This window comes from Onychomys torridus, chromosome 23 (genome assembly GCF_903995425.1).
Source record: "Onychomys torridus chromosome 23, mOncTor1.1, whole genome shotgun sequence".
Taxonomy (NCBI): domain Eukaryota; kingdom Metazoa; phylum Chordata; class Mammalia; order Rodentia; family Cricetidae; genus Onychomys; species Onychomys torridus.
Window position 1 is genome coordinate 6,641,938 of NC_050465.1, and position 282,374 is coordinate 6,924,311.

The window sequence follows — 282,374 nt, forward strand, 5'->3', positions numbered from 1 at the left end:
TTTTGAAGACAGGGTTTCTCTGTGTAGTCCTGGCTGTCCTGACCTCCCTTTGTAGACTAGGCTGGCCTCGAACTCACAGAGATCCACCTGCCTCTGCCTCCCGAGTGCTGGGATTATTTGGCTTATTAAGGATGGGTGGCCAGACCTTCCTTGGAACACAGGTTGGATACCCCAAGTCTGATAAGTAGCTTGACAGACTGTAGTGGAAGGCTCTGAGGAGAAATTGGACCCACAAGACAGTCCCTTCGTACAGGTCCTGAAGATCGGGAAGGTTTCACAGCATAGCAGCTGAGCTCCCAGAGCCCCCTGCAGGATACAGGGAAGGTGTGGGGGGGGGGTGGATATATGACCACCATAGCCACAGCTGGCCCTGTGATATGCCCCTCTGGAAGTCCATAGCTAGAGATTTGTAGAAAGTGCTCTGAGCAGGAGGCCTGTGGTGTCTGTGAGGAGGGAGGAGCCATGGCAGGTGTCATGGCCTCACCTGGTCTGGATCCTAACAATGTCCACTTAGAACAGTAACTCTGCTTTAAAGGAAAAAAAGGAAGATATCAGACTTGGGAAGGGGAGGTAAGAGGATGAGAATGTGAGCAGAACTCCTAGAAGGAGGCTGTGTCTGCAAAGACTGGTTGACTGGCTAGCTGCTCTGTATGGAGAGGGTGGAATGTTGCAGGTCCAGAGGCTAATGACCTTATCTCAGGCTAGCTCTATCCCTGTGAGTAGCCTTTCCTTGCCCAGCCCTTTGTGTTGGGACTAACGTCTTATCACTAATAGATAAAAACTGTTTGGAATCCTGACAGACACCAGCATCCCCGACCCAAAAGCTAAGAATATAGTCAGATAGTACTGGAAGCCTATGGCAGAAATTCCCCTATCTTGGTCTACCCTGCCTCTCTGTGTCTCCACCAATGTAGATTTTAAATGCCTTGATTTATAACTCTCTTTGTTCTGTTACTATGTATCTTAGTCAGTGTTCTATTGCTGGGAAGAAACACCATGACCAAAGCAACTCTTATAAAAAGAAATCATGTAACTAGAAGCTTGCTTTCAGTTTCACAAGGTTAGTCCATGATCGTCATGGTAGGAAACAGGCAGACATGGTGCTGGAGCAGAAGCTGAGAGCTTTATATCCTGATCTACAGGGAGCAGACAGAGAGAAAGACACCAGGCCTGGTGCGGGCTTTTGAAACCACAAAGCTGACACCCAGTGACACACCTCCTCCAACATGGCCACACCTCCTAATCCTTCTCAAACAGTGCCACTCCCTGGTGACTAAGCACTCAAAAATATGAACCATATGAGAACATGGAACCTGGAATCACCTAGCTCCATGTTTCCTAGGCCATGGCCACTCAGATTTGGCTTCAGAGTGAACTGTCTTTTATTCCCTTTGAGGTGAAAGCTGTGTTTTTCCTATTAGCAAAAGTTTGAGGACTAGTTGAGCTATGTAGCAAATTCTAAGACAACCTAGGATCCAGGTCAAGACCTGCCTCAATGAATGAATGAATGATTAAATAAACTTTATTCTGAGCCAGATGTGACAGACTGTGACCCAGGAAGACAGATGCAAGTCCCCCAGGATGGCACTTCCTCTAGAAAAGAGGTGACATGAGCTTTTACAGAAGAGAAGAAAGCCAGACATCAACATGTTTGCCAGTGACACTGGTGGAGCATCAGATGGGAGGCCGCAGCAGAGCAGGGAAATCCCGTCACAGGACTCAGATGTCACATGCAGGCATTCTTAGCTTTAGGATTGGGGGGCAGGCCTTCTAAGCTTACTGATGCATTTTAACAAGGTTATCTGTTAGCCAAGACTGTGTCAGGCAAAAGCCCGGGAGGATGGCCCAGCAGCTAAGGTACACGCTGTTTGCATTAGTCAGAGTTCTCGAGAGGAACAGAATGTCAACACAAAAACACAGTTCTCGCCTCAAGGGGAATAGGAGGTAGTTTATTCAGGAGCCAAAATATGAGTGATTATGGCCCCAGCGTGCTGAGAAATGGCGCTCAAGAGGCCTTGGCAGGTTTGAGTCAAGGAGACACATCATGTGGGCAGCAGCCAAGGGGGCATAGTGGAAAGTTACTCACACCATGCAGACACGGCATCCACATGGAAAGTTTTATTATTAAAGGGGAAAGGGAGAAGGGAAGAGAAGGAGGGAGAAGGAGGGGAGAGAGAGAGGAAGAAGATGAGGAAGGAGGAGGAGGAGGAAGAAGGAGGAGAAGGGTTTTTTCCTCTTAAAGGAGGCTTTACATAAGTTGACATTAGGACGCTGAGCAGGTCCCCAATGGGCGGTTCAGAATGCTAACACCGAGATCACGTGTCTAACAACATGGACACACTTTTATGGAGTTTTAAAACAACAGAACAAAGAAAGTTGTCGTGGAAGCCAATCCTAAAATACGCTGGTGGAAACATTAAGTAGGCAGTTAAGTAGGGATCTCAACTCTTCAGATGTTATATGACAGCACTCTTAGCCCTTTGGTTGGTGGAGTTCTTCCAAGTTTCAAAAGTATTTTATCTGTTGTCAGTGTATGAGGTCTGTCTAATTGCAGGGTGTTAGGTCTGACACAGAGCAGGTAAGAAATGACCATTTTTTAAAGGCTAAGGATCATGCCAGGTAAATTGTAATTAGGCCCTGGAACTGCAACATTCCAACCTCCCCACATCTCCGCAGTTTTAATCCCTCCATCAGCCCATGTAGACTGAGAACCCAGCAGGTTCCTGGGGCTGGCTGCACTCCCACTGTGATTGTCTCTCACTGGAGAGGCCACCCAGCCAGTATTTGCTCAGTTTGTGAGGCTGGGGTGCCTCAGCAGTCCTAGTGTGATGCTGCAAATCTGGAAGATCCCCAGTCCACAGTGGAAGGCTGGAAATGCTGGTTCTGATGTCAGTGAAGGAGTCAACTCAGAGGCAAGAGGGAAGGTAATCTTCCTTCTGCCATGCTCTTTATATATGGGCTGCTACCAGAAGGCACTGCCCACAATAGGGGTGGGTCTTCCCACATCAGATAAGGCAACCAGGACAGTCCTGAGTTCACCTGATGTTAACAGAACCTTTTTAGTTCCTTGGGATGCAGGGACTGGGTTCCCCATTCCTGTTGACTGCTCAAAGCTTTTAGGGTGGCAGATCCCTGCATAGACCTCTCTCACATGGCAGGCTACCATTTCAAAGTCAGAAGAGCCCCCTCTGAGCACTAGACCCCTCTCTTAGAGAGCTTGCCTGGTTAGGACAGGCCCACCAAGCACAGTCCTCCTTTGGCTCAATTCAGAGTCAGCTGACAAGGCCTCCAATGACTTAGCAACACACCTTCACCTTTTTCCTGTAACATGACCTAACCTCAGGAGTGCTGCCCATGGCATCACAGGCCTGAGCAGGAAGAGGTGGGTGCACCAGCCTCCCCTCCTAGAATTCTGCTACCCGAAGCCTGGACTCCCCCCCATTAATAATGGACTCCTGTCTAGCAGTATATTGGGGCCCTGGTATCTGGCTGATTTCAAGCAACCTGCTATTCTCCCAGAGTAGACCAGGATAAGCCAGATTGCAGACATTTGACAGAAACTGGGGCAGGACATTCCTTCTCTGTGTTTGAGGTTTACCAAAGGTCATTAGGGCAGTCTTCTCCTGCAAGGTCCTCTCTTGGAGACCTTGGACCAGTCAGCCCCTACCCCACACCTGTCTGCTCACTCCTGAAGGCAGAGGCTGGAGCAGCTAGTCCCAGGCCTGCCTCTCTGACGTGTGTGATCAGGTCATTCTAACCAGGCGCTAAGAGCGCCCTGCTGTGAGAGAAACTTCTAGGGCTCTATGAACCAAAGGCTATGTGTGTCCTCGGGGCTTAGACATGATAAACTCTACTTCAGGATGATGAGGACCCACAACTCAAAAATTCCAATTGTACCCAACACCATAGTTGCTGGCAGTGGAAATAAAAAAAAAAAAAAAATAAAAAAAAAAAAAATGGTTCCTAAGTAATTTGTGTATGTAAACAAAATTATCATTATTTTTATAATGTTCTATTACTTTTTTACATTTCCAGACAGCTCATCAGCCTTGCTGCATGGGCCCTGACAAGAATTCTCACTAATCCACTTTAGTAGGCCACATCTACATGCACTTAACTTCCAGGCACATATTTACCTTTAAGAGAAGTCAGGCTTGGTAACTGGTGATACACACCTAAAGTCCCAGTACTCAGGGGACAAGATAGCCTTGGCTTCATGAGGTACTATCTCAAAAAAAAGCAAAATAATAGAATCCAATACAACTGTAAGGGCTGCAGATCCTATGCAAACTCTCCCCAATGTAGCGTTAATTTTAATTGGTCTTGATAATAAAAACCCGGAGTCAGATATCGGGATAAGTGCTGAAAGGTTGGAGAAATAAAGGAACAGCCAAAGTCACCTCTTATCTCCACCACTCCTCAGACTGAAAAGGGCCGAGTTCCTGTCTCCACCTGCCTTATATTCCTCTGTCTGCCCAGCCATGTCACTTCCTGTCTCCTATCTATACAGACCTCCAGAACTCAGTGGTTAACTAGTGGCTAACTCCAGCTTTTGCCCTTCAGGCAAGCTTTATTTGGTTAGAGCATAAGCAAAATATCACCACACCCCAACCTCTGTTCAAATACTCCATGACAGAAATTTTCTGTTTCTATAGACAGCTCTTCCGTGTGAGCTCCTTGCTGATCTATGACCTCTAGAACTTTGACCTCTAGAACTATGACCTCCAGAATTCCTACGCTGTGCCCCACAGAAGCAGCCAGACCCACTGCTGCTTAAATGTGTGAAAGTTTTGTGAACACTTTTTACTGTACTTTTAAACATATGCATGCATGTGTGGGTCTGTACATGCAGTGCTGTGGAGGCCAGAAAGAGGGCTTCAGATCCCCCAGAGGTGGAGTTGTGAGCCCAGCATGGTACTGGAAACTGAACTCAGACCCTCTGGAAGAAGAACAAGCACTCTTAACCCCTAAGCCGTCTCTCCAGCCCCCTTTTTATTATGTTTTCATTCATTTTGTGTGTGTGTGCATACATGCGTGCACACGCACATGCCACAGTGAACTTACTGAGGTCAGAGGACAACTTGTGGGAACAGGTCCTGGTGGTGGAGTCTAGTCACCAGGCTTGGCATTAAGTGTCTGTAATCACCCACTGAGCCATCTCACTGGCCTCTCGTGTGGGACTTCCAAGCAGTTCTCTGCGTTGTAGCAGACCAGCGCCCCTGTTTTCTGTGCGCAGACCACAGCTGTGGGCCCCATCGCTAATGTGTCCACCTTTCCAACAGAAGCAACCAGATGACCAAGCTCTGGCTAGCCACACACCCTGGTGCTCTCCTGGGTATGGGGGAGCAGAAGCGGGAAGGGAGACCTAAGCCACTTCTTTCTTGGGCTTCCTGCAGAGCTGGTGGCTAAGGACAAACAGACTGATAATCCTGTGAGATCCCTCTTCTGCAATGCTCTAATCTCCTGCGGCCCTGGAGATAGACAGGAGCTGGGGACTGCCTCTCCCTTTCACCCTTTTTATCTTTCCTTCTTATCACAGTGTAAAATTCCAGCAGTGGTTCCTGAGTACCGCCGAGCTAAATTCCTCAGGTCAGTGATCAATGCTGCACACGGCCAACAGCCAACGCAGCAGGAAACCAAGAAGGTCAGGTCCTGCCCCAGGTACCCCAGCAGGGGGAGACAGAGTCCTGCAGAGCGACAGGTCACTGTCCAGGCTTCAGCAGCCCCAGGCAAAGACCCTGCCCAGGAGGAAATGCTTATGTGGGCACAGCCAAGAGGGCGGAGGTGCCCTCATCCCAGGAGCAGAATGAGCAGTGTTAGGCCAACTGTGTGCTAGGCAGGGGATGTGTCAGCAGGCAACAAGAAGGGCAGGTGGCAGAGCCGGACCTGGATGTTTTGTCCAAGCTTGTCCCCATGCTATGAACTACTGGATACATAGAACTTGGGACCAAAGAACACTACTCCCAGATTGTTCTCCCACACCCTGGAACCAACCAACCCAAGTTTCCCACCCCAGTAGCCCCAATTCCACTTCTGGGGTCTTCCAGGAACTCTGCCCTGGATCCACCCTCCCAGAAGCATCACCAGGGGTCCCTGGCCAGTCATAGCCAGGAGCAGCTGCAGGTTGGGAATGTGCCTAGAGCACAAATGGGTATATATCAAGGCACCCACATGTTTATCCTGGTGTGGGATGGACCTAGTAGGACGCCAGGCTAGTCCATCCTGGCCAGTGTTCTAAGGTCCCAGATACAAACTCGGGATTCTTGGTGGCAGGAAAGTAGATGAGTATAGTAGTGTGGGGTTCTCTGGAGGAACCGAACAATGGTGTGTTTGTGTGTGTGTGTGTGTGTGTGTGTGTGTGTGTGTGTGTGTACTGATTAAGTCGGCTTATGTTAAAATAGCAACAACAGCTAAATTGCATCTGAAAGGCCAAAAATTCAGTCCCTGAGGCTGCCTGCCTCTGCCTTGGGAGTCATCCCACCAAGGCTGTCTCTCCCTGAAGAGACTGATAACTCCATAGTTGTTCTGCCCACAAGGCTAAGTGCTTCAGCAGTCCCAACCTTGTGCCAAAAAACCTGGAAGTTTCCTGGAGAGCTGCTGGCCTTTAGTCCACAATGGAAGCCTGGAAACACTGGTTTCTGGGATTAGTGGTATCAGCGAAGGATCAGCAACAACAGGGTGAATCAATTGTTAGCAAGAGGGAGATCTGAACTGACAAGAGGGAAGGAATGTCAATAGAGCTAAAGGTGAGTAATCTTCCTTCTGCCATGCTCTTTTTAAAAATTTATTTATTTTTATTTTGTGTGCCTTAATGTTCTGTCCTGGGTGTCAAGTCCCTTGGAACTAGAACTACAGACAGTTATGAGCTGCCATGTGGGTGCTGGAAACTGAACCCGGGTCTTCTGGAAGAGTAGTCGGTGCTCTTAACCTCTGAGCCATCTCTCGAGCCCCGCCATCCTTTTTTTTTTTTTTTTAATCTGGACTGCCCCTAGACTATGCTGTCCCTATCAGTGAAAAGGGTCAAGATGGTTCTTCAGGTGAGGACCCCTACTCGGGTGTTGTGCCAAGTCAGCCTCAAAACCAACAACCAGGGGAGGATTGGGGTATGCTCCATCCTCAGTGTTCCTTCAGCTTCCTGTGTAACTGTTAACCCTTTATGTCCTGGGTACCTAGCCCACCACTTGCACTCAGTGTCTATCAGCGCTGGGAGATGGCATTCAACTCTTAGCTCATCTTACATGTGAGGAAAAGGAAGCCCAGGCTGACCCAAGGCCCCACAAAAGAAAACCAGTGCAAGAACCCTGTGGTCAGAGGAGGGGATGGAGCAGCCTCTGATCCTGTGGGTGCTCTGGCCCGCTCTGCCCTGCCACCTGGCCTGTGGAAGAAGACTTAGGTGTCCTCAAGAAGGCTGTTCTTCTGCTAGGGGGCATGCATACTCCTCCACTGTGGCCAGGCTACACAATCAGCCCAAGAAAGGACACTCCGTTCTCTCTCTTACACGACCAGTTGTCCTTTCTAGAGCAGCCAGATGTGCCTCGGTTCCCTCCCAGCACCTTTACCCTCTGCCCTCAGCCCACTGTGCCTGGCTTCCCATTCACTCTGGAACCTGCCGCCTTCCCATCACTGAAAAGGTTTCCACGAGAAACCCAGGCTGACAGCGCACCGCCAGCAGCAACAGCTGCTCAGGTAGCAGCAACTGTGACAATGGAAGGTAGCTAAGCAATTCCAGAGAGCAACCAGTGTAAGAACAAGGGGGGCAGCAGAAGTTGAGGGCAGAGAAGAGGGGTGCAACTGAAGGACACAGGCTGTAACGAGCCCAGAAGAGTTTCAGAGAGTTGTCAAGGCGTTAGGGCTGAGGGTCTCAAACAGCTCAGGACTGAGAAATCAAACACTGGCCTCTGAAGAATCCTGCCTTAGGCCTGTATAATGAATGGCTCAATGTCCTGACATCCCAGGTCTGCACAGAGGTGCTCTAATACGAGAAAGAGCCACCTGCCTCTGCTCCTGGGGGCCTGTTGCCACTGATCCCTGTGGCCAGGGAGACAGAAGCTCTGAAGACCAACACTGAGCACTTTCTCCTCACAAAAGAAACAAAGTCAGCTGACCAGGAACATCATCAATTCACCATGGCTTCCAGCTGTCAGAGTTCAGCAACAATACAGTCTTGTGCTCTCTATTCTTTTTTCCTCTTTTCCTTCTCCTTTTAACTTAACTAAATACCCTTATTGTCCATTCCCTCTCCTTGCTGGGTTCTTGGGTGAACTATATTGCAGATTTTCAGTCCTGTTATCTCTACACAGTTCTATTCACGGGTTGCTAAATCCCTCTTGAAATCCATTCATTTGTCTACAGTGTACACATTTCTCTTACAGATTTGTTGTTGTTGTTGTACAGAACATAGTATCTCAGATTCCTTATCCATTAATTATAGCTGTGTGATTCATGGCTCTATGTAGCAGGCTTTCTTGGACCAACAGCCCCCAAATCATGACATGGAGACTTATCATTAATTATGAATGCTCAGTCTTAGCTTAGGCTTGTTTCTAGAAAGCTTTTTTCTTTAACTTAAACATTTCTAATAATCTAATGAACTATGAGGTTCATTTACCTCATCGACATACTGTCCATCCTGCTTCATCAACATCTAGCTAGCTGGCTCCCCTTTTCTCTCTGCCCATAAGCCCTGCCTATCCCTCCTCTGCCTAGCTATTGGGTGTTCAGCTTTTTATTCGACCAGTCAGGTGCCTTAGGCAGGCAAGGTAAAACAGCAACACATCTTTACATAGTAAAACAAATGCAACATAAACAAAAGCAACACATCTTCACATAGCTAAACAAATATTCTATTCCACAACAGGTCCATTTCCTGGTTTAGTTCCTGGTTTGGGTTTTGGTTTGACAGTGCTGAGGGTAGAATCCTGGGCCTTGTACCTGCTAGGGGAGCACTTTACTACAGCACATGTTGTTTTTCCTGGACATGGTCTCACTCTCCTGCCTACTCACTTCCACACTGATGCCCCTATCCAACGTTGTTGTCAAAGAGGCACAAAGAGAAGGCCCCAGCAACTCTGTTTTTCTCTTCCCTTCACCTCCAAGAACAGCACCTTTGCCTTGAACTCCTGTTTTCAGAATGCCTTAAGGTTGCCTGCTCAGCTCACTGTTTACATAAATTATTACAAGAATCCTCACAACATCCCAAGAAGCCCTAGATTGTTTCCTCCACTTCATGGGTAGAAAAATTGAGGCTCAGGGAGAGTGCAAGTACATTCCCACAGCCATGCAGCTATTGAAACAGGATTCACGTTTTCATCTCTGCTAACTACTACACCATGCAGCTGAATGCATTCCCCTAAGGGGAAATGAGCTCCTGCCAATCAAAGCTATCTTCTTATGAAATACTGAGAAAATGACTTCTGTAGAGATGTTGAATTGAATCATTAATTTATAAATCCAAAAGAAAGAAAAAACAAAAGACAAAGGCACAAACAATTCACTGAAAACAGGTCAGAGATCCCTCTTGGCCAGTGTACCACAGAAAGCCCCTAGATCAACAGAGCCACCATATCCAAGGTTGGCAAGGGAGTGGGCAGATGGCTCTTCCACAAGCTGCAGCTCGCACACCAGGGCAGCCGTTTGCTGAGAGACACACAGGAATGTCCATCAATGGGCTGGGCAACAATACAGCCTTTGACTCAGCAGTTGCCTGGGGAGAAACAGCACTCAGTGCTGTGGTCAATCTCAGAGCGCATCCGGTGCCCAGCGGGCACAGTGGCGCAAGTGACTCAGTCAGTCCTCTGGTTCTTTTGTTGCTCGAAGCTTCCCTAATGCTGACGGCAGCATTGCTCACCCTCATGCCAGCCTGCCAAAGCATGCATTATGAAAGCCTTTTGGAAACTCAGTGCAAGGGGGCCACAGGCAGGGGTGGAGTGGGGTTGCAGAACAAGAGCGCTGATCCAGCTGAGTTTTAATTATCACCTGAGACCTGAGCTGAAGGCACTGGTGATTGAGTCCCAAGTTATTGGGTGTCCAGTTGATGGCTCCTTGTGTTTCACTGACATTCCCACACGGACCCATCTAACAGGCTCTGGAGTAAGCCTTCTCAAACACCTGTGAACCTCCCAAACCTGGAGGGTCAATGGAAAGAGCTGTTGTAGAATATTATTTTAATGTGTGTTAATTTTGTTTATGTTGCATTTTAATGTTTAACTCTGTGAAGCTGTGTTACTCTTCCTATCTAAAACACCTGATGGTCTAATAAAGAATTGAATGGCCAATGGTGAGGCAGGAGAAAGGCTAAGTGGGGCTGGCAGGCAGAGAGAATATTTAAAAGGAGAAATCTGGGAGGAAAAAAGTAGCCAGAGAAGGAGGAAGATACCAGGGGTCAGCCACCCAGCTACACAGCAAGCCATGGAGTAAGAGTAAGATTACAGAAGTAAAAGAATGGGAAAAGCCCAGAGGCAAAAGGTAGATGAGATAAGTTAAGGAAAGCTAGCAAGAAACAAGCCAAGCTAAGGCTGGGCATTTATAAGTAAGAATAGGCCTCCTTGTGTGATTTATGGGAGCTGGGTGGCGCCCCCCCCCCAAGAACAAACAAATATGTAACAACAAAGAGCCACACTCGCTCCTGAGTGGCCAGGGCTGCTATGCCCATATCCACATGTAGGATAAATGTTGAGACTAGGGCTTCTCCAGCAAAGACGCTCACAGCCAAGGTCATAGAGAACCAGGCGGGCCTGGAGAAGGTCCGGAATAAGGGAAGACCCATCTTACAGAAAGCAGAGAAATTGTGCTCCCCCCCCAACCCTTGTGAGTTGTGAGTTGCCATGTGGGTGCTGGAAATTGAACTCAGGACCTTTGGAAGAGCAGTGAGTGCTCTTAACCACTGAGCCATCTTTCCAGGCCCATCTGTTAGTTGTTGTTTTTGTTCTTGTTTTTAGATAAGGTCTCACACAGTAACCCAGGTTTGCTTAGAACTCACTATGTAGCCCATACTGACCTCAAACTCATAACAAACATCTTTCCTCAGCTTTCTGGGCCCTGGGAATTCAGGGGTAACTACTGCACCTGGATTTTCTCAAGGGTCCACACGGGCATGCATGGGGGGCGCATTCTTCAACTCAGAATACTTTCTTAGAGTCTAAAACCTTCCTCTCTTCCTGAGGGAGCATCTCTTCTCCACTCCACCAGGGCAGTTTCAGAGCTGGGCAGCAGCTAAGGCACCAGACTGAGCAAGGATCCTGACCCACTTTCTTGAAAAGGCCGAGTCCTGATGGGGACACAGAGTTTAGGAAGGTCACTGTAAGGCAGAGAAGCCAGGTACAAAGAACCAGTGTACATCCCCCACCCCACCCCGCCTCAGCATCTACCTGACCCTCTTCCCAACGAGTGTTCCTAGTTCCCCACATATATAACTCTGCCTTAATACCTTGAGACACACCACAGGCAGCTATGTGCCCTGCTCATCCCAGACCTGCTCTCAGCAGTCACTCTGCTGTACGTTTATGGTGTCCTAGGATCTGGGTCACGGCAGACCCAACAGAAGAAGTTTCAAGGGATCCTATGTCAACACAGCATCAAATAATGAAAAGGGTCTTCCTCTTGGAATAGTTTAAACCAAGACTGAGCCCAAATGTGACATCTCCACTTCTTTTCCTGTGCCTCCCATCTGTCTGTCATCTGTAGTCTGTGACCTATGTGTTGTCTGTCTATTGTATGTGTTCAATGTCTGTCTAGCCTCTGCCCCCAATAAAGGGGTTTGCTTATTTATTGAACAGCACAGAAAGCATGGCATGGGGAATGATGAGTTCTCTTCTGCAGAAATCCTTAACAGTTTCACAAGGGAAGAAGTCATTTGCCTGACCCCAACTGACACAGAATAGCACTCAAGCAGCAAACAAATGTTACCAGACTATACCCACATGTTGTCTCCAGCCTTTATGGTGGATACCTGTTTTCATGAAGGCTGCTTTCAACCTATTAGCTAAATTGTTACCACAACACACACACACACACACACACACACACACACACACACACACACACACACACACACACACACCATTCTGAGCTTGGGCATGGAAGAGTACATAACTCAAGATTAAAGCTAAGTATTTAGCTTAGATTGTAAAGGCTGACTATATAAGAAGTCCAGGGCGTAGTAAGATTGGTTACATTGTTTTCTTAAATGCAAATAGAACAAGCAGAGTGCATAGTAGAGAAGCAGAATGCAGAGTTTTAAATGATTTTCAGGCATATTATGAGCTTGGTTGCAAGATTTGGCAAGCATTCAATTTTCGAAGGCATGAGATATTTTCAAACAAATCTACTCCCACAGATCTCCTCAATGATCCCACCTTGTGTTTTATCATACTCCACTGCGAGAAAAGCCTTCCACAGCAAAGAACCTACACGGCCTTTCCTCTACTCAGAGTCGATCTAAATTTGATAAATCACAGCAGATTTTATTAGCTATTCTTTGCCTAAAGATGTTACTACAAAAAATTCAACTTGAACATACCACACAAATAAGTGGCAAGCTGTTCCTCTTTCATCAAAAGATCTATTTATTTATTTATTTATTTATTTATTTATTTATTTATTTATTTATTTATTTAGTGTGTGTGTGTGTGTGTGTGTGTGTGTGTGTAAATGCATGTTTTGCCTGCCTGTATGTAAGTGCGCCCATATATGTGCAGTGCCCAAGGAAACCAAAAGAGGGCATCAGACCCCTGAAACTGGGTATATAGACAGTTGTGATCCCCACCATGTGGACACTTGGGCCAGGAACCCAGGTCCTTTGTAAGATTAGGCAGTGTTCTTAACTGCTGAGCCATCTCTCCAGCTCCAGGAGCTATTTTTTCTGGTATGCTCTTAAAACAGATTGGATGCTGGTGTGGAATGCTTCACCTTGGACCTTCCCTAGAGTTAGCCTGAGTGAAGCCAGGCAGAGTGAGGCTCTCAAAGAAGTTGCGTTGTCAGCACTATCTTAATGTGGGGAAATTTCCAGTGATTTTTCTCACCAAAAAAAAAAAAAAAAGTCTCCAGGGCATTATTCAGCGAACAAAAAACTTGATGAAATGTTTGTGCTATTTTAAAATTACCAAATCAAGGACATGACGTGCTTTAAAAGTCACTGCCAAAAATATGAGACACATCTTCCAGACCCAGAAAAGAGAGCTGAAACATCTGTGCTCAGTTTCCATTGTGGAGGAAGAGGCTTGTGTGACTGATAAGGATGGTGCTTTTCATATAAATACTGTGATGTTCTGGGCACAGTTTTGCTGGTGATAGGTAGCCAGAAACCTCGGAGGAATGGTGGATTTGTATACAGATGTGCAGATGTGCGTGAATGCTCTAAGGATGCAGGGGAGCCAGCCCACAGCAGGGATCCCTGTAGGTAAACAACAGGGATTAGTAACAAAATAGCCATCATCATTGTCTACATTATTATGTTTGTTGTTACCAAAGAGAACTGACTGTGTATTCTACATTGCCCTTGTCCATTTACCTGTCAATGAACAGTGGGTTGTTCTCAGCTTCTGGTAGCTGTGAATCAAACATCCACAAACATTCTAGTGTGTGTCTTTTTGAACATATTTTCATCTGTCTTCAGTAAATCCTTAGGAGCAGAATGGCTGCATCGTGTGGCAATTTATATGTGATGGTACTGTCAACTTGGGAGGAGCTGGACGATAAACCACTGGGTGTGTCTGTGAGGGAGATTTAGATCAGGTTCATAGAGGTGGGAAGACCCACCCTAAACATGGGTGGCTCTGTTCCAGAGACTGGAGTCCCTGAATGAGTAAAAAGGAGAAGTCAAGCTGAGCGCCAGCTTCGTCTCTCTGCTTACCAACCATGATGATGCAACATGACCTCGCACCTCTACTGTTGTGAATTCTCCAACTCTGATGGACTGTATCCCTCAAACCATGAGCCCAAATAAACCCTCCCTCCCTTAGGTCACTCTCAGTTGGTATATTGTCACAACAAAGAGAAAAGCAACTAAAGTATTATGTTTCTAAGTAACTGCCTGGGGCATTTTAAAATGGCTGCCTGGTTTATGCCCACCTTGGCTCAGCATCCTCACCATTTGGGCTTGTCAGTCTTTTTTGATGTAGACATTCTAACGGGAGCCTGATACTAATTTTCTAACACCCTAACAATACTGCCTGTGGTGGTTTGAATGAAAATGGCCCCCACAGGGAATGGCACTGTTAGGAGGTGTGGCCTTATTGGAGTAGGTGTGGCTTTGTTGGAGTAGGTGTGGCTTTGTTGGAGTAGGTGTGGCTTTGTTGGAGGAAGTGTGTCATTGTGGAGGCAGGCTTTGAAGTCTCCTATGCTCAAGCTACATCCAGTGTGACAGTTCACTTCCTCTTTGTTGCCTGCGGATCAAAATGTAGAACTCTCAGCTACCTCTCCAGCACCATGTCTGCCTGCATGCTGCCATGCTTCCCACCATGATAATAATGGTCTAATCTCTGAAAATGTAAGCCAGCCCCAATTATATGTTTTTGTTGTTTTTTAATAAGAGTTACCATGGTCATGGTGTCTCTTCATAGCTATAGACACCCTAACTAAGATAACTGTTGAACTCCTTTTTGGTTACTTCTTGGCATTTGTATCCCTTCAGTGTGACAGTACTGCTTCAGAAGCCTTTATTCTGGAAACAGGTTCTTTGTCACCACAGTCTGTTATGGAAATTGCCTCCAGATCTGTGGATTGTCTTTTCATTTTCATAATGAAATTCATAAATCAGCAGAATTCAAATTTTTTTAGAACCTTATAAATTTTCATTTTAGATCTGTGCTTTCTGCATACTATTTATGAAATTTTGGTCTTTTATATGGTCTGAAAGATGTTCTCATTCATTTTCTTCTAGAAACTTTTAAGTATGAGTCTAAAATCTATTGTGACATAATTACATATAGTGTGAAGGAAGGAGTGGTAGTTTGGATGTAACTGGTTCCCATAAGCTCACTGGGAGTGGCACTATTAGGAGGTGTGGCCTTGTTAGAGGAACTGTGTTGCTTGGAGGCAGGCTTTGAGATCTCATATATGCTCAAGCCACGCCCAGTATCTCAGACCACTTCCTGTTGCCTGCAGGATCAAGATGTAGGATCTCAGCTCCTTCTCCAGCACCATGTCTGCATGCATGCTGCCATGTCCCACCATGATGATAATGGACTGAACTCAACTATTAGCTGCCCAATGTTTTCCTTTATAAGAGTTGCTGTGGTCATGATTACTCTTCTCAGCAATAGAAAACCTAACTGAGACAGACAGTAAAATTCAAGGTGCCCACCCCTACCCACATGGATTCCCAGTGGCTCCAGTCCCTCTTCTTCATTGAATTCTCATGATGCCTCTGTTGAAAATGCGTTGACCACCATGGGAGCCTAAATCCCTAGAACCCACTTTTGTTTGCTTACATGTTTAAATGTGTCATTCTGTTTTGGTAATTTTATTACTAGTCCTTTCTTGCATATTATCCAGACTCTTCATAACACTATTCCTCATATTTTTGCTAAAATGTAATGGGCTGGGGAGGTGACTCAGTGGTTGAGAGTGCTTGCTATTCTTCCACACTAGATGGTTCACAACTGCCTGTATTTTAGGGGATCCAACACCCTCTTCTGCTCTCCATAGGCACCTACACTCACGTGGCATACAATCACACAAGCATAGATTTAAGTGTGTCTTCCCCTTCAGCTCATGAGGAACTGGAACTTCTACATGTGCCACCATGTCTTGGCATGTTCATGTTTAGAATTCCCACGTCTCGTCATTCTTTATCCCCACACCTCTTGTAGCTATTTTATGCTGCTTCCCTGCTAATTCCAACATCTATGTCATCTCTGATTTTTCCCAATTGACTGTGCTTCCTGACTGTGAATCTCTTTCCTGTCTAGTAATTCCTCAGGATGGTGCTGGCAATATTTTTCAGAGTCTGGATTCTGTTGTCTTTGAAGAATGTGAATCCCAGCAGTAAGTTGACTTTCCACAGCCTGATTGTCACCTTGGTCCTATTGAGGCTTGGTTCCAGGTTTTGTCACAGTGTGTCTGTTTGGGTTTTCCTATCATACTTTTTAGAAAAAAAAAAAATGGCCTCACCATTAAGAAGTGGCTGGGATTTCAAGGTGTCCTCTAAGAGTAACAGTGAACAGTCTTGTCACTTTGACAAAATACCTGGGGGAAGCAATTTGTAAGGAAGAAAGGTCTTGTTGGGCTCATGGTTTTAGAAGTTGCAAATCATAGTTGATCGGTTCTGCTGGTTTAGAGCCTGTGGTGAAGCAACACACCTTGCTGAGACAGGACTGCTTCCCTCATGGTAGTCAGAAGCAAAGAGACAAGAAGGGTCCAGATTCCCACTCTGCTCTTCAAGAATATGGACCAATAACCTAATTTCCTCCCATCAGATCCCACCTTCTAGGGTTCCATCACCTCTGTTGTAGTTTGCTTTTCTGTGATAAAACAACACTGACCAAAACAACTTAGAGGAGGAAAGTGTTATCTCATCTTAGAGCTGCCAGGTCACTGTCCATCACGGAGGGAAGTCAGGCAGGAACCTGAAGGCAGAAACTGATGCAGAGACCATGAAGCGTGCTTCTTACTGGCTTGCTTTCCATGTCTTGCTCATCCTGCTTTCTTATACCACCCATGACCACCTGCCCAGGGATGGCCCTGTCCACAGTAGGCTGAGCCCTCCCACATCAAACCACTAATCAAGAAAATGCCCCCACAGACATGCCCTCAGGTCAATCTGATAGAGGCAATTCCTCAACTGAGGCTCCCTCTTCTCAGATGACTCTAGTTTCGTCAAGTTGACAAAAACTAACCAGCACAACCTCTCCAGCAGTGTCAGTGGCTGTTGGGTGAGCTTTCAAAACACCTTTGGGAGTTCCAAACCACAGCCCCAGGCCCTGGTAGCTCCACTGGACCCAAGCTTCTGTCTTTATCACCCTAGCACTAGGCAGTTGCAAACAACCTCGGCTCAGCTCTTTCAGGATTCCAACTATTACATTTTTCTAGGTTTCTTGGAGAGTCAACCATACATGTGCAGTTCAGGTCTCAGGATATTTAGCATCCTGTAACTTGCTTCTTCCATGGTTCCCCATTTCTTTGATTTCCCCATTAATTTTATAGTCCCAGACTCTGGCATGTAACTCTTCAGTCTTCCATCTTGAGACTTGTTCCTGGTAGATCTCTGTTGTTTTATATCTGTGGCACAGTGGCTGCACCTAAATCTACTGCTGTCTCAGCACCTGAGTGCCCCGCAGCCGCCTTGCTGCTCAGGCAGAGGCCCATCACAGCCACCTCAGCCCCCTCCACATAGGGAGGCAAATGCTGTTTTAACTAAGTCTCTGTCCTTTTATTTGACCAATAAAGACTGGGGAGCCAGATGCTGGGGTGAAAACCTGCTAGCTCAGGGAGGCAGAGAAAGCAGCCAGATGACCTTCCTCCTTCACCAGTCCTAGAAAGAGACCTTCTCTTTTGCCATCCCAAACCAAAAAGGACCGCCAAACTCAAAGTCGCTCCCTATTACTTCCTGTGCATCTCTCTATCCGTCTTCCTGACTCCCTCTTACTCTCTATGGCTACTTCCTGTCAACTAGTTGCTTGCTCCACCTCTTGATGTATGGTCTATTTTGTTTAATCCTGTTTACAATAAACAGAAAGCTCTAAGATGAAGGGTGTGTACTAGGGCTGGGCCACACCACAGCTAGAGGCAGGTTTTCCCAGTAGATGGCACAATCTCAGGGTTCACAGTGTGATCAAATATCCTACAACGTATCCAAACGATAGCAAACATCTCATGGGGAAGATGTCACCTCCTTTGCTTTCCCTTACTGTGAAGGCTGTGTCTGTTTGGATTCTTGTCTACATCTGACTCCCTGGTACTCTCAAATGGCTCCTTTCTGTACAGACAGGTTTGAATTGCTATTATCAGAAGAATGATTTTCTTTTTAATGTAGTTTAGTCCCCGTTGCTAGGACTGGAAATTTCCCTGCCCTGTGTGTTGTGTGTATGTGTTTTTCTTTTTTCTGCTTTTTTGAGACAGGGTTTCTCTGTGTAGCTTTGCGCCTTTCTTGGATCTCGTTCTGTAGCCCAGGCTGGCCTTGAATTCACAAAGTTCCGCCTGGCTCTGCCTCCCAAGTGCTGGGATTAAAGGTGTGTGCCACCACCACCCGGCATGCCCTGTGTTTTTTAAAGCCAATTGATTCAATAGCTAATAAATCCCACACCAGAGAAATTTAATTCCATTGCTAGTCAACAAGCATTTATAGCATTTTTCTTTCACAAGTAAAGTGAATATTGGTTTTCAGACCTACTATACACAGAAATATATAAAAAGAAAAAAAAAGACTCTGTATGTAGTCAAGTACATTTAAAAAAAAAAAAGATTTATTTTATTTTAGGTGTATAAGTGTTTTGCCTGAATGTATGTATATGTGTATGTGTGTATCATGTTCATTCCTGGTGCCTAAGGAGATCAAAAGAGGACATCAGATCCCCTGGAACTGGCGTCATATATGGTTGTGAGCCACCATGTGGGTTCTGGGAACTGAACTCAGGTTCTCTGCAAGAGCAGACCGTGCTCTTAACTGCTGAGACATCTATCCAGCCCCTCAAGTGCATGTTCTAATCACTCATGGACCCACAAGCCTCAGCAAGATTCTTGGGGGGAATAAAAAGGCAAGGTCCTAGGCCTCAGGAAGCCACCTGAGAGAGCTACACAAGAATGTTCTAAGGATGATAGGCAACATGTTTAGCAGGTACAGAATCCTGACTTTGATCAAAGCCCAGAAAGAGGAGGATGAGAAGGAGGAGGAAGAGGAGGAGAGGGAGGAGGGAGAGGAGGAGGGGTGTAGAGGAAAAAGACGAAGTTCTGAGGAGTTGGCTATGTGCGGAACAGTCACCTTCACAGTCCTCCTCCTCCCAGAGACACGCATGGCATGTCCAAGCATCACACCCTCCCACTCAGCCTCCTCATTTCTAGAAAATTCCTGAACTAGGTAGCACTTGGGAGTGTGAGATTCCATGGGAATAACACTTTAAGTGGCTTTGAGAACTTCAGCATTCTAACTAGTCACAAGTTAGCCACACAGTCACACCTCCTGGTCCCCTCCAGAGCTGCTGTGACAGCCACAGAGATGCCATTCTGCAGATCTGAGTGGGCAGCTTGATGGAAGGGGACTTTTACAACAGAATGAATGGCATCAGTCTTGATGGCATTCAGACAGCCTTTGCAGGACCTCCTAATATAACCCACTCAAATCCTGCTTGGACTTCATGCCCATGTGCTCCTTTCCTGCCCTGTAAGAGGAACCCAGCAGCTGGCACCAGATCCCTGTTTCTGAAGTACAGCATCCTTATGTAGTCCATTCTGGCTATTAATAGGAGTTCTAGTACTTTCTTACTGAACTCCCTGTGGTTGTTCCATGTAGTACACTCAGGAAGCCATCCACCCCAGCAATCTAGAGAGGCAGAGTCTAACTGAGCTGGGAGCTGACCATGGTGGGATGCAGAAGGGGTAGGGGACCAATCAGAGGTGAAGGGAAAAAACAAGTTTGGGCATCTGGTTGGGTTGGGGAGGGGGAGAGAAAGAGCCCAAGACAACCCCTAAGTGTTTCCTCCAGCAAACCCTGATGTTGGCTGGAAATGTTTGTCCACGGATATCTAAGATGGCAGCACCAGAGTGAGCAAGCCAAACCACTTTACTCTCTTGGAAATGTATGTCTGAGTCATTGAAAGAAGCAACTGAAAATGGGTGGCTAGTCAAAGCCACCAACCCCCCTGGCAGGACACAGAATCTGTTCTCAGCCCCACTGGTGGCCATAAATTTGGCCCCATGTTCTAGCAGGAGAGGCTTTGCTCCATTATGCCAGCCATCCGTGGGAGGGCTGGTAGCTCCCCTGGCTCTTTGCATCCTTTGCTGGTGGAGGACAGCAGAGGAGGCAGGGGCAGGAGCACATGATACTCAGTGCACCCAGCTTGTACCCTGTGACAGCTCATGGGAACCTCTCCCCCAGAAGCTCTCAGTCCTCATGCAGACTGGACTAGACCGCTTGTAGCTTCCAAGCCTCCTGCAGGGCTTACCCAGTGAACAAAGAGATGCAGGGTGGGAAACTCTATAGTGTTCAAGTATACAGTGGCCTTTATGAAGCCCCCCCCACACACACACACACTTTCCCTGGACCCTTTCTAAAGTGGCACTTATATTTAAGGAGGACATCAGAGATGGTCTTGGAGATGAACATGGTGGTCCTGGACCTTAGATCTTTGAGGTGTCTTCTCTCTCTGCTCTGAAACTCTCCACTGATGTTACTGTATACAGGGGAGAGCTGTGCCAGCCCAGCTAGTAGAACACCTCTCAGAACAAAAGGACCAGTATCCTGGGATGCCAGGTGGGCAGGGCTGAGGATCTAAGGTAGAAGGAAAGGTCTTAGGCATCAGGTAGGCTTCTTCCAGAAGGGAGATGCTAGAACTTGGAACTGGCTTTGGATAAGGAACACCCAGCATTTCCTTAGCCTTGAGAGGGCAGCACCAGCCCTGTCTCCTTTATGGTTGTGCTGAAGAGCCTGGCCAAGCAGTTGACAGGCAGCAGGTGTGAGGGCAGGAACAGGTTGGCAGGACACAGCCTTGGCTAAAGAAGATGATGAGCAACCCCCAGCTGGTCTGGGCAAAGAAAAATAATAGTTGTGACTTCTCGGAGCAGGATTACATCACTAAGGAGTACGGGGCCCCACATGGTGTGAAGATGGCATAGGAGATTCAGCCAAAGGTATCTCCCTTGTGCCTACAGTGTGCCAAGCAGGGCACCAGCTGGGTCTACTCATACCCTGAGCAATGTAACCAGAATCTCTCACCCCTCACATGTCACTCCATTTACCATATTTTCCTCCCTGGCATACACTTCCAACAGCTTCCCTGTCACTGAGGGGTCTGTTTCTTGTCCCTTTCAGTTTCCACATGATGTTTCTAAGGGCTCACACCCACTTGATCATACAACTCAGCTGGAAACACGTTAGAATGTTAACCATCCTTATTCTAGTGGGGGCAGGGCTACCACCAGTGACTTCAGAAGGCTTGTCTTTATTTTCTGGGCCATCCTCTCTCCTGTCTTCCCCCAAGTCCAGCCACCTTGAATTTCATACAAACTTCAGATACCCCAATGCCTTTCCCAGCCTGAACTTCTCCAAGTGCCCTGTCTAATTTTAAAAGAGTCCACCAAGAGCCATGGGTGACAAGGCAGGGCAGAAGAAATTTGTGTGCCTTGCCTAGCCCCAGGGCAGCCTTTCCATCTTCCTCACTGGTGCCCATGGAGAGCTTCAGAGCATCAGTTTCCATGGACAGCAGGGAATAAGCCCGGCCATTTCTCAGATTCTGGAGGTACACTAGGCAAGTGGCCATAGCCAGTCAAGGGGTAGACTGTAGGCAGTGTGAGCAGAAAGAGAGGCCTACAGAACTGTATACTCTCACAGGATGATTCCCAAAGCACAGAGTGCTGGGAAGTCACTGGTACCTGGACTGCCATCTGAAGGCACCTGGACCTGATCCCAGAGCAAGGAAGGCCCTCACTCCTTGGGGGTGGACTTTTACCTTAATTGGCTGAGATAGGAATGCCAGCTTAAACCATAACCTGAGCCTATCCCTCGGTGCAAACTCTTCTGGGCCATTCAGTCCTCTGAAAGATTTTGTAGGACTCCAGCAGAGGTTTCCACTCAACTGCCCACTGTTCCAACCATGACGTGTGTCATGCCAGTTCTGAACAGTATGCCCTGCACAGCTCACAACCCTGAGCACCACCAACAGGCCCTGGTCTCACAGTATCCCTCGAGCCCAGCCCGCAGTGTTCTGGTATTCCAATACATCGCCTCCACAATCTGCTACTCTTAGGTCTCTGCCTGGCCCGTCCTTATGAGGGAGGCTCTTTTGTGGGTCTTTGCTACTGTCAGTATCCTCTGCCTCTTTCCTTGCCAGGAGTGCCCCCGGTCAACCGTGTCTCTGTCCCCCAGCCTTCTCATCGCCACCACCGCTTCAGCATCTCCATCACCACCCTGCGTTCCTGCATCCCTGCGTCCCACCTCGCGGTCTCCAGGGTACCCCGCAGATCCCAGTGGTCCTGGCCCCGGCCTCCCGCGTCCCCCGCGTCCCCCGCGTCCCCAGCCCCGCGCTGCTGACGCCATGACGCCGCGGCGGAGCGAGGGGCGGAGCAGGCAGGCGGGCGAGCGCAGCTCGGAGACCGGTCCCGCAGCAGCTGTGCGCCGTGGCCCATGGACATGGGTACGCAGGGATCGGGGCGCAAGCGGCTCCCCAACCGGGAGCGGCTGACTGCGGAGGACGACGCTCTGAATCAGATCGCGCGCGAGGTGAGCGAGGCTCGGCCAGAGCTGTCAGTGTCCCCCGCGGTCCCCAGCCGCCCCCAGCGGTCCCCAGCGGCCGCGCTCTGGCCCGGGCCCTGTGGGGCAGAAGCGCTGGGCCCCAGCTCCCATCATGGCCTGCGGACCACTCCGCGCCTGCCACACGCCGGTGGCGCTGCTGCCCTCAGCCGCAGCCCCTGGTCCTTGTGGGCCTCTAGTCCCGGGGACTGGCTGAATCGGGCCACCAGGGGCTCAAGGTAGCCGGGTGCCAGTCGAATGGGGGCCCAGTGCCCTTCATTGTACAGGGAAAGGAGGTTAGGCCGACCCTGCTGACCAGTAGTGGCCCCAGAAGCCACATGGCGTTGCTGAAATGGCCCCAGTTGGTTGGTGACCATTGCCACATAGGGATCAGCTTGTGGGTAACTTCGGGATCCCGTGTCTAGACCAGCCTGAAAGCTAGTCAGGGTATGTTTGGAGGTTTCATAAAGTTTCCTGGACAGTTCATTACAACCGCAAACCCGTTCTTTAATGAACTTATCGTGTGGCAAAGGAGGGCGCATGGGTGTGCGTGTCTGCACAAACGCCCCGTTTTTCTCCCACAAAGATGCAACCCTTCAGGCTGCAACAGCATGCGTGACACGTGGAAAGACTTGAGCAAACTGGTGGCAGCCGCTCTGGGGGAGGGGGCCAACTGGTTAAGACGCAGGGTGGACAAAGGAATCAGAAATTTCTATTGCTTTTCTTTTCCCTTTGAGTGTCTTGTGCACATACTAACTAAAAAAAAAAAAGTCAATGCAGATGAAATCCAGGCTCCTCCCATCTCTTCCGCGCAGGTTGTGATGGAGAGTTAGCCTACATATTATTTCCACGTGGAAAAACTTCCCAGCAATTTAGACTGCTGTTACATGGTACCGGTAGTGGCTGAGGTCTTCTGCCCAGGACTGGCTCTTCTGATTGGTAGATGTGAATGCCTGGCTTCACTTTTATGGTTATGTGGATTCATGTTTGCAGAACACTGAGATGAGAAACGATTTTCTCTGTACAAAGAGGGCTTTTCAGCAAATGCCTATCCATCCCCTGAAGCCCACTGTACAGCTCCATCCTCTGTGACGCATTTTGACACTTAGCCCTCCGGCGGCCGGGTTTGTACCTGGTGCAGTTGGCTAAATGTGCTGAGGCTGGCTGTCGTTGGTTATCTGTAGAAGGTGCCATCTAGACAGGTAAAATCTTACACCAAGGGCTCATAGAGACAGGTGGGTGGTAGGTGATTAACAGTGTTGGTTACAGGACTTTGGGCTATAATTAATTCCCTGCTCACAACAGTCTCTTACATGAGTATGTGACCACGCAGCAAACAAGTGTCCCTGGGAGAGCCAGAGTGCCCCACAAATTCTGGTGGCTGCAGGACAAAGGAATGAGAAGATTGGGAGTCCCGTCAACCAGTCTCTTATCGCCTGGTTGTTATAAAAATAGATTGGACATGAGGCCAGGGAACGGTTCTGTCTTGTGTCCAGGGAGCTGAAGTCAGCAGTTATAAAGACAGGCAGGAGTCAGACCTGAGCTTGCAGACCAGACGGACCACTCTGTACCAGATGTGCTGGTCTAGAAAACCCCGCTCCCCAGCCACCCTCTTAGCCCTATTCTCAACTCTGAAAGAGGGACAGACTCCCTGAGGCTGTGGGAGACGCAAAGGAACAGCAGATAAAGTATATCCAACTAACTCTGGAAATGAGTGCACCCCACCACCACCGCCACATACCCCAAAGCCCCAGTGAAAGTCAGCCACAGATGTGGCCCATACCCAGACCTAGTGACAGTCATTGAAAAGATTGCAGGGAGCAGGTGATACTGTCTGCTCTGCAATTGAAGTCTGCTGCCCAACTGTGAAATTAAATCAGAATTCAGATGGCAAATATTCCCTGAGTTATTGAGCATTCTTATGAACATTAGCAAAATTGTCTCAGGTTTGGTACTTCACTATTTACTCTTTAATCCATGATCGTGGTATCCAATGCCCTATCCTAAATATACCAGTTAGGGGGGACACTGGCAAAGATTTGGATCAAAACTGGGTCTGGCAAGATGAATAGAATTTTATTGTGATCCTAGCACTGAGGAGGCTAACCTAGGAGGTTACAGAATTGGAGGCCAGTATGGGCTACATAGTGAGACTCTATCTCACAGAAGAGAAGGGTAGGTTGGGACCTGTAGGTCCACAAAGCCTGTAGAAGACACCACCTGATCAGAAAGGGCACAGAAGGGCCTGGAGGTTTGGAGTGAGACAGAATTCCAGCTAGCAGATGGGATCAGAGGCTGCTTCCTGGAGGAAATGGCATTTTGAGCTCTTGAAGGATGTATCTACCAGCCAGATGTTTTGGCTGCCAGGACAAAAACCCTGACCATTTGACCTAGATGAGGGACACATACCAGTAGAGTACAAAAATCCTAGGGGAGGCAGGATTCCCCTCTTCTCTTGCTGGTACTCGTATCTCAACACTACGGGCTCCTGTATGCTGACCCCATCCACAGGTGGAGAGGTGCTGTGTGCAAGTTCGCTGGTCTCAGGCTGGACAAAAGGAATCATCCCAAGCTGGCCTCCTGAACTGTGCGGTCTCCTCTGCCTGACTCTCTCCAGAGAGCTAGACGCGTCTCTCTAGGGAGCTTCTGCAGGTCTCTGTAACTCTCCTGCTCCAAATTCCAAGACCACAGATTGCTGACTTCCATAAAGGCCCCATGACAAAAGGAGACAGGACTCTCCGTGCCCGGCCTGGAGCTGGGGTGGGCCAGCTCGCCCTGAATTTTTTAAGATGTTCTAGAGGCCTGAATGGTGGCAGAGGGGTTATGAAAGTGACAGGGGGTGGGTGGCCTTAGAGAAAACAAGTGGAGATTCTGAGTCAAGGTCATCAGAAATCTTGAGCCTTAGGGGCAGGGGACCCACCCAGTGTTCAGTTGTCCTGGGGGTCTGAAGTTCTCTGAGAAAGGAGAACTTTTTATTGCCTCCTCCACAGCCTGCCTTGTCTTTCCATATCCACAGGTCCCACCTGGCTCCAACCCAAAAAGTAGACAGGTTGTCATTTAATATGCCTCTGGCCCATCCGCATTGATTGGATTGTCTCTGGGAGATAGACATCTAGCATGATGCTAGGGAAAGGGGCCTGCCAGCATTCTTCAGACATAAAGACATGGCCTTCTAGGAGGTTAGGAGTGCCAGATCTTACGTCTGGGAAGATGTGCTTCTGAAGTTTTCAGAAGGTAAATCCCAAGGCTGAGTCTCCCCTCCTCCCACGTGGGAGCTTCTGCCAAGGACTTTGGGAGTGCCTGGATTTCCCCTTCAGCAGTCTGCCCAAGGCTGTTAGTGTCCTCTTCAGGCCTTTCCTGATGCTGTCACAGCAGCTGGCTTCATGTTGGGTCCGTCTATTACGAGCTGGTGGAGGCATCTCCTTGGGTGGTGAGTTGGTCCCTCCCTCTGTGGCCCACAAGAGATGCCTTTCCTCATCCAGCAGGGCAGGGCAGGAAGGGGGAGGGGACTCTAGTCCATAACTGTTCCTGAAGCCTCTTGTTCAGGGAACCCACTTGTAAGTGGATCCCCCTGCCATGTGGTCCAGGAGCATTGAATGTTGAAAGCTCAGAGCCCACCCCGAACTTCACCTTCACTGGGCAAAACTCCTAATGTGTGGAAGGAGAGGTCCCCCAGCCAGCAGAGTTCCTGGAACAGGGAGCCTGCAGCCATTAGCTCACACTCATTAGGACAGAGAATGTCTCACTCCCACTCTGGTGACTTCCTGCTGTGGGCTCACAGCAAGATCAGGCTGGTGGTACTTGTGCATGTGTACCCTGATGAGCTCATGCTCCGCCCTGCTAGTCTCTAGGGCTTTTGCAAGAAACCACTAGCAGCCACATGCCTGCTGCAGGCTCTTCTTCTGGGGAACCTGCTGTGAGCACCACATCTGTATTGGCAAGCCCATTAAGATAATCCTTCCACATGCTGTCTCCTTACCATCCTTCCAGGTAGGCCTCAGAGCTCAACCTTGGTGAAGCGACCCTGCCTCTGTGTCTTCTCAAGCCTCAAGGCCATTGAGATTGCCATAGGTTGGGGTTAGCTCACTTGAGACCCGTTCCCTCGACTACCTATAGCATCAAGCTGACCTAGGTTTCTTGGATTGAGGGATCTGGGAGGAATTCTTACTCCTGGCCTCTGTCACAGTCCCCATGCCCACAATGACAGCACACTGAGGACAGCTTCTGCCTGGATTTGACAAAGAGAGGAATAGACAAAGATGAAAAGTAGTCCTTTTTGTTACCCCAGCCACTTGACTTAAGCCATTGTCTTTGTAAGACTGGTCAACTGGTAAGAACCTGATGGACACTGGCTGGCTGTGCCGTCCAGGGTGGCTAGTACTGTCAGGAAGTGGTGGTACCCCAACTTCCATAGGGTGGAGGAACATATGGCTGTTCATTGTTCAATGTGAAGAACTTCCCCATCTCAAATACTAATGAAGCCACCCTGGGTGGCCTTCCTAAGAGAGACAGAGATCTGGGGGGTGGACATCATCTGTGAGGTATTATGAATGGCCAGAACAGGAGTTCCTGGGCCTGTGAGCTTGGACTGTTGATGTGATTGCCAAAAGACGGAAGAGACTAGAGAGGATTCAGGGCCTCAGCTGGACAGCCTGCTGTCTCTGGTGGCCTCTGGGCCCCACCCACAGCTATTCCTGTCAGAGCCAGCTGTCTCTTAGTCCATCTGTGGAGTCTCAATGAGTCCTGGCTCCATGCTCAGTGTTGGGATTTTACTATGAAAGGCCGAAGAGACCAGAGTGAATGGTAAAGACCATGGTCCTGGACTGTAATCAAGCTTGTCAACTAGAGATCCCGTCAAAGTGTGGGGCACAAAAGGATGAATAGAGGACCACAGTGAGCCAGCCATCCTCTGGCGATTCATCCCATGTGTGCTAAATCCCATCAGAAGAGTAGAGCGTTTGGCGCTTCATCGAAGACTTCATTGCAGATGACATCCTGCAGTCAGGCCAACTGCACCTGTCTCTAGGACAGCTGTCCCCAACTGACCCGTGAGCCTTCAGTGTAGCCTTCCATGAGGCAGACACCAGTGTCCTCTGCCTTCCTACATCCGGCACCTTCTTTTTTCACTCCTACATCTGTAAAAGCTTAATTTTTTTTTCAGCAAACTAATGTGCGATTTTACCTTTGGCATGTTCTCAGGCCATGAATCACACAGCTGGAGAGTTCTTTTAATCATTTTTAAGATGTAGGGTGGTTTTTTTTTTTAAATGTATGTATTTGTGTGTACCTGTGTGAGTTTATGTGCACCATATGCATGTAGGAGGGCAGAAAGCATTCAATCCCCTGGAACTGGAGTTCCAGGTGGTTGTGAGCCACCATATAGGGTGCTGGGAACCAAACCCAGGTTCTTTGCAGAAGCAATAAGGTTCTTATTTTTTTAAAGATTTATTTATTTAGTATACAGAAGAGGGCGCCAGATCTCATTACAGATGGCTGTGAGCCACCATGTGGTTGCCGGGAATTGAACTCAGGACTTCTGGAAGAACAGTCCATGCTCTTAACCTCTGAGCCATCTCTCCAACCCAGCAATAAGGCTCTTAATGGCTGAGCTATCTCTCTGCTTCCAGAACTGTCCTTTTAATGCTTGTCAGACCCTGACACTTCTCTGGTGAGAACTCTCCCATGGCTTCTTACATGACTGTGTGTGTTGGTGTGAAAGCATTAGTAATAAACTCGGAGTCACCAATAGTGCCATGGTGTCACAGTAAGGACAGAAATCTTCCCCTTGGTGTCATTCAGCCAACAGGCAGTCCAGGTTTTAATTCTCTTCTTCGCTCTTTCTGTCTTCTGTTCCTCCTGTCTGTCTGTTGTGTGAGTCTGAAGCTGCCCGTGTCTATGTCTGTAGGTGTCTCACAAAGGGCCTTGAACAGCAGAGGAAGTGCCACTTGGGGGAAGAATGAGGGATACTTTACAGAAGCCTTTAATGGAGTTTACAAGGAATTAAGTCACAAACTTCAGCTGACCCCAATGAACAGACAGTACTAGAAACAGAATTGTTTATCAAGCGATATGCAAATGTTGTATGCTACATTAATGGTGGGTGTTCCGTTTATAAGATTGTTTTCAACCTATATATGCTGGGTTTTTAGCAAATGATCATCATAACACATACACATTGCTCCCTGGGTCAGGGACATGGAAGAGTAGTAATTTAAGATGACAGCCATGCATTGACTTAGCTTGTAAAAGCTGATTACATGGGAAATCCAAGGCAAGTAAGGTGGTTACACTGTTTTCTAGAAGGTAAATTAAACAAACAGGCTGAGCACACAGTAGGATAGCAGCCCTGAGCCCTCCATGACCTCAAGGTATGTGTGCTGTGTGGTTTTGTGTGTCAACCAGACACAGGCAGGAGTCATCAGCGGAAGGAGCTTCAGTTGAGGAAATGCCTGATATGATCCAACTGTAGGCATTTTCTCATTTAGTGATCAATGGGAGAGCGCCAAGCCATGTGGGTGGTGCCATCCCTGGGCTGCTGGTCCTGGGTTCTATAACAGGCTAAGCAAGCCAGGGGAAGCAAGCCAGTAAACAGCTTCCTTCCATGGCCTCTGCATCAGCTCCTGCCTCTGGGATCCTGCCCAGTTTGAGTTCCTGTCCTGACTTCCTTCAGTGGTGAACAGCAATCCTGAAGTGTAAGCCAAATGAACCCTTTCCTCCCCAACTTGCTTTTTGGTCATGGCGTTTTGTTGCAACAATACAAACCCTAACTAAGACAGTGTGTGTGTGTGTGTGTGTGTGTGTGTGTGTGTGTGTGTGTGTGTGTGTGTGATGTGTGTGTATTGGTTTTTCAAGACAGGGTTTCTCTGTGTAGCCCTGATGTCCTGGTATTCTCTCTGTAGACCAGGCTAGCCTCCAACTCACAGAAATCCACCTGCCTCTGCCTCCCAAGTGCTAGGATTAAAGGCATGCGCCACCACCATCCAGCTCAAAGATGTATTATTAATTGGCTGTGAGGTCCAGCAAGAGTTCATTTCTAGACTATAAGAGATATTTTCATAAATATTACATTGCCAAACCCTGTAAAAGACAAATGTTTAAAGGCCCCATAAGTCCCTGAATGCTCTGGTGAGTATCATCATTTTCACAGATATTATGCATATAAATAGATATTCTATTACTAAAATACTACTTATAAAAAATACTCAGCCAGGCAGTGGTGGCGCACGCCTTTGATCCCAGCACTTGGGAGACATAGGCATGTGGATTTCTGTCAGCTCAAGGCCAGCCTGGTCTACAAAGTGAGTTCCAGGACAGCCAAGGCTACACAAAGAAACCCTGTCTTGAAAAAAACAAAACAAAAAACTACTCTTTATGGATTTATCAAGTATGATGTCTGTTGGCTTCCTGGGCTGAAGAATCAGAGTGGGAATCCGTGGACCCAAGTTAGGCTCTCTCCATTCCCACATCTTTATACTGTATTTCCACTGTTGTGGGTTAAATAATATGCTCATTGGTGTAATAACAGGGTGGTTGAGGGTATGGGCACCAGAGTCAGGTTTCATGGGTTCAAATCTGTCCTCTATTCATGGTCAAAAGCAAATTGCATAAGCATGTGGACCTCCCCATAAGTACAGTAGGGAAATGTTAATAGTCCACTTCCCATGAGGTGGTTATGAGGACAAATGAGGGATGTCATGTAAAGATCTCAGAACAGTGGCCAAAGGTCAAAGTTAGTGTTCAGGAAATGCCAGTGAAGGTGACCACGTTGTGTACTATAAATCACTTTGACTGTGGAGCCAACTCATACACCTTTCTCTTTTTCCTAGAGTTGTTTCTTTTTATTTAAATTGCTCACCTGATCTGTAGTTCTTCAAAGTCTTAGCAGAACTCTTTATGGACCCAATGTGTAATGTAATTAGACAAGTCAGATCATCATGTCAGCCTATTTGTTACCCACAACCCATCTAGTCAGATCTGGGTGCCCCAGGCTTTGCCCACCTCAGCACTTACTCCCTTTTACAGCTCTGAAGGATCCTTTTGCCCTTTTGGGTGGAGGGGTTCAGTCCCTGTTTCCTGGATTGTACATTGTCTCTCTCGGATCAAAATGCGTTTTGCTGGAACACATCCTTCAGTCACTTTCTGAACAAGAGTACCTTTTCCAAATATTTGCACATCTAAAAAAGCCTTATTCCGCCCTCATGCTTGATTGATAGTTTGGTTCTATAGAGAGATCTAGGTTAAAAATAAGGTTCTGAAGAATGTCAAAGATTTCTCTGTCCTCTGAAGTGGTTCCCAATTGGCACTGTTGATTGAAAGGAGCCCTGCCCAGAAAGGGAAGGTGGCTCTCCGTCCTCTGTGGGGGAAGGCTGCAATTTGCTGGCATTCACTTGAAACACCGACAGAACCACAGCAGAGGAGTGTGGGAAGTAGCACTGGTGGATTTGCCAAGGACATGCTGCTGTTACCTAATAAATCAATGTGAAGTAGAAGTAAAATGGATTTCTGCCGTCATCCCAATGCGTCTTCCTGTTTTATTCTGGCATCGGGGGCTGTTCTGATAACAGCAGTACTGTCCACAGTTTCAATGTTGTGATCTGCTTCTAGTCCCTGGATCCCGCGGCAGTCACCTTATTCTTGGTATCCTGGGCTTTCCCCGTGTGTGTTGAGCATGGCTAGCTTCGTCCAATCTGGAAATGACTATCCAGAAGTTGTTCTGAGAGGTGATACTCAGTCCTGAGAGGTCTGTGGGTATCCCAATCCCATCAGCTCCCTCTGTTCTTCTAGGCATACCTATTTTCTGCACAGATCTTCCTTTTGTGGTTTTTTTTTTTTTTTTTCTCCACCTTTCTGTCTTTTGTTAGATTGTCTGGAAGAGTATTCAAATGAATCTACTCCTACTAAATATACCTGAGCAGTATTTAATTTTAATTTCTGGAGGCTTCCCTCCCACCCCTCACTCTCTTTCTTCTTTGTGATTCTTCCCTTTTGAAACTTGTTTTATTATGTATTTACTTTTATTTATCCATTCATTTTGAGACAAGGTCTCATGATGTAGCCCTGGCTGACCTGGAACCTGCTATGTAGATCAGATCTGCCTTGAACTCACAGAGATGTTCCTGCCTTTGCCTCCCAAGTGGTGTGTACCACCATGCTTACATCACATTTATTTTCTATGCGTGTGCATGCCACAGTGTATAGATGGAGGTCAAAGGCTAACTTGTCAGAGTCGGTTCTTGCCTTCCACCATGTGAATTCCAGGGATGAAACTCAGGTTGTCTGTCTTGGAGCAAGTGTCCTTACCCACTGAGCCATCTGACCAGGCTTTTTTTCTTTTTACTCTCTCTCTCTCTCTCTCTCTCTCTCTCTCTCTCTCTCTCTCTCTCTCTCTCTCTCTCTCTCTCTCTCTCCCTTCTCCTCTTCCTCCTCCTCCACATACACACACAGCGCCTCACTATGTAGTCTAGGCTGGTCTTGAACTCACTATCCTCCTACAAAGCAGACTCATTTTGTCTTTACCAAGAGAAAAAGAAATGCCAAATTGGATGAGAGATCAGAGCTTTTTAAAAAAACAAAACAAAAAAGACCTAAGATTTTGAGCTGGATTTAGGGACACATGTGGACCTTGAAAAGCAGAAGCAGGGGGATTGCTACAAGTTCAAGGCCAGCTTGGGTTACATAGCAAATAACAGGATGGCCATGGCTATCTAGCAAGACCTTGTCTCAGAGAGAGACCGAGAGAGACAGAGAGAGAGAGAGAAGGGGAGGGGAGGGAAGGGGAGGGGAAGGGGAGGGGAGAGGAGAGGAGAGGAAAAATCTAACAAGACAAAAAAAGATTTTGCTGACTTCAGGCATCAAGAATCTTTAATTCATCCATTGGTGTGTCAAGCTCCCTAGGACCCGAGATGCACCTTACATAAACAAGCACCTGAGGAGTTGGGTCGGCAGAATGTGATCTGGTCTTGGCTGTAGGTAAACTCTCAGGTCAGCGGTGTGTGAGAGCCAGGAACAGTCAGCATTGCACTGGAGCTCTGTCAGGATTTCCACTCCCTTCTTGGTGTGATCCATGGCAGCTCTGACCCTGTTACTACAGGACAACGCAGGGGCTCAAACATTGTCCTTTCTGCTTTTCACCACTACCCATGCTGCACTGTACCCATGCTGCACCGCTGCCCATGCTGTATCACTGCCCATGCTGCACTGCTGCCCATGCTGTACCACTACCCATGCTGCACTGCTGCCCATGCTGCACTGCTGCCCATGCTGCACCACTGTTCATGCTGCTCCACTGCCCATGCTGTATCACTACCCATGCTGCACCACTCCCCATGCTGCACCGCTGCCCATGCTGCACCGCTGCCCATGCTGCACCACTCCCCATGCTGTACCACTGTCCATGCTGCACCGCTGCCCATGCTGTATCACTACCCATGCTGCACCGCTGCCCATGCTGCACCACTACCCATGCTGCACCACTCCCCATGCTGCACCGCTGCCCATGCTGCACCGCTGCCCATGCTGCACCACTCCCCATGCTGTACCACTGTCCATGCTGCACCGCTGCCCATGCTGTACCACTGTCCATGCTGCACCGCTGCCCATGCTGCACCACTACCCATGCTGCACCACTCCCCATGCTGCACTGCTACCCATGCTGCACTGTACCCATGCTGCACTGCTGCCCATGCTGCACTGCTACCCATCTGCACCACTGCCCATGCTGTATCACTGCCCATGCTGTATCACTACCCATGCTGCACCGCTGCCCATGCTGCACCGGTACCCATGCTGTACTGAACCCATGCTGCACTGCTGCCCATGCTGTATCACTACCCATGCTGCACTACTGCACATGCTGCACTGCTACCCATGCTGTACTGAACCCATGCTGCACTGCTGCCCATGCTGCACCGCTGCCCATGCTGCACTGCTACCCATGCTGCACCGCTGCCCATGCTACGCTGTACCCATGCTGCACCGCTGTCCAAGCTGCACCGCTGCCCATGCTGTACCACTGCCCATGCTGTATCATTACCCATGCTGCACCACTACCCATGCTGCACTACTGCACATGCTGCACCACTACCCATGCTGTACTGTTCCCATGCTGCACTGCTACCCATGCTGCACTGATGCCCATGCTGCACTGCTGCCCATGCTGCATCACTGCCCATGCTGCACCGCTACCCAAGCTGTACTGTACCCATGCTGCACCGCTGCCCATGCTGCACCACTGCCCATGCTGCACCACTGCCCATGCTGTACTGTACCCATGCTGCACCGCTGCCCATGCTGTACCACTACCCATGCTGCACCGCTGCCCATGCTGCACTGCTGCCCATGCTGCACCACTACCCATGCTGTACCGCTGCCCATGCTACACTGCTGCCCATGCTGCACCACTGCCCATGCTGTACTGTACCCATGCTGCACCGCTGCCCTTATCCTTCATTTCTTTTATTCTTTTTTATTTTTGTTTTTCAAGACAGGGTTTCTCTGTGTACCCCTGGCTGTCCTGGAACTCACTCTGTAGCCCACGCTGGCCTCGAACTCTCAGAGATCTGCCTGCCTCTGCCTCCTGAGTGCTGGGATTAAAGATGTGCACCGCCACCACCCAGCTATTTCATTTATTCTTACTTCCCACCTTCTTCTATGACATCCCTCAGGCGTCACATGGGGACATATGATGTCATATGGGGGCAAAGATATGGGGACATCCAGACTGACAGTCCTGGAAGTAGGCTTCCCATGTAGACTGAGTAGGGAACATGGCCATCCCATATACCCTGAGATACTTCTTACTGCCTCTGGAACATGAGCTCGCTCTCTCTCTCTCTCTCTCTCTCTCTCTCTCTCTCTCTCTCTCTCTCTCTCCTTCTCTCTCTCTCTTTCTCTCTCGGCACCCTGACCTGTGGGACATGCTGTTGTGGTGGGAATTGCCTGTGTCTCTGCAAGGTATCATACGAGGCACCATCCTTGGTCACTGTTGAGCAATAGTAGTGTGGCTGTGCACCTGAGGACCTTCATTCTCAATTGTTTTAGAACTAATCCAAGTAGCTCCATAGCCAGCAGCCACTGTGTTGGCATAGGCCAGAGCCCTGGAGCAATGACTTATCCTGTATGGAGCTATATTATGATAGGCATAGCCCATCATTTGGAATCCCAGTTGAGTTTTCTCAAGCCATATATCACTCATGGTCTGGCACGGAAGCAGAGGGAGATGGAGATGCAGGCGGGAGGGGGGAGCCTGTGGTGGGTGGGGCTCTGCCGGAAGCACGCTTGTGGAGAGGGCACAGTTTTCACCCCTTCACTTTGTCAGTGAGAAAGGAATGGCAGGGTAGTTATGGGAATGTGGCAGAGTGTGTCGTGTGGCATTTCGCAGGTACTACTGAGAGGACAGTGGACATTTCCTGCCTGCAAGGAGCTTGGGGAGATAATCAGGAGGCCTTGGTGCTTTGAGTCCAGTTGGGATGTAGCCAGGGATCCAGGGTCAGGGCTGAAACTTCCTCCTGAGTGAAGGGATGGGGTGGGGTGAGGAGAGAGAGGACAGAGAGGAAGGATGAGAGAGAAATGACCGGGAAGATAACCTCGGACCGGAAGAGAGACGCAGGTGGCACAAAGGACTCGTTAAATGAACTCACTAAAAATACTAATGGCTGTGGCCTTGTTTGCTTGTGATGGAGTCTCACTATGTCACCCAGGCTGACCTTGAACTCAAGATCCTCTAGCTTTGCTGGGGGGCGGTGGCGCACGCCTTTAATCCCAGCACTCTGGAGGCAGGAGCAGGCAGATAGAACTCTGTGAGTTCAAGGCCAGCCTGGTCTACAGAGTAAGTTCCAGGACAAGCTTCAAAGCTACACAGAGAAAAACCTGTCTCAAAACAAACAAACAAACAAAAAGATCCTGTAGCTTAAGAATGCTGGGACTACAGGCATGCACCACTGCATCTGGCTTCTTGGCTATGGTTTAACTGGTGTGTGTGTGTGTGTGTGTGTGTGTGTCTACATGCCTGTGGGCTTCCCTGGCTCACAGCATGGGAGCTGGAGACTGCTATGATTGGATATGAAATGTATCCCTGAAAGGAGGGCTGATATATTGAAGGGGTTGGTCCTTGGCTGATGGTGGTATTTTAGGAGGTTCTAGAATCTTTCGAAGGTGGTGCCTAGCTGAAGGAAATAGCCCATTGGAATGCGTCTCTGGAAGCTGTATTTTGTCTGAGGGTCTCCCTCTCTTTCATTCTTTGTTAGCTGCCTGCCATGAGGTAGGAAGCCTTGACCACAAGCTCCCACCACCACAGTGTTCTGCCTCACCATGACCCAGGATCAATGGAGCCAAGGCCCATGGACTGACTCCCCTGAAGTAGTTCTCATTCCCTTAGGCTGTTTGTGTCAGGCATTTTGTCTTAGTGACAAAAGGCCCACTGATGCTGTTCTTTGCACAAAGGACCCCTGTATTCACTTTTGTTTCTTGGTCCTCAATTCAAGTCAGCAGGAGGATGCACTCAGGCTTCCCTAGTCCTCTATCCTTCCGTAGCCTAGGTGAGTGCCTGTCTTGGGTGACTTCCTGAAGACCTGGCCCCTGCAGGCCAGGCTTGTTTATCTTTGGGCTTACCTGACCTCTGAGAAGCTACCAAATTACCTCCCTATTTTTAACCCATGCCTCTAGCCGGCCAGAGTGGTTGCCACATGGGTTGAGATGAGGTGATGGCCTTCCAACTCATTGCTGTTTTCAGTGTCTCCTTTCATACTTTGGTTTTAGGTTGGGGTTCCTCAGCCTGGATGCTGTCAGCTTGGGGGACCAGATACCTCTTGTGGTGGCTTTTGTATGTACCATAGAAGGCTCAACAACATCCCTAATTTCTGATCAGCAGATGCCAATAACTCCCACCTCCTTGGTGGTGACATGGAGACATGTTTCTAGACCTTATCAGATGGCTCCTGGGGAGAACACTGATTTAGGAATTGCCTCCCCTCTGCTGAGTCTGTGCCTTGAGCTCAGAACCACTGGCCTCTGCTATGGAAGCCTAGATAATCAGTCCACTGTACTGTCAGGGTGAGTGGCTGTTGTGTGGGGCAGGCAGAAAGCTTAGCCTATTATTTTATTTCCTCCATCAGACCTGGAAAGCTGTAGAGAGGGGACTGTCACCTCAGTGGTGGTGGTGGGGGGGAGCAGTTCTAGAAGTCAGCTGCCAATTCTGGAAGTAGAGGCCTCTGCTGCAAAGTTAATGGCACTTGCCTGTGTTCCAGAGTGTAGTGGCATTTGTCTGGGGGTGGGGGCTGCTATAGCAATATATCACAGGCTGCATAATATTTCAGGGAGGCTGGCTGCTCACAGTCCTGGATGCTACCAGTTCAAGATCAAGGCATATTCAGGTACAACCTCGCTCTGCATTGTCAGCGGCCCACTTGAAATCCAGCTAATGCTTCAGAAGGAAAATGGGACACATCTCAACTCAGTGTGGCATGTGAGGGTGGGGCTGGCGTCCCACCAATACTCCACCCAGATTAGCAGGGCACAGATATCGGACAACAAGTGATCAATGGCATCCTCCTTTCCACAGGATTAAAATTATTGCCATACTTCCCACAAAGCCTCACAGCTAAGCTTCTTAAAATAGATGTTGGGTCACTGTCTCGCCCAGGATCCCCTCCATCACCTTGGAGCTCCCATCTTGGCACCTTCCTTACATCTCCACTATTCCCAGAACGGACAGTGCAGCCTCCTCCCCGTCTCTCTCTCTCAGCTGAGAAAGGACTTCCTTCCTCTACCCAGGGCCTTCCTTTAGCCAGTTCCTCTTGTTGTGGTGACCCCCAACCATAAAATTATTTTTGTTGCTACTTCATAACGGTAGTTTTGCTGCCGTTATGAATTGTAATGTAAATATCTGTGTTTTCCTATGGTCTTAGGTGACCCCTCCCCCCCCCCATGAAAGGGTTGTTTGATCTTCCCCCAGGGGGTCATGACCCACAGGCTGAGAACTGATGCTCCCGTGTGTTGGCCTCCATCCCTTCTACCCCTCGCTCCTGTTTTTAGGTGTGAATTGTGAAATTGTGAGTGAAGCACACCACCACAGTCTCTGTCTCTCTCTCAATAACTCACTTGTGGTGTGAAGCTGACTGGTCCTCTGTACTTGGATTGTTTCCGTTTTAGTTTCTTTTTCTTGGCTAAATATCTTCTCCGGGTTTCCTTCCATGGAGCAGGAGGGCTAGTTAACCCTGCTGAGTCCTATGGGGAGAGGGACGAGGCCCACAGCCCAGCGGCTAGCCCTCTGATAACAGTTTCTAAGACGTGTTCTTCAGGAGCGAAGCGAACAGCCCGCAGCCCTCACAGTGGTGACTCTGTATTCCATGTGGTTTTTACTCTGCTCTTTGAAGTTTGGAGTCATTTTGGATGAAGCCCACCTTCCCCCTAGGTGGACTCGTTATTCCTCATCTTCAATAGCTGATGCTTCCTCTCTAGGCTCCCACAGGGTCCCATTGTGATGCCTTTATTTCAGCGATTGAATGGAGCCAGCTCTGCTGCCAGCAGTGTCTTTATCATGGATCTTTGACTACCTGGAGGCCTCAGAGTCTGGTGTCTGTCTGTACCACGGATTTTTGACTACCTGCCTCAGAGTCCTCCTCTGTATGTAGAAGGCAGGAGCCATTAGGAAGGCTTATGGTTGATGTGCATCCACAGCCCAGGTCTGTCTTACTCAGAGTACACCGCCCCTTCCGCCTTCACCAGCTGGCTCTTCACCTTTGAGGTCTCTGGTCCATGGCACTTCTTTGGGAAGCCTCATGACCTGCCCATCTCCCACCTAGCCTAAAATGTGTCCCTTTCCCAGGTACCTCTCCTTGTCACACTGATCAGCGGGCTGTCATCTCCTCTCACCCTGCCCCCCATCACCACCGTACACTAAGTCCTCCAGGCTGCCCAGACCTGTGACTGGTGGGCCTCATGCTGCCATAGTATCACCTGTGGGAGGAGGGCAGGTCAAAGGGTAACCATGACTTCCTGTTTGGTTTGTGGACACTAACTTTTTGGGAATGTCTGTGAATGTAGTGTTTATTTCCAAGGCAGGTTATAAACCTGTCAAAGTCCGTGCACGGGTGGATGGAGTGGCTTTTATGGATAGATAGCCCATTCTTTATCCTTTCAGCTCCTCAGTTCTCAACGTGCTCAGAAAGTGCAGCCTCTCTGCCCTCTAGCCTCCTCGGTTCACCAGCAAAGAGCCAGCCACCCCAGAGACCACAGCTGTCCCTGTGACCAAGGCTTTGAACTGTTCTCACTGGAGAATATATCCCCCTAATTTCCCAGCCCAGAAGCATCCCCTAAGAGGTTCCCTGAGTCATTCTGAGTCTTTCTCGGAGGGCGCAGCCTTGACCATCAATATTGGGCTCTGCAGTTCCCACATACCAGCTTTGCCATCTCTGATGAAGCCACAGGGTCCCTGAGTCCCAGTGAGCCCACCTGGGGGATGGAAGTCATGATAAAATCGTGGCATGTATGAGCTGATGTGAATGGCTCACCTGGGGTGAGATTGCTGTCAGTGTACACATGCTCAGCGGGGGAGATCACCTTACACGCCCTCAGAAGCTACACAGGACGTCATGCCAGCCACAAATGTGTGTGCAATTTTCCCCCATCTGTCACCTGTGCTTAAAGAGGTAGAGGCCTGACTCCTGTGCAGCCAGATGTTTCTCCGGTCCTGCCTCACCCAGCAGTCAGGATGAATCTCTCCCACCTGCATTACAGCTGCTTATAAAATAATCACTTGGCAGGCGGTGGTGGCACACACCTTTAATTCCTGCACTTGGGAGGTAGAGGCAGGCGGATCTCTGTGAGTTCGAGGCCAGCCTGGTCTACAGAGTGAGACCCAGGGCAGGTACCAAAACTACACAGAGAAACCCTGTCTTGAAAAAACAAACAAACAAACAAACAAAACTCACTCAGAGGCTTATATTAATTACAAACTGTATGGCCTATAGGTCAGGCTTCTTGCTAGCTAGCTCTTATCACTTAATTCAACCCATTACTATTAATCTATATGTTGATACGTGGCCATGGCTTTACCTATCTACAGGCATCTTGCTCCTTCAGGGTGGGCTGGTGTCTCCCCCGACTCTCCTCTTCACTGTCCAGTTTGAATGTACCTTCTAACCTTATTCTGCCTCACCATTGGCCGAACAACCTTATCAACCATTCAGAGCAACACATATTCACAGTGTACAGAAAGACATCCCACAGCACCCCTGTCCCCCAGCTCATAACTCTTCTCAAGACTAGCTCCAGGCTCCTAGTTCCCCTTGAGACTCTAGGCTCCAGCATCCAGGTTCTCCCCCAGGCTCCAGCATCCAGGTTCTCCCCCAGGCTCCAGCATCCAGGTTCTCCCCCAGGCTCCAGCATCCAGGTTCTCCCCCAGGCTCCAGCATCTAGATTCTCTCTCAGGCTCCAGCATCCATGTTCTCCCCCAGGCTCCAGCATCCAGGTTCTCCCCCAGGCTCCAGCATCTAGATTCTCTCTCAGGCTCCAGCATCCATGTTCTCCCCCAGGCTCCAGCATCTAGATTCTCTCTCAGGCTCCACAGCATCCAAAGTTCTACTCTAGGGCCCAGACCCACTACTTCAGGTTCTAAGCACCAGGTTCTGCTCTAGAATCTAGACTCCTTCTTCCCTTCAAGACTCCAGGCTTTAGGTTTCAAGTTCTACTTCAGCCTTGGCTCCAGGCTCCTAGTCACCTAAAGACTCCAGATTCCAGGCTGTCTGATCGGGTTAGGAAAAGGTATCTTTGAGGTGGGTTACTGGCAACCTATTTGCCTCTCAGAATTCATGTGGCCCCCAAAGGGAACACATTTGAGCTAACATACATCAGCCCTAAAGGGCCCCCAAAGGATTCAGGCTCATCTATGACCTTTGCTGGACATGGGAACATGGGGCAGCATGCTCATTGGCTCTGGAGGCTACATTGTTTTTTTTGGGGGGGGGTTGTTTGTTTTTGTTTTTTTGTTGTTGTTGTTTGGTGTTTTGTTTTGTTTTGTTTTTGAAAAAAGGTCTATCCCTGGCTGTCCTGGAACTCATGTAGACCAGGCTGGCTTTGAACTCCCAGAGATTCACCTACCTCAGCCTCTTGAGTGTTGGAACTACAGGCTTGCACCACTGTGTCCAGCTTGCAATGCTCTTTACAAAGCACACCCTAGGCCTCTTTGACAATGCTGTTTTTTTTCCCCTATGGCTGAAGAGCCAGCACAGGATGTCCCTCAGGAAGGTAAAGCGCTAGCTGGAAGTGTGGTAGGAAGCACCAAAGTCATGTACAGACAGCCTAGCTATGGCCTTCTCTAGCCTTGGAGGCCCTGGTCCATTCAGGTCCATGTGGAGATAGAGAAGAAATTGGAGTTACCAGCATCATGATGACCACAGGTGCCTAGGAGCATCAAGGTTATACCAGGTTGTCAGGAAGGGGCCTCAGTTAGGCTGGAAGGGCTGTCCCTAGACCACCCAGGCCTCCATGGAATGTCTCCTACCTTCAGTGTTACCTGGTAGGACCCGTTCTCCTGTGTGGCTGCCCAATCTATAGCATATGAGGAGGAAGAAAGCATGAGCCTTGTGTTACATATGAGAGCCACAGGGTCCTGCCCCACACAAACCAGAACCTAACACACAGGTACATCTCTCTCTCTCTCTCTCTCTCTCTCTCTCTCTCTCTCTTCCCTCTCTCTCTCTCTCTCTCTCTCTCTCTCCCTCTCTCCCTCTCTCCCTCTCTCCCTCCCACCATCCTTCCTTCCCCCTCCCTCTCTCCCTCCCTTTCTACGATGAAGTTGCAAGCATGTCTCCTAGATGGTCCCACCCCTCAGATGTGGCTGCCACAAGACATCTCTGGACACAGTGGCTGAAAGTTGCTTAGCCCAATTCTGAGAAAGCAAAACATGTTGCTATGGAGCCCCGGAGACTTGGCTTCCACTTCCATCCAACCCAGTGGTCCTCAAAATGTGGCCTCCAGACACAGGGTCTCCCTCACCTGGAAGCAGCTAGATCCAGAGCCCTGGGTGGGATCTTGCTTGTGCTAGTACACCTGCCGGATGTGGGGAGCCCTAGCCATCAGGACTGTCTGCTTGGGGTGGATGGAGGCTTGGCATCATCCTGTATCTCCACTGAACAGTGCAGCCTCTCGGCAATGTATTCTGTTGTGATTGTTGCTTTGACCATAAACCCAAAGGCTGCCAAAAGCTGCCTGCTGAGAAACTGCCCCATCACAGCCCGTTTCTGAGGCAGAGCCAGGTGGTGGCCCTCACTGTGGGGTGTCTTTTAGCACACAGCAGATGCTGAGATCCAGTCTGAGCAGTGAGGGAAATGATTGCCTGAATGAGTAAGTTGACGCAACTTTACTTCCAAATAACATGTGAAGGGATCCACTTCTTTTTGTTGTTTTTTGCTTTCTTTTCCTCCCTCTTCTTTTTGTCTTTTTGAGACAGGGTTTCTCTGTGTAACAGCCCTGACTATCCTGGAACTCACTCTGTAGACCAGCCTGGCCTCGAACTCACAGGGATCCTCCTGCCTCTGCCTCCTGAGTGCTGGGATTACAGACGAGGACTGTATGTAGTAGGAGAGCTTCTCTCCAGCCCCCGCCAAGCCCTGTTAGTCCAACAACCCACTTACAAAATAAACACGCAGACATTTGTATTATTTAAACTGCTTGGCCATTAGCTCAGGCCTACCATTGTCTAGCTCTTACTCTTATATTTAGCCCTTTTCTATCCATCTATACTTTGCCATGTGGCTCGTGGCTTACCAGTGCCTTACATCTTGTCATGGCAGCGGCTGGCCGTATCTCTCTGCCTTCGCCTTCCACTTCCCAGAATTCTCCTCTCTCCTTGTCCCGCCTATACTTCCTGCCTGGCTGCTGGCCAATCAGCATTTTATTTATACAGAGTGATCTCCACAGCAGAGGACCAGGTGTGTATCATTTATATATAGCTGAAAATTCACCAAGTGCCTCAGGGTAGCAGGGATCAAGCTGTGTTGCTTCTGTGGGCCTGTGCTTTGGTCCACTGCACTTTGGCAGGTGGTTTGTGACCTCATCCCCCTTCTATGAGACTGGACAGAGAGGGGACAGTTACAGCAAGACACCAAACCCTTTGCCTGCCCACTCCTGCAACTCTTCCCCTCTCCCGGTGTCCTGTTTCCACAGCTTCCTCCCTGGCACTGTCCCACTGGCTTTCTTATAATGCTGCACATGGGAAAAAAAAAAAGAAATCTTTCCAACAATCCAGGGGAGGGGCCTGCGACCTCACTGGGGACAGCGTGGGTGATCGGGTTGCCTTGCACAGTGCCAGTGTGCTGAGATCCCACACCCTAAAAAGGCATTCATTGTGTCCAGGAAGGCTCAGCTCTCCGATGGTGGCGCTCACCCAGGGGCTGAAGTCATTTGGATCCTGTGTAGAACATTCTCCTGTGTGGCTGCCCTGCTGGGGCGAAGCACGTGAATTGCAGGAATTTCAATGTATTCATAGACCCTGCCAGGTGCAATAAATAGCTGCCTTTGCCCGACCTTCACCTCCAACAGTGCTGCACTTCTGAGAAGCCCTGTGTGCCCCTGGAGTAACAGAATACATATGAGTGAGGCTTCTCCTGAGCTGGGGGCAGGCAGCTGGGAGCTGGGGCCCTCAGATACAAACCAAAAATGAGGAAAATGTTGAAGGTGTGCCTCAGGAAAGCAGAAAGTCACTCAGGCTAATCTCTTTCTTTCCCCCACAGTACTGGGTAGGGATGGAACCCTGGGCCCCTTGGCACAAGAGACAAGAGTTCTGTCCTCAATCCCAGCCTGATCATTAAGACAAAGCATGACCTGTTTTTGATAAGATGGGTTCCTCCTCCTCCTCCTTTTTCCTCTTCCTCTTCCTCTTCCTCTCCTTCTCCTCTTCTCCTCCTCCTTCTCTTCCTTCCCATCCTCCTCCTCCTTCTTCTTCACTGTTCTAGTTCCCTTTTTAAATCAGTGATCAAACACTGAGTAAGCAAAGATGGAAAGGTGTGTGCTGACTTACAGTCTCAAAGGATTCAGTCTATAGTCAGCTGGCTCCACGGATTCTCAGCCTGTGACAAGGCAGACCCCATAATGGAAAGGCATGGTAGAGGGGCTCTGCCCTACTCATCACAGGCAGGAAGCAGGGGCCAGGAGAAGCAGGGACCAGGGATAAGGTGTACCCTTTCAGGGCACTCCTTCCTGTGACCTACATCTTCCAAGTAGGTTCCACCTCTTAGTGCTCATCGCCTCCCAAGAATGAATCCAGGGAGATTCTGAATCTGGGGAGATGATTGAGTCAGTAAGTGCCATGCAAGTGCCGGGCTCCCCCACTGTCAAGGTAGTGTCCCTCTCCCAGCTCTGTTTACTGGAAGCGGGTTCCCCACCCAGTGTCCATGCTGGAAAGAAGATGTAGGCTCACATCTTAGTGGTGTGTTTAGTAAGCTTAAGGAGCAATCCTGGAGGCTGTGCCAGTGGCCTGTACCACCCTAAAGTGTTTGCCAGTGAATCTGTAATTGCTTTTATTCACTTTCCTCAGTGTTGGGAATTGAACTTAACTTACATGGTAGGAAAGCGCTCTGCCACTGAGCCATATTCCCAGCCCTCATTTACTTATTTTTGAGACAAGACCTGGCTGCTATGTGGCCCAGACTGCCCTCCAACCTGCAGTCACCCCCTTGTCTTTGCCTCCCAAGGGCTGAGATGGCAGATATGCATCACTGTGCTCAGCCATGGGTAATTCTGTGTTGCTTTTCTTTTCTCTTAGCGTCAGTGGCAAAAGTGGGTTATCTGCTGTCACCAAAGAGCTTAAGAGGGAGTTGTGGGAAGCCCTGGAAGGCCACTTCTGGACCTGGCTCTCAGCCCTGACCGGGTATCCTCAATCCTCCCAGCTGGGCTGTGACTGGGCCTCTGGGTCTCCCAACTCCTTGCAGGCCTCTGCACACCACTGGGATCTTGGATTCCGGGACTCCTTCCTGCCCACACTGTTCCTTGCTCCCCCACCCTGACCCCAGCCCATAGCAAGGAAGAGAGAGCTCCCAGCAGCTCCGTGCTCTGGCTTCTCTGCCTCTGCAATAACAGAGAACTCTGCTTCCCAACACGCAGACGCAGGAATGCTGCCCTGACAGGTCATCCTGCTGACATCTTCTTCAAGGGCTGGGAGTGGGTCACTGTTTGAATGAAGGTCATCTGTCCTGACTGGGAACAATGACAACCATCTTGACCTTCCCTCATTATCACTGTGTAATCTGCTCATTTACTCACTCAGCCTGAGATGATGGAACGTTCAGGTTTCAAAAGCACAAGTGTGCCATCGAAGTGACTCGGCTGACTTTCCCGTTGGCAGTGCTGGGGATAAACTCAGGGCTGCCTATGCCAAGCAAGTGCTCACCTTAGATCCTCACCCCAGCATCCCTGACTGGTAGTGGTGGAGTGTGCCTTTAATCTTAGCACTTGGGAGGCAGAGGTGGGTGAATCTCTGAGTTCGAAACCAGCCTGGTTTACAGAGCAAGTTCTAGGACAGCCAAGGCTACATGGAGAAGCCCTGTCTCGAAAAAAAAGAAAAGGAAAGAAAGAAAGGAAGGAAGGAAGGAAGGAAGGAAGGAAGGAAGGAAGGGGGAGAGAGAGAGAGAGAGAGAGAGAGAGAGAGAGAAAGGAGGGAGGGAGGGAGGAAGGAAGGAAGGAAGGAAGGAAGGAAGGAAGGAAGGAAGGAAAGAAACCCTAAAGGCAGAGAATGAACACCTTTGTAAGCCACAGCCCATTTTGCCAGGGATCTAAACTGCCATTTGGTGGACACTTTAAAAAAAAATGGTTTTTTTGCTTCTTGCTTTTAAAATGAGTAAAGATAGCATAGTATGGTGGCTCATGCTTGTAATCTCAGCAAGAGGATTGCTGCTGAATTTGAAGCCAGCCTGGGCTTTCTAGTAAGTTCCTTGTGAGTGTGGGTTACAGTGTGAGACTCTGTCTACAGAGCGAAAGAAATAAAACCAGGGCCAGTGAATTGCTCAGTGGGCAAAGAAAGGCACCCACCACTCAGCCGTCTGAGTTTGAGCTCCAGGACTCACATGATGGAAGCATGGAATAGACTCTTACAAGTCAAGTTGTCCTCCGACCTCCACATATACCCCCTTACAAGCAAGCAGACAAATAAATAACAGATGTAATTTTGTAAAGGGCTGGCAAGATGGCTCAGTGGGTAAAGGCACTTGCTGCCAAACCTAACTACCTGGGTTCAATTCCCAGGACCCACATGGTAGAAGGAGAGGACCAACTCCAAGTTGTCCTCGGATTTCCATAGGCATGCTCTGGTATGTGCATGCTCTCATGTGCACTCACACCCATGTGCATGCACATGCACACACACAAAAATGCTGAAAAAAGTTTAAAATGTAAACAGTGAATAATGACTCTAAGGGGAAGTTTTGTGAAAAGGGGGGAAAATGGAGTTTTTCCTAAATAATGGTGAGCAGTGGGTGAGAGAGCCAAGTCAATGTGGAGAGGCCTCTTAGAGCACACACTGGATGGCAGAGACTGCACTTCTCTCCCTGTAAAATGCTCCAGGGGCCTACTAGGATCCAAGAGTGCTCAGAATGGAGCCCCCTAGTGCCAGCCTTGGGCCTCGCTCAGTGGAGACCCTTCCCTTTATCTCAGCTCTGTTCCCCCTGGAGGGACCCCAGAAGGTAACAAAGCAGAAGGCAAAGCAGTTGTGTCTACTGGGGGGGGGGGGAATACATGCTTATCTACTGAGTGGGGACTTGTGCTTATCCACTGAGTGGGAGACATGTGCTTATCTACTGAGTGGGAGACATGTGCTTATCTATTGAGTGATATGTGTTTATCTACTGAGTGGGGGATACATGCTTATCTACTGAGTGGGGGGATATGTGCTTATCTACTGAGTGAGGGGATACATGCTTATCTACTGAGTGGGAGACATGTGCTTATCTATTGAGTGATATGTGTTTATCTACTGAGTGGGGGATACATGCTTATCTACTGAGTGGGGGGATATGTGCTTATCTACTGAGTGGGGGGCATGTGCTTGTCTATGGAGTGGGGGATGTGCTTATCTACTGAGTGATATGTGCTTATCTACTGAGTGATATGTGCTTATCTACTGAGTGGGGGCATGTGCTTATCTACTGAGTGGGGGGATATGTGCTTATCTACTGAGTGGGAGACTTGTGCTTATCTACTGAGTGGGGGATGTGCTTATCTACTGAGTGGGGAATGTACTTATCTACTGAGTGGGAGACATGTGCTTATCTACTGAGTGGGGGACACGTGCTTATCTAATGAATGGGGGATGTGCTTATCTACTGAGTGATATGTGCTTATCTACTGAGTGGGAGACTTGTGCTTATCTACTGAGTGGGAGACATGTGCTTATCTACTGAGTGGGGGACACGTGCTTATCTAATGAGCTAGGGGACATATGTTTATCTATTGAGTGATATGTGTTTATCTACTGGGTGGGGGGATATGTGCTTATCTCCTGGGGGGGACATATGGTATGTGCTCTTGACCTTGGGACCCACCCATTAAATCTGTATATTGAAGCCGGGAACTGTGTGATGGTGGGAAGTCTTGTGCCCCCCCCCCCAAATCCCTGTTACATCCCTAACTTCCCTGTGGCCGCATTTAGAAGTCGGTGCTAAGGAGGTGGCTGAGAGTGTCAAGTGTAGGCACAGATGGCACTGGGCACAGACATCTTACTTCCAGATTTTGTTATAGTTTTCTAAAATAAAAGCTGGCTGGCTGCAAAGGACGCTCACAGATTTTGTTTCTAATTTTATTCCTGGACCTTTGGGTTCTCTCTCCCTACCATAAGAAGAAGACGTGTCAAATGAACCGAGGGTCATCCCTTGAAGAGATGTGAGGGTTGAAGTTTTGCCTGAAGGAGGGTTGGCTCCGTGCACATCAGTTCCCCTGAGGACTTGCCTGAAGCAAGTTCAGGACAGAAACTTTTCTCAAGAACTTGAAAATAGGGCTGGAAAGATGGTTCAGAGGTTAAGAGCACTGACCGCTGCCTGCTCTTCAAGAGGTCCTGAGTTCAATTCCCAGCAACCACATGGTGCCTCACAACAATCTAGAATGAAATCTGGTGCCCTCTTCTGGAGAGAAGGCAGACATGCAGACAAAACACTGTGTATATAATAAATAAATGTTAAAACAAAACAAAACAAAACAAAAAAAAAAACCACCACCACCACCAACAACAACAACAAAAAGCCTTGAAAATAGAATCACCTTACACTTTCACAATCCCACTTCTGGAAATGGTGTGTTTCAGGAAGATATTTATTCAGGCATGTTCACATAAAGAGTAACCTGGGGAACAAATTGAGACAAAATCCCATTTACGATAGTTACCCAAAGTCATAAACTAACTAAGGAAAGGAAAGATCTGTATATTAAAAACTATAGCCGGGCGGTGGTGGCGCACGCCTTTAATCCCAGCATTCGGAAGGCAGAGGCAGGCGGATCTCTGTGAGTTCGAGGCCAGCCTGGGCTAGAGTGAGTTCCAGGACAGGCTCCAAAGCTACACGGAGAAAGCCTGTCTTAAAACAAATAAACAAACAAACAAACAACCCTATAAAACATTGAGAAAAGAATTTCAGAAAGACACTAATGGTTGGAAAGGCTTTCAGTGCTCATAGAGTAAAATCATATCAGGGCTAGAGAGACGACTTGGCAGTTAAGAGCATTTGCTGCTCTCTAAAAGGACCTAAGCTCAGTTCTCAGCATCCATATAGCGGTGCACAACCATCCATAACCCCAGTTTCAAGAGATCCAGTGCCCTCTTCTGGCCTTCGTGAGCACTGCATTCACAGGGTCCAACAATCCCACGTGTGGAGGTGTGTGTGTGTGTGTGTGTGTGTGTGTGTGTGTGTGTGTGTGTGTGTGTGTGTATCTGCACTCCCAGTTTACTGTGCCTTTATTCATAGCAGCCAGGGTATATCAACAGCTGACAGGTGGAGAAAATATGGCAGGTTGGGTGACATTGGGACACCATTCCGCCCTAGAGAAGGAAATCCTGTCCTTTGCAATGACTATGGAGACCACTGGCGACAGAAATAAGCCCAGCACAAAAGACTACCTGATCCCAAGAAACTCAGGTTCTAAAGAGCTGAACTCTTCCAGAAGCAGAGATTGAACCTCAGTTACCAGGGCCTGGGAGACAGAAGGTGTGGGAAGATGTTGGTCTCAGAATAATGTTGAGGGAGGCCTAGAGAAGTGAGGCTGTGAAGAATGGCCAATCGGGAGACAGAGCACGGTGTCTTTCTTACGAGATGCGGCGCCGCTGACTGAGGAAAGCAATATTCTGGATACTTCCTAACCCCAAACTTGGAAGCTGCAGAAACAAGCGATGTAACTTTTAGGCAGCGCTGAAAGGACTCCTGAAAGTGAGCTGGCTATAGCATTGGTCAGAGCAGACCATAAAGCTGTGGTCTTTGGGGGCGGTGACGATTGTCCTGAATTAGATTGTCTGGAGGTGGCACTGCATTTGAATTTACTAAGTCCCTGAATTGCACTCTTGACGTGGAGGGATTGCTAATGGTCAGTGTCACGCCTCTGTGTGCAGTGGACAGGGCCAGGCAGCATGCCCACTCCCCAACTGGGGCCTCTGCAGAGGAGCGGCCTCAAGCCGTGGCTCTCTAGAAATAGCTCTGAGCCGGCCTTAGACTTTAGAACCATTTGTCACCTCGGCCTCATTCCTTTGCATTTTGTCACTCAGCCTGGCTTGCCACCAGGGTGTGTTGGGTGGTGCCCTGCTTGTGGATTTACCAGAAGTTCTTGGATTACACTCTTGAAGATGGGTGTTACGGTTGGCAGATATACTTCTGAAAGCGGTTCACCCTCACGTATTCCAATCCCTTTTCTTCTGTGTCTGTCCCCTCCCCAATTCGAGTATTCTTTGGTTTACCACCAAGATGGAGGGGAATGCTGCATTTGTTGTCACTGGGGGTTCCTCCTGCTCCATGCCCTCTCAATGCACAGTTTTACAACATGGAAGCCTTTTAGTGTGGACCAGGTGACCACAACAGCAATGACTCCCTAAGTGGCCCAGCTCCACTCATGGCTTCCCAGCAGTTGGGGTCTTTGGCAGCACTCCAGCAGGAGATCTGGCACCCAACCCTGCCACATGTGTCTACTGTTGCAGCAGTAGTCCTAGAGGAGACCCGGAGGCAAGCCTGACACTCGGGGCTGGCCTGGGCTCCCATCTCATAGACCAAGGCACAAGGTGCAAGGAACAGCACCAGGTGGTGTATTGACTCCTGCGCCCCACTTCCCACCCCGGGAGGTGTTCCTCTGCAGAGGAACAGTCTCAAGAAGTGTCTCTCTAGAAATAGCTCTGAGCCGGCCTTGAATTTTAAAGCTATTTGTAACTTCAGCCCATGGCTTGCCACGGGGGTGTCTTGGAAGGTAGCAGTTAGGGGCTGCTCCCCAAGGATGTGGCTGAGGCTGTCCTGGGAGGCAGAGGAATATGCTGGGTACTGGACAGATGGCAGTTGTTAGCCACTGGCTGACTCCATCAAAGACAGCCTATTATAAAGGCATTCCATGAGGACTGGGGAGACGGCTCATCAATTAAGAGCACACACTACTCTTGCAGAGGACCCAAGTTCAGTTCCTGGCACCCGTGTAAGGCCTCACAACTGCCTGTATGTAACTCCTGCTCCAGGGGGATCTGATGTCTCTGGCTTTTGAGGGTGCACACGTGCGCGTGTGTGCGTACACACACACACACACACACACACACACACACACACACACACACAATTTTAAAAAGAAAGAAACTGAAAGCATTCCAGGCCAAGAATGTGGTCAGTTGGTGAGAGCTTGCCCCTCATGCACCAAGTCCTGAGTTTGATCCCTAGTATAAGAAAAGGGGAAAAATGTCACAGGCACCCGCTCATATCAGAATGGGACATCTGCTAAATACTTGCCAGATTTAAGTGAAACAATCATTGTAAGTCAGAGCTAGAAGAAATCTTAAAGCATATTTATCTCCATCCCAGTTCCTGTTTGGAAACTGGGATTCAGGAGCCCTTGACCTGCCTGGGATGCCACAGCGCCCCATGTCCACCCCGTGAACCACACATCTCATCACATCAGGTCGCCCAGGCTCTGCCACGGACCCTCCAGTCTGACAACGCTGTCACTCCGTGACTCCAAGGCCAGTCTGTTCACGGAGGAAGTGACTCACACTCATGACAAAACAACTCAGTCATCCAGGAACTCAATGAGGGAACGGCTGGCACAGTGGAAGTCAGGTCTGAACCCGGGGTGATGGCTCCAGACAGAACACCGGCCACAAAGAGCCGAGCCAAGTGTGCTCCGCAGTTTCCGTGGTTTTAGATATTTGGGTGGATTTTTGTTTGGAGTTTATGAATAACTTTTCTTAAATGTTAAGGATATTTGGCATTTTAGAGTGTGGGCCATTATTTTATAGTATGAGTCACTATTTTGGGATGTGGCCCTTGCTGACGCCTTTGAGACCCGCCCTCCCCAGAGTCACTCAACCAGGAACTCAGAATCTCCCTGTCTCCTCCGTTAACCTCCTGCGTCTGGGCAAGGTGTGGTCAGCTCGGGGACCAGTGAAGGCGTTTTTGTGCTTGGACTTCTTCAAGGATGACCTCTCCAGGACACCACTGTCAGAAGTAGCCTTTTCATTGTATGTGATTGGTTGAGCTGTACGAGGGACGGGACCCTGCACGTTACCCACGTTAGACAAGCATTCTGCCACTGAAGTGCACGTCAGCTGTATCCGTTACTTTCTGTTGCTGTGATAAAACACCGCAACTGAAAGTCACTTGCGGAAGAATGTGCCTGTTGTCTTGGCTTATGGTTACCGAGAGATAAGAGTCAGTCATGGCAGGGAAGTGTGACAGCAGCAGGTGTGGTGGCCAGGACAGCAACGAGAGCGCACCTTTTCAAATTGCAAGAACGAAATAGAGAACGGGAACAGAGTGAGACAGTAAACACTTAAACCCCGCCCCCACTGGTGTACTTCTCACAGCAAGACTGTACCTTTTAACCCCCTGAAACAGCATCACCAACTGGGGACCACATGTCCAAAAGTCTGAGTCTATGGCGGGTATTCTACTCAAACCTCTGCACCAGCCTATTATTATTATTATTATTATTATTATTATTATTATTATTATTTAGAGACAGAGATCTTTCTTTATTGTCTTTATTGATCTGACAAAGCAGCTTAAGTAAGAAAAGTGTTATTTATTTATTTATTTATTTATTTTTTGGCTTGCACTTTGAGGGTACAGCCCATCATGGCGGGTAAGGCTTGGCATCTCGGGTGCAGGAAGTACTGGTTACATTGTATCTGTAGTCAGCAAGTAGGGATAAATGAATAGTGGTATTCAGCTGGCTTCTTTTCTCCTTTATGTTCAAGACGGGACCCCAGCTAGTGGTTTGGTGCCACCACAATTAGGATAGGTCTAATTTAGTGCTAAAGATCACTATCTCACAGGGTCTCCCTATGTTACCCAGGAAGGCCTTAAATGTAACAATCTTCTTGCCTCAGATCCCAAGTAGGTGAGATCACAGGCTTATACCGGGGTAGAAGTAATCTTTTTGAGTCGCAGTTGCATCCCAAAGAAGTGCAATTATTTTAGTTTGCTTTTTGATAAGGAAGCCCTCAAGACCTTGTAACAGAGAGGATTTATATTGGTGGCTAGATTGACATCTCCAGGTTTTCTCCAAATGACTCCAAAGCCTCTCACCACTGAGTGCTAAGTGGCATCTGGTTAGTTGCCAGGCTACCAGCATGTCTGTCCCCCTGAAAGGAGTGGAAAGCACACAGGACAGACCGACAGTCTCCTAAATCAACCAAAGCCCATGTGCTCACTTGCTTTGTGACTGGATATGTACAGGACAATGTTTTAAGTCCACGACGGGGCGGGGGGGGGGGGGGGGCACGTGCCTGCAGTCCCGGCTGTTTGGTGTAATGAGGTCAAGGTTTGAAGACAAACCTGGGCAACTTAGTGAGATCCTGTCTCAAAACATAGAGACAGAGATGCACATAGTGATAGAGGTAAGAGCTGGGTGGGGAGCTCGCTGTGCAAGTATAAGGCCCTGAATTTCGATCCCCTGAACCCACATAAGAAGCCGGACATGGTGGCATGTGTCTATAATCCTCGAACTGGAGAGCAGAGTTAGGAGGATCTCTGAGGCTCACGGTCCACCTAGTCTTTGTATTGGTGAGTTCTAGGTTCAGTGAGAGACCCTATCTCAAAGAGTCAATCAATAAAATAAGGTAGAGGGACTAAGGAAATGGCTCAGCAATCAAGAGCATGTACTGCTCTTACAGAGGACCCAAGTTTGTGTCCTAGCATCCATGTTAGGTGGCTCTCAACCTGTAACTCTAGCTCACATGCACATAGCCGTCACACACATGCATGTAATTAAACAATTATTAGTAATAACATTTTAAAATGTAAAAGATAAAGAGCAACGGAGAACCAGACATCCATGTCTGATCTGGCACACACACACACACACACACACACACACACACACACACACACACATACACAAGAAAACCAAAGTGGTTCTGTTTATTCACTGTGGGAAGCAACCCAGTAGGCTGGGCTTGGTTAAAACCCAATTATGCAAACAAAAGGATACAAATACTAACCCTCCAGTGAATTAAGAGACAAAAACAAAAGAAGTATTGCTTTTTGCCCACCGCCTTTCTAATGAGCAAGGCCAGCAGTCCACACAATTCTGCACACCTCCAGCTCTCACCTCTGTGTCTCCTTTTGATTTCATTTTGTCAAATGTGAACACTTGACTTCCAGTGTGAAATTCATTCGTGCATTAAGACATTTGCTTTGTTATTGTGGATGTTTTGTTTTATTTTGAGCCTCAACTCCCTGAACCTGTAATTTGTAACCAAGGGTACACAGGGGTGAGAGGTGAGGTAGTAGGTGGTAGGTAGTGTTGTTCGAATCTTAAATGGTCTTTTAATAAAATACTCAGAGCCAGATGTCAGGGTGAAAGCTGAAAGACCAGAGAAGCAGAACAGCCACTAGTTCTTACCTATACGAAATGCTCACTCTAAAGAGTGTTTCCTCGTGCCCTATATACCTTTCTCCGCCCTGCCATCACTTCCTGGGTGACTTTAAAGGCTGCGTGCTTCCCAGTGCTCGGATTAAAGGTATATGCCACCACTGCCTAGCTCTGCTTACAGTGTGGCCTTGAACTCAGATCTCTGCCTCCTGAGTGATAGGACTAAGGGTGTGTGCCACCACTGCCTGACCTCTATGTCTAATCTGGTGACTGGCTCTGTCCTCTGATCCTCGGGCAAGTTTATTAGGGTACACAATAGATCACCACAGGGTAGGATGATCTTTCTCTGAGTGTCATGCGTATCTGGCCAAAATGTGATTTTTAAGAGTTGGGTTTTGGTGCCAATGTTAATTGCGTACTATAAGTGATCTGAGTCATCCAAAACAAACCAGGCTGTATAAGCAAATCGGTGCTGCCTTTATAACACCTTCTGGGGTATAGTGAGAACATTTTCAAGTCAAGAGCGATTTTATCGGGAGGAATGAAGTACAGACTTTAAGACACGTGAACATTTTAATTGTGCTGATATTACATGGACACCTTTGTGTCTGGCACATTGATGAGATATATGATTTATTAAATTAAAATATCAGGGCTGGGGAGACGGCTCAGTGGTGAAGAGCACTGGCTGCTCTTCCAGAGGTCCTGGGTTTGATTCTCAGCAACCATACAGCAGCTCACAACTGTCTGTAGTCTCAGGTCCAACTACTAGATGTATTTTTTTTTCCTTTTGGGGTTTGAAGACATATGACATAATGTCACAAACTGACCTGAAATGTTTTGTTCCACAGAAAAATCCAATAATACTACCTGTAACTGGGACAGGCTGCCACTCCGTTCTTGACCTGGTTATTTATAGAGAAACCTATTTTCTCTGAATTAAAACACATCCGTTAACATTAAAAACTAGAACCTGTTTAACTAAGATGATTAGTATTTTGGGGTTTTAGCAAATGCTTGCTTAAAGTGACCAGTCTGTGGGATAGAGAGGGAAAGGGTCACTCCAGTTTGAATGTGTGTGTCCTTCAAAGTCCACATTGAAGCCCTAACCTGAGAGGTTGCAGTGTGGAGAGATGGAATCATCCTATTGGGTGTGAGGGTGGCACCCTTGTCCGTGGATCAATGCCCTTATAAAGGAGGTTCAGGGTAGGACATTCGACCACACCCACAGTGGGAGGACACACAGTGGGGAGCTCCATCTCTGAAGCACAAAGGGGCCCTTCCTAGACACTGAGCCTATCTGCACCTTGGTCTTGGACTTGTAGCCTGCAAATAGTTGTTGTCATTAATAAGCCACCAAAATATCATGTGGGCGTATGTGTACATTTGTGTGTGCACAAGTGTGTGTAGAGATCTGAGAACAGCTATCGATGTTAACCCTTGGGAAAGGCCCAACTTGCTTTATTTGGTCTCTCACTGGCCTGAAACTTTCTCCTTCAGTTGGCCTGACTGGCCTGTCAGGGATCTGTTTGTCTCCATTGTCAAGGTTACAGGTACACACTGCCATTCCTGGCTGCTATTTTTTTTTTAAATATGTAATGCTTCACGAATTTTGTGTGTCATCCTTGCACAGGGGCCATGCTAATCTTCTCTGTAACCTTCCAATTTTAGTGTATGTGCTGCTAAAGCAAGCACCTGGCTGCTATTATTATTATTATTATTACTACTACTACTACTATACATGTGGGTTCTGGGGATTGAACTCAGGTCCTCATGCTTACATTAGCAAGCACTTTACTATCAAATATTTCTCCCACAGTGTGTGTCAGGCCACAGTCTGTGCTGTTTTATTCCAGTGGCCTGACAGGTACACAGAATGGCTTCCGAGCTTCCCAGGAGGGTGCCTGGAGAGAATGGTCTGATGATATACTTGATTCTCAGACTGGAGACCTTCAGGGCCAGTGGAGTGCCTGTGAGGAGCTAAGATGCCTCTGAAGGTGATGTGTGTGAGGTAGCTGAGGGTTGCCCAAGTGGAATAGTTTACTCAACAGTCAGACCTGTGCAGTGGTTTGAATGAGAATGGCCCCCACAGGCTCATGGTGAGTGGCACTTAGGAGGTGTGGCCTTGTTGGAGGAGGTGTGGCCTTGCTGGAGGAGGTGTGGCCTTGCTGGAGTAGGTGTGGTCATGTTGGAGGAAGGGTGTCACCGGGGGCGGGCTCTGAGGCTTCAGAAGCTCAAGCCAGGCCAGTGTCTGTCTCTCTTCCTGCTGCCTGCTGTTCCAGATGTAGAACTCTGAGATCCTTCTCCAGCACCATGTCTGCCTGCATGCCACCATGCTTCCTGCCATGATGACAATGGACTAAACCTCTGAACTGTAAGCCAGCCCCAATTTTTAAAAAAATTACCTTTTTAAGAGTTTCTGTGGTCATGGTTTCTCTTCAGAGCCACAGAAATCCTAACTAAGATACCTGTAGAAGTGAAGGAATAGGAGAGAACAGGAAATCACCCACCACAATGGGTTCATCCACATGGGGCCATGATCTCTTTTTAAAAGTTCAGGAGATCAGAGCACTGAGGATGGACAGAAGAATGGTTTCCTGAGGAGGAAGTGTGGGATCCTCAGAAAGGACACAGAAAAGAACTTCACTTGTGTCTTACAGGAGGGAGGTTCCAGGGTCCTCATCCAGAGAAATCTCAGTGCTGTGCACGGACATAGGAGGGCCATGGTCCACTGAGTCACAGTTGGGACTTCAGTGGGACTGTGCAAGGAGAGGAGAGGCCTCTTCCCTGGAGCTGCGATCTTGGCAAAGACTGGTTGCTTTCTTGCTAGTGTCTGAGGACTGTGCATGGAGAGGGGAAGCCTCTTCCCTGGAGCTGCGATCTTGGCAAAGGCTGGTTGTGTCTGTCTACACATATGCCTGTGGCAGCCACCCAGAGCTTCTGCCAGATGCCACTGTTCAGTTCTCCATAGTGCCACGGATTGGCCCTTCAGCAAACAACAAGAATGTGGACATGGGGCAGGGTGTTCAAGGCTGGAACAGTGCCACCTCTGGAAGAAGCCAGGGATGTTCTGTGTATTCCAGGGAGGACTTTCTAGAAGGAACACTGCTCAATAGCTTGCTTAGGCTAAAGTTTGAAGGCAAGAGCCCTGGTCTTTGGAAGCTGCTTTGCTACTTTCTTAGGACCTTTCTGTTTGAATCTTTACATGTTGAGCATATCTTTTGTAATTTTTCTAAATATGCTTTTTCTACCAAATGGCTTTTAAGTGTTCTATCTTTCTATTTGTGTGACTTACAGGGTATTATTATTATTATTATTATTATTATTATTATTATTATTATCATATTAATTGAAGCTGATGGCTTTCTCTTCTAAATGTCACTGCTGTGAGAATCCACCTGTGGTCCTTTTTGTGCACATTCCCAGTTGTTGCTCCCAGTTTGGAGGCAAGGCTGACAGGAATTAGACCACTGGTGCCTGATGCTGGTTGGGATTTTAAAGCAGGAAAAGTAATTCATGCTCTGAGAAAGATTTGTCAATTGGCTTTTTTCCACAGAGGAAGAACTCTGAAATTTCCAAAGTAAAGCTGTCTGGTGTGTCTATCACAGCTGGTGGGACCCGGGCAGCATCACCAAGATAGTGGGTGGTTGGCAGCCTTGGTGCTTGACAGATGAGCCATGTGGCCTGGCCCCTATTCAGATGGTGCATTCTGTATGCCCAGAAAAATGCTGCTACGTTGCCTATCAGCTATGAGGTCTGTACAAGTGGTTCCATGAGCCTTGATGTCCTCATCTCCGGCTGGAGTCTATGAGCATCCTCCCCACCATGGTGCTGTGAGGACTAAATGTCACGTCAGACAGGTTAGTATCTGGCCCAGAGTGCTGGCTGCTGTCATTGTCTGCTCCTTCTCTTCATCATCCTCTCTCCTCCTTAGAAATAGCACCCTGTCCAGGCAGTGGTGGCACACGCCTTTAATCCCAGCACTTGGGAGGCAGAGGCAGGTGGATCTCTGTGAGTTCGAGGCCAGCCTGGTCTACAGAGCTACTTCCAGGACAGCCAAGGCTACACAAAGAAACCCTGTCTTGAAAAACCAAAAGAAAAAACAAAGAAAGGAAGGAAGAGCTCCCTGAGACTCCATCAAGGTCACTGGGTGGTGCCAACAGCCGTGCTAGGCAGCCTGAAGTTTCTGCCTTCTAAGGCTCCGTTCAACCTTCCCATCCTCTCTGGAGAGACTGTCAGCATCTCTCAGGAGAACCAGTCTCTTGCCTCCAAAATTATCCTGGAGGACTTGGAGGCCTCCTCTGACCCTCTGGTGATCTCTATGGCTTGTTTCCTATAGGAAAAGAAGGACCAAATGGTCCAGGTCACAGCCCCTCATGTGACTCCAGGGGAGGTAGTCAGCACAGCAAAGTAGTGTCCCCATAGCCAGCTCCTCAGATCCTTCAGGAGACAGCATGTAGCTGTGCGCTGGCCATTTGTCCCCCTCAAAACAGAGTGAGAAATGCCAGTCAATAAAAAGTTGAGTTGTGTGCTCCAGGAGGACTCAATATTTGAAAGATTAAAAAATTACACTGAATGGATTAATATTAAATACGTAGGCTTCTCCTATGGCTAGACTATTTATTCAAAGTGGATAGGGGGTCCCTTCTGTTGTAGGAGCAGGAGTTCCCTAAAATGGGTGCTGGGAAATGAACTCAGGTTTTCTGCAAGAGCAATATGTGTTCTTAATCACTGGGCCATCTCTCCAGTCCCTGTTGTTATTTTTGAGACAAGGTCTCACTATGTAGCCCTGACTGGCCGCAGACACATAGCAGTCCTCCTGCCTCAGCTTCCTAAGTGCTGAGCTTGTAGGTATGTGCTACCGTGCCTGGCCTTCGAACTGTGTTTTAAATGTGCTTTCCTTCTGATGACTGGGAGAAGTTGTACACTTTATCTTATGTTGAAATAGATCTTACAGATACCTGAAAGTGGAGACTACTTGTTTTTAAATGTTTTTAAATAAAGTTCCTTTTAGATTAGACTCTAATCATAATCTCTCAATTGTCTATTTTGTGATTTAAAGTTTTGCCTGAAAAATTTTGAGGCTCAGTGTCTTTAAGAAATAGCTTCAAGCCAGGCAGTGATGGTGCACGCCTTTGATCCCAGCTCTCTGGAGGCAGAGCCAGTTGGATCTCTGTGAGTTCGAGGCCAGCCTGGTCTTCAGAATGAGATCCAGGACAGCCACCAAAACTAAACAGAGAAACCCTGTCTCTAAAAAAAAAAAAACAAACAAACAAAAGTAGCTTCAGGTCTTCAGTTTCCCCACAAAACATGATGAAATTCTTCTACAATAAAAGGGAAGTGTTCCAGAGACTGAGGCAGCATGCACAGGGCCTGCACACCTCTGTATCCCAGAGCTAAAAGGAGAAGTGGACACCTGCCCCCAGTCCTAACCCAGAAGTGATCACCAATCGATAATGACATGAAATGAAATTTCATTGGTTTCCTCCACGGGAGTCTCTCTGGGGAAACAACCGACTCCTAAGGGCAGGCCCAGCAGCGGATGCCAACAGACAACGAACTCAGTGGCGTCTTTAGAAGTTCCTCATCTTGTAATTCATACCAGAGCACCTCCTTTGAGTTGTAATTTTATCTTACCTTTGTTTGTTTGGTTGTTGTTGTTGTTGTTTATTGTTTATCGAGACCAGGTTTCTCTGTGTAGCTTTGCGCCTTTCCTGGAACTCACTCTGTAGCCCAGGCTGGCCTCGAACTCACAGAGATCCGCCTGCCTCTGCCTCCCGAGTGCTGGGATTAAAGGCGTGTGCCACCACCGCCCGGCTTACTCTTCTGATTTTATTGATTTCTTCTCTCTTTTTACCCTTCAGATCCTTTGCGTGTATGTTATGGTGTCCAGTCTAGTGTTCTTATGGAATTCCTGAGCGTTCAAACAGATGCGTCTCTGTTTTCGTGACCTCTCTTGAGCTTTTTCTTCTGTTTATTTTGCCCAATTCCCATGTGTTAGCTTTTGTTTTATCTTACTATATTTTCTCTTATTGTTATCCCATAGAAGCCTGTTTGTTTTCTGAAAGACAGAAAAGGGGATAGAAATCTGGATAGGAGGGGACATGGGGAGGAGCTGGGAGGAGTAGACGGAGGATAATCAGAACCAGGATATATTATGTGAGAAAAAAAATCTATTTTCAATAAAAGGGGGAAGCTTGCTTTGGACCTGTGTGGCCTCTGAGCTGCCGTTGGGACTTTCAGGCAAGGCTGAGGTGTCCAGCTGGCAGTTGCTGGAGCTCGGAGAATTGGAGATTAGAAAAGCAGAGCTGGTGCTCAGTACCATCAAGGCCACGTTCAAAGCAGTAGGTCTGTGAGAACCCAGGGAGCCAGAGTGATGAAATACTCTGCAGAGCCCAAGGACTCTGAGATGCTCCCACAGAGCGGCCTGGGAGGCAAGCGCACCTCTGTGCTGTCTTTCTTTGTGCGGTTCAGAAGGGGGCATGCTGCAAAGAATGTCCAAAGGCTCCTCCAATCTCCTCCCATCAGTACATCCAATAAGAGCTGAGCAGAATGGCACTGTTTAGCAATAACTACTCATTGTTCTTCTTTTGTTTTATTCTTTGACCTCACACTTGGTGCCTCAGGTTGGCATGGGATGTACAGTGTAGTCCAGGATGGCTATGAACTTGTTATATGGCAATCCTCCCATCTCTGCTTTTAGCTGTGGGGTTGCAAGCATTGGTTAGCAGCAACACTGCCTGCTTAACTGATTTTAAAACCAAACTTTAAAAGACTGGAGAACTGCATTTGCCACCTTGAAAGCCTTCACAGGACTCTTAAGCTCGGATCTGAGAATCCTCCAAGGACCTTCGGAAAGGTTTTCAGAGTTCTGAAACTGAGTGGATGGGAGTTACCTTCGGTGGTGAAAGCAGGCCAGAACGTCTAGTCCATCAGAAGTGTCTGTGACATCACTGGTTTTGTGACATCTTTTGTCGGTGGCTACAGTCATTGGGGGAGTGGCATGTATCAGGGGTCAGTATTGTTGTTGAAGTCAGTTCTGGGGAATTACCATATCAGTAAGGAAGTACTCACACTCCAAACCCTCCCTCCCCTGAACTCTGCACAGCCGCCTTGCCTGGCCAGCCTAAGCAGAGGGCTCTGTTAACCTGACGCTAGAGGGCAGAAAAGAATTGCCCAGTATACCTTCCCTGAAGGGTTCCTGTTTCTCCAGCATTGTCCTAGCATCAGGCAGCAGCTGGTCATTCATGTTGTCTCTCACTAACAGCTTCAAGAGTCACGTTGGAGTTCTTTCTCAGAGGCCGGGTCCTCTCCAAGCCCCTGGGGCCCTGTCACTCAAGCCTTGTCTCCAGCCTTAGCTGTTTGAAAACACTGCCTCTGTGTTCCTTGAGGCCCTTTGCCTTGGACAGCCCAGCTACCGGCACCTGCTCACTGTGTTAAAAATAACCCCAGGGCTGTCTTTGTGCTGACTAGACAGTGGCTCACACACTGCGTCAGGGTTTAAAAGATACACTTACCGAGATCACACTTAGCGAGTATGCTTGCTAAGAGTTTGTTTTGTAATTTAGAGTATTCTGAAGGGCTCATGCCTCCCTAGCACACCAGAAGGATCCCTAATACACACAGAAATAGGCAAACACTTAAAATATACTGTTGCCAGACTAACTAATTAATTGCAATTTCCTAGGCTAAGTTTGTTTTTCTCCTAGAGAAGGTTTGAAAGTCCTCTAGAAACACACACACAAAAAAGGATTTTTTTCCTTCCAATTTTTTTATTTCTTTCTTTTCAAAGAACAAGACAGAGGAAACGGAACCTTGTATTATGTGCCTCCTTAAAAAACAAAACAAAAAAACCGTGCGCACTCAAGGAAAACACCAGAAAGAAAAGGCCATAAAAAGACTCTTCCGGTCGTCATTAGACCCTTCCCCTCAGGGAACCCTGAAGAGCAGGAGGGGGAGGGGACACCAAGGAAACAGTGTCTTCCTGGAGCAGGACCCACACATAGGAACTCACAGAGACTGTAGCAGCATGCATACAGCCTGCACAAGTTCAAAACTGACAGGGTCCCGGTGCTGGAGGGCCCATCCTTAACGGAGGAGCGGTCTCCAACTGACATCTGCTTCAAACGGAGTCTCACTGGATATTCAAGCCACAGTTACGGGGGACCTGGTGCCCAGCTATAAATGCCCAATTCAGGAGAACCCGATGGCATATTTGGAGATATTTTGTCTCACGTTGCTTTGTTGGACTCCCCTCCCCCCCACCTCCACCTTTGCTTGTATATTATGGTTTCCAATTTTGTGGGTGTTTTTTGTTTTGTTTTGTTTTGTTTTGAGTTGAGGACCAAACCCAGGGCCTTGTGCTTGCTAGGCAAGTGCTCTACCACTGAGCTAAATCCCCAACCCCCCAATTTTGTGTTTTTATAGGTTTTGTGTGTGTGTGTGTGTGTGTGTGTGTGTGTGTGTAGGGGGTATTTCTTGTGCCTTTTCTTTTCTTTTTTTTTTTTTTCGGTCTGATCTTTTTTCTTGTTTATTTTCTAAAGAGAGAAAGAAGGCATGGAGTTGGATGGTGGGGAGGTGGGAAGAATCAGGAAGGAGGCAGAGGGAAAACCATGATAAGAATATATTGTGTGGGGCTGGAGAGATAGCTCAGTGGTTAAGACCACTGGATGTTCTTCCAGTGGACCTGGGTTCAATTCCCAGCGTCCACATGACAACTAGCAACTGTCTGTAACTCCAAGATCTGACACTGTCACACAGACATACATGCTGGCAAAACACTAATGCACATAAAATAAGAAAGAGAGAAAGGAAGGAGGGAGGGAGGGAGGGGAGGGAGGGAGGGAAGGAAGAAAGAAAGACTCCCTGTGAACACAAAGATGGCACAGCCCATTTTCCCCTATTATTTTTCATGTTTTTTCATAAATACAATAGTGTGCATATACTCAACATTTCAAGAAATTTACATACTGCCGGGCGGTGGTGGCACACATCTTTAATCCCAGCACTCGGGAGGCAGAGGCAGGCAGATCTCTGTGAGTTCGAGGCCAGCCTGGGCTACAAAGTGAGTTCCAGGACAGGCTCCAAAACTATAGAGAAACTCTGTCTCAAAAAAAAACAAAAAACCAAAAAAAACAAAAAACTTTACATACTATCACAGTCTTATTACAAATACCATTGCTGTGTGTGTGTGTGTGTGTGTGTGTGTGTGTGTGTGTGCGTGCACGCGCGCTTGCTCAGTTTTTCCAAATATTCCCTTGAAACAGGGTCTCTCACTGAACCAGAAGCTGGCTCAGAAAGGTCCTGTAACCCTCCTGTCTCTATGTCCCTTGGTGCCAGAGTTACAGCCACCCACGGCCTTGCCAGGCTTTTTATGTATGCTCTGGGGATTTGAACTTAAATCCTTCTACCTGTGCAGTGAGCACGCCTGCCCAGAGAGCCAGCTCCCCACCCCACCACTGCTTAATGAAGACAACGTTGATAGTCTCTTCCCTGGCGGGGGGGATATAACTCAGTGTCTTGCACAGAGTGGGTAAAGGAAGGGTCTTCCATCCTCAGCCCCTCCTTTTCAAGTTAAATTGGCAATCCTCAACATGCCACACCAGCTTACCAGGCCCAGCTGGCTGTTGTTTTCCTGGTGGCAGTCTGAACATGCACATGGAGTCACCAATGATATTCCATTTTGGGGGATTTCAGATGTCCAGAGCTGAGGGTAGGGGTGATTTGAAAATGAGAGGGTGGCTGCCTACACTCTCTGAGAACCTCTCCCCACACAGATTCCCTAGGTTGTTTGTTTGTTTGTTTGTTTGTTTGTTTGTTTGTTTTGCGTGGCCGATTTCATCTGGAGTCACTTGGAACTCCCACTGTCCTTCCGTTTCCTAGGGGAAGCTTGCCTGGCTTGCTTCTTCCTCTCTTTGTGATGTTATATAAACTTGCCTTTTATAAATAGAATTACTTAAACTGTGTTAAAATATGCACAACAAAAACTTACCATCTTAACGATATACATTTCCTTCTTGCACAAGCACAACCTAAATATCAGCTTCCCATTTCTTCCTCTCCCAGCCTCCGTCACCCACGGTGCCACCTTCTGTCCCTGTGACTCTGACCACCCATGGGACCCAGGGTGTGGTGTGGCACACTGACTTGTGCTTAGCAGAAGAGAGACCCTGGGTTTGATTCCCAGCATCCCAAACCCAAATTTAAAAACCTCTCAGGACCTCATGCAACTGCAGTAATGCAATACTCACACTTTACAGACAGATTCGTCTTCCTGTCCTGTCCCAGACTGAATGTATCACACTGTATGGATCCGCTATGTATCACCCATCTGTGGGTCACTCCCATTGACAGTGCGCATGTGAGCTTTTGCACTTACTGTGACGTCTTTGACATTTTAATGTGGGCTCCTTGCGGTTGTATTACCTGATATTACTGAGCCCGAGACACACGTCTCTTAACGGCCGCCTGCTCCCTTGTTTCCATTTTCTCTCTGCCCATGCCTTTTCGATTTCTCATGGAGATGAACATGCTAAAGTCAGAAATGAACAAAAAGCAATGTTAAAGAGTTGGGCATTGAGAAGGCTCAGTGGGTAAAAGTGCTTGCCTTACGAGCATGCCTGATGACCTGAGTTCAATTCCCAAAACCCACAATGAAGGAGGGAACTGACTCTACAGTTATTCTCTGACTTCCATATGCATGCTGTGGCATAAGCACCCTTGCATACACATGCACACACACAATAATAGTAACAAATATGTTTTAGGTTAGCAGTGGATCTAGGATACTCGAGTCAAAATGTGTGGTGTTACATTTTAATAATCATAGACCATTAGAGTTGAAAAGTTGGATATTTTCTTTTTTTTTTTTCATAGTCTGAAATGATTGTGTCTCTGTATAACCACCACCCACTTAGAAACCTCTGCTAGGCTGGGAGATGGTTCAGTGGATAAAATACTTGCCCATCATGCATGAAGACCAGAGTTTAGGTCTCCAGTACTTATGTAAATGCCAGGTGGGTGTGGCGACCCACCTGCGTTCCCTGAGCTCTGGAGGTGGAGACAGGATCCCAGGGGAAGCTGGATAGCTAGACTAGCTGTGTCTTCCCGATCTGAGACACCACCTCACTCGGTAAGTGACGTGGAAAGTGGTGGGGGAGAACACCAGATGTCAGCTTTGGCCTTACACACACACACACACACACACACACACACACACACACACATACATGGGAACACCACACACATGCGCACATGCACACACAGACACACAAGCATCTCGGTTGTAGGAGGGTCTCTTCACCCAAAAGGGGAAGTTATGAGCTTCTGTTACCCAGCCCATTCTTTAAAAACATAGTCATCACCCCTTATCTGGCTGGTGAAGTACAAGAGATCTCAAGATTGCAGCTCAACAAGGAAGTGAGGCATCTCACCGAAGGAACTAGCACAAAGTTCAGGCCTTTTACTCTAGAAGAGCCATGTGGTTAGTTCACTGGACCCTGGAGCTTGACTCAGCTGATGCTGAGGTTGTGTGTTTCACCAGCTCACGGTACTGCGGGTACCATGGCTCCCCCAGTCTGGGGGGCATGAGCTGAGGGCCAGATAGGAGTCTCTCTGGGTGGGACAGGAATGAAGTACAGGTTGGTCTGCGACACAGGTTACTACCATGTCCTTTGTAACTTGTGACTGGTCCAGTGAATGCAGATGGAATTTTCTTTCAGCTATTTTGTGTTGGAACGACACAGACCAACTGTGCCTCACTGTGCTTATGCTCAGCATTGTTATAACAATAGTTCATCTAGTCCTCACAAACCCTGTGAACTAAGGGTGATTATTGCTCCCATTTCACAGACAAGGGAACCGAGGCACACAGAGGTCACCCTGTCCAGAGCTGGAGATTTCCATCAGGTCATGGTAGCCCCAGGATCTATGCATTCTGTTACAGTCCACAGTATCCCTCTGCAGATCACAGTAGCATCCTAACTTCAACTATAACAGTGACTCCCTGACTTAAGGATGGCTCTGCCTCCATGTTGCTTCATCAATCTATCTTTTGCTTTCACAATTAGATCTTCTCCTTTCAGCAAGAGTGTCTTGTTGAGAGGACCCTGACTATGCTACTCCCCATCTGCTGGGTCAGCAATTTTAGATGCTATTTAAGGTTTAATAGCCCTTATCCTGCCTTACTACAATGTAAGTGTTAGAGCTCAAAGCCACCATGTCCTCCTTGTCTGTAGAGTGTCTACTTAAAGAAGAAAGGTTGGGGTCACAGCAGTTTTGAAACCATGGCACTAAGAATTCTGCTCTTCAGACCACTGGGGAAATATCCAATGTAACTACTAAAAGGAAGAGATGAAAACTTAATTTAAAAATAGTTTATTTTAAATCGTGTGTGTGCACCTGCCTGTGGGTGCCTGAAGAGGCCAGAAGACGTACGAGATCTCCTGGAGCTGGAATTACCCGTGACTGTGAGCATCCCAAAGTGGGCACTGGGAACCAAACTTTGGTCCCCTTCAAGAACAGCCAGTGTGGAGCTGGAGAGATGGCTCAGTGGTTAAGAGCACTGGCTGCTTTTCTAGAAGACCTGGGTTCAGTTCCAACACCCACATAGCAGTTCACAACTGTCTGTAACTCCAGTTCCCGGGAACCTGACACCCACAGCAAAACACCAATGCATATAAAATAAAAATAAATAAATAAATAAATAAAAGAACAGTCAATGCACTTAAGTGCTGAGACATCTCTCCAGCCCCCAGGTAAGAAACTTTAAGGCCTCAAGATTCTGCTTATGTCTAATCTAAAAAGTCATTGGACACCTGGCAGTGTATAGTAACAAAAAAGCCCACACATCCCTGTGGCCTACCATCATGATTTTTTTTTTTAATTGTGGGGTTGACAAAAAAATGTAAGATCTGATCCAAAGGTATAACACACAGGAATTAAGAAATACGCAGGGGTTGGGTGGGGAGAAGGATGACTCAGCTGATAAATGTGCCGTAAAGCCTCAGGTCCCTAGTTCAATCACTGGGATCCATACAGTGGCAGGGGAAAACTAACTCCCAGAAGTCCAAAAGATGTCCACATGTGCAGTGGCATATAAACACCCATAAACATACACACACTAAATAAATCTAATAACAATTAAAAAATAAAAAAAATATGCAGGGCCTGTGGGAAGAACACTGATGTATCTTCCTGGAGGACAGACCACACTGAGTGGTTCAAAGAAAAATATTCCTCCTCAGTGAGAAAACCTCACATTAAGACTATTAATTTTTAATAGTTATTATTATTAATAGTTATTAATCATTAGTTATTATTAATCCTATCCCTGAATAATTTATATATATATAAAACGAACTTCAAATAAAATCCTTGCTTAGAGGGAGGCTTGGGTTAAAGCTTAACAAACAGACTCTCGACTTAATCCAGAAGAATAACTCAGCCAAGACCTTTCTGCAAGAGAATAGGGAGGGTGGTTTTCAACCGTATGGCAGCCGCTCAGCTCTGCTCAGAATCTTTCCTGACTCTACTCAGATATTTTCTGTGGGCCCTTTACGGCTTCTGGGATAAAGTTCAAGTCCCTGAGCACGAGGAACTGTAAAAAGAGCCTCCTAACAATATCTGAGGGAGCCGTGGAAGCAGCCAAACGCTCACGGTTCAGCCTGTACCTGGGGCAGTCTGCTGTTTCCCCTAATTCCTTTCAGCCGCTGCATGCAGACATTGTCAGTCATAACACATTTGTCTAGAAACCGAAACGCCAGAAGCTTGGCTTGGGGCGTAGCCCAAGGCAATGGTAGAATTCTGGGCTTAAAGAATGGCAGCTGCCTGAAAAGGGGCCAGAGCTCCCCAGAGCCCCCAAAGGCCAACGGAAGCTTTCAACCACCTCCAAAGCAGATCAAATGGTCTCAGGACCTCTCTGACCTGGGTGTAATCTAAGACTCCAGAGATGCTATCTAGAAGGAAAAAAGGGTGTGTGTGTGTCACACAGAATGAACTGTGAGGCTGGCAGTATCTGTGCCTGCTAGTCCCTGTTCTGTGTGGACCTCCTGGCAGTCCCCTGTGATAGCAGCGACTCTCTTCTGTCAAACTCTGCCAGGGAGTTTGACACCCCACATTCTCTGTTAGGGTGCAGGACTGAATGCTCACCCTATGTTCTCTGGCCAGGCCTGGCCTGAGTGTCAGGAAGCTAACTCCAAGTTTTGGCCTCCTCACTTTGGTGTTCTACCAGCCCACCTGGAGGATCCACTCTTCACTTCCACATGGCCACATGGCTTCAGAAATCTCAGTTCTCAGCTCCCTACCCTAGGCCACCTCTTGCTGGGTTCCCAGTGCTGGCTTTCTGTCTCTTCCTGACAACAGCTTTGCTTTGGATTTCTTCTTCTGTGTAGTCTAGAACAGCAGGTGTTAATGGTGCGTCTCCAATACAGTTGTGTCTAGCCATGGATCTCTGGGAATGTCCTCCCTCACTGTGGGTGTTTGGAGGTAAATATGGTTCTCCTCTCTATCGGGGTTCTCCACCGAAACCACCTGGCAATGTCTAGAGACAGTCTGGGTTGCTGCACTAGGGTAGAGGGTACTGCTAGCATTTGCTGAGTGAGAGCCAGGATACTTCCAAACAGCCTCCCCAAACAAATCATTGGACCACTAAATGTCAGTAAGGGTTGGCCTTACTTAAGAAAGCTAGTTCTGTACTTATGCTGATCTCTCCAGAGTCCAACACCCAAGCAACACGGATGTGCTACTGCAGCAGAGACCAGGGGAGGGGTGCCTCATACTCTAAATAGCTGCAGTTAGACAAGACGATCAGAGGAGATCCTCCATTTGGAAACCCTCCTGTGGGCTCAGGGCCACGCCCTAGCATTATGCAAAGGCAGCTGCCCTAGTGAGCCGGGCAGGCATAAAGGTGACGTGGTCAGGAGTGGCTATTTGATCTCCAGTTTTTCCAGAATTTCCACTCCTGTGCCAAGCAGGCCTCTCCAGATGCTGTTCCCTGTCCAAGAGCTCAGGAGGCTCACCTAAAGCCATCATCTTCCAATGGTGAGGTGTTTCCCCTCCGCGCTAAGTCTTCTCGACAGACATCCAGTTTGCAGGAGCCTGAAAGGTACAAGTCGATCGAGACCTGGCAGTTTTCTGTAGTCTGGTAGTTTGACTGTCTGAACTATAATTTCGGGGCTGGAGTGCAAGAGGAACCCTTCTATATTTGAGTGTGGGCCTGCATTCTTAGGAGTCGGCTGAAGTGGGTTTAGTCTTTGTTTTCCTTTGGGGGAGTTCACTTGGTAGATTTTAGGGATATTATTTTAGGTGTGAGGACTTTCAGCTAGAAGGTTACTCACATTTTTTGTAAACCTTCGACTCCATCCTCAGAACCCTTCAGTCTCCTTGGTTACTATGGATACTCTGTAAAAATCAGATTATCAATGAGGTCCTCCATCCCCTGTGCTTCCTCTCTGAGAATGACACTTGGCAATCATGTGTAGCTGAGTTGACTTCTACATGTCTCAAGTAGTAAATATTTACTCTAAGACCTGATTTTTAAGGATAATCTTCATGTTTTCTAGAATATTAAACTCACAGACTGGATCGCTAAGGTAAACTAAATAATACTTGGAAAAACATTATTTTTTTATTCTTTATTTTTTTGGAAATTGCTGTTTTCTATTCCATCTACGTTGAAGTCTTTGAATTACTTCCTGCCCTTAGGTATTCTGTTATCCAGTGAATACAACCCTGAGCAGAAAAGCTTGCCTTCCCATGCCACTGCTTATCGACGAAACACCTTGAATGGACTCTCTTCTTTGAGCAAAATAGCTATTTTTTCCTTTGCTATCAAAGTTAACCTAGTGGGCTTTGTGCGTGCGTGCGTGCGTGCGTGTGTGCGTGTGTGTGTGTGTGTGTGTGTGTGTGTGTGTGTGTGCCTGTATGGCAGAGGAATACATAAGAGTGTTTAGTAGTGTTGGTTGCAACATTGTTAGGAAAGCATTGGGTGGTATTTGCAGTATGTTGAATCCATGAACAACAGAACTGGTTTTCCTTGGAGATGCTTAGTGGTTGTTTGGGTCCTACAGTGAAAGGGGGGCATTTCTGGGGTGGCTCTGGCCATCCCAGGGGTCACCAGTACCGAAGGATGGCTTGGAAAAATGCATTTGGATTCCTGCACACTTTGGGGGTGCTAGTGGACTCAGAGTGACATGGATTGAAAATTATCTCCAAGGGATCCTCAGTTATCCCATGTAACTTTATGGGCTTGATGGAGCTCCCCAGAAAGGATTCTGCTCCCTGGTACTGGCAATGATATGACCCCCACTATTTCCAGTACTGGCATGGCCTGTCCCCTGCTGTTCCCAATTACTGACAATGGTGTGACCCCGCTAGCCAGTTCAGATCCCTGACCACTCTCCCATTTCTGACCTCCTGCCCCAACCTTGCCTAACTTGTCCCCAACCAATAGCAGAGCTTCTTACCCCCACCCCCACAACCCCTGACCACTTGGGTTCGGTTCTCCTAACTTCATCCCCACCCCATTCAAGCAGGCCCTTTCTATACAGGGCAGCTCCTGGTCCTGTCCCTCCTCTTCCTCCGTGGGCAGCCTCCCTCTGAGCTTCTTCCCCACATCCCCAGCTCCAAATTTTCTCACTCTCAGCTTTCAAACAGACCCGAGTCTCTCCCATCCTTAAAAGCCTCTGGACCAGGGGCTAGAGAGATGCTCAGCACTGAAGAGCCCTGGCTGCTCTTGCAGAGGACATGGGTTTGATCCCCAGCACCTGCATGGTGGCTCACAGCCATCCACAACTCCAGTTCCAGGAAATCTGACACCCTCTTCTGGCTTCTTCGAGCTACAGGGACACATGTAGTACACAGACATACATGTAGCCAAAATTCCCATATACGTAAAATCACTTTAAAAAATTTAAAAACCCCGTGGACCAATAAACAAAACTCTCGCACCCCGGCCTTTCTCCCAGGCTTCAGTCCCAGGCTCCAGCAACAGAACGTGGTAATCATTGTTTTCCTACTTGCAGATCAAAGGCTTTCTCAACTTTGTTCTCTGGCTTCCAGGAGACACCTCTGTTTTCTCTTTAACTACCCCTTCTCTGTCTTGGCTTGTTCCTGAGCCATTAAATGTGGGAGTTCCAAATTACTTCCCTCAGCCCTGTTCTCTTTTCTCCATGTGGCCATCCCTGATGTCACCTCTGACTGGCCACTACTCTTTGCTAACTTCTGAAAGTTTCTGTTTCTGCTCACTACAGAAATACAAAATACTCAAAGATCAATGAACTGGATGGACATGGTGACTCACATCTGTAATCCCAGCACGGGGATGCTTAAGGCAGGATGATTTTCACAAGTTCAAAGCCAGCCTAGGCTACATAGTTCCAGGCCAGGCTCCTAGGCTACAGAGCGATATCGTATTAAATAAATAAATAAATAAATAAATAAATAAATAAATAAATAAATAAATAAATAAATGAATGAAAAAGAAAGAAAGAAAGACCAAAGAGCTCATGATAACCTATGAAAAGTCTGTCTTATTAGTAGAACCATCCTTCTGTCCATCTGTCTACCCATGTACAAAGTGGTCATCTGTTCCAAACATTGAAAACAAGAAGCCATTACTGAGATATCCATTGCGGCCGGATGGGGAGAGGCTAAGCTAACACTGAAGCACAGGACAGTATGAGAATGAGGTACTCTTGCTTGAAGCCCAGCCCAGGAGCTGGTTGGCACACTGGCAACCAGCTTGCTGTTGCTTTCCAGATCTCAGTTTCCAGAATCATCTCTCACTGGAGGTGGTCAGAACTGTGACTCAGAGTCCAAGTGCACTTTAGCCTGAGCTGGGCGCTGGCTTAGGGTACCACTTTTTCCAGACAACAGACAGGATGATCCCACTCTCCCATTCAATGGTACTAATGATAATACCCCTGATATTCATAGCTTCCATCCTTGACCTTGGTATGTTCATTGCCCTGCCAATGCTCTTAGATGGGTTGTGGGGTTATGTAGGGAAACCTAACGGCCGGCAGGGTGGAGGGTAGGGTAGGGGCCTGACCACAATCTGGGAGAGGTGAAAGATGAAACCCAGACTAGTACCATCTCTACTGGCACTGGTCATGGCCTTCCAGAGACTGACCTTGTGATTTACTTTTCTCACACATTTAAACAGAGTAGAACTTGTGACCTGTGACCTTTACAATAAGAATGGATTCTATTGGCTGATAAACAGAGCTCAGGGCTGGAGCCTAGAGGAAGGCTGTGATAAGCATAAGGGTAGATTCTGTTGGTGAAGGATGCAAAGTACATGGGGACTCTTTCGTAGGGATGTGTTCTATGTGCTGAAGGACTGGGGCCTAAAAAATGCTCAGGATATTGGGGAGATTCAGGTGAAGGCTGAGAATCACCAAGTTGATTGATACTTTGATTGATACTTTTCACTCTGGCATTCCAGGTAACTAGGCATCATTCTTCATTTGAAGAAAATAGGCCCGCATGATTGACAATCCTGGTTTCTCCAGGGATTTTTCTTAGCTCTGCTTCCTACAGGGCTACTAGTCCAGGTTAAGCCCAGAGAGACAGCCAAGAGCTCACTGAGACTGATGACTGCCTGCTCTCACGTGAGGACCTATGGGTGTCTGGCAGGGAGCACCTCTGTGTTACACAGAATGCTGGACATGTCCCATGAGAGCTAGATGTTCAGGGACTTAGAGTGGAGACCTGGAGTTGAAACCTGGCTCCCCCAACACATTTGTGGACCAGTCAAGCACCTTGTGAGCCTTAGTGTCTGTGTATGTCAAGTGTTTCGTAAACAGAAGGTGCTGCACAAAGCCTGAGTGATGGCCTGAACCACAGTTACCATAACATATAATCACAGCTATGGTTTTTAGGCAGTTGTCTAAGAATCCAAATTAAGAACACACATGTGAGCACCTTGTGTGTGCAAGCCACTGGAGGTATTTACCCTGTTGTCCATCATCCATGGGGCTGGTGATTCATGTCTGTGAAAAACTAGCGTTAGGGTTGTGATGGAGAGAAATGATTTCATGTTGGCTACCTGGTTAATGGGAGGCTGAGAGCCACCCTGCCTTCCCTCTGCCTCTGCCTTCTGTGGTCACCCTGCAGCCCAAACCACAGAGGAAGGCAAAGCTATGGAGCCTAGCAACAGATGCCAGGAGACAGAGTAAACTGGGCTTGGGTGGGGCCCAGTCTGGCTCACTCTGTGGTTGAGCTGGCTAGCTGTGATCCATATGGTCCCTCCAACAATGCAGGCTATTGTATTTACCTGTTGTTCCTTTTTAAAATTAGGCCCCTGGGCATAATCTTGTTTGTTTTTTATTTGTTTTTTTCGAGACAGGGTTTCTCTGTATAGCTTTGCACCTTTCCTGGATCTCGCTTGGTAGCCCAGGCTGGCCTCCAACTCACAGAGATCCACCTGGCTCTGCCTCCCATGCTGGGATTAAAGTCATGTGCCACCACCGCCCGGCTCTGGGCATAATCTTGTATACCTGAGAACTGATGTTGAGACTCTAGACATTTAATTTCCTTTAAGAGACCACAGAGGAAATACTCACCACACACACATACCAACCCCTTCACATACACTACACAAACATACATACACATATACACACAGATACATACATACATCATACACATATATCACACACACACATACAACACCACACATAAACACATATTATCACACACACACACACAACACCACACATACACACATATTATCACACACACACACACACACACACACACACACACACACACACAAATCCCATAAACTGGTAGGGACAGACCTTTCCCAAGGCCTACTGTGTGCTCACAGAAGGAGATCCAGGGCTTAAGTAGTGTCAACAACAACAACAAAATAGTGTCAACAAATCTGTGAGCTCACAGGTCAGTCAGTGCCTGGCCTTGTGGAGGACAACTTATTAGAAATGGCTGGCCATTGATCATGTTTACCAAAGGAGAAAACTGAAGTGCATCATATGCCTCACAGGGCACGGAAGCACATACCTGTAAGCCCAGCACTCTAGAGGGAGAAACAGGAGAATCCAGAGTTTGAAGACAACATCAGCTGCATGCGACCATCTAAACAGAGAAAAGAAAAGACCTTTGACAACACCAAGTTGTCAGTCCAGTGGATGAGGGAAGGATGAGGGCTCTCCTGGGACTTTCTTTCTTTCTTTCTTTTTTTCTTTTTTTTTTTTTTTTTTTTTTTTTTTTTTTTGTTGTTTTTCGAGACAGGGTTTCTCTATATAGCTTTGGTGCATTTCCTGGAGCTCACTCTGTAGACCAGGCTGGCCTCGAATTCACAGAGATCTGCCTGCCTCTGCCTCCCAAGTGCTGGGGATTAAAGGCATGCGCTGCTACCTCCTGGCCTCCCCTCAGACTTTCAAAGGTGCTCTGGGGCTTCTTGCCTGATATTCATGTGTGAAGAATTCATGTATTCTTCAAGGCAAAGGCTTTCCTATTGCTCTGCTAAGACACTTTTATTGCTGTGAAAATTTTGTGTGAAGGTACACACCCAATTCCACTGAGGGTCACTTTTCCTACACCGCCCCCCACCTTCCAGAAGTTTGTAGATTCCCTTCACATTCATCAGCTCACTGTGACCTTGCAAGACATTAAAAAGGGTAGAGAGGCTCAGGGAGGCCATCAAAACTATTGGGAGGCAACTCTGAGCCTCTACACTTCATTAGAACGTAGGTTGATTTATTCACTTTTTGTTTTGTCAAACTCTGCAGCCCCCACTGTCTTGAAATTTTCTATATAGACCAGGCTGGCCTAGAACTCAGAGATCTGCCTGCCTCTGCCTCCCTATTCCTGGGTGGGATTTTCTTTCTTTTAAGACAATGTTTCAGGTAGCCAAGGCTGGCTCCAAACTTGATACAAACAGCCAAGGATGACTTTCAACTCCCAATCTTCCTGCCTCTACCTCCCAAGTATTACATGCATGTGTAGTCAGGTTAGGCCCTAGAATTTAGATTTAAATGTCACCAGCGAGGGTAGGCACGAACCATGCCACTCACTGTATGGATTTGCACACTTTTGGAGCTGGGAAATACTTCCAGCCACCAAACAAGGCAGGCTGGGCTCACCTAAGTCAAAATATGACACCCTCCTATCCGAGAGAGTGGGGGTGTTGGGATGCCAGCTGCCATAACATGCTGCCACTCTGCAGAACCACACGCCTTACATTGCTATTCTGTGGCTGGTGGTGTTCCCTGACTCTTGAGCCCAGGTGTCTCACCACTTGACTCCCTCCCACAGCTTTTTTTTGGGGGAGGGGGAGGGTATTGCAGATTTTTTCCTTTCTTAGGTCTGCCACACCACTCTGGCTCGGTCCAGTTTTGTTTTGTTTTGGTTTGGTTTTTTGAGACAGGGTTTCTCTGTGTAGCTTTGCGCCTTTTTCCTGGAACCCACTTGGTAGCCCGGGCTGGCCTCGAACTCACAGAGATCTGCCTGCCTCTGCCTCCCAAGTGCTGGGATTAAAGGCGAGCTCCACCACCTCCAGGCTAGGTCCAGTTCTTAACTTAGGGCCCAGCTTCCTGATATGGAAGAGGAGGTAGCAATGGGGGTGGGTGGGGGGTCCCTGCTGGAGGAGTCAGAGGACAGGGTTCTGTGATTTTTTTTTTTTTTTCTGGACTCCTGGACACAAGGCACAGAAAGACCTTGTTTCTGAGCTTGTTAGATGCCAAGGCGTCCCTTGAGGGCTGGAGAAATGCTCCCTGTGTCAGCAGCAAATGTCTTCAGGTATTGTCTGGGGACAGATGGAGCAAACAAAGCGTGCCCCCCGGGCTGCGATGGTGTGGGTGTCCCAGTGTTCCACGTGGCCAGAGGCTTAGACTCTACCTACCTGTAGGTCAGAATACACTAGCGGGACCCCGTTATTAACTGGCCTCCACTCTCACCTGTAAAGTTAGTCCTAGCAGAATTGCTTGTACCCCAGATAAATTCCACCAGCCTTTGCCGTTAGGATGTTATCTAAAACTTTTCTCTCCAATTATTTAAACTTTGTAGAGTCAAGAACTTTAAACTGGCATTTGTGAAAATGTTACGCTGAGACCAGCTGCTGGAAGCCGGTCTTCTCCTTTGCCGGAAGTTTTCCTATTCTGAGATGCTTCAGCAAAGCCCGGTGCCTGTTCTCTTTAAACTTGCACGTACTCCCCCCAACCACGCCCCTTTATCCCTTCAGGCCGGGTTCTGCTTTCAGAAGCCCTCTTTCACTGGGTCCACCCTCTGGCCAACCCAGCCCCCTGAAGCACTGCCCAGAGACATAGTGTCAGGATGGTGCTCCACTCATGTAGGCCAGTGCACACATGTGTTCGCTGTTACCAAGGAGCACGTCAGCCGGACGGAGAACAGGGAGCCATCAAGGCTCAGATGTGACCCTGGCTTCTCCAGAATCTTTCTGGTGACTCAGAAAAGAAAAACAGGCTAAGGGACCCTGTTGCTTTTCCTTTTGAGCTTGAAGAAGGCCCTTCGGCCGGCATTGGCTAAGGGTGAAACCCTGCAGTTTCCTTTGGGTCGCTACAGCCCATAGCGCACAACATTGGAATCTTATGGTTGCTTTTCCGAATGGCTTTAATTTTAAATCAGGGGCACTCCCGCTCCGTGGACGTGGAAGGCGCGTGCAAGGAGTCGGGTCACTGTCCTTCGTGGAGACCAGTATCTCGCCGCGCCCTGTCGGCGCAGCACAAAAGCCTGAATAGCGCGGATGCGGTGGTTCCAAGACACCGGATCTGGCGGACCATGGCTGTCACCGGGGCTTGAAGCTCGCTCCTGTCCTGAGTGGCCAGGGATGGTAGCTCTGTGGTTCCAAGGCTGCGCCGGCTCGAAAGACCGCCGCGGCGGGGGCAGCTGCGCTTGGGAACAGACTCGTGCGCTGTGGTTCCAGCGCAAGCCACGCGTGTCCTAACCGAAGACCTAGGCGGGTCTCCCACGCTGACTCAGCCGAAGGACGGGCAGGGCGTGGTTGCGGGTGGGGTCCCTAGGGTCATTCCCCTCCTCCTTTCCGGTGTCAGCCCCAGGGACTGGGTGGTGATTGATGGCACCGCAGCCGGCTAGCCAGGAGCAGTCTGAGACGGGAGGAAGGCGGGTCCGGAGATTCAGAGGCAGAGCAAAGGGAGGAACATGGGCGGGGCCGTGGAGGAGGAGCGTGGGGTCCCCGGTGGGCGGATTCGGGTGGACCTCATGGAAGGAGCGCTGGGGTTGGGAGTGCCATCGTGGGTGAAGCAGTCGGCTGAAGGGGCAGGATGGGGCCGCGTGGAAGGAGCGTGGGAGACAGACGGACCTCCGGGTGGGTGGAGGCGGGGAGGAAGGGGCACACCCACTAGGAAAGAGCGCGGGGAAGGGGCTGGGAAGGAAGGAGTGGCGGGCACAGGGTGGGTGGGGCGTGGGGGCGGGGTTAGGCGGGGCGGGGGCGGAGTGTGCCTCGGGCTCCTTTCTTGCCACCCCCACCCCCGGCCCCGGGCCACCTGCGCCCCGCCCTACCGGCCGCACCCCAGCTAGGGAACCACGGAGCCTGGTGCCCGGGCCTCTTGTGTGCCAAGGGGATCATCGGGAGTTCTGCTTCTGCCTGGACGGCTGTCCTGAGTCCGGAAATGTGGCCTCGCTGAGAGCCCTCCGACTGAGCGGGTCTGCGGCGCGAACTCACGGGTGGGAAGTTGGTCTGCACTCCGGCAACATGACTAGCCCGGCGGGCGCACAAAACCAGGAAATCGACTGTCTGAGTCCAGAAGCGCAAAGACTGGTAAGGGGAACACGCGGTTTAGTCCTGCGCCTACCAGCGGCTCTGAGGGGTTCCCCGATGGCTCTAAGGCCAAGGGCAGTGGTCCCCTCAGCTGCAGCGCTCCTGCTGGGGCAGAGGCAAGTGGGCCTGATGTAGGGCAGGCTCTGCCCGCGGACAGGTGGTTGGCTGAATGCAAGATATCTGCAGGTGGCGCTCTGAAAAGTACATTTTACGTCCCAACGCCCCTCTCAAGGACGGAAAGGAGCATGGTCTCTCTCTCTCCGCCCCTGGTGATGGTCTGTAGGCAGGTTCTGCCCAGCTGACTGGCTCTGGCCTGGATCCAACCGAGATATGAGTGTGGTGTAGAGTTTCATAGGGAACTGCTAGTTTGGTATTTCACAAAGTACAGCACCTAGGAACTGGGCCCTCATTGGGAGTCACCACCTTGCCTGGAGTGGCTTGGAGGGCATGCAGGCTCTTGACCTTAGGAACACCTCCCTCAAGGATCTAGGGCCCCAAAACCACTTTAGCGGGTATCGGTCTCTGGTGTTTCACTTACAGAGCTTAACTTGTGGAGGGATGGTGGGTAAGGAGTAGTTTGACCTTAAAATTGGGTACCAGCGAATTGGGAACCTTTGGTTGTTGTACTGCTCGTAGCTCATGGTTGTGGTTTGGGAGTTGGGAGTTGAGACCGGATCAGACTATGTAACAGACTATGTAACACAAACTAGCCTTAAACTCAGGATCCTCCCTTCTCAACCCCTCTAGGGCTGGGCTTACAGGCCGGCACCTCCCCACCTCGCCCATTGCTGTGGTTGCTTGGGAATGGGAATATTTAAAAGTAAAAGGTACTCTTTGAAACAATGGATTTTATGGAGTTAGTGCTTGAGGAAGAAGGAGACCCAAGGTTCCGACTTTGTCAGGTTTTTGTGAGTCCTTGATAAAAGTGTGAGCCCCAGTCACTCATTCACCAGGTAGGAGCTAACCCTGTAGTTGGTGTTTGTGGAATAGTCACAATGAGGCTGCTTTGTTTGACTGGGGAGGTCCTAGGAAGTGCTGGGAAGGTGTAAGCTTTGACTCCAATGACAGACTCAAGTCAGTTCCATGCTGAGGACTGGTTTTCCTCCCTTAAGTTTTGGCAGTCATTTGGGCTTTGGGAGCTAGTCTGCAACCTGTGGGCCTAGGGAAGGAACCAGCGGGGCCACTTTGGAACCCTCTTCAGGGCAGTCTTGAGATCCAGGAGGAGGGAGAGCTTCTGAAACAGTGATGTTTGTAACCGAGGCCCAGGCACACACCATAGAAGGCAAGAGTGGGGAGGAAGTCAGCCCCGGGCTTGTTCTAACACAGGAACCAAGTGCCAGAGTCCTGAGCAAAGGGAGGAAGAAACAGCTGAACACCGAAACAGCTCGTAAGGAGGGCAGGGAAAGGCCCAAGAGATGGGGACTCCACCACCAACTGCAAGACGCTAAGCACAGGTCCCACTACTCAGAACAATAAATGGGAGCCAGCCTGGGATCCAGGCAAGATACTGCCCGGCAGCTGGAGGCTGGAACCAGGTCCTCTTCCAAGTTCTCATTGGGCCAGTCAATCCCACCATCCCTTCCAGAATCCAGGAAGCACAGAGCACTAAAGAGTGCGTGGATGTTTATATGTAAGATTATGGCAGAATTCATCTAGCAGTGAGCCCTGCCCTATCCTGGACAAGTCTATTTTTAGCCTTTCTCTCCTTAATGTAACAAAACCTTCATACATTGCTCTAAAGCCCTCCCCATGCATTTGATGAGGGACTGCTACCTCACAAAATAGGGTCTATGCCTCCTCTTACCCTACTGAGATCTAACAATGCTGAATTCTGGAGCCTGTTTGGTCCTAGAAAATTCTGGAAGGAAATTATGAATCTTTAAGAGGTTTACAAAACAGTAGCAAAAGCTTTGTTAAAGGAGAACAGAGAAAAAGAAACAAAATGTGGCCCTTGTTTATGAGGCTAATGGCCTGTTGGGCAGGAAGTCTGCAGGGGTATGACAATGGCCGGTGTGTTAGAGGGGGGCCACCCGGCTGCCTCGGACCCTGGGTTGAGCGTGTAACTGGAGACCAGCAGTGACCTTTACAGAACTGCTTTTCTGTTCTGCAGTAAGTGTCCCTGGCTCGTAGGAGCAAGGGTCTCCAGTAGACAAGGGCTGGGTTAAATGGTTGTGAGAGGACAAGGTGACCAAAAGGAAGGACAAACAGCATCCTCAGTCCAGAGCTAAGACAAAGGGCATGATTGGAGCAGAGTGTGTGGTGTGGTGCATGCCTGGACGCCTGCAACGCTGGCACTCAAAGGCTGGGTCAGAAAGAGCCCTAGTTCTAGGCCGGCCTGGGCATAGCCAGACCCTGATTCCAAACAAACAGAAAACTCTAAAGGCTGAGGGTTTAACTTAGTAGTAAAGTGCTTGCCTAACTCTATGTTCAAGGCCTCGGCACCACAAATGAAAAAGGAGGAAAGGAGGGGAGAGAGCAGTGTTGAGGGGTGCTAGGCAGGTCTGCTGGTGAAAAGTCCGAGGCTCCACATCCACAATGGAAACTGACATTCTTTTCCTTTCTTTCTTTTTTTAATGTATGGGTACTTGGTTGCATGGATGTCCATCCTCCCCTTCCTGCCTGGTTCCAGAAGAGGGCTTCAGATCCCCTGAACTGGAGTTATAGACAGTTGTGAGCCACCATGGAGGTGCCAGAAATCGAACCCTGGTACTTGGGCAACCATCTTTCCAGCCCCAAACTGGCATTCTTTTTAAACTTCTGTAACTTCTTTGTGTTGCTGAGGTTGTGTTAACTCTGGCCTCTTGCCACACACTGATGAGCACTAACCTTGGGAGGAGCCAGTCCATACCAGGGCAAGGATTCTGATAGAAGGGTTAGAAGCTAGCTCTACCAGCCATGTGCAATTCACGGCCCACAGGCAGAAAGCAGGCAGGCTACCATGAGTACAAAAAGCAGACACTATACAAAATACTATACAAAAAGCATAAACTTCCCTAAAACACTAGGACATGTTGTTTTGTTTTGTAACTCAGTCGCAGGGTTCTCAAACGTGAACTTTGTAGATGACATTGTATCACAATAGAGCCCCTGTCATAGGAACCTGTTGGTTTTGGAACTGGGGATATGGACTGACATTTGAAATGTGTTGTTTCTCCGAGTAGTTAAGATAAAAATAGTAGGTTCTTTTCTTTTGAGTTGGAGCTCTGAAGCTATTTGCTTCAGTTTTCAGCCTGACTTATTACCTTATTACTCTGTGTGTGTGTGTGTGTGTGTGTGTGTGTGTGTGTCCCCCAAGCACGCTTTTGAGTTCTCCCTCCCTCCTCCCCCAAAGGCACCTCAGCCACCCCTGCAGACTGATGGAGGTTGACTTTGAAACACTTGTACTTGAGGCTGACTTCATGCGCTTTCTGACTTAGGAAGCATAGAGACCTTGAAAGCCATGCGCCAGGTGTTGATCACCTAGGCCCCTGCTCACCTCGGGGCCCCCTGCTCACCTTGGCCCCCTCCCTGCTTCCGTGGTACTTACTGATGGGGCACAGGTCAGCTCTTCTCCCCATCACTGCTGGAGTCAGGCTTATCCCAGTCAGAGGCTACAGGCTCCCTGGCCACTCCAGTATGGGCTCCTGAGTTGAAACTTTCCCAGGACAGGAGACCACGACATGCAGTAATAAAGACCAGGAACTAAAATGGAAACAGATGTCCTTACTTGCAATATCCTTGGGTGACAGTGGAGACCAAATTTCCCTTTTTCTCTGGGTCAGTTTCTGTTTAGCCCAACAACACACACAGTGGAAGCCTCCTTTGCAAACTGCATAAAGCTTGGGGTCCAGCTACCACCTACTCCCAGTGAGAGCAGGAAACGGAGTTATTGATGGTGGCTCACTCACTCAGCACGGATGACTGGCTGGCGTTCAACCTGCCAGAGTGAGATTCTTAGTGAGTCGGGCAGAACCAGGCCAGGCATTGGTACCACGTATTTGCTCCCCAAAAGGCAATGCACCGGAGTTATGGCTCATCCCAGAAAAATCAGGCTGTATGACTCAGCATTGGAGCTGTTTGTGACCGGTTTCTCAGATGCCAGAGTTCCCAAAATTCCATTCAATTTAAAGGATTAACCTCAGAGCCCAGAGGCCTTGCCTTGCAGCTTTGGGGTGGGGGTGGAGGTGAGGGGTGGCTTTAGTACCTGACTGCTTTTACTGGAGGCCACCAGTACTGGTTTGTGTTTTAAAGAAGGAGGCTTACTTTCTTAAGATGGACTTGGGGTACTTAGGGACTTTCTTAAGATGGGCTTGGGACAGTAGATACAGTTAAATGAATTGACTTTTCTCCCAAATTAAGCCAGTGTGAATACACCCTAGAATTGATTCAGAATTGCCCAGTGATTGCTGACCACTGCAACAGTTACTTACCTCAGGGGCAAATTCTAGAACCATCAATAAAGGCAGAGACAACACCAAAAACAGCCATGCTAGTGTGTTTTCCACGGTATGACAGGCGGTTTCCCATGAATCTAAGTATGGCTACTTTTTGATGAATTAGTAACTCACCTTAGGTTACTGGAAGGAGAGTTCACTTTCAATGCCATCTCACTTGTCTAATGGAGATTTTTTTTTCTTCCAAGTAGCAGTTTCTGTTTTGTTCAGATCTCTTTTTACTTTTTATATGTGTGTGTGGGTATGTGCATTGCAAATGTGAGTGAAGGATGCCAGAAGACCACGTCAGATCTCTTGGAGCTGTAGTTACAGGTAATTGGGAAGGTCTCCTCACCCTCCCAGCCTAATGAGGGTTCTGGGATCCGAACTCTGGTCCTCAAGATTTATCAAGTGCCTTTAACCACTGAGCTGTATCTCTCTCTCTCTCTCTCTCTCTCTCTCTCTCTCTCTCTCTCTCTCTGTGTGTGTGTGTGTGTGTGTGTGTGTGTGTGTGTGTGTGTGTGTGAAATAAGTAATTTTTTTTTTTTCGGTTTTTCGAGGCAGGGTTTCTCTGTGTAGCTTTGCACCTTTCCTGGAACTCACTCTGTATCCCAGGCTGGCCTCAAACTCACAGAGATCCGCCTGCCTCTGCACCCCCACCCCAGTGCTGGGATTAAAGGCTTGCTCCACCACCGCCCAGCGAGTAATTTTTATTATTATTTTATTGGAGAGGAATGGGTGTGTGTGTGACAGCATATGTATAGAGGCCAGGGGACAACTTGTGACATTACTCTTCCCTTCCACCCTCACAAGGGTCCCAGGGATTGAACTCAGGTCACCATGATTTCATGCCAAGTGTCTTTACACACTGAGCCATCTTGCTGACCCATCATTTTTATTTGATTTTACTTTTGGGGGCAAAGGTTTTTAGTGTGTGGGCCAGACTTTCTGCATAGTTGTGATCCTCTGGCCTCACTTCTGGAGGGCTGGGGTTGCATGGCAGCGGGTAAAGGCCACCATATTTGGCTCACAAGGTCGGTTCTGATCCATGTGTGAGGCAAGGCTGTGTGTGTGTGTGTGTGTGTGTGTGTGTGTGTGTGTGTGTGTGTGTCTCAGGGTGGGGGTTGGGGAGATTTCCTCAGAGGAAGCAGGGTAAGGAGTGGGTGTGAGGTGTGGGTGGGAGTTCACCCTCAGTGTAACCTCCCTAGGGCCCTGCTGCTTGTCTTGCATGGCTGAACTTGCTGTGAACTGCATTCAAGCCCTTCCCTCCATCGGTAGCTGTCACAGAAGACACTTCATAAGTAGTAAAAGTAGCTCAACTTACCAGGCCCTCGCTGAACCAGCCCGGTGAGGTTTATGGAGACGCTGTCAGCCATAGGTCAGACAGTTATCTCTGATTTACAGATACAGAGCACATGGGGCTTGCTGAGTCCCCACAGACAGGTGGTGACCATGCAGAGCCCTGGTCAGCTGGCTGTATACCGCGCTTCAGACCCGCCTGGCAGGGAGCAAATACACAGCCAGTCACTTCCACCCAGTTACCACTGTCATAGACAAGCTTCTCTGGGCAGCCCTGGGGTGTCATCACTCCGCTACGCCACCCCCCACTCAGTTTTTGACACAGGTTTCAGGCAGTTGACAGTGGTCTGTCCTGACCCTCCCACTTTTGACTCCGAAGTGCCGGGATTACAGGCATGTGATACCACACACCCTTTTCGGTGTCTGGTAATTTTCACAGGAGACAATGTTGAGTGGAGTTTATTTTTCTAAATAAGATAGAGAATAGTGGAAATGGAAGATAGGTAGAAACCTCTGTTTTGCTGTTTTTCAAGTTGTACTGGCATTTTCGATGTTACTTATGAGTCTTTGTTTTGTGGGATTGAACTCAGGGCCTCGGTTCATGCCGGCAAGCACAGCTGAGTTATACTCCAAGCCTATGCCAATCACACATCACCTTGATTCAGACCTTTAGTTTGTAGATTGTGTGGCTCCTCTCCACCTCCCCCCAGATCGACAAGTTCACGGCCTCTTCCATAGCTGTTTCCAGGAATGTTGATTGAATACAAGAAGTGTTGGCGCTGTGAGAATTCCCTGCCTGAGGAGATGTAAACAATGTTCCATCCAAGGTTCAAGGTCCCAGCCACGGATCAAAGTACCATTTCACTGAAGCTCAACCTGGGGAACCAAAGAATTGATTTGGCTTACTTAGAGAGACCCTGGGTGAAGAAGCGTGGCTGACTCCAAAGCAGCTGCCTTGGAAAGCCTTTGCCCAGCATGAATGATGGCTTCTCCAACGCCGCGTAGATGGAGCCCCTTTAGATGAACATTCTCTGGCCCATAGAGTCCAGCACCCGCTGAGACACAGTCCCCCCACTCCCTCCCCACTCCGCCACCAGCCATGTTCAATTAGGACAGAATTGCACACACATGGCTGGGAGGAGTGGTAGGAATCTCCAGTGACTTATCCACCCCCTCCCCATTAAGGAATGTCAACACTCAGCTAGATCTTGCAGGCAGGCAAAGCTTCTTTGACGAAGACGGCAGCTGTTTTGCTTGGTGGACAGAATTCTGCTACAAGTTGTTACAAGCTGTTCTGTGTCTGGGGTCTGCAGTTTTCAGGCTTATTCTTAGAAAGAACGGTGTCAACAGTTGGTGAAACCTTAGGAGTGGATTTCAGGGAACCGTCCAGACTGGAACAGACGGAGGTGAGGGAGTGGAGCCCAGATGAGGGTCCTGAATGGAAGAGGCCCTCTACTGTCAACCCCGCAAGTCCTAGTTTTGGCTTTGGTGTTGACAGTGTGATATGTATTGTCCCCAACCCCCTCTGGTGCCAGCTATGACCTAGGATGTCACATGTGTTAGACAAGCATTTTAGTCTGGAAGAAGCCGTTTTCTCTTAGAGATAGTGTAGCCTAATTCTTACTTCTGAAGTGGAGAAGATGTTTGCAACTCAGTTGCTAAGCTGTGTCCCAGAACTGTAGTAGAACTCACACCCATGCCCGGCCTGCAGCCTCCTTCTCCACCTCCACCCAGGAACTCTGCTCCCATGAGAATCCTCAACACAGCCTTGGGCATCCCTGGGACAACTCATTGTCCCTCAAGCACAGAGCAGTGTGAGTCTAGCTAGAAGCAATAAAGTAACTGATTTTTCATTGAAGGATAATTTTAGAGCTGGTAATTCATCTTAGTTAATTTGGATAGTGTTTCTTTAAAGAAATTATACAAAAGAAGTTGAATGTCAGCCTTTAACTCTATACCTTCTATCCCTTCAGTGTGCTGTGGAACCTGAGCCCCGTTGATCATGTGACCTGAGCTCTGATTCCCACCAGGGCAGCCATGGCCAGTGTGGCTGAGTGCCATCAGACGGTGCTCAGGGACACAGCCAAATGCTTATAGCTCAAGCATGGGGACCTGAGTTTGGAGTCCCTGTACCCAAGTAAAAGTTTGGCTTGGCACATCTGTAGTCCCAGTGCTGGGAAGGATCCCTGGAGCTTGCTGGCCAGCTAGTCTGGCCAAACCAGTGAGCTCCAGGGTCAGTGAGAGACCCTGTATCAAAAAATAGGGATTGGGGAAGACACTGAAGTTGACCTCTGGTTTACACACACACACACACACACACACACACACACACACACACACACACACACGAAATAAGTAAAGGTAGTTTGTAGCACTGTGTGTTTGATAGAGAAATACCTACCTCAGGAGCGCTAGTTAGATGTTTACATAGATCTGAGGCTGACCTCAGCTCTGTAACTGCAGACTGACACGGGTTTATTAAACTAAGACCCCCTAACGCCATACTTAATCTTGCTGTCTGTGATCAGCCATTCTGAGCAGAGCCTGGTTCACTCTTCTCAAACTTCCATTCTCCTGTTGTTTTGTGAGACAGGATCTCAAGTAGCCCAGACTGGCCTTGAACTCGTGATCCATCTGACTTACCCCCCCCCCCCACCCACCCCTCCACCCCAAATGCTGCTTGTTACAGGCATTCATCACCACACCTGGAGCATTTCCCTCACTAAACACGCTGACATCATTCACAGGGTAGTGGTGTAGTTTGAGCTGCATAAGGTGTATGTTTGGTCTGTATAAATTCCACCTTGCTCTGTCAACCTGTCTGAGTAGCCAATGGCAAGCCCTTCCTAGTGTGGTCCTGTCAGAAGGCAAGATGGCTGGCTGGTCAGCCTGGCCTCACCCTGAAGGCCACGATTCCTCAGCATTTATTTCCAGTGCCCCTCTGCGCTGACAGGTAGCCCCGCTGTGTCCTGACTCACAGTCACAGCCATAAAGAGCAGGTTCCCTTGCTCCCGGGGGCCTCATGGGAGACTGAGCTAGGAAGGTTCTGGAACGATAAACACTTCTTTTAAGAATGGGATGAAACAGGTGGTAGCCGAGGGACGTGGGCAGTGGGTCCGTGGTACAGGCCAGCTGTGGTCATTGTTACGGAGGTGCCCAGCTAGTGCCTGCCCTTTCCTGTTCCACCGCGCATCCACTTGGCTGCACTCAATAGCAGACTGTTTTTAGAGTCTGCCGAATATTAGCTGTGGGGGTTTCCGTAGAAACAAAAGTTGGTAGCTGTTGCTACTTCCTGTAACCAAGGCAACTCAGGAAAGGGATTCTGTCACTCTGCAACCTCCGCCCCGTCTGGAAACCACCATGTGTTTGTCAGCCATGTTAACATGGGTGTGGGTGGGCGCACACCAGGATCGCCAAGCTCCCACATAAGATTTTGTTTGTTTGTTTGTTTGTTTTTGGAGACAGGGTTTCTCTGTGTAGCTTTGCACCTTTCCTGGAACTCACTCTGTATCCCAGGCTGGCCTCGAACTCACAGAGATCCACCTGGCTCTGCCTCCCGAGTGCTGGGATTACAGGCGTGCCCCGCCCGCCGCCGCCACCTGGCTCCCACCTAAGATGTGTTTGTTCCTTCTCTCAGGAATGGATCCCACCAGGACGGAGGCCTCTGTCTGTTTCTAAACCAAGCCAGCTTTTTTTGTGTGTGTGTGCCACTCTTGGCTTCAGCAGTGGGCTACTCATGTTGCACTCACATGAGTGAACTTTCATTACATCCTTAGAACTTTCCTGGAATGGCTTTAGCTTAATTATGTCATGATGGACTATGCCCTGATGAAAATGCTACCAATTCTGCTCAATTTTAAAGCCCAGAGGCTTCAACAAAGTGAATCTCTAGTGTGGACATGTCTTCCCATTTTGTGACATCTTTATGTCTAAGTAGCCCCATTGGGGCATCATTTCCACGTGGCATCTGAGGAGGCAGACCAGGGAGTGGCAGTGTTCCTGGGGCCCCTCATCTACCTGCAACCAAGGTCTCTCTATCAGCCCCCCCCCCCCAATTCTGGAAACTGTTGCATCCCACCTCCAGGCACCTTGCAGGACTGAGCTGCATATTGTCTACATGCTATGAGTCTGTCTGTAGATGGAGAGGTGGGAGCTGGCATTGCAGGCCCCAAGACTTCCTCAGTCTGGTGGAGGAAGTGACCTGAGACCAGAACTGTCTCAATCCCCTTTCTCAAGAACTTCCTTAGAGTGTACATCCTTCTAGCTTCTCTGTAGACTCCAGGACCCTTTGGTGTCAGTGCCACAAGGTGAGAGGGTCTGGCATGCATACCTTTTCTGCTAGGCCTGAGTATCAGGAAAGCCTAAAGGCCTAAGCCTGGCATGAGCAGAGCTTGGATGCTGAAGGACTCACTGAAGGTGGTGTACCCTAAAAGTGTGGGGTGGGCCTCCTTGCAGACCCTCCTTGTCTGATCTTACTTTGCAAATCAAGTGTCTAGTCTTTGATGGCCAGAAGGGCTCCAGACAGGAGCCTCAGAAATACCTGAGATTGCTCAGTGACACCCCAGTGCATACTTTACTGATAGTCAAGACATCCCACTGACTTCTCAAACAGCTCTCTGAAGCCTTTGCCAGCCTGTCCCCCGGATTGTCACACATACGGCTGTATAGCCCACAGAAAGCATTTCAGTAGAAATTACTTCTGCAGCTGGCTAGTGCACTGGACACTTGGCCAAGGGACCCTGCAGCAAGCTGTGGGGTTGGCATTGGGGACAGCAGATGGGAGACCTGAGGCGTCAGACTCGTGCTTCTCCGTGGCTCTCCTTGCCATCCTTCTTGCCAGGGTAGGTGTGTCCTTGGATATGTGTGTCTCACCCATGATGGGTGTTTCCATGCATTGTGTGTGTCACCAGGGTGGATGTGTTCTTGGATTGTATGTCTCATCTAGGTGGGCGTACTCTTGGATTTGAGGATGGTTTATGGGGTGTAAAGGGGAGTCTGGAGTCAGAGGATCAGCATTGTGGAATTGTCATAGGCAACTTTGGTGATCTAGAGGCCCTTTCCAGCTGTCTCCACCCCAAGGAGTGCCTCGATTTAAAAGCCCAGCCTATTAAAGCTGTTTATAGGCTCCTAGGCCAGGGCCCACAGCAGCTAGGGGAGTGCCAGCCATGGACCATAGAAGGGGAAAGGAAACTCACATCCTGAGCTCTGCAGCTCAGGCAATCCCTAAGAAGCTAGCAAGCCTGTGGCTTGTCACAGGAGTCTGGTCCTGACACTCTCTACCTCGGTGCCCTGCCCATGAACCAAGCTGAGGAGCCAGTTTTCCTGCCTGGCCCACAGTCAGGACAAATCTCTCTCACCCGCCAGGCCCATAGACACTCAGACGCAACCAAGTAAACACATAGAAACTTACATTGTTTACAAACTGTAAGGCCGTGGCAGGCTTCTTGTTATCTACTTCTTCTATCTTAAATTAACCCATTTCTATTCATCTATACTTTGCCACGTGACTCATGGCTTAACATTACCTCACCTCTTCCTTGTTATGGCGGCGGCTAGAGGTATCTCTCTGCCCCAGCCTTCACTTCCCAGAATTCTCCTCCTCCTTGTCCCACTTGCCCTATCCTTCCTGCCTGGCAACTGGCCAATCAGCACTTTATTTATTTTAACCAATCAGAGCAACACATTTGACATCCAGAACATCCCACAGCAAGGATGGGTCTACACACCTGGACGGTTTCTAGAGTAATAAAACAACCATGTTTGTTTCCCAGCATCCAGTGACCAGTTTGGGGTTTGTGTCCCACCCCTTCCTTCCCAAACTTCCTACCCACTGAAAAGGGTCAAATATCCCAAGGCGTACATGTACTCCCACACGGCAATGTCCCTACCCTGGGACAAGCACCGGCATGCAGGGGGCTTGTGAAGCCCTGGTGGATGGGGCCTCTGGAGGAGAGGCAGCAGGTCCCTGCCGGTGCTCCTCAGGAAACTGTCCCTAGTCCCCAACAGGCCAAGGGCAGCAAGTGGAAGGATGTGCTTGGAGAGTTTTAAAATCCATCTGTGACCTCACACAATGGTTTTGTATCTTGGCAAAGCAGCTGCCCAGGAAAGCGTACCTCGGGAGTACCTGCCCAAGGCAGCTGACCGCGAGAACAACCTGGATAGCTGGCACATTGAGGACAGGCCTGGGCTTTGCCCTGTGCACTGGGGATGAACCTCGAGCCTGGGTACCTCCTGATGGACCTTGGTTGCTTGTGACATCAGTTCATTTCACAACTTGGTCACATCCAGCCTTCCCTGGTGACTCCACAGAGACCGTATGCATGCCTGTCATCCTCCAGCTCCTGTCTGTGTGGTGCTCTTCTTGGCAGCATGTCTGATTAGGACGAAGCATGCTGCTGCAGCACTGGCTGCAGGTCTCAAAGCTGGAGTGAGCTCCACTGAGTGCAGGCTTTGTCTTACGAAGACATGCACAGTCGCGTGTAGGGTTTGGATCAGTCAGTGTTCGGCTCCTCTGTCTGCTGGTATTTGGTTGGGCAGGTTCCAGGAAACAAGATGATTGCCATCACTTCCTGTACTGTGAGGCTCTGTCTCCCCACAAGTCACGTGAGCAGTGTTAGAGACGTGGGTGTCTTGAATGGTGGAGTTTACAAGGACCTGCAGCTGTATTGAAATACAGACTAAGCTTCTAAAACGTGCTATCAGGAAGAGCTGGCACATAACAGCCTTCATTCATGTGGCTCCTTTGTCTGCCTGCGCCTCGACGTCTCAAGGCAAGACTGGTGGCTTTTTATGGGTTTTAGCACGACTGCCCCCAAGGACAGAGAGCATATTGGGCTAAGATGGACCACAATGAGAACTGTGCCCCAAGGGGGCGTTCTTGTGACAGGCTCTACACGCTCAACTATGTGAACTCTATTTAGGGACTTTGGCCCAGTGCCAAGAATTAGTCCAGCTAGGGTGAGGGGCTAGCCACACATCCTGGCATGGAATGTGTATGAGGTACTCAACATCCCCAGCTCAGAGGAGGCCAACAAGTCATCCCAGAAGCAAGGTCATCTGTTGGTATGTAATAATTCCTCAGAGACTCGCAGCTTTGAATAACCTTCATCTTGTGACTTCACAGCTCTGGGGTCAGGTGTGCGGGCTTTTCTTTGCTAGGATCTATGCTCAGGTTTAACAGGCTGTCAACAGTAGTTAGCCAAGTTAGATCCTTCTGGACCTCAGGATCCTTTTCTGAGCTCATTTGTGGTTCCAGAACCTTCACTTTCTGGGAGGTTATAGAATGGTGGCCCCTGTTCCTGCTGGCTGTCACCTGGGGGTGCTACTCACAGCTCTTGAGAACCCCTCACAAGTCTCTCTTATATGGCGTCCAGTTTTCTCAAGACCAGCAAAAGACTTCCCCAAACTGTCTTCGAGGCCTCGTAGAAGCCCCCCAAGTATATACTTCTTGCTCAACTCAAGGTCAGCTGATGAAAGCCTTTAATCTGTATAGTCCTCTCTGCCATATAATGTTATGAAGTGACAGGAGAGACATCATCATGTTCACAGCTCCGCACATACACACTCAAGGGGAGAAAACTATACAGATGGGATAGATACAGGGTATCTATACCAGCATAGTCAGCAGAGTTCTGGGGACCCTCCTAGAACTTGTAGGCCTTTCTAGAAGTCTGTCAACTACATTCCTCCCTCCTGCCCCATCTGGTGCTCTTACTTTTCTTCTGGCTTTGTCCATAAACCCTTCCCTGTTCCTTCTTGTCCAAGCCAAAACTCTTGCCTAGTCTCTGCCTTCTTAGAAGGGAATCAGCAGGCCCAGGGCCATGTGCCTCCTCACCCGAGGGTAGGTCTTGAATGTAAAGAGCCTTCCTCACCCTTTCTCTCCGGCCCTGGGTTCTTCTTGCAGACCTCAGTTACTCATTTGGGACATGTAACTGGTGTGGAATCTTTAAAACGACACCAAGTGACAGAGTTCTGATACAGCCATGATGGAGCAGCACTTCACCTGTGCTCCAGCCCAGGCTCCAGCCTCACCCTCAGCCTGCGGTGTTGGATGCCCTTTGATTCGAAAGATGTGGACTTGGACTGATGAGGGACCACACAAGCAAAATCTGTTATGGAGTCAGTTCCTCGGAAGCTGGAAAGAAATCCCTTGTGATTCATCTTAGTAGTCAACTTTCATTAGAATTAAAAGAGACCAGGGCCAAGCATGGTGGTGGTGAGCTCTTGAAATAGGGTGGTGGTGAGCTCCTGAAATCCCAGCATGGCAGAGGGTCCCAGGGCTGAGGCAGGAGGATGGTGAATTTGAGGCTGGCCTAGGCTATATAGATAGCAGGAACGTGTCTTTTCAAAGACTCAAAAGTGGAAAAATAAAAAGGAGGGAGGGAAGGAAACGAAGGATCAGTTTGTCTTCTGGGGTGTTTGTGTGTGTGGGGGGGTCAGGGAGGTGGTATTCAGGTTAGCCACCAGGACCTATCTCCTACTGGGATTATGTAGCTCAGAAATCCAAACGAGCTTCGGCTCTTGCTCCTGGCTGGTTCCACTAGCTAGCTGGGTCCGGAAAGTGCTGTATTAAAATGACCTAGGGAACACAAGACATTACAAAACTCCAGAGCTGTGGGTAGAAGAATTACTGTGTATCAAAGGAACTTACCTGCCAAGAAGGCGGGACTTGACACCAGAGAACCTGAATTCTAGAACATTCTGCCTTTTACCTCCCCGGCTTCTGGGCTGCATGAGATAAGAGCATTCCCATGCTCTGTCGTCATGCAGCAGGGTCAAAATGCCATCTGTGACCCCTTGGCTGACATAGTCAACTGTGTTCTGATGGCCGATCCACTGGGGGCCTAAAGACTGTTAGATGAAGACAGTTCTTTTAATGCCGGGACTGACTCTACCATCCAGAGTCCTCACTGTGCTCTTGGTCACCTTGGGAGAACCTGAGCTCCCCTCACTGCAGAGGGGAAGGGAGTCACAGGGCATCTGGGTAGGCCAGGAGGGGCTGGGCAGGAATCTCAAGAGTAGATCTCTCTATGAAGCCACCAGACTGGGGTCCTGCAGGCTGCCTGACTCTGACATCGAGCCGGTTCTAGGAATGGAATGAAGCACTTAGAACAGCGCTCCCCTGGCATTTAGTGAGGGTTCAACAGTCATGCCCCTGTCCTCAGGGGACAGCAGGTGATAGCAACCTCTGTTGGACTGTGTTTCTTAGACATGTGTACCTATACTTTATTTCTAAACTGGGCACAGTAGAACATTAACATTGCACCATGGCAATCTTAGCATATGATTATCCTTCCCTTTTTGAGTCAGGAACTTTCACCTCTTTATTAAAAGGAAGTACTTCTAGGCTGTTCTTGGGCATATGGAAACTGTCAGAATCACAACCCGTGTGCTTTGGGGCAATTGCTAAGTGAAATGAGTGGAACCCCAATACAGGTGCTGGCTATTGCTGGAGTAGATCGGGTGGTAACTAATAGGGAGATAGTGCATATGACGTGGAAACTCTGGGAGTCAATGTCTGAGCAAGATAGGACAAAATGGCGCTGGGTTCGATCATGCGTTTGATCAGCATTGCACATTTTTTTTTTCCTTTTTTGGTTTTTTGAGACAGGGTTTCTCTGTAGCTTTGCCCCTTTCCTGGAACTCACTTTTGTAGACCAGGCTGGCCTCGAACTCACAGAGATCCACCTGCCTCTGCCTCCCGAGTGCTGGGATTATAGACGTGCGCCACCACCACCCGGCAGCATTGCACAATTTTAAAAACACAGGAATTATTTGTGTCTGAAAATTTCCTTAACATGTTTTTGAACTTCGGTAGACCCCAGTTAACTGGTAAGGGAGGAGCTCCTGGGTTCCCAGCCACTGTTCTTCCCACTCCTGACAACCCTGCCTCTTGAGTGCGTCTGTGAATCACCACTATATGCTTGTTAAGCTCTAAACAAGATTTTCTCTGCACAGTGCCATTGACTGTGTACCCAGAAGGTTCCTGGTCTGTCCTCTAATATGGTTTCTGGGTCTGTTTCAGGCGGAAGCCAGGCTTGCAGCGAAGCGTGCAGCCCGCGCCGAGGCTCGAGAGATCCGCATGAAGGAGCTGGAGCATCGGCAGAAGGAGGTAATGGAGGCCGGGGGCTCGTGGTTGGTTCTCTCTCTGGGTTATGTTAGGACGGTGAAGGCAGAGCACCTGCTGCTGTTGAGTGCCTGTTCCCTTCTCTGTCACCTCTGCGTCGCTCCTGCTAGGAATGTGTGTGCCTGTGGGTTTTGTCTAGGTTCGGCCCAGAGTGCACACAGCATGGACGCCAGGCATGCTTGCCCAACTGGAGGCCTGAGAGAAAGCGCCTAGCCCGTGAGCTTACCTGTTAGCAGTGAGTTTCCAGGCCGGTTTTCTAAAAAGCTGAGAAGGGCTGGAGAGAACTGGGTTTTGGCTTCTGTCTAACAATGGGTCTGGATCCTCTCAGTTAGAACCAGAAAAGATCAGAGTCTTTTTTTTTTTTTTTTTTTAATTTAATTGGCCAACTTCTTTCATTTAAAAAAAAAATGTTTTCCCTGAGGCTTACATAGTGGTACAAAGAACAGGGTGAGGATTGTGGATAAGTAGTCATGGGAACAAATATACGCCAGGGGACCAGAGTGGTCATAGGTGCCCACATCCCTTCATCCTATCTGCTGTTGCTTTTAAAACCTTGAATCAGAATTCCTTTCCAACAGCCAGCGTGTGGGCTCTTTAAGTGCGATAGGTTGCTGGCTTCTCCACAACAGTGCCAGTGAACCCTTCCTGAGCGTTTGCTCCAGCCCAGTGCAGGGCTTGCCCATTACAAAGGTTTGAATGTGTTGGGCAGTAGTTAGCAGCTGCCGGAGTGGTCCTTCACAGACAGGTTCCGGTTCTGTTCATGGAGCCCAGCCGATGTTCACAGATGGAAGTTCTCATTTCCTATTTCTCTTCAGACCACTGTGTATTCCAACCTCTTTCCAACCAGGCCCAAGGCTGTCATGTGCGCTCTAGGGACAGCTGGGCCACGAGACTGTGATGTTCACTGTCCCTCCCTGTCTGGGGACTTTGCCACCCCAGGGAGAAACATGCCAACAGAAGAGGGGGTGTGGCCAGACTTGATTTGGGGAAGAAACTTCCAGGCGGTGTGTGGGTGGCCATACAGTACTGAGAGCCCCTGCCTACTGGCTCAGCCAAAGGGTACCAGAACCCCAGTGGGAGGGGAAGGTAGATCAGGGCAGTCGCCACCATGAGGGGACCGCACCCTGTTCTGTGGCGATCAGGAAGTGGCTTTGGCAAGCATCTCCTGTGTGCTGAGCTGTGAGCAAAAAATTCAACCAGTTTCAGAAGGTGGCTCACTGTCTTCCATTCTGGTTGCAAGTGATAATAGAATAAAAAAGTGCAATATACTCTAATCTTTGTTGTTTTACATTTAGAAGTTGGCACTTTGGTGGGTGTGTGTGTGTGTGTGTGTGTGTGTGTGTGTGTGTGTGTGTTTTTAATATCTTTTTCTCTTAGTTGTCCAGAGAAGCATCTGTCTCCTTTATAATAAGCAGGTTTATCTTTTCAAAATCAGAAAATAGGCATTCCTGGTTTTTTGGGGTTAATTATTTGGGCTTTTTCCCAGATGAACTGTGATTGCCAGGCCTTTGAGTTAACTGAGGTGCCTCCTTCCCCCAGTCTCTTGGCCAAGGGTGAGGTGGGCTTAAGAGGAATCAGAACCAGGCGAACACCTGTCAGGATGCTCTCACCAGGAAGCGATTTCAGGAAACTCGCCAGAGACTAATGTCTGGACCCACAAGTGGAGACTAGGAAAAGGTGACTCTGCTTTGTAGGTCACTGTCACGCTGCACCCCACCCCTGAGCCAGTGCCGCCCAGGAGACCGTCCCAACTAGAGCTCCTTGGCTCACCTGACTCTGGCATACATACTGGGTGGTTTATTTGGAACTGAATTTTTTATTTTTTATTTTTAATGACCACGTCCCAGTTGTTTCTCAGACTGTCTGGAATCATTTTCTCTGGGAAACTTTTCTCTCCATTTAATAGATGCTTGTGGACCACTGTGTGGAGGACCCTGCTGGCCCTGCCCATTGACTGTGGGAGCCACAGGGTGGTGGGATGGGGAGGTAGGTAGTTCTGAAGCTGGGGACTGCTGTTTCTTAGGATGCATCCCAGTTACAGAGGACAACTCCTGTCATTGGCAGAGCCAGCAGCCCCATGGGAGCTGCCCCCATGGGTGCAATGCCCTGCTTAGGCTCATCTACTGTCAGCTTACCCCGTTTCTGTTTTCCTTCCTTCCTTCCTTCCTTCCTTCCTTCCTTCCTTCCTTCCTTCCTCCCTTCCTCCCTCCCTCCCTCCCTCCCTCCTTTCTTCTTTAGGCAGTAGCGGGGATTGAACCTGGGACCTCATGTATACTAGACACTCACTCCCCCACTGAGTCCCAGCACCAGCACCAGCAGTCTGAAAAAATTCTCAGGGTGCTTTGCTGCTCTGCCAGTCCCGGGGGTTCACTGTACTTTATGTCCCACTGTCCTTTTAGTGCATGATGTTCCTCACAGCTGTCGGTGTCAGCTCTTGTTAGAGACAAACCAAGGATCTCAGCGCAGTGGGATGCAGTGAGCCTGGGAGTTGGCTCCACGCTGCGCTCATGCCTGTTAGTGAGCTTGGTGTCCCGAGCGACTTTCACCGAGATGTCAAATTCCTGAAGAGATCAAGGTGAAACTGAGTTATAGAGTATGTGTGCATGCATCTCCTAAGCAACACTGTAAACTACATTTGTTCTTACTGATGAGTAGTGCTGATTGGCATATGTGCACGATTACATTAAAAGCTCCTACAGCTACATGGTTGAGAACCCCTGGGCAGAGTTAGCAGCATCCACAGCTAAGAGGAAATATGATTTTTTTTTCTTTTTTGAGCAGAAGGATATTTGGCCTTGAACACCAAATATCTCCTCTTTGCTGCATCTCAGGCACAATTCCTCGGGCAGAGCTGGCGTCAGGAACTGCATAGGAAGAGAAGCAATGTGCGCATGCACAAGTGTCAGGGGACAAGTCTACAGAGAGGAATGAGTGAGAGCAGCTTGCAGCCCAAGCTCGCAGCCTGACACTGCACCCCCTTGCAGACCTGTCTTCTCCGTCCTGGCTATTATTAGAAGCCGCGAGCCCAACCTGAGCTCATACCATCCGACAGCCCAGGGCACTGGCATTTTAAGTTGTTGATTAAGGAGAAATGAATATGCTTTGGATGGCCGGTGTTTAACCAGCAGGGTTGGTATTTTGGTATAAAACTGGGAAACATGATCCTTGCTTTCTCCTACACATGCTGCTGCTGAGCAGGAATGGCTTTCCCAGAAGAAGGGGTCAGAGCCAAGGCAGCCTGGATGAGGAGGCCTCTAGCTGGTGGCCAGAATTGGGGTCCCCCGGGAGAGCTTGCAAAGTGTACAGAGAGCAAAGATGGGAAAGGCAGCCGTGTTGGGGTGCAGGTCTGCCAGCAAGTCAGGACCATGAGCTGTATCCAGACTCGGGGTTCCAGGGATCCCTGGTAAAGACTTGTCAGCCACGTAGATGGCGAGAGTCAACTAAGGCATCCCATGTGAAGAAAAGTGCCCAATTTCTAGGCCTGTGTCCTTAACAAGGCCCTATACAACCCATGGCCGGCCTGATGAATGCAGGTATCTATGTCTTCACAGTGGCTGTGAAATGAAGAGAAGGTTCTGATGAGAACCACTCTGTTGGGGAGAGGAACCCCTCTTGTATTTCAGCACATTCCCATGGCTGCACTGTTTTGCCAGAATGTTCTTATTCTTTCCTATAAATCTGCATGGGCCAGGACACTAAAGCCTCTCTATTAATTGTTTCTGAATCTGACCACTCAATTTCCTACTTAAAATTGTACACTTTCTGGTGAAACTTTTATTAGTGTAAAAAGCAGTTTTCCTTTTAAAGGTAATTTAATGTTTATTCTTGGGCATTTTCGTACATGTATATATGATGCGCTTTGATCAGAATCCCCTGCCATGCCCCTCTCATGCTCTTTCTACTACTTCCTCTGAGCCTTCTTCCCGGTGTGTTTCATATCCTTTAAAGTCTGAAAAGGTGCCTTTAATTCCTGTGTCCTGTTGCGACAATAGGCCATGCATACTCTGCGTTAGGTAACAGGGGGTTCTGCAGGCACTGGCGTGGAACAACCATTAGCCATCATCACAGAACGAGTGAAGAAGTGGGACTTAATACATTTTCTCTTCACATTTAATCAGTAATCTTTGTTTTTCCTGCAGCACAGTGTTCCTTCATATTTCTGGTTGTTACGGAACCTCTCTGAACAGTTACTGCAATTTTAACTGCATTTTCTATCTCTTCCCCTTTCCGTTTCTCCCTTTCCTGTAGATCTATCAAGTCCAAAAGGTAGGCTCTGGCCTTCGTTTCTACTGTGCATGCACGCTTTCCCCTCACTGAGGCCTTGCCCCCTGCAGAACAATGCCGTGCGCTGACCACCCCGCTTGCCACGCTCACCGCCACCTCTGTCTACCCTCCTGGTTAACGAGTCTCTTCCACATGAGGCAGCAGCCATGCATTGAACACATCCCTTGATCCTTTTGCCTCAAGGAATTGGAAAGTTGTCTCTGAGGGAGAAAAAAAAAATTCTAACACAAACCACACTTTAGAATTGGGGGAAGCTTTTAAAATTGTATATTAAAAGATAAAGGATCTTCCCCCTCCCCAGATGACTTTATTATAAATCACCTTAAAAATGCCAGTGTAAATTGCCACATATTAAGACATTGTTATGCTGAGTGTAATAGCAGACTTCTCTAAGCCTGGCATTTAGGAGGCAGAGGCAGGAAGATCCCTGCAAGTTTAAGGTTATGCTGGGATTATGTGGTTGTTTTCAGGCCAGTCTGGTCTACATACACAGTGAGACTCTGTCTCAAAAAAATGGAGGGAAGGAGATAGACAGACAGACAGATAGACAGACAGACAGACAGGTAGATAGACAGACAGACAGATAGATAGATAGACAGACAGACAGACAGGTAGATAGACAGACAGATAGATAGATAGATAGATAGATAGATAGATAGATAGATAGATAGATAGACAGATAGATAGATAGACAGATAGATAGACAGACAGGTAGATAGACAGACAGATAGATAGACAGGTAGATAGGTAGATAGACAGACAGACAGACAGACAGACAGACAGACAGATAGATAGATAGATAGACAGATAGATAGACAGACAGATAGATAGATAGACAGGTAGACAGACAGATAGATAGATAGATAGATAGATAGATGATGGATGGATGATAGATGGAGGAACTGGTTCTTAGGCCAGGTGTGGTAGCCCTAACACTTGGGAGGCTGAGACAGAGGATCATAAGTTTCAGGGCAGAAAAGAATAAAAATCTAGAGGTAAGAAGATAGCAAAAGATTATAGATTATTGGAGGTTATAGATTATTAAAAATTACAGATTATAAAAAATTTTAATTAAAAAAAGGGTATAGGGACAAAATCCAGTTATTGTCCCACTCAGCACTAGAGCATTATAGGCTAATGTATCTCTCCATTCCGTGACAGCCGCTGGGGCTTAGAAACAAGGACAATGAGCAGATGTACTGAGAGCTGGCTCTCCAGGGACTTGCAGCTAACCATGACAGAGTGGGGTGCAACTGGCCCCTGAGAGAGGTTATGGGGCTTAGTGAGCCTTTCCCATGTGTGAGCCTTTTCTGTGGGAGAGCTTGTGTTCTTTCCTGAACTTGTTTAGTTTTTACCTAGAATAGCTGTGTCTTCCTTTTAAAGCGGTAAGTCAGAGTAAGAACACAGACTCTGAGTCCAGAGCACACAAATATCACCAGTAAGCCTCAGAGCCTGCTACATGCAATCCTGAACTCAGTTTGATGACCCTCAGCCTAAACCATCCTGTCTCCACTGGGAAATCTCCTCTCCTGAAGAGGCAGAAAGGCCCAGTGGGTAGCCAGCAGAATCGGTAGGCACACTGTTCATGGTCCAAGCATCCAATATGGGAATGGATACTGAAGCCAGAGTCCTATCTTCTAGAATCCCAGACAGGTTCCGGTAAGGCTGGGAAGCCCCACGGACAGTCATGCTGCAGGACGTTGCTGCCCCGAACTCAGGAAAGGAGCTGGATCTGGTCATTTCCCCACATCCTGCTTTTTCCTGTTCAGCTCATGGTAGAATTTTTGCTGACAGGCCTGAGATGTGTCATGAGAACTGACAGTTGTGAGCTCAGGTGCAGGGCACAACTGGGGAGCACCAGAAACCCACCACAGATTGTATGAAAGAGTCCAAGGGAAGACTTTCCTTAACTCTCAAGTGTATGATGAGGACAGGAGATGGGGAGCGGTCACTCCTGGGCCTGTGGCCATTGGGTCAATTAGTTTCTTCGTGCCCAAGGCTGTTTCTCAAAGTAAAGCACCTTGTGCCTCAGCTTGGCTCCCTGCTGTCTAGTTACCTAAAAGTCAGACAGAAACAAAGGAGCCATATGTTACACAAATTAGGATCCGGATGTCATAGGTAAGGGTGGAGCTAGCATTAGCTGAATGCAGAAGAGGCCTTAACACAAGGCATTCGCTGGAATTGTAATTAAAATGTGACTTGGACACTTTGACAAAGTGTTTGATTTCCTTTACAAATGAGCATTCTGTGGAAATCAGTATTGCTGCAAAATAAATAAATAAATAACAACAATAACAAAAAACCCCAGCTCTCGCTCCAAGAGGAATAAGAGAGAGTTTATTCAGAGCCAGAAATGAATGACCATGGCCAGGGATTCAAGTTACCCACCCCCCCAATACTTCAACTGTTTAGAGTTACAAAAATAAGTCATGAGCCAAGGCCTTTTTCCATATACATTGGTAAGGACATTGAGTAGGCAGCCTAGAGCAGAGAAGAGAAATCTCACTATGGGTTTTAGGCACTAGCTGATAATATTCCTAGGTTTTGGTTTGGTGGAAGCTAGGTACACTGAATTAATACATTTCAAAGACATCGGCTGTCAAAGGATATGGGAGCAGATAGAGGTGGATGATCAGTAGCTTCCGTGAGAACTATAGACAGCAAAGATAATTTTGGCTTTTGATCTCCACAATCACAACCCTCTAATGGGTCAGCACACTGCAGAACCTTCTGTACCAGTGGTTCTCAACATTCCTAACACTGTGGTGACTCCCACCCATAACATTATTCTGTTGCTACTTCATAACTGTCATGAATGTCATGTAAATATCTGATATGCAGGATATCTGATATGTGACCCACGGGTCGAGAACCGCTGTTCTACACAGATGTGGCTTTTGCACATTACTTAGCGGAAAAGATTGCTTGTGTGGCTTTTTGCACTGGCTTGACATGCTTGGCTTTTCAAGGCTGTGTGAGGTTCTAATTTCTCCTCTTTTGGTTTTCTACTTACCAACATCTATCTCTGAGGAAGGGACAGGGCCGCGTCTCTGAAATCCGGCCCTCCTTCAAGGTGAAACTAAACCAAACACAATAACCACAGCATGTTTGAGTGATTAGAAAACTATTCTAAAATGTCCTTGTATTTCTGGCACCCACTTTTATATTTCTGATTGTCAGCTTGAAGTGTGTAAAATATGACGTGCTAGAGGTTTGGTTTTCTGTTCCTTAATTTTCTTACTGGAAATTGAGGGGGAAATAAGGAACATGCCAAGCCTGTTGGTAAGCCCAGGTTCTCATCTAACCTGGGGAACACTCTAGTGATAGAAGCAGCCATTTTGACCTACATTGTTCAATCTGACTTGAACCACTGTGGCTTACAGTAGGTGGGTAAAACTTGGAGCTGGTAGCTGCAACCTCTTCCTACCCAAAGGCCTGCTCTGTGGGTGTCAGACATCTGCCAGCAGATGTGGCTTCTCCCACCTGCATCTGGTACAGGTGTCAGACAGACAGCAGAGCTTGCTTTTCCCTCCCTCCTCTGGGGCCCCTTCCTGGAGCAGCAGCATGGAATGTGCTCCTAGACAGCATCTGTTCCTCCTGCAAGTGTGCCCCAAAGCTGTGAATGGCTTTGCAGAGGGGCCTGCAGTGCCTCTGCATGAGGTCTGCTTTCCTGACCTCTTAGGAGGCCATCCACCTATGAGTGTTTTGCTCTGGACTCCGGGGGGTGGGGGGGGGGGGTGGGGGCTGCAGGGAAAGAGGTCTCATCTCAGGCCACTGCATCAATGCTCAGGAAATGGCTTCTCTGCAGACCCCAGTTCTGCGGCCACTGTGCCTGGCTTGCTGCCCCCAAAAGTGATCGCAGGCGGGAGGGCATGGTGGGACAATTCCTTATGCCCTTATTGTTTACTTCTTGCCTAATTTTCTTTCCCTTCTGTCTATAGAAATATTATGGGCTGGATACAAAATGGGGCGACATCGAGCAGTGGATGGTAGGCCTTGAATATAATTTTAAGACTTAAATGGTTTATAATTTAATTCGGACTGCAGTTTAATTATGTCAGTAGATTCCTCTTGCACTGTAATTTGATCCTCGGAAGTCTTCTTGAGGGCATTTCTGCATCTGGTATGGTGTTGTTAGAAACGGCCTGGTCAGGCATGTGACCTGTCCCTCTGCAGAAGGGGACTGCTGATGTCTGCAGGCTGGTGTCCTGTGAGGCTCTATCTCCACTGCATTCCCAGTTCTCTGCATCTGAAGATCCCCAGGGACGGGCTAGGCATGTGCCCTTGTGCAAGAACTTTCCAGAGAACCTCATGTTATCAGCAGAACATCTCACTGTTCTGGTTAGAACCAGAAGAGGCCATAGACTGTTTGTCTCCTTCATGGACAGCCAGCTGCCCTATCACCCACCCACCCCCTGCCCCCACTTCATCCCCAAAATACGCACTCTCCTCACTCACTCTCGCTGTTGGCTCCTCTGTGCCCATGGAAACCTCTACTCTTGAGAAAAATCCCTTCCTCCCTTTCTACCTGTTTTCTTTAAGAAATCTGTCTGCCTACCCAGGGCAGCCAAGGACTAGCTCAACCCCAGAGAGCCTACTTGCCCTCAGGCCTCTCAGGAGAGGTGCTCATGTCGCAAGGCTCTGGGCAGAACACCCTCTGATGCTTTCCAGTGATCCCAGAGCAAAGCTTCAGTCTTATTAAGACACCTGCCTCTTCATGTCCTGGCTGCTGTCCTGGACTTTGACGCATGCTTTTGGCATTGGAGACCTGGAAATATCCTCACCAAGCCTCCTTACCACTAAACAGCTTGAGGGAGATTCAAGGCCATCTCTACCATCTTAGACATTATGTGTGACAGAAATAGCTATTGAAAAACTCGCCATGGTCAGCCTGTGTTAACTATCACTGTATTGTACATCCCCTGAGGTATGTGTCTTCTCATCAAATCTTAAGGACAGTTAAAAGATGGCCACGTGGAAAGAATGGAAAGCTGCTAGTCAATTGTGAGCAACTCCATGCCTCCCACTCCTGCTTCACAGACAACCATGCAAAAACCTGTTTGTCCTGGAGCCCATAAAGCAAGCTGGGTGGCATCCACATTGGGATTCTCTGGGGAAATCACTTCCCGAAAGGAGAGTCAGTCCCAAGGGGAAGGGAGTTGATGTGAAACCAGATTATGGGGTTACAAAAAAAGCAAGGCTTCATATCTGCCCCAGCGCTTGCTCACTGCTTTTTAAAGCCACGAACTATGCCAGTCATTTGTGCTCCTAAGGACCTCCCCCAAGGAGCTGTTTCCCACAGTCCTTTACTTAGACCCTTTAAACAAAAGCAGAGAAAATGCTGATTTGCCGTATAGATCAGAAATGCTGGGTTCTGCAGCAGCAGAACCTTCCGGGGTTTCTAAGGACTCTGCCTTGCTTTCTCTAACCTCTCTCTGCCATTCCCTTTGCTTCGGTAGGAAGACAGCGAGCGCTACTCTCGTAGATTCCGGAGAAACCCATCGGTCAGTACCACGCTCCTTCACTGCCAGGGACCAGTTGGCGGAGGCTTATTTGCTCCTCTAGTGGCTGAAATGGATGCAATGCTGGAGAAAGAGTTGCCATTGTTGATCTACTAACTTTACCTGAATAAAGACCGTAACTCAGCCTTCTGCATTTGGGGCTACATTATGTAAAGAAATTGTGTTTGGGATTTTTTAAAAACTGGATATTGAACCCAGGGCCTCTGGCAAGTTTAGGCACTCCACTACCACTACTAAACTGTACCTCCGGCCCTGTTTGGAAATGTTTAAATATTATTATTAATATATTATTCACAACAGTGTAAATGCTTACTGTTGCTGTTAAATGTCCATAAATAATTTTTATAATCTTTGAGGCTTATTAATAACCCTCCTTAAAAGTTACCTGTGACATACTGTGTTTCCATAAACCGTCTTAGGTGAACTGAGGCATACTGAGAGCCTAGGCTCACATCCTGAGTTCTCGGGTGGCTGGTCCACCCTCTGCTGTGGAGTCGGGGCAGCAGGTTCTTCCCAGTCCAGTTCACGGTTGTATTCTCATCCTGTCTTTTCACTAGGCTTCTGACGAAGATGAGCGCTTGTCCGTGGGTAGTCGCGGCAGCCTAAGGGTCAGTAATGGCATGATTGCTTCTGCATGGCACACCACGTGTGGGCGAGAGCCTTTGGTTTCCCACCTCTGCTTTCAGCCCTTAGATTATCTCCCCTCTCCTCTGCTGGTCCCCACTCACTGACGAAATGCTTGTATATAAGTTAACCAAGGGCCGGCCGGGCTGGACTGGGGAAAGGGTGGGGTGTTCCCAAAGAGTGGAAGACATCGTTTTTTAATGATTTTTCCACAACGTGAAACTACAAAACTTGTAAATTGTCTCCGAGTTGCTGCTATGAGGGCCTAGAATGTGAAAGCACACTCTCCAGGAAAGCTAGCCTTGGTTAAACCAGCTGTCGGTTGGACTGGGGAAATAGTTCAGGTGGTCAACGAGGACCTGAGTTCCATCCCCACAACTCATGTGAAGAAAACCATGTGTGGTGGTGTGTGCTTATAATCCCAGTTCAGGAGCAGGAGGGGGGAGCAGTTAGTGAAGCTGACTTGTTACCTAGTTCAGCCTTACTTGGTAAGTTCCAGGCCAGTGAGAGACCATGTCTCAAAAAAAAAAAAGATAGAGGGCATTCCTGGGGAATGACAGAATGACATTATCTAGGGTTGTTCACTAGCTTCCAAATACAATACGTGTGTGTGAAAACACACCCAAAAGTAGCCATGAGCTACTTACCACGTTTCTGCAACTGCTAGAGGCCCCCTGGAGAGAAGGCTATGACCTTCACCATCCCGAGCCTTCCAGCCAGTTATAATGAAGGCTCTTCTCAGCTTTGCTAGGGACTGGATCCAGAACACCACAGAAACTAGGCAAGTGCTCTACTATTGAACAACAAGCTCTTCACTGACAGCTTTGTGGCTAATAAACACAGCCTTTGTAGCTGCCTTAGAAGAAAGTGTGTGCTGGGGAACGAAGCAGAATGCTTGGGTTTTTGCTTAGTAAGCGTGTCCATTTGATTGGCTGTAGGGTTGACCTGGGATCTCGCTACTCTAATAATAACTAGGTCTCCAAGCAGCCGCCAGTCTGGTTTGTTAAGGGACTTTATAGAGCTGAGGGTCGGCTAATCATTGCCGTGACAGTTAGGTCCCTTGACTTAAACACACCAGGGGTATGCTTCTCTTGGCATATAACCATAATGTCACCATCACTATCACTGTCTTTGCACTAAGAGCAGACCCTGAGTGGTTTTGCTGGACAGTTACATGTGAAGTGACACCTTGCTGCTGGCAAGTTTCTGCTGAGTGTCTTTCATGATGCAGCTGCGACTTCCTCACAGGCCCCTCAGGCTTTAGAGGAAGCAAGATTTATGTAAGCAGAATATAAGTACAAGCTCAACTTGCAACATCTGTGGCCAGCCAGGCCTAGGCATTGCAGTTGTGGGAGGTGTCAAAGGTCTAGCCCTTGAAACCAAGGGGAGGAAGAACAGTTGGGGATGAGGGGAGGGACTGGAGAGGACAGAACCAAGAGCTGACCCTTGGATGTGGACTCGCGATGGTGACTTCACAAGAGAGCTTTTCCCAGAAATGGCAAGAAGGAAGCCGAAGAACAGGGATGGGAGACAGAACAGGCGGGAGAGGGAGGCAGAAGCCAGATCTCTGGGACAATGTGTCATCTTCAGACCTGTGGTCCCTAGGGTTCCCCCAGGGAGGAATTTCACCGTCTTAAGATTCTTGGGCGTGGGTGGTGGTGGTGGTGGTGGTGGTGGTGGTGGTGGTGGTGGTGGAGGTGCGGCCCTGGCTCCAAAGAGTTTACCGTAGTTTCAACATTCATAAATGTTGTAGTACCCATTCACCTTGCACATTAACCTCTAGTGAATTGAGTCTCCATGCAGGACATCTCTGTCAGATTCCATGTATCTGTCCTAAGCTCTGAAGTTTCACACAGGAGGTCCATGGTTAGCAAGCTGAAGAGGAGAACGGGAGGAAGTCAGGGAATTTCACTGTCAGCCTCCATGTGCCACACGACTCTCCCACAGTGTACTTTAGAAACTAAAGGCCCGTGCCACCAGGCCTGGCGACCTGAGTTCATTCCCTGGGACCCACGTGGTGGAAAGTGAGAGCTGACTTCTGAACGTTGTCCTCTGAGTTTCTCTTACACCGTGGCACGTGCCACCACCCCAAAAACTAGTTTATTTTTTTCAAAGAACTAGACTCTTAAAAAAAAGAAATCCAGATTTGAGAGCTGGGGTCCTGGAAATAAGAGTCAAACTTTATTGGTGTGGAACAAGCCCAGAGCATTTAGGGGCCCACTTGAGGTCACAGTGAAAGTGCCAGCTCCTGATCCCCGAGAGATTTTCAGACCTGTCAGGTGCCCAAAACTCCGTCCCCTGCTGGTTGGTCCCCTGAAGGACATCTGGCAACCCTGCTGAGTGGACTCACATCTCACTCTGTGTCCATGGAGGCCAGATGATGCCACTTAATATATTTGAATATTCTGAAGCCTTTACTTAGCAAATTCCTAGGATGGTTTCTTTCTCAACTCCCCAAACATGCCTTCTCTATTGCCCTGGCAGTGATGATAAGCCCTGAAGGCCTGGAGGGGTAGTTACCGTCCTGGGATCAGCATGCATGGTCCCCTGGGGAAATCAAGATTGGGGGTTATCGTAAGGTTTTAATTATCTTTATTTAAAATCTGGCAATGGTACATCTCTAGACCTTTCCCTAATTTAATTAGATCATATCTATGTCAAGAAGGGAGTAAAGATCCCAAATGGTTTTGTGTTTCGTGAACTAAACAACTGGTGCATAGAGGCAGTTTAATGTTCTTAGATTTTATGATGGCTATCATTCTGATAAATATGTCTCTTTTAAGAAAGACGTTAGAAGTCATGGGAAATGTGTTTCTGTTAAGATTTTAAAGGTTGCCTGGTTTCGCCTCTATGTTTGCTTAGCTCTGACTTACCTCTGGCACGCCAATTTCTATTTTCTTCTCCCACCTTCTGCCAACAGGCCCAGCCTGAGCCGGAGTATGGGAGTCCCCATGCCTGGGTGAGGTGGTCAGATAGTTTTGCTGTGTGACTCTGTGTGCAGTGACAGGTGATAGCCCTGCTGTTTTTACTAACTTCCTGAGTGCCTTTCCAAAGTGCATCTGCCAGTCTTCCCCCAGGACACTATGAGGTCAGGAGAGCACTACTTCCTCTAGAATGAGCCGTCAACCTCCCACTGCCTTCTGGCCTGTGGATGGGACCCTAAAGCCTGGACGGCAATGCCTGGGCCCCACTCACTAGCGGGTGCTGAGTATCGGCTGTTGGTCACCCACCATGGGTTCTTCAAAGGACCCACCAGACCAAGAATTTCCAGGGTCTCTCTGTGTCCTTTAAAAGACTTAAGTTTGAAGAGATCATTTTACTTAAGAAACCCTATTTTTTTCCTGATCTGTAACCATTCAAATTAATAGTACCTTAATTTGGCTCTTTTGCTGGGAAAATAACCTTCGAGGAAGACTCCAATTCCAGCAACAAAAATAAAGCTCTGGAAATGTCTTCTATTTAAGAGTCCTAATGCCTTCTGTGCTCTGGAAATGTGGACAGTTTACACCCAAAAGAATTCTCCAATGGGTTTTGCAAATCTGTAGCCTAATTCTAAATTTTAGGGACTTCACAGGTGTAATTTTGTTTGTTTGTTTGTTTGTTTTTTGTTTTTCCTTTTTAATTTATTTTTTATTATTTTTTATTATTTATTATATTTGTGTTTTAATTTTACACATCAGCCATGGGTTCCCCTGTCCTCCCCCCTCCTGCCCCACCTCCACCTTGCCCACATCCCCTCCCCTCCATCCCCATCTCCTCCAGGGCCAAGACTCCCCTGGGGATTCATTTAAACCTGGTGGATTCAGTACAGGCAGGTCCAGTTCCCTCCTTCCAGGCTGAACAAAGTGTCCCTGTGTAAGCCCAAGGTTCCAAACAGCCAGCTCATGCACTAAGGACAGGTCCCAGTCCCACAGCCTGGATGCTTCCCAAACAGTTCAAGCTATTCAATTGTCTCACTTATCCAGAGGGCCTGATCCAGCTTGGGGGCTCCACAGCCTTTGGTTCATAATTCATGTGCTTCCATTCCGTTGGTTATTTGTCCCTGTGCCTCTCCAATCTTGGTCTCAACAATTCACACTCTTACAATCCCTCTTCTTTCTTGACAATTGGACTCCTGCAGCTCCACCTGGGGCCTGGCTGAGGATCTCTGCATCCACTTCCATCAGTTATTGGATAAGAGTTCCAGCTCGACTGTTAGGGTATTTGGCCATCTGACTAGGTCAGATCAGGCTTTCTCTCGACCATTGCCAGCATACTACAGAGGATGTATCATTGTGGATTTCTGGGGACCTCTCCAGCACTCTGCCTATTCCTGTTCTCATGTGGTCTTCATTTATCATGGTCTGTTATTCCTCATTCTCCCTTTCTGTTCTTGATCCAGCTGGGACCTCCTGCTCTCCTAAGCTTTCTTTCCCTCAAACCTTGCCCTTCATTACTCCCACTGTCGTCTAGGTTGTTCATGTAGATCTCATCCATTTCTCTGTCATTGGGTGATCCCTGTGTCTTTCCTCGGGACCTGTTTTCTAGGTAGCCTCCCTGGAGTTGTGTAGCAGTCTAGTCAGGTGACATGATAGTATACATGAGGGACTTCACAGGTGTAATTTTTTTTTTAATCTCAGAGCCTCTGGGCTTCATGTATTCTCCATTTCAAAATTATCTGGAAATTTTACTTTTATGTGTAGTGGTAATCATTAATAACTAGTGCCATGTGTTGGCTAAGCATGTTTGATTCCCCAGGTCCCCACAGAGCTGAGCAAACTCTTACCCCATCTCACACACTGAGCTACTGCAAGGGAGCTAGCCTGATGAGGCAAGCCCACAGAGAGGAAGCGCAGGACAAGGCCTGAGATTCAGGGCGTGCCCCAACGGTGCCTGTTCCCTGTCTACAGAGCACTGCCACGGTCATACTGTGAAACCAGCAGTTCTTCAGACCTGTAAGGAACCAAACACATTTGAACTGCTTCCACACATCATCCTTTGTAGGTTAAACTCAATTTTGAGCGCTGGCCCATGGCCTACATGTGAATTTTAGCAGTGGCCAGGGGCATTTTGGATTTAATTTCAAAGTGTCTTTTTCTTTTCTTTTTTTTTTTTTTTTTTTTTGAGACAGGGTTCCTTTGTGTAGCCCTAGCTGTCCTGGAACTTGCTCTGTAGACCAGGCATGCCTCGAACTCACAGAGATCCGATGCCTGCCTCTCTCTCCCGAGTGTTGGGATTAAAGGTGTGCACCACCACCACTGCCTGGCCTATGTCTTTTCTTTTTAAAATTAATTTGAAGGCGTCAAGTATGCCACTCACAAGTTTCAGCTAACCTTTGTTTTGTTTCCCATTTTAATGACCTCTGAATGTGCCCTGTGACTTACATGGAGAAACAGACAGCAAACATTGTCCATCAGAAAGGCTGAGAGCTGGCACCACACAGCCAGGTTGAGAGTACCCATGCTTTGGAGCTGCATGGCAGCAGTCCATTCTGCCAGTCTCCAAACGGTTTTTAACATTAAACACATTTCAGAAGTGTTTTATGGCTTCTCGTGGTTTTCAGATTTCATGTGGAAGGCTTTTTACATGTTCCTGTTTCACTTAGAAACTTTGTTTTTTGTTTTTTTTTGTTTTTGTTTTGTTTTGTTTTTTGAGTTGTAGCAAAAGTAAGCATATAGTTCATAATGAAGTTTCTGTAACTCTGGAGTTAAAAGTCTGCCTGTCAGTTGCTTATCCTACATCAATGTCATGACTATCCAGTATGGGCTAAGCATGCCCCTGCTACTCTGGAGTGAGGATGGATCCCCCAGTGCCAAGCCCTTCCAAAGCCAAGCCCTCCTACCCACTGGTGTGACCATCAGGTGCCTCCAGAGGCTAATGTGGGCATCCAGGAGACTCAGTGACACTCATGTGCCCCTCACCATGGCCCTGTAATTTATTCATTTCTGTGCATGGTGTCACGGCTGTGAAAGGGCAGGTGGATTGAATAACTTGCCTAAGGCACAGGGCAGACCTTGCATTTGCAGTTAGAGCCCCTCAGGCTCGAGACGGATAAATCCCTTTCCATCTTGACCAGATGTGAGGCCGCTCTGCCTTTTCCCGCCTTTGAAGCTGCTGCTTTTTAGTCTCTGGTGGTCCTTACCTTGAATCAAGAGCCAATTCCTCGTACATTGTTCCTTTATGCAATAAAATAGACCATTCCCTGTAGATGCAGTGGAGCATTTTTAGATGGCCCTGCCTTGGCTTAGGGGGAGCAAGGGAGCCAGGCAAACCTTTAGTGCGTCCAGTCTTTTGGATGATTTGGTTTGGTTTTTTCCTGGAGGACAAAGGATGACATCATTAAGTTTATATTCATCTTACCTAGAAAAACAAAATTGAAAGAGTGGATGACTGAAAGGTGACTCCTGAAGGTTTACTAGTCCTTTCCCTTGACTAGTAAATAGGTTACATGTTATAGGACATAAACCCTATTCCAAATCTTAGGGGCACAGCTTCATTAGGGCTACATATTGGGTCTAACTGACCCAGGTGGGTCACTACCCTCTGGCCTGGTGTTCAGCCTTCTTGAAATCTAGAGTTTCGACAGCAGTAATCCTAAGATTGGACACAAGATCACACACACACACACACACACACACACACACACACACACACACACACAAACTGCCCAGAAAAGCAGCTATGTCAGGCCATGTGCCTCACTCACAGGAGGGTGTACCGCTGGCGCCATGTTTGCCGGGCTTTTTCTGAGTTGCAGTGGGGTAGGAGCATGCTGGCAGTTTGGGGGTGGCCAGGCTTTCTGCTTCCCTTGGCTGCCCTCTTCATTCCCTCTGCAGAGAGGGCTCAGGGTATTCGTGGATAACTATGGCTCTCTGGTTTGTACCTGTGCTGTTCCTTACACTGATGCGACCTCTTCTCTCCTTGTTGAAACAGACTAACGGTTATGATGGAGACTATTGTGGATCCCAGTCCCTAAGTAGAAGATCTGGCAGGGTTAGTACAGCAACCATGCATGGCACGTGCTCTCAGGGATAATGCTTCAACGTGTCTAAATTCTATTGCTCAATTTAGTTACTTTGCTCTTTTTGTATTACCCTGGCTCCCCCCACCCCCCACCCAGTAGCACACTCTAACATTCTCAGAATGTTAGTATTCAAGCATTCTTTGCATGATTCGGATTCTAGATGTTAAGTTAAAAAGCTGATAAGCATTCCTAAAAATACCCAGAGAGCAGAATTAGCTTGTCCACTGTTTATTGCCCTCATGTGTGTGTCTGTGGGTGAGTCGTCGGCTCTCACATGGATGGAAGCCCACCATTATCAGTTCTCCGCATTTCAAGCTGGCAGTGTTAATCTTTATCTTAAAGATGCGTGTGTGAGGGCCTGTACTTTTCTGACGAGGAGAAGGAGGGAAGAGGGCAGAATTCTGCCATCTTCAGTGCTCGTGAGAGGCAGGCATGCTAGCGAAGAAGCCAGAGCAGTACACAAGAGCCAGAGAGCCAGAGATGAGAGACAGAGAGCCAAGAGACAGAGGGCCAGAGCCTGGGCAAGGTCTGGGCTCTGTCAAGGCTGTAGCTGTTGGACATCTCAGAAGGTTAAATTGGACACAAATTAATTAAGCCTCATGATCCAAACAGATTAATCTTGAGTTAAACGACTTAATACCTTCCCGTCCTTAATGACATTTTCCCCCTCCTGGTAATAAGTTTCTTGTGTAAAATCTAATTTATTTTAATTATATTAAGATAGCATTTGGTCACTTCAATTCCCTTTTTCCAGGCTTCAGAACACACACACACACACACACACACACACACACACACACACACACACACACAAACACACTCTCTGAGCCAACAGTTTCGGCTTTCCCAAACTGGCCGAACAGGTTGCTTGAGCCTTCTCAAACCTGTTTAGAGTTTCCTGTGCTTTTTCGGTGACCCCTCTTAAACTTTCCTAGCTCCGGACTTGAGAGAGCCCCTAGGTAAAGTCTTCACACTGACACCTGCTGAGGCGTTCAGGCCGCTGGGCACTCCAGGGACAGAAGCCTGCGGTCACTGCCCTGTGCATGCCCTTCCGTGGTGTCAACCAGCTGTGCTCAGCCAGCCTGCAGAGCTGGCCACCAGCCTAAGTGATAAAAGCTGCGATGTTTCCCAACGTTGACCCAACATTGACGGGCTGTGGCCTCCCCCCTCCCCACCCCCACAGGGTTTTGCTATAACTGAAGTTATTTGGGAGTTCTTAGAGCCAACTTCCTTCAGTGTTAACACTCCTCTCTACACATGTGATGTGAACTCATCAACCCATCTGTGACATCAGGCTGCGTCATACCTCTGTCCAGTACAAATGCCCTTTATGACTTAGTTCAGGTTTTGGCAATGCCTCTACAAGTCAAATACCGATCATAAAACAGCTCACGGAGTGAGACTGGATGTAAAATCGGTCTAGCAAGTAGCCAGGGAAGGTCACATGACTGAAGAACAAAATAGCCTTCATCTACGTCACACTTAAGAAGCTCTAAACATGTGGAGCACTCTGGAGGAAAGAATAGACGGGATAGAGGAGTTCGGCAGGTATAAAACAACCAGACCCCGTCTGATAAGAGCTTGGGAATGTCTGTCTGCTCCCCGCTTGATGCCTTGATCTCGTGCCTCTGTGTGTCATGTCACCTCCTGTGCGATGTCACCTCTGCCACATTCTCTTGGCCTGATGCTCTACAGCGCATGCTCGACGCCAGCGCATGCTCGACGCCAGCGCATGCTCGACGCCAACTGCCTCCGTTGCAGCGGTGGAAGCTGGTTCTCAGCCTCCCGTGCCTCTCTGTGTCTAGGGGCTGGTCTGGGCTGGAGAAAGGCTGAAGTTATTGCAATAGAAAGAATTTTAGTTACCTAAGGAGATATGCAAAGAGGAGAGTTGAGTCAGTAAGCAGCTGGCTAATAATAGAGCACTCAGCTTCATGGGGGCAGAGCTCTGAGGCTCACATCTAAGACATCTAGATCTGAGATGTGAAAGGCTTACATCTAAGGCATCTAGACTCACTTGGTAAGAATTTATGCTGCAAATTCTTCAGGTGAGCCAGGCGACAGTGGAGTCACTTTCACATGGGTTCCAAGGATCCAACTAAGGTCACCAGGCTTGTGCACAAGCACCTTTACCACTGAACTGTCTTTGCCAGCCCATTAGTGGTATTTTTACAATAAAAAATTCTGCTGGGCCGGCGGCGGCGGCGGCGGCGGCGGCGGCGTCGGCGGTGGTGGTGGCATATACCTTTAATCCCAGCACTTTGGAGGCAGAGCCAGCCTGGTCTACAGAGCAAGATCCAAGATAGGCACCAAAACTACACAGAGAAACCCTGTCTTGAAAAACCAAAAAAAAAAAAAAAAAAAAATTCCTTCAGGTGAACCTGGGTTCCTGGGTCCCAGCACTGGTGTGCCTGTGCTTGATTTGTGAATGGGCAGGAAAAGGAAGCACTCACCACTCACCAACTCTCCTTTTCTGGTGCTCAGAATTCCAGCTACAGTGGCGGCGATGGCAGAGTCCCCGCTTTGTCGTTCTCCAGGGAGGAGAAGGTGGTTGGTTCCCATTTAAATCTTTTCCATCCTCTCTACAGAAACTGCAAGTTTTGTAGCATGCACCCTTGTGTGTGGGATCCCTTCTTCTCCCCCAGCCTATTTTACGAGTTTCCACTTGGAATGGATGTTCTGTGAGGAGTAATTAACATATGCTACTTCATTCAAACTCACCACTGTCCTGTGTTTAACATAAATTGTCACATGCAGTCAGTGACTGTGAGTGAACCAATGGCATGTGTGTGTATATTGTCTGATCCAAAGGGGGCAGGGGATGAAAAGCCTGGATCTTCTCACCTCCTTTCTGAAAACAAGGATACTCTCTAGGCACTACTCACTTTGTGGTACTTTGTCAGGGATGGTGTGGCCTTGGCATGAAAATCCAGTCCCGTCTAGCTATCTGTGTACACTCATGCGCATTGACCTGGGTAGGTGATTTCTGTTTATTGAAGAGTCCTACCAGCTGGGGCTGGCTTGTCCTAGTTTAAGGTTCATCCACTCACTGAGCTAGGGAACCAGTTTGGGTAGGTGGAGAACTGAGTGGGCCCACATAAGCCGCAGGATGGGTACTCCTGAGTCTTGTTTTTAGAACTCAGGCCATTACCGTTGGGTCCCAGTATCACAGTCAATGGGATGAAAGTGAGACTTCTTTCCCCAGCACTGTGTCAGAATGGATATAAACCTTAAAGAACAAAGAAAAGGAGCTGGGGAGATGGCTCGGTGGTTAAGAGCGCTGGCCGCTCTTGCAGGGGACCTGGGTTCGGTTCCCAGGACCCACATGGCAGCTCCCAACCATCTGTAACTCCTATTTCAGGGATCCAGCACCCTCTTCCGGCCTCCACATAGACCAGGCACACCCACTGCACTTTCATATATTCATGCAAAAACCTCAAATACATAAAATCTTACTAAATTAAAAAAATAAAGAGGAAATGAAAGTCCCTAATGAATTAAAGGCAATACCCAGCTGAAACAGAGCCCATGTCCAACTCAGCTCTAAATTTTACAGAAGGAATCTGCACACTAAGAGTTAAAGGTCAGAATTAGAGCTGGCCCCTTCAGACATAAAACACATTTCTCCAGACTGCATCTTGGGATCCTGATACTTGGCTTGCCAGCGTGCCTGACTCATTCTTATAATGTAATGTCCAGCCAGGGGGTGAGACCAGAGGCCATCCTGGTGAAAAAGCTATTCCTAAGCAGAAGCTGGGGTCCCTGTAAATTTCTGGTTAGGAGTTTTCCCACCCAATTTTAAAAGTCAGAACTCCAATTACAAAGACTAAAACCACTAGATCTTGTTATTGGTTAAAATCAACTCCCTCCCTGTGTGTGTGTGTGTGTGTGTGTGTGTGTGTGTGTGTGTGTGTGTGTGTGTGTGTCTGTCTGTCTGTCTCATGCACACACACACACACTGACTTAAAGTCCTAAGTCAGTCTGATGGAGTCATTCTGATTCTGTCCATTAATGGGCTCTTGTCCCCCTAACTCTCTTTCCCTCCAGCCCAGCAAGTGCTAGCTGATGCTGTGATAGTATCAGGCTGTTTTCTGTGTGTGTCCAGCCCTAATCCACCCGTGAGATGGAGTGATTTCATACCTGCCCACCCACCTGACCCGACTTGACTGTTTTCTTTCATTGCAGGGACTCTTTTGCTCCGACCTCGGCCTTCCCAGCAGTGGCCTTGCTGCCAAGCCCCTGTCTGCCCAGAATGGAACCCGGGTCTGTTCTTCTGCCCTTTCCTCTGCAAAGTGCTTTGTGGCCGGTACACTTAGAGGGCACCTGAACCTCTTCAGTGTGCGGTCAAGGCCAGGCTCAGGGCTGTTTGGAATGGCTTGGCTAGCTTGCTGAGACTTTCCTCAACTTCCTAAAAATGTAATTTAGGACCTAGTATGGAAAAAGAGACTTTAGGGGAAGGAGGGTTCTGTGAAATGTATACTCAAAAACAACCCTCAAGTTCAGAGAAATTGGTCTCTTGGGTTTCTCCATTTCCAGCAATTGTTCCCCCATTTGAGGTTCCAATTTGCTTTAAAAAAAATTTTTTTTTTGCTTTTGTAAACGTGTCCAGGAAGCAACCTACAAGGTCTCCGTGCACATTGCCTCCTGCATCTTGGAGAAGTGGACAGAACTGAGCATTTCTTTGATGCCTGCCTCTTTCCTGTTTTCACAAGAACGAGGTTCAGGGCCAGCCAAAATGGGCCTTTGTTGCTCTGGGCTGAGCTGGCAAGCTCTGTTGCAGTATAAGGGTACCATGTTAGAAATCCCAGTGCACACGCTCTTTTGGAGGTTGGCTGTCTCCTTTGTGGGCAGATTCAGCTGCCAGAAGGTCTGTCCTTGGCCCTGAATCTTTCCCTGCACTCTTCTGTGCCCTGTGCCTCGGGCCCTGACCCATCTCTGCAGCTAGGTCCTGTACCCCAGAGAGCTGCCTCTGCATCCCAGCATGACCCCCAGAGCTCTGTGCTACTCTGTATTCTAAGTATGCGTCCCCTTGGGCTTCTGGAAGTGCCAGCCCTGAGCAGCTAGCTCCCTTACACCTCCTTTTGTATCTTGCCTGCTGCTGTGACCCTGATAGAAGCAGTCATACCCTGATACATTCTCTCTGTAGTTGTCTGTTCCCAAGGGGATGGTTCAAGGTCCTCCTTGATATCAGAATCCAAGGGGACTCAAGCCCCTCGGATAAAGTGATGTGGCATTTACACAGTGTCAGCACATCCGCCTATGAACTTTAAATCATCTCTAGCTTACTCATTCATGGTGCCTAATATGTAAATGTTGTGGAATAGTTGGTGCGCTGTGTTCAGAGAATGATGCACGCAGAATCTGCCCATGCTCAGTGCACCTTGGGTTTTTGTTTTGTTTGTTTTTTTTTTTTTTCAGATATTTTTGATCCAGGAATGCTGAACCCTAGATATGAGATACCCTGGGTGGCCTTGAACCTGGCCTGGGGACTATGTCCAGGGCTTTGCTTCAGGTCTTCTTCCAGCTACAACTGAAAAGGAATGGCTGAAAAACATTAGCCCCATTCCAGAGATGCTGAGCGTTTGTGGTTCTAAAGTTAGAAATTGTATCAAGTATCTCTCCTGTAAATTTTGGATTTCCATATGTCCGTGTCCCCTGAAAACACAATCCCTTAACTTTGGCTTTTTCTTCTAACCATTGTATTATAGTTACTTAGTTACCAGAGCAGGCCGGCATGGTTTTCTGCCGCTGTCCGGTGCTGTTTTCCTAAGGTCTAAAGCTTGCCCATTGCTTTCCTCCTGCAGTCTGCCTGTCTGTGCAATGCTGCCCGGCCTGCAGGGAGTTTCCGGGTGCGTGTGCTCCCCACCCCTGCTGTGCATGCTCCCCTCTGTCTGTTGCACATGCTCTGCCACCCTGAGCCCATTTCCTGCCCTGCTGGGGAAGCGGCACTTTGCTCACAGCTTACCCACGCTCTGTGGTCTTCGCCGGTCCCCTTAGTTAGATCCGGGCTTTCTCTTCCCTGACTGCTGACAATAGCTGTGGCCCTGTTCCATCTCCCAGAAGACTTGTTTAAGATTGTCAGGAAGGAACAGTGACAACATTTACCTATTGGCAGAAAGACAGATGGCTCCTGAGTGTGCAGACAGCTGTAACAGACTCTGATCCACATTGCCATAGTACTCTGGAAATTTCCATATGACTATATAATTTTGGAAATTTCCAGTTTTAAATGTAGGTTCTTACATTCTACAGAAAGCTAGGTTTTCAAAGTTACTGTATTAATAACTGAATTTCCACCACATTGCACACTCAGGGGTTAGTTATGTATACATGGCTAACCTAGCCAGTATTCTCTGAAGAGGAATAAGGAAAATTCAGGTGTCTTTAAATGGGACAGAGTTTGACATTACTGCCTGAATTCTTGTAAACATCTTTCTCTATGATTAATTGCATACAGCTTTCAAGGTAATCAAATACTGTTTTCTGTGTAGCAACTTCTGAAGAGATAAAATATCCAACATCAAAATGAAAATTACCATAATGTTTCGTTCCAAAGCCACTTCACACAAGAATAATTGTGTAAACAAGGCGTATAAGGATGCTTTGACGAACTTCAGGATGTTTGAGTTGCTTGCCAATTTTCAATCTTGATTGGCAATTCTCATGTTGGATGTTTTTCAGAATAACAGTTTCCAGTGCTTTCGTGAAAATGCATGCCAACTGACAGCAACTTAAAGTCTTTCTTCTGACTTCTGCACCTTTTTGTTCTCTGTGGCTCTCTGAAGAGCTGAAGAGGGTGATGTGGAGCCTGCACGGTGTTTTCCAGAACCTCTTCCTGGCACATGTCACTCTTCCTAACCTTTCCTTTCAGTGTTTTCTGCGTGGTCCTTTTAAAAAGCGTGCGTTTCCTGCCCTGACAGTCTGTTCTTGTCACAGGTGTCCATGCTGCATGAGAGTAGCCTCTATGAGGCTCGGAGGGGAAGCGCCTGTGGTTCCCGAGCTGTAAGGCGCTTTTCATGTTTCCCATCATGCCTCACTGTGTGCTGCATGACCCAGGGGTGTTTGCTGGATGGTGATTGATGTCACAGGAGGAAACGTTGTCTGTGTTTTCCTTTGTGATAAAGGTCATGGATGATGGACTCTGGAAATCTTTGCTTGTTAATTTCATTTCCTCACTGTTTGTTCTGAGGTCAGAGACTCGCCTTAGTTGGGTTTCGTCCGCTTCAGTCCCTGCAACTCCCAAGTAATGAATTTCTCACCTTGAGAAAGGAGAAGGGGTGGGGGGAGTCGGGCAGACCCCCAGGGTTGCTATGACGACGCTGGTCCCACTTTGCAGGGCTTGCCACTGTCCCCTGATGACCCTGAGACAGCTCATATTTGTGTCTAGCAGCCCAGTCTTGACACTCTGGAAGGAGTTTCCACCCATCTGAGCAAGGGATCCAGGAGGACTGTCTCTAGCAGGAAGTGAGAGCAGAGACAGGTCCTACAGACATCCTCTTCTTTGTGGCGCTCACGTCTGTGTGGGCCTGACCTAACTTCTGTTTCTCAGTCTTCTCATGGCCAATGAAATGGAGGTGTGATTCAAACTCAGAGCCTTCTGACTTACATTAGCTGCCCATGGGCCACTTGACTCCCAGGCACAGGTGACACTTGAGGCCTGATGACATGAATGCTTCTCTTCCAAAGGGTCAAGGCAGTCCAGCTGGTCAGAGAACTTCTCTGACTAAGGGTCCTTAAGCAATTTGATATGGTCCTTATGTCACTGGATGCCCCACACCTGAGTGTAAACATGTCTTTATCCAGAGAAGAAATGTAGTCTGAATGCCTCCGCAGGCCTGACCATGCTGGCCACAGCCCTTTAAAGCATCCAGTGCTTTTCTTTAACCCTCAGTGACTTCTGGACATGAGATGTCACATGGGGCCTGGGAAACATGATCTAGCTGCTGATTTTCAGGAGGATCAAGTCAGGCCAGCTGGTCTGAGAAGTGTTCTGACCCAGGAGCCGTGGACTGGGCAGGAAGCAACATGAGGCACAGTCCCTCCGACCATTGCTAGTGAAGAGCTGGAGTCCTTTCTTGTGTGCCAGGCCTTACCTGCTCACTGGGGCCGGCTCTCTGGTGGGAAGACAGAGACGATACTTAAGATGGCATCATAAGCACCCCTGAAGATCTAGAGTCCTTACAGTTTACAGTGACGATGACGCTTGGAAGGCTCTCAGCCCAGAGGTCCGTCTAGCATTTGTCCCAGGGCAGGTGGCTGAATCCAAACTAAAGTTTAGAGGCTACAGCCCAGGGGCTGTCATCTGCCTTCATCAGAAGTTAGAAAGCTTGAACAGGCAAATAAATACACAGGCACACCCAGAAGACAGGTCCTCCAGTTTCTACCTGGAAAGGTGGCAGAAAAGCCAAATTTTCCCTTCAGAAATGCCAGCCCGCCTCCTGGCTAGTTTCAGAGCTGGGATGCAGCTGAAGGCAGCGCAGGATCTCACGAACTGCCACCACAGACCCAGGAGGTGAACGCAGGAGACAGGATGCACACGAAAGTTGAGCAGTGCCTGGTGTTCTCCTGCAGCTGCACCCTGTGGAAAATGCAGTTGTATTTTATCCTTGGTAGATGTTTACCTGATGCTGTGGCAGATGCGGACTCCTTTTCTGAGCTCTGTTTGCTCCCTAACCTGCCTTTCCTCTCCGCTTTGTGTGAGTGTGGCTAACCTCCACACTAACTAAAGTGCAGTCTTGGTGGCTTTCCTTCTCCTTGTCTGTTTGCTGACCCTGTCCCTTTGTTTCTATCTCTGCATCCTGTGGCGGCTCCATCGTAGCCCTCAGAGTACAGCGGCCACCTCAACTCCAGCTCCCGGGCCTCCTCTAGGGCCAGCTCGGCGCGGGCCAGCCCTGTGGTAAGTCTGCTTCCTGGCCCTGCCACCCTTCAGCTTCCTTCCTCCATCTCCTCTGCCTCCCTGTCCTTTTCCCCTGGCCTCCCACTCCTTATCCTTCACCTTGCTGTCCCTCAGAAATGGCCCCTGTCTTTGAAAGCCAGTATGGGTTGAAGCTTGAAGCCTCTCACTTTATCTCAGGTTTTAGTTAAAATGGGATTGGGAAATGGTTTTGAGTTTTGAAGATTCTATTGGGTGGTGTCAGGGGTACACTGCTCAACTTCTGAAGGACCATAACGGAACAGAAGCTATTAGTGGTGCTTAGAAATGAGACTTGAGAGGGAAAAGTCCATTCTGGCAGTGAAAACTGTAGCCATGTGTGTGGATGGGCTGTATTTTACACTTTAAAATTGCCAGGGCTTGACTTAACGTTGCCTTTAAACTGTGCAGGTTACCAGAGTTTTAAAAGAGACCATGGGCCTGTAGATGCCTCACCAATCTCAGTTCTTCTTAGGTCACCTGTTGTCACATCTGCTCAAAAACTGCATAGACGCTGTCACCAGAGCCCTGCTGTCCTGTTTGTGGCTCACCGCATGCCCGACATGGCGGGAGGAGCCAAGGCCCTGAGATCAGGTCCTACCAGATTGACAGTTTCACCCAGTCAATCGGTGGCTGTCTTTGAGGCTACTTTATCATTATCTAAACAAGAAATGGTTTTATTTTGTTTGTGTGTGTTTGGGGTTATATCTGCTGACCTCCTCTGTTGCTGTCTGTGTAAATACTATGAGACAGAGTCTCTCACTGGTTTTTGCTGCTTTGACTGTGCTGGGTAGTCAGCAAACACCCAGAAGCCTCCTGCCTCAGTGCTAGGATTACAGGTGCACACCACCAGGCCGGCTTTTTTTTTTTTTTAAATGTGGATGCTAGGGATCAACCTGGTACTCACCAAGGCCTCATAGCAAGTACTTTACCAACTGAGCCATCCCCTAGTCCCCTTGTTTGTGTCTCATAGCCCCAGATGGCCTTGAACTCACTATGTAGTTGAAGATAGCTCCTAATCCTCTTGCCTCCACATCCCAAGAGCTGGGGTTTCAGGTGTATAGCACCACACCTGACTGGCCAGTTTGGGCTGGAGTGGGGAGACATGCCCAGGCTGTAGCAAGAGGTGGGGGTGGAGGCCCACACTTGGAAAGCCTTGGGTGGAGAGTGCAAACAGTCAGGGCTAATCTCTTTTGATCAGCTCACATGAAAACCCCCAGACAGAAATACACAGTTTGGGACTCAGTTCTCCAACCCTGTATTGCCCAGGATTGGTCCCTGCCACCACAGAATGCAGGAGAGCCAAGACACACCACTTACACAGATGGGTTCACTGTGGTGTTTCCTACCAGAAACAGCTTCCCCTGGAGGAGTGGATCCCTTGCAGCTATGAGCCTCTCCACTGAGTCACTTCAAGGGCCTGGTGCCCCTCCCCCATCCCATTATGTATCTTTCCTTTAAATTGGAATGGCTGTCCTGAGCACCTCAGGCTCTGTGGTGGTATAACACATACAAACTAATCCATGAGGAGCCTTCAAATTATTAGGAACAATTTTTTTTCCATGGCAAGTTAGTGTAGCATTCTCTTCCTTGTACATAATAATCGAGTGTGCACTTGAGGAGTAAGTGGAGAGTTTGCAACCAAGAGAAGTCTGCAGCTTTTACTTTCAAAGATTCCCAACAAGCCCCCATACCATTCCCCCACCCCTGCTGCCTGAGCAACTTCAGCTCGGGGTGGCAAAGCAGGATTGCTTGTCATCACTAGGCATGGCCCTTGGATTTATATTAAGTATCACGATGAAGTCATGGTATGACAGCATTCATGGTTACTGTAATTGGGAAGACTGAAGTCAGATGCAGTCCCTTTTGCTGTGTGTGTGTGTGTGTGTGTGTGTGTGTGTGTGTGTGTGTGTGTGCGCGCGCGCGCGTGCGTGCACATGCTTTCTAGACCTTTGGAAAGTTTACATACATGAAACAAGTTTGGCTGGGTTTTTTTTTTTTTTTTTTTTTTTTGCAGAGGTGCATTGTACATCTGTGCAGCCTGTGAGGAAGTGATCTCTTTGGGGTGTGGGCACCCTCGCTAAGTCCATTGCAGAGATAATCAGTAGACATTTTTCCCTCCTCTAGTAACCTGGTCATTGCCCCAGAGGTCCATCGATCATTGTTTTCTGTTGTTTCATTTAGTGAGCAAAGACATGTGGAACACAGGCTGGCCTCTCGACCCATCCTACCACCTCATGTCAGCCAGGTACGCTGACCAAGGAACCTACGCGTGGTTCTCAGGTGCAGCGATACCTCTAAACATAGGGTAGTCCCAGGAGATTCTTCTGTCAGTGGGAGGGTCACTGGCCTTTGCCAGGTTCCTCTCCCAGAGCCCTGGCCCTGACCTCCTCCTCCTCCCTCTCAGACAGGAAGACGCACAAGTCCAAACACAAACTTCTGGGCTTCTTCCCATCAGCAAGTCTGTACTCACTCACAGACATTTTCTCTTGACAGCCAGCCCAAATCACACACCCACCCTCCTGTGGAGTAATAGCCCCAGGACACAGAAAAGCACAGTGTTCTTTATGCCTCTTTAGGCACCAGGATGCTGGGTTTGACACCCTCTGCCCTTGGGACAGACAAGGACTACAGTGACCCTCCCATCTAGCCTCTGTGGGAGGCACATAGAGCAGGATGGACAGTAGGGCAGGAGTTAGACGATGGGGTTCACATGCCACAGCTCCCACTCCTGGCTCGAGACGTATAGGCAGACATACAAACTCCTTGAAGGAAGGAACGGCCCCCTGAAGGCATAATTTGCCCCTGCTTGGCTCTTGCCGCCTCAGCTACATTGTGACACAGTTGTTAGTGTCCGTATTGGTTCTTGGAAAATACCCCTGACCTAGTACTTCACCAGCGGGGGGGAGAAGAAAATATAGAAGTCAGCTGAGGCACCCAAGGCTCTGCAGCTCACTCCTGTCAGATGGGAAGTGAGGCGGTACTACAGGGTTGGGGGCAGGGTGGTGCCACCGAAGAGCAAAGGCCACCAGAACAAAGGAAGTGGTCGTTCCTTCCCCTTTAAGAACACGAATGTGCCTCCACATCTGTAGACTATTGCAAGGGTCAAGACCAAAAGCTTGGGGTTCCCGACCACACAATTCTTGGGAAAGCCAAGAGGCACCAGTCCCAATGCAGGAGGCGGATGACCATGTTCCACCTCATTCTAACACCGCTCCCCACCCCCTCCTCTTCACTCCCACAACCCCCACCCCCCACATCCATTCCACCTGTCCATCGCCAGTCCCAATTAGGCTGACAGCCTGAATCACCTGAAAAGGTAATAGTCTTTATCATGTTGGTGTGTGGACACGCCCATAAGAGAATTCCCTTAACTGCTGTAGGAGGGCCCAGCCCACTGTGGGCAGTACCATTCCTAGACAGTCCTGGGTTTTATAAGAAAGCTAGACATGGTTCCTACCTCCAGGTTCCTACCTGGAATTCCCTCAATGATAGACTGTGTCTTGGAGAGTGTGAGCCAAACAAAACCCTTCCTCTCCAAGTTGGTTGAAAAGCCACAGAAAGAAAAAAAGTAGGACACACACACACACACGCACGCACGCACACACGCACGCACGCACGCGTGCAATGAACCATGTTTTCTTTCTCTCCTTTATGCCCAGAATCTTCTCCTTGAAGAGGTTGTAGTTCACCCATTCAGTGTTAATTAAGCACCTAGAATATTCTGGTCATGAGTCTACAGTGTTAGGCAATGTAGACCTGCCCTTGCCCTTCACGGGATACACAGACTGGGCCAGAAGAAGATGTTCATTAAATAAATAACATAAACATCGGCTGCACAGCTGTGAAGGCAGGTATTTAGAAAAGGGTGGGATCTGGAGTTGAAGATCTAGGCTTAAACCACACTCAAGCAGAGCCAGGTAACATATAGGGCATCTCCCTCCACTAAGTCTCACAGCCCACTGGAATCCAGGAGAGCCTCCGTGGTTCTGCAACATCCTTCAGGAATGTCTTGAATGCAGCCAGGGCTCCTGTTGTCCCCTGTATTCATAGAAAAGTGCTGAGCACAGCTGTTTGCCCATTTGAATTCGAAAACAAAGACCCTTGTGACTCACCTTATGTGAGGGGAGGCAGGATCCAGGTGGAGAGCAAGCCGGAATCTATGGGTACAAGAGTAGATTTAAAACCAGCGATTCACCAAGCATGGCGACACCTGACTGTACTCCCAATACTAGAGAGGTTGAGAAAGGCGCATCATGATTTTAACATAGTGAATCCCAGGCTACATAAATCTCAGCTACATAAACTCTGCCTCAAAAATACGATTAGGGCCAGTGAGGTGGCTTAGTGGCTGAAGGCACTTGCTGCCAAGCCTGATGATGTGAGTTTGACCCCAAAGACACACATAGAAGGAGAGAACCGAGTCCTGCAAGTTGTCCCCTGACTTTTCCACATATGTCATGGCATGCACGTACACCCTAAATAAGTAATAAAACCAAAAGTTCCCATCCTGATGGGAAGCGCCACTGTCACTGACACTGGAAGGGAAGTGGCCCTTAAGTGGGTGTTCCCCGGGTGCTGTTGGCTGTATCACTTATTTTACAAGTGTTGCTGCAGTGACATTGCTTCAGGGACGCTGTTGGCTTTCCAGTGTCTGATGTGGCCTGGAGTTGGGACTGTGAGGCTGGGTTCTCTCTTGGGCCAGATCTTGCTTGGGTCTCTTTATCTTCGAATGGGCCAGCAGACGGTGACATGCAACGGGTGTTTAAAACCTCATCGTAAGAAACCGCTGAGGTGGCATGGGTAGGACTCACGTCCAATGTCCTCCTAGAGGACTTGCTTTTGGAAGGGAAGGTGGAGCTACCTATTCTCCTACGGAAGTTTCTGAGAGGGGACTTTTTTCAGGAGGAAAAAAAAAATTAAAATTGAGACAAGTTTTTACCCTGTAGCCCAGCGTGGCCTCAAACTCATGGCAATCCTCCTGCCTCAGCCTCTCAAGTACCAGAATTACAGGCATGTGCTGCCACCCCCGGCTCCAGTAGATTTTGGAAGATGTCTTTGAATACAGTCAGCGGTAATTATAAAAGACTAGTATGTATCATTTAGACTTCTGTTAGTGTGACATTAATCTGAAATACTGAGTGCTGGGGAATGGAGATAAAAAATAAATAAATAAATAAATAAAAAACAACAACAACAAAAACTCAGTAGGTCGCGAGATTCCTGGTACCCTTCCCCTTTCCACAAAGGGAATGCCAATGTTGGTAGGTCTAGGGGCTTGTCCCATGTGCCTCCTGTGTCCAATAACAACAGCCTTGGAGTTCCACTCTCTTCTGTGTCCACCTCTAGTGGCCTTGTCTCCATGGCAACCTCCACAGCGGGTCGTGCCACAGCCATGGATGTGTATTGTTTCCTTGTATATTATTTTCAGAGGGACGGTGGCACGCTCTCTATCAGAGTGAAGGATGCCATCTGGTTTACTTATCTGTCCCTTTGTGTCAGAGGCTTTGTGAAACGGGTGCAGCTGTCTGTTGGCTCCTTTCTGGGCCTGACCTGAGGCAGACCTGACCTGAGGCAGACCTGGCTAGGCTGCCATCTAGTGGAGTCAGTGGGAACAGCAGCTCTGAGGGCCCTGGTCACATCCCACGGGGCCCCAGCAGCTGCCTGTTTCAAAAGATTGGACTATAGATGTACCTTGTCAATTTGAAAACAAAATCACGTGCTGCAGGGCACATTTCATGTCTCTGTTTTGAGAGAGCAGTTTTTAATTCTTCTCTGAATGGCCTTAGCCCACTCCCCAATATTTCATATTCTCCATCCTTTATTTATTTTAGAGAAGAGACTTTTTTTAACTATGGAAAAAGCAAACTATGCTTTGTGTTTTATTGTTTTTTTTTTTTTTTTTTTTTTGAGGCCATGTAACTCAAGATGGACTGGAACTAACCCCATATACCAGGCTGGCTTTAGACTCACAGAAATCCACCTGCCTCTGCCTCTGCCTCTGTCTCTGCCTCCTGTGGGGGGGGGGGGAGGTAGGGGGAGGGCAGATTAAAGGTATTCACTACTGCACCTGGCCAAGCTATGGTTTGGAATTTTTGTCTTTCTGGTTAGATGTTTTGTGAATTATAAAAGCAACATATGTACCAGTTCCTAGTGAAAGTCCCTTTGCTTGTGGACATAGATCTTTGTGATCATTTGGCATCTGAGCTTCATCTTTTCTATACAATATTTTTTGACAATGAACAGGAGAAAACAGTATTTAACCAAGGAGTGAAAAGCCAATAGTCTTCTAGGTGAAAGCCTGAGTCTGCTGATCTGGACTTTGGGGGTCGGGTGGGGCTTGGTGGTTCAGTGGTGGCCTGCCATACTCCAGGCATTGGTTTCATCCCCAGCACTGCAGAGCTGGACCTGTGTATCCTGTCTCTACTTTGGGCTCATTAATATTTATCTGCAGACCAACTCATCTAAGGAATGAGGCTTTGGGCCCAAGGGAGTTAATAAATTGATCCCTCAGGAGAGTGAGTGCCAGCTACCTTACTTCTCTTTAGCTGCCCAAAATGTTCATAGGAACAGTATTTCAGAAATACTTTTATTCCCAAGTTGAATGAACATGTCCTGCCAAAATCATCCTGGAAACTCAGAGTGGCTGAGACAGTGGCTCCGTCAGTAAAGAGCTCACCATGGTGAGCTGAGTTTTCAGATCCCTAGCACCCATGTAAAAATCCAGGCACTGCAGTTCATGCCTGTTATTCCACACAGGAGCCCTCGGCTTGCTGGCTGGCCACTGCATCAGCAAGTCCCAGGTTCAGTGAGAGACCCTGTCTCAAACAATAAGGTGGGGAGATGAAAAAGACACCATGTCAGATTCTGGTCTCCACATACACACACATGCTCATGAACACACATTCACACCCAAAGAAAATGGAGCAGGGCTCTCCAACAGATAAGACTGTCTCCACTGGGGCCTGACTTAGCACCCCCACAGTGTACAGTTAAGCCAGTAGAAATTACACATGTGGAAATATACAACATCTGGTGATTATCCTGCACATCAGCAATGGGTCCACAGGGTCTGTGCAGCAGCACCTCTGAGTCCTTTCCATATACTGGTTAGATTCGACACATGTAGAAAAGAAATGGACATTGGAGGCGAATGTCTCATGCCTAGTGACCGTTTCTTTCTGCTCACATTGTCTGGGAGCTATGACCTCAGAGCATGGTGGTGACTTCAGGACCATCCATTATAAACCTGCACGGGTGTCCACAGTGTTCGCTGCCACTCAGATCTGTGAATCTGAGATATGATGTATGTTTGTCACTGACATTTTCTGGGAATGCTCTGGGGGTCAAAGTTAAGAACTTCTGAGCTGTGGGGAACAGCCCTTGGAACTGAGGGGGGAGGCATGACCCAGCACTGAACCCGTGTGACTTCTCAGAGGGCCAGGGACGGAACTTGATCTCATTTTAGATTTTGAGAAAGAAAGGAACAGTCCTGACACCAGTTTCAATCTTGGTCCCCAAGACACGCCCTTCTACCCCAGGCGTCTCCCCTGGGGCTCAGCACCAATGCATACCTGCTCTCAGCCTCAGAGGCTGCTCTGAGTCCCACTGAGGCGTCTATCTGAGGTGAGGAAAGCTTCAGAGAGACTTCCACACGGGAAAGATAGGAAAGCCAAAGTCTTAGGTTTTGTTGTTGTTGTTTTTAGTTTTTAAATTATAGCACAACCTAATGTTTTGTTGTTTTTCTTTTTAGCATCATACTTCAGAGTTTCTGTGACCAATTCAGTGCTTTGAAATATTTGACGGTTGTCCATTTCTTCCACAGGTTGAAGAAAGACCAGACAAAGACTTCACTGAGAAGGTAAGGGATTTCTGCAAGCCTCTGTCTCAGGTTAGTTATTAACCTAGAGGGTCCTGGGTGAGACTGAACTCAGAGACCTGGTGTTTAATAAAGTAAGTGACTGACTGAGCTGCTAAGTGGGCCACACAGCGTGATGTCATATCCACAAAGTGTGAGTGTTGAAATCTGAGGGACAGAGACTAGCTCACTGCTAACTACACAAACCCCAAACCCCCATGAAACATCTCTGAATGAGCCTTTTTAACACTGGCCAGAAGCCTGTGCGAGATGGTCCAGTATAGAAGCTCAGGTAAAGAAAAGATGCTCTGAGGCCAGGGAGATGGCTCAGTGGGTAAGAGTGCTTGCCACACAAACATGAGGACCTGAGTTCTAATCCCCAGCACACATATAAAAAGCTGGGTGTGTTCGCATATACCTGTAACTCCAGTACTGTGGCTGGCCATCTAGTCTAGACAAACTGGTGTGTTTCTGTCTCAGTGAGAGACCTTATCTCAAGGAAATCCAGTGGAGAGTGATAGGATGTTTGACACCCTGCTGTGGCCTCCACACTGTCACCTACACATGCACATATCTCACACACACACTAACACACAAGAAATGATCATCCGTGAATGCTAAAAAGGACACACGAAAGAAAAGGCTTTGAAATGTCAGGCCTGTCGGTAATTTTGGTTTTACTAAATCACAGTTGATCTTCCCCCATTCCAGGGGTCCCGTAACATGCCCAGCTTGTCTGCTGCCACACTGGCTTCTCTGGGCGGGACTTCCTCGCGGAGAGGAAGTGGAGATACCTCCATCTCCATGGACACCGAGGCGTCCATTAGGGAAATTAAGGTAAGACACTGTTCTCATTTGTGACTGAACAGAACCCCTTGGAAGACTGATTAGTCTTTGTATTTAGAGATCTGTTTGTGAGGCTTGAGATCAATCCTCTCTCCTCTCTCTGCCTGAAAACTTGGCTTTCTCCTAACACTGGCCCAGCTGAGGCAGCATCTCGTGGGAAGCTTTTACCTGCCTGTCCCCAAGCAGGGAGGAGCATGTGTCCTCCTCTGTGGCCATCAGTGTTCTGCTCTCTATAGGCCATCATGCCATCTTTAACATGTGGTAGACATGTAGGTATTCACTTTTCATTCTCTGGAGTGTTCTAGATGGTGGAACATTCTGGTCATCTACCCCCAAATCCTTGTTCCAGGCCCACCCACTATCATCTTTCCCCTTTCCGAGAATGTATGCTCTCCCCTCTGTTAGTAGCGTGTCTTTGGTAGACGTCACCACTGTATCTTAGTGATTTTTTTCCTCCTACGGTAACACAGATGCTATTCTCCATTAACCCTTTGACACCATGGATGGTGCCACGTCTGGTGACCTTCTGGTATATGGAAAGACACACAGCCCAGCACTGTGTGCTAATTATTAGTACAGCGTGTGCTGTTTGGTGACTGGAGCAATTGTGTCCCAAACAGGAAAGGAACGGAGAGTGGGTGACCAGAATGTGTGTCCTTCAGAGAGCAGAGCATGACAGAGGGTCTGAAAGGGCTGGATTTTGTGGGAGAGTTTCATCATACTCAAATCTGGTTGCCAGCGACCAGACCCACCGGTGGTGACTAAGCAGCCACGTGGCATTTGCTAGAAGAACAGAGAAAGGATTGAAGCAGCTGCAGGTGGCAGACCTGAAGTGCAGCTCCTGAGGTTTATGAGTATGAAGCCAGGATAGTCACCCCTAAAATGCCATGTACCAGACCCTAACATCCTCAGCAACCAACACTGTTGCTTTCTCTCTGGGCTGGAAGTGGAGGTCACTCCAGTCCTATTTAGACTCTACTTTTAGGCATGAGGACCGTTCATTTGCCTGGCAGGTGTTTGCCAGGAGACTAGTTTGTGGCCGATCAGTCCCCAGGTACCAGGCACATGGAGAGAACTGGGATGGAGACTGGGGACTCTGAAAGCGGACACTGGGATGTGCTGATCTCCCCCAGCAGCTCCCTGTGTCTGTGGGGAAGTCAGACAGGGAGCTAAACCCTTGTCAGAGTTCTTGTGGCTCGCTGTTGTCGCTTAAAGTTTATTATTATCATTTTATTTCTGTGTGCCTGTCTGTATATCTGTACCACATGTGTGCATGGTGCCCACAGAGGCCAGAGGAGGGTGTTGGATCCCCTGAAGCTGGAGTTACTGGTGGTAATAGAGCCAGCCACCTGACTTGGTTTCTGGGAACTAACCCAGTGTCCTCTGGAAGACTAGCAGGAACTCTGAGCCATCTCTCCAAACACCCCCCACTTGCCTGTTTGTTTGTTTGTTGGCTTTTTAAAGATTTACTTATTTATTATTTATTTTATGTGGATGGATGTTTTGCCTCCATGTATGCCTCTGTACCACATATGTGCACGGTGCCCGCAGAGACAAAAATAGGGTACCAGATCCCCTGGAACTGCAGTAGCAAAGGGTTGTAAGTCACCATGTGGATGCTGGTAATCGAACCCAGGTCCTCTGGAAAGCAGCAAGTTCTCTTAACCAGTGAGCCATCCTCTCCAGCCCCCAACATTTTGCTCTTTTAAAAAATATATATATATAAAACAATACAAGATACACTTAAATTTTATAACATTGTATTAAAATGTGTGGAGTGCAAATTTTAATCTTGATAATAACTTTCCTTTAATGGCTAATAAAATAAAGAGGAAACCATGTCTCTGACTGCCTAGACAAGGGGACGGACCCAGACATAAGAAAGGGCGTGTGAATTCTGCATGCGATTTCTGCCAATCCTCCCCCTTGACATCATCTGCCTTTTGTGCGTTTCCCTCAGGAACTTAATGAGTTAAAGGACCAGATTCAGGATGTAGAAGGCAAATACATGCAGGGATTGAAAGAGATGAAGGTACCGGTTTATGGACGTGTGAGCCCGTGACACTAACCCACCTTAACTTTAAAGAGCCTCACAGAGGTCCCATGCGCATGCTCACCCTGAAGGGCACTAGTTGTGGAGAGTGTGGGAGTGTGGGAATTCTAACACAGTGTGCATCTGTCTTCTTCCAAATGCAGTTTCTGGACACAGTGGAAAAGGTGACCGGCCTCTCCCTTGATGTGGGGTGGTGCTCAACACTCTCGCCCTACGCTCAGAGCCAATGTCTGATTTTGCAAATACAGCAGACTGGAGAGTTTTGGCTCTCTTCACTCTCCATAGTTGTCACATACAAGTGTCTTTCTCCCAGTTTGCTTTGCCGAGCTCACTAGAGCTGCCCTAACCCGTGTGTATAGGAAGCTTCCAGTTAGTGCATGCTGTCAACTTTTACTTAGGGCAACAGCATCTGAGAGCGTATATGTGTATACTGCTCTCAGATTGTGAAGGACATCGCCATGCCAACAAGAATGTAGCTCCCCAGTTCCTTAACAATGCTGAGGTGAGTAGGTGCCATAGGGGGGCAGGTGCCAAGGCACAGGTAGCCATATCCACCAAACAGCTCATGGCAAGTCTGGGATCCAGCAGTAGATACAGAGCCGTCACTTCGTTTTCCTCTCCCCAGAAAGGGCCTAAGAAAGCATCTAAACTCCATAGCAACAAGCACCAGACAGACAGGTAGCATAAGTCACGTACAAACTCATCATTTCCATGGTCATTTCTATATAATGGAAAAATTAAGACCCTGGCTTTTCACTAACCTAAAAATGGAGCCAGTGGATCAACTGGGATCCAATGGTACCGCCTCGGGTTGTCGTGGTGTGTATACGCAGAGCAAGACTGGGAGCCCACAGAGGTTTCCTGGTGAGATCTGAGCTTGCTTTATACAGCAGGGCTGCATTAGGGGATGGCTTGACCTCAGGCATGGTTAGCAGGTGTTTGGAAGGGTCTGCACTTGGCTGTGCTGGGGGGGAGGTCTTTTGCCCCACCCGTCGGCATTCCTTTAAAAGCTCTTTTGTAGAGACAGAAGAGACTGGTGGGTTTTGACCCAGGCCCTCCCGAGGCTGTCCTGTGTTTCTGTCTCTCTCCTCTATAATTTTATCTAAATATTTCTCACTTCTGCCTGCTCAAGAATACCGACCCTGGTGGGGAAAAGTGGGGGCAGGACCCCCACAAAGACCGGTGCAGGATTCCACAGGGCCTCTTGGCAGCTCTGACAATTGAGCCAACACCTCTCTCTTAGGCTCTGGGTGGTTCACTGCTGGTGACTGCCCCCTCTGCCTTGCTGGCCTCACTTTCCTGACATTCACACTTCGGAGCCTACGAGAGTGGGAGCCATGTTTGGGCGCTGTCAATATTGTCTTTACAGCGTCGTTCCCACGACTGCCCTTCCAAACAAACGACCTTAGTCTTCCAGGACCTACCCAGGAACACCTGTGTACCTTGTTTTATTTCCCATGAGTCAGAGATCTGCTATGACCACAAATCCTTTCCTGGTTCCCAAGCCTGAGCCGGGTGGCCTGGCAGTGGCTTGTGGCAGGGTTTTATTTCCATAGTTTTAACTGGCTCTTTCCTGGGCTGTAGCCACACACTGAGTGATGATTTCAGAAACCCATTGAGCTGCCAGGGCCCATGGTGGAAAGATTCTGCCGCTGAATCAGAGTCGGTGGCTCTGCTGCCCCCCCTGAGCAATATGCAACCCACATACCTCCTTGTCTTCACGAGAAGACAGATCGCTGCCGCAGCTACTTTTCCTATTGCTGTGACAAAATGCCCCGACAGATGCAGCATGAAGGAAAAGGGTTCACGGTTCAAGGATACGGTCTGGGGTGGCAGGGAGTCCTGGTGGCGGGAACATGAGGCAGCTGGTCAGGTTGCCTGTGCAGTCAGCAAGCAGACAGCTGTGAGTGCCTCTGTTGCACTCACTTGTTTCTCTGCAAGCCAGGGATGGCCCACAGGTAGGGTGGGTCTTCCCACCTCTATTAGCCTAGTTAACATAATTCCTCACAGGCAAGCCATAGGCTACAGTCACGCTCCCCCACAGCTAAAAAGCTACTTGTCTGAGTGGACGGGACATTGAGAACTGGGGCTCTGCCTCTGAAATGGTGCTGTGTCTCTTCTACTCTAAGAAACAACCGGGATCGTAAAAGAACCCTGGTTTAAGCCCGGCTTGTTTTCCTTTTTCGATTTGGAAACGATGGCTTGGTGCCGGCAGGACTCGCTGGCCGAAGTTGAGGAGAAGTACCGGAAGGCCATGGTCTCCAACGCCCAGCTAGACAACGAGAAGACCAACTTCCTGTACCAGGTAGACACACTGAAGGACATGCTGCTGGAGCTGGAGGAGCAGCTGGCCGAGTCTCAGAGGCAGTACGAGGAGAAGAACAAGGTCGGTGCCACTGTGCTCGGAATGCTGGGGGAACTGTGTACATGAAGGGTACTATATCTTTGTACGGATTTTTACTTTTGCTAATTATTGGGTGTGTGGGGGTGGTGATGGTTAAACGGCACTGGTGGGTGGTGCCGGTTACCCGCGGAAAAGTCACAGGTCATGGCAGAACCCAATGTGAGTTTTTAGAGCTTTATTAGGGAAAATGGGTATGGGGAAGGGGACGAGGCCTGGTGAGAGAGAAAGATGGGGGAGGGAGTCAAACAGAGCAGAGAGGAAACAGAGAGAGGGGGTGGGGGTCCTCGTCTAGCTTCTTTAAGGCGGGGAATGCGTCAGCACCTGCTGATGATGTAAGACGTGAGACACAGGACTCCGAGCTGCGCATGTGCAGAATCCTAACAGGGGCAGTTTGCGCACGAGTACACTAGCTTGCAGAAGCCAGAGGAGGGTGTCGGATCCCCTAGAGCTGGAGTTCCAGGCAATTGTGAGCTGCCTGACGTGGGTGCTGGAAATTGAGCTCAGGTCTTCTACAAGAGCAGTATATGCACTTAACTGCTGAGCCATCTCTCCAGCCTGCGTTTATATTTTTTTAAAACAGCGATTCTCCACTTGTCCAGAAAGCCCAGAGTCAGAGAATTAGGATACTGTGTCTTTGTTATCCGTGGTGGCCATGCCTATGGCCCCAGCATGTAGGAGGCTGAGGCAGGAGGATTGCAAGTCCAAGACTGGCTTGGGCTGCTTAATAAGACTTCTGTGGCCAAACAAAGCAATCTCAAGGGTAAGGGGAGAGAATTCTCTGTAAAGCGCTTGCTGCACGGCATTCAGACATGACTTCATTCCTCAGCAACTGTGGTTCCCTGTGCTTATAATCCCAGTGCTGGGGAGGCAGAGACAGGTGGATCATGGTGCTGACTGGGTAGCCAGATTAGCTTAATCAGATCTCTCCTGACCATGAGAATCTCTTCCTCAAAAACCAAGGTCAGGCCTGGAAAGGTAGCCCAGTGCCTAGGGGTGCATACTGTCTTGCAGGGGGACTGTGTTTGGCTCCCAGCACTTATGTCGGGTGGCTCTCCAGCACCTGTAGTGCTAGCTCTGGGGGTCTGATGGCTGTGGCCTCTGTGGACTTCCACACACATGTGCACAGACCCACGCACACACATACATAATTAAAAATAATAAAATCAACCTTGAAAAGAGAAAACAAAAACCCCACGGTAGACGGCTCCTGAGGAATGACACCCAAGGTAGACTTCTGGCTTCCAAACACCTGTGCACATGGGTGCACACATGCATATACATATACACATTCACATATATACATTTAAAGCTCAGAAATCTGTGATCTTCTCTGAGTAATTTGAAATGTTAGTATGCATAGTTTCAGCGTGTACACCGGAGGGTTGTACTAGAATGTTGGTGTTTTGCATGAAAACAAAACAACCATGAAAAGGCATGTATGTGAAAGAGCAGTTATACTTAAATAATGCACAGCTAGATGCTTCCAGATTTTCATGCTAAAATACCTTTCCTGCCTTTTATTTTGTAACAGCTTCTTGGGTATTAATTGCGAACATTGGAGATTTTAGGAGAATTGTATTGTTGGTTCTGCTTATTTGGAAAAGGCACAGTGATCCATTTCAGAACTCATACCTTCAAAGCCCAGAGAAGGGTGGGCATGCATGTACTTCAGGATCCACTGGGACTCATTCCTGCATATCCCCAGCCTTCATCACAGACCCCTAGAAAGAGACCCTGGGATGCATCCTAACGAGAGAGGAATTGGGAATTACTCCTCAACGTGCACAATCGGAAGGTTAATTTTAGAGGAAACCGATCGTCCTCTATGGGTAGCTGAGAAATGAGTTTGTAGAAATGGGTTGTTTGTTTGTCATGAGGGAAACGTGGCTCACGAGAACATGAACCCTATGGCAGAAACACACCACTGAACTGCAGCCTCAGGACTGTGTTCCTCATCCACAGGAATTCGAGAGAGAGAAGCATGCCCATAGCATCCTGCAGTTCCAGTTTGCGGAAGTCAAAGAAGCCCTGAGGCAAAGGGAAGAAATGCTTGAGGTAGGCAACACCTTTTTTCTTTCCTTTCTGTTGGTTCCTTACTGTTGTACCCCAGGTTCCACAGGCTTGGTGGCCTTGACTACTGGTGTATATTTCCACACAGTTCTATAGACCAAAGTCCAGGTCAAGGTTGGGCACAGATGGTCACCTTCAGTGTTGTGTCCTTAAGAGCAGAGAGTGTACACTTTCAATATGGACACTCATCCTGTCCAATTTAGGACCCACCCTCATGATATCATTTAACCCTAATACCACTGAAGATCTTATCTCCAAACACTAGTCACCTTGGCGGCTAGGGAGTCAGTTCATAGCAATCACTAAAGTTACAGCTTTGATTAAAATCCAGAGTTCAGGTTAACTTTCCATCCCTGAGGAGACAGCTCCTCTCATGGATAAAGAAGATTCTTACTCTGGCGCTCTTGCATGTGTTTTTGGGAGGTGTGATAAAATAATGCCCACCTCTGAGAAGTTCACACCCTAAGTCTCTAGAAGTTGTAGATAAGGGAAAAAAGAGATTTCGAAGGTAAGACTAAAGACCTTAAAATGGAAGGTTGTCCTTGATCATCTGTGTGGCTCTGATGGAATCACAAGGTGCCCACGAGAGGGGCCACATCAGATGCTGAGATGGGAGCTGTGTTGAGCAGTCGAGGTTAGAGTTTATGAAGAAGAAACGCAAAGCAAGAATGTGAGCAGGTTCTAGGATAGTGATTCTCAACCTGTGGGTCGCAACCATCAGAAAACACATATCTCCGATGATCTTAGCAACCCCCCCAACCATAAATGTATTTCCATTGCTACTTCATAACTGAGATTTTTGATAGTGAGTGGGTGTCAGTTCCTAAGACCAGAAATATGTGTTTTCCAATGGACACGACCCACAGGTTGAGAACCGATACTCTGTGACCTGGGAAAGACAAGGCTGTTTATTGATCCTCTCCTCAGAAGATTCTTTCAAAACAGTCTCAGACCTAAGAGAATATGGCTGTGTGATTCCATGAAAGCTGTGGTCATTTGTTACCACGGCCATAGGAAACTAGCACAAGAATATGCCACGTAGCATTCTGGTCAACAGTGGGACACATGACAGTGGTCCCGTAGATGATATTACTTAGTGATATTGCAGCCATCATTATTATCCATACTTTATGATGTTTGCAAAATGATGAGCTCACCTCCCTGCACTTTCTCACACTGCTGTCCTACAGGTAAGCAAAGCATGACTGACTGACTATACAGGGTTGGATTTTGTTCTTTAACTTAATCAGAATTGTAAGGGATGGCTTTGAGGTAAGCTATCAGCCAAGCTGATTTTCCTCTTGGAACTGAGAGTAGAATAAGAGAAAAAAAAAGTCCTAACATGCTGCTGAATCTGTGGATGGTGGATTCATCCCTGCCTGCTCATCTAGCACTGATTTCTTTTCTCTGCTCAATGCTGTGTCTGCTTTCTTTCTGTCTGTTCCTTTCCTCAGGAAATCCGACAGCTGCAGCAGAAACAGGCTGGTTTTATCAGGGAGATCTCTGATCTTCAGGAAACGATAGAGTGGAAAGACAAAAAGATAGGGGTAGGAGTCTCGAGCCTTTGCAAAGCTGTTGGGGTGGGGGGTGGGGGTGGGCCGGGGGCAGCAAATGTGGTCCCTGCAGAAGCTTTGGTTTGGAAGAGTGTTTACATGGGTGTGCATGTGACCCCCATAGGACACAACATGAGTAGCATGGTGACTCCCCCAGCTTACCCGGGTGGATGGAACCATAGCTGAGTAATTAGGAGTTGAACCCCCTCTCCCGCTGCACCACAGGGGCCTAGGTGCAATGCAGGCCATGCAAGGAGAAAGGCTCTAGGCAGCTCAACGGTGGAGGATCAAACTCCAGATTTACCTCGGGGCTTTGTGATGCTGTGGGTGGCAGCATGCCATGCTCCACGGATCCCCATTGAGAAACCTCCACAGGGAGGCCCTCATCATCCCCCTCCCGCTCCTCAGCAGAGAGGAGGGGACAGCCCATACACATTTAGGAGTGATAAATGAGAAGAAGGGACCCCACCAAGTCACCGCTGACTCACAGTGGCGCATGGTACCTAAAAAGGAGCAGCCTATGTGACAGGGCCCCAAGACGGGTCTAGAGGTGATCTGCCATGTCACGGAAATGTTCACAGTGTGAAGCCCCACCATTCCACTTTGACACACTCACAAGCCATAGCTAAGAGACTGTGTGTTCGTGTGCTGTGCACACAGCGCATGTGTGCTAACATGCTCTTCCAGAACATTTTTTTTTTTTTTGAACAACAGATGCTCATAATCAGTCTAAAAATAGCCTAGGGAGATGGCTGCTGGTAAAGTGTGAGCACAAGGACCTGACTTCAGTCACAAGACCAGGCGTGGTGACACACATTTGTAACCCTGGCACTGAAGAGGTGTAGAGATAGGAATGTTCCCAAGGCTCACTGCCCAGTCGGCCTCACCTAATTAGGGACCACCAGGCCAGTGGGACACTCTGTCTATAAATAAAAAAATGAAACGAAGAGGATGGAATCTGAGGGATGACACCTGGTATTGTCCTCTGAATTACCCACAGAAACAGCACACTGACACGCACACATGTGAACAGAAACTCAGAAATGTCTAAAATTATAAAGTAGGATTCTTTAGCAACCTGTCTTGTTCTGCATGTATCTATCTCTCGTTTAAAGGACTGTGTGATTCCTGTTAACTCTCCAGCGCCGTATCGTCAGATAAAAACAGGTGCTAGGCCGTGATGGCACACACCTTTAATCCCAGCACCATGGGGAGGCGAGTTCCAGGCCAGCCAGGGCCACAGTGAGACCCTATCCCTAAAACAAACAAACAAACAACACCCACCCACCCCAAAAAGAAGAAAAGAAAACTGAGCTAGTAATAGGATTTCCTGGCGCTGTGCCTCAGTGGTAGACCACTTGCCTCCCACGTGTGAGACCCCTGGTTCAGTCCCCAGCACTGCAATGAGGAAACGAAAGACAGAAATGGATGCTGTAAAGCAGCCTTCCTCCACAGCATCCCTTGCTTTGAAATGCTGGTTTGAGAACAGTAGCTGGCCTGATCTGGCACAAACCCAATGGCATCCTTTCTCACTGGTGTCCTGGATGGCAGGGCCTGCTTAGTCCTTACTTCTTGCTTATTCTGGTGTCTGTGCTAATCTCTCCCGCTCCCCACCTCCCTCCTTCTCTCTCTCTCCCTCTCTCTCTCTCTGCTGCTCACTCAGGCATTAGAAAGACAGAAAGAGTTCTTTGATTCCATACGGAGCGAACGAGATGACCTTAGAGAAGAAACAGTCAAGCTGAAAGAGGAGTTAAAGGTACGGAACCAAAGTGCAGTTTAAGAAAGGCACCAAGGTTGCCGGGCGGTGGTGGTGCACGACTTTAATCCCAGCACTTGGGAGGCAGAGACAGGCAGATCTCCGTGAGTTCGAGGCCAGCCTGGTCTACAGAGCTGGTTCCAAAGACAGCCAGGGCTACACAGAGAACCCTGTCCCCGAAAACCAAAGAAGAAAGAAAAATGAAGTGCCCAGTCCTGTGTGTCTGTGGCCACGGGTGCTGGCTCTGCTGTTGTCACTGTGATTGTGTTAATAAATTCGAGCCTTCAGTGAACTGTCCCCACAAAGCAGGATATCAGTGCCTGGCCATGCTTCTGCCTGGGACCATCAAGTGTTGACAAGCAAAACAGATCTGGAAAGTAGGTCGGAGCTCTAGCTCTGAATTTGGCATTTATCTAAGTATTGTCTTACCCTCGTTAGAAGTATGTGCTTCCTTGTTTAAGCCTCTTGTCCGAGGATCTCCTTAGCTGAACAATATCTGGGATTACGTGGAGGGATTGGGATCGAACTTACCCACCAGATCACAGGAAGAACGGGCTTCACTTTTTGTAAGGGCCATGCCCAGGGAAACCAGCAGATCTAGGTGGGTTCGCAGACCGCTGCAGCAGTAGTGTTGAAGGGATGTAGCCTTGGCGACATCCTGACTGCCCCCAGACACAGGTCAGAGCAGGAGAGTGTCTGGAGACAGGCTTAGAGCTAAGACCTAAATGATGCTCCTCATCCAGGCTGTGTGCAGCAGCTGGGAGTCTCCAAAGAGAGGGGGGAGAAAAGTGTTGGGGACCAAGGAGATAGCAGAGGTCCTCTGCAACTGAGCTGGTTCCCAAGGGGTTGGCCATGTCCTCAGCACAGATGGCCCTTTTCAAGATATGAAGCATCATGACCACCATCTCTATGCAGACTACACTCAGTCCTTCCATAACAACTGCATGTTCCTGTCTTCATCCTGGTCTCCCTCTTTTAAAGACTGTGGTCAGAGTTTATAGTGAAAGGTTTGCTTTCCTGATGTTCCACTTTGTGGCAGCCCACAGGTTAGTCATTGCCCTAGTTAGAAGAAAGCCTTTTTAAAGTATCTTGTCACCAGAAAATAGAGTGTGTGTTGCAGAGGTTCTCAACCTGTGGGTCGTGACCCCCCAAAGGGGTCCACCTGTCAGATGATGGTTCATAACAGCAGCAAAATTACAGTTTTGAAGTAGTAATGAAATAATTTTATGTTTGGGGGGGGCCACCATAAAATTTAGGAATTATATTAAAGGGTCACAGCATTAGGAAGGTTGAGAACCACTGGTGTTTTAGAACATACAAGAAGGAAGCATCTCAGATCTTCCTCTATTGATAGGGTGTGAGCGTGCGCCTAGGCACTTCTCCATCCCTGAGGAGTTAGCATCTACATCAAGGGAAATAGCATCCCTTAATCATTAATAAAACAGAGTTTGCCGGGCGTTGGTGGAGCACACCTTTAATCCCAGCACTCGGGAGGCAGAGGCAGGTGGATCTCAGTGAGTTCAAGGCCCACCTGGGCTACAGAGTGAGTTCCAGGAAAGGCGCAAAGCTACACAGAGAAGTCCTGTCTTGAAAAAAATTAAATAAATAAGCAAACAAATAAATAAACAAACAAACAGAGTTTAACTGGCTGGTCTCATTGAGTTATGTTAAACCTTTTTGCTCACAGAAACATGGAATAATCCTAAATTCAGAAATAGCCACCAATGGAGAGACTTTAGACACACTAAATGACGTCGGACATCAAGCTCCTACGAAGATGACAAAGGAGGAGCTGAATGCCCTCAAGTCAGCCGGGGAGGGGACACTAGGTAAGATCCTTTTGCTGTGTGGTCAGCGTTGATTCACCTTTGTGCACCATCGGCGTTGAAGCAATGGCCACTGATCATTAACAGTCACTCAGCATGCCATTCATTCTGTCACTTCATAGTAGTGTCCCAGCCAAATCATGTGATCACCCACAGTGCTGTGCAGCATGCGTTTTGTGTAGCGCTTTCCACCCATGGCTCAAGGACACGTTTCTTTTTTGCTTTTCGAAGCTGAGCAGAAGGGGATAGGCTAAGTCAGGTGATGGCACCGAGAGTTCCATTTGGCCTTCCTCTGGATGCATTCCAGTTATGACTGTCAACATAACCCTGCAATGGAGTTGTCCAAGGGTCAGAACAGTGGAGGCCATGAAGTGGGTTTGCTGGCCATATTTTCCTGTCAGCCTGGCACATGTGGGCACCCACCATACAAGCATTTGGAGAGGGCATAAGGTGCCTGAGTGGGACAGATGGCACCTGGGGATGACAGCCCTGAAGCTGCTGTCCCCACCCTGAGAATGGGAGACAGTCTTGGCACTGGGAGTGGTCCTTGCTGCAAGTGGGGTGTGCTCACAGGAGTTGGAATTCATCCACCTTATACAGAGGGGGCTTCCTCTGTATGCCACAGTTTTAGCTTCTATAAGAATAAGCAGTTGGGAAATCTAATGGATACAGGAATATTTTCTATAATTTTCAGAGACAGAAAGATTCACATACTATATATGAGCCTTAAATTCTGGCTTTGGGATAAATCCAGTTGCTAGTTCTTTACAAGGCAGGAGTCTGTGACTGTATACATTGATGCCTACATAGAAGCCTGTCAGCCTTGGCTTCTCGGGACCATTTCCCCCTTGTGATTGGGTATGCGAGGTGCCAAAACAGGAAGAATCCATGGTTTCCGCCGTGCCTCCAGGACGGCCCCACGGGGGACTGCTCCTGGTGCTTTTACCTCTATGTACAGTTGACATACTCTTGATAATCAGGTGACATGGCTCAAAGAAGAAGAAATGCCACTTTTATCAGTGGCCCCAAAGGGTTTGGGATGCAGTATCTATCTAATCAGAGAAATACTGTGGGAACTTCTCAGTGTATTTATTGTAAATTTACCTATTTCTGATGTTTCTTTAACATGAACTATATACCACTAAACATGTGCAGTAGTAGAGAATCTTTAAGGGTGACATTAAGTTGCCTCTGAATAAAAGCCAGATATTTCCTACCATTTTCCTGGGATCAGCGATCCACCATAGAGACTACAAGGTTCTTAGATTGACGGGCTTTCACTTCCAGTAAGATAATACCCAACAGGCTGGGGATTTATTGACTGATTGATAAAGTTTTTGATGGATAGGTTAAGCATTCACCTTGATCTTCATCTTTCCTTTGTTGGGGTTCCTTATCACTCCCCTGGGGATGAAAGATCTGATGTGTCCTGGAGGAGACAATACCGAGTAGGGGAACGTAGATTGCTTTTGACCTTGAAGGGTTTACCCTAGAAGCATCTTCCTTCAGACCGGCTTTCCAGCCAGGTTCTGAAAGTGAATGTTATTTTGAGGAAACGAAGGCTGCTGTTAAGACTGTGAGATTCATAGGAGTTGAGTGGCTGAGAGTGTGAGCATTTAGATGCGCGTCTAAAGTTAGGCTTACAGAAGGAGGACCTAGAGTCCTTTCTGAAAGCCTTCGTGTGGCTGCCTGCCTGATCCACAGCTCTCTCTGTCAGTTCAATTATAACCTCACCTTTAAAAGTCAGTTCCTCCCAGATGGTAGCAGCCACTCTGGCTCGAAGGTGTTGGTCCTTTGCTTATCAAACACAAGCTGATGCAATGGCTGCTTTGGTGCATAGGCTTGACAAAGGCTTGGTTCCGGTGCGTCTCTCTCTCTCTCTCTCTCTCTCTCTCTCTCTCTCTCTCCCTCTCTCTTCCTCCCCCTCGGAGAAAACTGGGTGGCAATTAGAACATGTGTTTGCATTTTAATATGTATTAAGTCCCCACCACATCATGGGGTCCCTTCAATTCTCTCAATGGTCTTTTAGGAAAAGCCAAAGAAGTGGAGGTGAAAAAGGAAATTGTGGAGAATGTGGGGACAGGAGGAACCTTACAGAATACTGAGCAAGAACAGCCCAGACCCAACCCAGTAAAGGATTGTGTGGACAAAGGGGTGTCACATCCCGGTGAGAATGCTGAGGACCAGAAACCCGCTGAAGACAGTGCCCTGTCCCCAGGACCATTAGCAGGGGCCAAATGTGAAGTTGATGGGGTGATCTGTACAGACTCCAGGGGCACAGGTGGAAACCCCACGGAGAAGGCGGTACAGGCAGGAGGAGCTGTAGTTGGGGAACAAGTGGATACAGTAGCCTCTGGTCCTTTGGAGCACAGCGAAGACACAGTGAGTCATGATGGAAGATGTATGAATGATGGGGTAGAGCAGAGCTCAGAGGGAGAACTCACCCAGGAAGTAGCTAAGCCTGAGGCAGGTGGAGAAAATGCCGTTACAAAGACTGGGGACACAGAAGTAAGGGACAAGAAGCCCATCCAGGTAGAAGTCCAGGCCACCCCTGGGGCTCCCATAGTACAGAGCGGCCATCAGGACACAACAGACCCAGGTAGCGCAGACGTCAAACATGTACCACTTGATGCAAAAGAACCCAACAAAGAAAAGAGTGAGCAGCAGGCAGAGGCCGTGGATTCACCCCAGAGGAAGACTAAGAACAAGAAGAAGAAAAACAAGAAGAAGAAACCTCCAGCCTCAGTGGAAACCTGCCGAGACGCCAGCAAAGAGTTAAGCTGTCAGAACGCGGAAGCAGGTGACCTGGAGGAAGAAGAGCAGACCCAGTACCCTGACAAAAAACAGGCGGCAGAAACCCAGAGTGAAGGCACGGAAAACCCAGCACAGAAAAGCACGGCAGAAAGCAGTGAACATGTCCACTGCCCAGAAGATCCTAAAAGGGAGTCGAATGGAAAACAGAACCAAAAGGAGGAAGACGATGTAAAAACCCAGGCAGGGGAAGCAGTGGCCAATGGAGACAAGCTGATGCCTGAGGCGGACACAGCGCAGTCATCAGGCACCAGTGCTGAGGGTGAGGAAACTGAAGAACACGTCACAGATGGTCCCGCTGATGGCCACATGGGTGTCTTGGATCAGAACAGTCCCCAGTGTGAAGAAGGGGACCTCTCCCCGGTGGGAAAGAGAGGTCCCCGGAAGGATGCTAAGAGAGGGAGTGAAGAGGGGCATGTGCTGTCCCAGCATCCAGGCCAGACGGTTGAGGAGGCTGTAGATGGCTGCAGTGTGGACAACAGTGACCTGTCAGGGGAGCTGGGGGCCTTCAGTTCAGAAAGTGGCGTGCAGACAAGAGAGGAGGTTGAGAATAACAAGAATAAGGAGGATTGCACCATGTCATGAGGAGGCCAAGGCAGGCAGCGGGCGGGCAGGCAGGTTGGGGAGACAGCAGGCCCAGGACGCAACACACTAAGCCCAACCTCAAGAGTTCCATCCTTCAACTCCACGGTCAAGGTTCATGAATGTTCCCGTTTCTGTGGATGTGCCACGTGAGTCAGTCAATCACCTAGAATCAACTACTTTAAGTTATAGACTCTTACTTGTAGATTTGTCTTCAACCATTGATCACCTAGACACCATTGTGTTCAGTTTCGGCTACAGCTGAGGACATTCCATGGGCATCGGGTGACACCCTGTCCCTGTCGTGTCTGCATTCCAGCCTTAAGGTCCAAACTTACCATTTGCTTTAGACCGAGATGAATGTGGATGCTCTTGACCAAATGTATCAGCATCTAGTGGAAGTGACCAAACAGCATTCTTAGATTTCTGCACTGTGACCAGTGAAGAGTCAAACTACGGTGTCTTATTAAAATCGATGTGTTTTCATATTTGATCTTAATATGTACATCATAAGATGTATTTAAATGAGCTAGATTGATAGGTAGCATACAAGTCACTGGGGGAGAGCAGCTGTACCTCAGGGTAGAGAGTAATCACTGTAGGGATTCAAACAGGTATCAGAAGACACAGGGAAACTGCGTGCCTTGACCTCACCTAAGTGCTGTATTTTGCTCTTGGATCTTATTGCCAATGGTACCCAAATTAATTTTATCAAAGATCTTTATTTTTACTTCACACGGGTGATATACTAAATTCATTTTATACGAATATTATATTTTTATTCTATTCTGTTAATGACAAGCTGAAATTACATTTCCTACTTTAGCATTTAGGTGAAACAGTCATTAAAATTTTTTTTTAACTTTAAAGTTATCTTATTGTCTGAATGTCTACTTATTATTAAAAAATACAAAAGTTCTTTGTTCTTATGCAAAGGACTCATTCTATTATAATCCAACATTTTGTGTTTGGTATAAATATTTTTATTTGTTGTTTCTCAGTATTTTCTTATTGGGAAGTTATTATTTTATCTGCCTGAAGGAAATATGTATTTTCTATATAAAGAAGCATTTAGAAAATAATTGTAAAGTTGAATTTAAAAGTAATGGTGGATATAAAATCACAAGGCTGTGTACTGTGTGACTACTATTGACATGTTATGGGATCATGTGAATTCATATTACTGTTACAAGGTAAAGAGGGTCAAAAAGACCAAAACCTCAGTAAAGTTTGAGGAAACTGAAGTGTTATAGAATTGAAATAAAAACATTTTATAATTTTACAAGCCTGTGGTTCTGGTCTTTGAGCCCCTTGACCTCTGACCCTGTTAGCACAGTGCCCACATGAAGTCACTTCTGGCTTTGAGCTCCCTCGGGGGTACCAGAAAGACCAGTTCTCAGTGCCTTCATCATTGACAAGTGAACCCCATGTTGAGGCTGCCCGGGCACTGGTGTGAGAGCCCAGAGGAGCTGAGAGAGCAGCCCCGTAGCCCATCTGCTGGATGCTGTGGACATATCCATGAGCCCGCCCCCCCCCAATTAGGGAAGGACTCCATTTGCTCCGCTGAAATGTCCCAGTGCATAGGGCTGTTTGTGGAAGAAGATAAAGTGATGAGAAAACATTGGCCATGTGTGTACACGTGTCCTGAGAAACGGAGCAGGTGAGCTGGTGTCTGCTGTCCTCCTATGCCATGTACGTCAAACAGGAATCAGGCTGCAGGCTGTACCCCAGGGCTCTGCTGCAGGGCCAGAAGGCTGCAGTCGATGGCCTCGGCTCCAGTCAAGCTCTCATTTATACTTCAAATGTCTGCTCTCACTCAGACCCTCGAAGGCTACCTCTAGGGGCTTCAGAAGCCTACCTGAGAATCTTGTTTTCTACTAGTTGCTCCCTTCTGAGGAGGCCACACTGTGCAGCATGTCACATGGTCTCTATGCCAAGGGGCACACAGTAAAATGTGTTCCCCATGGCCTGTCTCTGAAAGTCGGGAGGGGTGTTTCCTGTGCTGGGGCCGTGTGGTGGTCATATTTAGAACACTGTTTTCCAGGGAGAAGAGGCATTTCACCCACCCCCTTGACCACTTCCACTGACCCCTTACACACTTCTTGCCTCTTCACACATTTCTTGGCTATAAAGTCCAGTGACTGAAAGAGGATCATCCCCCCCACCCATGCAGAACCCTTGGATGCTGTAACTAGAGGAGAGAGACAGTTGAACAGCCATCTTTTAGCCTCAGGGAAGGTAGAAGCTGACACTGTTGGGTTTCGTCAGAGTTGGTATCAGGAGGGGGCTCGGAGGAAGGGGCAGCCGGTGCATTCTTGCAATCCCATCATCACATTCGATCATACGGAAGGAGACAACTCCCTTGGGTAGTGGGGAGGGAGTGTGATGACTGAAAGTACCCCACACAGTGCAGAGTACACATTGCAGACATTTATCATGAACAAGCCATGGGAAGGCTTCCTTTTGCCTACTGAAGATGTGAGTCCCGCCTTTTGGAGTTTTGGGGTTGACTGGCCTTGAGTGACCCGAGGGTGGAGTCGCTAAGGTTCCCAGACCTCAAGATGACAAAGAAACCAGGAGCTTGGAGAATTCCAGCACTTGTTTGGCTACCTCAGAAATTTTCTAGAAGTCTCTCTTTGTTTTCCCTTTTTCTGAGTCTCAAAACTATAGCAGAAATTTTGCTAAGATTTTAATTTCATTTTGTTTTGTCAAGATAGGGTTTCTCTATGTAACAGTCCTGGCTGTCCTGGAACTCGCTTGGTAGACCAGGCTGGGCTGGAACTCACAGAGATCTGCTTGCCTCTGCCTCCCGAGTGCTGTGGTTAAAGGTGTATGCCCCTAATGATATAAAGATAACTTTAATAGCCAGCCAACTAATTTTAACGTGAGTATGAAAGAAAGCCCCAAGTTCAGGATAATGTGAGTTCTTTTTTGGTGCCTCATCTCTGAAAATTAGTCGCTGTCTTTAGTGAGCAGTTTGCCTGTTTTGGCATCGAGTGTTACGGATCAATGAGCCTGCTGTTTACAGAGTCAAGGTAGGGGGATTCAGCACAGAGCATCCAGTGCACCCCCCTCTCCACAGCAAGGTAGATTCTGCTCTGTCTACACCAAATACTTTCACTTTTCCTTCTTATCTTTTTTTCTTAAGGGTCTCATTATATATTCCAGACTGGCCTTGAACTCACTATGTAGCTTAGATTGGCCTGAAACTCGGCGACCCTCCTGCCTTAGCTCCCTAGAGCTGGCATTACAGGCTCGTATTCCACTACCTGACTCTATTTTTCCATTTTCTTCACACTGTACTCTGTGTGTGCCTCTCCAATCCTTCTTTCTGGTCTCTGAGTTATCTCTTTTTCATAGTATTCTCCTAGAGAGATTTGGGAAACTGACACACACACACACACACACACACACACACACACACACTGACACACACACACACACACACTGACACACACACACACACACACACACACTGACACACACACACACACACACACACACACACACACACACCCTTCCATGTCCAGGGTGGGAAGAATTACAGGAACCAAAGCTGGTACTGTGTTTGCTTTTTTTTTTCCGGAAGAGTAGCAGCATATTATAACTGGCTTAGTGGACATGTTGTCACTGGGCTTGTGGTTTGAAAACAGAGTTAAAACTCTGACGTGGGTGAAGCCTGTGTGAGAAATGAGAAAGCTAACTAGATGTGGAGTGTAAACTTGGAAAGAGCTCTCCTTGATTGGTGCTCGTGAGCGACCGCATTGCACATCGCTAAACCGTGAAGTCTGTGAGATCTTGTGTTGCAGCGTGTCTCCCTAGCGTTCTTGCATGCTAGCCTAAGTAGAAGATTAGCGTGTTTGCATGAGCCGGAGGCTGTCCTGATGAGAAGCATGTCGGGAGGCTGGCACCACCCCTTGGCTGAGCTCCTCCCCATCCTGTCTGTGACCTCCTCATTCATCGTGGTACGTGTTTAACTACCTTCATCCCTCACCCACTAACCGATCTGTACGTTATTCTGTCGGTGATATGCTGAAAGGGCAGGAGACAGATTCACCCGTGTCTTTCTGATTTCTTCAGATGTTAGGTTGAAAAAGCTCATGGATGAACGGGAATGCTTGTTGGAGCAGGTAACCACCTTTCTGTTATTTTACAACATTTTGGGTAGGGTACCTGAAAGCATGCGCCTTTTCCCAGCCTTCCTTCTTGCTCACTCTGGATACCCCTAAATGTCTGTGTCTGAGAATATTGCTGGCCTGATGATTTGACCCAGATAGAACATTTCTGTCGCAAAAGGCTTAGTGAGGACCCGAAACCACAGGGCACCATTTGGTACATTCAACATGAGTTGCTGTGCAGGGTGGAGATCTGCCATCGAGAGACAGATGCCACCACGCTCTTCCACTTGTCCCTGCACTCAGAATCAGATGACCTTTCCAGTGACATTTCTTAGAAGAACTGACTGAAATTGGTTTTAATCATAATTTTTCTTTATTCTTGAAAATTTCATATGTGTATACAAGGAAATAGGGTCATATCCACCTCCAATTTCCATCCTTCAACTCCACCCATGTCCCCTCTGAACTTGATGTTTTCACCCTCCCTCACCCCCAATAATGCACTAAGGCCACTTAGTGCTGCCTTTATGTGCATGGATGTGGGGCGTCCACTGGAGCACAGAAACCTAGCAATAACCTAAAGGAAGAATGATTCTCCCCCAGCAGCTATCAAGAAGTACCGATAGCCCCTCATTAAGGCCTGGGGCATAATGAACACGTCCTGGTCTATGCTGGAATTTTGACTCACTTAATGTTGTGCAGGTAACACAGCTGCTGTGAGTTCAAGTGCGACAGCTATCTCATGTCCAGAAGACAGCATTTCACGGCACGCCTCCCCATAGTCTGCCTCTTAGATTCTTTCTGCCTCCTCCCTGTGGCTGGCATTCCTTGAGCTCTGGGGGGAAGGGGGGGGATAAAGATGTCCCTTTCAGGGCTGAGTGCCTAGTCTCTTGTTCTCAGCATTTTGACCAGTTATGAGTCTCTGCACTGACTGCTGCCCACCGCTAAGATAGGCTTCTCTGATCAAGGTTGGGGGCAGCCCAGAACTATAAGAAAAAACATAAACATTTAGAAGGCAGCATGGTTTAAATCATGACTTGTCTTTGTCCCTCTCTATGACTTCTGGAAATGCCGAAGGGCTCTGTTTCATCTTTCTTGTCTGCAGGACAGTTAAAAAAAAAATGATTCCTCAGCCACTTTCCAAGGGAGCCAGTTCCTCCAACTCTCCCTCACTTTCTGTAGTTCTGTTAGCCTTTCAGAGTTGGATTAAACTCAAGAGGAGTCTTTGAGGGTTCCTGTGCATATTTTAAAACACGTGTCTACTGCAGATCCTGCACCTGATCCCTTAGAAGCAGCGTGCACCCAAGGTGGTGTTGAAGTAGAGGGATGGGGCTTGCAGAAAAGCAAATGGCTACTAGCCACTTTTCTGACCCTGTATGTTTCTCCATCTCTGAGAGAAGACTTTTGTAAGACCCCCCTCCAAAAAAGCTGGTCAGTGCCTCCTCGCCAGCCTGCTGCTTGCGCAGGTTCTATGCAGAAGCACACAGCTTTATAGGGGACTTCCTTCCCATATTCCTGCACCCATGGACCTTAAGGGGCCTCATATCTTTGTGACTAAGCAAAGGTCAGTATCATGAAATACTAATTTCAAATATTTGTTGTGCAATCTGCTCCTGAGTCCCAGAAGAATTTCAGCCTGAGAAACTACTCTTCACAGAAGCTGGGGAGATAGCTCAATCAATAAAGAGCACGCAGGAGGGCCTGAGTTCAAATCCCCAGCACCCACGTAAAAGCTGGACATGACATGTGCTTATAATCCCAGAGCTGGGGAAGTGGAGGCAGGTGGATCCCTGGAGCTGACTGACCAGCCATCTTCCCCAAGTGCATAAGCTAGGTTCAGTGAGAGACTATCTCAAAAACAAACAAACAAACAAAAAACAGTGGCGCATAATGGAAGGACATACCCAGTGTTAACCTCTGGCCTCCATAGGCACACACCTACACACACAAAGGTTCACCCAAACACATACGTACAATGTACACAAGAGTTACTGTGCACTGGATTACAAAAGAATTCATGCCTGAAGTTGTACTCCCTTCTGAGGTGAGCTCTGGTCCTCAGAAGGTTTTCATTTAACTTTTGGGTTGGTTTTTATGATTTATTATTTCATCCCTTGGACTGGTGGAGCCCAGGCTAGACTGTAGCCTTTTCATGAAGTTCTCTTGTATACTCCTGTGTCCCTTGCCTCTAGCACCTTGGGGTCACGCTAACAGCAAGGCAGTCATCTGCCGTATTCTGGGTATGACAGGCTCTATATTCAGCTTTTCATTTTCCTTTAGAATAAGGAAATGAACGGATTTTACTGGTGATGTTTTCAGATTAAAAAGCTCAAAGGGCAGCTGGAGGGAAGACAGAGAAACAGCAAGGACCTTCTGCGACCAGAGGACGGCATCTTGGAGAATGGGACAGATGTGCATGTCCTGGATCTGCAAAGTAAATGTTGCCTCCTGTGTGGAAATGTGTGCTCTGTGTGTGCTGATTGTAAACACTTGTGGTGAAGATTCCCGGCATTCCCTCCTGTGCCTTGGTAGTTCCTGGGTTCCACAGCACAAAGACCTTTTTGTGGGTGGAACAAAGTGGTCAGGGGGCAGCATGAGCCTGTGGGATGGAGCTAGTGTCCCAGAATGCACAGGGGGGCATGGAGGATGTGATAGCGTTTGGGTCTGCTGATATGATGCTTCATGCTAGTCTTCTAGAGACAAGCTACGGGGGATAAGATTATGTCCCGACTCTCTCCTACATCTTCTTCCTGCATCTTTGGGGGTTCCTTCTTATCTTGGGTCTCCTGCCTATACATAAGAGATAGCAAGCATGTTTCTGACCAGGAGGACTCAAGGAAGGCGTGCCTTTGTCTGCTTCTGTGGAGACTGAGACTAGAACTTGAAGATGTGTGAGATGGTTCTAGGAGAGCTGTTTCCCAGGAACAGAATGTTCTAGTGCCTGAGAATTTAACCCATGTCCCTTTTTTGTCGCCCTTTAGGAGATGCCAACAGACAGATCAGCGACCTCAAATTTAAACTTGCAAAGTCTGAGCAAGAGATAACTGCCTTAGAACAAAATGTATGTGCAACTCCCCTCAGTCCTTGGCAGTTTATAGACGGGTGGCTGGAGTCGAGTCTGAGGTGGCGGCAAAAAGCCACAGAGCAGTGTTCTCAACCTTCCTAATACTGCGACCCTTTAATAAATACACTTCCTCATGTTGTGGTGACCTCCAACCACAAAATTATTTCTGATTTTATAACTGTAATTGTGCTACTATTATGAATCGTAATGTAAATTCCTGTGTTTTCTGATTGTCCTTGGAGACCCCTATGAAAGGGTCATTCAACAGCTCAAGGGTCACGACCCACAGCTTGAGAATCATTTCCATAGTGCCTTGGTGAATAAGTGGTTCTGGAGAGGCAGGGCGATGAACCTGAGTTCAGATCCCCAGTTCCCATGTGAGAAGTCAGGTGTGGCACAGTGTGTCTGTATGCCTTGCCTGGATGGTGGAGACAGGAGTGTCCTTTGGACTCGCTGGCCAGCCAGGCTAGCTAGTCAGTGGAGTCCGGGTTCCGTGAGAGACCCTGTCTCAAGTCTAAGGTAGAAAGCGAGTGAAGAAGATGCCTGATGTCACCCTCTGGCTGGCTGTCACACATACACACACGTCCTGAGGGTGTGGTTAAAGCGGCACGTAAGTCTCTTGAGGCATTTATTTACTTAGTCTTCTGTTGTTTTTGAGACAGGGTCTTATGTAGCCCTGGCTAGTCTTAAACTCACTATGTAGCCAAGGGTAACCTTGAACTCCTGATTCTCCTGACTCTATTTCCAAGTGCTGGCATCATAAGAGAGTGCCACATGCCTGGCTTTTGAGGCACTGCTCGCAGAGTTGGGAAGGAAAGATTGCGGTCACCATGGTACTAATGTTATTTAAATGTTGTAACAAAACAGCTCATGTCAATGTGGCTTGTGAATGTCTTAGACTTTCTTTACTGTTTATTTTATATGGGAGATGGCTCAGCCTATAAAGTGCTTGCAAGACAACCTGAATTGGATCCCCAGGATCCACATAAAAAATTGGGTGTGGTGGCAAGAGCTTATCATTCCATCCCCATGCTTACTAGCCTACCAGCCACACTGCAGGCCAATGAGGACCCTGTCTCAAAGAAAACATGGTGGATGGCTCTTGAAGAACAACACTGGGTGTCATTTTCTGCTCCCCCCATGCATGTGCACACACGTGCATCCACACACACATGAATACACATACACATAAGAATAATTAAAATAGTTGTTAATTCAGCACACGTCATGCTAAGACATCTCCTTCCCTGAATTTCTAGCCTTTCTCCCTCAAGCCAGGTGAGTTCCCCCTGATGAACAAACATAGGGCCCTCCCACCTCTGCATCCTCGATCCTAGAGGTAGCCTATGGTCCATTCCAGGATGAGTCCAAAGGACGCACTTCCCCTCAGCTATGGATATACGTGCTGGGACTTTTCATAGCAACAAAGACTGTTGCTATATATCTAGGATGGCCGCTATGAATTTGTATTTGAGTTTGTGATCCTCCTGCCTCTGGGTCCCAAGTGCGGGGACGTGGACACGCACCCGTCACACCCACATCAAGCCTCCCTCTGCTCTTGCACACCATTCCTGGCCTTCCATGATGTCCCTGCCAGCATCATTCTGCCTCACATTCTGCCCAGGCCAGAGGGCAACATTCTGTCCCCCATGCTCAGCTTTTTATTTGAGTTCTGGGAATCGACTCGGGTCTTTCTGCAAGCACTTCCAAGTCCACGAGTGAAGATGAAAGCAAAAGAGAGACCCACCCTTTAGACTGGGGCCATTTGTTGTCAGGATGGGGTCACTTAGAAATGCTACCGGACACCTTGGCTGGCCAGAACCCGAGAAACATCCAAAATGCCACGCTCTCAACTGTGTGTTTTCAGTTTTATTAAATCATATCCTTTGACCACAAATACAATAAAGCAAACTGCAAAAGAATACGGTGGATGAATCTGTGTCAACGGCTTTCCCCTTCCTTTCAGGTAATAAGGTTAGAAAGCCAAGTAACACGCTATAGATCAGCCGCTGAAAATGCAGAAAAAATAGAAGATGAACTAAAGGCAGAGAAACGGAAACTCCAAAGAGAGGTAAACTTCCTAGGCCTTTTCTAGGGGACAAATGAGCCATGGCTGTCCCTTAAGGTCAGTAGAAAGTGAATTGACCAAGTCTGGGCCATTCATTACCCGCTCAGGCCGGCCACCCTCAAGTTCTGACATGCTACCAAAGGCATCATGGTGCCGGCTGGGACCCCTCTGAGCATGCGCTGCAGGACTCGTTCATAAACATCAAGTTATGAGATAAAGGAGCAGCCAAGGCCTCTTAACGCCTGCATACTTTGTGCTACACAGGGCAGCTTAGGAGAGGCAGGCAGGGGTGGAGGCCATCTGCCATGCTTCCACTTCTTTGAAGACTGAATGTTTTACTTTCCCGAAAACACTTGGCAAAGACACCCACTTGGAAAATACAGCATCTGCTGGGCCTGTGGCTGCATACTGGAGAGTGGTTACGGTTAATAATTAAATCATTACTTTAAATATTGCAAACCTAGCATTCTGTTTTCCATTCCCAACCACTAGCATGTATTTAGTCTTTGGGCATTGCTTCCCGCCACCCATCCAACCCCCATGGTTTCTCCCTTTTCAAATTCAGTGTTCTGTGAGGTTAAGCTTGATTGTGAGCCAGAGGAACATCCCAGGCCTGAGGTGGGAGGTGAGAGGCAGAAGGTGGAATATTCTTTCCTAGAACCCAGCTGCCTGCACGGTTAGAAAGCAGAGCCATGGGCTGTGCCCTACCCACCGACAGCTCCACCTCTATGGTAAGGAGCTCCCTCCCCAGGGCCAGCCCTCTGCCATGATGCCTGCAAGCCTAGAAGCCACCTGCTCACATGGCTACCCAGGCCCTTTGCCCCTGGCTCTAGGCTGTGGCTGTTTGGGGTTCTGACATTCAAGCTTTGATTTTCAGCTACAGGAACCTTGCTCTGGACCCCACACCAGAGAGCTACCTTCTCCAACTGGTCCAGGCTCTGTTTCATTTGTATTTGATGGCTCACTACAATCACCATTTCTGAGCCCATCAAGACCCACAAGGTAGTGTGGGTCTGGAGTCTAGTTCCAGATAAGGAACATCTCCTAGTTAAGATGCCAGAACTGGGAGCCACATGTTGTTTTTCAAAAGAAACATAGGATAGAGCAATAACTCTGTGGTTAAGAGTACTTGCTGCTCTTGCACAGGGCCCAGGTTCAGTTCCCTGCACTCACATGACAGCTCACAAATGTCTATAATTCCAGTTCAGAGATTCTGGTGTACTCTTCTGGCCTCCGTGGGCACCTGCAGGCACATGGTACACAGACATAAACATACATAGAGTACTAACTTTCATAAATAAACATGTGACCAAGTATTTAAAAGGGGGAAAAAGAAAAACATGCACACATATGATTTTTAGGATTTCAGTGCAGGTAGGCTGTAGTGGGGCTTTCCAATAGGGCTGGACTCTTAGCCACGCAAAACCCCGTCACGTTGCGAGAAAGCTTGGTTCCCCAAGCTCATTCATTGCCTTTCCTCCTCCTTCCAGCTTCGATCCGCACTGGACAAAACAGAAGAGCTGGAGGTGAGCAATGGCCACCTAGTGAAGAGACTGGAAAAGATGAAAGCCAACCGCAACGCGCTCTTGTCCCAGCAGTGAACACCGGCACCGAGTGGGCAGCTCGCGGGGGGACCCAGACGCCTAGTGTGGCTTCGCGGGCCTTTCTCTGTACTGTCAGGAGCGCTGCATCTTTCCCTGCCTCTGAGGGAAGAAGTGCTTCTGGGCAGGGGTCACCTGGGGAACCCAGCAGCACCAGATGCCGCTGACTGCAGACCCCTGGCCCAGGCGGGTGATGCTCAAAGCCTGCAGATTTCTTCATAAGCACACTGGGTCTCATGAGAGTTCTGGACTTGATGCACAGGGGCCTCTTAACACCACCAACAGGGGTGATGGAGGTCGTGGGTAAGGTGGGACTTGATTTTCTTTTGTGTCTTGCTGAAGGTTGAGGGAGAATGTGGCAGTGTTGGGGAACATCCATGGCGGACCCTCCAGTCTGAATGACTCTAGTAATGTCTCTTCGTCCCTGCTTCCCATACACAAAACACTGTGGAACCACAAGCCATTACCAAGCAAAGCTCCTCCACCGGAGGGAGACAAGGCGATGGTCTAGACGTAAAGTGACCTTAAGAAGACTCTTTACAGGCAACACATGAAGTTTTTCTAAGGGACTTTTGCATCGGTTCAGTTATAAGAGTACTTTCTCCCAGGGTCATTAGGCGGTAGCTTCACCGAAAACAACAGCTTTTCATTTGCATTATTTAATCCTTATATTTGGAATTGAAGTTGTTAACTTCTTTTAAAGAATGTACTGCTAGAAAAAAATTTTAAAAATGAAATGTTAAAGAGAGCTGTGTGGTTTTCTTTAAGGTTTATTTATTTTTATGTGTGTGAATGTTTGTCTGCATGTACGTATGTGCACCATATGTGTGCGGTGCCAGAAGAGGGCGTTGGATTCCCAGGACTGGAGTTGTAGATGGTTGTCAGTCACCAGAACTGAACCCAGGTCCTGCAGCCAGTGCTTTTAACCACTGAGCCATCTCTTCAACCCCCAAAGCCATGTGGTTTTACTTTTTCCCACTGAAAAATATCACTACTTGATGTCATATTTGTGTATTAGGAATCATCTTTCGTTTTGATTTTTTTCTTCAGTGTGGGGTGTGTGTGTGTGTGTGTGTGTGTGTGTGTGCGCGCGCGCGCATGCGCACACACGCGCGCGCGCGCGCCACAGCATATGTGTGAAGGACAGGGGACAACTTGAAGGCAGTCAGTTCCCTCTTTCTACCATGTGAACCCTAGGCATAAAGATCAGGCCATCAGGCATCCGTAGCCATCACCTTTAAATGCTGAGCCATCTCACTGGCCCCATCTTTTTAAGCATAGCACATGAATTCAATTTTTCCTTTCCCTATTCTTTTTTTAAAAGCAGGTTTAGAGCCAGTGCCCTGGGGATGTAAAGGACACTGAAAAGGTAAGAAAGGCAGACTCCACTGCAGGACCGTAGGAGACATGCTGAGCAAGCTGACTGCTTGCCGGTTTTCAGTTAGCCTTCGTAGACATTTCAAATAGGGCTGGGAAGCAGGCCCACCTCTGACTGTGACTATGAGTATGAACGGAAACAGCAGCATCCAGAGATGCTGCGGGGCATGAGTTCAAGGAGTTAGAAAAACATGAGTCAAAGTGCTAGAGGTCGGGAGGGCCCACGCCCCGGCCTGTGTAGAGCCAGGGTAGACAAGACTGTGTTTCACTGGGTCCCAAATAATCCTGTGCCCCCATATGCCATCCAGTCCTGGGGACAAGCACTAAGGGGGAATGTTGGGAGAAGGGAGCCTCTCCTGGGCCAGCCAGCCTGCAGCAAAGCAGTGGATAGTTCACTGTCTTACCCTGTGGTTTAACAAACAAACAAACAAACAAACAAACAAAACGGATGATCCATAGAGAATGCTGGCAATTGCAAACTCTTCTGTGACACCCGGACGTGAAACCCAATGCTTTTGTGGGTCTCCACTCACTTAATCGCCATGACAGCATTACGCAGTGACTATTGTTGCAGAATTCAGAGTCTGCATCACATCCTGCTCCTAATAAAGAGGAAGCTAGAACACAGTTTCAGAATGCATCCCATAGGAAAGCTTTCTCTGCAGGTGAAACTCCTGGGGTTTGGGGCTGGCTGCTTCTTCCCTGCGAACCAGCCTCTCTGAGCCTTGGCTGTTCACAAGCTGGAGCATGCGTGTATTCAGGGGAAATAGCCCACTCACGCACGACAGAATGTTGAGCTGTATCCTTGATGTCTACCCTCAGATGACGCTGGGCTGCACCCTAAATTTCAGCAGGAAATAAGTCTCTCTGTACTGCGAAGTAGCGCTATTGAGAACCAATACTGGAAACTGAATTTAAAAAATTGAGAGTAATGGTTGAGATCTTGGGCCAGAACTGCTGTCATTTCTTACAAATCGTGTTGACGTTTAGAAATAAGATAGCATTCAGTCAGAGAAGCCCATTTAAAAACGTGAGTGGATACTACAAACCCAGTTGAGGCTATAATGGGATGGCGTTTTCCACTGCATTTTGCTAACAGCTGAAATGTCAACCAGGGAATCTTGTAGCTGGAGTTTTCCTGGTCCTGCCTGGCCCACAGTCAGGACAAATCTCTTTCCCCCGCCAGTCCTGCAGCCTCTCAGACCCAACAAAGTAAATACACAGAGACTGACACTACTATAAACTGTATGGCCAAGGCAAGCTTCTTGCTAACTGTTCTTATGTCTTAAATTAACCCATTTCTATAAATCTATACCTTGCCACATGGCTCACCAGTATCTTTTTTTTTTTTTTTTTTTTTTTGAGCTGAAGATCGAACCCAGGGCCTTGCACTTGATAGGCAAATGCTCTACCACTGAGCTAAATCCCCAACCCGGCTTACCAGTATCTTACATGTTGGTACTTATGGTGGCAGCTGGCAGCGTCTCCTGACTCAGCCTTCCTGTTCCCAGAATTCTCTTCTCTGCTTGTCCTGCCTATACTTCCTGCCTGGCTACTGGCCAATCAGCATTTTATTTATACAGAGTGATATACACAGCAGACTCTATTCTGGGGAGTTGGCTTAGTGGGAAAGTACCTGCTGCACAGTGTGAGACTGGAAGTTCAGTTCTCAGTACCCTCATAAGCTGGACATGATGGTATGCGTGCCTGTAACCGCAATGCTGGGACACAGATGGGTGGAGCCTGGAAGCTTGCTGGCCAGTCTAAATAAAATGGCAAGTTCCGGGTTCATTAAGAGAACTTGTCTCAAAAATTAGAGAAGCTATCAATGAAAGATCCTGACATCAATCTATGACCTGCACACGTTGCCTGAAGGAGTAAGTACGTGCACTGGTGTGCATATGCACAACACACACACACACACACACACACACACACACACACACACACACCATGATTTTCTTTTGTTTTTGAAAGAATCTACAGCTGATGCATATTTGGAGACAGGGTCTCATTGTATAACCCTGTCTGGCCTAGAACTTGCAAGGTAGACCAGGCTGGCTTCAAACTCACAGAGCTCTGCTTGCGGTGCATGCAGGGATTAAAAGCATGCACCGCCACATCTGGCTGCTGGTATTTTTATAAGTTCTCAAATTGTGAAAAAGGGTCCACAATAAGGCAACTTCTCAGGGGGGAGCAGGGCCATCTCAGAGGCTGCAGGTGGTGGGATGGAGAAGCGTCAGTTCTTGGCTGGGTGGAACCAGCAGCCAGTTTCAGATTTCAAATGAGGCACTCACATCCATCGGTTTGTATCATTAAGTGGTCGCAACTAGATGTGGCATGTGCACATGAGCCTGCCTGGGTATTTGAAAGTGATGGAGCTGCTGTCCCTGACCTGCCTGGCTCCCTTACCTGGAGCCGTACATAGGTGTGGAGGATGCTTGGGGACCAGGAGGAGCCCTGCTCAGGGGTCAGAGTCCTACCCAGGAACCTCAGGGACTGTTCCCAGTTCTCAATCATTTGAGGACTAGAAAGTTGTCCCCGTCCTGGCCTGTCCCTAAAGCCACTATCTGTCTACTTGCCATCCCCACCTTTTCCTCCCTGCTTCTTCCTGCTCTTCAACTAGAGCTGCCCTGCTTGCTAGCTGCTGGATGGCTTGTACCTGGTCCCCAGGGGCACCGAGTGCTTGGCAGGTACCACAGGTCCTACGAAGTCTCCAACAGGCCACCCTCATGGGCAGCATAGTAATGAGAACCCCAGAGACTTAGGGAGAGGCTTCAGACCCAGGACCATTTGAAGCTTCATGTGAGCACTTCCTAGACTCCGGGAGCTTCCCGCACTGTGCTCAGGGTGGGAGACAGCCCAAAGTGAAAAGAGAAGACGTCAGGTTTGTCTTCACCCCTTTCCCTCTGGCTGTGGCTCCATCACTACCTGCGGGCAGCGGAGGTCATCAAATGTCTCATCTAAGAGTGAAACCTATGTCCAACCCTAATCTAAAAAGGCATGAATGCCCAGGTCAGGCAGGATGGGTTTCCTCTGTCTCCCTCCTTTTCCCAGCTGCAGCATGGTGACCCAGGGAGAGGCAGCCATCTCCACTGTACCAACCACTCTGAGCTGTGTGAGTTGTCTTAACCTGCCACAGCCTGTGTGGAGGTCCACAGCTGATAAAAACACAAATTCACGCACCATAGTTTTGCTAAATGCTTCTATATTTCCATGTCCAAATTTTTATATCCCCCCCCCTTTTGACAACCTTGATCTAATGTCATTCTGATGCCACAGAAAAGCGTTGTTCCCCTCTTGCAGACCATTTGGGGTTGGACAAAAGAAACTAGCTTTGTTTCCCCCAAATATTAGAAGATCCTGGAAAGTCACGCTACATGTCAAGTCCGTATAGCCGGGATTTGGCAAACAAACACGGCACGGGGTGCACAGGAGAGTTCCTTGGGGTTACAGCAGGGGTGGGGGGTGACGAGAACTAAGTGGGTACGGAGATCTGAGGTGAATGGATCTGCTGAGCACACTCAAGGGACAAATGGGACGGGAGGACACACATCAAACACAGACATACATACATAATTCTTTGGGATCTGAAAAGTTTACCCTCATCTCCACATAAATCTTCATATCCACTTAAATTGAGCAGAGGTCAACATCTTGGCACTCCAAATTTAGTTCATCCATATGTATTTGTGACAGCAGAGGACACTCACTGTCAACTTTGGGGTTTTTGTTTTGTTTTGCTTTGCTTTGCTTTAATTATTGACTATTTGCCAAGCATGCCTTTGTTTCAAGAAAATCTTGAAATGAGCTAACCAACAGTAATCCTCTGTGACTCTATGATGAGTGTGGGCACAGAGCACACAGCCATCGCCTTCCTTTTCTGTTTCAGCCATTTCATAAAAAGGTGGTTCACAGCATCTCCTGGTACTTTCTGAGTAATTTTAACAACAGTGGAGAGTCAGGCAGGCAATCATAATAAAGACCAGAAACTGAGCTATTACCCGCTGAGGAGTTAGTGAAAACAAGGAGATTAAGAGCTTGGAACAGGGATGCCTTTAATCCCAGCACCCGGGGAAGGAGCCATTTCCGTGGGACATGACCAGAATTGATCCGAACACTATGTCTGAGGCCAACCCAGGGCCCAGCTGTGATCCTGCGAAACTTGGAGGTGTTGGTGAGATTACCCTACTAAACAATCTGCTCAGCTGAGATCCATTTGGGAGAGGATTCAGAATCCTACAGTCTGCAGTCTGAAGAAACAAGATCAGCTGAGGAGTTGACGAATGAGCAAAACGTGACCTGAGAACACAAAAGAAGGTGCAGCCCAGCCACTGAACCAGATCACCAGAATCATAAGAACACCCTACACCTACTGAGAACAGGTAAGTCCCCATCTCCGGACTGGCAGACCAGGTCTCTAATCCATAGGCCCCAGCCATCGGAGCCCTAGGGATCAGACAGCTACCTTTCCCTGCTCCCTCACAAAACAAAAGCAAAAACAAAAACAAAAACAAAAACAAAACAAAACAAAAACAAAAACAAAAACAAAAACAAAAACAAAAACAAAAACAAAAACAAACCAACCCCTACAAACCTAACAACCACTGAAACCATAAGCACACCCCTGAGACAGAACCCACTAACACTGATTGGACTAAGCTGCTCCCAAAGAAACAGAGCCCAACAGCACCGATTTAACCAAGAACTCCTAGTGGACCAAGACTAACAGTTAGAACAATTAGAGGCACCTTCAGACACAGATACCTCCTGCACCGAGCAGAGGAAGAGATGAATAGACGCCAGTGCAAAAACACAGGCAACAACATAAAGAACTATATGACAACATCAGAACCTAGCGATTCTACACCTACAAGACCTGAACACACCAAGGCAGAAGAGGCAGAAGAAATCAACCCTAAAAATGACTTTAAGGAGATGATAGAGGCCCTTAAAGAGGAAATGAAAAACTCCCTTAAAGAGGAAATAAAAATCCCCTTAAAGAAATGAAAGAAACAAAAAAACAAAAAATTGGAAGAAATCAAAGAAAGCCAAGAAAAAGTAATTAAACAGATGAAAGAAACAATTCAAGATTTAAAAATTGAAATTGAGACAATAAAGAAAACACAAACTGGGGGAATGCTGGAAATAGAGATCCTGACTAAAGAACAGGAACTACAGAAGCAAGCATAACCAACCAAATACAGAGATAGAACAGAGAATCTCTGACACTGAAGACACAATAGAGGAAAATAGATTCGTCAATCAAAGAAAACACTAAAGACAAAACAGTTGTAACACAAAATGTCCAAGAAATTTGGGACACCATGAAAAGATCAAACCTACAAATAATAGGGATAGAAGAAGGAGAATACCAACTCAAAGGCACAGAAAATATATTCAACAAAATCATAAAAGAAAACTTTCCCAACCTAAAGAAAGAAATACCTATGAAGATACAAGAAGCTTGCAGAACACCAAATAGGCTGGATCCCCCCCCCAAAAAAAAAGTCCCCTCACAACATATAATCAAAACACTAAACATACAGAACAAAGAAAATATTAAGAGCCGCAAAGGAAAAAGATCAAGTAACATATAAAGGCAAACCCATCAGAATAACACCAGACTTCTCAATAGAGACTATGAAAGCTAGAAGGTCCTGGACAAATGTTATGCAGACTCTAGGAGACCACAGATGCCAACCCAGACTATTATACCCAGCAAAACTCTCAATCACCATAGAGGTCAGGATGGACATTACATATTTATCACAGGAAAAATCCACCAAGATGAAGTCTTGATTCTGAACATTTATGCCCCAAATACAAAGTCATACACATATATAAAGAAACATTACTAAAGCTTAAATTTCACATCAAACCCCTCACATTAGTAGTGGGAGATTTCAACACACCACTCTCATCAAAAGACAGATCTACCAGACTGAAACTTAACAAAGAAATAAAGGACCTAACATATGTTATGACTCAAATGGACTTAATAGATATCTACAGAACATTCCATCCTAACACAAAAGAATATACCTTCTTCTCAGCACCCCATGGAACCTTCTCAAAAATTGACCACATGCTTGGTTGGTCACAAAGCAAATCTCAACAGATACAAAAACACCGAATAACCTCCTGTATCTTATCGGACCACCATGTCTTAAAGTTAAATTTCAACAACAACAAAAATTATAGAAAGCCTACAATATCATGGAAACTGAATAATGCCCACCTGAATCACCAATGGGTCAAGGAAGAAATAAAGAAAGAAATCAAAGATTTCCTAGAATTCAATGAAAATGAAAGTACAACATATTCAAACCTATGGGACACAATGAAAGCAGTACTAAGAGGAAAATTCATGGCTCTAAATGCACACATAAAGAAGATGGAGAAGTCTCATACCAATGAATTAACAGCACAACTGAAAGCTCTAGAACAAAAAGAAACAAATTCACCCAGGAGAAATAGACACCAGGAAATAATCAAATTGAGGGCTGAAATCAATGAAATAGAAACCAAGAGAACAACACAAAAAATTCAATGAAACAAAGAGTTGGTTCTTTGAAAAAATCAACAAGATAGACAAACCCCTAGCCAAATTAACCAAAAGGCAAAGAGAGAGCACCCAAATTAACAAAATCAGAAATGAAAAAGGAGACATAACAACAGACAATGAGGAAGTCCAGAGAATCATCAGGTCATACTTCAAAAACCTGTACTCCACAAAATTGGAAAATCTGGAAGAAATGGACAATTTTCTGGATAGATACCACATACCAAAGTTAAATCAAGACCAAATAAACTATTTAAATAGACCAATAATCCCTGAAGAAATAGAAACAGTCATCAAAATCTCCCAACCAAAAAAAGCCCAGAATCAGATGGTTTCAGTGCAGAATTCTACCAGATTTTCAAAGAACTAATTCCAATACTCTTCAAATTGTTCCACACAATAGAAACAGAAGGAACATTACCAAACTCTTTTTATGAGGCTACAATTACCCTGATACCCAAACCACACAAAGATGCAACAAAGAAAGAGAATTACAGATCAATCTTGTAGAGAGCTGCGTGTAGCCGCACCCTAAAGATGGCGCTGGCTTCTACCCTCTGCCTTCCCGATGGCAAACACTCTTTGTGGTAAACAGCTCCTTATTTGGCTATGGCTGGATTCGTGTGCTGCTGGCATATGCGTGAACCTGTGGACAGTGCCCACGTGGCTGCCTGGGGTTGGTAGCCCAGCCCTACTTAGGTGCTGGGAGAGGCTTGCCCCGGGAGGGAGACAATGCAACTAACAAGAGGTTCTGATTAAACTGTATTAAGAAGAGTCCCATTGTTGCGTCATCCTTGCTGGTCGAGGTGGGCGCGACACAATCTCCCTCACGAACATTGATGCAAACACTCAACAAAATATTGGCAAACTGAATCCAAGAATACATCAAAAAAAAATTATCCACCATGACCAAGTAGTTTTCATCCCAGGGATGCAAGGATGGTTCAACATATGAAAATCTGTCAATGTAATACACCATATATTCAAACTGAAAGAAAAAAAACTACATGATAATCTCATTAGATGCTGAAAAAGCCTTTGACAAAATCCAACACCCCTTCATGATAAAGGTCTTAGAGATATCAGGAATATAAGGAACATTCCTAAATATAATAAAGGCAATTTACAGCAAGCCAACGGCCACCATCAAATTAAACAGAGAGAAACTCAAAAGCGATTCCACTAAAATCAGGAACAAGACAAGGCTGTCCACTCCATATTTACTCAATATAGTACTTGAAGTTCTAGCTAGAGCAATAAGACAACAAAAAGAGATCAAAGGGATACAAATTGAAAAGGAAGAAGTCAAACTTTCACTAGTTTCAGATTATATGATAGTATACATAAATGACCCCCAAAATTCTACCAGGTAACTCCTACAGTTGATAAACTCCTAGTGTAAAGTGGCAGGATACAAGATCAACTCAAAAAAATTAGTAGCCCTCCTATACACAATTGATAAAAGAGCTGAGAAAGAAGTCAGAGAAACATCACCGTTTACAACAGCCACAAATAATATAAAATACCTTGGGATAACAACAGTGTCCACAGTTCCTCTCCATAGAGACTTCTTCATAAGCCAAGCACAAATATTCTCTATGCATATCATATGAAGCAAAAAGAAAGAAAGAAAGAAAGAAAGAAAGAAAGAAAGAAAGAAAGAAAGATCAGTTTTTCCTTTCAATATATCAGAAAATTTGGGTTTTAAAAAATTCCCATGTATGTGAGTACGGATACCCTTGGGAGCCAGATGGGGATGTCAGATCCCCTGAAATTGAAGCTAGAAGAGGCTGTGAGTTCACGTGTCTACCAAATTCAGGTGTTTTGACAGAGTAGTGAGTGCCTTTAGACACTAAGACATCTCTCTAGCCCCTGGGTGTTTTGTTGTTGAATTCACCGTATCTGGAGCCGTACATCAGACAAAGCAAATGGTTTATACCTCATTCTGTCTCTACCTCATTATTAGCAGATGCAATAGAGCTGTAAATAGCCATAGCCTGAGTCCATTCTTTTAGGTTGATTGATACTTCTTTATAAGTTTGAAGGTCCCTTGAAATAAAATGGATCCAAATTATCTATTGGGTTGTCTTTCTGACAAATGACTCACCTAAAACTAACGAAACGTGACTGCAGTTGAAAACCATTCAGCCCATTCATCTTTAGTATTGTTGAAAAGTTCTGTATTATACGGGCAATGGTTTGCTGGCTTTATTGAAGATTTTTTCACTTTAGTGAAACAGCTTAGTCTTTCACAATTTTCTAGCAAAACTTTCCTACAGGTGAAATGATTTCTTTCATTGTCTTTCCAGCTCAAGTTACCTCATTTGGCAACTGTCTGAGCCATTTCATTGCTTCTCAAAGTCACAAAGTTACAAAGCATCACTTACAAAGCTGAGCCAGGCCAAGTGGCATGGACCTGTCATATTGCTCCCTGGGAGGCTGAAGAAAGCTTAAAAGTTCAAGTCCTCAGGGGTAAAGATGCTTACCACTAAGCATAGTGACCTGAGTTTAGTCACTGCGACGCATTCCTGCAAGTTGTTATCTGACCTCTACAAGTGTGCTATGGTACACACACACACACACACACACACACACACACACACACACACACTTTAAAAATAAATTTGAGCTTATCTAGGTAACTTGGTTAGACTTTGTCTCATAATAAAAAGTAAAAGGTGGGGCTGGAGAGATGGCTCAGAGGTTAAGAGCATGGACTGCTCTTCCAGAGGTCCTGAGTTCAATTCCCAGCAACCACATGATGGCTCACAATCATCATGTAATGAGATCTAGTGCCTTCTTCTGGCCTGCAGTCATACATGCTGTATACATAATAAAAAAAAAAAAAAAAAAAGGAAAGTCAGACGTGCTAGCAGGCACTATTAGTCCCAGCTCTTGAGCAGCAGAAACATGTTATCTCTGTGGGTCTGAGGCCAATCTGGTCTACACTGAGAGTACCAGGGCAGCCAAGGGAAGATAGGGAGACCCCATCTCAAAAACAAATAAGGAGGCTGGCACTTGTGTAGCATGTAGAGTCCCTAAATTCTTTTCCCAGTATTGCACCAGTTTTGTTTTGTTTTTTTATTTTTTATTTACTTTTTTCTGCTAGAGATTTAATTCTAAACTCAGATAACTAAATTTTGTCTATTCTGTTTGGACTGCTGTGAAGACATTTCAAAACAAATTCACTGTGTGAGTATTTATTGCTCTGTAATAAGTTAACTCAAGATGGCACATAGCTTATCTCACAACTTCTGTGGGATCAGGAGTCTGGGGGGTGATGTAGCTGGATAGTTCTGGCTCAAGATCTTAAACTCCTGGAGAATGCTTCCCAAACTCACTCACTTGGGGGTGCCCATCACTTGTTGTTTGACCGTTGGCTACAGGCCTTGATGACTCAGCTTGGGTGCTCCAAAATTAGCTTCATGGCTCACTTCCAGAAAGTTCTGACAGAGAAAAAGAAAAGGGACAAAAACCAAAAAAACAACCTGGGAGCCATGACCTTCCCTGGAACGACATTGACATGTTTCTCACATTCAATGGGAAGGAAATTAGCTCCATTTCTTTGGTTTTGGGTTTGTTTGGTTGATTGGTTGATTGGTTAGTTGGCTGGTTGATTTTCCAAGACAGGGTTTCTCTGTATAACAGCCCTGACTGTCCTGGAACTCACTCTGTAGACCAGGCTGGCCTTGAACTCACAGAGATCCATCTGCTTCTGCCTCCTCAGTGCTGGGATTAAAGGTGTGCACCACCACCACTTGGCTGGTTTGGGTTTTTGTTGTTTGATTTTAGACAGGGTCTAGCTATGTCAGCCAGGCTGGCTATGTTGCCCAGGATCACTGTCCCTACAGTCTACCTGGTAACATATAACAAACTATGCACAGTGTGGACCCTGCCCTCTAGGAACACGACATCCCATCTCCCCAGGTCCCAACCATCCTTCAAATAGATGATCTGCTGTCCTCAATAGGCAGACACATGACAGATCTGACACTTTCTGTGTTGTCTCTTTGGGTATAAGGAAACCAGCAGTAGAATAAACATCTGGCAGATATCTGCCAGCCCAGGAAAGAAACTTCCAAAACTTCTAACTGTGCTACAGAAGTCAATGGGGAAACACTGCGAGCCGAGGGTAGGAAGTGGTTTGCAACTGTCCTGAGTTCTCCTTTCTACCAACACACTTCCACAGCTACAGGGCTCCACAGCTCAGAACTAGATATCTGCCCAGGAGCTGTTTTCCCAGTACAGGCTATAGTCTCCAACTGAATGTGAACCTTGTCTGAACCAGCTTGAAGAACAGATGCCAGATCCCATTCGCTTGCCAGCAGCCCTGCCTTATTTGAAATGAAACAATGGTTTAAAAAATTTAATCCAAAGTCACGGTAGCTAAGAGGAAACTTGCATGACCAATTAAATTGCTGAAAGGTGACATTGTGCAGGCCCACGTTCATGTTTACACTTCACTGTACAGTACCCATCGACTGATAGGTCAACATGAATTTGGTGAATCTATTTATTAACTGAAGAATACATGGGGTGCAAGTCAGAGGCCTCTATCTCTGATGGGCCAGTTTTGAGGTAATGTAGGTGGAGTTTCCTTGTTCTGCAACCTCTCTCAAATAATCGCTCAGAAGCTTTATATTAATTACAAATGCTCAGCCACTAGCACAGGCTTATTACTAACTAGCTCTTACATTTTAAGTTAACTCATATTCCTTATTTATGCTCTGCCACATCGCAGTTCCTTTACTAACATGGCACGTTCATCTCCAGCTCCCTCTGCAGCTGCCTGACGACTCCAGACTCCGCCCTTCTTCCTCCCAGCATGCTCTTAGTCTGGCTCTCCTGCCTAACCTGATTCTGTCAGCTACTGGCCAGTCAGCTTGTTTAGTAAACCACTCACAGGGACAAATCTTCACAGTGTACAAAAGAATTATTCCACAGCAAGGTAGGCCCACCCAACCTTAAAGTCTTTTTGTCCTTATTGAAAGGGCCTCCATCACTCTTTGGTAATTAAGGACATGTTTCAACAAATAAAGTCATCTACAATGCTGCAGAGCTGTTGGTCCCCCTGGATAGTCCAATTTTGTGCAGGCTTAAATTAGCTACCAAATTTGTACTGAGAGCACAAACAAAATATATAAGTGGGAAGGGCTAGTGATGACTTAGTGGTTAAAAGTACAGACAGTTCTTGAGAGGACTCCAGTTGGGATCCCAGGTCCAAACAACCTCCTGTAACTCCAACTCTAGGGGATCCCATGCCCTCTTCTGTCCTCTAATGACATTGTCCTCAATGTGTACATATGTCATTACTAATAAAATTCTTCTTTAAATATATATATGGAACATTAAAACCCTCAGCAATCAAATAATCTGTTGCAGAATATTATTTATTTATTTATTTATTTATTTATTTATTTAGGTTTTCCGAGACAGGGTTTCTCTGTGCAGCTTTGCGCCTTTCCTGATCTCGATCTGTAGCCCAGGCTGGCCTCGAACTCACAGAGATCCACCTGCCTCTACCTCCCAAGTGCTGGGATTAAAGGCGTGCGCCACCGCAGAATATTATTTTAACTAGGCAAAGATGTGTTACATTTGTTTATGCTGCAGATTATTGCTTTAACTGTGTAAAGGTGTGTTACTTTTAAGCTGCATTTATTTAATGATGTAAGGATGTGTGTTTAATTATGTAAAGATAGGTTGCATCTGTTTCATCTTGCCTGCCTAAGGCACCTGATTGGGAGAGGGATAGGTGGGGCTGGCAGGGAGAGAGAATAAATAGAAGAAGGAGGTGAGAAAGAGGGACATGCCCAGAGCAACAGCCCCAGCCAGTCAGACATCAAGAAAGCAAGAAAAGGTAAAAAGCCCGGAGACAAAGGTAGACAAAGAGAAACAGGGTAATTTAAAAGGGCTAGCCAGAAATGTGCCTAAGCTAGGCTGAGCATTCAAAACTAATAATAAGTCTCTGTGTCATGATTTGGGAGCTGGTTGGTGGCCCAAATGAAAAAAGAAAAAAAGGAGAAAGAAAGAAAGAAAGAAAGAAAGAAAAAAGCCAGGCACAATAATCTTTTTATGCAACCATCACAAAAATCAAAATTAACACAAAAAGAACCCATGATACCAATTTAAAGAGAAACATGATCAGAAACAGTCTGCTCCGTGGAGCCACTTACATTACAGCCTGACCAAAAAGGGGGACGGAGGGAAGGGGTCCCGGTTTGGAGAATTTCCTCATCTCGAGCCTCTGTTTCTTTAACTGATTATTCTGAAAATTTGCCTTGCTTTCTGGGTTTTGTGGTGCTCCGCTAAGTTTTGCCCCTGAGGCAAGTACGTATCCCCCAACTCTAGGCCCCTTGGCCCTGCAGAAAGGGACACAGGGTGCAGGGAAAGCCATAGGGCTCCACGACCAGGATAAAGAAGCCATAGAAACCACGAAGCTCACTAAGTCTCGCGAGAGGACACTACGCACCTGGCCACCCAATCCAAGCCTGCGACTCCTTCCCGCGCTTTCAAGACCCACCGGGCCAATCACGGCGCGGGACTGTTCACACGGGCCAATAGGAGCGCTCCTCGAGCGGTGGGCGGGCCGCCGGCAGCCGTTACCCGACAAGCCCCGGGATACTACTCGTTGGGAAGCAGAGTAGGCGGTAAAGACGACCTGGCGGAGAGGTGCAACAGCGCGGACGGACGCGGGCGACACTCATGGTGAGCCCCACATGGAGGCGAGACACCCCGGGGAAGGTGGGGCCGGGGAGCCCGTTCCGCCTGAGCTGTCGAGCAGCCAGGTCTGGGCTCAGTGGCATTTGTGACCCACCACCGCAATAGTAGTTTGCTCTTGCGCTCATTCTTGCAGCGGTTTCGTTGTTTTTTAGTTTGCCGAGACAGGGTTTCTCTGTGTAGCCCAGGCTGGCCTCGAACTCACAGAGATCCGCCTGCCTCTGCTGGGATGAAAGTTGTGTGCGCTGCCGCCGCCGCCGCCGCCGCCACCTGGCAGTTTTGTTGTTTTTAAACATAAGAGACCTGCTTGCAGACAAAGGTCTTCGGTGCATAAATGAGCGAATCCTTGGGATCCGTCATTTATTTCTTAATGTTTTATGGGCTGCTTCCCATTTCCCAGTCTCTAAACATTACTGGTTTTAGGGTTCCGATTCCAGACATTTAATGAGTATTTCAGTGGATCCGTTCCAAGCAGCAAATTAACAGGTTCAGCCGTGTTCAGTTTCCTAGCCAGAAAGGATCCAGGCTGGCCTGGATGTCATGTTTGACTGAGGATGCCTTTGGACTCCTGATGGTCTCACTATGGCTGCCTTTTAGTGTGGAATTCTAGGTGTGAGTCGACAGGGAAAACATATCAAACGGTGTTGTTGTTGTTGTTTTAATTTTAGAAAGCTGGGGATCGTGGAAATTAGTTTTGTTACTTGCAAGAAAGTATAAAACAAAGCTTTGTACAGAATGCCTGGGGATGTTAGTGGATGCTGGGGAGCCAAACTTAGATCCTTCAGCTTGCAGCAAGCATATACCTTCTCAACTCCTTGTTGGTTTTTCATGACCGTACAGTTTGTTTAGGAAACAATTTCTATCTAGATTTGGCAACGGTCTCAAATTAGTCTTTGAGATTATTGTGGCATCTTAACAACCTGGTTGTGGAGGTTGACTGAGAATGGCCCTCGTGGGCTCGTATATTTACTTAGTCACCAGGGAATAAAACTGTTTGGTAGGATTAGGAAGTGTGGTCTTTTCTGAGGAAGTGTGTCATTCAGGGTGTGCTTTGAAGGTTGAAAAGCCCAAGCCAGGCCCAGACTCACTCTCTTTCTACTGCCTGTGAATCAGGTTGTAGAACTCTCAGCTGCTTCTCCAGCATCATGTCTGCCTGTGTGCATGCCTGCCAGGCTCCCTGCCATGATGATAATGGTCTAAGCCTCTGAAACTGTAAGCAAGCTCCCAATTAAATTTTTTCTTTCACAAGAGTTACCTTGGTCATGGTATTTCTTCACAGTAATAGAACAATGACTAAGACACCTCACCATATTTCATATACTATAGATTTAAGAATGTCTTGTGTCTTGCTTGAGGTTTTTGTTGTTTTTTGTTTTTGTTTTTAACATAATTCTTTGTTGATTGTTTGGGAATTTCGCATCATGTATGCCAGTCCTGCTCATGTTCCAGTCCCTCCATAGAGGTGTGTGTGTGTGTGTGTGTGTGTGTGTGTGTGTGTGTGTTTTCAGACTTTTAAAACAGTTATTCAAAAAAGCTGGAGGTGTTGCTTAGTTGATAGTGTTTACACAAAACCCTGGGTTTAATCCACAATACTCCCTAAGTCAGATGTGGTGGCATGTACCTATAATTTCAATACTTGAGAGTATAAAGACAGATGGGTCAGCCGTTCAAGGTAATCCTTGGCTACATAGTGAATTTGAGGCCTGTTTGGGATACATGGAGACCCTGTCCAAAAAACCAAGGTTACTCACGTGTTCTACCAGTTTTAATGTTTATTGGCTGTGATAGTAGAATCTTTGACTATAGCAGCTGTTTGTTATTTCTAAGATTTTCGTTTTTTAGCTGTGTGCCAATTAACTAATCGTTCAATGTTATGCCTTTTCTAGAATGTACATCGCTGAACTATGCAGGCCACTACAGTGGTAGAAACAGATGCTGATAAAAACTACCATAAAAATGGAGGAAACCTCCAAAAAGGTAAGGATCCAAGCCTGTTGGAGAAGGATGCTAATTATAAATGAAGGTTTCCCTTCAGGGTTGCTGTTTTAAAGCCTCTCCCAGCAAGCTGGTACAGTTCTGCACATTTTTAACTTGCCAATTCCCTCGTCAGTTTGTGGTAGCTGAGGGCAAACTGCTTTTATAATTATGTAGTAGGAAAGGCAAAAGACAGGCCTTGAAAGTCCATGGGAGACCAATCTGTTTAATCTGTTAAAATTTTAATATAAGATAGCATAAAAAGTTTAAAAATGAGCAATACTTGCAAGCATAAAAATCAAATAGTGTCCCAGATGTGTGACGATAGCTGGTGTGCGAGTCTCTGTTGATTGCATCTTTTATCAGTCACCTCGATCCCTTGCCTGGGCTGAACTGTGTTCCTCCACCCTGTCCTGCTTTCCCTCCCTCCTCTCACCTGCTCTTCGTGGCAGCCAGTCCCTCTCTTTAGTGCTAAGTATTCCCGTTCAGATGCAGTGCCCGGTGAATCTTAGAGTGGGATGTAAGCAGGTAGAGGCCAATTGGTGGTCGTGAAATAAAATGAGCTAATTGTGCTTCCTAGTAAAATGAAACAGAAAATCCCAGAATGCATTGGCCCAAGAGTAATTACTGTTTTATAAGCTTTTTGATTCACTTCTTTGCTCATTATAAGTCTGCTATTGAGTACCCTCTCTAGTCTTACTTCTGTATTCTTGATCTACCTTCCTTCACTTTCCAAACTTCTTACAGATGCTTTCACAGCTCAATCCCAGTCACGACTACCCTTTTAAGAGGCTTGCAGTAGCTTTCTCATCTCTTAGGATAAGAGCCAGACATCCTTAGCACCTCATAAAGGCCTTACCAGCTTGCCATACTTCTCTCAGACGTCTCTTCTACTCCGTGCAAGCTGGCCTGGCTCCTGCAAGGGCCATATTCATTTACACAGCCAGCTGCACTTGTTGGATTTACCTAAGACAAGTTTGTCCCTTTTGTTTGAAAACACTTTTCAAATACAAAGTTTTTGTCAAAGTCTGCCCCTCCTTTCTCCTCAGATTCACCTCTTCCGTTAGCACAGTGGTCAGGGCTTCTCTTTTCTCTGTGGTGGGGTTTTTATGTGTTTATCTAAGACTCGTTGGAAAGCCATAAGCTGTGGTGGCAACACCAGTGTCCTCTTACCTTCATTTACATGCTACCTACAAATGACCCGGTAGGTACCCCAAAATTTATTCAGTGATAGTATTTTTAAAATTTTCTTATTAGACCTATCCACAAGTAAGTGGCTGCCCTATAGAGGAAAGACTTCTCACCATTGAAAGAGTTCAGGAAAACTCTTTGACACTTGTATCACCTTATATAGCCATTGATTAAGTGGTTTAAAGAACTGCAGATTATTTTCTCATAGTTCTGGGGCTAGAAGTGTGAGGTTAAGGTGCTAGTATGGTCAGATTCTCCAGAGGTGTCTCGTCCTAGCTGGTAAATGGGGTTCATATTCTGTCTTCAGATGGTGTGTAACTTGGAGCACTCTGTTGTGTTTTAAGGAGGACTAACCCTATCATGCACTTCTGGTCTCTAAAGGCCCATCTTTAATAACCATCACAATGGGGCTAGGACTTCAGAGTGGTTGTTTGGGAGATGTTTCAATTTATTTTAGTTTCTATAAGGGGTATTTGTATTTGTCATTGATAATGTAAAAGTAGCCTAGCATTTGGGGGAACTAGGACCAGACTATTGTGGCATTTTATTTGTGTTCTAATAAAACTTATCTGGGGATCAGAGGACAGAGCCAGCCACTAGATTAGACATAGAGGCCAGACAGTGGTGGCACACACCCTTAATCCTATCACTTGGGAGTCAGAGATCCATCTGGATCTCTGTGAGTTCAAGGCCACACTGGGAACAGAGCCAGGGATGGTAGCACACACCTTTAATACCAGCACTTGAGATCTCATGTCTTTGGGAAGGTCATACGCCTTTAATACCAGGAAGTCATGGCAGAAAGCTGAAAGGTATATAAGGTGTGAGGACCAGGAACTAGAAGCTTTTAAGCAGTTCAGCTAAGACCCTTCTAGGTGAGGACTCAAAGGCTTTCAGTCAGAGGATAGGCTGAGGAGTTGGCAAGGCGAGGTTGGCTGTGGCTTGTTCTGTTTCTCGGATCTTTCAACTTCCACCTCAATATCTGGCTCCGGGTTTTTTAGTAATGAGACCGTTTAGCAATTGTCTTACAGATTATGTCTAGTCTTTTCCATTGTTTAGTTTCTGTAATGTTGTTGTTAACATATTCTCTTTCTCTTTTTTGAACAGATAAACTTTATAATAATCCTAAGAAAGAAAGTGTGTTCAATGGTTGCAATGAAGTCATATTTTTTCCTGATGGTGAATGGGATTCCTTGGCAGCAGAACAAAGAGCTAGTGACATAGAAATCAGCAATATTGACAAGACAGATTTATCAGAACCATCTTTTTCAGTAAATCAAGATAGTAATGTAGAGAAGATTTTCTCTCAGTCAAGTGAGTTTGAAGACAGTATTGACTATGCTTTTTTGAATGAGACATACTCTATACATTGCTCAGAATCAAAACTCAAGAATGAAAATCTTCCACATTCATATTCAGAATTACGTCCTGAAGTGCACAAAAAAGTGGAAGCATTGTTTGACATTTTAGGACCTCAAGCTAACGATAGTGTTGGATTGGAACGGAGCCATGAGATTTCCGGTGGAGCTTGTGGCGACGTGCACAAGAGTGGTGTGGACGGCGACGACTCTCAGCAGGAGTACCACAGTGCAGAGCAGGAGAGCATAAGTGCGCACTTACCTTCCGACCCAGCTAAAACAGCAAGCAAATCCAGCCTGGATGTCAGTGAGTCGAGAGCACCCGGCTATGGCATTAAATGTGTTGGCAATTTAGAAGATAACCATGTTAAATTCGAGAGTGGTCCTAGCGCCTCTTTGGAGTCACTTAGTGTCTTTGCACAAGAATGTGCACCTCAGGCCTCTAAATCTCAGAGTTCTGATATGTTAAAAGAATATCATCAACCAAAATTTGAAAAGTCTAAAGAACAAGAGGTTGGTTTACTAACCCATAAAGTGTTTGATGACGTTTTACAGAGAAGCAGCTCTCCCTTAAACCCTCAGAAAGTACCCCAAACTAAAATGTTTGCTAAAGAAGTAAAATCTCAGACAATTGAAAGTCAAGATTTTTGTGGAAGTAGAATTTTCCAGAATAAACTATTACAGCGCCCTGAGAACCCTATCTCGTTTCCCCAAGACCAAGACCTTGAGACACAACTGAAGGCTAATAATACTCACCAGACTTCTGGGGCTTCTATTTTTGATGACTCAGTCATTTCTCTCTGTGGCTCTTTGCAGTACAAAAGCCTCCCTGAAGCAGGCTTTTTTTCTCCTGTGCTGTCAAGGGTAGCAGTCACAGATAATCAGGCAGAAGTAGAGGACAGCTGCATACACTACGTAAAAGGCGGTGCCACAAGTAAAACATGCCCTCCTGATGTGAAAGAAGTGTGTCTTAAGTCAGTGCCAGATGCAGCGAGCTGTTTGTTTACAGGTCCGCAGACACTGGACCTGAGCAGAGGAGCAGATGCAAGAGCTTCTGTAGTGTCTACCTCAAGCAACACAGAGATCACGATGAGAAAACATCAGTCTGATGTGTGGCAGAGTGAGAAACAAAGCGTAGCTTGTAATACAGACTGGTCATGCAGACAGGATTGCAGAGATGCACAGATGGCTGTGTCAAAAGAGTCAGGAAGGTCACTCCTAATTGACTGTTTACATGCCCTGAATGAGGTAAAGTCAGTAATGTCAAAATTGTGATGTACACGTTTTAGAAGTTCTGCAAAGGTGGTTGGGTTCATTTCGAGTCTTAGCAAATGCCACGGCTCTGTCTTCTGGTGGCAGACTGTGTTGTGAAACAACTTAGCTTTCATATTTTACCATTTTAGAACTCTGTATAACATTCATTTTTGTCATATATTTATATTGTTTCCAGAATTCCTTGGAATTAAGAAAAACATCTGATACCACAGACAAAAAGAAACATCCTGAGAGGTAAGCCAGCTGTATAAGCTCACACGTGTATGTGGGGACAACTCAAAATTGTGTTTATTTTCTGTGTAGCATATTTAACCGTGTAGAATTAAAGGGGCTTTAAGAAATTGTATATTTTGGTCACTCCTAGCAGATAGTATAGCAACATGGGAAGTTAGAAATCATCATGAGGAACCTGCAGTCACCACCATTTCTTCATCATCTTCCCTCAAACCACATCCAGACTACTTCATTTTCCTTTGTCTTTCTTTTGAATCACCCATAGATTAAACAAACTAGCATCTTAGGGGAAATGCCACGTATTTGAAGAGAGAAATAGATACACTCACTGAAGTGTTGTTAAACCTAAGCTTATTCATCATAGTTTTACTTTGCATTTATTAATAATTCAAAAGACAGTTTAGAGCCAGAAGTGAGAGTGGAAGAGGCGAGAGCCGTGTGTGTGTTACCATACTCTGAAATCGGGTGCCTAATGAGTTTAGTCTGCTATCCCAAAGCTATACAACTAGATTTAAAAAGGAAACTTCCAAACAGTCGGTTCTATAGCTTATCCTTTCTAGGAGGAAGTGAATTAAACCACAGGGAAATATAAAGTCTGGGCAGGCAGTGGTGGCACACACCTTTAATCCCAGCACTTAGGAGGCAGAGGCAGGCAAATCTCCGAGTTCAAGGCCAGCCTGGTTTACAGAGTGAGACCCAGGACAGCCAGGGCTACATGGAGAAACCCTGTCTGTGGGGGGCGGGGGATTAAAATGTGTTTTTAGAAAGAAGTCTGCGCTCCTGTGAATATGTTCGGAATCTTTCCTAACATTCTTTTCTTTGGAAGGGCATTTCAGCTTTGTGAAGAGATGGCTTTGCCATCAAAGTGTTGTGAGCAGACCTTTGAGAGGGCCGTGAAGGCAGAGATGCACCTTCTGGACGTCTGCTACCAGATGTGCCGTCGCCACTGCTATCACATCCACAAGCTTGTAATGGAAAGTAAAGCAGGACTCAATAGGTGGTCATCAACTTTAAATCTACATCTCCTTACACTTTATCCCTGTGACTGCTTTCTAGACATCCATTTTCAGTGTTTGAAGACAAAATAGAGGCTAGAATTGGGTTTATCAGTTACTTTAAGTAATAAACTTAGGGCTGGAGAGATGGCTCAGTCATTAAAGGCTAGACCCCCAACCAAAAATATAATAGGAACTTCAAAAGAACTTCTTTTCCTGGGTGTGGTTATGATCCTAGCACTTGGGAGGCAGAGGCAGGGGCATGACTCAGAGGTCAGCCAAGTCTACCTAGTGAGTTCCAGGCCAACCAGGGCTACATTTTGAGATTTGTTTTTAAAGTCAAAAATAAAACACAAATATTTTGGTGAGGTGTGGTTGTAATGATCTAATAAATTGGTTTGCTGTTTGATTATAAAGTCCAAGTAAGGGTAAAGTTAGTTGGGGTTTCTGCATGGTATTCTGTCACATTCTTTCTGGCTTACCTCTCAAGGGTTGCCAATACTGACCCTAGAAAATGTATCTACTGTGGTTCATTTAACAGGTAAAATAAAAGATCTGGTAGAGCTAGAACTAAGTGTGTGATACCATGTTAGTATTAGGTGAACAACTTGAGCCTAAATAATGTAGTTCTGTGAACTTTGAACAGGAATTTACCAAGCAATTCTGCTAAGAAGGAATTAGGATCAACACTGCTATCAGTTCTGGGAGACTTGAAAGTTAGGTACATGAACTTGAAAGAAAAAGTCCACAAGGGCATACCATTGGAAGAACTGCCTCCACTGTCAATGGAGTCCAAACTGTTAGCCGCCTTCTCCGATTTTGCTTCCGGGGTATGTATGTGTTCTAGAATGAAACACTAACTTTGTTCAGACAGAAAACATACTAAAGCTCTTTTCCCCCCGCTTTGTTCTAGCTAATGGAAGAGGAAGCATGTGGGTAATTATAGTTTTATCTAATAGAACTTAACCTGCTTTAAAAACTTTGTAAGCCATATACCTAAATTTTCTGTTTTGTTTCCTTTTGAGAACGTTTAAGGAATGTTTGTCTGTTCAGCCTTTCAGGAGCAAATTCTGAGCTGGATAATCAAAGTGTACCTGATGTAGATACGTCTCCGAGCCTACAAAAGACATTGTCCCAGGTGAGAATTGGAGAGCAGGTCCACATGTTTATGTGTACAGGTGTGTGTGTGTGTGTGTGTGTGTGTGTGTGTGTGTGTGTGTTACTCTTGAAGAACCACCCACATGTGCATTCGTGGAGGTAGAGTAAGAGGACATGGATCACAACAGGCATGTTCCAGGGCTGGTGTGTGGCGGTCCGAAGACAAGCTCTGCTGTCAGTCCTCAACCTCTTAAGACTGGGTCTCTAGCTCAGCACTGCATTGCCCTAGGCTAGTTGGCCTGTAAACTCCCAGGCACCTGTCTAGTCTCCATCTTCTGTCTTCTAGTAGGAGATCTGGGATGACAGACCTACAGACCTGTTCTTCCCTGCCTGGCTTTTACATGGTTTTGGTCATGTCCTCAGTGCTGAGACTACAACTGTCCGCCATGCCCAGTTTTTCACATGAGTAAAAGCACAAGCAGACTCGGGTCCTCATGCTCCATAACCTCATCCGTTTAAATCTTAGTTTGATAGCCTCTAAGCAGTAACTCTCAGAAACGCTCACTCCCTCCTTCCTACTCTACTGGCTGACTTCCTGGACTGCCACTTGAGAAATTGACTGAGCAAATGGAGTGGGTGGTATATGAGGCCCAGTCTTGTTCAGGCTGTTGTTACCAGTATGGGGAGGAAGGTAACATGTAATTCATCGTAAACCTAGAGACTGGAAGTGAAGGGAATAGGCAAGCCACAATGTATTGCCAACATCATCGTGAGCCAGAGGGTGCAACTGCTGTTTAGCTCTTCATTTTGTGAGGTAAAATAATACTTTTATTTTGGACAAGGAAAGTGTTAATTCTTCCCTTATGAAATATGCCGTGGGCTCTCAGTCTGTCCCATTCCCCTGAGGAAATATTTGTCGGATGACAAACAAGAAAGGCAGTTTAATTGTTGTAGAGGAATACATTGCAGGCCAGGAATGGTAGCACATGACCATAATCTCAGGTGAGATTACCACAAGTTCGAGGCCAGTGCAGTCACGCCCCATAGTGAGATACTGTCTAAAAGTCAAGACATGAGCAAACAGGAACACTGGAACTTGTAGAGTGGCTGAAGTTCAGAGTGTTACAATAGTTGCTTTCCACTAAGAAATCATGCAAACAAATGATATTGGGAAACCATCCCACTGGAAAACACTTCTTTAAAAAGAAGAAATAATAGATTTAAAGCTAAATTCTATATGCTCAGATTTGTTACATATTTTTAAAATAATTTAGCCATTTAATAGTCCATGCTGTTCTGTCAATGGTAGTGATGATTCAGGAGAAAAAACTTAGCCTACATGGAGTGGGGCTGGGGACACAGCTCTTGTGGAACACTGTCTGTCATGTATAAGGCCTCATTCTTAGGACTGCAAAAAAATTATTTTAATAAGAAAGTTAAAATGCAATATAATATAGTTTTATAGTCTTAGTTTTGACTGTAAAGCAATATAAGGTCACTTTTATTTTGTATTTATTGTGTGTGTAGACTTGTATATGTCACAGTGCATGTGTGGTGGTCAGAGGACAGCTTCTAAGAGGCAGTTCTCTCCTCACACCATGTGGGTCCTAGAGATGAAACTCAGGCTGTCGGGTTTAGTGGCCAGCGTCTTTACCCCATGCCGGCTCACTGGCCCTGAAGTTACACAATGCCTGTAAGGTTAAATTAATTGGTTATTTGTAAAAGACAATGTGCTGGTAGGTGCTGCCTTCACAGGTTATTGTAGTTATGTGTTAACTATGATGTTACTTTGTGATTTTCTGTAGATTGCTCTGGGTTTTTGTTTGTTGGGGTTTTGGAAGGTCTGATTGGGTTTTTGTTTGCTTTGTCTGGTATTAAAGCTCAAACACAAACCATCACACATGCTAGGTAAACACTGCCCTTGTTGAATCTACCCTAGCCTAGAAGTGGCCTCCTTTTCAAGAAAATTTCAATGTAGAGAACAACTCAGGTCTACATATAGAATTTTTATTTCCCATAAATGAAAGCTTATACACTGAAATGTATAAAAGGTTACTATCTCAAAAATCATAAATACTTGTACCATCACTGTACACAGCAGTAGAACCCCAATTCTTACTGACATGGACCAACAATTTATACTGAATATTTTTACCACAAAGTCAGACAATAATGATTTTTCTGTCATAGCCTTTATTATTTGGAGGGCAAAATAATGCAAGAGAAAAGTGCCTGTCACTAAGTTAGAATTCAGTGACTGTTAATCCTTATCTTTCTGACTGTTTTATTTAATCCTCAGATATCTTTTGTATCTGACAATAATCATCTTAAACAAGACAAATCACCCATGAATGATGGATTTAAAAATGGTGATATAAATATAGACTTTACTCAGCTGAAACTCGATGATAAAGGTAAGGGTGAAAATGTTTTGTTTGTGTGGCTTCCAGAAAACATATAATGTATCAGGCATGGTGGCACACGCCTTTAATCCAACACTCAGGAAGCAGAAGCAGGTACTTTGTGAGTTTGAGGCCAATCTGCTGTATATAGTAAATTCCAGGACAGCCAGAACTACATAGTGAGACCCTCTCTCCAAAAACCAAAAAATAAAAAACCAGAAAACAAGTAATGTTTAAAATGCCCCCAGTCTTTACTAATTTTTCCTTTCAAAGATTATAATTCCAGATGATTATTAATTTTAATGAGTTGAAGAACTGCAGCATGTTTACTGGGTTTGTTAAGCAAAGACAACTTCATCAATAAAGGGTAACTTGAGTGGGAAAGGCTTTTGATGCGCCAGGCATCGGTGTCCAGAGAAGGAAATGGGAGCAGAAGCCTCAGGCTGAGCAGAGCTTGGTGTTGGGTGCCTGCTGACAAGACCAGGTCAGAGACTGCCTGGCTCTCTAGTCCACAGTGCTTATCTCTAGGTCACACATAAAGGCCACCCTAGTCTTGACAGTGGGGTTTATAACTGTGTTCCTGAGAAGTAAACATGTAAGTTCATGGTTCCTTGTGCTCAATGCCTTAGAATACAAAAGCGTTTGTGAAGTAAGTGAGGACTGGTTTGATGCAACAGAGAGGCTGACTGGAATTGACTTCTCGGGGACTCAAGAACATGGAGCAGAACAGGATGGGTGGAACCCAAAGAGTCCATTAGGTTGGTTCTTAAGAATTACAACTTAGCATACCTAACTGAAAATGGTGGTTTCTTCTTTGTTGTTTTGGGAGACAACCTATAAAAATATTTTGTTCCTCTTTGGTACCTGTTGCTTATTTTTAAAAAGTGAGAAAATTTCCCAGTTGGAGGTGAACCTTTTTTCTAAAAATTTATTTTTTGATGTTTGCCTACATGTATGTCTGTGTGAGGGTGTCAGAACTTGGAGTTACAGACAGTTATTAACTGCCTTGTGGGTGCTGGGAATTGAACCCCAGTCCTCTGGAAGAGCAGCCAGTGCTCCTAACCGCTGAGCCATCTCTCCAGCCCCTGGAGATGAGTTGGTTTTTTTTCAAGATAGGGTTTCTCTGTGTAGCCCTGCCTGTCCTGGATCTTACTCTGTAGACCAGGTTGGCCTCGAACTCACAGAGATCTGCCTGCCTCTGCGTCCCGAGTGCTGGGATTAAAGGTGTGTGCCATTGCTGCCTGGCCTTGTTTTGTTTTTTAAAGGTTACAGCATGTGTTCCAGGCTGGATTTAAATTTGTGATCCTTGTGCCTCAGCTTTCTCAGTGCTGAGATTACAGGTGTGTACCAACATACTTGGCTTAATGCTGATATTTTCTGACTTCGTTATTTTTAATTTATTTTGTGGGCATGTGTGGGGGTATCCATGTGCCATGGCATGCACATAGAGGTCAGAGAACAACTTGAGTCCGTTGTCCTTCTACCATGTGGTTCTAAGTCCCATAATCGACACGGCAAAAGAAGAGAATAGCTCCTGTTGGCTGTCCTTTGACTTCCACACATGTGCACTGTGGCGTGCACATGCCCATGCACATACAACACACACAGAATCAATAAATAAGCTTTGTAATTGGAAAGAAAACAAGATATTTAAAATTGTTGGCATTTTTCTTTAAAATATTGATGTCACAGTGGGCATTTCTGTGATGTATTTTTTTCTGTAATTAGAAATGAAGAATGGTGAACTGCTTCGAAGAAGTAAAGGCTTTTTGATACATGTTGGTGGTCTTTGCCCTTCTGTATCTGAGGTATGACTAGAATGTCTTTGGGGGTGGGGGCTTCACTTTCAAATTTATAAATTATTGTCATTTTTTTCAACCTTTGACAAATTTTATTTTTCCTTCTTTTAGGCTGATTTAAGGTCTCATTTCCAAAAATACCAAGTTTCTGAAATTTCAATTTATGATTCTACCAATTATAGGTATGTTACCCAAATTCAGTAAGTGTGCATTACTGTGTGTCTGCTGTGCGACAGATTGAGTAAGCAGGAGTCCCGGTCTGAACAGACAGCTGCAGGAACTGATGGGACTCTTAGCCGACCCCTCTCTCCAGTGGATCTCTCTCTCTTGTGGGTTATGCTGTGTAGTCCAGACTGCTAATCCTCTTTTCTGACCCTGGCTGCTGAGATTGCAGCATGCACTGTCACACATGGCCTCTTGGTGGTGTGTAGGAGAGTTCACTGAGTTTGTCCGTTTGTCTGGCTGTGTGCCTTTTCATAGCAGAGCAGAGCACATCAGTTAAAAGATGTACTCAAGAAATGGGACTGTTCAATCCCAGTCAACCTCTCAGCCTTAGCGTCTTGGTGAATGAGGATAAGGATAATAGAAATGTTGTCACATATTATTGTCACACTAGTTGACCAGGTAAAGTACCAGGAGTGAAGACAGAAAGGTGGCTTGGAAGGCAATATTTAACACTCATTTTTTTCTTTAGTTACTTTTGCATTGTTTTAAATTTTTAGGTAGGTAGCTGAATCACCCATCTGTGGTTTTGGGGTGTGTGTGTGTGTGTGTGTGTGTGTGTGTGTGTCACTGCTTTGACATTTATCAGTTCTTCAGAGTATCCAGTGATAGTTAGTTCATGGAGATACTGTACTGTTCTGTCATAAAAATGGTATCTGTTGATTTCAGAGGTAAAGAAATAAGAGGAATTTTGCTTGTGGTTAGAGACTTAAATTTGTAAAAGTAGATACTAAATTTTTTTTTTTTTTGGTTTTTTGAGACAGGGTTTCTTTATAGCTTTGGAGCCTGTCCTGGAACTCGCTCTGTAGACCAGGTTGGCCTCGAACTCACAGAGATCCACCTGGCTCAGCCTCCCGAGTGCTGGGATTAAAGGCGTGCACCACCACCGCCCGGCACTAATTTTCTTAATTGTCACTTAGATTGTACCCTTTATGCGGCACATTGATAGAATGGTAATGTATTTTTCTCATGCTAAACTAGGGTTATATCTCTTAGGAATATTATATTTCATGTCTTTTTTTTTTGGTATCTTACTGAATCCTTAAAAATCTTTATGAGTTTTTTCTTTAAAATATATTTTTTCTGTATAAATTTAGAAAATGTAGTTCAATACAAAAATAGAAGGATATTTTTAAATTGTATTCATAGTCCTATCATTTGAAAAAAAACCTTGCTTAAGAGTTGGTGTATATACTTCCATTAACACTGTATATAGAGTTGTTGGCTTAACAGGTATAGCTCTGGCCCAGCTTTCTCAATTACATAATTAAAATTCTGACTAGATTGTCTTTATCAACATATTTTCTCACTACTGACTATAAACGCATTTTCATATATTTTGCTAAATATTTTCCAGTTAGGTCTTTAACATTTAAGCCTTTGAGCCACCTAGATTTTATTTGTACATAAAAATTAGCTTTAATTTTTAAAATGTATGGCCACTTGTCCCTAAGCCTCAGATCTGTACGTGTGTATATGTATATATATCCTATAGACTGCAATTTTAAACATTAAATTTTAATAAATAACTCATAATTATTATACGTCATCCTATTTCCCCTTTCCTTTGTCCTGTATTCAATTATCCTGAATAAATACCTGCTTATTTGGTGGTGAACACCTTTAATCCTAACCCTTCAGAGGCTGGGACAGGCAGATTTCTGAGTTCAAGGCCAGCCTGGTCTACCTAGCAAGCTCCAAGACAGCCAGAACTAAATAGAGAGACCCTGACTCAGAAACAACGACCACCACCTACTTACCCCCGCGGGTTGAAGACCTTTTTACAAGAGCTAGCTGTTCTTGGGAAAGCCATCTTAGTTTTCACAAGAGTAAGTTAGACTTGGTCGTTAACAAAGACCCTTGGTCTTCTGCTCTGTGTTTCAGATATGCATCTCTAGCTTTTACAAAAAACAGTAATGCAAAGATGGCTGTGCAGGAAATGAATGGTATAGAAATCAATGGAAAATCAGTGAACGTGCGGCTTGTGAAAATCCCTGGAGAACACACACCACCACTTTTGTCCAGAAATGGGAATAGCACTAGTGTGAGTCATTTGGAGAAAATGACCAACAAAGAAGGCACCTTTGCTTCTTCCACTTGTCGACTGCCCCGAGCTAGACCAAGACAGCCGGAGTCTGAGCAAGACAGTGAGTTTCCTCCCTTGGAGCAGGTTAGTTTTCCTAGTGGATGAGTGGTGGCTTGTGTGTGCCGTGCTGCTGAAGCGCTGTTGCAGGACAGTCCTTGTGTTGGTACGGCACATCAGTAAGATGGCTCTTTCGTATCCACTAACCTGCGTTACTGCCGCTGCAGTGCCGCCCCCAGCTTTCGAGAATTAGAGAACCGGGTTCTTTTAGCCGGGCTACTGCCGTCTGTCACGGTCTGTTTCTTTATTCTTGAACGGCACCGCTCCAGTAGTCGTTCTCCCATCAGGATTGCTTTGTTGTTCTTCACTTTCTCTAGTCACCTTACCTCATACCTCTCAAGACTACACAGCATGGTTATTTCATCTTCATGACCCCGTCTTCGCCCCACCTTTTCACTCAACAAAGTGTCTGGTATCCAGTGGGCAGTCCGTACTTTTTAATGTGCCGTAAAATTCACTCTTGATGGTGGTCATGACTAGACACATGCACCACCAAAATGAGAGGACGGTGCCAGCATTCCCAGAGCCTCTCTTGTGCTGATGCTGTGTGTTCCGCTGTCCTCTGGAGCCCTTTCCTGACTCTTGGTTCTCCCATGACACCTTTAGACACAGTGGTGACTGCAGTCCCATTCAGTCCTTCCCCTGCTGTAGGCCCTTCTCCAGCCCTTCTCCAGCCCAGCAGGGGCTCATTTACACTCTTGAACGTAACTCTTACTTGTCCTGACTTTTATTGCCAAGCTTCTCACTGAGGTAGCTTATAGCCATTGTCGTCATTTATTTGATATTCCTCCTTGTCCTGTAAGCTGAGTTCATTCTCTAAAGTCTCACTCTCACTGTCCTGTCATTGTCAGTAGTGACCTCTCACTATTGGTGTGTTCTCTCACTGTCCTGTCATTGTCAGTAGTGACCTCCCTCACATTGGTGTGTTCTCTCACTGTCCTGTCATTGTCAGTAGTGACCTCTCACTATTGGTGTGTTCTCTCACTGTCCTGTCATTGTCAGTAGTGACCTCTCACATTGGTGTGTTCTCTCACTGTCCTGTCATTGTCAGTAGTGACCTCCCTCACTATTGGTGTGTTCTCTCACTGTCCTGTCATTGTCAGTAGTGACCTCCCTCACGATTGGTGTGTTCTCTCACTGTCCTGTCATTGTCAGTAGTGACCTCCCTCACGATTGGTGTGTTCTCTCACTCTAACTGTTGTGTCCGTTGTCAATAGTGTTTTAACCGGCTTTTCCTTCTGCTACCTTCTTGAGCACGCTGCAGTCTCCTTTAAAATGTTCCCCTTCTCTGGGGATGGGAGTAGGGGTGCACTCCTGTAATCCCAGCCCTCAGGAGGCAGAGGCAGGTGGATCTCTGAGTTCGAGACCAGCCTGGGCTACAGAGTTCCAGGACAGTCAGGGCTACACAGAGGAACCCTGTCTCAAAAAAGAAGGAAAATGCTCCCATTCATTTCCCTGACACTTCATATTTAGAGTGGGTTTTTTGGCCCACAGTTTTAGTCCACATTAGGAAAGAAGGAAGCAGGATCTCCTGGGAGCTGAGCTGGATGTTTGGGACTGTGGTCCTCCCTCTGCACCTCACGGCACTTTGTATCTGCCAGCTCCTTCTATGTTTCTCTTCATGGGTGTTTTCTCTACTCATGGGTGTATCCCCCATTTACATGACTAGCTTTAGCATCTTCAGTCAGGTTTTGTGATTATTTGAATTTGTTTACTCCATGTTCCAGTCCCATAGGCAAGATGTCTGCTTGACCTAGCTGTGAGCAAGTGCTCATTAGTTCGAAGCCAGCACTCTGGTCCAGTCAGCTGGGCCTTGGGGTTGGCAGAGGGCAAATGGAAAGAGCGTGCTGCAGGCTCTGGGTGCAGATGTGTAGATAGAGAGGCTCCTTTTGCTTCTTTGGTGTACTTTCCAGTTCTCTTGCCTTTCTAGAAGTTTCTTCTATTCTCTGTTGCTCATGTTGTCACCATTTATTTAGGGTGTCAAGAAAAACTGTAACCAGATTGAATCTGCTCGATTATTACCTGAGACACCTGTTTCATTCATACCTCCAAATACAATGAACCTTCGTAGCTTTACCAAGATCATGAAGAAACTGGCTGAGCTGCATCCAGAAATCAGCAGGTACTAACGAAAGTTATAACTTTACACTGTATGTGAAAATGAAGTGTTCAGAACTTCCGGCCTGTGGTTATTTGAGAAGTAGAATTACTGTCTGTTTTCCTCTTGTATAGAGACCACATTATAGAGGCTCTTCAGGAAGTGAGGATAAATCATAAAGGTTTCCTGAATGGCTTGTCCATCAATACCATTATCAAAATGACTTCATCTTTTCTGAGAAACTCTGCTTCCCGCTAGGAAAAAATGAAGCAGTACAGAGGTAATGTAGTCATATGCTTTCATACTTCTACAGTAAAGATCTGTTTCCTACATAAAACCATTGGTCTTCAACTGAGCCAGCAATGCAGGAGTAAAGTAGTACACTTGAAAACAGGCGCCCTGTTAACTGTTGATTTAAAGCCAGTGTGTTGTGTTTTGTTCATCTCTGAGAAACAGTGTGTAGGAGAGAAGGTCTGCTTCAGCTTCCGGTTTCTGAGTATGCAGTCCATCGTGGGGATGACGGGCAGAAAGGCTCCTGGTTTCACAGTGTGCAAATGAGTTTCTTCCTTCACGGCAGGCTAGGAAGCAGAGAAATAAACATGAAGGCCCAGGCTGCAGCCTTCAAAGGCCCACCCCCTAGTTACCCACTTCAGCCAGCCAGACTCTTGTAGATAGCACTGCTTCCAGGCAAATGGGCTCTTGGTTAAACTCAGCAAGGCTATTTTCAAATAATTGCAAATTAATGAAGGGAAGTGTGGGTGGTGCAGAGTGTGCACAGGTCAGTAGCTTAAGTACCTCCAGTGAGCGTGAGCGACACTGACCCAACACCTGGCTCCACCAGAGTCCAGTGTGGCAGCTGGTGGCCTGTGTCTGCAACTAACTTAGTAACTCAGATAGTGACAGGATTCATCAGTGAGTGGACTAAATGAATGCATGTGCTTAGCAATGGTGGCTCACACCTTTAATCCCAGCACTCAGGAGGCAGGGGCAGATGGATTTGAATTTGAGGCCAGCCTAGCCTACAAAGTGAGTTCCAGGAGAGCCAGAACTACATAGTAAGGCCCTGTCTTGAAAACAAAACAAACAAAAAAAGTACATATAATGTACAAGTAAGTTATAAAATGAATAATATTGCTGGCTCAGATTTTCTGGAATGTGGTATTTGGCATAATCAGCACATTTTATTGTTGATTTTTCTCTTGGTCTTACAGAAAATCCTTAGAAAGCATGAATACCCTTCCTTCATCAGAGAATGTTCTACAGCACTTCGGAAAAAAGTAACCTCTATAACTGGACCTAACATTTGATAGTCCTTTAAAATATAGCAACAACAACTATATCTATAGTATTTAAATCTACATGTTTTATTAAGTTTATAAACTTTATCAAAATTATTACTCAAGATTTCAAGCTGTATATTTTGAATTAGAAAAAAATGTGGTCATGTCCTTTTATAAATCATCACTAATAAGTCCATTTAAAAAATACTGTCCAGAAAAAAAGTTTACTATTTCAAAGTTCATTGCACATGTAAAAATTATATAAAATTTTTACATAATTCCATCTGTAAAAATGGGATTGTCAGGAACTGCAACTCAAGTTTGCGCAGAGATACATGCTGCTTGTGATGCATTAGTGTGCTTTGACGACAGAATAAAGCTTTTGGATGTGTTTTCCAAGGTGTGCTGTGGCAAAGTCCTGAAATTGAAAAGGTCACCATATTCTGGCCTCTGTTTTACTAAGTTCTGTTGTATAAATTGAAACAGTTTTCAAAGGCTAATGTGGTTCCCTGTCTTCTAGCACTGTGGAATGTAAAGTTAACACTGTGCTTTCTAATAGTAACTAATGCACTGGTTAAAGCCGCATTTGTACTGATAATAATAACCTTAACATTTAGTACTTTTTCAAATGTTTAAACTGTTTCTATCCAATACTTCATTGTTGTTGCTTGATTAAAAATTACACATTAAGCATTTATTTGATTTTCTTGTGTTTAATAAAGGTAGTCAGTCTATAGTTCCAGTCTGACTCTAGTGCTTTCTGTAAGTGGGAATTTCAAAGTGTAAGCCACCTACTACTGTCTGTATGGATACATAAAATGGTAACTACTGGCTCAAGATTTTTCTCTTTTATTTTAATAATTATTTTGTCTCATTTATTTCCAGATTTACTTCAAATATCTGCCAAGAATTAGATCCTCTGTGTGTGTATATCTAAACTCAAAAGTAATTCATTTGGCCCATACATCAAATTAATAGACTAATAATAAAATCATGGGGGTATTCCCTACATATAAAATCATATGCATTTCATTGAAAGGCTACATTGACAGTTGGCACTAACTATCCTTGTGATCCAGACTAGACATTATCTTTAATGTGCTTGGAGAAATTAGCATATCTGTAGTCATTTGTTTCTAAAGAAAAATAATCAAATATAAATCTCTTTTTGAATATATAAAAAGCAAAATAAACTGCATTTCATTTGGAAAAAATATAGTAAAGTCATTTCAAATAATGTTCAGAGGTTTGGAGTTAGGAAGTCCTTTCTAGTAACTAAATATAGAGATTGGCAATTTCTGTGTACCAAAGGGCTCTCAGTGGTACCTGGGAACTGAGACTCTTTATAGGTTAAATTAGAAACTCAAGAGCTGAAGAAATGGCTCAGTGGTTGAGAACACTTGCTGCTCTTGCAGAGGACCCAGGTTTGTTTCCCAGCACCCACATGGGGTTCACAACCGTCCCTAACTCCAGTTCCCGGAAATCGGTTACCCCTTCTGACCTCTGCAGGCACTATGCATTTATGTGGTCACATACATACATACAGGCAAAACACATGAAGTAAAATGAACATATCTAATAAAAATTTTAGGGGGCTGGAGAGATGGCTCAGAGGTTAAGAGCACTGACTTCTCTTCAAGAGGACCTAAGTTCAATTCCCAGCAACCACATGGCAGCTAACAACTGTCTGTAACTACAAGATCTGCCACCCTTGCACAGACAAACATATAGACAGAACACCAACACACATAAAATAAAAATATTTTTTTAAAAATTTAAAAATAAAGTAATTAAAAAAACTTGAATAGTTCTTTATGAATCTTTTGGAATCTCAAGTAAAATCAATTTTTATGTTCTAAAGTCTCTAATATAGTTATACTTTTTGATTTTGTTTTTGTTTTTTGAGACAGGGTTTCTCTGTGTGTATTCCTGGCAGTCCTGGAACTCACTCTGTAGCCCAGGCTGGCCTCAGACTCACAGAGATCCACCTGCCTCTTCCTTCTGAGTGCTGGGATTACAGGCGTGCACCACTACCACCCAGCTACTTGTTGAATTTTTTTAAAGACCAAATTATAAATGTTCCCAAATATCTTCAGAGGTAAAATTTCACATAATTTTCGTGTAGTTCAGTGTTGTTCCAATGGCTTTTCTTTGATACCATAGTATCAGAAGAACAAAGAGCACTTAGTTATATCAAGTAACACATAAGTTCCCTGACTTGTTAAAAGGACTAAAAACTCCATGTTGACTGTGCCTGGTACTGGTCTTGACTCTGGTCATAGGAGATAGTAAGTGGGTAGAGAGCATGTAGTTTTATTAGGTGTTGTTCCCAACCTGTGTTTGAAGTACTGTGTTTTCACAGCTGACTATTGCTGCATGGTAGGGTGCCTTACCTAGCATGAGTAAGGCCTTGAATTCTAGCCCCAGCAAAAACTGTTTGATATTCAAGAAGGTTCTAGAAAAAAGTTCACTGTGCGGGCAGGAATGGACTTCTAAGATGTCCTGTCTTCATCCTCAGAACATGTGGATGTGTCCTTTGTGGCAAAGAGAATTGATTGTGCTTGCAGAGAAGGCTTGCTGGTAAGTTGGCTCTGCCATGGAGACAGGTAGTCCTGGATTGCCTGGATGGCTCAGTCCTTTCATGAGTTCTTAAAGTAGATGAAGAGACTCGCTTTGCACTTGCTACCTTTGAAGCAGTAAAGGCCAGGAGTCGAGGACGGCAGTCACCTCCAGCAGCTGGAGTGGCCAGGGCAACACACTTTTCTGAAGCACCAGAAGTAAGTCCTGTCAGCTCCTTGGTTTTAGCACAGGGAACCTGCATCAGACTTCTGGCCTCCTCAACTGTAACATGCTTAGATTGCCAAGGCCTCCAGTTTGTGGTGATGGTACATCAACAGAAAGCAATAAGCATCTTTCCCTAATGCTGGGATGAAATATTCTGGAGAAGCAGATTAGGGATGAAGGGTCATTCCAGCGCACAGTGGACAGTCCATCATGGTGGGAACTCAAGGCAGCAGAGCTTGAAGCTGCTGGTCACATCACCTGAAATCAGGAGAGACAGAAGTGAGTGATCTGCTTATCTTACTGTGTTTTACACACCAGGATGTTGGCCCAGGGAGGTCCCACCCACAATTAAATTTATCTTTTCACATCCTTGATTATATAGTCAATATACTCCCTCACATGTTTGCTTAAGGCCTACCTTCCTGGTGATTTCAGATCCTATCAACTCCACAGCTGACACTAACTGTCAAAGTATAATTGTGTGTATCTGCCTCCATTTTCAGTCTTGGAGAAAAGTTACATGAGAGCTGCCTTGAGTTATGTAAACTCCTTGGGCTGCTAATAAGGACATAGAACTCACTTCTCATAACATGGTGACAGTTGGGGCTGACAGATTGGAGAATATTCCCTTATTCATGTTATAGACATGCAAGCTTTGAATGCTGGAGTCTGGTTTCCTGCTCCAACTAGGTAACCTCTGGACATCCATGAGAGGGGTGCCAGAAAGAGAAGTTGATCATCCAGGGCAGAGCTGAAGAACCACAGCGTATTGGGCCACAGCCCCTTTCTAAAATGCTTCCAACACTAACATAAGTCAGATTTGAAGGTTTCCTTTTCCCCAGGAAAAGTGTTCTCTAAGAGCCACTATGAAGGGGCTAAAAAGATGGCTTAGTATCAGCAGTACTAGCTGCCCTTGTAGAGGACCTACCTGGATTTGATTCCTTACATCCACATGGTGGCTCACAACCGTCTGTAATTAGTTCCAGGGGATCTCACCTTCTTCTGGCCTTAGCAGGCAGTAGGCATACAAGTGGTGCACAGACATATAAGCAGGTAAAATAATTTAAAGATAATTAAAATAATTTTTTTTAAAAAGCCAGCCAGGCAGTGGTGGTGCATGCCTTTAAGCCCAGCACTCAGGGGGAAGAGGCAGGCAGATCTCAGAGTTTGAGGCCAGCCTGGGCTACAGAGTGAGATCCGGGACATCCAGGGATATACAGAGAAACCCTGTCTACAAACAAACAAACAAACAAACAGAAACCTGAGAAATAGGCACACAAGGCAGTTTTTTCTGTATGAAAATTTTAGAAGAAAGCTATCAAATATATAAAGTATGCCCTTCACACTGCTTCTCCTAAAGCAAATATACATAGCCACAGTTCAGTAATTAAAAATGAATTAGCATTGCCACACAGATGATCTCACTTGGTAGTGTCTGTTTTATCCTTATTTGATCTTGTTCTCCTATCAAGTCGCCCTTCCCACATTACATTGGGTTATTTTTTTCCTTAACTTTTGTTTTATATGTATGAGTTTTTTGTCTGTATATGTATCTGTGCACCACTTGTCCTGGTGCCCATGGAGGCCAGAAGAGGGTGTTATTATATTTGGCACTAGCATTACAGGTAGTTGTGACCTGCTGGGAATCAACTGAGGGTCCCCTGCCAGAGCAGCCTGTGCTCTTGGCCACCGCCCATCTCAGCTGCTGTTTGCTCCCTCTGTCCTGTCCTTCTTTATTCTGTGACGGCTCTTGGTGCTTTCTGGAGGTCCATGATCTGGACATTTGTTTGTTACTCTATAGATGGTCTCCTCATCTGGTTATGCTCTGGTGACTGTGCTCAGAAGCCTGTCTCCTCTGCCCAAGCATGTGTGTGATCCCGACCTCAGTTAAGAGGTCTTCTGTAATGGAGTTCTTTGAATCTTTACAAGAATCTTAACATTTGTGCTTACTAGCTGCAGTACCTGTTGGTACGTTTCTTCTGGAAACAGTTCCTGCAGTGTTTGTAATGGAGACTGTAGCTCTTCTTCACGTCCGTGTGGACGCCCCTCTCGCTTGCTTAGCATTCTTAGAAGAGTGTGAAGGCAGTGTTTGTTCTCTGAGTTCAAGTATGTCCCTTGAGTCTTCCACGGTTCATTATGCCAGCGTTAGCACTTGGTTCCTCTCGGGTGGGTTCTGTCGTCTTCTGAGTGCTTGTTTTCTGCCACCATGGGGCCTTTCAGTTGGTCTTGCACATGCCCTGTTCCAACGAGTTGTTGTCATGTATGGGAGAGCAGCATTTAAAAAGCCATGTGTTAGGGAATATTATTTGTTTAACTCTCTGAAGCTGTGTTACTATGCCTGTCTAAAACCCCGGATGGTCTAATAAAGAGCTGAACGGCCAGTGGTGAGGCAGGAGAGAGGATAGGCAGGGCTGGCAGGCAGAGAGCATATATAGGAGGAGAAATCTGGAAGGAGAGAAGAAGGAACGAGAGGAAGGAGGAAGATTTCAGGGGCCAGCCACCAGCTACACAGTTAGATATGGAGTAAGAAGGAAAGAAAAGGAATACAGGAATAGTGAAAGAAAAGCCCAGAGGCCAAAGAGAGACAGGATAATTTAAGAAAAACTGGCTAGCACCAAGCCAAGCTAAGGCCCGGGCATTTATAAGTAAGAATAAGCCTCCATGTGTGATTTATCGGAAGCTGGGCCCCCAAAAGGGTAAAGAGTGAAGACAACCAACAACAGCCATGTGGCCAGCGGGACACTTGCTGCTGTGCAGTGTCTGAGGCTAAGAACTGGTGTCTGTTGGGTCACGTGCCTGTGTTAGTTCTGCGGTTAGAGGTGGTGCTTGTGTCCATGTACATTCCTGACAATGCTTTGCATGTTTGTTCTTTGTGTAAACTTGGCTCATAGTTGTTTATCTGTCCAACTCTAGTCTGTACTTAAGGCCGTTGTGGCTTTCCAAACCATCGTCATGTGAGGAACACACTGGCATGCACCTTTTGAAAGCACTTGTTTTACGTCGGCTGTCACAAAAACAGAATGTAGTCAGGTGAGTCCATTCTAGACTGTCAGAGATTAGTATCCCTTGTTCCCTAGTATGACTGTGCATTAATATATTAGTGGTTGTGTACTTGGTTTGTTTCAGGTTTTGTTTGTGTTGTGTAAGAGAGGGTCTCCCTTCTATAGCCCTGGCTAGCCTGGAACTTACTATGTGAAATAGGCTGACCTTGAACTCAGAAAGATCCACCTGCCTCTGCCTCTTGAGTGCTAGGATTAAAGGCACATGCCACCGTGTGTGTGTGTGTGTGTGTGTGTGTGTGTGTGTGTGTGTGTGTGTGTCTGTGTGTCTGCTGTTACATGTATGAAACTTCATCGTTTGCATAGGTCTGGATAGAACTGACTCCCCTTGTTCAGCTGCATGGGATGTTTTTGTTTTCATTTCTACATCGTTTAGGATGTTAACTCTCTGGTCATATTTCTGTATCTCCCACAGGTCCCTAGCCAGCCACCGTCTCCTGTCTCCCAGCTTTTCTCGGTCTGGCCCTGTTCTCTGCTAAGTGTTGAGTTGGTGGTGGTGGGCTGGACTGTGAGCAGCTGGGACTTGTGATTTTATCCCCCCCCCCCCCCCCCCCCGGACTGCTTTGCAGCTCCTGAGCTGTCCCGATGATGCTGAGTGCATCATTTTCTGTTAAGTGGACAGTTTACTTGAGGGGTTTGTTTGCTTTTCCCTTGGGTGCATTTGAGGGAGTTAAATTCTAAGCTGCTTTCAAGCCCTGAGGATTTGGGTTTTAACTGCAGCTCCCTTGAGGGGCTTAACCAGCTACTGCTTGAAGCTAAGTATTCCCAAGATGCCTTCTGTTGGTCCCTATCAAACAGCTGTGCTTTAGAACTACTGACTCATACTGACAGTGGCCAGTCTGGCCTCCTGTTGGCCAGTGGAGAGTGGTAAACTCAAAATAGTTGGCGCTCTTCACACCTGTACTGAAGACGTCCCCTTGTTCACTATTATATAAAAATATATCATTTCCTTGTGACACTTTCCTCAGGCTGCTGTGGAGGCTGCCTCTATTACTGGCATCAAACAATTGCATGTGCTGCACCTTTCTGCCTTTTCCTCATGGTTTTTGTATTTGGGGTTGGCATTCTTGAGTTTACAGCTTCGTATGCATATCTCACACCCTCTTCCAGGGCTATGGCCACTCGAAGTGGAGTCCCAGCCCTCTGGTGCGCTCTTCGTTTGTTTCCTAAGCCTGCTGTGGCTGTAGTGGCCAATGGAGCCATTGCTGTGTGGTCTGGCTTCTTGCTGTCCCGCTCCATCAGCTTGCACTAGAGCTGTCTTAGTTTTTCCCGGTCCTGAGACAGTCCTGCTCTAGCTACTGTCTGCTGCTCTGTGTCCTTGGGTCCCCTCCACTGGACGCTTCCAGACTGAGTAAGCTCTTTGGCTCTTTTCTTCAGCGCAAGGAGTGTGCTTACATCCAAGCATGAAGCCTGCAGTGGTCCTCCCAGCTCGCTCTGCTGGACTCCAACTTTCTTCCCTACTGTGGTCTGGACACTTAGTGGACGGTCCCAGGCTGCCCTGTTGCTAGTGTCAGGGCTCCCTGCACCTGCACTGTGACACTTGCTGAGTGTCATTACTTTACAGTGGATCTGTGGGAACTTTGCGTCCACTGAAGATGTAGTGCCAGCCCGAGGACGGTCTGTCTTCCTCTACAAATGCCGTCCAGCATTTAGCCTCTCTTCCTCTGCCGGTGTTCATCCTGCTGTCAGCACACAGACCCCCTGTGGGAGGGGAGGTGGATGCTGCCGATTACGAGTTGCCATGTAAATAATCTCATAGACTTCAAGGGGCCGGCCAGCCTGTCGTCCCAGGGCAGCCTCACTAAGGCTGGGTGTCAGAGTTGCTCCTTTATGTGTGAATTGGGAGAAACTGTGGCAATTACTGGGGAACCTCTTAGGCTAGATTCTCATCTGCAGACATGAGTCACCCACCAGATTCATTACTGCAAGGCAGGGCTCAGCAGTTTCCCAACACTGACTCGCCTGTACTCCCATGTCTGTAAATGTGAGGAGGCTGGCATCCTGGTAGGGTCTTTATAAGGTTTAAAATGAAAGGCTGGCCAAGTCAAAGAATGTGTTTCCTTTTTTATGTCCCCTTGACGTTAGGACATTTGGCGCCCCCAAGTCTTAGGTATGCAGATTCCAAATGCCCTGGCCTATGTTGAGGATACCAGCCTGATGTGATGGGTCCTGAGCGCTTGGCCAGAAGGTGGCAGCAACCTCTTAGCCTTGTTCCCTTTCTTTTGAGGAGTGTTGGTCACCCAACAGTCTTGTCCACTGGCCCCTGAGAGAAGCCTCTGCCATTGCATGGGGCGGGTGATAATCTGCTCAGTTGCAAGGTACTGCAGGCCGGCCACCATGAAGCTTCAGAATGCAGCCATGCTCTGATAGTCTGAACTGCTGTCTCTACAACTCCAGTGCAGGCCCTACCCTGTACTGAGGGCATCTGCCCCAGGTTTCCCAGCATGCCAGTGTTACACAGCCTTTCTTGCTTATATTAACACACCCAAGACTCCCTATCACTACTGGTCCATTCTGGTACAGTCATGGCCAGGAGCCAACCCCAACGGAAGTCCGTCACCTCTTTACCTAGCCGTTCCTTTTGTCCCTAAGTTGAGTATTTATGGACTCCGCTGGCCTATCTCCAACTGCTGGCAAGTGCACCTTTGTCCCTCCTAGGAGCCATGTTCCTGAGTGGTCCACCCCTGTCCCGCAGATGTTAGCAGGGCTGGTTTTGTCCCCACTACTCCAGCACCCCCATGGGAAAAAGGAGATGGGCAACTGGCTTTTTGCAGAGCAGACCACAGGATAAAGCTGCGGAAGCCGGCCCTCAGGGAGAGGTGCCGGGTCTAAGGACCTGGAGACCCTCCAAGCCCATTCGCCCCAGAGACATTCCAGGAACCTCCCCTCCAGTCCCAGCTGCGCTCCAGCCTCAGGTGCCGCCCGCCAGCTTCCGCCCTCGACAGCGGGCGTGGGAGCCGCCGTGGGTCGGGCGCGGCCTCTTTCCCTAGCTCCCGCCCCCGGCACGTCTCCAGCGGGCTCAGAGCTCGGCGAGGCGCTGGGACGGCCGGGGCTCTGCTTGCCATGGCCCCGGGCCTGCGTAGCCTCCCGCGGCGCGGCCTCTGGCTACTGCTGGGTGAGTAGCCCGGGCTGCAGCACCGGCGGTGACCTGGGGCCGGGAGGGCAACACCTGAATGCACCTTTCACCTTAGAGCGCAGGCTCCGCCAGGGCAGAAGAGCGACGGTGCAGAGGGCTGCACCACCTAACGCTAACGCGGAGACGGGACGCCTTGGGCACATCACCCAGCCCGCCATCCGAAGGCACCAGCAACTTTTGTCCATACAATGGACAGCTTGCTTTCCGGGAGGGATGGGAGCGCGGGGGTCACTTGAGTTCTCTGGCGGGCTCCAAGCTGATGCAAGCTCCCCGAGCCTGGCAGCAGCTTGCAGATGTGTCTGACTTCCATCAGAGCCTCAGCTTAGGGATCTGGATACTAGCTATAACTGGAAACCTGACTGCCACCTACAGCAGTTGCTTGTTGAGGCCGTTTCCACGGGGAGTTTGTTGTTGGCTAGTTAACTTGGCACTTGTGGCTAATAAAAATTAGAGGTGGCAGACTTGCTGGGTTTCTGTTTTAGAGTGATCACGAACTACAGTCCAGGGGTGGCCAACAAGAAACTGTCCATCTCACTTCCCTTGTCTGTGATGGGCGCAGAATGCTGTCAGGACCCTGGGCTGCCATCCCTATTGAATATATTTCAGGTGCACAGCTACCTTTTAATGAGAGCAAAACAAGGAGTCCACCGTGTCCCTGGAAAGGCCTTGGGATTTAATGGTTCTTGTGGTCTTTACCACACCCGAGGTATTGGTCAGAGGCACCTGGTGCTCCGGCTCTGGTACTGGTAAAGGCTGGCCACAGGCATGTTTATGGACAAGGAAATAGATCAGGAGAGTGTGGCCTGTCCGGGGAGCCTGGGCAGGAACAGCACTGAGACCTTCCATTTGCTAAGCAGATCTCACCCGTTTGTAAGCCTCGCCAAGGAATGCCGGGTCTGCAGAAAAAGCCTGTCTCTGTGTAAGAGAAGCTGACGGTGGACCTTGCTCCTTCCATGTCTCGGCTAAACTCACATGAAAAGCAAAACCTTATAATAATAATGATATCTTCAGCTGTGTTAAGATCCTCTCGGCTTGATGCGGAATTTTAGCTTTAGTTTCCTAAGAAATGAACATTTCTGTATTAGCAAGGCAGAGAGCTGGTGGAGCAATTTTTTTTTTTTTTAAGAATAAGCAAGTAAATAAAAGGCTTGTGTAAATAGAAGACTATGTCTGACCACATATAAGGACCTCCCGTGTTTACCAGGAAAAGGGCTCTTCTCGAAGTCCAATGTCCTGTGCTCCTGACGTAGCCCTGAGTTGTCTGGCGATGTTATGTCTTGGAGAACAAGCACAACTTTATGAGGTTATCAGAGAATTAATGTCTTTGGAGCCCAGCCGTGACGAGTGGACTCTCTGAGCTCACACTGTTCTTCCTGGGCCTGCTACTGGCCAGATCTCCTTGGTGATAGAGTTTGATGTCCGGCATGGCTGTGTAGAAGGGTTTCTGTTTTTACTTTGAAGTATGCTAATCTTCAGGGCTAAGATCTTATCTGGGACAATTTTATAAACAAGCTAGTTCTTTACTTATTCCACCTGCTGGCTTTATTTGTAGTTATCAAAATATCAGCAGCTATGTCATTTTCTTTTCTCCCTGAGTACTGTGTGTGCCGTTGTGTTTACAGAAGCCATCTCCTGGAAGACCACGTGCATTTTTTTAAAATTCCATGTATAATCATCAAAAAGTTCATCAGCAGTCAGAAAAGATGTGAGCTGTGTGGTTACAAGGCAGACCAGCTTGGACAACTTTGGTGACTGCTTTGCAAGCCACCCCTGTTTTTCCAAACTTCACTTGGGGCATGCCAGCCATGGGCATGGTCAGCTCCCAAAACTTCTGTACCGGGGAACGCACGTCTCTCTTGTCTATCACGCTGGGAACCTAGAAGCAGGGACTTGAGAGTCTGGACTATTTGTTAAACTATACATAAACTGCAAGTGAAGCAAGCATCCCAGGAAGTCAGAGTGTGGCTACATTGCTGTTTTTATCTGGACGTAGTTCTAGCAGCCAGAGTCCAGATCCAGGAGCTCCCACTTGCTAATCAAATCACCATGTCTGTTTGCTATGACTGTGAGCTTGGAGGCAGAGAAGGATGGTGTTTGTCCTTCCCTGCATGCATACTAAATCCATATGAGGATTGTCAGTCTAGCCCAGGGCTGCAGAACAGTATTTTCATCCATGCTGGGCTGCAGGGAGTCATAACATACGGAACCGGTTTTTAGATGCAATCCTTACTTGGGGCAAATAGTTCATTGGAAAAGTCTGGTGATTTCCCTACACATACCCCAGAATGAACCAATTTCATCGTTTCTGATCAGTCCTAAACTGGCACCTAGCAGAGTGTGTGACATGGGTACCACATGTGGTAGGAATTCTCGTGAGAATGCGGAGTCAGGGAGTACCTCCCTAAAGGCACCCCTCCCTCAGGCCCGCAGCCCCTCCTTCCTGAGAGTCCATGTGTCCTGCTGGGCTGTACCTTCACTGGGGGCACTGGCCACTGGGATGCTCACAGGCTGGACAGTCAGGTTTTTTTCCTGGGGCCCTGGAAAAAGTGGGTGTGTTTCCAGAGTGGATCTGAGTGCCAGTTGCCAGTGTGCATCCTGCAGGCCACAGGCTTCCCAGCCATGAGTCAGAGAGACAGATGTACACCTCATAACTTGTGAGCCCCAGTTGGAACCCACTTCAGGAACCCATCCAGTTTGAGTCAAGTATCCAACCTTCTACAGATCCCATAGCTCAGAGGTCAAACAATGTCAACACAAGGAGGGCTAGAAGCCTGGGTGCCGCTAAATAGCTCTCCTCAGCTGTGGCCACGATGCACACAACATGCCTCCACTCCTCTGACAGAGTGATATGTCCAAATGTCCATGATGCCAAAGTGGGGAAATGCCCCGTTTCAACCATGAAGTTGCCCCTCTGCCCTGACCTCTTTATCTGCTATGTGGTCAACGTGCTTTTAAACTGGGAATGGTGGTCCACGCCTGTAATCCCAGCACTCAGGAGGCTGAGACTGAAGGATCACAGAACAGACCAGCTTGGACTACATAGGGAGACCTTGTCTCAAATAATCAAGATGTTTCGACAACAACAACAAAAATACTGCAGAACTTGGGAAGATGACTTGGCAGGTAAAAGCATGGCTGCACGTGTCTGAGAACCTGAGTTTGAATCCCCAGAACCCACATACAATCCAGACACACAGCTCAAAGGTCTGTCATCACAGTGCTCTTCAGGGGAGATGGGAGAGGCTGGAAGTTCTCAGGCATGCCCATCTGTCAGATACCGCAGAAAGGCAACAGATCTGCCTCCATGCAGGAAGTTGGTAAACACCAATGCCAGAGGTTGTCCTCTGATCTCCACACACCTGTGTTCATACTTGTGTGCATACACACAGACCATTTGCAACTAAACAAGTACAAGTTGAGATATACAGCATCACAGTTACTCCCATAGCATTTATATTGCATTATGCATTCTAAGCCACTTCAAGATTAGTAAAACAGTAGATAGCTGGATTTCATTTTCCATGAGGGGCTTGTGCATCTGGGAATCTGAGCATCAGCAAGTTCCTGAAAACCAGTGTCTGGAACCCAGGGGGTGACTGAGTGCAGTGTGTGTAGCAGGCTGTGAGGGGGAGACCTGGTGAACACAGCTGAGGGGTTGGTAGAACTCTGAAGAACTTCAGCACTAGAGGGGGATGCAAAGAACCTGCTTCTGGAAGCCTGAGGCTCCCTTGGCGCTTAGAGGACAATGGGAGCTTGAAAGAAAAGTATGCTGACTGAGCTGTCATACAGGAGCCCTGGGCTACACCCCATCATGGGCTGATGGGCTACAGGTGCTGAAGCTGGCTAGACCTGGGTGGGGAATAACCCTGGCGCCCCAAGGTAAAGGTGTAGGACAGGAGCCTTGGGTAAAGTGGAATTTCAGACAGGTGTTTCAGAATAAGCATGTGTTGTGCAATATTTGGAGACATACTTTTAAGATTCTCTGAAATTTGAATTGAGAGGGGGCACCCTGTCATTTATTTGCTGAATTTGACAGTTCGTCCATGCAGCCTGGAGGCAGGTCCCCTTAGAAAGTAAGGCAATAGCTGGTAGACAGGTGTCTATGTAAATCGAGGGTTCACCAGAAAGAGGCACGATCAGGAGAGATACTTGGGGCAGTAGCCTCATCTAGGTCAATGTCAACTACATAGTGGTTGGAGACAGACCCTGGCTTTTGTGCAAGCCTGCGGAGGGGAGGCCAGGTTCACTGAGTCAAGTGAAGGCCCCAGAGAAAGGAGTGCCCACAGGTTCTACCTCTGCTCCAGCAGCCTCGGAGGATAGACTGAGACAATCCCAAGTGCCACTGGGCACCTTGACAAGTCAGGAGGGATCAAAACAGGTAACTGGGTCCCTCGTGGGAGGGGGTAATTCCCATTGTGACTTCCCATGTTACCCTTTAACAAACTCACTCAGACCTTGGCTCACAGGTGATTCTCTAGAGATGGCCTTAGTGGCTAGACTTTGGGAAGGGATGGTGGCTTATTGGGAATGGCATTGAACTTAATCATCAAAAGAGGCTGGCATTGAGACCCTCTGCCCAAGAGTCCACCCTTCTCCTGCGTCTTCAGCCAAGGATTTATGGACTGGCTCCTCTCTGTGGGTGACTCCTTTGGAGTCCTGTGCTTTTGGCTGCTGCTATAAATGAATGGACCGTGCTCCCTCAGTTCATTCCTGAGTGAGGCTGAGCTAAAAAAAAAAAATACTTTTTTCTTTTTAAAAAAAAGTATTCATTTTTTTTTAATGTATTCATTTTCCTGCATGTGTGTGGAGAGGGGCAAGTGTGTTCACAGCTGGAGGTAGAGGCCAACTTTCAGGAGCTGGCGCTCTCCTTCCACCATGTAGGTCCCCAGGCTTGATGACAGCGCCTTTGCCTCCTAAGCCATGTCCCAAGGCCCAATAGACACTCTGTGTGCCCTGTGTGGTGTCTCCCTTCTCTTTGTGTTTCTCGTTTGTATTTGAGCTCCTCCCAAAGCTTTCCAAACAGGGCACTGTGTCAGCTACAGCGACGGGTGACCTCACCACCGCCTCCCAGGCATCATGGTTTTTGGTTTTGATATTTTTTTTTTCCACATGGTGTAGGGGACTGGCCACAGCAGCCTTCCTCTGCTGTAGGCTGTGGTGGTAATTCTGCCTTTCTCCTGTGGCACAAAGGCTTCTTATCTCACTGTCTATAGCCAAGAGGACAGGAGGATAGAGGGTACATCATCTTCCCATGTATGAAATATTGTTTTGTCACATTAAAGAAGAGCCATTAACATGCACAGAGCAGCTTGACCTGCTGGCCCGCTAGAGTGATAATAGAGAGCTACAAGATGCTGCTCCCTTCCAGGCTGAGCAGGGCTCGATGCCCAGGAGCTCCTGTTTGTTCTTGCCTTTATTATTCAGTAGTCCTATGTGACTACTCAGCACTTTCCTCTATAGCTTTATCTCTTGGATTGAGGTTCCCTTCTACATGAACCATGTCAACATCACCTCTGACCCTAGGTACCAAAACATGCTGCTGGCAGGATAAGGCTGTTACTGGGGGACCTGAGAGTCCTTTTTTCCTTGGGGACTGTGGCTGACCACCTTGGAGGGATTTTCCACAACTGTCTTGCTGCTTGGGATTTTGTATCTTCTTTGCAGTTACGTCTGTTTGCTTGCCTAGGAATGTGTCCAATCCACGCCGCCCCCGCCCCCCATCATGTTCTGCAGGTGGTCCCTGACTTACTGTGGTGTGACTTAAGATTTTTTTCCTGCAGTGATGCAGAAGCAATCCCCCACTGAGTAGAAACCACACTTCAGATCTTGAATCTGGACCCTTTGCTGGATTAGCAATTATTGATCTAGCCCCTCAAGCTGCAAGCATAGTCTCCAATCAGCTCTCAATCCCAAAGGAACAACCAGCACTGAATAGTGTACCCTTCAATAAACACCCTGACCCAAAACAACATGGAGAGGAATGGGTAGAGTCCTTACCTTGTAGGCTCAGGCTGGCTCCGCTCCACAGCTGCTGCTGTTCTTGGCAGTCACGCCATAGTACTGGCATCTCCAAAATGCTCCAGTGCCACTGAATCTGCACCTTTGCTGGTAGCCTCTCCCAGCCTCTCTTCTGGGATGCCAGCCCTGACACCCAGCGCCACACCTCAGCTGCTCTCCATGACTCCTTTATGCCTTCAAACCTGATTCCACCTGGGTGACTTGTACACTACCTAGTTCAGCTGCCAGCATGAGACACAGCCTCAGTCCCCTCTGGACCACAGCTTCTGTATGCTGACCTAGAGGAAATACTCCCAGATTTACAGTCCTCGATAAGGTCCCTTCTTAATCACTGCTCCAGCTCACCAGCATCTATTGTTTCAGCAAAACAAAAGTTTCCCTTCAAGCCAGGTGGTGGTGGCACACACCCAGCACTCAGGAGACAGAGCCAGGCGGATCTCTGTGAGTTCAAGGCCAGCCTGGTCTACAGAGTGAAATCCAGGACAGGCTCCAAAGCTACACAGAGAAACCCTGTCTTGAAAAAAAAAAAAAAGTTTCACTTCAGTGATGCGGGTCTCTTGTTAATCACAGCTGATCCTTTAGCCTCAGCTGACCAGAACCACAGTTTCTTATTTTGAAATATTAAATGGCCCCAATAGAGTCTCACTTCCCTCTCAAACTTTACAAGCCAAGTCTCTATCATCTGCACTGCTCCTATGTTTGTTTGTCTTGGTTCTCACAGCAGCTCCCTGAGCTCTGAACACTCAGTGGCTTTCCCAGGCCAAAAAGACTTCCACAGTTCTCCCCCAAATACACAGTCATGCCTGTCACAGCGATATCCCACTCCTGGTACCAATTTCTGTCCTAGTTAGTGTTCTATGGCTGTGATGAAACACTGTGACCAAAAACAACTTGGGGAGAAAAGGGTGAATCTCATTTCCAGCTTATAGCCCATCATTTAAGGAAATCAGGCAGGAACTGACACAGAGGCCATGGAGGGGTGCTGCTCACGGGCTTCCTCCTCATGGCTGCTTTCTAAACAAGGACCCACGTGCCCAGGACCAACTCAAGGTTAGTATAATGCACAGTAAGCTAGGACCCACGTCAATCATCAACCAAGAAAATGCTCCACGGGCTTGTCCACAGGCGGGTCTGCTGGGAGCCTTTTCTCAGTTGAGGCTCCCTCCTCTCAAATGACTCTAACTTGTGTTGAGTTGGCATGAAATTAAGCAACAGCAACATGGCTGATGTTTCATCCCTGTGGCAAAATCCCTGACAAAGCCAACTCAAAGGAGGAAGGATTTATTCTGGTTCAGGCTTTCAGAGGTTTCAGCCATGTGGTCACGTGGTCGTCTTACCTCTGGACAGTGCTGAGACAATATGGCAGCAAGAAATGATAAACACGGCTGCCCGGCTCATGGAAGACAGGAGGCTGAGGGAGATGAGGAGGAAAGGGCCTAGGGACAGGATCTAGCCCCGAGGATCTACTCCCTTCAAAGTTTCCATCAATTCCAAGAGTCTACCAAAATAGCAACCCATCACTGCCCCACCCAAAAACCACACCTCGGTACTGCAATATCGATCATTGGGACATTCCACATCCAAACTGTAGCACAGGGGTTAAGGCGGCACCTTCATTATCTATTCTGTGACATTTTCAGACTATTGTGTCCTCCATATATAAAGCTACAAGTCATTATATGTCTGGGAGTGCTGTGTAGGCAGTCACTTCTCTAACTCCTTCCATATTAGTGGGTGTTTGCCTTTCTTGGTCCGCTCTTGTGAGCTGGTAATTTTTAAGTTTCAGGACAGACACTGCCTAGTGTCTTAGTGCTTTTCCCTCTGAAGAGTCAGTGCTGAAGATCACCTGATCGATTTTCTCTGAATGCTTTATCCTCTTGGGTGAGTGAGCATGCTCAGTCTGTCCTCTGCTTGACTGAATTCTGTGAGTTTGTCTGTCTTGTACCCGCCGTTGGCATCTTCAGAATTTTCTGTTTGTGGTTTCTCTTTCCTCTTTGACACAGAAAGCATTTGGAAAACAGTTTTTAAGACTCCCAGTGGCTCAGGCTTTGGGGATCCCAGACAGTCATTACTGGTTTTATTGCACCATGGTTGGGAGACAGATCTGCCATAGCCACCCACTTAGAGTGACCTGGAGGTAACTTCTTACCCCTACATGTTGACTTTTATGAACAGCCATGAGCCACTAGGAAGAATGTAGCAGTTTTGTGTTGATTCTCATTGTTTAATTAAAACTCCCAGCCACTGGGAGTCTTAAAAACTGTTTTCCAAATGCTTTCTGTGTCAAAGAGGAAAGAGAAACCACAAACAGAAATTTCTGAAGATGCTAATGGCAGGCACAAGACAGACAAAAACTCACAGAATTCAGCCAAGCAGAGGACTGGCTGAGCATGCTCGCTCACCCAAGGGGATAGGGCATTCCTTGTGTTAGGTTAAAAAACTTAGTCCTCTGTGTCCTTGTTCGCTGTACTTGTCCAGATCTTTGAGCTTTGTAGACCCCACACTGAGGAACTATCCGTTTTTCCTGTCACTAAGACGTGTGCAGGAGACAGGTGGGGGCTTGTGTGCATAAAGCCAACAGTCACTGCAGCATGGAGCTCAAAGCACCACCTTCTCTGCCCACACATTGCTTTTGACATTTTATTTTTAATTGTGCCTGTCTTAGTCATGTCTCCCTAGAGGAGCAAGACAGATAGCATGAATTCATGTCATGGAAGAGGACTTACTAGACTGATGTGTACTACATGTGTTGGGTAGTGCAGAAACAGCTGACTGTGCTGGAGAGGCTAAGCACCTGTTCTACAAGACTGGAAGCCTCAGTAGTACCAATCTGGTACAAAAGGCCTGGGAAACTCCCTGGAGAGCCCCTGGTCTTTAGTCTACAATGGAAAGCCAAAGAAACTGGAGTCTGGTGAAAGATGGAGGTAAGGGCGGCAGCAGCAGAGCAGATGCCCTCACCAGCAAGAGGGAAAGGCAGGCCAAGAAGCAGTGGCTTTTCCCCATGATCTCTGTATATCTGGACCACAGCTGGAAGGTGTTGTGTACTCTGCAGGAAGCCTTTTCTTTTCTCTGTTAATCCCTTTCAACAATATCCCTGCACAAGCCTGACCAGAAGCACATCTCAGTTGATTCCAGATCCAATCAAGCTGATAACCAAGTTCCCTAAAGTATGTCTCAAACTCACTTTCAAGTGTACAGTTACATGCACTAGGTACATTCATGGAGTCTTCAGCCCAGAGACCTCCAGAATGATTGAAAATATGTCCTCATTAAACACTAATCACTGATTCCTTCTTCCTCCATCTCCCAGCCACTGGCATCCGCCACTCTACTTTCTATTTCTATGATTGTCTTAGTTAGGGTTTCTATTGCTGTGAAGAGACACCATGACCATGGCAGCTCTTATCAAGGAAAACATTTCATTAGGGTGGCTCACTTACAGTTCAGAGGTTTAGTCCATTATCATCATCATCATCATAACGGGACATGGCAGCATGCAGGCAGACATGGTGCTGCAGAGGAGTTGAGGGTTCTACATCTTGATCCAAAGGCAACAGGAAGTGGACTGACACTGGGCATAGCTTGAGTATAGGAGACCTCAGAGCCCTACCTCTGCCTCCGGAGTGCTGGAATTAAAAGCATACGCCACCACACCCGACTATATGCAGGTATTTTATTGAACATTTTCATGTCTATATTCATCAAGGAAATTGGACTATAGTTTTATTTTAAGAAAGGGCCTCACTATGTAGCCCTTGTTGGCCTGGGACGCACAGAAACCTGCCTGCCTTTGCCTCCCAAGTGTATTGTTCAGTCTGAGTAGTTGTGTAGTCTCTGTGGTTTAGCTCACTTTTTTTTTCTAGTTTTATTCCACTGCTATCTAATGAGATACTAGAAATTCTCAGTTCTGTTATATTTGTTAAGACCTGCTTTGTGGCCTCGAAGGTGGTCTAATTTAGACACAGTCCCTCAGGCTGCCAAGATGTATATTTTGCATCTTCTACTAGGTACAAGATTCCAGACAGACCTCTTTAAAAAGCTGGGTTGCCAACATTAGTGTCAAATGATGAAAACCCTTTGTTTTCCTGGGACTGTGTAGGATGAGCCTTAGGGATGTCAGAGCCACCTACAGAGATGGAAGATGCCCCGGAGACCTGGTATGGGAGCAGAGATGGTGCAGAGGGTTATTATCCCTTGTCCTCATGTTCTCAGATGTCCTTGTTCTCATCACCTCCAATTCATCTGTCACTGAGAGTAGTGGAGTACAAATGCTGTTTCCTGGTAACTGCTGGGCATCTCTGTGACATGGCATGACCATCATCCCCTGGGACTCTCCTACAGTCTCAGAGCCTCTGAGGACCAAGTTAAGTTATCCTAGCTCTGGGGATTGCTGCTGTCTGAGAGGCCCTGAGCCCACATCTCCAGGGCTTCTGAGACAAGCACACTCCAAGATGGTGGCCATCACCGCCACTCCTGATCTCCTAGACCCGTGGTAGCTTCTATCTGTGTATGATGCTATTTATGCTCAGTTGGGGCATTTTCCGGGAGTAGAGAGAAGGAGCTGAGGCATGATATGAAATTCTTAAGTTATCACAGCCTAGGGGAGCACCTGTCCTGACAGGCAGCTGAGGGAGCCATGTTGCCTCAGTCTGGTTTTCAGAAAACAGTGGTCCTCAGTGATTACATTTGCCAGCACACAGAATGGGCCCTTTGGCTCCAATGGGTGAGTTTAAAGCTTGGGGCAATTTTACTGTTTTCTGTGACCGGTTCTTTAAGAAAGATTAGGGTGCTTTTCTGACTACAAAATGAAGCTGCTCTCCAGATCTGCCTGCAGAACTGCCCATGGCCACAATCCAGATGTGGGTTCTGCACTCTCCAAGGCAGGAAAAGATGAGAATAGCAGAAGGATGATGGGACTGGGCAAGCACGTCCTCCTTTAGGAGGTGGAGGGGTGAATTGAGGAAAATTGAAGGTTACAAGGGCCAGGCCAGGTAGGATCAGCTCTGCAGCCAGTCCAGGGAGACACTAAAACTAGCCAGATCTTGGTTTGGGAGGCAAAAGGGCAGGGAGGGGAGCATCCCCCAGGGAGTATGGAAGGGACATGGTTGGTCCTTCTGGTCCCCAGCACCAATTCTGGTCTTCGCACCGATTTCCCTGTTGGGGACTGTGGCAGGAATCTTAAAAGGTCTTATGAATGAAATCAAACCCGAGGCCAGTTATTGGGGTGGATGCTGGAAGATCAGAGAAGCAGAACAAGCCACAGCTATCTCACCTTGCTAGTTCCTCAGATGATCCTGTTTCCTCAGGCTGGAAGCTTCTGAGTCCTCAACCCAATGGCTCTCAGCTGAACTGTGCTGCTCCAAAGCCTGAATGCTAACCAACCAAATGCTTAACTAACTACAGCTTTTCTCCTCTAGTTCCTGGTCCTCATGCCTTATATACCTTTTTCTTCCTGCCCCCCACTCCCTGGGATTAAAGGTTGGGTTTCTGGGATTAAAGGCGTGGGTCACCATGTTTAGCTGTTTCTAAAGTGGCCTTGAAATCAGAGATCCGATAGCTCTGCCTCCCAAGTGCTGGGATTAAAGGCGTGTACCACCACCGCCCAACTTCTGCTATGGCTTACTCTTCCCATTTTCTAGCCACCATTTTTGGCTTTGTTCTAGTGGCTGTCTGTTCTCTGACCCCAGATTTGTTTATTTCGGGGAACACACAGTATTTCAGGGAACACAATACCCACCACAGGGGACCACTTCTCCACAGGAAGCAGCACAGTCTCTCTGGAGAAACCGGCTCTATGTGCACCTCTTGGTTCCCTGGCCCTTCACAGGAGACTTGGAAACACCAGGTCTCCGTAGCAGATCTCAGTGCTGATGTCAGCACACATTGGGTTCTAATGCATGTCACTCAGAACCTTCCCTAAGGCATCTCCTTCTCTGTCCTAACACTGACTCTTCCAGAACAGGAAGGAAGACCACAGGCACCCTTCCTCTTCTGTTGCTTGCTCAGTCCCTTACACCAGGGATGGCCTCGGGCACCCTGGCTCCCATCCCTAGCACTGTTCCCTGACAGTTGAGTGTGGGTACCTCAGGCATTTGATGGAAATTGATGTGCCACTCTGCTGAGTGCTGGGGAGGGGCAACCTGTGAGTCAGAAATGAGTAGGAGGTGAAAGCACGGCCAAGTGGTTTGGAGAAGGAGCCTTTGCCCCTCACCATGAGCATCCAGGATGTGGTTGTGGCTGTGGAGGGTGTGGTGGCTTCCTCAAGCTTTGGGCAGCTGGAGGACACCTTGGAGCATAGAGTTCATGGGAGGAGGAGTCAGATGAGGCACAGGCCAAGTCTGGGTGCCCAGGAGCTGTGAAGTATAAGGGACAAATGGAGAGAGGACCCTGGACACTCACATGAGGCTGTGGGTTCTCATCCAGCCCTGGGAGCTTGCTGTGTACCTGGTACTTCCTGTCTACCACGGGAAGGCTTTCCACAGGGGATCCTGCTGGGACAAAGGTGGCAAGCAAGTTACCCCTTGCCCAGTCTCCCCTGATGCTGTCATAGCCATCAAGTGTGCACAGCTGGTTCAGAGGTCCCCAGGTTCTCGTTGTACCCACGTGACCTGGGCATCCGTACACTGAGCTGCTTCATGAGTTAAAGTGGGTGCAGAGACTTACTAGGGAGTGGGGGGTGGGGTCTTGCTGCCCACTGAGCTTCCCCAGACTCTGGGTGGGGCCCAGAACACTTCCAGCAGCCCCTCCCATGACCCCTCACTGATGGAGGGTTCATGTTGAAGGCTGTGTATGCTGAATCTTCTCTGGAGTGCCTCCTGGGAGCAATTTCCATCTGTCAGCCGATCCCTGTGGCAGGTCTCCACCCACGACTACTCCAGAGCTTTTCCTAAAAGTCCTCAGCATCTCCCTTTGTTCTCGGGACTCTGGTGTGTCCCAGCACCTAGCCCCCTTCCTGGCCAGTCCTAGCTCAGAGCTGTGAATATCTCAATATCTCTGTGCTAAGCTGACTGTCCAGACACAACTTCCAGGCTCTCTTCCTGAGCAGCTGGCCTCCCAGAGTACCCTGCCCTGCTTGCCCTAGACCTGTTGGTGGGTGATGCCTATGGGGAGCCTCAGGCCAGCAGGCACTAGTCTGTGGCAGGTCCTCCGGCATGAGAGAAAGCCCAGGTTTGCAGAACACTGCAACCAGGCTTCACATGACTCCACAAGCTGCTAGGGACAGGGCTCTTGTGTGTTATTTGGTTGATTGGGTGTGTGTGTGTGTGTGTGTGTGTGTGTGTGTTGTTTTTGTTTGTGGTTTTTTTTTTTTTTTCGTTTTTTGAGACAGGGTTTCTCTGTGTAGTTTTGGTGCCTATCCTGGATCTCACTCTGTAGACGAGGCTGGCCTCAAACTCACAGAGATCCGCCTGGCTCTGCCTCCCGAGTGCTGGGATTAAAGGCATGCACCACCACCACCCAGCTGGGTTTGTATTTTTAATTGAACATAAGGCTTCACTTTCATTGCTTTGACCACACTGTCAAGAGACATGGTCCGGGGGCCGTTACTGCCATACGAGGAGGGCTCCTATGCCCAGATCCCTTCCCGGGGAATTCACTGTGTGCCCCCTCTGGCCTGCTCTGTACCACTCTGCCCCAGCTTCAGAAACACTGGCCCTACCCATGTGGGGCGCCCTGTCCAGGCTCAGGCAGTCCTATGCCAGCCCTTTTTCCTAGACCATGGTGGGACAAGCAAGTGAATGTAGGGATTGTTTCCTAAGGGATGTTCCAGGTTTCTGCTGGGTGGCTGCCCACCCCTACCCCCACTCCCACCCCTGCCACCCACCCCCTCACCCCTATGAATATCTCACACTGCCTGGGGTCAAGCTGTCCTTGTGGGTAGCTGATGGCTCTGTTGCCAATGACCAGGACTCTTTCTCCTCCTGTTCCTCTCCTAACCTGAACCCCCTGGCCCTCTGTGTACCACTGAATGCAATTGCCATGTCTGTGACCTCAGCATCCAGATCTGGGCTGTCAGGTGCCACCAGATCTGCATCCATGGAACTCACCCTTCCATCTGTCCACCCTGTAATGTCCCCCTCTGGGCACACTGTGGACAGCACCCTCCAGTCCCTTTGTTCTCCACCCTCTCTGTGCCCCCCTTTCTTCCTTACCTGCTCCTTGTGACAGCCTCAAAGGACAGGTCATACTTTCTGCACTCCAAGCTTCCCTGGGGTCTCATCTCAAGCCAGGCAGCACCGGGGCCACATCCTGGGCTGTGGGAGCCAACCACGTTCAGCTCTGGTCTACACCACCTCTGCACCGCTGAGACTTCAACTTATTTCCCATCAGTAAATAGGTGGTCACGGTAAGACCACCCTTCAGCATGGAAGTGTACAAGAATGTGGGGGACCCAACCGTTCAGAAAAGCCCAGCACTGGCTCCTCTGTGCTCTCTGGATCCTACAGGTTCTGGGTCTCTACCCTCTCTAAGCCATTTATGTTCCCAAGCCTGAGACCTCCAGCTGCCCACCCACGGGCTCAGATCTTGGGTCACCCATTGCTGCAGTGGGATCCTTGGTCCCCAGAGCAGCGAGGAACAACTTGATGCTCTCCTGAGATGGGATGCTAATGAAATGAGGCTTTCCTCCATCCCACATCTCTCTGGTGAGGGCCAATAAGGATCTCACAGAGCCCTGTGCAGTCCTGCACCCCTCTGAGCCCCTCCCAGGGATAGGAAATAATGAGACTAATGAATGGAGCTGGGTCCTATCAGGAGAAGATGCCCAGCATGATCAGGGAGTCAAGTGTGCCCAGGGACCCGGGTAGTGCGGTACAGCTCCAGGTGCTAAATTAACAAAGTAGACCAGGACCCTCTTCTGACCCCCCCCCCCTGGGGCAGCAAGGATGGCTCCCTTATGTTTGGGACACTACCTGACTGAGGTCAGCCCTTGGATTTGGAGGTTGGCAGGCCTGGGCTCAACCCCAGCAAGCTGTGCCTGCTGCCTGGCTTTCTGTAGCTATGCAGAGGTTAGGAGAAACATGCAGGGGGATGAAACAGCATGAGGCCAATGCCTGGTGCCAATGCCCAGGGTAAGCTTGGAGAAAATGCAGGCCATCACCAGCAGCAGAAAGTGCATCCTAGGACCTTGTGGGTCCCATTGTCAGCTGGTGGGGCCTTCACAAATACACAAAGTGACTAAGGAAAGAGTCCATTAGGAGCCTTTGGGCACAGTGGTAGTTAGTTTAAGTTATCAACCTGACACGATGTGGAAATTCCCTGTGAAGAGAGTCTCTTCCACATTGGATTGACCTGCGGACCTGTCTGTGGGTGGCGCTGTTAAGTTCTTTGCTGCGGGATGACTCATGCCACTGTGGGCAGCACCATTCCCTAGGGTCCTGAGCTAAGTAAGAGTGGAGACACTAAGCAGAGCACCAGCAAGTGAGTGTGCGCACACTTCTCTCTGCTCTTGCCTGTGGATGTGATGTGACCATCTGGGCTAAGTTCCTCCCTCCCTGCATGGCTTTTGTGGGGGTGGGGGAGGGCAGGTATTTTATCCCAACAAAATGAAACCAGTGGCAGGTGTGTTACCTCCTAATCACACAGATGCTTGTGGCCCCTGAGGAGGGCTGGCGATGGGTGGGGAGGCAATGGGAGAGGCTGCCTCCCAGGAAGGAGATCCAGTCGGTAACAGCCCCTGGATGGTCTTTTGCAGCTCACCATGTCTTCATGGTCACTGCCTGCCGGGATCCTGACTACGGCATTCTCATCCAGGAGCTGTGCTTCACCCGCTTCAAGGAGAACATGGAGGCCATCGGGAAGACTCTGTGGTGTGACTGGGGAAAGACCATAGGGTGAGTCCTGTCAGGAGAGGAGACTGGCAGGCATGCCCTCTCCTTTACAGTGGGGCATCAGACCACTGGTCTGGGGGAAAGCCAGAGTCTAAAGGGACAGGACTGAGGGAGTACCAGTCATTGGCAGGTGGATGTGAGCATGAGTGTGGGAGGAGCTGGGTCCTCAATGGCTGTCAAGGTGGCCACGGGTACCGGGGCGGGGGGGGGGGTTCAGGAGATGGTGGGTTCAGGGTTAGATATCCATAACAGCCAAGTGCAGGTACCTGGGGCAGTTGAGCCCCACTCAATGCCAGAACCCTGAGAGACTGTCTTGTGACAGAAGCCAGGACTCCAGGGATCTCCCTGCTGGTTCCTTTTATCCTTTTTCAAGCCAGAGCTATCCTCCCCATATCTCTGCCCCACCCACCCTGTTCAGGGGTCAGAACTGCAGGGGCAGGCTGTCACTGAAGGGGTGGCCCATAGCCCCACCAAGGTGGCACCCACTGAACTTTTCTCCTGTCAGACCCAGATTTTTATCCCAAAGGCCCTTCTTCCGACCACAGTGTTTGCTCACTGTCTCTCAGCCCCCAGGCACCCCACAGCAGGCTAGGAGGTTCTCGCTGGTGGGGTCTTTCCCCCAACACCAAGCAAGGATCAAAGCTTGGTGTGCCCATGATGCACTTTCTAGGCTTTGTTTGTTCATTGTGTGGGGTTGGGAGCATCCTGTGGCTCTGGTGGGTAAGTAGGTGAGTGTAGGGGTGTGTGTGTAGGTGTGTGTGTGTGTGTGTGTGCACGCTGCCAGCTCCATGTGGGATTAGAGTATTACAGAAGCCAGGTCTAGAAGCTCTGCCCTCAGACAGTAAGTGTTCAAGAGCATGAGAGATGACAAGAGCCTTTGACTCGAGGCCATAGAACAGAAGAAAAGAGTCAGTGCAGGGAGTCAGGGCAGAAATGTCAACAAAGAGAGAGGGTGATAAGAGGTGGGGATGCTCGTGTATTTTCTGGGAATCCGAAACACTCTTCTAGAAACTCAGATGTCACTACTGCTGCTGCTGCTGCTGCCCACAGCAGGGGCATCCTCTTTCTCCTCCTCCTCCTCCTCCTCCTCCTCCTCCTCCTCTTCCTCCCCCACCCCTAATTTCTAGTCAGAGTGGCTGGTAGGTGTCTTTAGCCTCAAAAGAAAAATCGGCATCCAAGAAAATCTAGGTCAACTTCACTCTGTACTACGGCCAGGACAAAAACGCTTTTCAAGTGATCCACATACCGTACACCTATAGAACTAAGTGGAATTTGACCCAGAGCTTGAGGCAGCAAAGGAGACAGACACAATATGGAGTCATCAGAGAAACCAAGCCTCCTTCCAGATCCAGACTCTTGGCATCTAGAGATCATGGGAAGGCAGTGTCGTCAGCAGAAGCCCCTCGGGTCCCTGGGAAGCTCTCTGGACAGCAGTTACCACCACACAGCGCAGTGGCTGTCTGCAGCTGAGCTCCCAGGAACCCAGCTCTATGGCCTCTAAGCCATGTGATCTAGGCAGCTACAAGCGAGGGCAGCTCAGAGATCTGTCTAGACTTTTCTCTGGTAGCACAAGGAATAGATTCATGATGAATGAACTGTGACCCAGCTGTGACAGGCTGCCTGGCATCTGAATGAATTTTGAGACTGACTGAGGCCATTCCACAGAACAGGGTTTTCCTCCGTCACTAAGCATAATACATAACAGGTGTGCAGTCTCAATGTCCTGTGATAACAGGCACTTCCTGCCAGTGCCTGAGAGAAAAGAGGGAGTCCTGGTGGGGGGTCCATGGAGGGGAAGAGGAGGGGGACAGGAAGATCCTTGGGAGGATCTCCACAGGGCAATCAAGGAGTCGCACAAAGAGCATACTTGGTGATGTCTCCAGAAGCACAAGTCTCGACTGGGCTCCTGCTGAAGGCCAGACATGTTCTGCGGGATGATAAGGCCCTCGTGTGAGCTCCAGAGCCTCCCTGGTAGAGGGAGGCTGGAGAGCATGGGGTGTGGAGCACAGGTTCATGGGGCAGACCCCACTTTCTCTCATGAGCCTGTGTTCAGATTTATCTCACCCTCAAGCCCTCCCTGCCCTGCAGAGGCTCCTTTTCTCTTACTGAGGGCAATGACCTTTCCCTGCTGTCTGGGGACAGAGTCTTTGCCTTCTTCCCTGGTTGATCCTTTACCCCAGCGGAGTCTATGGTCCATGCACACTTGTTGAAGACAGTCTCTACTTTGGGAGTTGAAAATGGAAACATCAGTTCTTTTATGTTGTTGCTGTGATAAAAAATAACCTGACAAGGGGTTGGGGATTTAGCTCAGCACTAGAGTGCTTGCCTAGCAAGTGTAAGGCCCTGGGTTCGGTCCTCAGCTCTGGTTAAAAATAAATAAATAAACAAAAAATAAATAACCTGACAAAAAGTAACTTAAGGGAGGAGGGGTTTATCCGGCTTACAGTTGCAGGTTACAGTGGTCACCGTAGGAGGTTAAGGGGGGAACTTCACATCCTAACTGTATCATATCCACAGTCAGAGCAGAGAGAAATGAGCGCATGCATGCTCACTGGCTAGCTTGCTCATGCTCAACTCGATGTTCCCACTCTTATACAGTTCAGGACCTCCTGCCTAGGGAATGATGCCACCCACAGTGGGCAGGGTCTTCTTACATCAATCAACAATCCAGATCATGCCCCTCCGTGGGCCAACCTAATCTGGACAATGTTTCTGTTTGTTAAGACTCTTGTTTCTCGGTGATTCTAGGTTGTGTCAAGTTGACAGTTAAAACTACTTATCCTTGCACGAGATGTTTGCAATTGGGGTGCAAAACTAAGGTTTGAATTATGCACCAGTGCTCCATCTCCTCTGTCCAAGCTCAGGACGGAGAGTTGTCCCCAGCTCAGATGGGCTATCTAAGCTCAGGCCCTTTGGCTTAGGATCTATGTCCATGTAGACTCAGGTGTCCAGAGGCCCCCAGGCTAGCCCCTCGGGGTACAGTGGCACACTCAGGGTCTTTACCCATCATCTTTTATTGTGCCCTTCTGGGCTGCTTGGAGACATTTGACCTCCTCTTCTAAACTGAGGAAATGAATCAGGAGTTGGAAAAGGAGAAGAGACCGGTTGTTAAAATCAGAACAGCCTGTTCTTGGGGCTAATTGGCTTCCTGCTTCAGCCGAGCAGTTTGTATTTAAATGAAAGTTGCATTTATTATGATCTAGGGCAGACACAGTAGGGCCCTGAGGAAAAGCACTCACTGCCTACCCTACATAGACCAGTGATTGCTCATACCTGCAGACTGACAGCCAGGGGAAGCCTGGCAAGGATGACAGAGACTTGGGCAGCATGGCACAAGGATGTTCTGAAGAAGCAGAGGCCGTGGGCTATACATGTGAAAGTAGGAATGATTGGCACTAAGCCAAGGAGAAGGGACCATGGCCAGAGCCTTGGGGTTGTACAGCTGGGAGAGTCCCCATCACAGCGGCACCCCAACAGATCGTCTCAGGCCTGCCAGCTCCAGATCTACGGTCTACACAGTGATGGTCCTAGTCATGTCTCTGCCCTCCTCTCTGGGCCCTGTGAGCCTGTTGCATTCCACGGTGAGGGAGACTTAAACTGCAGGTAGTGCTGAAGACACGAGCCTGATGTTTGTGATGTGGGGAGATCATTCTGGAATACCCAGGTGGACAGGGTTAGTCCAGGGCTCCCTAAGTTGATGCATGACGGGGCTTTCAGATTGGCTTTTGCTCTTTGACAACACTGGTCCTTGTCTGAGCCCTTCCTTGCCTTTCCAGGTTTATCTTTTAAGGCACAGGCTAAGAGTCAGCCATCTCTTCAAGGAACCCTCATTGCTTCTATCAGGGTATGAAATTTAGGAGCCCAGATGTGCATTTTAGAGTCCACACATACACAACCCCATATTGTGCACACAAATACATGTGTGTGTGTGTGTGTGTGTGTGTACACTTGCAGACACTGGATTAGATGGGACCAGTGTGACTGCACAGGATTAGAAGAAAACATGGTTAGCTCCTTTTTGTAGGGACTTTATGAACTAACTGGCTTCCAGGGCTGAGAAGATGGCTCAGTGGGTAGGAACACTTGCTGTGCATGTATAAGGACCTGAGTTTAGACATCCCTGAAAAAAAAAAAAACAAACCACACATGGCTGCACACACTTGTAACTCCTGCACAGGGGAACAGAGACAGGGTTGCTGGGGCTTACTGACTGCTGGCTTAGCTGGTGGAAAAAAACAACGAGACCCAGGCTCAGTGAGAGAGAGACCTTGTCTCGAAGGAACAAGTAGGGAGCAGTAGAGGAAGGCAGCTGTCTGCTCAGGCCTCTGGGTTTGTACATACACAGACACCAAAACAAAAATAATAATAATTAAAAGAAAAGAAAAAAAAAGAATTGGAGGGCTGGAGAGATGGCTCAGTGGTTGAGAGTACTTGGTGCTCCTCTAGAGGGTCCAAGTCAGGTTTACAATATCCACATTGGGTAGCTTATAACTGCCTGTAATCCCAGCTTGTGGGGATCTGACATCTTTTTCTGGCCTCCTTGGATACCCATATACATGTGTCACACACACACACACACACACACACACACACACACACACACACACACACACGGTTGCAGTTTGGCAGAATCTGATGCAGGGCAGGCAGCAGGATGAAAATATGCAATAGGACTTACAGATTTGTGAACTCCAAGCCTCAGAGTTCAATTTCTTCCTGGGCACCAGGTAAGGCCCACACACATCACCAGGATTATTCACTGGATTGTGGATGCTAAGTGTACTCCCCAAGTTCCCTCCACAGCACCCTAAATCGATGATTGATTTTACTAAATGGGCCCTAGGCCTGGCCATGTGGACACACTGGGTGAATGAAGTAAGAGCTCCCTCTGGCCATCTGCCCTTTCTTAGTTCTGTATCCCACCCACTTCCTATGGTTAATGCCTCATTGTCTTCTCCTGTCTCCTTCCTGTGTTTTCCAAGACAGGGTTTCTCTGAGTAGCCTTTGCTGTCCTGGAACCTGCTCCGTAGACCAGGTTGGCCTTGAACTTAGAGATCCGCCTGCCTCTGCCTCCCCAGTGCTGGGATCAAAGGTGTGTGCCAGCAGCTCCTGGCTCCTTCCTGTGTTCCTTTTGCATGAATGAGCAGATGTGTGTGTTTTTCTTGTATCTCCATTCTTACGTAAGGGACAGCGTATAACAACTCCCCGCGCACTTTAGATCACTTGTTTACTTAGCAGTATGTTCTGGAACTTCCTCACTAGTAGGACAGGAAGAGCCTCTCTGTTGGTTTTCATAGCCGCCTAGTATTCCACTGTGCAGTTTCACAACTGTCTCCCTGTGAGAGGCAGCACTTGTTCACTCAAATAGCATTCACAGAGACTGTCTGTGCCTCCCCACCCTGCCCTCTGTTGGGCAGTACCTAGGCTCACAAGTTCAGAAGATGTGTCACAAGGACGGCACTTTCCATGGTGTGTACCCCCATATGCAGTGCCGGGGACACCTGTGTCCCCAAGGCTTTGCCAGCAGAGCGTACCATCCTGTAAAAACTGTCACTGTCCGAGAAGTGGCGCCCCTGGTCACACTGAGTCTGAACATCGTTTACGTTTCAAGGCTCAAGGTTCATTCTCTTTCGGGACTTGTTTGTCCAGCTCTTTTTGTAAAAATCGTGTTTCCAGTGCTTTCTGAGGAGACCTGTGAAGACTGCGGAGATGCTGCACTTGTCTCTCTGACTGCCTTCTGTTGTCAGCCATCTTTGGACATACTTTTTTTTTTGGAGTGGGGGGTTGTTCAAGACAGGGTTTCTCTGTGTAACAGTCCTGGATGTCCTAGAACTCACTTTGTAGACTAGGTTAGCCTCGAACTCACAGAGATCTGCCTGCCTCGGCCTCCCATGTGCTGGGATTAAAAGCGTGTACCACCACTACCCAGCAGCAACATGCGTTTTTTTTTTAACTCAGGCAGATTGATTCATCACTCTTCCTCATGGCTGAGTTCGAATCAAGGCGGGAAAGCCCTTCCTGACACTGGCTTTTCTATTGAGCTTATGCAGTTCTGATGGCAGCAGCTGCATCTGCACCAGGCTGGAGTTTATCCTGTGTACAGATGTGAAGTGAGAATCAAATTCTATCTTTTCCTGAGTTGTTTCATTTATTACAAAATCTGTCTTTGGCTGGTGGCTTGAGATGTGTCCTTCATAGGACACAAAGACTACACGGGGAGGGTTGGTGTGATTTCAAACAGGTCTCTGAGTCTGCCGATAGTCTGCAGCCCTTGACAAACCAGGCAGAAAGGAGGACCCCTGCCTGGAGGGAGGGGGTCATTGAATTATTTTTAAAAGTCCAAGGGTGTGGCTCAGTGGTGGAGCATGTACCTGTTTCTGGAAGGCCCTGGGCTCCATCCCAAGCAACACATATGTACATGCACACACATGCACACACACACATACACATACATAAACACATATGCACACAAGAGGGAAAATAGCTCTGTGTGTCTCAGAGACAGAAATTGCCAAGTAACAGCACAGAGAAGCCAATAGCATTCAGGATACTTTCCCACAAGCTCAACCTGTGGCCTGATTTGATTTTCTATGGTCAAGGTATGCAACAATTTGGGGTTTCTTGCTTGCTTGCTTTTTTTTTTTTCCACGCTGTAGTCCAGGCTGACACAGAGCATGCTACATAGACCTGGCTGGCCTTGAACTTGTGGCAATCCTCTCAGGTCTTCCCTGAGTGCTGGGAGCACATACCTGGCAAAGTATGTAACAATTAAAGTTACCTGAGTGCCTAGCTACTCACATCAGCCCAGGGCTCAGCAGCAGCCCTCCACTTTGACAGTGACCCCCACAGCCCTGCTTTTCATCTGTTACTTTCTGGGTGGATCTGTCAAGGATGCCTATTGGGAGAGAGGTTCAGGATTACCCTGAGTCCTTGGCTGCAGCACAGGGCATCTCAGGGTCAGCAGCACCCAGAAGTACCTGCAAAGCACATGAGCTCTGAGCATCACTGTGTGTTGGTCTTTCCTGGGGTTATCTTATTAAACCACCGCCCTGGTCTACCAATAGAAACATAATGTCATCTAGCGTATTAACTGGGCATCTAATCCAACTAGGGAAGATAGAAAGAACATGGAAAAAAGTGTCATGGGAAACACCATCCTTACTGCAGGTGTTGGGAGAAAGAGAAGTCAAAACAACAGAAGGATCTGGATCTTGCCAGATCCAGCTAGAAAGCAGATGCTTTGTAGCTTTGTAACCTATTTTTCAATTTTTATTTATCATTATTATTGTGGGGGGCACCTATGCCGTTGATTCTCCCCTTCTACCTTGTGGGTCCTAGGAATTGAACTCAGGTTATCAGGTTTGGCAGCAGGTGTCTTTACCCGCTGAGCCGTTTTGTCAGCCCTAACCTGTTTTTTAAACTGGTACATAAAAACATAGAGATAGGCCGGGCAGTGGTGGTGCATGCCTTTAATCCTAGCAGAGCCAGGTGGATGGATCTCTGTGAGTTCAAGGCCAGCCTGGTCTACAGATCAAGATCCAGAACAGGCACCCAAACTACACAGAGAAACCCTGTTTCAAAAAAACCAAAAAATAGAGATAGGATTGGGGATTTATCTCAGTGGTAGAGCGCTTGTCAGCTCAAAAAAAAAATAGAGAGATAGCACATGCCAGGTGGGCATCATGTGACGTCTGCTACACCTGCACTTTGTGTAATGCTTAAGTCAGGTTAGACATCCGTCTCAAGCATTTATCCCCGCCCCCTCAGTTTTCCAGAACAAGGTTTCTCTGTGCAGCCCTGGCTGTCCTGGAATTCTCTCTGTAGACCAGGCTGGCCCCAAGCTCACAGAGATCTGTTTGCCTCTTAAGGCTCTTTTCCTTCTTTGGTTTTCAAGACGGGGTTTCTCTGTGTAGCCCTGGCTGTCCTGGAACTCACAGAGATCTGCCTGCCTCTGCCTTCGCCATCACCATTGCCACAGCTGGGTTAATTCCTTCCTCTCTTTATTTTTTTTTTTATAAAGATTTATTTATTTATTATGTACACAGTGTTCTGCCTGCATGTATGTCTGCAGGCCAGAAGAGGGCACCGGATCTCATTACAGATGGTTGTGAGGCACCATGTGGTTGCTGGGAATTGAACTCAGAACCTCTGGAAGAGCAGCCAGTGCTCTTATCCTCTGAGCCATCTCTCCAGCCCCCTTCCTCTCTTTAAGCAGTACTATAGTCACTGCTCTCTCTAGCACCCCACTGTGCAGGCCAACATTCCTTGCTCCTATCTGTTACTTAGTGCCAGTCTTTGCCCATCCCTCCCTGCCCTGTCTGCCCACCATTTGATCATAGCCCCCATTCTCATCTGTCTTGTGGCCAGTGTGTGAGTGAGATCATGTGATTGTCTTTCTGTGCCTGGCTTACCTCACTCAAAGATTCAGTTCCCTCCCTGTCAAAAATGGCAGCCTTAGTTCTTCCTGATGGCTGAATAGTGTCTAGTCACATGTTTGGATCACTTTGTATTTCCCCAGTAGTCCAGTGATGGATGTTTCTCGGCTGGTGTGACCAGTGCCTCAGAAAACATGTGAGCGCAGAGGTCGGTTGTCATTTCTAGACAAACCGGAAATAGAATTGCTGAACTGTATGGTATTTCTGTCTTCAATTTTTCAAAGAAATTTGCTGGTTTCTCACCTCATGAAAAATACCGCATTGGTGTTCTGCTTTTCTTTCTATTGCCATAACAAAGAGCGTGACCAAAGGCAGCTCAGAGAGGAAAAGGTTTATTCCTGTTTACAGTCCATCATCCAGGGAAGTTAGGTCAGCAACTCAAGCGAGGCAGGACCCTGGAGGCAGGAACTGAAGCAGGGCCATGGAGGAGTGGTTTGCTCTCCCTTGCTTACACACACACACACACACACACACACACACACACACACACACACACACACACACACACACACACGCGCGCACACACACACACACACACACACACACGCACACACGCGCGCGCGCGCACACACACACACACACGCGCGCGCGCGCACACACACATGCACGCGCGCGCGCACACACACACACACGTGCGCGTGCACGCACACACACACACACACACACACACACACACACACACGCCCCCAGGACCACCTGCCCAGGTTGACACTACCCACAGTGGGCCAGGCCCCACATCAATCAAGAAAATTCTCCCACAGGCTTGCCTCCAGGCCAATCTGATGGAAGCATTTTCTCAGCTGTGGCTGTGTCTTCTGGATGACCTAGTTTGTGTCAGACAGACTGACTTTTGAGCTAAACAGCATGGTTGGTTAAGAGGGGAAGCACCCCCTCCTCCTTCCTTCCTGAACAGCTTCAGGCTGTGAAATGTCACCTTAGCCAAGAGAAAGATGTTAAAGAAAGACAGATAGCAATCTCTGCAGGGCCACCACCTGCCAGTGGCCTACTCACCAGAATTTAACGGCACCCTGGAGCACTGTTACCTCCATGGCAGTCAAGGTGTAAGCCATTAGAATTTGTAAATGCTGGCCCTGTCTGCTCCCACTCATAGTGTCTTACAATGTTCTGATTCCAGGGGGGCCATTTTCCAAGGACCTGTCAGAGTCTGTGAAGCTCAGGATCCAAGGATGCCTACAAGGGGTATGGCTCTGACTCACTGACCCCAATCTGAGTCTTGAGACCCTCCAGCTGGCCTAGACCCTGTGGGGTTATGGGTGGGGTTGCCTGGGTCCCCAGGAGCAAGGTTGGCCGTGCTATAAGCTAACAGAAGGACAAACGGCTGAGACCTGCTGTGCATGGCTACCCAGAATCCTGTGCTCTGAGTAGGAAACACCACATCCAGATCACTGTTTCCGGTCACTGATTTAGGCAGGGTGTGATGACCCATGTGTCCTGCTTGGGCCTGCTGCCTACCCAGCTATGCTGGAGCACACAGCCTCCTTTGTGTATTCAGGGCAGGAGTTGAGCCAGGATACTCTCAGCTCCCCGAGGTCTGCAGGGGTTGCTTCTGTTTTGAATTTCAACAGGAACTGAGAGGGAGGCTTCTTCTTAGACCTACCAAGGTTCTGAAATGGTAATGGAGCAGCAGGCAAGCAAGTGAGCTTCTCTAGGTTCATACTTTCCTTGCCTACAACCCAGGGCAGTGGAATGAAGTTTCCCTGCAGTGCTCCACAGGGCAGTCGGGTTGCCAGAAGCCTAGCACAGGAGGCTGCCACTGGCCTGCATCCCTCCCACCCTGCCACTCTGAGGCTACCTTGGTTACCATGCAGATGTACCCACAGAGGCCTCCACCCTGGAACTTGGCATGTGCCCATGAGTACTGAGGTCACATTGTGCCAAGCCTGGTGGTATGGGGCTGATGACCTCATGTGTGATGGTGGGAAGTTAGGGATGGCATAGAAGGGCTTCCTAGCTTAGCAGGACCAATGGATGGGCACCCTGGGAGGTCAGGTGTTGCAGGATCTAAAGCAGATGCTGCCTAGGCCAAGGCTACTCCCTGCCCACCAGCACACTGTCTTTCAGGCCCTGTGTTTCCCTTTGGCAGGGCAAAGATAGAGAAAACGCCTTACCTGCCTCAAAGGTAACAACCAGTTGGAACTGTAGAAATAGCTAATGATGTGTTACATGGCGCATAAAACACTAGTACCCTGTCCACTGGGACCTGCGGTCCAGATCCAGGTCTGAAGAACAGAACTACCCTTTAGGGATGGGGCTTGCTGGAAGAAGGGGGGCAGAGCCAGGGGCTTTCTGTATCCAGTTCTAGGGTCACAAAGGAGGCAGAGAAGGAGCAGAGGATCACCATCTGCACCATGCACCAGATCCAACCCTGCAGCAGACAGTGGGTATTGAGGAGGAGTTGCAGGAGACCACAGTCCAAGCCACATGGCTCACAGTCTACCCAGCCCAGATCCGTTTTTTACCCTGCCGGCAGCTGCCCCTCTCCTGGAACTCCAGGCTGAAGGAATTATCTTTATTTTGAGAGTGCCAGGAAGCCCTTATGGGCTTCTGTAGCATTTCAGTTGAGATCACCTCACTGAACACTATATACCTGCCCCAAGTGAGTTCCAGCGAAGATCCCCAGAGAGTCTGTGGAGCCAGCGTGCTGGGCTGGGAAAACAGGAAGGGGAACCCCATTTCCTTCTTCAGCTCCCTGAGAAGGGTTGCTGGCAGCCACTCTTTCATGCCCAGTGGTCATTGCATCATTCTTGGGTCCCTTTTGTCCAGTTTTTAGGCATCTTCCTTGTGGGAGATGGGACTAAGGGAGTGGCTCGGGATGTGGATACCTCCGTGGGCATGATGGCCATTAGTGTGGGCTGTAGCGCCAAGCACTTTCTGATGCCATATCCATCTGCCTTGTTTTAAATTCTCAGATGTAGGGCGCAGTCTGACTCTGTCCAAAAGTAAAAAAATTGAGACTTTGTACACCACTCAACAGTTCCCACCCCACGGAAGGCAAGCAGGTGGCTTGTATCTAGTGATGTAACTTGCTACACTTCCCTATGGACACATTGTTTCCTGGCCCTCACTCAGAAAGCCCTAGAGCCATCCGGGCTGTGCAGGCTAAAACAGCCAGGTGCTCACACTGGGCTTCAGTGAGCCTCGTCCCTGGCTGCCTTCTGAGGCTCCTGTGGTGGACAAGATGAATACATGCTCCTGATGCCTCTGCATCTTGTGTGTTGTCAGATAGCTGAGTGGGTGGGGCTGGTAGGCAGCATCCCTTCCATTTGCTTCCCTTCACCCCAGCCATCCTCAGGCCAGAAATCAGAATCTCTCCAAATCTCCCTTCTCATTACTCAGCTGGTGGGCCTTTCTCAAGGAGTCACAGGAAGGGACATTATCAACCTTCTGTGGAAGGCTCCCAGTGTGGCACCATATAGCAGCAGCCTTCCCTGGGTATATTTTGAAGCTCCCTTTTCCCTTAAGGGACTTTTGAGACTTAAACACTTTATCCATTGAGCGCCTTTCCTGCCCTTCATTCAGTCCCCTCTCCTCTTGAAGTGGTCTACAGAGTGACTTCCAGGACAGGCTCCAAAGCTACACAGAGAAACTTTGTCTCGAAAAACCAAATGTGTGTGTGTGTGTGTGTGTATGTGTGTGTGTGTGTGTATGTGTGTGTTAATTAAAAAATTAAAGAGAAATGAGGAGACCCATTGCTTCAGAGCTGAGTGGGATAATCTAAAAAACAGGCTGGGCTTCAGAGAATGGCATCATTAGATGGTGTTTTTTACTTTAACTTTTATCATTCACTTTACCCTTAAAAAAATGTAGGGACTGGGGAGACGGCTCAGTGAGTAAAGTGTTTATTGAGCAAGCATGAGGATCTGAGTTCAGATCCCCAGCAGCTATATGAGAGCTGGGTGTGGCCAAGTGTGCCTGGAACCCTGGTGTTGGAGGAGTCTGAGACCGGAGGATGCCAGGGCTCGCTGGTCCACCACCCTAGCGGAAACCTCCAGCTCCAGATTCGGTCCAAGACCCTGCCTCAAAAATTAAGAGAGGAAGATAGCAGGTATCTATCTGTAGCCTCCACAATGGGCAGACACACTCATACACACATGTACATGCATATGAATCAACCAATACATAATTTTTAAAGATGGTTTGGGTTTTTTTGTTGTTGTTTTTTGTTGTTGTTGTTTTCCCCTAAGATTTAGTTGTTCACCACTCCCACCTCCACCACTACCCCACCCCCCCCCCCGCCCCAAGGTTATATTTTTGTACTTTTTAACATGGCATTTAAAGCCATGATATTTTTCTTTCCTTTTTTTCCCTCTTTTGATTGATTGGTCGGTTTGGGTTGGGTTGGGGTTTTTGGAGAGAATGTAAAAAGTGTGTAGCCTTGGCCTCTTTTTCTTTTTTTCTTTTTGTGGTTTTTCAAAACAGGGTTTCTCCGTGTAGTTTTGGTGCTTGTCCTGGATCTCACTTTGTAGACCAGGCTGGCCTCGAACTCACAAAGATCCGCCTGGCTCTGCCTCCCGAGTGCTGGGATTAAAGGCATGCGCCACCACCGCCCCAGCCCTGGCCTCTTTTTCTGTGCATATGTTGTGTTTTTCTATGCATAATATATTGATATTTGTCATATTTTCTCTATGAGATCTTCTTATCTGTCCTTTATTTCATTACTGTATTCCTGACTTTCCTTAGGCAAATGTATCTTCCTTTTTTTTTTTTTTTGGGTTTTTTTTTTTTTTTTTTTTTTTTTGGTTTTGGTTTTAGTTTTTGTTTTTAGACAGGGTTTCTTTGTGTAATAGCCCTGCCTGCCCTGGAACTCACTCCGTAGACCAGGCTGGCCTCCACCTCCGGAGTGCTGGGATTAAAGGTGTGTGCCACTACCACCCGGTGGCAAATGTATCTTAATCCTCACAGGGTCAGGTTTTTATGCTCTCCTGTCCAATCCTCCTCACTGAACCCAGGGCCTGCCCCAGGCTGGGCAAGCGCTCTGCCTCTGAGTCACATCAGCCCACACAGTGTTCTTAATTTCGCCTCCTGATGTAGAAAGAGGAGACAGGCCAGGTGAGTTGAGCATTTCCCTTTCTTTTGAGGTTCTCTGTGGCCTCCAACCTGAAGATCTTCTGTGAACCCAAGAAACATTCAACTATGAAATCTGCTTTCTTCTCTTAATCCCCAGAACAAATGTGAGTGTTGATCTCTGTGCTTGGCAGCCCCTTCTTCTGTGCTGGAGAGTGGATATTAGAGTCTTCAATTCTTATACTTTTTAAAAAATCATTCCCTGTTATTTTTCTATCAGTCATTGGCATGTGCGTTCTGCTGTGTTCTGGGCATGTCACGTGTGGCCAGCTGCTGTCAAGGCTGCCTCTTAGTTCTCCTTATCACAGGGTCACTTAGCTGTAGATGATACTTGGTCTCCTATTGACAGTGACATCCCCACATTTCGATGGCTGGTGATCCACTCACGCTTTGATCTTCCCCTGCCTTCCTGTGTGCAGGATCTCTCCCGCGCACAGCGCTTACTGCTTGATTTTATTTCCATGTGGAGGGCAATAATCCTCCTTCCAGAGGCATGGATGGGGAGTTTGCACCTTTGTTCTCTCAGGCACTCTGCTTTTTGTCTTCTTTGTCTTTTTTCCTATGGTCCCCGCCCCCCATTGTTGGGACATGATGTAGCTTCTCTTTTTGAAGTGAGACTGCAATATTGACAAGCTATTTTTACCCAACCAACCATGACGTGTGAAACACACATAGTTGTTTGCTTGTGTTTATTTTCTTACTTGTCAATCCACACAGGTTGGGTGTCTCTCCAGGAAAGAGCAGCAATCTCTGGTTTCCACCGCCCTCCCGCCCTCCCTCCCTCCCTCTCTACCTCCCCCCCCTCTTTCCCTTCCCACATCTCACTGACTGCAGTTCTCTGTTCCCAAACTGGTCCCTCCCTGACTCCTCTGTTTGGTTTGACTTTTTCACTGTGTCTGTCTCTGACAGTCACATCACGAAGTTGGCATTTTCATCCTGGCAACCCCGGGCTCTGTTCTGGCTTTTGTTCGCTGTGCAGATGGGTTGTTAATCTCCACATGTCTTATTATTTTTAACACCATCATTCCCTCTCATCCAGATCCTTTACATTCAGGCTGTTATTTGAAGTACCTCCTAGAAATAAGCTGTGTGCTTAAGACAGTCACAGAATTCAGATTGCCTACGGTGCCTCCTGATGCCTCTGTGTGTGAGTGACAGCTTGGCAGGGCAACAAGCCTGCAAGGTCTCTGAAGTTCCTCTCCCCAGGTTCTATTACATTAGCAGAGAAAGCAGAGCAATTACAGTTGATTGGCCGGCTGATTGATTGATTGATATGTGGTCGGCAGTCTGACTTTCGGGTTAAAGTCTTCATGAAATCTTACAGTGGTGCCTCCCTTCAACTATCAGACATCAGCCAGTGCAGCAGCTGCTAGCTCAGTCCCCGAAGGATGGACATTCTCCTCCCACAGTCAGCTTAGGCCTCCGCAAACCCAGCCCTTTCTGCCACCTCATGGTCCTTTTCAGTGACTGTGTGTGTGTGTGTGTGTGTGTGTGTGTGTGTGTGTGTGTCTTTGGTCACCTCTTACACTCTCTTCACTCCTGACTGCTCCATCCTCGGTCTGGTTGTGTTCTTCCAGATAATCTGGAAGATTTTATTTCTGGTCTTTCACTTTTTAGCAAGCATTTCCTGCTTGGATGTTGCAATGGTTTTCAGTTGATACCATAGTGCCATGAGCTGACCTTTGCCGCTCCCCAGACCTGAGGACAGTTCACCTCAGGAGAGCCAGTCTCCACCATTGCTGTCATGGTGGAACAAGGGGTGGCCACCTGGAGCACTGACAGGGTGGAAGCTCTGCCTGGTCTTCATGACTCCAGGGCCCAAGGGTGGTAGCATTTTAACAGCCTCCTCCCTGGAGACATGGCCAGACAAGAGGGGCAAACAGAGCCTGGTACCTGCATAGAGGACACCTTTGAATAAGGAATCCGGGGATGTGGCTGATAAGCAACACAGGCACATGAGTCCCTCCCCCTAGCTGGCCCTGGATGAGAGTAAGCCCCTCAAGCCAGGTGGGTCTAAGGCTCTGTGGATCTTGGTACATGGCAGCTCTCCTGTGACCCAGCTTGCCTCCAGGGTGGTTTTGATTAACGGAGACCTCCCCTGAAGCCGGCATCTTCTCCCTTTCAGTGGGGACAGTAGCTCCTGAGTGTGCCTGGCTCAAAGGCTGAAGAGAGACATCTGTAGGAACTGAGATGTCAGGTCCAGTATGGCCATCACCCTGTGTGGAGTGGGTCTCCTCTGACAAGTTAGGTAAGGGTATGGGTACCTGAGAGGGCTTTAGAGGTAGATGACTCAGCTCAGCAGCTCCCTGCTGGGGATGTGGCAGGCACATAGCCAATGGTGCTGGCCACAGGCTCTAAGCAGGACGGAGCCTTCTTTGCCATCACAGAACCGTATCCCCTACTCCTCAACCTCAGAAGAACCCATATGCTTCCTTGGGATCTGACTCAACAGTGGGTGGGGATGGACCCCATCACTCCTCACCAGCTTACAGCCCACCCCACCACACTGGCCCTGCCTCCTGTCTGGATCAAGGAAGTGAAAGTCCACAGAGAAACCACAGCCAGTATCCCTTCTTCTGGGGGCTTTAACCTCAAGTCCCTTCCTGTTTCTCTCTGGGACAACTCCTTCCCTGTCTCATGTCCCCAGATCTTGACCAGAGTCAAGAACAGAACCTCCATCCAGCTAGTCACTGCAAGGACAGAAAGCACCAGTGGTTTCCTGCCTCAGCTGTCCCTTTAGGCTCTGACAACTCTTGCTGCACATCGGTTGCACTGGGCTGGCCCAGCTCCCTGGCTGGGTTTATGTCCTTGGAGCAGAGCCCAGGAATTCCCTTTTTTATGTCCTTTGAACTGGTCTGGTTCCTTACACACCTGACTATGGGAGCTTCTCACATCCGTGGCAGCCAGTGCAGTGCCAGGCTCTGTACCGAATCCTGGGACAAATGCTCTCACATGCTGGTGTGTCTCAGGAACTCGGTGAGTTAGCAAGAGGTGGAAGACCGCATCACAAGTAGCATAAAACCAGAGACAGGGGGTTACCTAGGAAGCAGGGACCCTCAGGGGAGGTTGTCAGTACAAGCTGCCAGCAACCAGTGACCCTTGAACCCCTTTAAAGCTGAAAACACCAAGGCTTTGTGAATAGTAGCTTGCTATCTCAAAGTCACATTGAGAGTGGACACTCCAGGAGAACGTTCCCTTTCCCCCCACACTCAGGAAATTTCGCTAATCCCTGAAAGAGGTTGGGTTAGGACCGGAGGTACAGAATTGGCACAGGGGACAGCAAGTTGGTGACGTGTTGGGTTGTCTGGTGCAGGGAGACAGCAGAGAGGACACGTTCGGGAAGCCCTGCAGATATCCACTGGCTGCAGGAAGATGTAGGCTTTCACGAGAAGAAAGGGATGGGAAGAGCCAAGCTCTGGATGGCTGCCCGGAAGCTGGGATAGAGGGTGGACTGGAGGAGACTGGCCCTCCTTCCAGCTACCATTGCGTGCTTCATAAGGACAACAGCCCTGAATGGCAGCATCCAAATATAGCATCCCGGCTGTCACGCCTAATCCCAGGCTTGGACACATGCATGTCTCCAAGACCTGTTGGGCCTCACTCTGCCTGAGTACAGACCCTGCTCCCTACCCCCTCCTCAGCTGGACTCAAGGTCAGCTTCTCCTATCTACACAGCGAGTCCTATGATGGGGGTCCCAAGAGTGCTCGCTTTCACAAAGTGCATTCAGGCCACAGGGAAGGCACACGTACCCAGTCACAGGAACTCAGTAGTCAGCCATTGTGCCCTGTGTCCCCCAGGGCTGGACTCACTGGCATAGAATAGCCCCCCCTATCCAGACCCTGATGCCACTGCTGGCAAAGAAGTCTGCAACTTTGCCTTGGACGCTGGCTGAATGTTAACGCTGTTCCATCTCACAGCCCCAGGAGCTGGTTCCTGACCAGGCCTGTTCTCAGAGGTGGCATTGTGCCCACCCTCCTGGTGGGGCCTCTCCACGGGGAGCAGGCTTGGCAGCTATGGGCTGCATCTGTGCCAGAGCCAGCTGCATGTGGGGCCAGTGATGGATTTAGAAACGTCTCTTCCTCTGAGCCTGGGCAGAGGCTCCTGACTCCTCCGTGGCCTGGGGCCTTAAGAGTAGGAATAGTGGAGGAGGGGACAAGGTGCCAGGACAGAAGAGTCCTCCCAGGGGACAGAGGAAGCAGCTGCATCGGTAGAAGAGGGTTCTGCACTGGCCCTCTATGATCTCTCTGTAGGTCTCTTCAGCAAGTACCCTGGTGTGTAGAGGAAATATACAGACCTACACAAGGCTGGGTGAGGAGTGAGCCCACCATGATAGCAGGTACCCTGGTTCCCTGCCCTCTGAAAGTCAAGCCTTAGCCATCTCAGGAATCTGATGTGTGAACAAGCCAGCCACAAGGGTATGAGACTGTAACCTCAGCCTAAGTGAGTCCCATTCCATATGCATGAGGTGTCCACCAGTCCCAAGTGGTGGAGACTTGGCCTGGCCTGCCTGCGCCTCAGCAACCTTCCCGGCATCCATCTTTCTCCACATCCCTGTTGCCTTGAAGCCTTCCCAGCCCCCCTTGTCCTTCCCTCCTAGATAGACCCTATTCTCTTCAGGCTAGACTTTGCTGAGGAAGCCTGGCAGGTCATCCAGGAGTAAGTGTTTGAGCTCCAACTGCCCTATGGCCAGAGGAGCCCCAGGCCTGGGTTTGGAGCGGGTGTGTGATAGCACTGTTCCACGCTTTCATACAACCTGTGTCTCCACCCCCAGAAATGTAAGAGCAAAGCGCAGGATCTCTGGACTGTGGCAATCCCCTTGGATGGGCGCTTCTCTTTATGGGGACAGTGGGGGCCCTCCCAGGCTCTGCTCAGTGGCCTCCCACTTAGCCCTGGGGACATTATCCCAGATGAGCATGCAGCTCAGTAAGTCACACAGATGACATCACTTGCAGAGGTGGGGGACAGCAAACTTTGTTAACTGAGCAAGCCCAAGACCCTGTGAGGAAGAGGGACACCCTTCTCCAAACAGTGTGGCCTATGGGCAGAGCTGGCAGGGGACAGCAGGGCTGGGTCAAATTGCTCCACTGAGAAACAGACCCCTGATGTCTCCCACTTTCTCAGTGCCCTCAGACCTTCCTTCCCCCCGGGATCAAAGAGGCATTCCCAGCTCTGAGTATGCAGAGTGTGGGCTGCATTCCCAACAGGTTGGTGAGTTGGAGACTCACAGACACACACCCTACCCCACATGCCCCAACCCCTAACCCCCACTCCCGCAGACCAGGTGCTCACACAGAAGTTCCAGACTTCCCCTGGACTCCTCTGCCCAGACCTAAAGGCCAGAATGGCGCCCTCTGGTGGACACTGGAATCTCAGCCACCATTCTCATCATTGTTCGCTGGGCCTCTATGTGCTTGCAGGGGGCTTGTATGGGAGCACCCATGGTCCAGCAGGGAGTCTCCCTCTTGCCACTGGAACCTTCCCAGAGTTCCTTCTCCCAGGCTTTGTCCCTTTTCTTAATCTCTCAAAAGGAGAGATGCCAGCAGTGGTCAGCAGGTACCGTGTGCGTATGTGTGAGGCAAGTGACTTCAGACTCTAGAGGTTCTGCGCGAGGCCTGTAGTGATGTTGCTGGTTATCGACCTAAGGGTCTTGGCAGCCTGACCCATGCTGTCATGTCTTGGACAATACCCAAGATGGCAAATCCCTTGTACAGCCTGGGAAATGGCTTTGCTTCAGTGTCAGAAGTCTCTTATACAGCTCTGGGCAACGTCATCTTAAAATAGTCATTTGCCAGCCACGTGGTTAATGGAATGCTCAGGCTGGCGAAAGAACAGGAACCTCTTGATACTCAACTCCCCTCTGAGTACCCCGACCCGGGGAGGGATCATTTGCGGGGTGTCCATCTTCTCCAGACTCCCACTGCGCATCCCAGTGGACCAGCCACACCATGTGAATCTCCGAAAGATACGGCTGGCTCAGATCCCACCGGCCCAGCACACGTTTCCTTAGCCGAGGAAGTGTTGAAGTGTTTTAGTCCAACAGTTAGCAATACTTCCTTATACATCTGCCCAGTGTCTAGGGAAAACTAAAGTTCTGTTGTCTACTGCCTCCTACAGCACCGGGCAGCTCCCTGGCTTGTCTGAACACCACCCGTAAACTGGGTAGGCTGTGTTCTCCTGCACTGGAGTGGAGCCTATGCAGGACTGGCTTCGGGTAGCTCTAGCTGTTCACTCCTTTCCTGACCATGCTGAACTAAGGACATCAGGACTTTCTGCAATCATGGAAGCAAACTCTGTCCACTGCAGAAAGTCTCTGCTGCCTATTTTTGGAATCTTGGGTAGGCATTCTGCTGCCACAGACAGAAACCACCATCCAGAAGGCAGCTAAGTGCTTCAGAAGGATCATCTTCTTCCTGACTGATGGAGTAGTTCCAGACACCACGAGCAAGCAGGTACTGGCTGAGGGCAAGGGCCTCTTCACGGAGAGAGGAGGTCTCAGATATAAGTATTGGCTAGGTGAGCATGCCCATGCAAGAGGATCATGAGTTTGATACCAGCCTGGACAACATAACAAGACCCTGTCCCAAAACAGTAGAAGAAATGAGTTTTGGTTGTTGTTTTGTTTTGTTTTTGAGGCAGGGTTTCTCTGTGTAGTTTTGATGCCTGTCCTGGATCTTGCTTTGTGGACCAGACTGGCTTTGAACTCACAGAGATCCTCCTGGCTCTGCCTCCTGAGGCATGTGCCACCGCCACACCACCGCCACTACCACCACCAGGCTAAGAAACGAGGTTTATCGAAAGTTTCCCGGCATCCGATGGTATTATCCAGTGACATGTTGAAGTGTGACTTTATGGTGGTAGATGCAAAGCTGTCCTTTAACGTGGTCTGCACAGCTGGATGAAGCCCATTGGCACTTTGCAGAGGCCTGCACCTCTCCATTCTTCCTGTCTCTCTTGTCTTTTTCTTTTTCTTTGCTTATTTTTTGAGACAGGGTTTCAAAACGTAGACCAGTCTGGCTTCAAATTTACAGCTATCCTCTTGCCCTGCATCTGGAGTGCTGGGATTCAAGATATGCTCCACCATGCCTAGCACACTGTATGTTGTTTACATGTTAACCTGGTGCTTTCTCTAATAAACTTGCTGCTTTTATAGTTGATGCCTTCTGCTCTTTTTTCCCCTAGATTAGACTCTTCAGAGTCATGCCTGTTTTGTTGGAGTGTTTTGTTTTGGTTTGGTTTGGTTTGGTTTGGTTTTTTCTAGACTGGGTTTTTCTGTGTAGCCCTAGCTGTCTGGGAACTCATTGTGTAAACCAGGCTGGTCTTGAACTCAGGGATTCACCTGCCCCTGGCTCCCCAGTGCTGGGACTAAAGGCATGAGCCACCATGCCCAGCTATTCTAGCTATTTTTAAAAAATCAACTTTTGAATTTTCTTATCCATGTTACTGGGTTTTTTTTTTGTTTTTTGTTTTTTTTAACCTTTTTAGAGCTTTATTGAGAGAGGGAGGGAGAGAGAGCAGAGAGAGGGGAGAAACAGAGAAAGGAAGAGAGACAGAGAGATGCAGCCATGTTACTGTTTTTTAATGCATCAGCAAGTTAGTTTTAAATGATCATTAATGGTTTTAAACGCACGCGCATGCACACACACACACACACACACACACACACACACACACACATATGGGCTACATATATATAGCCTATACTGCCTTGAACTCACTAGGAAGCCAAGGCTGGCCTTCAGTTCCCAGTGATCCTTCTGCCTCTGCCTTCAGGGTGCTAGGTTAGGGGGTGATATGTCACCACCACTCCTGGCTTTTTGTTTAGTTTTTGTATTCATATCACAATAATACTTGGCAAGTATACATTCTTCTGAGAATTCATTTTGGAGCTGATTGCATTAACTTTTACATGCATGAGATACTGTTGTGTTTCCATAGCTGCCTGTAATTGAATGTTTTAACTCTCGGGTGACCCTCGAACTTGGGTGACCCTCAAACTACTTGGCTCCTTTCATTTCTAGAGACAGTATTCTTTAAAAATTATCTTTTCGGGGCTGGAGAGACGGCTCAGCAGTTAAGAGCATTAGTTGTTCTTCCAGAGGTCCTGAGTTCAATTCCCAGCACCCACATGGTGGCTCACAGCCATCTGTAATGAGATCTGGTGCCCTCTTCTGGCCTGCAGGCATACATGCAGACAGAATACTAAGCATAATCAATAAATACATCTAAAAAAAATTACGTTTTCTTGGCAGCATTTTAGGGTTTTTTTTCTTTGTTTATTTGTTTGTTTGTGTTTTTGTGATTTTTTTGAGACAAGGTTTTTCTATGTAACAGCCCTAGCTGTCCTGTCCTGGAACTTGCTTTGTAGACTAGGCTGGTCTTGAACTCACAGAGATCCACCTGCCCCTGCCTCCTGAACACTGGGATTAAAAGCATGCGCCACCAAGCCTGGCAACATTTTAGTTTTTAACATTGGAGCCAAGGAATATTATCCTGTGACTTTTACTTCAGGAATTCGTTGGCTTTTTCTCTGCTGCCTAATAAGGATCTGGGGATTTTTGACAAGACTGTTGATTGTTGTAGAATCACAAGGTCACTTATTTTGTGTTCATTTCACATACTTCTGAGCTAAATTGTGGAGGCATACTGAGACCCCTCCTCTATGAAGATGGGAAGATGTACATATGTCTGTCAGACCCCCAAAACACACACACACACACACACACACACACACACACACACACACGCACACACGCACATGCACACACACGCACACACACACATACACACAGACGGATTTGCAGGCTCTGCAAATCCCTCTGCCTGGTCTACTCTGCACTGCAGTGTGCTGCCCCACAGCAGCCCCATGGCTGCTTTCCTACCTGCCTAGCCCTCTGCTTTTGTTCTCTGCTTTTAAGGTGACCGTTCTGAACAGGCTAAGTAAGGTTAGGTCACAGCAGTGGGAATGGAAAAGGGGAGCTGAGATGTCTAAAGTGGATGAGAGCCTGGTTGTGAGGGTCATAGTGGTCTGTTGTGGCAGCTCAGGACCCACATGTCTTAGCTTGGGAGGTAAGGGCATTAGCAGGGAACACTCCTGTTTGAGGTTGTCTCAGTAGAGGACAGAGAAGAAGGAAGGAGTTCTGTGGAAAGGGGGCCTCCACAGCCCACCCCCTACCTACAGTGCCCCACCCTGCCCCATCCCAGGCAGCCCCAGTCTCCACAATGCCCAGGAGGTCACTGAGACCTCCTGATTCAGGGAAGCAGGAAGGAGGCTGTCCCATGTGGTATGCCACCACCCACCTCCTGCTGTCCCAGAAATGAGGCACTGAATAGCAATGCAGTGGCCTCAGATGCAGTTTTCTTCCTAAAATAAACTTCAGTGAAACCATGAAAACAACATATCCAACCGCACAGCCTACTGTCCCTTTGTGGGGAGGAGCACTAGAAGCTTTGCTCTCCTGCAGGGACACACACTCGACCAGAACTGAAGGCTTTAGGCTGCCATGTGGATCAATCCACTTTCTTTGTTCGGCATCGGATGGTACCCTAGAATTCTTTCTGAAAGCTGTCTTCATAATAGAGGCCCCTCAGTGCCTTCACAGTGTGCCAGTTTCTGCTTTTCTTGATCTTGGCCTCAGTTGTACACCTCCTCTTACTGCCTTTGTCTATATCTCATACATTCCATTCTGTTTTGAGATAGATTCTCATGTAGCCCAAGCTGGTCTCAAACTCCCTATGTAGCCAAGGGTGGCCTTGAACTCCTGATCCTCTGCCTGCACTTCCCAAGTTCTGGATTATAGGCATGCACTGCAAGGATCAGTTTCTGCAATACTGGGGATGGAACCCCTGCCTTGTGACATTTTTTAAGATAGGCTATTCCTATGTAGTGTAGGGTGGCTTTGAACTTGTGATCCTCCTTCCTTGGCCTCTTGAGTGTTGGGATTACAGGTGTCCCTCCACACCAGGCTTCCTTTGTTTCTGTATAAGTGAGGCTGAGTCCTTCTGATACACTTATTTATAAATCATTTCGACTTGTAGAAGAAATACGTAGTCAGCCAGCCATGGGCCTCCCTGTGTGTGTGTTTGCAGGCTCCCACACTCTCCCTATCAATCCCGACAGCTGGCATCTTGCCAGGCTCTTGAGGCTAGCCCCAAGTGGGTCAGCTGGGGGCGGGGAAGCATAGCACTCTGAACCAACAGTATGGAAGCTGCTAGAATCTCCAGGCTGTGACTGTCCTGGGGGAGGGCAGCAGAGGCTAGTGCCAAGACAGTGAACCAAATCCCAAGGGTTTCTCCTTGGAGTTCCTGACACTCTGCATCTGTCAGCTATGTCAAGAGTTGATAGGACACGAAGCATGCACAGTGGTTGCCAGGGAAGAGGCAAGGAGAAAACTTGTGGCTATGAGGTACCCATTCTGTCAGGCCCTTTACCACACATAGTTAGACCTGTCCAGTCACCTGGGGAGGGAGCTGTTCATCATTTTAAGGTGAGGCTACCAATGCACGAACATGTGAGATGAAGTCCTTAGGGTTGCTAAGAGGTAAAGCTGGCACAGAAACCCGGGTGGTGGGTGGCAGGACTCAGATGCTAGGTGTTAAGGGCAGTTGGGGCCAGAGGGGGAACAACTGCAACCTTAAGGTGTCCCCAGGGAAGCAGACTTTCTGTGTGCATCAGTGAGCAGCAAGTCAGAAGCCGTGAACCATGGGGCCCAAAGCCATGGCTTGAGACCCAGAAGTTTGGAAAACTCCCACTATCGCGAATGTCAGGAACATTCCAAGCAAAGTTTGCTTAGGGGCCCAGAATAGCAAGCCCTAGCCAAAAAAGGATAATTATGCAGTTACATGAGAACTGAAAATTAGGGAGTTCGAGCCAGAGCACGCTTCGTAACTATTTTGAGTCCTCTAGCTATCTCTGTGTTCTTTGAACAGAGGCATGTCCGCCCTCCGAAGGGAATTCTTTTATCTCATCTCACTGATAGAAGAACACGCACAATAGTTACTGAAAGCCTCAGCTGTCACTTCTGCATAAACAAATGGGATGTATCGGGCAGCCATCCTCACAGCGCAGATATTTTTAGAGAGAGGTGGCTTCCATCTAGCAGGCTAATGTATCAGGGAGAGAGTCCAGGTCCCAGAATAGCAGGTCCACACACTCAGCCTTCTGCAGCCTTAGTGTGTAGTCTGTGGTGACCTGGCTTCCAGAATCAGGGACTCCTAACTATTCTGGTCAGCTGAGAAAGAGAAGGCACCTCCTGCCAAGCCACATCCCCAGGCTACAGAAGACTTTGTTCCGGGGGATTTGTCACCAGAACTATCTCTGGGTTTGGGTGGACAAGGACAGTCTATACCACTAGTGCCTAGTTGACCAACGTCAGCTCCAAATGTGGGCTTTGACTTTAAACAGGACACATTTGGTACTTGCTGTGTTTGGAGTCTTTCCTGATGAGATCCAGGCTGCCCCAACTTCCTACAGCTTTTCCCACTTGTGTTCTCTAACTGAACCATGAGGCCTTTGATTGCTTAGAAAGATCAAGTTTCCTTGACCCAGGGGGTCTCTGGCTTGCCTATCCCTGGAGGGAAGACAGCATTAATTCCTATAGGCATTGCTATTCCTCTGTGTGTTTTGATGCCTGAGACTCTTTCTCGGACATTCAGGCTTTGATGCGTGTTTGATAGTCTCTGTGTATTTGTTGTTTGTTGCTGTGGAATAATCCTTTTGTACATTGTGAAAATGTGTTGCTCTCATTGTTAATAAAAAGCTGATTGGTCGATAGCGAGGCAGAATTTTCGGGGCAGAGAGAAGCCTGGGAAGAAGGGCAGAATCTTGGGAGTCTCGCCAGACTCAGAAGAAGCAATATGGGAAGCTCATAGAGGAGGTAAACGAGCCTCGGGGCAGCACACAGATTAATAGAAGTGGGTTAATTTACGTTGGAAGAGCTGGCTGGAGACAAGCCTAAGCTAATGACCAAGCATGTATAATTAATATTAAGTCTCTGAGTCCTTATTCGGGAAGCAGCTGGCAGAACAGAGCTGATCCTGGTCTCAACGAAAAACTCCACCTACAGGTTGTTGCTTTGTTTTAAATCCTGCTTGGGGCTCTCTGACTTTGAGTTTTTTATTTAATGTCTTTCATTCATTTGTAATACTTCTCTGGCCATTATCTTATCAAATATATGTTCTGCTGCATTCCTCTCTCACCTCTGGGACTAACCGGCAAGTTGGAGTTGATATCACATGTGGTGGTATGATATGCCTATTGGATCCCTCTGCAATGCCTTCCCATCTTTTTCCTCATTGTGTTCCAGTTGGTATAATTTCTCCCCTCCTGCCCTCCATCTCTCTGACTCCTCCTCTAGCCATGCAATCTGCTGCTTAGCAGCCCAGCCAAAGACTGGTCTTTTAAAAATTAGATGTATTCACTGGGCGGTGGTGGCGCATGCCTTTAATCCCAGCACTCAGGAGGCAGAGACAGGCAGATCTCTGTGAGTTCAAGGCCAGCCTGGTGTACAGATCGAGATCCAGGACAGGCACCAAAACTACACAGAGAAACCCTGTTTCAAAAAAAAAAAAATTAGATTTATTCCTTGTGTTTTACGCATGACTGTTTTGCCTGCATATATGTGTATACACCATATGTATGCTTTGGTGCCAAGTAAGTGATGATTGTGAACTACCATGTGGGTGCTGGGAATCAAAACCCAGTCCTCTGAAAGGGCAGCAAGTGCTCAGAAGTATGATCTTTGTTGCTTTCAAATCCCAGCAAACTTCCTTCCCATGGCTTCCTCCTCCTCCTCTTCCTCTTCCTGTTTCTCCTCCAGTCTCATTTTGATCATGATCTCACTAGGCTGGCCTGGGACTCACAGCTCTCCTTCCTCTGTTTCTCAAGTGCCGAGATGACAAGCCTACACACCACACCTAGAACCTTCTGACTCTCTGGGTTTCCAGCTCTGCTGAAGTCCCGCATCTGTTTATGCATACCCCCTTCCTTTCTTGCTAGACCCGTTATTGTCCTAGCCATTGTAAAACACTTGTCTTGCCTTACCATGATGAAACACTAAGGTAGACTAGTTAGCCCATAGTTTTGGAGGTTCTGGCGAGGGACCTGTGCCAAATGGCAAGGTAGGGGTATGTTCAGAAGCAAGTGCTGCCATGCCAGACAGAAAGCTGGAAAGCCTGATGGGCTAGGCTCAGGCTCTTGCAGCCACCCTCTCATGAGACCAACCTAATCCCTAACCTGAGAAGATCCCTGATTAGTAGCAGCTCCAAATAATACTACACTGCAGCACTGTCTGGTCATCACAGTCTAGGTCATCGTTGTTGTTGTTGTTGTTGTTGTTGTTGTTCTCCTTCTTCTTCTTCTCCTTCTTCTTCTTCTTCTTCTTCTTCTTCTTCTTCTTCTTCTTCTTCTTCTTCTTCTTCTTCTTCTTCTTCTTCTTCTTCTTCTTCTTGCTATTTTCAAGCAAAATGCTTCACACTTTTCAGTTGACTGCTGAGCATCCCTGTGTGGTAGAAGCTGAGGTAAAAAGATTCGTATGTGGAAAGAGGCAAGCCCCTCTGGCAGTCAGCTAGGTGCAATTCCAGCCATTCTGTCTGGAGTCAAGGTAGGTCAAGGATTTATTGTTGCTGTGGTCACCTTTGGTGCCTCATAGGCTTTAGATCTCCCTGCAGATGGGCTGACATTGCTGTGTTCAGGGAAGGATTCAGGCACTGAAGGACAGTCCCCAGTGTGGCCCTCAGCTTCCAGATGTCCCCTATGTCCCCTGACACTATTCCTGAGAAGATACGATACAAACATCTACTTAGCCCACATAGGAAGTCTGTGACAGAATGAAGTAAGGCTAGCTCCAAAGTCCATCTTGGTGGTGGTGGTGGGGAGTTCGTTGGATTACATAGAGTAATAAAGGTGAAGAGCTACTTCTAGAGTATGGTGACTCAGAAGCAGCCGCATTACCAAAGCCACCCCAGCATAGGTGATGACTCTTGAAGGCTGGAACCTTGGAGCTCACTGCATGACTCAGAGGCAGCTTGACAACTCAGAGAGTGTCTTCTAGGAAGTTTTGCTGATCTGAGCCTGGTCGAGTCTTCTCAGCAGGCATTATAGCTTATATAAGCTTGGGGAAGGAGAGACCTAGTGCATCTGATCAGCTTCAGGGACTTCCTGAATCACCTTCTTCTTCTCCTTCTCCTTCTCCTACTTCTTTTGAGACAGGGTCTTTCTTTGTGGCTGGCCTTGGCCGGCTTCAAGCTTGCTTTGGAGACCAAGCTAGCCTTGAACTCACAGAGATCCACCTGCTTTCACACGACTTTTTTGCATTTTTTTTTTTTTTTTAGATTTTATTTATTTTATGTGTATGGGTGTTCTGCCTTCATATATATTAGTGTACAACATGCATGCAATGCCCATGGAGGTCAGAAGAGGGCATCAGATTCTCTGGAACTAGAGTTACAGATGGTTGTAAGCCACCATGTGGATTCTGAGATGTGAATCTGGGTCCTCCACAAGAGCAACAAGTGCTTTTCACTACTGAGCCATCACTACTGAGTCTCTCCAGCCCTGAACTTCCTGGCTCTCCATGAGCTTCTAGCTTTAGAGGAAATTGCTACACAACACCTGGGCCTGTCACCCTGTGAAGCTCCCCAGCTGTCCACAGCACAGATCACTGCCTCCAGAGTCACTAGGGAATGGAAGAGGCCTCTGTCATCATCAGCCATCATCAGTTTAGATGTGCCCTCAGCCACAGCATCTGCAACAGCTGTGCTCTGCCTGCTATCTGGGGCCAGGAGAAGAGTGGGGTGGAGGGCAGGGCTCTACAGTCTCCTCATCACCCTCATTGTAGAAAAACCTCTGCCTGGCATCCTGCAGGGCACTAGGCCCACAACAGGAGGGCAGCAGCAATACCGCTCCAGCAGGACTCAGAGATGCGTGGTGTGCTGTGCTATGCCTGTTCCCTGCCCTCCCCATCCTTATCACCAGCATCCACCAGAATCCTTCTCATGGAAACAGGCGAGTCGGCAGGGCTGCCCGAGTTTCAGGCCCCAGCAATTCTACACAGGCTCCGGCTTGGGTGCTGCCAGCTTGCTACATGGAGCAAGGCCTCTACTTTCTCTGTCTTTTCTTCCTCCACTTGGCTGCCGCAGTTCTGTGCTCGCTCGTAGATCAGGGTGACTTGGAGGCTCTACAGCCCGGCTCTGATGGATCCCAGCAAGTGTGAGGTTTTGTGGTTGTTCAGTGAGAACTGTGTCACTTGCACACCCTAACTGGAAACAGCAGTGGGTCACCTTATATTCTCTCTCTCATGTGAGCGGGTGCGTGTGTGTGCGTGTGTGTGTGTGTGAGAGAGAGAGAGAGAGTGTGTGTGTGTGAGTGTGTGTGTGAGAGAGAGTGTGTGTGAGAGAGAGTGTGTGTGTGAGAGAGAGAGAGAGAGAGGGAGAGTGTGTGTGTATGAGAGAGAGCATGTGTGAGTGTGTGTGTGAGAGAGAGTGTGTGTGAGAGAGTGTGTGTGTGAGAGAGTGAGTGTGTGAGTGTGTGTGCATGTGTGAGAGTGTGTGTGAGTGTGTGTGAGAGGAGTGTGTGTGTGAGTGTGTGTGTGAGAGGAGTGTGTGTGTGAGTGTGTGTGTGAGAGTGTGTGTGAGTGTGTGTGAGAGTGTGTGTGTGAGAGAGAGAGTGTGTGTGTGAGTGTGTGTGTGAGAGAGAGAGTGTGTGAGTGTGTATGTGAGAGAGTGTGTGTGAGTATATGAGAGTGGATGAGTGTGTATGTGACAGAGAGAGAGAGAGTGTGTGTTTGGTTTATGCATGTGTACACAGGTGGGTACAGGTACACTTGCCGGTGTGTGCACACGTGGAAGCCAGAGGTTAATATCAACTGTGTTCCTCTTTCGTTCTCCACTTGGTTTTTTTGAGGCACGATCTCTCACTGAACCTGGAGATTCCAGTTCCAGCTATACTGGCTGGCCCACTCCAGGATCTACCTGTCTACCCTGGGGTCCAAACTCATGTCCTCACGCTTTCGCAGCAGGAATTTACCTACTGACCACCTCCCCAGCTCTGCCCACCTTATTTTCTTTTCATTGTCATGTTGGGAATGACTCAAGTCCCTGGCCTGATGCACAGTCTGGTGATGCCATTTCAGCTTGCTGATGTTTGCAGAAAAGTGTCTCATGGATGTTGGAGCCGCTGGTCTCCTCGGGCATGTGTGCCCCATGACAGGCAACTGTATTTAGGGGTCACCATGTAGACTCACATGAAACTCATTCCTGCCTCTAGGCTTCATGATGCATGCTCAGCCGCATGAGCCCATGTTACAGGTAATTCTCAGGCCTGCCTGCTCTGCACAGTTTTCCTAAACATGCACATCTGAGATTTCATGACAGTCCTGATGGACACCAGCCAGTCCCCACACCTGCACTATGGATGCACAGAAGCAGAGCTTGGGAACACCCACAGGGCAGGATCTCATTAAGAACCCATGCTAGCCTTGTGGCTGAGGCCCGTTGTGGCTTCCAAACCTCCCAGCAAGTGAGATTTGGACCCAGACAAGGAAGGTCCAACATTCAACCAGATCTAGTCCCTAGAGCCAGATGGTAAGAGGAGAGAAGTGCTGAGCCTTTGGTCAGCCTGTAGCCTCATGTCCCTGTCCTCCTATACAGCCCCAATTCCTCTTCTGTAAGGTCTCAAGTCCCAGAATACCCCGGAGCAAATGAGGCCACACTCAGAACCTGCTGGCCCGTGTCTGGCACACATGAGCACCCAGGGGATGTGGGCAGCTGCAGCCATTGTCATGGGGATGTTTACAAAGATCCATAGGGCCATCAGTTCCTTAGGACAGCCACTGCCCCCAAGCTCTATAACAGACCTCTCTTCTTATGTCATCTATCCAGAAGAGGTCTGGGGGACTCAGGGAATGTGAGTTGGGGAGGCAGATGGAGCCCATGCCTTTTGCCTCCCCTTCAAGAGGATATTGGATTCTCACGTTCTGGCCTGGAAGGTGACTTGGGAGAACGCCAAGGGCAGGGTTCCCTTGGGAATGGTTTGTTCTGCTTCATTTAAGGAGAGTCCATGACCACAAACCCTTCAGAACCAGCCTTCACTGACTCTCCCTAGGGAGCCGTGCCTCCTTGTACCGTGGTGACAGGGAGTCTGGAGACATCCAGAGGGGCCTAGAAGGAGCCTGCTTAGTGTGGGCTTTGGGGCTCCAGTGTCTCTGGCAGAAGTAAATCCCCATGGCCTCCTTCAATCCCCAGAACCCACATTGTGGGAAGAGAACCAGTTCCTACAAGCCATTCTCTCACATCCACATCCACATGGTCTCTCTCTCACATGCTCACTAAAGAAACAATAAATAAATAAATAACGGTGAAAGAAGTTAGGGGACTGCCTCAGCCAGCCCCTTGCCTCACAGCCTCTTCTTCCCTACTGATGGCCCCTCAGTAGGTGACCTTTGGTGACCTTTGGTAGGCTAAGAGGAGCATGAATGGGTACAAGACCTGTCTGTCAGCTTTGTCCTCAGTCTCTTGGCCTAAGGCTATATCAGGCACTTGTCACCTCACCCTTTAATACCTGGGCTACTAGCCCAGTAAAGGACATCCAGGACTGACCAGGAACTACCTAGGGTCCTCACCTGCTGGACTTGGAGCTTTGCCTTGGGGCCTGGGCTCCTGGAAGGAGGGGAAAGACTATTTTGCTGTTGGCTAGACCAGGCTGAGTCCCAGCTGGGTCCCCTGACAGCCTCTTTTTTTGTACCCACAGGAGCTATGGGGAGCTCACTTACTGCACCAAGCATGTGGCAGACAAGATTGGCTGTTTCTGGCCCAATCCAGAAGTGGACAAATTCTTCATCACTGTCCACCATCACTACTTCAGCAAATGCCCCATCTCTGGCAGAGCGCTGCGGGACCCTCCCAACAGCATCCTCTGCCCTTTCATCATGCTCCCCATCACCGTCACGCTGCTCATGACTGTACTGGTGGTCTGGAGGAGCAAGCGCACAGAGGGCATTGTATAGGTATCCTGGGCAATGGGGAGTTGGGGTATCCTGGGCCTGGCCTAGCAACAGCATCAGGGGCTGATAGCAAGGCAGGCCCCACATTGCATCCAGCTCTAATCTAGTTAGCACAGGACTTCAAGTGGCTCTGCATTAAGCTGAACATGGCTCTAGCTGGAGGCGTCTAGCAAGGGAGCGGGGCATGCTTCTACTTACCTCTGCAAGAATTCTAAATGCCAGATCTCTGGTATACTCCTCACTATTGTGGACTTTCTGACCTCCAAGCAAGACTGCATAGATGTGTTTGTGGATGCATAGTTTGTGATTAAAAGAGTATTCTTAAACTTGGGACGTGTTCTAAATTCTGGGTAGAAATAACCTATAAATACCAGGCAGTGGTGACGCACACCTTCAATCCCAGCACTCAGGAGGCAGAGCCAGGTGAATCTCTGTGAGTTCGAGGCCAGCCTGGTCTGCAGAACGAGATCCAGGACAGGCACCAAAACTACACAGAGAAGCCCTGTCTCAGAAAAACCAAAAAGAAAAAAGAAAAAGAAATAATCTATACAAGGAGGCAAAGAGTAGAAGAAAATTCAAGCCACCTCTGCAGGTCTGTATTTTGCTGATGGGGGTTTATCTTGGGGCCTCTGCCCAGATGATACTCAGTCAAAGGTCCCCTGTGTATGCTCAGGGGTCCCAAGTGATCAAGTGATTCTGATGCCTTTGGTCTCTATTGCACAGTCCCTGGTTTCTTTTTCCCTTTCTTGGTTTGTTTGTTTGTTTGTTTGTTTTCGGTTTTTCAAGAAAGGGTTTCTCGGTGTAGCTCTAGCTGTCCTGGAACTCGATCTGTAGACCAGGCTGGCCTCAAACTCTAGCGATCCGCCTGCCTCTGCCTCCCAAGTGCTGGGATTTAAAGGTGTGCCCCACCACCACCTGGCACAGTCCTTGCTTTTTTTTTTTTCTCCGAGAGAGGGTTTCTCTGTGTAGCTTTGCACCTTTCCTAGATCTGCTCTGTAGACCAGGCTGGCCTTGAACTCACAGAGATCTGCCTGCCTCTGCCTCCCGAGTGCTGGGACTAAAGGTGTGCACCACCACCGCCTGGCACAGTCCTTGCTTTTAGTCCTTGGAAATAATCATCCACTCGAGACTATCAAGAACACCTACCACGAGCCAGAACCAAGGGCCTTTGATCATAGTACCTTCCCTAAGAAAACCCCAATACAGGACAGTGAAGGCCAAGAGGTGCCAGGGATGTGACTTCCTCGGCTACTCAAGCACCGCCCCTTTGGTCCCTGGGAGGCCACAGGCAGCAGTGACAGTATTAAAAAATAAGATTGAGCTGTGGCAATGCTTGCTTGGAATTGAAGCACTGTTGGAGCCTGAGGTTGGAGAATTACTTATGAGTTTGGGGCCAGCCTGGGCTACTGAGCAGGAAGGGGAAGAAGGAAGAGGGGGAGGGACAAAGGAGATTGGATTCATTTGTAACCTGAACTGGAGACCAGAGTGCCTTCCAGGACTTGGACAAGGAAATCCACAAGAAGGGGGAAAAAACAAGACTCTCATAAGTCACAGAATCCAAAAGCAGTGAGAGAACTGGGGAGCTCAGCTTGGGAAACCGAGCTGCCCCAGTCAGTGTTTTGTTCCCAGAGCTGCTCATATTAATGAGCTCGCAGGGTTTCCTGTAAACCAAGAAGGCTGGAGGTTGAGGTCATCTTCAAAGCTGTGCTCTGCTAAGCAGGAGGCAGGCAGGGAAACAGTGAGCCAAGACCCCTCGCCGGTCAGCCTTCTAGGGAAGCCTGGTCCACTGGGAGTGGCTCTTGATGCATTCATCAAAATAGAGCGTTAGTGGTGTCCTCCTGAAGACAAGTCAGAAGTGTGGACCAGAAGTCTTGAGTACTTGTTCTCAGTGACTTCTCTGCTAGGAATTCATTCCAAGTACGCAATTAGACATGTGCAAAATGGCCCATGGGGCCCAGGAGCGGAAGAGAGGAGACACCCTCAGTGGCCTGACAGAGGACCGCTCCATCAAATTAACTCCAGATGACACAAGGCAACTTGGTTTCCTTAAATGACATACATGGGGGTGTGTTTCACAGAACATGGAGTTCATTGAAAAGAGCAGATTTTAAAACAGGAAATCAAGGTGACCTCTATGTTGTGTTTGTTTACACACACAGTCCCTGTCCCCAGGCCACATTACGCTAGGGGAAAGTCATGTAATAGGCCTCCCAGAAGACAGAACACCACACTCAGGTCGTCCACATCTGGCTGCCACCATCCCAGTGGCTGGACGTCATTTCCTGGGGAAGGGTGATATAGTCCAACCCGAACTGGCTGTTCTAGCTATGTGTCCTTGAGCAACTAACTCATCTCTGGTACCCATGGGGGAGATGACTTGGAGTATGTGAACCATCTGCCTTTTCCCAATGATGGTGTTTGATCTCCTGAAAGACCAAGTAGCCAGTCAGAGGAGCCCCGTCCTTAGGACCAGGCAGGAAGCGTGATGCCTGAGGCAAGACTGGCAGCTGAGAACAGGGAGGCTGTGAAACACATTTTTAAAAAGATTTCAAAAAGTGTACATTTTTCCTTCAGAACCCTTGGAGGTTACAGATGATTGTGAGCTACCCTGTGGGTGCTGGAAATGGAACCTGGGTTCTCTGCCAGAGCAGTAAGAGTGTTTGAGCCATCTCTCCAGGCCTGGGATGCTTTTGTCTTCAGTTCACCTCTGTGGTGAGCACACAGGATCTACAGCACAGTACAGAAGAGCAAATTCCTTATGGGGCTAAGCCAAGACAGGCTATGGGGTTGCTGACTTTACTCTGTCTATCCACAAATGGTAGAGACAGAAAGTCCCTGAGGGGGGCTGGAGAGATGGCTCAGAGGTTAAAAGCACTGACTGCTCTTCCAGAGGTCCTGAGTTCAATTCCCAGCAACTACATGGTGGCTCACAACCATCTGTAATGAGATCTGGTGTCCTCTTTTGGCCTGCAGATATGCAGGCAGAACATGGTATACATAATAAATAAATAAATCTATTAAAAAAGAAAGGAAGGAAGGAGAGAAAGAGAGAAAGACAGACAGATGGAAAGAGAGAGAGAGAGAGAGAGAGAGAGAGAGAGAGAGAGAGAGAGAGAGAGAAAGAAAGAAAGAAAGAAAGAAAGAAAGAAAGAAAGAAAGTCCCTGACAGAGGCAGCTTCTTGAACCCACCCCAGCCACACTTCCTGCCTAGCCACACACCATGCAGGACTTTCTCCGACAAGCTGGCAAGAGGCTGGGGAAACTTGTTTTCTGGTCACCCCTGGTGTTGGAGCAGGAGATAGGCAGGGGTGCTGGAGGGCAAGGGCAGGTGGTAACTGCTGTTCACGCTCAGTACAGACTGTCAGGACAGCATCACCCATGCTCAGTACAGACTGTCAGGATAGCATCACCCATGCTCAGTACAGACTGTCAGGATAGCATCACCCATGCTCAGTACAGACTGTCAGGATAGCATCACCCATGCTCAGTACAGACTGTCAGGATAGCATCACCCATGCTCAGTACAGACTGTCAGGACAGCATCACCCATGCTCAGTACAGACTGTCAGGACAGCATCACCCATGCTCAGTACAGACTGTCAGGACAGCATCACCCATGCTCAGTACAGACAGACTGTCAGGATAGCATCACCCATGCTCAGTACAGACAGACTGTCAGGATAGCGTCTGCACCCTGCACAGGCTCAACCCATCCAGGACACAGAGAGATGCGGTCAGACTTTTATTTTGGTATCTTCTTTTAAGGAGTTCCACATTTACAAAGGGGGACAGGAGATGACTCAGTTGGTCAAGGGCCATGCAAGCATGGGGACCTCTGTTCAATCCCCAGAACCCATAATAAAAAACAAAAACAAACAGGTCCAGTGGTGCCCACTGGTAATCCTGGTACTGAGAAGGCAGAGTCAGGTGACTCTTGGGGCCACTGGCCGGCGAGCCAACCCAGGCCAATGAGACTTTCATGTGCATATCTGTGTGCCCCCCCCCATACACAAATACAAAATTGCCATGTACAAGTGAGGATAGCAAACTGCCTGGATCAAATCAGATGCCAGCTCCTCTAGTGGCAAGGCAAGCCAATCAAATCAGATGCCAGCTCTACCAGTGGGGAGGCAAGCCAATGGCTCCCTGCCCCTCCGTCCTACCTACCAAGGAATGACTGAGGGCCTTAGACAGTTCAGTATTTGCATGCCCCAGCATATCACAAGTGGTCTTTTCACTTTGGCCATGGGAACTTGCCTTTGTACAGGGTCCTGTGATCTGACTACTGCATTTATGTGATTGCCCCCCCGCACCCCACCCCCCATGTACCTTTCTATCTCTCAACACGCCATTTTCTGTCACCCAGAGGCTGGAAGGTGAGTGGGTGAGGACATTCATTGATGGTAACAATAGGAACTACAAAGACCGTGGAGGACTTTCCTCCTTCCCTTCTGCATCAGGCAGACTACAACAGTCCCTGGAGGCTGCATTGCAGACCCCACAGGCTTCTGCTCCTGGGGAAGTAGTTCTCTAGGCTAGAAACCAGACATTGAGGTGTCAGCAGGCTTGGCTCCTCCTGGGGGCTTGCAGATTCCAGTCACTGGAATGGAGCCATCCAATGACCTCTCCTGCCCATAACTACCTCTTTAGAGACCCTCCCTTAAAAGAGGGATCTGAGGTCCTGTGGCTTAGGACCTCGACCTATGAATTTGGGTGTATGTTGGAGGGGACAACTTGCCCATGACAAAACCCTGACTACCCTACTGCAGATGGCTCACTGTGGCCAGTTATGTTATGGGTCCAAATCAGTTATGGGCCCGTGTTGCAAATCTCCATGAAAACCAGTGGAAAACAATTCTGGCCAGAAGTACTCCAGAGACGTCGAAAGAGGGAACAGAAACCTGCTTCTCATCAAAGCCCATCAGCACGAATTCTTGTCAGGAAACTCAATTAGGAAGGCGGGTGATGGGGAGGGTCTCAGGGGAGACTCCCTGGAAAATTCCAGAGCCCGCATTCCTGGCTTTCATTTTGTCTCATTTTCAGAGAAATAAGCAGGGCTTCTCTCCTGATGCCATGTTTCCGACCAGATAATGTTTCTTGTTCCTGAGCAGTTAATGTTTCTCCCCACCACCTAGATAAGAAATAACAAGATGAGGGCAGAGGGAAGAAAAAAGAAAATTTGTCAGATGGTGGCGGTGCATGCTTTTAATCCCAGCATTCAGAAGGCAGAGGCAGGTGGATCTCTATGAGTTCCAGGCCAGCCAGGGCTACACAGAGAAACCCCATCTTGGAAAAACAAGAAAAAAGAAAGACAAGAACATTTTTGTTTTTCCTTGACTTAACTGGGTCAGCTGTTGGGAAATCGGGGTGGGGGAGAGAGGTGGAGAATGTTCAGGAATGTGGAGGAGGACTTCAGGCACAGTATTGTAAGAAAAGAGCGCCCATGGGTCAGGCAGGAAGAAAACACTGCTGTGGAATCTTCCAGAACTGACACCACCTCACTTACCTCTGCTCCCTGTCCTCCTCACTCAGAGGATGTTTGAGGCACAGACCTGCTGCATGCAGCATGTGCTTGGGTGTCTCTGAGCTTGATGGCCGAGGCCTGGGGCCCTGTTTGCTCATGAACCTGTGCTGCCCCCTTCTGTTAGAACTGGGTGTGGGGGGGACAAAACAAACAAACAAACAAACAACCCAGATATTGGGCCTGACAGGGGCTGAAGGTGGGGAGTCTGGCTGACCCAGCTGGGGTTCTATAGGAGTCACAGCTGCGTTGTCTTTTTCTGTTTATCTCTGCACACCCCTCCCCCGAAACAAGGTCTCTCTATGTAGCCCTGGCTGTTCTGGAACTCCCTCTGTAGACCAGGCTGGACTCAAATTCAGAGATCCTCCTGCCTCTATCTCTCCAGTGCTGGGATTAAACACTTACACCATCACTGCCTGGCTAGCTGAGTATTTTTGACCTGGGTACCAAAAGCCCAAGTGGGACGTCCTCTGCAGGATAACAAGGTCCTTTCACATCCAAGCTTTCCGGTCCAGGCTCTCCTGGGGCCACCTCTGCAGACTTCACACCCGTTTGGAAGCCTCACTTATACTAACGATGGGTGATGCTTTCTACCTCTGTTTCCTGAGGCCCAGGAAGACTGAATGGCTGGACCCCCACACACACACCAGAATGAGCCCATCATCATGCTAACCCTAAGATGCCTCACTGTCATTGTCCCCAGGCTCCCACCTTACCCAAGACTGCCCACTGAATCAAAATGAGGACTTGACTCCTCCTAGGGAATAGTGGAGGAGAAGGGCTTTATTGTAGATATGAGGGAGAGTTCAGCCAGAGGCATCTGGAGGAGTCCAGACTGAACCCAGCTGGGAGAGGGGGGGTGGGAGGGCACAGACACGACACACAGGAGAGGAAGAGGAGATGAGAGAGGAACCAAGGACCAGGAGGCCGAGAGAGAACCAATAACCGAGAGAGCATGCGACCAAAATATCTGGGTTCTGTAGGAAAGAGAAGCTGGGTGAAGGGAAGTGAACCTCAGTGAAGAGGTTTAGGGTATGGGGCGGGGATGAGAAGCAGTGAGGGGAGCCAGGACTCTGTAGCAGGTACTGCCGTGGCTGAGAGAGCCTGGCTGAGAGAGCCTGGCAGCCAACACCCACTTTGAGGTGTGAGTAGGCTCCTCCGTTAGCTATTCGTCCTGACCCACCGACCCAAGCTGCCCACCTACTTCCTTTCTTCCCACCTGCCCAATTGATCACTTTAAAAAGTGATTTCCTTCAATTGTTCCAAGCAGAACAGGGGCTCCTGGTAGCAGGAAGGGCTTTCCTCCTAGCTTTACAAAGAGAGCCTTGTTGGAGTGCTCAAGTCTTCGCCGTGCGCAAGGCCGGGAGTGGCTGGACAAGATGCGGAGCATCAGAGATGGGCTGGTTCATCGGGCTCAGCGGTTGCCTGGGTCTGGAGCGCTGTTCCCACGGCCATGTGTGGTGGGTGGGCACCTGACTGCAGAGGCTCTTCAGGGACCGTGGTGCTCAACCTGGCTGCTGGGTGACAGGGCCCAGGAAGGAAAACTCGGAGCACAGGGAAGCCTGAGGGACTCTGCCTTAGCTGGCCACTAGAACACTAGAGGCAGAGGAGCCGCCAGGACCACTACGGAGGTACGCTCAGTTCTGCAAGGCACTGGCTCCTCCTTTGCTTACTCTTCCTTCCTTTTATCTGTTTTGTTTGTTTTAAATTTCTTGTTTTCTTTTTTCTTTTTGAGCTGAGGATCGAACCCAGGGCCTTGCGCTGCTAGGGCTTTACCACTGAGCACGCCTTTAATCCCAGCGCTCCGGAGGCAGAGGCAGGCGGATCACCATGAGTTCAAGGCCAGCCTGGTCTCCAGAGTGAGTTCCAGGAAAGGCGCAAAGCTACACAGAAAAACCCTGTCTCGAAAAACTAAAAATAAATAAATAAATAAATTTCTTGTTTTCTGTTTTCACAAGTACAACAGAGAACAATCAAAGATTTTCTAATGCTTGAAATGGTGTTCAGTAGGTGCTCAGAAAGTGTGTATTTAATTTGCTACTGCTAATTAATATGTCAGCAGCCACCGCTGCTGGACGTTTAACTGGGGTGACAGCCTATCCCCTGTTGTCATGCACAGTTCTACTTAAAACACCTTGGCCTGGGAAGATGGCTTGGTGGGTGAAGCACTGGCCGTGCCAGCTTAAGGGCACTGTTAAGCCTGAGATTCCAGAGAAAGACCAAACAAGCTTTAATTAAATACTGGCCAGTATGGTGGACTCTGCCTAGGTCCATTCCTGGCTTCCCAGAAAATGGTGATGGGTCACATTTTGCAGAGGCTTCAAAGGGCCAAACCCACAAGACCATCGTATTTTCAAAAAGGTCCAATCAGGGGCAAGAATGTATCCTACATGTATATCTTGCCTGCACACTTCCCTCCTACATCCAATCAGGGGCAAGCATACATCCTGACGTATTTCCTCCCACCTACATGTGATCAAACACATCCAGTGCAGCTGAGTCAAACTTGCAGGGGGATGAAAGCATGTGGCTTGTTATCCTCCATAAACAATAGCCTCCAGCATTTCAGGAAGTATCTGTCCTTGGGCTAGTGGGGCTTACAGGTTTCCTTTGGCCCTTACACATGATCTCCCAAACCCACATAAACCTGGATGCAGTGGTGCCCATCTGCAATCCCAACAGAGATAGAAGAAGCTTGAGCATTGACACAGGTCAGGCAAATATCATGACAGGCCCCTAATAACTCAGTTAAGAACGAGGCCTGGGCCAAACCCCTTCCCCAACAGGTAATAACCAAATAAAGAAAGAGCCTGGAATTTGTCCAGACTTGCCCTAGGATGGAAAAGCTATAGTCTTAAGCCCACCCCTGCTACCCCTAACCAATTAGGACTGTACTAACATAATTGGCACTCCCTTAAGCCAACTGTAGGTAAAATGACCCAATGATCTAACTGCCCTAGGAACTCCCCTTAGCTGTGCTTAAAAGGAGCCCACACATCTCTCTCAAGGTCATTTCCATTTTGTAACGGCGAGTGACTCCACATGTATGCGGTATAATAAATGCTAATTGATTGCATTGTGACTGGTGGTCCTTTTTGGAACTTCTCATGGACCCTAACTGAAAAATAAAAATTTGGGACTGGAGAGATGGCTGAGAGGTTAAGAGCACCCATTGCTCTTTCAGAGGTCCTGAGTTCAATTCCCAGCACCCCACATGGTGGTTCACAACCATTTGTAATGAGATCTGGCGCCCTCTTCTGTATACATAATAAATAAATAAATCTTTTTTAAAAAACCCCAAAAATTGTTTTACTATGGAAGTATTCTGAAAATTGAGCAAGTCACAGATAAACTGGGGGGAGAGGGGGGCAAAACCACTTGACCACACAGCTGCCATGACAGGCTTAGGGGCCCAGACACAGCTTCTGGCAGGCAGTACCTGGACCCAGGAAAAGCCATAAGCTGACCCACTGAGTGGGCCTGCATCTAAGAGGAAATACTTAACATTCCAAACATTCCTATTCTTCTAGACAAATGTCAGCCAATCAGGGTCCTGAACTCTGGACATCCCCTCACCCCAACCTCTGCTATGATAAAAACCCCACCTCGCCTGGGCTCTAGGCTCTCTGCTCTCATGAGTCCAAGCTCTGAGGGTCTAAGCTCTAAGCTTGAAAATAAAGGCTCTTTGCTTTTATATATGGAATTCAGTCTCTGTCGTGGTCTTTTGGGGTGATTGGTCCCCGCAATCTGGGCATCACAAAACAAGCAAACAACAAAACCAAACACAGAGTCTTCATCCCTAGCACTAATAACTTTTAGTATTCATTTTGCTGCATATTGTCCAAACTTTAATTTGTCCTTAGGTACATGGATAATAGACAGTTAAAAAAGAAAAATTGGCTTATTCTACTTCATAAATAAAGGTTTCAATTTAAAAATATATTATAAAAAACATATCAATTTTTTTTAAATGACCACAGAGTTTCTAGATGTCTCAAAGGTAAGAGCTCTATCCTTTTGGTTTATATTGTTTATAAATAATGCTTCCTTATTTCCGCCCTTAACACAAATGTTTAGAAATAGACTGGTGGGTCAAGGGGATCCTTGAGCTTTGAGTAAACACAGCCAGGTTCATTTCAAGTGCTTGCGTCATCCATAGTCACCAAGGTCAACTAGAACTCCTACCAAGGCATTTGCCTAAAAGGGACATGATTTCTTTCCGTTAGTAAATGGGAAAGTCAGTTGGGTGAGAGAAGATAGTCTCAACATGCATGTCTGACTATAGAGTGACCAACCTGTCGCCTGTGGATACTGACCATAGGAAGTCTCAGTGAATTACCGTGTAGATCTTTACCCCCAACAAATTCCTCCTCTCCTTACAAGAGCCCTCCACTCACTGACCTCACTCAAGGCTGACCGTGTTCACGTTTTATGCACAAATTTCGGCTTTCTTTAGCATTTTTTTAAACATCAAAACTGAATTTATAGTTCTTTTAAAATGTTGTGTATTCCTCAGAATTTTGTGAGCTATTCTGTTCATGTTCACTGTGAAGTAGATTAGAAACTTTCAGAGGAGGGCATGGAAATGCTTGATAGAGTCAAAGAGATGCCTCACCTCTCAGCTTTAAGTGGCACACACAGACAAATGTCAAAGAGGATGAAGCAAGAGGATCGCCGGGGGCCAGCCTGGGCTAGACTTTAAGCTAGTGTGGTTGCACCTGCCTTTCGTCCTCAGCTGCATAGCAAGGGCAAGGCCAACTTCCACTACAAGAGATCCTGTTCAGAAACAAACGACAACAAAAATACCAACAACAAAACCAACAAACCCTACAAGGTGGTCAGGGGATGTAGATGAAAGCAAGAATGGAATGCCATTTTGTGTCCGTCACGTGGGCAGTTGTAGTTGGAGGGTTTTTCCAGTCCCACCAGGCCCCCACACTCCCGTGGCCCACTGATAAAATAATCACTCAGAAGCTTACATTAAATATAACTGCTCAGCCATTAGCTCAGGCTTATTACTGACTAGCTCTTACACTTAAATTAACCCATAATTCTTACACGTGTTTAGCCACATGGTTTGGTACCTTTTCTCAGTTCTGCCTTGTCGTCTTGCTTCCTCTGTGTCTGGCTAGCACTCCTGACTCTGCCCTTCCTCTTCCCAGAATTCACCTCACCTGTTTGCCTGCCTATACTTCTTGCCTGGCTACTGGCCAATCATCATTTTATTTATCAACCAATCAGAGCAATGCAAATTCACAGCATACAGAACAGCATCCCACAGCACTTCTCCTTTTCTGTCTAATCAAAATGGAAGGGTTTTTTTTTTGTTTTTTGTTTTGTTTGTTTTGTTTTGTTTTTGTTTTTGTTTTTTTCCGAGACAGGGTTTCTCTGTGTAGCTTTTGCGCCTTTCCTGGAACTCACTTTGGAGACCAGGCTGGCCTCAAACTCACAGAGATCTGCCTGCCTCTGCCTCCCGAGTGCTGGGATTCAAGGCATGCACCACCACCGCCCGGCAGAAGGTTTTAACTTTAACATAGTAAAATTACATATAGCAGAACAGTTATCAAGCAATAATTACAGTTACAATACCCAGTCTATTTGTATCTATCCTATATTTGTGAGTCTAAAGTTTCATATCTAATTTATCTCTTATCATAACTAAGGAAAACTATAATTATAACTATCTAGTCTTCAACTACATCAAAGACTTCAGAAGGATATAATATTACCTAAGTAAATAGGAAGAGCATTGTAAGCAACTTCCAAAAATCTAGAATGACAGAGACAGCTGCCTGCCTGGACAGTTATCCAAAGTTCCTCTGTAATGTTGAGGTATCCATCTCAGCCAACAGGCCTAAAGTTTTTTAATCATTTCTCCCTGTGTCCTATAGAATATTTGGCAGTCCCCTCTGTGAAGCAGGAACCTGAAGAACCATCTCATCTTGCAAAGTTCAGTGGTCATTTTTCCACGGGTCCTGCATATCCAGTCCATACAACATTTTGTCAAGCAGTCCAGGCAGGAACATGTCTTGCCCAAATGGCTAACTTTTGCCAAGAAGAAGATAAATTCCATATGAAATGTCTTTGATGCCCATTATCTTCCTTGAAGTAATTGGTGCTGCCAGGTGCAGACACATTTCATTATCCAGAAAAGTCTAAGTTTTTAAAACATTTTAAATGCCATATTCTGTAGGTCTTTGAAGTGTTTGAAGATTTCCTACCTGAATGAAATGTATCTATGTATACCTAGAAAACTCCACTAACATGACTATAAGTGTGATTATCATGGATCACTATTCATCTACATTTCTTAATTATACATTACAATTTCAATAAGCTGCACAAACAATACCTTAAACAAGAGTAGAAATATACATACAGTATAACAAAATTAACTTTAAATTTGTATCAATAAACTAAAATTCATAGCAATGGAAAACATTTTTAAACAAGTTGTTGCTCTTTAAAAGTAGGTTCAATAATCTACACTTTCATCCTATCATACCTATACTGGCAGTTTTTAAAGTGATAAAAATCCGTGATGACAATTGTACAATTTTAATCAAGCTGTAAAGTGAAGCCAAAATATCAAATCCTATCAACCTTTTTTTTTTTTTTTTTTTAACATTTACTTATTTTGTGGGAAAGGGTATGGGTGAAAAAACTGTGATTGTCAGGAAGCTGACTGCAATAAAGGTGATACTGAGAGGTTCAGGCAAATATCACGACAGGCTCCTCATAACTCAGTTAAGAACTAGGCCTTAGTTCAATCAATCACCCATGTCCCTGACACTGGAGAGGCGCTGATGCCTGGGCCAGCTCCCCTTCCTCCTGCCACAGGTAATAATCAAATAAGGACAACACCTAGGACTTGTCCAGACTTGCCAGAGGACTTAGCCCACCCCTGCTAGCCCTAACCAATTAGAAATGTACTAATATGATTGCCACTTGGGTAAGCCCATCCAAAATAGAATGGTCACACTGCTTTTTTTGTTTGGTTGGTTTTTTGTTTGTTTGTTTGTTTGAGACAGGGTTTTTCTATGTAGTTTTGGTGCCTGTCCTGGTGTGTGCCACCACCACCCGGCCACACTGCTTTTAAAATTCCTTTGGTTATGCTTAAAAGAAGCCTTTGAGGGTTGGGGATTTAGCTCAGTGGTAGAGCGCTTGCCTAGCAAGCGCTAGGCCCTGGGTTCGATCCTCAGCTAAAAAAAAAAAAAAAAAAAGAAGCCTTTGAGCTTGTCTTGGGGTTGCTGTTTTGCCTTTTTGTCAGATGTGCGGCCCCAGAACACTGATACCTTCACTTTCGAGATTGTAAATGCTCTTGCTGATTGCATGTGTCTGGTGGTCTTTTACAGGACTTTTCACAGACCCTAACAGAAACCTTGCTTGGTTCGCACTTGGACGGTAGGAAAAGTACCTTCATAACAAGACCCCATCCACCATCAAAGCACCATGGTGTGAACATGATAGCTTATCTGAAGGGTTTTCATTTAAAAAGAGAATGCCTGAGAAGATAAATCCTCCAGGCAGCCAGCTCCAACAAAACTACCTAGGGAGATCTTTTCCCAGGTTCAGTGATGCAGGGATTCAGTGTGCAATTCAGTGTGGCCCAAAGAGCCCAGACTACACCTCACATTCACAGTAGGATTTGGCACTGTGCAAGGTTCTGGTCTTGCAAGCATACCTACAGCATACCTTATCCAGGCACCGCGAGATGGAGTGATTTCAGCAGCAAGTCTGAAATGTTTTCTTCTTGTGGATTTGAAGGCCCTTCCTGTTGGTTTAAGAAATGATAAGTGGCGCTGGTAACTGTGCAGAAAGGTCATGAAGCACCAGCCACAAGAAAACCCAGTATCAGAACTTTATGGGGGGGAGGGGCAAAAGAACCAGGCCTGGGGAGAAGCACGTGCAGAGAGCAGAGAGAGGGAACAGAGAAGAGAGAGTGGGGGAAGGAGAAACAGAGAAGGGGGGGTCTGTTTCCGGCTGCCCCCCCATAGGCTTTCTCTATGTAGTTTTGATGCCTGTCCTGGATCTCGATCTGTAGACCAGGCCGGCCTTGAACTCACAGAGATCCACCTGGCTCTGCCTTCTGAGTGCACCACCATAGCCCAGCCTGTGTCTGGCTTTTTTTTTTTTTTAGGATTTGTATTTTGTTTATTTTTCTTTTAGCATTAGAGTGGGAAAGCAAAAAAGCAATGTCTTAAGCTTTCTGTGATGGCACTGGCCTTTAATCTCAGCACTTGGGAGGCAGAGATAGGTGAAGCTCTGAGTTCAGGCTAGCCTGGTCAACAAAGTTCCAGGCCTGCCAAAACTCTGTGTCTGGCTTTTTAAGGGTTCCCTGAACATGCACAGGCGGGCTTACAGCTACACCACACATGCGCTGATTTTAAGACCACGCTGCAGGGATGACATAAGACACAAGGCCCCTTGCTTAGCTCTGGAACTGCGCATGTGTGGTCATGCAGCTGGAATGGCAGCAGAATCCCAACACTTCCTCTGTGCTAGATCAGTTCTCGTGTCTAGTGCACAAGATGCCAAACATACAACAAACAAACAAATAACAACAACAACAACAAAACAAAACTCTTGTTGGGTAGCTTGTCTTTAGTTAGCTTTAAATATGGTTTCTTTTGCCATACAGAAGTCTTAAAAAATTACGAAGTCAACTTTATCAGTCATTTTCTTCATGATTTATACTGCTTTTCCTTTCTTTCTTAAAATTTTTTATTTTTTAATTTTTTAATATAAGATCTTTATTGACAGATAATTCACATAGTATACAATTTTCCTGTTTGCACAATTTGATAGACTTTAGTCCAGCATCCTCATAGGCCCATGACACCATCACCACTTCCTGTTTTAGAACATCGCTGTCTTCAATTTTTTTTTCTTTCTTTCTTTCTTTCTTTCTTCCTTCCTTCCTTTCTTCCTTCCTTCCTTCCTTTCTTTCTTTCTTTCTTTCTCTCTCTCTTTTTTAATGCTGAATGCCATTTATTGACGGAGGGAGGAGGTCTTAAATACAGGCTTACAGCACAATGGGAGAACACCAGAGGGCAGAAGTTCGCTTCTGATGTTTTACAATCTTGCATCTAAGCTGTTAAAGCCCAATATACTGGATACTCAGACAAGGAACTACCCCTTAAGCATTCAGGAGGGTGGAATCTCACAGGGAATTAGCATAGGGAGGATATCAAGGTCAAGGTCAGCAAGCAAGGCAACAGTTACCCAAAACGGGGGCCAGGACCCTACAGGTTCCCCTTTTTACTAAAAAATGAGCTTCTGACTTAGGTTGTGTGGGACATCAGCAGGTCACCTTATCTGTCATGGAGACATCTGTCCAGGCCACACAGGCATTCTGTCTTAGGTTGGTGAGCACCTCTCAGGAATTACCCATCTCTGAATACTCATTATCATGCAGGCTTAATCATGTGAGAGCTGCAGAGTTAACTGTTGCCAAAGATCTCTAAGTGGCGCTGGGCTTACAATCTGTGTGTTCGACACAGAAAAGAGAGACCAACAGAAGTCTTAACCCACCCATAGCCTGTAGGCTAAAGGCAACTGAGCCATTCCCTTCCTTAACGAGCCTTACTGCAAATTGGAGTCCTTGTAAGATGGTATCCCAAAAGCAAATGGAACTTGAGTTTGTAAATTTATAACTTTCAAAACCATTCGAAATGTATATAACTATTGATTTAAAGTTGCCATGCCCAATAGAATGAAACATTAATTAACTATGGCAGCTACTTTTGCTGCCAGGGTCTCCACTGTGCTAGCAGTAGTAACCATTTATAAAATGGCAATCCCAGAAACAGTAGTAGTGGTGGTCATCACTATTATAACAGCAACAATGGCAGCAGGGATGTCAAATTCTCTTCTGGAGTGTGTGGGCATCCACTGGCATGGACACAACTCCAGGAACACAAACTGCCGAGGCCCATTTTTCTTGATCCCAGTATGACTTAAGCTGGCAGCTCTGCAAAAGAACAACTAAGAACCATAAAGGAAAAACAGGCAGCTCACAAGGAGCAGAACTAATGGTCGCATAATGGCTACATTCAGACTCACAAATTTTAAGGTATGTTCAAAGGGGGCTAAATGAATTTCAGGAGGCCAAAAAATCTTGCACAGAGCCATTCCTGAGAAGCAGGTACTACTCCAGTTCGAACAGGATTATGAAAATGAAAATGCTTAGCTGGCATGCTGCTGTTAATAAATGGAGGTCAGTGATCTCCAGTGTTATCCTTAATCTCCAAGGTGTCTGGGTGACACTTTCGCTTTTCCTTTCTTTAAAATAAAAAGAAATGTTATGTACATAAGTGTTTGCTTGCATGTATGTCTGTGTACCATGTGAGTGCAGTACCCACAGAGGCCAGAAATAGGCATAGGATCCCCTCAAAGAGGACCCAGTCCTGTGCTGTGAAGAGCAGCTTGTCAATTCCTACAAGGCTGAGAATGCTTTTTCCCTACCATCCAAACATTTCAGTTGTGGGGACAGGCCCCAGGAGGCTTCCACCCCACAGACTCTAAGTGTAACCATTTGCTACTGCAAATAAACAGGAGCAACCAACTCATGACATACACAATAGGAATTTGACGGTAAGTTTAAAGGCCAAACTGTGAGTCTATTGCTCTTGGCCATGAGTGGAACTGCTGGGCTGTTGAGGGAGCATTAGCTGGCCAGTGTTGGTAACAGCAGCCTGTTTTCCAAAGCTGAAGAGCCAATTTCCACCACCATTGGTAATTAGTGTATCTATCTTTTCTGGCCTCCTGGTTATGCAACAGGCAGGGCAGCTGGTCCTTCCCTGTGTCTAGTGAGGAGGCACAAATGTCATGGATGATAAGCTTTCGTAATGTGCCCAGTAATGTCTGCTGCTGGTTTTCTTTAGGAATTTGCCTATTAATTCATGGTCTTCCTAAGACCTAGGGGGGTTTATGCTCCATACACAAATCCTTACTGTATATGTGTCCTAGGCATCTTCTCCCACTCTGTCTTCTTTTTTGGTTTTCTTTCTTCTTCTTCTTTTTAAAAAAGATTTATTATTTTATCTGTAGGCATGCTTTTTTATTGCATATGTATGTGTGCATTGTGTGTGTGCTGAGTGCCCGTGGAGATCAGGAGAGGTCATTGGATGCCCTGAGACTGGAGTTATAGTGGTTGTGAGCCACCATGTGGATCCTGAGAACTGAGCTCCCAGGACCCCAGCAAGAGCAACAAGTGCTCTTAACTGCTGAGCATCTCTCCAGCCCCCTTTCATTTTCCAAACTATGTCATTTGATCAAAAGAAAGTTTCCTTTCTTTCTTTCTCTTTTTCCTTTTCTTTCTTCTTTCTCTCCTCCTCCTCCTCCTCCATTTTTTGTTTTTGTTTGTTGTTTTAACAGAATCTCAGTATCCCAGCCTGACTTCAGCCTTGAACTTCTGATGCTCCTGTTTCCATCTCCCAAGTACCAGGATAATAGGCCTGTGCGTCCCTGCATCATAGATACCGCAGATCAAGCCCAGGATGCTAGGCAAGCACTCTACTAACTAAGCTACAACCCCAGCTCCAGAAGAGAAGTTTTAAATTCAGAGTCCATGGGGTCCTTGTGCTCTTCGTGGTGTGTGTGTGTGTGGGGTGTGTGTGTGTGTGTGTGTGTGTGTGTGTGTGTGTGTGTGAAGGAATCTTTGCCTTTCTGAAGACAGCATTCCTCTGGTGAATTCTCCAGGAGTTGGGAAAGCTTGCTGTTTTAGCTTTCATGCTTAGATCTACAAACCACTTGGAAACTAAACCCCTTCATAATCTCTCCCTTGAAATAGTGAGCAGAGGGGGCCTTAGAATTGAGGTTCAGGCTGACAAAGCTCCACAGCCAAAGTGTAACTTCTCTTCAAGAGGGTGGTTCCTGGGCTTTGCTTGGTCTGTGTCCTTGGGTTGCCCCCTGGAGGCTGGAGTTGTATTGCATGCAGCCTTGCTGTGCCCCAGCAGCATAGCGGGTCACAACTCCTCAGGTCCCTGCAGGCTTTAAGAACCGCAGCCTGGGTGGCAGCTAGCGGCATAGGACCCAGGGACCAGGTGGACTCAGAGAATTCACCCTCTGCACCTCATCCACATGAGTGAGTCATCCACATGAGTGCCATCCCCTCATTCTTGTGTTCCAGCCTGAAACCTGGGCAAGGCCACCAAGGTTCACCATTCAAAGGGAAGCAGAGGAGAGGAGCCTCGAGCCTTAGTCACATGACAATGTATGTCCTACTTCAATCCAGTGGGCCACATGTGACTCATGTGGTAACCTTGTTCTGGGCAGCCCTGACCTGTGTATACCCCCTGGTCCCTTGTAACAGCAGGGGTTTGGGGGGAAGGTAACCTGTTTAACCACACCTAGTCCTGCTCTTACGACTGTAGCTGTCTGCCCTTTGCCACTATGCTGTGTCCCAGGGAAGGACAGTCCTCAACCTGGACTCCTGACCCTCAGGACAAAGTAAAGCAGAGCAGGGCTCCACTCCAGCACAACCGTCATGACTAAAGTTGAGGTGGAGAGGAAGGACCCAGAAGGAATTGCCACTTTCCACAGTGCAAGACCTACCCTGCCTGAGTAGATGCAGAGATCTGCAATGGCCAATGCACCTATGACCCCTAGGGGCCATGTTAATGAAGTCTCCCCCTGGCCCTGGCCCTATGGAACCAGTCTCTATGGAACCAGGTGTGGTAGCGGGTGTCTAAGTCCAGTTGGAGCTGGGATGATGGCTTCTCCATACGAAGGGTAACTGCAGCTGGGGGTGAAGATTGTCTGCACAGAGGTAGCAACAACCCATCCTCCAGTAAATCCATCTGGAAGGGCTGATCTGGCATGTCCCTAGATGTCTGTACTTCATCCTGGTGGTCTCCACTAAAGCCTCAGAGAAAGAACAGATACCAACATGCTGGAGATGGGGGAAGGGATGCCTGCCCTAGGACCTTTGGTATCCCAGACCTCTTCCAGAGGCTTCTGTGAGATCCCCACAGGATCAGGGGGTGTATTGTAGCCAGCAACCTTTCTTGGGGTACCACAGCTCTGCCATTTATGCCTATGCCTCCCACTGGATTGGAACTGGAGATGGGGAGAGAAGCCTCAGAAGAGGTCCTTTCGCTGGGTGAGCCCCCATCAACTTGTATCAGCCTTGACAGGTGTAACCAAGGTTTGAAGGAGGTCCTTGGCACCTATCAATCACTCTTGCAAGCAAATTAGAATTATTCAGGGGGCTGGAGAGATGGCTCAGAGGTTAAGAGCACCGACTGCTCTTCCAGAGGTCCTGAGTTCAATTCCCAGCAACCACATGGTGGCTTACAACCATCTGTAATGAGATCTGGTGCCCTCTTCTGTATACATAATAAATAAATAAATCTTAAAAAAAATACTGACTCAAAACAGCTTTATTGAGAGGATTCTTTTTAGTTGGGCAGTGGTGGCACATGCCTTTAATCCCAGCACTCGGGTCTCTGTGAGTTCGAGGCCAGCCTGGTCTCTAAAGTGAGTTCCAGGAAAGGCGCAAAGCTACACAAAGAAACCCTGTCTTGAAAAAACAAACAAAAACAAAAACAAACAAACAAACAAAAAGAATTATTCAGAGTTCTCCAAGGTAAAGATGCTCCTTTTCCCACGTCTTTCCTTACCGTTACCTGAGCAGTGGTTGGCAGGCAGATGCCACCCATGGCTTATGACTTGAACTGTAGTCCTGCCCCCATTTACATGTAGAGGTCCTAGTCCCCAGAACCTTGGGAGATAATCTACTTTTTAAGGTATAAGGTCTCTGCAGAAGTAACCAGTTAAGTTGAGGCCCAAATCTCATCTGTCAGGTGTCTTTCTTTTTTATTCATTTTTTTAATTACACTCATGATATTCATTAATTATACTCATGATATTAATTACACTTGTGGTATTCATTGATTACATTCACAGTATTTATTCAGTAATTATATTTATGATATTCATTAATTATATTAATTGTATTGATTTATTATATTCATGATATTATGTCCTGATACTACTGTCCATTTCTGGGGCTTTTCCATCACACAAAACAAAGATTCTGCACTTAGGAAATTATTGCTCTATATTCCTTTCTTCTCCATCTTGAGATAACGTCTAATCTGTCTCTATGAATTTGATATTCTATATACTTCATGTAATACAATTCTATAGTATTAGTCCTTTTTTAATGTAAAAACATTTTATGTACAACTGCAGGAGAAATAATACACAGATAGCTTGAACATAAAAACAGGTTATAATTCAAAAGTCCAGGGTTATTTGAAACTGGAAAATATTTTTTCTGTAGAAAATAGTAAAAATGATAACATTTCCCAATAAGCCCTTTTAAGCCAAATAATAGCTGAATTATACATATAAATCTTGATTAGATTCTGGGATACAGAAGAAACCTATCTTCATCTGTTCAGAGAGCTATGTTTCACTTACGTTGTGTAAGTGAGATTCCTATTCATCTTCCCCTTTACTGTTTGATTTACGGCAGCAGACATTTTTCTATAGGCTAATCCATAATCTAAAAAGAGTTTAGCCTCCCCTCCTGAAAGTACCTGCCGGTGTCTTTAACTAACAGAGAAGAGGAGGGGAAGGTTTTGAGACCCTCACTCAGAGAGAAGGCAGCTTGACTGGCCAAGGAGAGAGGCTCAGGCCAGATCCATCCCTCAGGTCTTGGAGGGAAAGCCTGCCAGCACCTGATTCCAGGCTTGTGGCTTCACAACCGTTATTTATTAAGTGGCACTGTTTACCATTTGAGGAAAGCCACAAAAAAAAAAAAAAAAAAAAAAACAAAAACCACTATAAGAGTTTATTAGGGGAAGGGAACAGAAAGTGGTGCTTAAGCCTATGGAAATGGTCATACAAGGAGAGAGAGGAGGGGTATGGGGCCTGCTTTTATGGGTCGACCCCCACCCACCCACCACGCACATGCATGTGCATAGATTCCATGATCACACTGAGCGCAAATTACAAAAGGCCCTGGGATAACTAAGCCTCATTCTTGGCTATTGGACAGTGCATGTGTGGTCATGTAGCTGAGGGAAGTGGCCAGGAATTATAACAACAACAATGCATGATGTTTCTTTTGCTTAAGCTACTCCATGTATGGTGCTTTGGGCAGCCTTGGCAAATGAACACAGCATGCTTCTAATGAAATGATAAGCAGCGCTGGTTACCTCAAGGAAAGGTCAGGACAGAACCCAGTATTAGTTTCAGAGCTTTATTAGAAGGAAGGGGGGGGGGTTTACAAGAGAACCAGGCCTGGGAAGGACCACATGTGGAGAGCAGAGAGAAAGATGGTGGGATGAGGGGAGAGAGAGCAGAGCAGAGAGAGAGGATGGGGTCTGCGTTCGGCTTTTTAAGGGTTCCCGATGAACATGCACAGGTAGGCTTACGGAGCTACACCATGCATGCGCTGATTTCGTGACTGTGCTGATTACCTGACCACGCTGTAGCTGGAGAGCTTCTCTCCAGGTGCCACCAGGCCCCCGCAGTCCCACAACCCACGTATAAAATAATCACTCAGATGCTTATATTACTTATAAACTGTATGGCCGTGGCAGGCTTCTTGTTATCTACTTCTTCTATTTTAAATTAACCCACTTCTATTAATCTATACTTTGCCACGTGGCTCATGGCTTACCCGTACCTTACATCTTGCTTGTCATGCCGGAGGCTGGCAGGTCTCTTCGTCTCCGCCTTCCACTTCCCCCAATTCTACTCTCTCTTGTCCCGTCTATACTTCCTGCCTGGCTACTGGCCAATCAGTGTTTTATTTACTAACCAATCAGAGGAACTCATTTGGCATACAGATCACCCCACAGAACCACGCTGCTCGCACATAGTCACCAGTGCACCCTACATGACATAAGACGCAAGACCCTTTGCTTAACTTGTGAACCGCACATGTGCGGTCATGCAGCTGGAGTGAGGGCAGAATTCTAACACAGTGTTTTCTAACCATCCATAACCGTATTCCTACCTACACAGGCCATTTTTGCACAAAACTCCATCATGCTATCCATGCCCCTTACCACCTACTTTTCTCTTTTTGTGGTATGTGGATGCTTGGTGTGGGTGTATAGGAACACACATGTAGGTATGTGGCTGTTCCCTGTAGGTGTGTCATGGTTGGCCTCAAGATGAAGGGGGCAAGAAGGAGAACTCCCTTCAGCCCAGCTTAGTTTGCCAGGCTGGTTCGAACTTTGGGAGTCTGATGCCAGGTGGTTTACTGTAAGCATATCTAAATATAGTACAATTTGGAAAGAAGTTTCCAGGTGTGGAGGGACCCCAAAACAGCTTGACCACACAGCAGCCATGGCAGGATTATTGGCCTAGACATAGCTTCTGTGACAGGCTTACTGGCACACAACACCCAGATCCAGGAAAAGCCTTAAGCTGACATCACCCAGGGATGAGGAAGTACCTGACATCCCAAACATTCCAACCATTAGGTAAGGTGGCCAGATGTCCCTGAGTCTAGCAGACACCTATTTTTATTTTACAGATACCCCTAGACAATTGTCAGCCAGTCAGGGTCCCGAACCCTGGAAATTCCCTTACCCCAACCTCTGCTAGGATAAAAACCTCACCTGAGCTCGGGACTTTCTGCTCTCATCGCTGCAGAGGACAGACTGAGAGACCAAGCTTGGAGCTTGAAGAGAATAAAGGCTTTTTGCTTTTACATGCGGGATTCAGTCTCTGTGGTGGTCTTTTGGGGGTCCCTGTGATCTGGGCTTAACACCAGGCAGCAATACTTATTTATTAAGTGGCACAATGTTATTCATTAAGTGGTGCTGTTTGCTGTTTGCTGTGCGAGAAAAGCCATGAGGTACAACAAAGCCCACTCTAAGAGTTTACTAAGGGAAAAGAATAGAAGGGGGTGCTTCGGCCTATGGAAAGATCATGCAGGAAGAGAAAGAGCAGAGAGATGAATGGGACCACTTTTTTTGTTTGTTTGTTTGTTTTTGTTTTTGTTTTTGTTTTTCAAGACAGGGTTTCTCTGTGTAGCTTTGCACCTTTCCTGGAACTCACTTTGTAGACCAGGCTGGCCTCGAACTCACAAAGATCCACCACCACCCGGCGGAACCCACTTTTATAGACTACCCCGCCCCTGCACATGCACATATGGGCTTACACAGCTATGCCACGCAGGTGCATAGATTGCATGATCAGATGCTGGCAAATTGCAAATTATATGATCATGCAGAACACAGATTACATAGGACATAAGCCCTGGAATTACTAAGCATCTTGCCTGGCTACTGGACAGGGCATGTGTGGTCATACAGCTAGGGAAGTGGCTAGGAATTCTAACAGCAGTCACTCCAGTTCTGGGTGCACAAGAAAGCTTACTGCGTGACTACATAGAAACTCCTTTGCAAAGTACGTGTGACCGTGAAGATGGGTTCTATAGCTTGAAGACCTGGGATCTGGTGTGGTGTCTGACCTAGGCATATAGAGGTCAGCAGGCCATAAAGCACGTGTGACATCTCCCCTGAGGATGGGTTCTATTGACTGGGAGCTAAAGATAAAGGTCTAAGGAGGGAGAGTCTGGGATAAACATTCTGGGATTGGGGTGAGGTCTGGCTCCACAGAAACAACACTCCCAGCTTTCCAGGTGGAATGCAGGTTGTAAATGTAATTCTGAACAGTTTTATTAAATAAGAAACACAGAGCCAAATGCAGAATTAAAAACCCCAGAGGTCAGAGAACAGGAGCTAAGAGCTGAGACCAAGACTGCCTTCTTTTTTCTTTTCTTTCTTTCTTTCTTTTTTTTTTTTTTTTGGTTTTTCGAGACAGGGTTTCTCTGTGTAGCTTTGTGCCTTTCCTGGATCTCACTCTGTAGACCAGGCTGGCCTTGAACTCACAGAGATTTGGGTGTCTCTGCCTCCAAGTGCTGGGATTAAAGGCGTGCACCACCACTGCCCAGCTCCAAGACAGCCTTCTTACCCTCTCACTGCCACTGCCATCCTTCCCCTGAGAAAGAGAGCTACTTCCTGTGTGTCTGTCTTTTTATAGACTTTCTGTTCTGCCTTCTCATTGGTTGCAAACCCAACCACATGACCTACTCATCATTGCCTGTCTATACAGACCTCCAGGTCTCTATGGTTGGTATTGAGATTAAAGGCATATGTCTCCAAGGTGCCTATGTCTTTGAACACACAGACTTTGCCTGTCATGTGATGGGATTAAGGGCATGTGCTACCACTGCCAGACTTCTGCTGTGGCTTGCTATTAGCTCTGACCTCCAGACAACTTTATTTATTAACATACAAATAAAATCACATTTCAGCACAAATGAAATCTCACCACAGCAGGTATGTTATTTCCTCCATTGAGGAGATGCCCCTGTGTGTTTCCTAGTGCTTCTCTCTGAGCACAAGAACCCTGTGCCTTCTACATATGTTTCACAAGCATGTGGAGGCTGGTGGAAACATCAGGTGCCATCATTCCTCGAGGACTGTCTCCTTTTTCTGTTCTTTCAGGATCTTTCACTGGCCTGGAATTCAGCCAAGTAGCCTAAGCTGACTGCAGTGAGTCTTAAGGAGCTACCTACCTCTGCATCCCCAATGATAGGATTGTAAGTGGGTGTTAGCATGAGTGGCTCTTTTTTTTTAATGGTTTCTGAAGATTGAACCTTTGCCCCCATGCTGGCAAGGCAAACACTATACCAACTGAGCTATCTCTCTGGCCTTCTTTATTTTTTTCCTTTATGAGAGAGAGTCTCACTATATGCAGCCCAGGCTACTTAAACAGCAACCTAATGCCTCAGCCTTCCACATATTGGGATTATAGGCACATGCCATAGAAGTGAAATCCTACTTCATTTTTGTTTTGTTTTGTTTCATTTTTGAGACAGGGTTTCTCTGTGTATCCCTGGCTGTCCTGAAACTCAATTTGTAGACCAGGCTGACCCCAAACCACAGAGATCTGCCACCAGCCTCTGCCTCTCCGAGTGCTGGGATTAAAGGTGTTCGTCACCATCGCCCCTGTCCTGTTTTAAAAGACACCTAATTGTCATTATAAAGACAAGCTCGGTGGTGGTGGCACACACCTTTAATCTTAGCACTAAGGAGGCAGAGGCAGGCAGATCTCTGTGAGTTCGAGGCCAGCCTGGTCTACCAAGTGAGTTCTAGGACAGCCAGAGCCGTTACACAGAGAAATCCTGTCTTGAAAAACCAGAAAACAAACAAACAAACAAAAAACTGAGTGTGGTGGTGAATGCCTTTGGGATGCAAGGCAGGCAGAGTACTGAGTTTCAGGACAGCCTGGTCTACAGAGCTTCCAGACAGGGCTACACAGAGATACCTTGTCTTGAAAAACAAAACAAAGTAGACTAAACAAAAAGGATGCAGAAGGGCTGGAGAGATGGTTCAGTGGTTAAGAGCACTTGCTGCTCTTCCAGAGAATGTAACTTTGGTTCCCAGAACCTGCGTCAGTCACAACAATCTGTAACTCCAGTTCCAGGAAACTGGAGATTGATTGCCTCTGACCTCCATGGACACCTGAACTCATGTGAACATACCCACATGCAGACACATACCTACATATAATAAATAATAAAAACAAATTTTTTTAATAAAAGGAGAAAATTCACCCCAAATGTTCCTGCCCTACACAAAAACTACATTCATTTTGGTTCATTTTCTTCTAGTCTATGGTTTGCATTTGTCTGTTTGGGATGTAGTCATTGTATGCAATTTGAATGGTGCTGTTTAATTTAATAAGCAATTCTGTGGCTCCACACAGTCTGCATAATGATGGAGGCACACAGCTCTGCAGCGTTACCACAAGCAAACTCGAGGTAGCTTAGTTAACCATCCCCAGTGCTTCCTGGGCGGCTTCTAAGTTTTCAATGTTACACAATAGGTATCTTCTCCCCAAGGTTTTCCCTGCCTTTAGACTACTTCCTCGGGATAAAAGTAAAGTCACTGGGCCAAAGTTTCAAAGGGTGTGTGTGTGTGTGTGTGTGTGTGTGTGTGTGTGTGTGGTGTATGTGTGTGTATGTGTGTGTGTGTGGTATGTGTATATGTGAGTGTGTGTGTGTTGTATGTGTAAATGTGTGAATGTGTGTGTGTATGTGTGTACATGGCTTATATGTGGAAGTCAGAGAGAACAACTTTCAGAAGTCTGCTCTCCCTTCACCATGTGGGTCCTGGGAATCAAACTCTGGTCACCATGCTTGGTGGCAAGCACCTTCAGCTGTGGAACCATTCACCCTCTCTTTTTAAATTTCTTTCTTTCTTTCTTCCTTTTCTTTCTTTCTTCCTTTCTTTCTCTTCCTTCCTTCCTTTTTTTTTTTTTTTTTTTTTTTTTTTTTTTTTTAATGTGTCTATGTGTAGGTGTTACAATTCCTAGCCACTCCCTCCATGACCTCGCATATGCTGGCAAGTTGCTTAGTCATCCCAGGCCTTACATCCTACTTAATCCATGCGCTGTGAGATCACATAATTTGCGAGAAGCATGATCAATCTATGCGCATGTGTGGCATAGCTATGTAAGCCCATATGTGCACGTTTGGGACGGACGGACACACACACACACACACACACACACACACACACACACACACCTATAAAAAGTGGGTTCCATCTATCCCTCCCCTCTCTTCCCATACAATCTTTCAATAGGCCTAAGCACCCGCTTCTGTTCCCTTCCCTTAAACTCTTGCCTAAGCACCCCATTCTGTTCTCTTAGAGTGGGCTTTGTTGTGTCCTGTGGCTTTTCCGGCACGGTAAACAGAGCCGCTTAATGAGTAACGTTGCGGTGTTTTGTTGGTTTTTTTTTTTTTTTTTTTTTTTGAGCTGAGGATCGAACCCAGGGCCTTGTGCTTGCTAAGCAAGCGTTCTACCACTGAGCTAAACCCCAAACGTTGCGGTGTTTTAATGACTGGCAGCAGGTACACGTGTGTGCCATGGTTTTGAGTGTAGAGGTGAAAAGACAATTTGCAGTGGTCCGTTCTCTCCTTCCACCATGTGGGTCCAGGGACTGAACTGGGTCACCAGGCTCGGTGGCCAAGAGCTCCTTCCTGCTGAGCCATCTTTCCGGCCCCTCCCCCTCGGTCACAGGCGTTTTGTCACAGCATCCGGAAGCCGAGTAGCAACCTCCTACGGTTTGTGCAATCTCCTGCTGTTAAGCCGCGCTCTACGCTGTGGCTCCTCCCGCTCAGGGATACACTGAGAGGCACCCATTCTCCGTCCTGACTGGCCTTGTGCAGTTCTGGTTGGGGAGTCACTGCCTCCTGGGCTGTTGCTTCTCCCTCTAGTGACAGTAGAAGGCCCCTAGAGGTTACACAGAGAGGTAGACTATTGGGTACATCCTAGATAGTTTCAAATACTTAGGACAGGGATGGGAGTTCATGTTCCTATTTTGTTCACTAAAGTATTTGCTCCCACCTCAACCCCAAAGACCCTCCCTCCAAAGGAAAGCCCAAGCAAAGTCCCATTCTGAGGCAGTGAAATTAGAACTTCAACATGTTTGGGGAAGGAAGACACAGTTCAGGCCACAGCAACAGAGAGTCAAGTTCCTTCTGAGACTCAAGAAATTCTGTGTTAGCTTTCAGAAACTGCCTGAACTCCATGCCCCTTAAAATGACCATCACTGTTGTGTCTTCACATCCCATATCCCCACCTCCCCCTGACTGACCACTCGCCACCTCCCTCACACGAGGACCCTAGAGATTACACTGGACCCACTTGGATAATTCAAGACAAACCCAACACAGGAGCCTCTTAATTTTTTCAAATTTGCAAAGTCCACTTCCCAAGTAAATCAGCATACTCCCAGGTTCCAGAACACATGAGAAGCAAGTTTTTAAACAGCACGTACAGCCTGCCAGTAACTCCCCACCCTCCTCCCTTAAGTAACTGAAGCCCTCTACCAGAACTAAACTGTAAAAGGAGGCATGATTTTGTTGTTGTTAGGATACTGGGTTTTATGTCCGGGGCCTCCCACATGCCAATCATATCCTCTAGTAGCCCCTGCCCGAGGGTAGCACTTTTAGAAACAACACAGGCTGATCTCTATTAGTGACAGACACAAAAGGATGCCAGACTTCGAAATGGAAGGGCATGTGACAGACAGTTTTAGTCCTTTTCAAGAAATCAAAAATGGGGGAGTCAGTTTCTTATATGGATGACAGTTGTGATAGCTATTCTTGGTTGTCAATTGAACTACATCTGGAATTAATTAAAAACCCAAACACTGGTTTATTCTCTGGGGTCAGAGAATAGAACAGCCACTAGACAGACATAGAGGCTAGAAAACAGTGGTACATACACACCTATAATCCTAGCATTTTGGAGGCAGAAATCCATCTGGATCTCTGTGAGTTCAAAGCCACACTGGAAACAGCTGGGCATGGTGACACATGCCTTTAATCCCAGGAAGTGATGGCAGGAATCAGAAAGGTATATAAGGCATGAAAACCAGGAACTAGGGTCTGGTTAAGCTTTCAGGCTTTTAGTAGTAGTACAGCTGAGATCCATTCAGATGAGGACACAGAGACTTCTGGTTTGAGGAAACAAGATCAGCTGAGGAATTGGCAAGGTAAGGCTGGCTGTGGCTGGTTCTGTTGCACTGATCTTTTGGCATTCACCCCAGTACCTGGCTCTGGGTTTGTCTTTATTAATAAGACCTTTTAGAAAGTCATCTACACTCCATGTCTTTTTGTAGCTGAAGTTTTTCTGCCGGCAGTTGGGACAAATCTCTCCCACTGGCATCCCCCAAGTAAACACATAGAGACTTATATTACTTTTTTTTTTTAATGGTTTTTTGAGACGGGGTTTCTCTTCGTAGCTTTGCACCTTTCCTGGAACTCCCTTTGTAGACCAGGCTGGCCTCGAACTCACAGAGATCCGCCTGGCTCTGTCTCCCAAGTGCTGGTATTAAAGGTGTGTGCCACCAATGCCTGGCTGAGACATATTACTTATAAACTGTATGGCAGTGGCAGGTTTCTTGCTATCTGTTCTTATATCTTAAATTTACCCATTTCTATAAATCTATACCTTGCCATGTGGCTCATGGCTTACTGGTATCTTACATCATATTTCTCCTCATGGCGGCAGCTCTCTGACTCAGGCTTCTTCCACCCAGAACTCTCCTCTCTCTTTGTCACACCTATACTTCCTGCCTGGCTACTGGTCAATCAGCACTTTATTTATACAGAGCAATATCCACAGCACTTCACCTTTTCTTTTTTTTTCAAAAAGGAAGGTTTTAACTTTAACATAGTAAAATTACATATAACAGAACAATCAACAAGCAAGAAATACTGTTACAATATCTAGTCTATTTATAATATCTAGTCTATTCATACTTGGCAAAATTAAAGAAGATATTCTACCTATCCTATATTTGTAAGTCTAAGGTTTCATATCTAACTTATCTTTTATCATGACTAAGGAAATTATAACTATCTAGTCTTCGACTACATCAAAGACCTCAGAAGGATATAATACTACCTGAGAAATGGGAGAAGGATGCAAGCAACTTTTGGGAGTCTTGCAAGAGTAGACAGAGACAACTGGCAGCCTGGACAGTCATACAAAGTTCCTCTGTAACATTGGGGCATCTGTCTTCAGCCCACAGGCCTAGAGTCTCTCAGTCACTTCTCTGTCCTGTAGAATGTCCAGCAGTTTCCTCTGCGAAGCAGGAACCTGAAGGACCATTTTGTCAAGCAAAAGCAGTGGTCACCTTCCTATGGGTCCTGCATATCCAGTTGATCAAGCAGTCCAGGCAAGAACAGTTTCTTGTGCAAATGGCTATTTTTGCCAAGGTGAAGATAAATTCCATATAGAGTATCTTCAATGCCCATCCTCCTCTCTGAAGTAAATCAGTGCTGCCAGGAGCAGACATGTCTCACTGTCCAGAAAGTCTAAATTTTTAAAACATTTTAAATGCCACATTCTATAGGTCTTTGAAGTGTTTGAAGATTACCTATCTATCTGAAATATATTTATGTATACCTAGAAAACTTAATATGACTATAAGTTTGACTATCATAGAAGACTAATTATTAATCTGTATCTTTAATTATCCATTACAATCTAAATGAGTTACATAAACATAATGCCTCAAACAAGAGTAGAAATATATATATACACTATAACAAAATTAAGTTTAAACTTGTATCAATAAACTAAAATCTATAACAATGTAAAACATTTTAAACAAGTTGCTTTTTAAAAGTAGATTTAAAGCCGGGCAGTGGTGGCTCATACCTGTAATCCCAGCACTCAGGAGGCAGAGGCAGGTGGATCTCTGTGAGTTCGAGGCCAGCCTGGTCTACAGAGCTAGTCCAGGACAGGCTCCAAAGCTACAGAGAAATCCTGTCTCGAAAAACCAAAAAAAAAAAAAAAAAAAAAAAAAGTAGTTTCAATAATCTACCCTTTCTTCCTATCGTATCTATAGCCTATCCCCCATTTTTTTAGAAAGAAATTACATTTATAGTCAACCCTTTTTAAATAAAAATATTGGGGGTTGGGGATGTAGCTCAGTGGTAGAGTGCTTGCCTAGCAAGTGCAAGGCCCTGGGTTCGGTCCTCAGCTCTGGAAAAAAAAAATTGGTTTTTCCAGAGGGCTTTTCTGATATGGGACAAAAGAATCTCTCAACCTTTTGAGCCAATTCCATCTCCAGAGCCAGCTTGGTATATTTGGGAATTTGTGCATAGCGTCTCATACTACTTCCTGCTGGATGAGGGTATTGTATTCTTATGGAGACATAAAGAAAATGTTATGATTATGGGTAGTCCATGAGACTGTATTGTCTGAGCCAGTTGCCTTAAAACTGTTCTGGATGTTGGATCATCTGGGCCATGGTGTCACTGGAGACCATTGGAGGGGGGCGGTCCTTGGCAGGTCAAACCTGATGTATCTTAATCTGGAACAAATCCATAGCCTCTGGCTTTCTGTGGAAACAAAAGCAGAGCCTCCTTTCCAAAGCAACATATCCTTAGATCCAAATTTTGAAGTCAAGGTATCTTTAAAATATACATATTGGCTTAACTCAACAGCTTTTACAGTCAAATGTCTTTCTGCAGTTAAAAATCCCAAAGACAACACAATCCAGATTCTCTGTGTAATATCCATCTTTATGTGGCTTATTTTTTATATACCTTTACTGTCTCTTTAAAGAATTTATTTTTAAAAACTATCTATTTCTTTATATAACTGCATATTTTTTCTCTCTTTCAAGCCTACATATATTTTACATACATTGTAAACAATTTAGAGGTTTATCCCATCTGAATCTGCCTTATTGTGAATCTGTTGCTTTAAACTGCAGCATTCTAAGACTAAAGGGGGTAGCTATGACTGCTGGCTCCGCCCACCTCAGCTTTTGAAATTGGTGGTGGTACATTTACTGGCAGCTCTGAGAACCATGCTCCCACTGATTCTGGAAAGCAGTGGGTCTGATTCCTCTTTTCTTTTTTCTTTTTTTAACTAGCAAAAACTAGATCCAACACACAGCAGAGTGTGCAGGTTGGAGACACCTCTGTGTAACATAGCATAGGTCAAGCCTGCAGCCTGCCACTAACTTGAGAGAGACAACTAGGAAACTGTTTTTATCCCCATTTTAGAATCTTGTTTCTCAGATTTTAGGTGGAAACCCTTGCCAACCCATTGGGCCCCATTTGTAGCTGAAGTTTTCCTGTGTCCCAGCCTGCTGGCAGTTAGGACAAATCTCTCCCACTGGCATCCCCCAAGTAAATACAGAGACTTATATTACTTATAAACTGTATGGCAGTTGCAGGCTTCTTGCTATCTGTTCTTATATCTTAAATTAACCCATTTCTATAAATCTAATCCTTGCCATGTGGCTTACTGGTATCTTTATTTATTTATTTATTTATTTATTTATTTATTTAATAAGATATTTATTGACAGATAATTCACATAGTATACACTTTTCCTGTTTGCACAATTTGATAGACTTTAGTCCAGCATCCTTATAGGCCCATGACACCATCACCACTTCCTATTTTAGAACATTGCTGTCTTCAATTTCTTTCTTTCCTTTTTTTTTTTTTTTTTTTAATGCTGAATGCCATTTATTGATGGAGGAAGGAGGTCTTAAATACAGGCTTACAGCACAATGGGAGAACACCAGAGGGCAGAAGTTTGCTTCTGATGTTTTACAATCTTGCATCTAAGCTGTTAACACCTAATATGCACAGACAGGGAACTTCCTTTAAGCATTCAGGAGGGTGGAATCTCTCAGGGAATTAGCATAGGGAAGATATCAAAGTCAAGGTCAGCAAGCAAGGCAACAGTTACCCAAAACGGGGGCCAGGGCCCTACAGGTTCCCCCCCCCCCTTTACTAAAAAATGAGCTTCTCACTTAGGTTGTGTGGGACATCAGCAGGTCACCTTACCCGTCATGGAGACATCTGTCCAGGCCACACAGGCATTCTGTCTTAGGTTGGTGATCACCCCCCAGGTATTACTCATCTCTGAATACTCATTATCATACAGGCTCAATTGTGTGAGAGCTGCAGAGTTAACTGTTGCCAAAGATCTCTAAGTGGTGCTGGGTTGCAATCTGTGTGTTTGACACAGAAAAGACCATCAGAAGTCTTAACCCACCCATAGCCTGTAGGCTAAAGGCAACTGAGCCATTCCTTTCCTTAACGAGCCTTACTGCAAATCAGAGTCATTATAAGATGGTATTCCAAAAGCAAATAGAACTTGAGTTTGTAAATTTATAACTTTCAAAGCCAATCGAAATGTATATAACTATTGATTTAAATTTGTCATGCCCAACTATTGGTGAAATTATTAAGGCCACTTAATAGTTAAATAGTAGTTAAAGAGAGGTTTATTTTGTGAGGTAACTTACAAATGAAGGGGTAGGTTGCAGGGTCTGGCAAAGGTATAGCACAGTCCAGCGGTGATCTCTGGAGAACTCTGCTCAGTCTACCTCCAGCATCCAGGGTCCCAGCACCAAGAGAGAGACTTCCTCTCAATCCTCCGTCTTCCGATCCCTCCTCTGCCTCGCCTTGTGGGCATGACCATTATCAAAGCCCCAATGGGGTTTGGAACTTCCAGGCCAATACTGGGATGGCTATCCACTACATCTCCCCCTTTTGTCTAAATAAGAAAGTTCTAACCTAATACAAGACTATATACAAAGAGATGGTTATCAAATATTGTCCAGGAGTAATGAGGGATAATGACTTAGATAAGTTGGAATTATAATAAGTGCAAACAATATCAAGCAAAAAGCACATAGTAAAATCCAGGGAAGTCTTGGGCATGGGTAGGTGGCATGTTACAAAGATCATTCCAAAAGGTGTCCTATCCTAAAGAACCTGAGTCTAATACTTAAAATATTCTATCTAAGATATTATATATGTATATATACTAAGTTGTAACTATAACTGCTAATCTCCAACCTCATCAAAGACCTGAGAAGGAATACCTGAGAAATGGGAAAAGGACGCAAGCAACTTTCGGGAGTCTTGCAAGAGTAGACAGAGACAGCTAGCAGCCTGGACAGCCACCTAATGTTTCTCAGCATCGTTGGTGCATTCAAATTGGCTACAGGCCTAGAGTGTCTGACAGACCATTTTCAGAAGCAGGAATTCTGAAAGACCATCTTACCCTGTCTTGGCAAAGTATAGTGGTCACTTTCCTTGTGTCCCGCTTGTCCAGAAAGGACAGCATTTGTACTGTCAGCAGTTGAGGCAAGGGCAGTTCTTTGCCCAGTAGGCCATTTTGTGCCAAGAAGACAAACTTCCAAATGGAAATGTCTTAGAAGCCCAACATTCTCTCGGGATCAAATTGGTGCTGCCAGGAGCAATTGTGTCTCACGTCAACAGAATTCTAAGTTATTTAAATGCCATATTCTCTAGGTCCATGAAGTGTTTGAAGATTACCTGTCCATCTACCTATGTATTTATAAATCTGGATAACCTAACTAACATAATTATAGAGATGACAAGCATAGGTGACAATAACTCTGTAAGTCTTAGCTACTTAAACAACCTAAGGACTAAGGCTTCCTATAAATAAGGCAAACAGTCTGTAAGCAAATGTACAGTAAAAGGACAATGACTTCAAATTGTGACAATCACAAAATATCTTTAACAGAGGTAGGAATGTATAGTGCAATATGCAATATGATAATAATCCTAAATATATATCAGTATACAGAATATCTTAAACAGAAGTAGAATATACATACAGTATAACAGATATAAATTCATTTTTATCAATATACAAACATTTCAAATAAGAGTAAAAATATGTGTACAATATAACAAACATAGTTCTGTATTTGTATCAATATACAAATTATCTTAAATAGGAATATAAAAAGTTTATATTTGTATCAACATATAAGAATTCATAACAGTGAAAAAGCTGCTATATTACTAAATTTGTTTACTAATGTATATGATAGTCTACCATAATATCTTATACCTATCCATTCCATTTCTTCTTTTCCCTTTTTTTTTTTTTTGAGACATATTTTCTTTCCTTAAGGAGAGTACTGAGTTTAACAGTTTCTTCCACCCCCAATCCTAGAACCATTATCCATAACCCTGAGAAATATGAAAACGTAGGGAGAAGGGGCATCATTTTCTTAGAATTGTTTCCTGCTGTTTAGGGGGCGATGGTATCTCTGTTGGGTATTGTGAGAAAGCTCAGATAGTTAAATCTCAGTTAGACTAACTGTAGATTCTGCAGCAACTCTCTGAGTAATGGGTAAGATTGTCTGAAATTCTGGCAAGAAGTGTAGTATGATGATGATTACCATGGCATCATTCTGGATTGGGTAGAGTTGTTGTTGTTGGGGCCCCATCTTCCTTCTGGAGACTTCAGAGATTGCTATTGGAAAAACCTTATTTTTTTTCAGAGTAGAAGGTTTGGATTTAAACATGTCATGACATGTAAGAAAGGATTCCAAGAAATCAAGAATAAGCATGGAGAGAATTAGAATCTTGAAGATAATGGTCCCTTACAATTGGTTTCCTTCCGTTTCACACCAGAGGGCTCTTCTGATATGGGACTGAAGAATCTCTCAACCTTTTTTTTTTTTTATCAATATGCTTGGGTTTAGAGAAGGAGTGAGCCAATTCCATCCCCAAAGCCAGCTTGGTTTATAATTAAATTAGAACCACAACTATTCTAGATTGATAGAGATATAGATGTTAGACAGTGATATCTTACCCTGTGTAGATTGGTACCAATAGATTCTTTCTTTCTGCTGTAAACATCTGGACTAGATGGTTATAATTTTCTCAGTTATGATAAAAGATAAGTTAGATATAAAACCTTAGACTCACAAATATAAGATAGATAGGATATCTTCTTTAATATTATAACTGTAATTCTTGCTTGATAATTGTTTTGTTATATGTAATTGTACTATGTAAAAATTAAAACCTTCCTTTAAAAAAAAAAAAAAGAAAGAAAAGGGGAAGTGCTGTGGATATCGCTCTGTGTAAATAAAGTTCTGATTGGCCAGTGGCCAGGCAGGAAGTATAGGCGGGACAAGAGAGAAGAGAATTGTGGGAAGTGGAAGGTTGGGTAGAGAAAGACACCGCCAGCCGCCGCCATGACAAGATGTAAGTAAGGTACTGGTAAGCCACGAGCTATGTGGCAAAGTATAGATAAATAGAAATGGGTTAATTTAAGATAGAAGAAGTAGATAACAAGAAGCCTGCCACGGCTATACAGTTTCTAAACAATGTAAGTTTCTGTGTGTTTACTTGGTTGTGTCTGAGCGTCTATGGGCCTGGCGGGTGAGAGAGATTTGTCCTGACTGTGGGCCAGGCAGGAAAATTCCAACTACACCCAACAGAATGATAAATTAATTAACTGTGGTAGCTACTTTTGCTGCCAGGGTCTCCACTGTGCTGGCTGTAGTAACCAATTATGAAATGGCAATCCCAGAAACAATAGTAGCGGTGGTCGGCACTGTTATAACAGCAACAATGGCAGTAGCCATGTCAAATTCTCTTCTGGAGCGTGTGGGCATCCACTGGCATGGACACAACTCCAGAAACATGAACCGCTGAGGCCCATTATTCTTGATCCCAGCATGACTTAAGCTCTGCAAAAGAACAACTAAGAACCATAAAGAAAAAACAGGCAGCTCACAAGGAGTAGAACTAATGGTCTCATAATGGCTACATTCAGGCTCACAAATTTTAAGGTATCTTCAAAGGGGGCTAAATGGAATTTCAGGAGGCCAAAAAATGTTGCACAGAGCCACTCCTGAGAAGTAGGTACTTCCAGCTTGGATAGGATTGTGAAAAAGAAAATGCTTAGCTGGCATGCTGCTGTTAATAAATGGAGGTCAGTGATCTTCAGGGTTATCCTTAATCTCCAAGGTGTCTGGTGACATGTTCTTAAACATACTTGAAAAACCAGTTACCATACATTACATTCTGGAGAATCCAACTGCATGGCTGTAGTTCCTAAGCTTACGTTAATGCTTGCCAAAGCTGGCCATACTGGGTTCTCAATCCCCATTGGCATCGAAAGGGGAGAGTTTTTCACGAAGGCCCAATAGGTCTCTGCCATGTTGGACTTCAGCTGCAGCTACAGGGTGCACAAAGCGCTCAGAAACCCAATGAGGAATCTCATTGTCCTGAGGATTACTGGTATCTTATATCATGTTTCTCCTTGTGGCGGCTGGCAGTGTCTCCCTGCCTCAGCCTTCTACTTTCCAGAATTCTCCTCTCTCCTTGTCCCACTATACTTCCTGCCTGGCTACTGGCCAATCAGCACTTTATTTATACAGAGCGCTATCCACAGCATCTTTCCATTTTGACTTATTGTGTTTCTTATAATGACCTCTGCTGTTACAAAGGGAACTTTTTTAGATGAAGGATAAGATTACATTTATCTGTATGTATAAAGACAAATATTTAGAATGTAGTGGGGTTTATATTGCTTTACTAAAGTGGGGTTTTAGGTTCTTCTTTAATATCCATGGATTCATTAGCCCTGGGGATTTAGCTAAGTTTCCAGTATCAGATATAATTTCCCTCTTGTTGAGCTGGTCTTCTTTTTTATTGAAAATACGTTTTTTCATTAAAAAAACAAAAAACAAAAAACCAAAGATTGGGCACATCTGCCAGGGTTATTTATTTATTTATTTATTGCTTGTTTGTTGTTTTCAAACAGGGTTTTTCTGTGTTGCCCTGGCTATCCCAGAACTCACTCTGTTGACCAGGCTGGTCTCAAACTCACGGAGATCTTCCTGCTTCTGGAGTGCTAGGATTAAAGGTGTTCGTGCCACCTAATCCCTTTTAACCTGGACCACACCTTCTGCTGGCAGCCTATATAAGGAACATGGTAGAAAGAAGCTCTCTTTGTCTGCTTGTTGTAGTGGGTAGCCATTCCAGCCTTGGCCTGGAAGTTCCAACCCCCATTGAGGCTTCGGTAATGGTCACGCCTACAAGGCGGGGCTGAGGGAGGATGCTGAAGACCCAGGATCAAGAGGAGGGGCTTCTCTTGGTTCCAGGACCCTGGACGCTGGAGGTAGACTGAGCAGAGTTCTCCAGAGAACACTGCTGGACTGCACCATCCCTATCCCAGACCCTGCAACCTATCCCTTCATTTGTAAGCTACCCCACAAAATAAACCTCCCTTTTAACTACGTGGAGTGGCCTTAATAATTTCACCAATAGCTTGTTCTTGTCCTTGATAGCAAATCCATTCTTTAACTGGAATTAGAGCCTACTTCTTTGGGATTCCAGTGTATACTGGAGACCAGCTGAGACATCCAGCTTAATGGACCGAACTACCAGATTCTTGGACATTCTGTTCATAGGCAACCATTGTTGGATTAGCTAGACTACAACCTGTAATTTTTTTTTTTTTTTTTTTTGAGACAGAGTTTCTCTGTGTATCCCTGGGTGTCTTGGACTGGAACTCGCTTTGTAGACCAGGCTGTCCTTGAACTCACAGAGATCTGCCTGCATAAAGGCATGTACCACCAATCCTGGTAATTTGTCATTCTAATAATATATGTATACATATATCTATACACACACACATATATGAGAGAGAGGTTCACTCTATCAGTTCTGTTACTCTAGAGAACCCTAACTGACAGACATGCAGAGATTTGCCAGCTCTATCCACAGCCTGGTCTGATATGCAGCCTAAGAGGGGCAGGAACCTCAGTGTAACCTGTCATGTCTCTTCCAGCCCTCATGAAAGGTATCCTTTGTCCTTTAAGGTACATGATGGCATTCTCAGTCCCAGCATGTTCAAAACAGCATTCTGATTCAGTCTGTCTCCAAGAAAGAGTCTTTTGTCCCTTTTCTCGAAATTATCATTAGCAGCCTGTCTTGGAGAGAATGCCAGAGGCAGATGAGCTGGATTCATATTCCTGTTCTGCCATGCTGTGCAAACTACTTAACTCTGTGCTTCTGGTCTCATAAGCTGGAGCTAACGGAATACTGTTCACTAGGGTTGTTGTGAGCACTGCATAAACTAACAACACCGTAGCCTCTTGATAAGTCTTAGGTGAACACCTGAAGCTGCCTCATGAAATGGAGCTAAAAGTGACTCGCTTCCCTGCACTCAGATATACTGGTAAGACACCAGTGCAAGCCACTCCAGTTGTGTCTGCCTCTGCCGCCTGGTTTCAGGCCCTTCTCTGACCAGGACTTTGCATAAGCTTATGCAGTAGTTGTCCAGCAAATGGGTTCTAAACACCTGGCATGTGCCCAAAATGTACCTGAGTTCAGTCAGGGAAACAGATGACAGCTGAGTACCAGGAAGGAGGAAGGGCAGGGCTCAAGAAGGATGGGGAGAGGGAGGAGGGGGCAAGAGTTAGCTGAGCAAAGAACAGATGTTTTCCTGAGATAAGGTGGCTTGTCAAGGGTTCATGCGACTACCATCTCTTCTCTCTTCACAACCTTCCTCAGATCAGAAGCCTTCATCCATCCATCCATCCATCCATCCATCCATCAACAGGGTTTCTTTGTAGCCCTGGCTGTCCTGGAACTCGCTCTAGATCAGCTGGCCTCAAACTCACATATCTGCCTCCTGAGTGCAACAATTAAAGACATGCACCACCATATAAAAAGCTTTTTATTTTTTTATACTTGTGTGTGAGTATGAATGTGGGTACACATGTGCCACATTGTACATGAGGTGGTCTGAGGATAACTTCCGGTGCTGTTCTGCCTTTCAGGTTTGTGTGTGTGTGTGTGTGTGTGTGTGTGTGTGTGTATCAAGACAAGGTCTCATTAGATAGGCTAGGCTGGTTTGGAACTCACTAGACTAGGCAAGCCTCAAACTCAAAATCTTCCACCCAGCCTAGCACAGGGTCTCTTCTCCTCTGTGTAAGCCTGGTTACTTCCTCCTGATCTTCTGGGGATTCCTCTGCCTAGGCCTCACATCTCCGTACCTGATTTCTGGAGATCCAAACTCAGGTCCTCATGCTGACAATGCTGGGCCATCTCCTCAACCCAAATGCCTCATTTAGAAATTTTAGGCCAGGAGAGTGGTGGTGGCACACACCTTTAATCCCAGCACTCGGGAGGCAGAGGCAGGCGGATCTTTGTGAGTTCCAGGCCAACCTGGGCTACAGAGTGAGTTCCAGGAAAGGTGCAAAGCTACACAGAGAAACCCTGTCTAGGAAAAAAAAAAAAAAAAAAAAAAAAAAAAGATGTAGCATGAATCTTAGAGTCTTATTAATAAGATCAAACCCCAGGCCAGTTATTGGGGTGAATGCTGGAAGATCAGAGAAACAGAACAAGCCACAGCTATCTCACCTTGCTAGTTCCTCAGGTGATCCTGTTTCCTCAGGCTGGAAGCTTCTGAGTCCTCATCCCAATGGCTCTCAGCTGAACTGTGCTGC

General features: G+C 47.3%; 3 protein-coding genes and 1 non-coding gene across 17 annotated transcripts; 3 read left to right on the plus strand and 1 right to left on the minus strand.

Annotated features, from left to right (window-relative positions):
• The first annotated feature begins 22,202 nt into the window (after nt 1–22,202).
• On the plus strand, nt 22,203–154,704 carry Lrrfip1 (LRR binding FLII interacting protein 1). 14 transcript variants are annotated; one of them, XM_036172871.1, is made up of 23 exons: nt 76,849–77,168; nt 92,904–92,990; nt 97,254–97,271; nt 101,231–101,278; nt 102,749–102,793; nt 103,369–103,419; nt 110,348–110,407; nt 114,621–114,698; nt 117,372–117,437; nt 119,254–119,331; nt 127,172–127,207; nt 127,916–128,041; nt 130,011–130,082; nt 132,319–132,489; nt 134,470–134,562; nt 136,032–136,124; nt 137,794–137,886; nt 139,574–139,715; nt 147,186–147,235; nt 149,543–149,657; nt 150,205–150,284; nt 152,254–152,358; nt 153,846–154,704. In XM_036172871.1, the coding sequence occupies exons 1-23, from the start codon at nt 77,103–77,105 to the stop codon at nt 153,954–153,956; spliced, it is 1,884 nt and encodes a 627-aa protein (XP_036028764.1). In that variant the 5' UTR covers nt 76,849–77,102; the 3' UTR covers nt 153,957–154,704. The 14 variants fall into 14 exon arrangements, with proteins under 14 accessions (XP_036028758.1, XP_036028760.1, XP_036028752.1 ...); XM_036172865.1 differs by lacking the exons at nt 76,849–77,168; nt 114,621–114,698; nt 117,372–117,437; nt 130,011–130,082 and adding an exon at nt 22,203–22,369; XM_036172867.1 differs by lacking the exons at nt 76,849–77,168; nt 114,621–114,698; nt 117,372–117,437; ... (1 more) ...; nt 136,032–136,124; nt 137,794–137,886 and adding an exon at nt 22,203–22,369.
• Nucleotides 54,995–55,102, minus strand: LOC118573529. The gene has a single exon (XR_004943640.1). It is a non-coding gene; the product is annotated as a U6 spliceosomal RNA (small nuclear RNA).
• Nucleotides 154,705–170,519: 15,815 nt separating the features above from the next.
• On the plus strand, nt 170,520–185,662 carry Rbm44 (RNA binding motif protein 44). Its single transcript, XM_036172769.1, has 14 exons — nt 170,520–170,592; nt 172,888–174,386; nt 174,589–174,647; nt 175,474–175,644; nt 176,289–176,472; nt 176,556–176,578; nt 176,696–176,780; nt 179,040–179,154; nt 179,772–179,900; nt 180,871–180,950; nt 181,053–181,123; nt 183,048–183,333; nt 185,283–185,428; nt 185,539–185,662. The coding sequence occupies exons 1-14, from the start codon at nt 170,520–170,522 to the stop codon at nt 185,660–185,662; spliced, it is 3,045 nt and encodes a 1,014-aa protein (XP_036028662.1).
• A 9,667-nt stretch (nt 185,663–195,329) lies between these two features.
• On the plus strand, nt 195,330–243,355 carry Ramp1 (receptor activity modifying protein 1). Its single transcript, XM_036172749.1, has 3 exons — nt 195,330–195,642; nt 211,373–211,511; nt 242,773–243,355. Exons 1-3 carry the CDS (start codon nt 195,591–195,593, stop codon nt 243,026–243,028), a joined length of 447 nt encoding a protein of 148 aa, XP_036028642.1. The 5' UTR covers nt 195,330–195,590; the 3' UTR covers nt 243,029–243,355.
• Nucleotides 243,356–282,374: the final 39,019 nt, after the last annotated feature.

Excerpts from the sequence above, each read along its gene's own strand:
- Lrrfip1 (XM_036172859.1), top strand. The coding sequence starts at position 22,274 with ATGGACATGGGTACGCAGGGATCGGGGCGCAAGCGGCTCCCCAACCGG. Across the intron at positions 22,370-92,903 it reads TGAATCAGATCGCGCGCGAG|GCGGAAGCCAGGCTTGCAGC; the intron begins GTGAGCGAGGCT and ends GGTCTGTTTCAG. Across the intron at positions 127,208-127,915 it reads ACAAAGACTTCACTGAGAAG|GGGTCCCGTAACATGCCCAG; the intron begins GTAAGGGATTTC and ends CCCCCATTCCAG.
- Rbm44 (XM_036172769.1), top strand. The coding sequence starts at position 170,520 with ATGCAGGCCACTACAGTGGTAGAAACAGATGCTGATAAAAACTACCAT. Across the intron at positions 179,901-180,870 it reads GAACCCAAAGAGTCCATTAG|AAATGAAGAATGGTGAACTG; the intron begins GTTGGTTCTTAA and ends TTCTGTAATTAG. Across the intron at positions 181,124-183,047 it reads TATGATTCTACCAATTATAG|ATATGCATCTCTAGCTTTTA; the intron begins GTATGTTACCCA and ends TCTGTGTTTCAG.
- Ramp1 (XM_036172749.1), top strand. The coding sequence starts at position 195,591 with ATGGCCCCGGGCCTGCGTAGCCTCCCGCGGCGCGGCCTCTGGCTACTG. Across the intron at positions 195,643-211,372 it reads CGGCCTCTGGCTACTGCTGG|CTCACCATGTCTTCATGGTC; the intron begins GTGAGTAGCCCG and ends GGTCTTTTGCAG. Across the intron at positions 211,512-242,772 it reads GACTGGGGAAAGACCATAGG|GAGCTATGGGGAGCTCACTT; the intron begins GTGAGTCCTGTC and ends TTGTACCCACAG.